The 257,007-nt window shown below is 41.4% G+C and overlaps 4 protein-coding genes and 276 non-coding genes across 281 annotated transcripts in view; 6 read left to right on the plus strand and 274 right to left on the minus strand.

Annotated features, from left to right (window-relative positions):
- The first annotated feature begins 29,812 nt into the window (after positions 1-29,812).
- LOC135705702 (uncharacterized) lies at positions 29,813-112,679 on the plus strand. The gene is made up of 6 exons (XM_065227520.1): positions 29,813-30,471; positions 30,539-30,811; positions 41,456-41,763; positions 58,435-58,492; positions 105,846-106,099; positions 112,245-112,679. The coding sequence occupies exons 1-6, from the start codon at positions 29,820-29,822 to the stop codon at positions 112,500-112,502; spliced, it is 1,803 nt and encodes a 600-aa protein (XP_065083592.1). The 5' UTR covers positions 29,813-29,819; the 3' UTR covers positions 112,503-112,679.
- Positions 112,680-120,545: 7,866 nt separating this feature from the next.
- Positions 120,546-122,108, plus strand: Spf45 (splicing factor 45). The gene is made up of 4 exons (XM_065227559.1): positions 120,546-120,732; positions 120,804-121,336; positions 121,393-121,684; positions 121,751-122,108. Exons 1-4 carry the CDS (start codon positions 120,586-120,588, stop codon positions 122,021-122,023), a joined length of 1,245 nt encoding a protein of 414 aa, XP_065083631.1. The 5' UTR covers positions 120,546-120,585; the 3' UTR covers positions 122,024-122,108.
- A 193-nt stretch (positions 122,109-122,301) lies between these two features.
- Kpc1 (Kip1 ubiquitination-promoting complex subunit 1) lies at positions 122,302-131,932 on the minus strand. 2 transcript variants are annotated; one of them, XM_065227467.1, is made up of 11 exons: positions 131,793-131,932; positions 131,491-131,731; positions 130,229-131,419; positions 129,775-130,078; positions 129,625-129,715; positions 129,201-129,561; positions 128,371-129,138; positions 128,112-128,300; positions 122,921-123,413; positions 122,683-122,860; positions 122,302-122,621 (listed from the first exon to the last, which is right to left on the minus strand). In XM_065227467.1, the coding sequence occupies exons 1-11, from the start codon at positions 131,885-131,887 to the stop codon at positions 122,399-122,401; spliced, it is 4,134 nt and encodes a 1,377-aa protein (XP_065083539.1). In that variant the 5' UTR covers positions 131,888-131,932; the 3' UTR covers positions 122,302-122,398. The 2 variants fall into 2 exon arrangements, with proteins under 2 accessions (XP_065083539.1, XP_065083538.1); XM_065227466.1 differs by having other exon boundaries at positions 122,303-122,621; positions 129,201-129,564.
- Positions 131,933-132,972: 1,040 nt separating this feature from the next.
- LOC135706149 (5S ribosomal RNA) lies at positions 132,973-133,091 on the minus strand. The gene has a single exon (XR_010518117.1). It is a non-coding gene; the product is annotated as a 5S ribosomal RNA (ribosomal RNA).
- A 208-nt stretch (positions 133,092-133,299) lies between these two features.
- On the minus strand, positions 133,300-133,420 carry LOC135706156 (5S ribosomal RNA). The gene has a single exon (XR_010518124.1). It is a non-coding gene; the product is annotated as a 5S ribosomal RNA (ribosomal RNA).
- Positions 133,421-133,600: 180 nt separating this feature from the next.
- Positions 133,601-133,719, minus strand: LOC135705896 (5S ribosomal RNA). Its single transcript, XR_010517880.1, has one exon. It is a non-coding gene; the product is annotated as a 5S ribosomal RNA (ribosomal RNA).
- A 208-nt stretch (positions 133,720-133,927) lies between these two features.
- On the minus strand, positions 133,928-134,046 carry LOC135706015 (5S ribosomal RNA). Its single transcript, XR_010517991.1, has one exon. It is a non-coding gene; the product is annotated as a 5S ribosomal RNA (ribosomal RNA).
- Positions 134,047-134,254: 208 nt separating this feature from the next.
- LOC135706157 (5S ribosomal RNA) lies at positions 134,255-134,375 on the minus strand. Its single transcript, XR_010518125.1, has one exon. It is a non-coding gene; the product is annotated as a 5S ribosomal RNA (ribosomal RNA).
- Positions 134,376-134,555: 180 nt separating this feature from the next.
- On the minus strand, positions 134,556-134,674 carry LOC135706132 (5S ribosomal RNA). Its single transcript, XR_010518102.1, has one exon. It is a non-coding gene; the product is annotated as a 5S ribosomal RNA (ribosomal RNA).
- A 180-nt stretch (positions 134,675-134,854) lies between these two features.
- On the minus strand, positions 134,855-134,973 carry LOC135706168 (5S ribosomal RNA). The gene has a single exon (XR_010518135.1). It is a non-coding gene; the product is annotated as a 5S ribosomal RNA (ribosomal RNA).
- A 208-nt stretch (positions 134,974-135,181) lies between these two features.
- On the minus strand, positions 135,182-135,301 carry LOC135706154 (5S ribosomal RNA). Its single transcript, XR_010518122.1, has one exon. It is a non-coding gene; the product is annotated as a 5S ribosomal RNA (ribosomal RNA).
- A 208-nt stretch (positions 135,302-135,509) lies between these two features.
- LOC135706179 (5S ribosomal RNA) lies at positions 135,510-135,628 on the minus strand. The gene has a single exon (XR_010518146.1). It is a non-coding gene; the product is annotated as a 5S ribosomal RNA (ribosomal RNA).
- A 208-nt stretch (positions 135,629-135,836) lies between these two features.
- On the minus strand, positions 135,837-135,955 carry LOC135705903 (5S ribosomal RNA). Its single transcript, XR_010517886.1, has one exon. It is a non-coding gene; the product is annotated as a 5S ribosomal RNA (ribosomal RNA).
- Positions 135,956-136,163: 208 nt separating this feature from the next.
- On the minus strand, positions 136,164-136,282 carry LOC135705915 (5S ribosomal RNA). Its single transcript, XR_010517897.1, has one exon. It is a non-coding gene; the product is annotated as a 5S ribosomal RNA (ribosomal RNA).
- Positions 136,283-136,490: 208 nt separating this feature from the next.
- LOC135705927 (5S ribosomal RNA) lies at positions 136,491-136,609 on the minus strand. The gene has a single exon (XR_010517908.1). It is a non-coding gene; the product is annotated as a 5S ribosomal RNA (ribosomal RNA).
- A 208-nt stretch (positions 136,610-136,817) lies between these two features.
- On the minus strand, positions 136,818-136,936 carry LOC135705939 (5S ribosomal RNA). Its single transcript, XR_010517919.1, has one exon. It is a non-coding gene; the product is annotated as a 5S ribosomal RNA (ribosomal RNA).
- A 208-nt stretch (positions 136,937-137,144) lies between these two features.
- Positions 137,145-137,263, minus strand: LOC135705951 (5S ribosomal RNA). Its single transcript, XR_010517930.1, has one exon. It is a non-coding gene; the product is annotated as a 5S ribosomal RNA (ribosomal RNA).
- Positions 137,264-137,471: 208 nt separating this feature from the next.
- Positions 137,472-137,590, minus strand: LOC135705962 (5S ribosomal RNA). Its single transcript, XR_010517941.1, has one exon. It is a non-coding gene; the product is annotated as a 5S ribosomal RNA (ribosomal RNA).
- A 208-nt stretch (positions 137,591-137,798) lies between these two features.
- Positions 137,799-137,917, minus strand: LOC135705974 (5S ribosomal RNA). The gene has a single exon (XR_010517952.1). It is a non-coding gene; the product is annotated as a 5S ribosomal RNA (ribosomal RNA).
- A 180-nt stretch (positions 137,918-138,097) lies between these two features.
- LOC135705985 (5S ribosomal RNA) lies at positions 138,098-138,216 on the minus strand. The gene has a single exon (XR_010517963.1). It is a non-coding gene; the product is annotated as a 5S ribosomal RNA (ribosomal RNA).
- Positions 138,217-138,424: 208 nt separating this feature from the next.
- LOC135705997 (5S ribosomal RNA) lies at positions 138,425-138,543 on the minus strand. The gene has a single exon (XR_010517974.1). It is a non-coding gene; the product is annotated as a 5S ribosomal RNA (ribosomal RNA).
- Positions 138,544-138,751: 208 nt separating this feature from the next.
- LOC135706009 (5S ribosomal RNA) lies at positions 138,752-138,870 on the minus strand. Its single transcript, XR_010517985.1, has one exon. It is a non-coding gene; the product is annotated as a 5S ribosomal RNA (ribosomal RNA).
- A 208-nt stretch (positions 138,871-139,078) lies between these two features.
- Positions 139,079-139,197, minus strand: LOC135706022 (5S ribosomal RNA). The gene has a single exon (XR_010517997.1). It is a non-coding gene; the product is annotated as a 5S ribosomal RNA (ribosomal RNA).
- A 208-nt stretch (positions 139,198-139,405) lies between these two features.
- LOC135706033 (5S ribosomal RNA) lies at positions 139,406-139,524 on the minus strand. The gene has a single exon (XR_010518008.1). It is a non-coding gene; the product is annotated as a 5S ribosomal RNA (ribosomal RNA).
- A 208-nt stretch (positions 139,525-139,732) lies between these two features.
- LOC135706044 (5S ribosomal RNA) lies at positions 139,733-139,851 on the minus strand. Its single transcript, XR_010518019.1, has one exon. It is a non-coding gene; the product is annotated as a 5S ribosomal RNA (ribosomal RNA).
- A 196-nt stretch (positions 139,852-140,047) lies between these two features.
- LOC135706056 (5S ribosomal RNA) lies at positions 140,048-140,166 on the minus strand. Its single transcript, XR_010518030.1, has one exon. It is a non-coding gene; the product is annotated as a 5S ribosomal RNA (ribosomal RNA).
- Positions 140,167-140,374: 208 nt separating this feature from the next.
- LOC135706067 (5S ribosomal RNA) lies at positions 140,375-140,493 on the minus strand. The gene has a single exon (XR_010518041.1). It is a non-coding gene; the product is annotated as a 5S ribosomal RNA (ribosomal RNA).
- A 207-nt stretch (positions 140,494-140,700) lies between these two features.
- LOC135706078 (5S ribosomal RNA) lies at positions 140,701-140,819 on the minus strand. The gene has a single exon (XR_010518052.1). It is a non-coding gene; the product is annotated as a 5S ribosomal RNA (ribosomal RNA).
- Positions 140,820-141,026: 207 nt separating this feature from the next.
- Positions 141,027-141,145, minus strand: LOC135706118 (5S ribosomal RNA). Its single transcript, XR_010518089.1, has one exon. It is a non-coding gene; the product is annotated as a 5S ribosomal RNA (ribosomal RNA).
- Positions 141,146-141,352: 207 nt separating this feature from the next.
- Positions 141,353-141,471, minus strand: LOC135706090 (5S ribosomal RNA). The gene has a single exon (XR_010518063.1). It is a non-coding gene; the product is annotated as a 5S ribosomal RNA (ribosomal RNA).
- A 208-nt stretch (positions 141,472-141,679) lies between these two features.
- On the minus strand, positions 141,680-141,798 carry LOC135706102 (5S ribosomal RNA). Its single transcript, XR_010518074.1, has one exon. It is a non-coding gene; the product is annotated as a 5S ribosomal RNA (ribosomal RNA).
- Positions 141,799-142,006: 208 nt separating this feature from the next.
- On the minus strand, positions 142,007-142,125 carry LOC135706113 (5S ribosomal RNA). The gene has a single exon (XR_010518085.1). It is a non-coding gene; the product is annotated as a 5S ribosomal RNA (ribosomal RNA).
- A 208-nt stretch (positions 142,126-142,333) lies between these two features.
- LOC135706125 (5S ribosomal RNA) lies at positions 142,334-142,452 on the minus strand. The gene has a single exon (XR_010518096.1). It is a non-coding gene; the product is annotated as a 5S ribosomal RNA (ribosomal RNA).
- Positions 142,453-142,660: 208 nt separating this feature from the next.
- Positions 142,661-142,779, minus strand: LOC135706139 (5S ribosomal RNA). The gene has a single exon (XR_010518108.1). It is a non-coding gene; the product is annotated as a 5S ribosomal RNA (ribosomal RNA).
- Positions 142,780-142,987: 208 nt separating this feature from the next.
- On the minus strand, positions 142,988-143,106 carry LOC135706151 (5S ribosomal RNA). The gene has a single exon (XR_010518119.1). It is a non-coding gene; the product is annotated as a 5S ribosomal RNA (ribosomal RNA).
- Positions 143,107-143,314: 208 nt separating this feature from the next.
- On the minus strand, positions 143,315-143,433 carry LOC135706159 (5S ribosomal RNA). The gene has a single exon (XR_010518127.1). It is a non-coding gene; the product is annotated as a 5S ribosomal RNA (ribosomal RNA).
- A 208-nt stretch (positions 143,434-143,641) lies between these two features.
- LOC135706160 (5S ribosomal RNA) lies at positions 143,642-143,760 on the minus strand. Its single transcript, XR_010518128.1, has one exon. It is a non-coding gene; the product is annotated as a 5S ribosomal RNA (ribosomal RNA).
- A 208-nt stretch (positions 143,761-143,968) lies between these two features.
- LOC135706161 (5S ribosomal RNA) lies at positions 143,969-144,087 on the minus strand. The gene has a single exon (XR_010518129.1). It is a non-coding gene; the product is annotated as a 5S ribosomal RNA (ribosomal RNA).
- A 208-nt stretch (positions 144,088-144,295) lies between these two features.
- On the minus strand, positions 144,296-144,414 carry LOC135706162 (5S ribosomal RNA). Its single transcript, XR_010518130.1, has one exon. It is a non-coding gene; the product is annotated as a 5S ribosomal RNA (ribosomal RNA).
- Positions 144,415-144,622: 208 nt separating this feature from the next.
- On the minus strand, positions 144,623-144,741 carry LOC135706163 (5S ribosomal RNA). Its single transcript, XR_010518131.1, has one exon. It is a non-coding gene; the product is annotated as a 5S ribosomal RNA (ribosomal RNA).
- A 208-nt stretch (positions 144,742-144,949) lies between these two features.
- On the minus strand, positions 144,950-145,068 carry LOC135706165 (5S ribosomal RNA). The gene has a single exon (XR_010518132.1). It is a non-coding gene; the product is annotated as a 5S ribosomal RNA (ribosomal RNA).
- A 208-nt stretch (positions 145,069-145,276) lies between these two features.
- Positions 145,277-145,395, minus strand: LOC135706166 (5S ribosomal RNA). The gene has a single exon (XR_010518133.1). It is a non-coding gene; the product is annotated as a 5S ribosomal RNA (ribosomal RNA).
- Positions 145,396-145,603: 208 nt separating this feature from the next.
- On the minus strand, positions 145,604-145,722 carry LOC135706167 (5S ribosomal RNA). Its single transcript, XR_010518134.1, has one exon. It is a non-coding gene; the product is annotated as a 5S ribosomal RNA (ribosomal RNA).
- A 196-nt stretch (positions 145,723-145,918) lies between these two features.
- Positions 145,919-146,037, minus strand: LOC135706169 (5S ribosomal RNA). Its single transcript, XR_010518136.1, has one exon. It is a non-coding gene; the product is annotated as a 5S ribosomal RNA (ribosomal RNA).
- A 196-nt stretch (positions 146,038-146,233) lies between these two features.
- LOC135706170 (5S ribosomal RNA) lies at positions 146,234-146,352 on the minus strand. Its single transcript, XR_010518137.1, has one exon. It is a non-coding gene; the product is annotated as a 5S ribosomal RNA (ribosomal RNA).
- A 196-nt stretch (positions 146,353-146,548) lies between these two features.
- On the minus strand, positions 146,549-146,667 carry LOC135706171 (5S ribosomal RNA). Its single transcript, XR_010518138.1, has one exon. It is a non-coding gene; the product is annotated as a 5S ribosomal RNA (ribosomal RNA).
- Positions 146,668-146,863: 196 nt separating this feature from the next.
- On the minus strand, positions 146,864-146,982 carry LOC135706172 (5S ribosomal RNA). Its single transcript, XR_010518139.1, has one exon. It is a non-coding gene; the product is annotated as a 5S ribosomal RNA (ribosomal RNA).
- Positions 146,983-147,190: 208 nt separating this feature from the next.
- LOC135706119 (5S ribosomal RNA) lies at positions 147,191-147,309 on the minus strand. Its single transcript, XR_010518090.1, has one exon. It is a non-coding gene; the product is annotated as a 5S ribosomal RNA (ribosomal RNA).
- Positions 147,310-147,516: 207 nt separating this feature from the next.
- Positions 147,517-147,635, minus strand: LOC135706173 (5S ribosomal RNA). Its single transcript, XR_010518140.1, has one exon. It is a non-coding gene; the product is annotated as a 5S ribosomal RNA (ribosomal RNA).
- A 207-nt stretch (positions 147,636-147,842) lies between these two features.
- Positions 147,843-147,961, minus strand: LOC135706120 (5S ribosomal RNA). The gene has a single exon (XR_010518091.1). It is a non-coding gene; the product is annotated as a 5S ribosomal RNA (ribosomal RNA).
- A 207-nt stretch (positions 147,962-148,168) lies between these two features.
- LOC135706174 (5S ribosomal RNA) lies at positions 148,169-148,287 on the minus strand. The gene has a single exon (XR_010518141.1). It is a non-coding gene; the product is annotated as a 5S ribosomal RNA (ribosomal RNA).
- A 196-nt stretch (positions 148,288-148,483) lies between these two features.
- LOC135706175 (5S ribosomal RNA) lies at positions 148,484-148,602 on the minus strand. The gene has a single exon (XR_010518142.1). It is a non-coding gene; the product is annotated as a 5S ribosomal RNA (ribosomal RNA).
- A 207-nt stretch (positions 148,603-148,809) lies between these two features.
- Positions 148,810-148,928, minus strand: LOC135706176 (5S ribosomal RNA). Its single transcript, XR_010518143.1, has one exon. It is a non-coding gene; the product is annotated as a 5S ribosomal RNA (ribosomal RNA).
- Positions 148,929-149,124: 196 nt separating this feature from the next.
- LOC135706177 (5S ribosomal RNA) lies at positions 149,125-149,243 on the minus strand. Its single transcript, XR_010518144.1, has one exon. It is a non-coding gene; the product is annotated as a 5S ribosomal RNA (ribosomal RNA).
- A 207-nt stretch (positions 149,244-149,450) lies between these two features.
- LOC135706121 (5S ribosomal RNA) lies at positions 149,451-149,569 on the minus strand. The gene has a single exon (XR_010518092.1). It is a non-coding gene; the product is annotated as a 5S ribosomal RNA (ribosomal RNA).
- Positions 149,570-149,776: 207 nt separating this feature from the next.
- Positions 149,777-149,895, minus strand: LOC135706178 (5S ribosomal RNA). Its single transcript, XR_010518145.1, has one exon. It is a non-coding gene; the product is annotated as a 5S ribosomal RNA (ribosomal RNA).
- A 208-nt stretch (positions 149,896-150,103) lies between these two features.
- On the minus strand, positions 150,104-150,222 carry LOC135706181 (5S ribosomal RNA). Its single transcript, XR_010518147.1, has one exon. It is a non-coding gene; the product is annotated as a 5S ribosomal RNA (ribosomal RNA).
- Positions 150,223-150,418: 196 nt separating this feature from the next.
- On the minus strand, positions 150,419-150,537 carry LOC135706122 (5S ribosomal RNA). Its single transcript, XR_010518093.1, has one exon. It is a non-coding gene; the product is annotated as a 5S ribosomal RNA (ribosomal RNA).
- A 207-nt stretch (positions 150,538-150,744) lies between these two features.
- On the minus strand, positions 150,745-150,863 carry LOC135706182 (5S ribosomal RNA). The gene has a single exon (XR_010518148.1). It is a non-coding gene; the product is annotated as a 5S ribosomal RNA (ribosomal RNA).
- Positions 150,864-151,070: 207 nt separating this feature from the next.
- LOC135706123 (5S ribosomal RNA) lies at positions 151,071-151,189 on the minus strand. The gene has a single exon (XR_010518094.1). It is a non-coding gene; the product is annotated as a 5S ribosomal RNA (ribosomal RNA).
- Positions 151,190-151,396: 207 nt separating this feature from the next.
- On the minus strand, positions 151,397-151,515 carry LOC135706183 (5S ribosomal RNA). Its single transcript, XR_010518149.1, has one exon. It is a non-coding gene; the product is annotated as a 5S ribosomal RNA (ribosomal RNA).
- A 196-nt stretch (positions 151,516-151,711) lies between these two features.
- Positions 151,712-151,830, minus strand: LOC135706184 (5S ribosomal RNA). Its single transcript, XR_010518150.1, has one exon. It is a non-coding gene; the product is annotated as a 5S ribosomal RNA (ribosomal RNA).
- Positions 151,831-152,037: 207 nt separating this feature from the next.
- LOC135706124 (5S ribosomal RNA) lies at positions 152,038-152,156 on the minus strand. Its single transcript, XR_010518095.1, has one exon. It is a non-coding gene; the product is annotated as a 5S ribosomal RNA (ribosomal RNA).
- A 207-nt stretch (positions 152,157-152,363) lies between these two features.
- On the minus strand, positions 152,364-152,482 carry LOC135706185 (5S ribosomal RNA). The gene has a single exon (XR_010518152.1). It is a non-coding gene; the product is annotated as a 5S ribosomal RNA (ribosomal RNA).
- Positions 152,483-152,689: 207 nt separating this feature from the next.
- On the minus strand, positions 152,690-152,808 carry LOC135706126 (5S ribosomal RNA). The gene has a single exon (XR_010518097.1). It is a non-coding gene; the product is annotated as a 5S ribosomal RNA (ribosomal RNA).
- A 207-nt stretch (positions 152,809-153,015) lies between these two features.
- LOC135705897 (5S ribosomal RNA) lies at positions 153,016-153,134 on the minus strand. The gene has a single exon (XR_010517881.1). It is a non-coding gene; the product is annotated as a 5S ribosomal RNA (ribosomal RNA).
- A 208-nt stretch (positions 153,135-153,342) lies between these two features.
- On the minus strand, positions 153,343-153,461 carry LOC135705899 (5S ribosomal RNA). The gene has a single exon (XR_010517882.1). It is a non-coding gene; the product is annotated as a 5S ribosomal RNA (ribosomal RNA).
- A 196-nt stretch (positions 153,462-153,657) lies between these two features.
- On the minus strand, positions 153,658-153,776 carry LOC135705900 (5S ribosomal RNA). The gene has a single exon (XR_010517883.1). It is a non-coding gene; the product is annotated as a 5S ribosomal RNA (ribosomal RNA).
- Positions 153,777-153,983: 207 nt separating this feature from the next.
- On the minus strand, positions 153,984-154,102 carry LOC135706127 (5S ribosomal RNA). The gene has a single exon (XR_010518098.1). It is a non-coding gene; the product is annotated as a 5S ribosomal RNA (ribosomal RNA).
- Positions 154,103-154,309: 207 nt separating this feature from the next.
- LOC135705901 (5S ribosomal RNA) lies at positions 154,310-154,428 on the minus strand. The gene has a single exon (XR_010517884.1). It is a non-coding gene; the product is annotated as a 5S ribosomal RNA (ribosomal RNA).
- Positions 154,429-154,624: 196 nt separating this feature from the next.
- LOC135705902 (5S ribosomal RNA) lies at positions 154,625-154,743 on the minus strand. The gene has a single exon (XR_010517885.1). It is a non-coding gene; the product is annotated as a 5S ribosomal RNA (ribosomal RNA).
- A 207-nt stretch (positions 154,744-154,950) lies between these two features.
- On the minus strand, positions 154,951-155,069 carry LOC135706128 (5S ribosomal RNA). The gene has a single exon (XR_010518099.1). It is a non-coding gene; the product is annotated as a 5S ribosomal RNA (ribosomal RNA).
- Positions 155,070-155,276: 207 nt separating this feature from the next.
- Positions 155,277-155,395, minus strand: LOC135706129 (5S ribosomal RNA). Its single transcript, XR_010518100.1, has one exon. It is a non-coding gene; the product is annotated as a 5S ribosomal RNA (ribosomal RNA).
- A 208-nt stretch (positions 155,396-155,603) lies between these two features.
- LOC135705904 (5S ribosomal RNA) lies at positions 155,604-155,722 on the minus strand. Its single transcript, XR_010517887.1, has one exon. It is a non-coding gene; the product is annotated as a 5S ribosomal RNA (ribosomal RNA).
- A 208-nt stretch (positions 155,723-155,930) lies between these two features.
- LOC135705905 (5S ribosomal RNA) lies at positions 155,931-156,049 on the minus strand. The gene has a single exon (XR_010517888.1). It is a non-coding gene; the product is annotated as a 5S ribosomal RNA (ribosomal RNA).
- A 208-nt stretch (positions 156,050-156,257) lies between these two features.
- On the minus strand, positions 156,258-156,376 carry LOC135705906 (5S ribosomal RNA). The gene has a single exon (XR_010517889.1). It is a non-coding gene; the product is annotated as a 5S ribosomal RNA (ribosomal RNA).
- Positions 156,377-156,572: 196 nt separating this feature from the next.
- Positions 156,573-156,691, minus strand: LOC135705907 (5S ribosomal RNA). Its single transcript, XR_010517890.1, has one exon. It is a non-coding gene; the product is annotated as a 5S ribosomal RNA (ribosomal RNA).
- Positions 156,692-156,898: 207 nt separating this feature from the next.
- LOC135705908 (5S ribosomal RNA) lies at positions 156,899-157,017 on the minus strand. The gene has a single exon (XR_010517891.1). It is a non-coding gene; the product is annotated as a 5S ribosomal RNA (ribosomal RNA).
- A 196-nt stretch (positions 157,018-157,213) lies between these two features.
- LOC135705909 (5S ribosomal RNA) lies at positions 157,214-157,332 on the minus strand. The gene has a single exon (XR_010517892.1). It is a non-coding gene; the product is annotated as a 5S ribosomal RNA (ribosomal RNA).
- A 207-nt stretch (positions 157,333-157,539) lies between these two features.
- Positions 157,540-157,658, minus strand: LOC135705910 (5S ribosomal RNA). The gene has a single exon (XR_010517893.1). It is a non-coding gene; the product is annotated as a 5S ribosomal RNA (ribosomal RNA).
- Positions 157,659-157,866: 208 nt separating this feature from the next.
- LOC135705911 (5S ribosomal RNA) lies at positions 157,867-157,985 on the minus strand. The gene has a single exon (XR_010517894.1). It is a non-coding gene; the product is annotated as a 5S ribosomal RNA (ribosomal RNA).
- Positions 157,986-158,193: 208 nt separating this feature from the next.
- Positions 158,194-158,312, minus strand: LOC135705912 (5S ribosomal RNA). Its single transcript, XR_010517895.1, has one exon. It is a non-coding gene; the product is annotated as a 5S ribosomal RNA (ribosomal RNA).
- Positions 158,313-158,520: 208 nt separating this feature from the next.
- LOC135705913 (5S ribosomal RNA) lies at positions 158,521-158,639 on the minus strand. Its single transcript, XR_010517896.1, has one exon. It is a non-coding gene; the product is annotated as a 5S ribosomal RNA (ribosomal RNA).
- A 207-nt stretch (positions 158,640-158,846) lies between these two features.
- On the minus strand, positions 158,847-158,965 carry LOC135705916 (5S ribosomal RNA). Its single transcript, XR_010517898.1, has one exon. It is a non-coding gene; the product is annotated as a 5S ribosomal RNA (ribosomal RNA).
- A 208-nt stretch (positions 158,966-159,173) lies between these two features.
- LOC135705917 (5S ribosomal RNA) lies at positions 159,174-159,292 on the minus strand. Its single transcript, XR_010517899.1, has one exon. It is a non-coding gene; the product is annotated as a 5S ribosomal RNA (ribosomal RNA).
- Positions 159,293-159,488: 196 nt separating this feature from the next.
- Positions 159,489-159,608, minus strand: LOC135706150 (5S ribosomal RNA). The gene has a single exon (XR_010518118.1). It is a non-coding gene; the product is annotated as a 5S ribosomal RNA (ribosomal RNA).
- Positions 159,609-159,816: 208 nt separating this feature from the next.
- LOC135705918 (5S ribosomal RNA) lies at positions 159,817-159,935 on the minus strand. Its single transcript, XR_010517900.1, has one exon. It is a non-coding gene; the product is annotated as a 5S ribosomal RNA (ribosomal RNA).
- Positions 159,936-160,143: 208 nt separating this feature from the next.
- Positions 160,144-160,262, minus strand: LOC135705919 (5S ribosomal RNA). Its single transcript, XR_010517901.1, has one exon. It is a non-coding gene; the product is annotated as a 5S ribosomal RNA (ribosomal RNA).
- A 208-nt stretch (positions 160,263-160,470) lies between these two features.
- On the minus strand, positions 160,471-160,589 carry LOC135705920 (5S ribosomal RNA). Its single transcript, XR_010517902.1, has one exon. It is a non-coding gene; the product is annotated as a 5S ribosomal RNA (ribosomal RNA).
- A 208-nt stretch (positions 160,590-160,797) lies between these two features.
- Positions 160,798-160,916, minus strand: LOC135705921 (5S ribosomal RNA). The gene has a single exon (XR_010517903.1). It is a non-coding gene; the product is annotated as a 5S ribosomal RNA (ribosomal RNA).
- Positions 160,917-161,123: 207 nt separating this feature from the next.
- On the minus strand, positions 161,124-161,242 carry LOC135705922 (5S ribosomal RNA). Its single transcript, XR_010517904.1, has one exon. It is a non-coding gene; the product is annotated as a 5S ribosomal RNA (ribosomal RNA).
- Positions 161,243-161,438: 196 nt separating this feature from the next.
- Positions 161,439-161,557, minus strand: LOC135705923 (5S ribosomal RNA). Its single transcript, XR_010517905.1, has one exon. It is a non-coding gene; the product is annotated as a 5S ribosomal RNA (ribosomal RNA).
- A 207-nt stretch (positions 161,558-161,764) lies between these two features.
- LOC135705924 (5S ribosomal RNA) lies at positions 161,765-161,883 on the minus strand. Its single transcript, XR_010517906.1, has one exon. It is a non-coding gene; the product is annotated as a 5S ribosomal RNA (ribosomal RNA).
- A 196-nt stretch (positions 161,884-162,079) lies between these two features.
- Positions 162,080-162,198, minus strand: LOC135705926 (5S ribosomal RNA). Its single transcript, XR_010517907.1, has one exon. It is a non-coding gene; the product is annotated as a 5S ribosomal RNA (ribosomal RNA).
- Positions 162,199-162,406: 208 nt separating this feature from the next.
- Positions 162,407-162,525, minus strand: LOC135705928 (5S ribosomal RNA). The gene has a single exon (XR_010517909.1). It is a non-coding gene; the product is annotated as a 5S ribosomal RNA (ribosomal RNA).
- Positions 162,526-162,721: 196 nt separating this feature from the next.
- Positions 162,722-162,840, minus strand: LOC135705929 (5S ribosomal RNA). The gene has a single exon (XR_010517910.1). It is a non-coding gene; the product is annotated as a 5S ribosomal RNA (ribosomal RNA).
- A 207-nt stretch (positions 162,841-163,047) lies between these two features.
- LOC135705930 (5S ribosomal RNA) lies at positions 163,048-163,166 on the minus strand. Its single transcript, XR_010517911.1, has one exon. It is a non-coding gene; the product is annotated as a 5S ribosomal RNA (ribosomal RNA).
- Positions 163,167-163,374: 208 nt separating this feature from the next.
- Positions 163,375-163,493, minus strand: LOC135705932 (5S ribosomal RNA). The gene has a single exon (XR_010517912.1). It is a non-coding gene; the product is annotated as a 5S ribosomal RNA (ribosomal RNA).
- Positions 163,494-163,700: 207 nt separating this feature from the next.
- LOC135705933 (5S ribosomal RNA) lies at positions 163,701-163,819 on the minus strand. Its single transcript, XR_010517913.1, has one exon. It is a non-coding gene; the product is annotated as a 5S ribosomal RNA (ribosomal RNA).
- Positions 163,820-164,015: 196 nt separating this feature from the next.
- Positions 164,016-164,134, minus strand: LOC135705934 (5S ribosomal RNA). Its single transcript, XR_010517914.1, has one exon. It is a non-coding gene; the product is annotated as a 5S ribosomal RNA (ribosomal RNA).
- A 207-nt stretch (positions 164,135-164,341) lies between these two features.
- On the minus strand, positions 164,342-164,460 carry LOC135706130 (5S ribosomal RNA). Its single transcript, XR_010518101.1, has one exon. It is a non-coding gene; the product is annotated as a 5S ribosomal RNA (ribosomal RNA).
- Positions 164,461-164,667: 207 nt separating this feature from the next.
- LOC135706133 (5S ribosomal RNA) lies at positions 164,668-164,786 on the minus strand. The gene has a single exon (XR_010518103.1). It is a non-coding gene; the product is annotated as a 5S ribosomal RNA (ribosomal RNA).
- Positions 164,787-164,993: 207 nt separating this feature from the next.
- Positions 164,994-165,112, minus strand: LOC135705935 (5S ribosomal RNA). Its single transcript, XR_010517915.1, has one exon. It is a non-coding gene; the product is annotated as a 5S ribosomal RNA (ribosomal RNA).
- Positions 165,113-165,308: 196 nt separating this feature from the next.
- Positions 165,309-165,427, minus strand: LOC135705936 (5S ribosomal RNA). Its single transcript, XR_010517916.1, has one exon. It is a non-coding gene; the product is annotated as a 5S ribosomal RNA (ribosomal RNA).
- Positions 165,428-165,634: 207 nt separating this feature from the next.
- LOC135706134 (5S ribosomal RNA) lies at positions 165,635-165,753 on the minus strand. Its single transcript, XR_010518104.1, has one exon. It is a non-coding gene; the product is annotated as a 5S ribosomal RNA (ribosomal RNA).
- A 207-nt stretch (positions 165,754-165,960) lies between these two features.
- On the minus strand, positions 165,961-166,079 carry LOC135705937 (5S ribosomal RNA). The gene has a single exon (XR_010517917.1). It is a non-coding gene; the product is annotated as a 5S ribosomal RNA (ribosomal RNA).
- A 196-nt stretch (positions 166,080-166,275) lies between these two features.
- Positions 166,276-166,394, minus strand: LOC135705938 (5S ribosomal RNA). Its single transcript, XR_010517918.1, has one exon. It is a non-coding gene; the product is annotated as a 5S ribosomal RNA (ribosomal RNA).
- A 207-nt stretch (positions 166,395-166,601) lies between these two features.
- On the minus strand, positions 166,602-166,720 carry LOC135706135 (5S ribosomal RNA). The gene has a single exon (XR_010518105.1). It is a non-coding gene; the product is annotated as a 5S ribosomal RNA (ribosomal RNA).
- Positions 166,721-166,927: 207 nt separating this feature from the next.
- On the minus strand, positions 166,928-167,046 carry LOC135706136 (5S ribosomal RNA). Its single transcript, XR_010518106.1, has one exon. It is a non-coding gene; the product is annotated as a 5S ribosomal RNA (ribosomal RNA).
- A 208-nt stretch (positions 167,047-167,254) lies between these two features.
- On the minus strand, positions 167,255-167,373 carry LOC135705940 (5S ribosomal RNA). Its single transcript, XR_010517920.1, has one exon. It is a non-coding gene; the product is annotated as a 5S ribosomal RNA (ribosomal RNA).
- Positions 167,374-167,581: 208 nt separating this feature from the next.
- Positions 167,582-167,700, minus strand: LOC135705941 (5S ribosomal RNA). Its single transcript, XR_010517921.1, has one exon. It is a non-coding gene; the product is annotated as a 5S ribosomal RNA (ribosomal RNA).
- Positions 167,701-167,908: 208 nt separating this feature from the next.
- Positions 167,909-168,027, minus strand: LOC135705942 (5S ribosomal RNA). The gene has a single exon (XR_010517922.1). It is a non-coding gene; the product is annotated as a 5S ribosomal RNA (ribosomal RNA).
- Positions 168,028-168,223: 196 nt separating this feature from the next.
- On the minus strand, positions 168,224-168,342 carry LOC135705943 (5S ribosomal RNA). Its single transcript, XR_010517923.1, has one exon. It is a non-coding gene; the product is annotated as a 5S ribosomal RNA (ribosomal RNA).
- A 207-nt stretch (positions 168,343-168,549) lies between these two features.
- On the minus strand, positions 168,550-168,668 carry LOC135705944 (5S ribosomal RNA). Its single transcript, XR_010517924.1, has one exon. It is a non-coding gene; the product is annotated as a 5S ribosomal RNA (ribosomal RNA).
- A 196-nt stretch (positions 168,669-168,864) lies between these two features.
- Positions 168,865-168,983, minus strand: LOC135705945 (5S ribosomal RNA). Its single transcript, XR_010517925.1, has one exon. It is a non-coding gene; the product is annotated as a 5S ribosomal RNA (ribosomal RNA).
- A 207-nt stretch (positions 168,984-169,190) lies between these two features.
- LOC135705946 (5S ribosomal RNA) lies at positions 169,191-169,309 on the minus strand. Its single transcript, XR_010517926.1, has one exon. It is a non-coding gene; the product is annotated as a 5S ribosomal RNA (ribosomal RNA).
- Positions 169,310-169,517: 208 nt separating this feature from the next.
- Positions 169,518-169,636, minus strand: LOC135705948 (5S ribosomal RNA). The gene has a single exon (XR_010517927.1). It is a non-coding gene; the product is annotated as a 5S ribosomal RNA (ribosomal RNA).
- Positions 169,637-169,844: 208 nt separating this feature from the next.
- On the minus strand, positions 169,845-169,963 carry LOC135705949 (5S ribosomal RNA). Its single transcript, XR_010517928.1, has one exon. It is a non-coding gene; the product is annotated as a 5S ribosomal RNA (ribosomal RNA).
- Positions 169,964-170,171: 208 nt separating this feature from the next.
- On the minus strand, positions 170,172-170,290 carry LOC135705950 (5S ribosomal RNA). Its single transcript, XR_010517929.1, has one exon. It is a non-coding gene; the product is annotated as a 5S ribosomal RNA (ribosomal RNA).
- Positions 170,291-170,497: 207 nt separating this feature from the next.
- LOC135705952 (5S ribosomal RNA) lies at positions 170,498-170,616 on the minus strand. Its single transcript, XR_010517931.1, has one exon. It is a non-coding gene; the product is annotated as a 5S ribosomal RNA (ribosomal RNA).
- Positions 170,617-170,824: 208 nt separating this feature from the next.
- Positions 170,825-170,943, minus strand: LOC135705953 (5S ribosomal RNA). The gene has a single exon (XR_010517932.1). It is a non-coding gene; the product is annotated as a 5S ribosomal RNA (ribosomal RNA).
- A 196-nt stretch (positions 170,944-171,139) lies between these two features.
- On the minus strand, positions 171,140-171,259 carry LOC135706152 (5S ribosomal RNA). Its single transcript, XR_010518120.1, has one exon. It is a non-coding gene; the product is annotated as a 5S ribosomal RNA (ribosomal RNA).
- Positions 171,260-171,467: 208 nt separating this feature from the next.
- On the minus strand, positions 171,468-171,586 carry LOC135705954 (5S ribosomal RNA). The gene has a single exon (XR_010517933.1). It is a non-coding gene; the product is annotated as a 5S ribosomal RNA (ribosomal RNA).
- Positions 171,587-171,794: 208 nt separating this feature from the next.
- On the minus strand, positions 171,795-171,913 carry LOC135705955 (5S ribosomal RNA). The gene has a single exon (XR_010517934.1). It is a non-coding gene; the product is annotated as a 5S ribosomal RNA (ribosomal RNA).
- A 196-nt stretch (positions 171,914-172,109) lies between these two features.
- On the minus strand, positions 172,110-172,228 carry LOC135705956 (5S ribosomal RNA). The gene has a single exon (XR_010517935.1). It is a non-coding gene; the product is annotated as a 5S ribosomal RNA (ribosomal RNA).
- Positions 172,229-172,435: 207 nt separating this feature from the next.
- LOC135705957 (5S ribosomal RNA) lies at positions 172,436-172,554 on the minus strand. Its single transcript, XR_010517936.1, has one exon. It is a non-coding gene; the product is annotated as a 5S ribosomal RNA (ribosomal RNA).
- A 196-nt stretch (positions 172,555-172,750) lies between these two features.
- Positions 172,751-172,869, minus strand: LOC135705958 (5S ribosomal RNA). Its single transcript, XR_010517937.1, has one exon. It is a non-coding gene; the product is annotated as a 5S ribosomal RNA (ribosomal RNA).
- Positions 172,870-173,065: 196 nt separating this feature from the next.
- Positions 173,066-173,184, minus strand: LOC135705959 (5S ribosomal RNA). The gene has a single exon (XR_010517938.1). It is a non-coding gene; the product is annotated as a 5S ribosomal RNA (ribosomal RNA).
- A 196-nt stretch (positions 173,185-173,380) lies between these two features.
- LOC135705960 (5S ribosomal RNA) lies at positions 173,381-173,499 on the minus strand. Its single transcript, XR_010517939.1, has one exon. It is a non-coding gene; the product is annotated as a 5S ribosomal RNA (ribosomal RNA).
- Positions 173,500-173,695: 196 nt separating this feature from the next.
- Positions 173,696-173,814, minus strand: LOC135705961 (5S ribosomal RNA). Its single transcript, XR_010517940.1, has one exon. It is a non-coding gene; the product is annotated as a 5S ribosomal RNA (ribosomal RNA).
- Positions 173,815-174,021: 207 nt separating this feature from the next.
- LOC135705963 (5S ribosomal RNA) lies at positions 174,022-174,140 on the minus strand. The gene has a single exon (XR_010517942.1). It is a non-coding gene; the product is annotated as a 5S ribosomal RNA (ribosomal RNA).
- A 196-nt stretch (positions 174,141-174,336) lies between these two features.
- Positions 174,337-174,455, minus strand: LOC135705964 (5S ribosomal RNA). Its single transcript, XR_010517943.1, has one exon. It is a non-coding gene; the product is annotated as a 5S ribosomal RNA (ribosomal RNA).
- Positions 174,456-174,651: 196 nt separating this feature from the next.
- Positions 174,652-174,770, minus strand: LOC135705965 (5S ribosomal RNA). The gene has a single exon (XR_010517944.1). It is a non-coding gene; the product is annotated as a 5S ribosomal RNA (ribosomal RNA).
- A 196-nt stretch (positions 174,771-174,966) lies between these two features.
- LOC135705966 (5S ribosomal RNA) lies at positions 174,967-175,085 on the minus strand. Its single transcript, XR_010517945.1, has one exon. It is a non-coding gene; the product is annotated as a 5S ribosomal RNA (ribosomal RNA).
- Positions 175,086-175,281: 196 nt separating this feature from the next.
- LOC135705967 (5S ribosomal RNA) lies at positions 175,282-175,400 on the minus strand. Its single transcript, XR_010517946.1, has one exon. It is a non-coding gene; the product is annotated as a 5S ribosomal RNA (ribosomal RNA).
- Positions 175,401-175,607: 207 nt separating this feature from the next.
- On the minus strand, positions 175,608-175,726 carry LOC135706138 (5S ribosomal RNA). Its single transcript, XR_010518107.1, has one exon. It is a non-coding gene; the product is annotated as a 5S ribosomal RNA (ribosomal RNA).
- A 207-nt stretch (positions 175,727-175,933) lies between these two features.
- On the minus strand, positions 175,934-176,052 carry LOC135706140 (5S ribosomal RNA). Its single transcript, XR_010518109.1, has one exon. It is a non-coding gene; the product is annotated as a 5S ribosomal RNA (ribosomal RNA).
- A 208-nt stretch (positions 176,053-176,260) lies between these two features.
- Positions 176,261-176,379, minus strand: LOC135705968 (5S ribosomal RNA). Its single transcript, XR_010517947.1, has one exon. It is a non-coding gene; the product is annotated as a 5S ribosomal RNA (ribosomal RNA).
- A 208-nt stretch (positions 176,380-176,587) lies between these two features.
- LOC135705969 (5S ribosomal RNA) lies at positions 176,588-176,706 on the minus strand. Its single transcript, XR_010517948.1, has one exon. It is a non-coding gene; the product is annotated as a 5S ribosomal RNA (ribosomal RNA).
- Positions 176,707-176,914: 208 nt separating this feature from the next.
- Positions 176,915-177,033, minus strand: LOC135705970 (5S ribosomal RNA). Its single transcript, XR_010517949.1, has one exon. It is a non-coding gene; the product is annotated as a 5S ribosomal RNA (ribosomal RNA).
- A 196-nt stretch (positions 177,034-177,229) lies between these two features.
- LOC135705971 (5S ribosomal RNA) lies at positions 177,230-177,348 on the minus strand. Its single transcript, XR_010517950.1, has one exon. It is a non-coding gene; the product is annotated as a 5S ribosomal RNA (ribosomal RNA).
- A 207-nt stretch (positions 177,349-177,555) lies between these two features.
- Positions 177,556-177,674, minus strand: LOC135705972 (5S ribosomal RNA). The gene has a single exon (XR_010517951.1). It is a non-coding gene; the product is annotated as a 5S ribosomal RNA (ribosomal RNA).
- A 196-nt stretch (positions 177,675-177,870) lies between these two features.
- On the minus strand, positions 177,871-177,989 carry LOC135705975 (5S ribosomal RNA). Its single transcript, XR_010517953.1, has one exon. It is a non-coding gene; the product is annotated as a 5S ribosomal RNA (ribosomal RNA).
- A 207-nt stretch (positions 177,990-178,196) lies between these two features.
- On the minus strand, positions 178,197-178,315 carry LOC135705976 (5S ribosomal RNA). Its single transcript, XR_010517954.1, has one exon. It is a non-coding gene; the product is annotated as a 5S ribosomal RNA (ribosomal RNA).
- Positions 178,316-178,523: 208 nt separating this feature from the next.
- On the minus strand, positions 178,524-178,642 carry LOC135705977 (5S ribosomal RNA). The gene has a single exon (XR_010517955.1). It is a non-coding gene; the product is annotated as a 5S ribosomal RNA (ribosomal RNA).
- Positions 178,643-178,850: 208 nt separating this feature from the next.
- Positions 178,851-178,969, minus strand: LOC135705978 (5S ribosomal RNA). The gene has a single exon (XR_010517956.1). It is a non-coding gene; the product is annotated as a 5S ribosomal RNA (ribosomal RNA).
- A 208-nt stretch (positions 178,970-179,177) lies between these two features.
- On the minus strand, positions 179,178-179,296 carry LOC135705979 (5S ribosomal RNA). Its single transcript, XR_010517957.1, has one exon. It is a non-coding gene; the product is annotated as a 5S ribosomal RNA (ribosomal RNA).
- A 207-nt stretch (positions 179,297-179,503) lies between these two features.
- On the minus strand, positions 179,504-179,622 carry LOC135705980 (5S ribosomal RNA). Its single transcript, XR_010517958.1, has one exon. It is a non-coding gene; the product is annotated as a 5S ribosomal RNA (ribosomal RNA).
- Positions 179,623-179,830: 208 nt separating this feature from the next.
- LOC135705981 (5S ribosomal RNA) lies at positions 179,831-179,949 on the minus strand. The gene has a single exon (XR_010517959.1). It is a non-coding gene; the product is annotated as a 5S ribosomal RNA (ribosomal RNA).
- Positions 179,950-180,145: 196 nt separating this feature from the next.
- LOC135706153 (5S ribosomal RNA) lies at positions 180,146-180,265 on the minus strand. The gene has a single exon (XR_010518121.1). It is a non-coding gene; the product is annotated as a 5S ribosomal RNA (ribosomal RNA).
- A 208-nt stretch (positions 180,266-180,473) lies between these two features.
- LOC135705982 (5S ribosomal RNA) lies at positions 180,474-180,592 on the minus strand. Its single transcript, XR_010517960.1, has one exon. It is a non-coding gene; the product is annotated as a 5S ribosomal RNA (ribosomal RNA).
- A 208-nt stretch (positions 180,593-180,800) lies between these two features.
- LOC135705983 (5S ribosomal RNA) lies at positions 180,801-180,919 on the minus strand. The gene has a single exon (XR_010517961.1). It is a non-coding gene; the product is annotated as a 5S ribosomal RNA (ribosomal RNA).
- Positions 180,920-181,115: 196 nt separating this feature from the next.
- Positions 181,116-181,234, minus strand: LOC135705984 (5S ribosomal RNA). The gene has a single exon (XR_010517962.1). It is a non-coding gene; the product is annotated as a 5S ribosomal RNA (ribosomal RNA).
- Positions 181,235-181,441: 207 nt separating this feature from the next.
- Positions 181,442-181,560, minus strand: LOC135705986 (5S ribosomal RNA). Its single transcript, XR_010517964.1, has one exon. It is a non-coding gene; the product is annotated as a 5S ribosomal RNA (ribosomal RNA).
- Positions 181,561-181,756: 196 nt separating this feature from the next.
- Positions 181,757-181,875, minus strand: LOC135705987 (5S ribosomal RNA). The gene has a single exon (XR_010517965.1). It is a non-coding gene; the product is annotated as a 5S ribosomal RNA (ribosomal RNA).
- Positions 181,876-182,071: 196 nt separating this feature from the next.
- LOC135705988 (5S ribosomal RNA) lies at positions 182,072-182,190 on the minus strand. Its single transcript, XR_010517966.1, has one exon. It is a non-coding gene; the product is annotated as a 5S ribosomal RNA (ribosomal RNA).
- A 196-nt stretch (positions 182,191-182,386) lies between these two features.
- On the minus strand, positions 182,387-182,505 carry LOC135705990 (5S ribosomal RNA). The gene has a single exon (XR_010517967.1). It is a non-coding gene; the product is annotated as a 5S ribosomal RNA (ribosomal RNA).
- Positions 182,506-182,701: 196 nt separating this feature from the next.
- Positions 182,702-182,820, minus strand: LOC135705991 (5S ribosomal RNA). The gene has a single exon (XR_010517968.1). It is a non-coding gene; the product is annotated as a 5S ribosomal RNA (ribosomal RNA).
- A 207-nt stretch (positions 182,821-183,027) lies between these two features.
- On the minus strand, positions 183,028-183,146 carry LOC135705992 (5S ribosomal RNA). Its single transcript, XR_010517969.1, has one exon. It is a non-coding gene; the product is annotated as a 5S ribosomal RNA (ribosomal RNA).
- Positions 183,147-183,342: 196 nt separating this feature from the next.
- Positions 183,343-183,461, minus strand: LOC135705993 (5S ribosomal RNA). Its single transcript, XR_010517970.1, has one exon. It is a non-coding gene; the product is annotated as a 5S ribosomal RNA (ribosomal RNA).
- A 196-nt stretch (positions 183,462-183,657) lies between these two features.
- LOC135705994 (5S ribosomal RNA) lies at positions 183,658-183,776 on the minus strand. The gene has a single exon (XR_010517971.1). It is a non-coding gene; the product is annotated as a 5S ribosomal RNA (ribosomal RNA).
- A 207-nt stretch (positions 183,777-183,983) lies between these two features.
- LOC135706141 (5S ribosomal RNA) lies at positions 183,984-184,102 on the minus strand. Its single transcript, XR_010518110.1, has one exon. It is a non-coding gene; the product is annotated as a 5S ribosomal RNA (ribosomal RNA).
- Positions 184,103-184,310: 208 nt separating this feature from the next.
- On the minus strand, positions 184,311-184,429 carry LOC135705995 (5S ribosomal RNA). The gene has a single exon (XR_010517972.1). It is a non-coding gene; the product is annotated as a 5S ribosomal RNA (ribosomal RNA).
- Positions 184,430-184,636: 207 nt separating this feature from the next.
- LOC135705996 (5S ribosomal RNA) lies at positions 184,637-184,755 on the minus strand. Its single transcript, XR_010517973.1, has one exon. It is a non-coding gene; the product is annotated as a 5S ribosomal RNA (ribosomal RNA).
- Positions 184,756-184,951: 196 nt separating this feature from the next.
- On the minus strand, positions 184,952-185,069 carry LOC135706155 (5S ribosomal RNA). Its single transcript, XR_010518123.1, has one exon. It is a non-coding gene; the product is annotated as a 5S ribosomal RNA (ribosomal RNA).
- A 207-nt stretch (positions 185,070-185,276) lies between these two features.
- LOC135706142 (5S ribosomal RNA) lies at positions 185,277-185,395 on the minus strand. The gene has a single exon (XR_010518111.1). It is a non-coding gene; the product is annotated as a 5S ribosomal RNA (ribosomal RNA).
- A 208-nt stretch (positions 185,396-185,603) lies between these two features.
- On the minus strand, positions 185,604-185,722 carry LOC135705998 (5S ribosomal RNA). The gene has a single exon (XR_010517975.1). It is a non-coding gene; the product is annotated as a 5S ribosomal RNA (ribosomal RNA).
- Positions 185,723-185,918: 196 nt separating this feature from the next.
- Positions 185,919-186,037, minus strand: LOC135705999 (5S ribosomal RNA). Its single transcript, XR_010517976.1, has one exon. It is a non-coding gene; the product is annotated as a 5S ribosomal RNA (ribosomal RNA).
- A 207-nt stretch (positions 186,038-186,244) lies between these two features.
- LOC135706000 (5S ribosomal RNA) lies at positions 186,245-186,363 on the minus strand. The gene has a single exon (XR_010517977.1). It is a non-coding gene; the product is annotated as a 5S ribosomal RNA (ribosomal RNA).
- Positions 186,364-186,559: 196 nt separating this feature from the next.
- On the minus strand, positions 186,560-186,678 carry LOC135706001 (5S ribosomal RNA). The gene has a single exon (XR_010517978.1). It is a non-coding gene; the product is annotated as a 5S ribosomal RNA (ribosomal RNA).
- A 207-nt stretch (positions 186,679-186,885) lies between these two features.
- LOC135706002 (5S ribosomal RNA) lies at positions 186,886-187,004 on the minus strand. The gene has a single exon (XR_010517979.1). It is a non-coding gene; the product is annotated as a 5S ribosomal RNA (ribosomal RNA).
- Positions 187,005-187,200: 196 nt separating this feature from the next.
- Positions 187,201-187,319, minus strand: LOC135706003 (5S ribosomal RNA). Its single transcript, XR_010517980.1, has one exon. It is a non-coding gene; the product is annotated as a 5S ribosomal RNA (ribosomal RNA).
- Positions 187,320-187,526: 207 nt separating this feature from the next.
- On the minus strand, positions 187,527-187,645 carry LOC135706004 (5S ribosomal RNA). Its single transcript, XR_010517981.1, has one exon. It is a non-coding gene; the product is annotated as a 5S ribosomal RNA (ribosomal RNA).
- Positions 187,646-187,841: 196 nt separating this feature from the next.
- LOC135706006 (5S ribosomal RNA) lies at positions 187,842-187,960 on the minus strand. Its single transcript, XR_010517982.1, has one exon. It is a non-coding gene; the product is annotated as a 5S ribosomal RNA (ribosomal RNA).
- Positions 187,961-188,167: 207 nt separating this feature from the next.
- LOC135706007 (5S ribosomal RNA) lies at positions 188,168-188,286 on the minus strand. Its single transcript, XR_010517983.1, has one exon. It is a non-coding gene; the product is annotated as a 5S ribosomal RNA (ribosomal RNA).
- A 208-nt stretch (positions 188,287-188,494) lies between these two features.
- LOC135706143 (5S ribosomal RNA) lies at positions 188,495-188,613 on the minus strand. The gene has a single exon (XR_010518112.1). It is a non-coding gene; the product is annotated as a 5S ribosomal RNA (ribosomal RNA).
- Positions 188,614-188,820: 207 nt separating this feature from the next.
- On the minus strand, positions 188,821-188,939 carry LOC135706008 (5S ribosomal RNA). Its single transcript, XR_010517984.1, has one exon. It is a non-coding gene; the product is annotated as a 5S ribosomal RNA (ribosomal RNA).
- A 208-nt stretch (positions 188,940-189,147) lies between these two features.
- On the minus strand, positions 189,148-189,266 carry LOC135706010 (5S ribosomal RNA). The gene has a single exon (XR_010517986.1). It is a non-coding gene; the product is annotated as a 5S ribosomal RNA (ribosomal RNA).
- Positions 189,267-189,474: 208 nt separating this feature from the next.
- On the minus strand, positions 189,475-189,593 carry LOC135706144 (5S ribosomal RNA). The gene has a single exon (XR_010518113.1). It is a non-coding gene; the product is annotated as a 5S ribosomal RNA (ribosomal RNA).
- Positions 189,594-189,800: 207 nt separating this feature from the next.
- LOC135706145 (5S ribosomal RNA) lies at positions 189,801-189,919 on the minus strand. The gene has a single exon (XR_010518114.1). It is a non-coding gene; the product is annotated as a 5S ribosomal RNA (ribosomal RNA).
- Positions 189,920-190,126: 207 nt separating this feature from the next.
- On the minus strand, positions 190,127-190,245 carry LOC135706011 (5S ribosomal RNA). Its single transcript, XR_010517987.1, has one exon. It is a non-coding gene; the product is annotated as a 5S ribosomal RNA (ribosomal RNA).
- Positions 190,246-190,441: 196 nt separating this feature from the next.
- On the minus strand, positions 190,442-190,560 carry LOC135706012 (5S ribosomal RNA). Its single transcript, XR_010517988.1, has one exon. It is a non-coding gene; the product is annotated as a 5S ribosomal RNA (ribosomal RNA).
- Positions 190,561-190,768: 208 nt separating this feature from the next.
- LOC135706013 (5S ribosomal RNA) lies at positions 190,769-190,887 on the minus strand. The gene has a single exon (XR_010517989.1). It is a non-coding gene; the product is annotated as a 5S ribosomal RNA (ribosomal RNA).
- Positions 190,888-191,083: 196 nt separating this feature from the next.
- On the minus strand, positions 191,084-191,202 carry LOC135706014 (5S ribosomal RNA). The gene has a single exon (XR_010517990.1). It is a non-coding gene; the product is annotated as a 5S ribosomal RNA (ribosomal RNA).
- Positions 191,203-191,409: 207 nt separating this feature from the next.
- LOC135706016 (5S ribosomal RNA) lies at positions 191,410-191,528 on the minus strand. Its single transcript, XR_010517992.1, has one exon. It is a non-coding gene; the product is annotated as a 5S ribosomal RNA (ribosomal RNA).
- Positions 191,529-191,735: 207 nt separating this feature from the next.
- LOC135706017 (5S ribosomal RNA) lies at positions 191,736-191,854 on the minus strand. Its single transcript, XR_010517993.1, has one exon. It is a non-coding gene; the product is annotated as a 5S ribosomal RNA (ribosomal RNA).
- A 207-nt stretch (positions 191,855-192,061) lies between these two features.
- On the minus strand, positions 192,062-192,180 carry LOC135706018 (5S ribosomal RNA). Its single transcript, XR_010517994.1, has one exon. It is a non-coding gene; the product is annotated as a 5S ribosomal RNA (ribosomal RNA).
- A 207-nt stretch (positions 192,181-192,387) lies between these two features.
- On the minus strand, positions 192,388-192,506 carry LOC135706019 (5S ribosomal RNA). The gene has a single exon (XR_010517995.1). It is a non-coding gene; the product is annotated as a 5S ribosomal RNA (ribosomal RNA).
- Positions 192,507-192,713: 207 nt separating this feature from the next.
- LOC135706020 (5S ribosomal RNA) lies at positions 192,714-192,832 on the minus strand. The gene has a single exon (XR_010517996.1). It is a non-coding gene; the product is annotated as a 5S ribosomal RNA (ribosomal RNA).
- A 207-nt stretch (positions 192,833-193,039) lies between these two features.
- Positions 193,040-193,158, minus strand: LOC135706023 (5S ribosomal RNA). Its single transcript, XR_010517998.1, has one exon. It is a non-coding gene; the product is annotated as a 5S ribosomal RNA (ribosomal RNA).
- A 208-nt stretch (positions 193,159-193,366) lies between these two features.
- Positions 193,367-193,485, minus strand: LOC135706024 (5S ribosomal RNA). Its single transcript, XR_010517999.1, has one exon. It is a non-coding gene; the product is annotated as a 5S ribosomal RNA (ribosomal RNA).
- Positions 193,486-193,692: 207 nt separating this feature from the next.
- On the minus strand, positions 193,693-193,811 carry LOC135706025 (5S ribosomal RNA). Its single transcript, XR_010518000.1, has one exon. It is a non-coding gene; the product is annotated as a 5S ribosomal RNA (ribosomal RNA).
- Positions 193,812-194,018: 207 nt separating this feature from the next.
- On the minus strand, positions 194,019-194,137 carry LOC135706026 (5S ribosomal RNA). Its single transcript, XR_010518001.1, has one exon. It is a non-coding gene; the product is annotated as a 5S ribosomal RNA (ribosomal RNA).
- Positions 194,138-194,344: 207 nt separating this feature from the next.
- On the minus strand, positions 194,345-194,463 carry LOC135706027 (5S ribosomal RNA). The gene has a single exon (XR_010518002.1). It is a non-coding gene; the product is annotated as a 5S ribosomal RNA (ribosomal RNA).
- Positions 194,464-194,671: 208 nt separating this feature from the next.
- LOC135706028 (5S ribosomal RNA) lies at positions 194,672-194,790 on the minus strand. Its single transcript, XR_010518003.1, has one exon. It is a non-coding gene; the product is annotated as a 5S ribosomal RNA (ribosomal RNA).
- Positions 194,791-194,986: 196 nt separating this feature from the next.
- Positions 194,987-195,105, minus strand: LOC135706029 (5S ribosomal RNA). Its single transcript, XR_010518004.1, has one exon. It is a non-coding gene; the product is annotated as a 5S ribosomal RNA (ribosomal RNA).
- Positions 195,106-195,312: 207 nt separating this feature from the next.
- LOC135706030 (5S ribosomal RNA) lies at positions 195,313-195,431 on the minus strand. Its single transcript, XR_010518005.1, has one exon. It is a non-coding gene; the product is annotated as a 5S ribosomal RNA (ribosomal RNA).
- Positions 195,432-195,638: 207 nt separating this feature from the next.
- On the minus strand, positions 195,639-195,757 carry LOC135706031 (5S ribosomal RNA). Its single transcript, XR_010518006.1, has one exon. It is a non-coding gene; the product is annotated as a 5S ribosomal RNA (ribosomal RNA).
- A 196-nt stretch (positions 195,758-195,953) lies between these two features.
- On the minus strand, positions 195,954-196,072 carry LOC135706032 (5S ribosomal RNA). Its single transcript, XR_010518007.1, has one exon. It is a non-coding gene; the product is annotated as a 5S ribosomal RNA (ribosomal RNA).
- A 207-nt stretch (positions 196,073-196,279) lies between these two features.
- LOC135706034 (5S ribosomal RNA) lies at positions 196,280-196,398 on the minus strand. Its single transcript, XR_010518009.1, has one exon. It is a non-coding gene; the product is annotated as a 5S ribosomal RNA (ribosomal RNA).
- A 196-nt stretch (positions 196,399-196,594) lies between these two features.
- LOC135706035 (5S ribosomal RNA) lies at positions 196,595-196,713 on the minus strand. The gene has a single exon (XR_010518010.1). It is a non-coding gene; the product is annotated as a 5S ribosomal RNA (ribosomal RNA).
- Positions 196,714-196,909: 196 nt separating this feature from the next.
- Positions 196,910-197,028, minus strand: LOC135706036 (5S ribosomal RNA). Its single transcript, XR_010518011.1, has one exon. It is a non-coding gene; the product is annotated as a 5S ribosomal RNA (ribosomal RNA).
- A 208-nt stretch (positions 197,029-197,236) lies between these two features.
- LOC135706037 (5S ribosomal RNA) lies at positions 197,237-197,355 on the minus strand. The gene has a single exon (XR_010518012.1). It is a non-coding gene; the product is annotated as a 5S ribosomal RNA (ribosomal RNA).
- Positions 197,356-197,551: 196 nt separating this feature from the next.
- On the minus strand, positions 197,552-197,670 carry LOC135706038 (5S ribosomal RNA). Its single transcript, XR_010518013.1, has one exon. It is a non-coding gene; the product is annotated as a 5S ribosomal RNA (ribosomal RNA).
- Positions 197,671-197,877: 207 nt separating this feature from the next.
- Positions 197,878-197,996, minus strand: LOC135706039 (5S ribosomal RNA). The gene has a single exon (XR_010518014.1). It is a non-coding gene; the product is annotated as a 5S ribosomal RNA (ribosomal RNA).
- A 196-nt stretch (positions 197,997-198,192) lies between these two features.
- LOC135706040 (5S ribosomal RNA) lies at positions 198,193-198,311 on the minus strand. Its single transcript, XR_010518015.1, has one exon. It is a non-coding gene; the product is annotated as a 5S ribosomal RNA (ribosomal RNA).
- A 207-nt stretch (positions 198,312-198,518) lies between these two features.
- Positions 198,519-198,637, minus strand: LOC135706041 (5S ribosomal RNA). The gene has a single exon (XR_010518016.1). It is a non-coding gene; the product is annotated as a 5S ribosomal RNA (ribosomal RNA).
- Positions 198,638-198,844: 207 nt separating this feature from the next.
- On the minus strand, positions 198,845-198,963 carry LOC135706042 (5S ribosomal RNA). The gene has a single exon (XR_010518017.1). It is a non-coding gene; the product is annotated as a 5S ribosomal RNA (ribosomal RNA).
- Positions 198,964-199,159: 196 nt separating this feature from the next.
- On the minus strand, positions 199,160-199,278 carry LOC135706043 (5S ribosomal RNA). Its single transcript, XR_010518018.1, has one exon. It is a non-coding gene; the product is annotated as a 5S ribosomal RNA (ribosomal RNA).
- Positions 199,279-199,474: 196 nt separating this feature from the next.
- Positions 199,475-199,593, minus strand: LOC135706045 (5S ribosomal RNA). The gene has a single exon (XR_010518020.1). It is a non-coding gene; the product is annotated as a 5S ribosomal RNA (ribosomal RNA).
- A 207-nt stretch (positions 199,594-199,800) lies between these two features.
- Positions 199,801-199,919, minus strand: LOC135706046 (5S ribosomal RNA). The gene has a single exon (XR_010518021.1). It is a non-coding gene; the product is annotated as a 5S ribosomal RNA (ribosomal RNA).
- Positions 199,920-200,126: 207 nt separating this feature from the next.
- Positions 200,127-200,245, minus strand: LOC135706048 (5S ribosomal RNA). The gene has a single exon (XR_010518022.1). It is a non-coding gene; the product is annotated as a 5S ribosomal RNA (ribosomal RNA).
- A 207-nt stretch (positions 200,246-200,452) lies between these two features.
- On the minus strand, positions 200,453-200,571 carry LOC135706049 (5S ribosomal RNA). The gene has a single exon (XR_010518023.1). It is a non-coding gene; the product is annotated as a 5S ribosomal RNA (ribosomal RNA).
- A 196-nt stretch (positions 200,572-200,767) lies between these two features.
- Positions 200,768-200,886, minus strand: LOC135706050 (5S ribosomal RNA). The gene has a single exon (XR_010518024.1). It is a non-coding gene; the product is annotated as a 5S ribosomal RNA (ribosomal RNA).
- A 196-nt stretch (positions 200,887-201,082) lies between these two features.
- Positions 201,083-201,201, minus strand: LOC135706051 (5S ribosomal RNA). The gene has a single exon (XR_010518025.1). It is a non-coding gene; the product is annotated as a 5S ribosomal RNA (ribosomal RNA).
- A 208-nt stretch (positions 201,202-201,409) lies between these two features.
- Positions 201,410-201,528, minus strand: LOC135706052 (5S ribosomal RNA). The gene has a single exon (XR_010518026.1). It is a non-coding gene; the product is annotated as a 5S ribosomal RNA (ribosomal RNA).
- A 207-nt stretch (positions 201,529-201,735) lies between these two features.
- Positions 201,736-201,854, minus strand: LOC135706146 (5S ribosomal RNA). Its single transcript, XR_010518115.1, has one exon. It is a non-coding gene; the product is annotated as a 5S ribosomal RNA (ribosomal RNA).
- A 196-nt stretch (positions 201,855-202,050) lies between these two features.
- Positions 202,051-202,169, minus strand: LOC135706053 (5S ribosomal RNA). The gene has a single exon (XR_010518027.1). It is a non-coding gene; the product is annotated as a 5S ribosomal RNA (ribosomal RNA).
- A 208-nt stretch (positions 202,170-202,377) lies between these two features.
- On the minus strand, positions 202,378-202,496 carry LOC135706054 (5S ribosomal RNA). The gene has a single exon (XR_010518028.1). It is a non-coding gene; the product is annotated as a 5S ribosomal RNA (ribosomal RNA).
- Positions 202,497-202,704: 208 nt separating this feature from the next.
- On the minus strand, positions 202,705-202,823 carry LOC135706055 (5S ribosomal RNA). The gene has a single exon (XR_010518029.1). It is a non-coding gene; the product is annotated as a 5S ribosomal RNA (ribosomal RNA).
- Positions 202,824-203,031: 208 nt separating this feature from the next.
- Positions 203,032-203,150, minus strand: LOC135706057 (5S ribosomal RNA). Its single transcript, XR_010518031.1, has one exon. It is a non-coding gene; the product is annotated as a 5S ribosomal RNA (ribosomal RNA).
- Positions 203,151-203,346: 196 nt separating this feature from the next.
- Positions 203,347-203,465, minus strand: LOC135706058 (5S ribosomal RNA). Its single transcript, XR_010518032.1, has one exon. It is a non-coding gene; the product is annotated as a 5S ribosomal RNA (ribosomal RNA).
- Positions 203,466-203,672: 207 nt separating this feature from the next.
- On the minus strand, positions 203,673-203,791 carry LOC135706059 (5S ribosomal RNA). The gene has a single exon (XR_010518033.1). It is a non-coding gene; the product is annotated as a 5S ribosomal RNA (ribosomal RNA).
- Positions 203,792-203,987: 196 nt separating this feature from the next.
- On the minus strand, positions 203,988-204,106 carry LOC135706060 (5S ribosomal RNA). The gene has a single exon (XR_010518034.1). It is a non-coding gene; the product is annotated as a 5S ribosomal RNA (ribosomal RNA).
- A 196-nt stretch (positions 204,107-204,302) lies between these two features.
- On the minus strand, positions 204,303-204,421 carry LOC135706061 (5S ribosomal RNA). The gene has a single exon (XR_010518035.1). It is a non-coding gene; the product is annotated as a 5S ribosomal RNA (ribosomal RNA).
- A 208-nt stretch (positions 204,422-204,629) lies between these two features.
- LOC135706062 (5S ribosomal RNA) lies at positions 204,630-204,748 on the minus strand. The gene has a single exon (XR_010518036.1). It is a non-coding gene; the product is annotated as a 5S ribosomal RNA (ribosomal RNA).
- A 208-nt stretch (positions 204,749-204,956) lies between these two features.
- Positions 204,957-205,075, minus strand: LOC135706063 (5S ribosomal RNA). Its single transcript, XR_010518037.1, has one exon. It is a non-coding gene; the product is annotated as a 5S ribosomal RNA (ribosomal RNA).
- A 208-nt stretch (positions 205,076-205,283) lies between these two features.
- On the minus strand, positions 205,284-205,402 carry LOC135706064 (5S ribosomal RNA). The gene has a single exon (XR_010518038.1). It is a non-coding gene; the product is annotated as a 5S ribosomal RNA (ribosomal RNA).
- Positions 205,403-205,598: 196 nt separating this feature from the next.
- Positions 205,599-205,717, minus strand: LOC135706065 (5S ribosomal RNA). Its single transcript, XR_010518039.1, has one exon. It is a non-coding gene; the product is annotated as a 5S ribosomal RNA (ribosomal RNA).
- Positions 205,718-205,925: 208 nt separating this feature from the next.
- LOC135706066 (5S ribosomal RNA) lies at positions 205,926-206,044 on the minus strand. The gene has a single exon (XR_010518040.1). It is a non-coding gene; the product is annotated as a 5S ribosomal RNA (ribosomal RNA).
- A 208-nt stretch (positions 206,045-206,252) lies between these two features.
- LOC135706068 (5S ribosomal RNA) lies at positions 206,253-206,371 on the minus strand. The gene has a single exon (XR_010518042.1). It is a non-coding gene; the product is annotated as a 5S ribosomal RNA (ribosomal RNA).
- Positions 206,372-206,579: 208 nt separating this feature from the next.
- On the minus strand, positions 206,580-206,698 carry LOC135706069 (5S ribosomal RNA). The gene has a single exon (XR_010518043.1). It is a non-coding gene; the product is annotated as a 5S ribosomal RNA (ribosomal RNA).
- Positions 206,699-206,894: 196 nt separating this feature from the next.
- Positions 206,895-207,013, minus strand: LOC135706070 (5S ribosomal RNA). The gene has a single exon (XR_010518044.1). It is a non-coding gene; the product is annotated as a 5S ribosomal RNA (ribosomal RNA).
- Positions 207,014-207,221: 208 nt separating this feature from the next.
- LOC135706071 (5S ribosomal RNA) lies at positions 207,222-207,340 on the minus strand. The gene has a single exon (XR_010518045.1). It is a non-coding gene; the product is annotated as a 5S ribosomal RNA (ribosomal RNA).
- A 207-nt stretch (positions 207,341-207,547) lies between these two features.
- On the minus strand, positions 207,548-207,666 carry LOC135706072 (5S ribosomal RNA). The gene has a single exon (XR_010518046.1). It is a non-coding gene; the product is annotated as a 5S ribosomal RNA (ribosomal RNA).
- Positions 207,667-207,862: 196 nt separating this feature from the next.
- On the minus strand, positions 207,863-207,981 carry LOC135706073 (5S ribosomal RNA). The gene has a single exon (XR_010518047.1). It is a non-coding gene; the product is annotated as a 5S ribosomal RNA (ribosomal RNA).
- Positions 207,982-208,188: 207 nt separating this feature from the next.
- On the minus strand, positions 208,189-208,307 carry LOC135706074 (5S ribosomal RNA). The gene has a single exon (XR_010518048.1). It is a non-coding gene; the product is annotated as a 5S ribosomal RNA (ribosomal RNA).
- Positions 208,308-208,503: 196 nt separating this feature from the next.
- Positions 208,504-208,622, minus strand: LOC135706075 (5S ribosomal RNA). The gene has a single exon (XR_010518049.1). It is a non-coding gene; the product is annotated as a 5S ribosomal RNA (ribosomal RNA).
- A 196-nt stretch (positions 208,623-208,818) lies between these two features.
- On the minus strand, positions 208,819-208,937 carry LOC135706076 (5S ribosomal RNA). The gene has a single exon (XR_010518050.1). It is a non-coding gene; the product is annotated as a 5S ribosomal RNA (ribosomal RNA).
- Positions 208,938-209,145: 208 nt separating this feature from the next.
- LOC135706077 (5S ribosomal RNA) lies at positions 209,146-209,264 on the minus strand. The gene has a single exon (XR_010518051.1). It is a non-coding gene; the product is annotated as a 5S ribosomal RNA (ribosomal RNA).
- A 196-nt stretch (positions 209,265-209,460) lies between these two features.
- Positions 209,461-209,579, minus strand: LOC135706079 (5S ribosomal RNA). Its single transcript, XR_010518053.1, has one exon. It is a non-coding gene; the product is annotated as a 5S ribosomal RNA (ribosomal RNA).
- Positions 209,580-209,786: 207 nt separating this feature from the next.
- Positions 209,787-209,905, minus strand: LOC135706080 (5S ribosomal RNA). The gene has a single exon (XR_010518054.1). It is a non-coding gene; the product is annotated as a 5S ribosomal RNA (ribosomal RNA).
- A 196-nt stretch (positions 209,906-210,101) lies between these two features.
- Positions 210,102-210,220, minus strand: LOC135706081 (5S ribosomal RNA). The gene has a single exon (XR_010518055.1). It is a non-coding gene; the product is annotated as a 5S ribosomal RNA (ribosomal RNA).
- Positions 210,221-210,427: 207 nt separating this feature from the next.
- On the minus strand, positions 210,428-210,546 carry LOC135706082 (5S ribosomal RNA). Its single transcript, XR_010518056.1, has one exon. It is a non-coding gene; the product is annotated as a 5S ribosomal RNA (ribosomal RNA).
- Positions 210,547-210,753: 207 nt separating this feature from the next.
- LOC135706084 (5S ribosomal RNA) lies at positions 210,754-210,872 on the minus strand. Its single transcript, XR_010518057.1, has one exon. It is a non-coding gene; the product is annotated as a 5S ribosomal RNA (ribosomal RNA).
- A 196-nt stretch (positions 210,873-211,068) lies between these two features.
- LOC135706085 (5S ribosomal RNA) lies at positions 211,069-211,187 on the minus strand. Its single transcript, XR_010518058.1, has one exon. It is a non-coding gene; the product is annotated as a 5S ribosomal RNA (ribosomal RNA).
- A 196-nt stretch (positions 211,188-211,383) lies between these two features.
- Positions 211,384-211,502, minus strand: LOC135706086 (5S ribosomal RNA). Its single transcript, XR_010518059.1, has one exon. It is a non-coding gene; the product is annotated as a 5S ribosomal RNA (ribosomal RNA).
- Positions 211,503-211,709: 207 nt separating this feature from the next.
- Positions 211,710-211,828, minus strand: LOC135706087 (5S ribosomal RNA). Its single transcript, XR_010518060.1, has one exon. It is a non-coding gene; the product is annotated as a 5S ribosomal RNA (ribosomal RNA).
- Positions 211,829-212,035: 207 nt separating this feature from the next.
- Positions 212,036-212,154, minus strand: LOC135706088 (5S ribosomal RNA). Its single transcript, XR_010518061.1, has one exon. It is a non-coding gene; the product is annotated as a 5S ribosomal RNA (ribosomal RNA).
- Positions 212,155-212,361: 207 nt separating this feature from the next.
- Positions 212,362-212,480, minus strand: LOC135706089 (5S ribosomal RNA). The gene has a single exon (XR_010518062.1). It is a non-coding gene; the product is annotated as a 5S ribosomal RNA (ribosomal RNA).
- Positions 212,481-212,687: 207 nt separating this feature from the next.
- LOC135706091 (5S ribosomal RNA) lies at positions 212,688-212,806 on the minus strand. Its single transcript, XR_010518064.1, has one exon. It is a non-coding gene; the product is annotated as a 5S ribosomal RNA (ribosomal RNA).
- A 207-nt stretch (positions 212,807-213,013) lies between these two features.
- Positions 213,014-213,132, minus strand: LOC135706092 (5S ribosomal RNA). The gene has a single exon (XR_010518065.1). It is a non-coding gene; the product is annotated as a 5S ribosomal RNA (ribosomal RNA).
- A 196-nt stretch (positions 213,133-213,328) lies between these two features.
- LOC135706093 (5S ribosomal RNA) lies at positions 213,329-213,447 on the minus strand. Its single transcript, XR_010518066.1, has one exon. It is a non-coding gene; the product is annotated as a 5S ribosomal RNA (ribosomal RNA).
- A 196-nt stretch (positions 213,448-213,643) lies between these two features.
- Positions 213,644-213,762, minus strand: LOC135706094 (5S ribosomal RNA). The gene has a single exon (XR_010518067.1). It is a non-coding gene; the product is annotated as a 5S ribosomal RNA (ribosomal RNA).
- Positions 213,763-213,970: 208 nt separating this feature from the next.
- Positions 213,971-214,089, minus strand: LOC135706095 (5S ribosomal RNA). Its single transcript, XR_010518068.1, has one exon. It is a non-coding gene; the product is annotated as a 5S ribosomal RNA (ribosomal RNA).
- Positions 214,090-214,296: 207 nt separating this feature from the next.
- Positions 214,297-214,415, minus strand: LOC135706147 (5S ribosomal RNA). Its single transcript, XR_010518116.1, has one exon. It is a non-coding gene; the product is annotated as a 5S ribosomal RNA (ribosomal RNA).
- Positions 214,416-214,611: 196 nt separating this feature from the next.
- LOC135706096 (5S ribosomal RNA) lies at positions 214,612-214,730 on the minus strand. Its single transcript, XR_010518069.1, has one exon. It is a non-coding gene; the product is annotated as a 5S ribosomal RNA (ribosomal RNA).
- A 208-nt stretch (positions 214,731-214,938) lies between these two features.
- LOC135706097 (5S ribosomal RNA) lies at positions 214,939-215,057 on the minus strand. Its single transcript, XR_010518070.1, has one exon. It is a non-coding gene; the product is annotated as a 5S ribosomal RNA (ribosomal RNA).
- Positions 215,058-215,265: 208 nt separating this feature from the next.
- Positions 215,266-215,384, minus strand: LOC135706098 (5S ribosomal RNA). Its single transcript, XR_010518071.1, has one exon. It is a non-coding gene; the product is annotated as a 5S ribosomal RNA (ribosomal RNA).
- Positions 215,385-215,592: 208 nt separating this feature from the next.
- Positions 215,593-215,711, minus strand: LOC135706100 (5S ribosomal RNA). The gene has a single exon (XR_010518072.1). It is a non-coding gene; the product is annotated as a 5S ribosomal RNA (ribosomal RNA).
- A 208-nt stretch (positions 215,712-215,919) lies between these two features.
- LOC135706101 (5S ribosomal RNA) lies at positions 215,920-216,038 on the minus strand. The gene has a single exon (XR_010518073.1). It is a non-coding gene; the product is annotated as a 5S ribosomal RNA (ribosomal RNA).
- Positions 216,039-216,234: 196 nt separating this feature from the next.
- LOC135706103 (5S ribosomal RNA) lies at positions 216,235-216,353 on the minus strand. The gene has a single exon (XR_010518075.1). It is a non-coding gene; the product is annotated as a 5S ribosomal RNA (ribosomal RNA).
- A 207-nt stretch (positions 216,354-216,560) lies between these two features.
- Positions 216,561-216,679, minus strand: LOC135706104 (5S ribosomal RNA). The gene has a single exon (XR_010518076.1). It is a non-coding gene; the product is annotated as a 5S ribosomal RNA (ribosomal RNA).
- A 196-nt stretch (positions 216,680-216,875) lies between these two features.
- Positions 216,876-216,994, minus strand: LOC135706105 (5S ribosomal RNA). The gene has a single exon (XR_010518077.1). It is a non-coding gene; the product is annotated as a 5S ribosomal RNA (ribosomal RNA).
- A 196-nt stretch (positions 216,995-217,190) lies between these two features.
- On the minus strand, positions 217,191-217,309 carry LOC135706106 (5S ribosomal RNA). Its single transcript, XR_010518078.1, has one exon. It is a non-coding gene; the product is annotated as a 5S ribosomal RNA (ribosomal RNA).
- Positions 217,310-217,517: 208 nt separating this feature from the next.
- Positions 217,518-217,636, minus strand: LOC135706107 (5S ribosomal RNA). The gene has a single exon (XR_010518079.1). It is a non-coding gene; the product is annotated as a 5S ribosomal RNA (ribosomal RNA).
- A 208-nt stretch (positions 217,637-217,844) lies between these two features.
- LOC135706108 (5S ribosomal RNA) lies at positions 217,845-217,963 on the minus strand. Its single transcript, XR_010518080.1, has one exon. It is a non-coding gene; the product is annotated as a 5S ribosomal RNA (ribosomal RNA).
- A 196-nt stretch (positions 217,964-218,159) lies between these two features.
- Positions 218,160-218,278, minus strand: LOC135706109 (5S ribosomal RNA). The gene has a single exon (XR_010518081.1). It is a non-coding gene; the product is annotated as a 5S ribosomal RNA (ribosomal RNA).
- Positions 218,279-218,486: 208 nt separating this feature from the next.
- Positions 218,487-218,605, minus strand: LOC135706110 (5S ribosomal RNA). The gene has a single exon (XR_010518082.1). It is a non-coding gene; the product is annotated as a 5S ribosomal RNA (ribosomal RNA).
- Positions 218,606-218,813: 208 nt separating this feature from the next.
- LOC135706111 (5S ribosomal RNA) lies at positions 218,814-218,932 on the minus strand. The gene has a single exon (XR_010518083.1). It is a non-coding gene; the product is annotated as a 5S ribosomal RNA (ribosomal RNA).
- Positions 218,933-219,140: 208 nt separating this feature from the next.
- On the minus strand, positions 219,141-219,259 carry LOC135706112 (5S ribosomal RNA). Its single transcript, XR_010518084.1, has one exon. It is a non-coding gene; the product is annotated as a 5S ribosomal RNA (ribosomal RNA).
- A 196-nt stretch (positions 219,260-219,455) lies between these two features.
- Positions 219,456-219,574, minus strand: LOC135706114 (5S ribosomal RNA). Its single transcript, XR_010518086.1, has one exon. It is a non-coding gene; the product is annotated as a 5S ribosomal RNA (ribosomal RNA).
- Positions 219,575-219,782: 208 nt separating this feature from the next.
- Positions 219,783-219,901, minus strand: LOC135706116 (5S ribosomal RNA). The gene has a single exon (XR_010518087.1). It is a non-coding gene; the product is annotated as a 5S ribosomal RNA (ribosomal RNA).
- Positions 219,902-220,112: 211 nt separating this feature from the next.
- On the minus strand, positions 220,113-220,231 carry LOC135706117 (5S ribosomal RNA). The gene has a single exon (XR_010518088.1). It is a non-coding gene; the product is annotated as a 5S ribosomal RNA (ribosomal RNA).
- Positions 220,232-221,788: 1,557 nt separating this feature from the next.
- On the plus strand, positions 221,789-221,860 carry TRNAQ-UUG (transfer RNA glutamine (anticodon UUG)). The gene has a single exon. It is a non-coding gene; the product is annotated as a tRNA-Gln (tRNA).
- Positions 221,861-223,009: 1,149 nt separating this feature from the next.
- On the plus strand, positions 223,010-223,081 carry TRNAC-GCA (transfer RNA cysteine (anticodon GCA)). Its single transcript has one exon. It is a non-coding gene; the product is annotated as a tRNA-Cys (tRNA).
- Positions 223,082-223,509: 428 nt separating this feature from the next.
- Positions 223,510-223,581, minus strand: TRNAQ-UUG (transfer RNA glutamine (anticodon UUG)). The gene has a single exon. It is a non-coding gene; the product is annotated as a tRNA-Gln (tRNA).
- A 901-nt stretch (positions 223,582-224,482) lies between these two features.
- TRNAQ-UUG (transfer RNA glutamine (anticodon UUG)) lies at positions 224,483-224,554 on the plus strand. The gene has a single exon. It is a non-coding gene; the product is annotated as a tRNA-Gln (tRNA).
- Positions 224,555-224,643: 89 nt separating this feature from the next.
- Positions 224,644-224,715, minus strand: TRNAC-GCA (transfer RNA cysteine (anticodon GCA)). The gene has a single exon. It is a non-coding gene; the product is annotated as a tRNA-Cys (tRNA).
- Positions 224,716-244,510: 19,795 nt separating this feature from the next.
- Positions 244,511-257,007, plus strand: part of bsh (brain-specific homeobox) — a 22,596-nt gene continuing 10,099 nt past the window's right edge. Inside the window, exon 1 of the mRNA XM_065227552.1 lies at positions 244,511-245,172. Coding sequence (XP_065083624.1) covers positions 244,670-245,172 — 503 coding nt within the window. The 5' untranslated portion in view covers positions 244,511-244,669. The remainder of the gene's footprint in view (positions 245,173-257,007) is intronic.

Below are 257,007 nucleotides of genomic sequence, written 5' to 3' on the forward strand. Positions count from 1 at the left end.
TTTTAATAGCGGCGCCGGTGGTGTAGTGGTAACCGTGATTACCTCTCACCCCAGCAGGCATGGGTTTAATCCCAATCGGCCACGGCGGGATGTTTTGAGGCATAACATCTCTGATCACGCCTTCCTTCGGAAGGGAAGTAAAGCCGTTGGTCCTCGGTTCATGAGTTGATGGGTCGATAGGTAGGGTCCAGGTGTGGGAGCTGCCTCCCTGGCGTCGGTAGCATTGGTGCTCAGCACGGAAAACAAGATCGACGGAAAAGAAATCAAGGAAAAAAAAAGATTTTTTAATTTTCTTTGTTTTTTTAAAGACCGTGCACGTCGTAGCTGCTACTTCGTTACTGATAAGAATTAGTGACATTGCACAGAGAACCACATAGATGGGAGCTTGGGATAAGATTTCCATCTTCAATGTACAAGTTCACTGATGCATTCTATTTATAGAACAGTACAGACGCGAGCCACGTCCTCCCGGTCTTTTGGTAGTGGGTGGATGATTAGTTCGACAGTAGTTGTTGCTAGATGCCGAGTTTTCCTCTGCAACTCCACAATTGCCACGGGAAGGATAGTTATGTTAGTGAGTAGGATACACTGTGGTGAGTTATGCGTTCAATAAAAGCAGCAGACTGTTTTTATTTAAATCTAGTGGGGAATAAAGCATAGTGAAAAATTGCAAAGAAGGGGATGGGCCTGGGATTGAACTTCCGGACGATCTTCTGCCCAATAAGCAAAAATGGTAACCACTAAGCTAACAAGCGTCGTCATAAATTAGATTTATTTTTTAATTTCATAGGACATTAAAGAAATTCAGTAAATTTAATATAAATTCAGGGAACTTCGTAGAGAATTTTAAAGAAATTTAAGGTGCTTTATACAAATTCGGGAAAACTATGTAGAATTTGGAACCTTATACAAGTCTGGGAAGCTTCGTGCAAGTTATGGGAACTCTGGTTTATTTTAAGAAACTTCTTAAAATTCTTCTTTTAGCTTAAAATAACTTCTTACAATAACTTTTTAACTTTTTAAGAATTAAAATATATCAGGAAATTCCATAAAAATCCACGAAACTTTATTTAACTTCAAGGAACTTCGCTGAAAATCAACGAAATTGTAAAAAAAATCAGGGAACTTTGTAATAGTGCAGCAAACTTCATACACAGAGAACAGACGTTCAACCACAGAGAACAGACGTTGAGGCTCGAACAATACTTCTGTAAAAACTTGTGTAAAGATTCCTATTCAACTTAAGCGCTACTAACGGCGAATTTCCCACTTAAAAACTCTCTTTGACAACCTGAAGGCGCTGGCGTTGCACAAATTACACTAGAGACTAAGTGCTGGTAGCGCCAAGTGATAATTTTCAACAGAAAATGTATCGATACTAGCGCCAAATTGGTCGAAAGTGGAAAATTTGTAGAGGAAATTAGGAGATGCTAGCGCCACGTAACGACGATGTTCCCACTTATTTTACACAAGTTTCTAACCGAAGTTGGACGTCTGTTCTCTGTGGTTCAACTTCCACCAGAAACTTGTGTAAAGATAAGTGGGAACGTCGCCGTTACGTAGCGCTAGCATTTCACGATTTCCTTTATAAATTTTCCACTTCCGACCAATTTGGCGCTAGTATCGATAAATTTTCTGTTGAAAATTACCACTTGGCGCTACCGGCACTTAGTGTCTAGTGTACAGGCCCATGCGCAATGACAGCGGAAGCAGAACGGCAGTTAGACATCTTGATGTCATTTGTGACAACTGTCAAACTTTCCGTTTCTGTTCCGCTTCCGCCCACATTGCGTTTGGGCCTTAAGTTGTGCAACGCCAGCGCCATCATGTTGTCAAAGAGGATTTTAAGTGGGGAAGTCGGCGTTGGTGGCGCTTAAATCAAATAGGAATCTTACAGAATTTTAGCACAGAGAACAGACGTCCAAGTTCGATCAGAAGCTTGTGTAAAGTTAAGTGGAAACGTCGCCGTTACGTACCGCTAGCATCTTCTTCAATTGGGCGCTAGTATCGATAAATTATCTGTTGAAAATTGCCATTTGGCGCTACCAGCACTTAGTGTCTAGTGTAAGTTTTGCAACGCCAGCGCCATCATGTTGTCAAAGAGGGTTTTTAAGTGGGGAAGTCGCCGTTAGTGGCGCTTAAGTCAAATAGGAATCTTGACACAAGTTTTTAGAGAAATTTTGTTCGAGCCTCAATGTATGTTCTCTGTGATTTTAGTTCGAGCCTCAACGTCTGTTCTCTGTGCTTCATAGGCATCCTGAGAACTTTGTAGAAGTCAAGCGAATTACATAGCAGTTCGAGGAACTTCGTAAAACTTCATAGGTGCTGGGATTTTTTTTTAAGAAAATTGTAGAAGTTCAGTGAACTTCATAGAAGTTCAGGAAATTTCTCAGAAGCTCAGGGAGTATTCCCCTTTTTCTGCGCCGCGAATGAGGTAAGGTGACTCGCTGTCACTACTGAGGTGACAAAAGTCGCGGTGACTATTGTCACCTCACTAGGGACAGCGAGTCACCTCACCTCACTCGAGGCCTCTTTGTAGAAATTCAGCATTCTTCTTAGAACCTCAGGGTTTGATTTGGAAATTTTTGGAAATTTAATTACCTCAACTGTTTAAGAAAACTCCTAGAAAAGGTCTTTCCTGATGTTTGGAGAAGGTCGTGGATATTCTGAGATCTTGGTCGAATTGAAAGAACTTGAAAAAAAGCATTATGGAACTTGGAAGAAGTTGATGAAACTTCGTAGATGTTGAGGAAATTTTCAAGAAGTAAATATTAGGGACTTTTCCGCACCTCAGGATTATTTTGTTGAGAAATGGTTCGCTACCTGTTGAGTACGGTCACAGAGAACAGACGTTCAAGTTCGGTCAGAAACTTGTGTAAAATAAGTGGGAACGTCGCCGTTACGTGGTGTTAGCATCTCCTGATTTTCTCTATAAATTTTCCACTTTCGACCAATTTGGCGCTAGTATCGATAAATTATCTGTTGAAAATTGCCACTTGGCGCTAGTAGCACTTAGTGTCTAGTGTAATTTGTGCAACGCCAGCGCCATCATGTTGTCAAAGAGGGTTTTTAAGCGGGGAAGTCACCGTTAGTGGCGCTTAAGTCGAATAGGAATCTTTACACAAGTTTTTAGATAAATTTGGTTCGAGCCTCCATGTCTGTTCTCTGTGGTACGATGCAGATCAGTGATCATTTTTTTTTAAATTTTCACCACTTTCAAGCTTGTGCCTCAATCAAAATGGCAAATGCAATATTTTTCAATATATCAGACAATGTTGTAAGAAAATAGAAGCTAGTATTGGAAATTCTAAGACAATTTATTTATTAAAAAATAAATAAATGATATGCATATAATTTGTATACGTCAATATTTTGCATTTAAACTACATATAAACTAGAAAAATATTACATTGTGATTCAATTGTACACGTTTTTCGAAAACTTGTCCTCCAATAGGAACACTGTTTTAGTAGTTGTGGTAGTTACTAACTTTGGTTTCTATAATAGTAGAACGCATTGGTTTCTTATGGATTCCACTATTATGGGAACACTACCACAACTAAGGGGCAAAGGAGTCAAAATGATAAGGAAAATTCTCAATGCACATTTTAAAAGGTCCTATCTGCTTTGATCGATTCTATTCATCGACTTTCTCTTTTGATAACCACGACTACGCAAACATATTACGTGCTCTTTTTTCCACACAGTTTGATAGCAGAAGTTATTGTCTTGCGCTTAGAACTTTGAACACAGCAAGGAATGCTTTTAAAATTGAGTTATTAACAAAAGAGATAGTCGATGAAGAGAATCGATGAATGCAGATAGGACCTTTTGGAATGTTTATCTAGAATTAACTGTTTTCCGCCAATTTTGGGCTAATTTGGCTAAGTTTCAAGTTTGCAAATCTCGCGTCAATTTTCGAATAGACCAATCTACATTTCTCGCGCAACACGAGAAAAGGGCCTATCACTGTTGATCGATTCTCTTCGTCGATTTTCTCTTTCGCGAATAACTCGACTTCAAATAAATTTTCTATTGAGTATGTAATTTCAGGCGCAAGCTAAAATAATCTCCTGTTGAACTGTGCTGCAAGCCTAGCGAGAAATTCGTGAATGTAGCCGTGGTAAATCAAAGAGAAAGTCGATGAAGAGAGTCGATCAACGAGGATAGGCCCCTTTCAAATGTTACGCGAGATTTGATCGATTCTCTTCATCGTAATGCTCTCTGCAGAATGATAGTCATCTTAAATTGAAATGTATTTGGTATTGTTTCAGCTGTTAACGCAAATCATTCAAAACGATGACGTAAATAATTCTATCGAACGTCATTTGCTGCTCTGAGCAGACAAACGAGGTGGAAGCATAGCCATCGCTATCAGAGGTGGTACGAACATAGCGTGGAAACCGTAAATTGTCTATTTCGTGGTATAGGAAGTTTCCTATGCCAACAAGTAATTTTTGTATCCATGATGAATGGCTGTTCATGGTTATTCAATATGGAAATGTAAACAATCGAATTAGTAATCTAATTTAAAGCATTTTCACTTCATCCTATCCTTAAATTGTTGTCCTCTGAGCCCTATATGTTTTACAGTCAATTTTCAAATAAATATCATCCTTTATTTGGAGGACAGTCATATGGATGCTCATCAGTTGATGACGAATTCAACCATACGGAAATCATCCGAATTTCGACAGCATATTGTTAAAGGGCTCGAGCAGTACAATAATCAGTCGAAGTATTGCGGATGTTTTCTTTCAATGTATGAAAAATAAATGTATCTGGGATTTCTACCATTTATCTGGCATAAACCCCTATAGAAACACCACTATTAAAGGGTGTCCACGATGAAATTGCCACACACAAAATTGATTCGCAAAATTCGAGTTTTCATCCGATTGCCATCAAATTTTCAGGGATTGTTCCTCGTTCCTCGTTCCTCGAATCGCTTAATCACTCACGACAACGTGGAATTCGCGATTCCCAACGTTTTAGCGATGGAACGATGCGAGAGATCCTTGTTCTCGTGATGAATGCGCAAGATTTTATCACGCACGAGCTGTTCTTTCGACTCCATTTCCGCGAGTTTTGATCACAGGACTTTAAAACTTACAGGATGTAAATAATGCACTATGAACTAAATCCACCCAAATTTTCATTAAATTCTACCCAACGGTTAAAAAGTTAGAGCAATTTCATAGTGTGGCAATTTCATCGTGGACACCCTTTACTGGAACACCTACCCTAATCAATCATAACTTTAAAGAATTGTAAAAAGTACAAACTTAATAATATTAATATTTTCAGGAACAATCTAACCAATACTAAAAGCTTACTGCTGGACGGGACAGGCCTATTTTATGGAAAATTTTAGCCAACAGTCAACGATAATCGTTATGCCGATTATCGCTGTTTTCTCCAACTTTCCACCTTTATTACATCAAGTTAAAACACCATTGCTGAATGCCTAATACTACAAAGTGACTACAACTGAATCAATATTAATAGCAGCATACTTTTCCTCATTCATTCCTATCACATTTCCATTCGCATCGTAGCGTGCCTCGGCTCCATTATCTACACGCAGATGCCATTCATACGTTTTGCACCTGTTTGCTGTGCCGTTGTAGAACGCAAACTCATCCCAACAACCATTGCAATGCAATCAATCGGTCATGCAGTTGTCCTTTTCTTTCAACCATAATCCCCTACAACCATGCATCCCTTTCCTTATAAGCTCCACCCACAAGGGCTCGACTCTGTTGTTCGAGTATGGTGACCAATGAGAATTTTAGGAAAAGTGCGAGCGTACTTCTCGCTCTCTCTCTCTCTTTCTCTTGCACTACCATCGCTGATATGAATCCGTTGGTATGTGTTAGTGAAGATCCCCATCGCGATGTTCATGGATGCGCGAATGGCGCTCGCCCCAACGCGCGACAGCTGTTAAATAATGATGGCACATTTGGAAGCGAGTTTATAGAAAGTGCCGTTTAATCGTCTGGAACATATTTCGAGAGCTCTAGGATGGTTGGTTGGTAAAACAACCAAATATGTATAGGGAAACGCCAGGAGGAGAGAAGGAATCATCATCTCAATTGATTCAATCTGTTTGAATCGTTCGATAAATTTGCGGGGTGCTATGGTTGTGTGAAATTGAGGAAGCCGCTGAATTGACGCACGGTGATACAAATGGTGTTGTGCTCTGGTTAGAATTTACATAGGGGAAGCAGCTCGTCTTCATTCGTGGAAATTATTGTCGTATTCCATTACTTCTCGACGTTGCCTCACCGTAAGTTCAAGCTCGTGCTGCATCTCTTACATACCTATGTGAACTACTTTGAAAAAAAAAATGTCGATTTCTTTTGACGTAGGACTACGTCTGTGATTTCCATATGGGGGTACACTTTGTGAAAACCGAAAATGGAACATGTAACAAAATTATGAAAGATTTTTAACGTTAATAACTCAGCTGCCCCTGGACCAATTTCAATAATTTTATCATCAATCGATCAGAAATATTTCTACGCATATGTTGAATTTAAGACTTTATCACTTTTTCAAAATGTCACGATTGAAAATTGCACGAATGTGCAACTGTTGCTATGATAATTAAAATCATCGATTGCATACGAAAAGCGATTTTCCTAACACAGATTTCAATGTTGAATTCCATCCGGTCTCATCAAACTGTGTTTATTCAATCACCACGTAGTTAGTGGTGGTGTTCTCCAGTACACAACGAAGGCTGCCTGCAAGCAGCGAGCTGCAGCCCACATGAGCATTCATAGAAGGAGGAAGAAGCCGCACCGCTATTGATCGGAATCAGTAGCTCGTCGTGAGTCACTGTGGGCCATCTGTGTCATGCGCGTCATACTAAAGATTATAAACGCTCAAATTCCAATTCCTACACAAAACACAAGCTCCTGCTGCAGTTAACAAATAAGATTTATTATATAAGACGACGTAGTCCTACGTCACCATTGCGTATAAACCTATAGGGCTGTTTCTTGTAGTTTTTCAGTTTGGGTTCCAAGTAATAAATAAAAATGAGGTTCTATTTTTTTATTTTGGATTTCTTTAAGTCAACACAATTTTATAAGGATGTTCTAAAAAATATTGAGAACCTTTACGAACGTTAGCTAACTACAAGTAGAAGTTTATTAAGATAAGCTGTATGTATGCTAATGTACCGTAAACTTCTATAAATTAATCCAAATTTCAATCAAAGTTATTTTTTCAAGTTTCCAGAGCTTCTCTGAAGTTTCGTAAACTTCTCTGGTGTTTTCTGAATTTCTTAGAAGTTCCGTGAATTTGTTCTTGAAACTTCCAAATGAAGCATACAAATGTTCAAGATACACACTTATGTCGTTTTCGTTTTTGCGGTGTAGCTACACCGGTGCTACACTGCCGTACACCGAAATAATTTAAGGTGTAGATATAGGATGCACCTTTGTTAACAAACAAATGATGTTGAGCTGGCAAAGGCTCGCACTTATTCCTGCTTACACTACACCGGTGCTACACCGCAAAAACGAAAACGACATTAGAAATTATCATGTAAATTTAGGTGCTCTGAGACTGACATATACGAGCGTCAATTTTGACATAGAATTGAGTCATAATAGACAAAATTCATCTCAATCAAACGTACTGTTCGTCGAATAACAAACTTTTCAGCCTCTGAGCACTTAATTTTACATTTACATGTGTCAAAGATGGATTCCGTCACGTGTAAAATTAGGTTTTTCTAAGTGCGTAGGGCAAGACGTGAACAGTCTATTTCAATTCTACTCAGTGATTTGTATTCCATATTGTATAATGTTTTCAAAACGTTCACATCATTGAATTGGGCAGCGTTGCGACGCAGGAATCCAAGCGAGGAATTAGCCTTTGCAATTGACATAGATATGTGCTCGTTGAATTTAAGTTTACTATCCAAGATACGTCCAAGATCTTTAATGTACTCAACTCGTTCAAACGGCAAATAATCAAATCTGATCGGCGAGTGACTACGGGTGAAGGTAATGACTTTGCATTTGGAAGTGTTAGCTTGCATTCCGTTCATCTGACACCACAATGTTAACCGCTCGATGTCAGTTTGAAGAGCACAACAATCGATCGATTTGATCACACGGTAGACTTTCAAATCATCAGTATATAACAACTTACAGGTCACACACGTCGTTAATAAATAAAACGAAAATAAGAGGTCCTACGTGGCTCCCTTGTGGAACTGCCGATGGTATATCAAACACATCGGATCTGGCATCATGAACTTTAACGAAGGACTTCCTGTAGGATAAATATGATTTTAATCCACGGCGAAAGACCAAGATGGCTCAGCTTTGCGCTAGTGAGGTCATGTGTCTTTGCTACTAATAAGCGTGTTGGTGTTGGACATCAAGTTGGAGATCGTCGAGCGCTTTTTCATGAATCCATGCTGGCACTCCGAGATTATAGATTGCACAGCTGGCTGGATACAACTTGTCATGCAGAAGACTTTCGAGAACTTTGGCTTAACAATTAAGGATCGTGATAGGTCGGTAGTTTTCCACGCAGTGAATGTTACACCTGGCTTGAAGATCGGTGTAATTGATGCAAGTTTCCAGGCATCTGGAAAAACGCCATCCAGGGGTGAACGATTGAAGATAGACATAACGGGTGTGGCCAACGATGCTGCACAATTCTTGATGAAAGACGGTGGAATACGATGGGTCTTTCGATACATCCACCGAGCACAGGGCTTTGAAAATAGCGTCATCGCTGAAGTTAAGCGGCTGCAGACGAATGTTGTAGTTCGGTGGTAACTGGTCGATGTACTGCTGCTGCGGAGGAGTTTGATCGAGTTTGAAAACGCTTCGTAAGAAATCAGCGAAGAGGTTTGCAGAAGTGACATCTATAGTAGAATTTTGGAAAAAAAAACTACAAGGGACAGCCCAATGGGGTTGTACGCAATGATGACGTAGGACTACGTGGTATGATATAATTTATATTTTTGGTAACTGCAGCAGGAGCTTGTGTTTTGTGTAGGAATATGAATTTTAGCGGGGCTCTCTGTTTATACTCTTTAGTATGACTATGATTGCCCTGAAAAGAACCATTTGATATGAATTTTAGTTGGGACACCTTCAGAAAATTAACTCTTTTGGAAAATGTTGGTGGCCCTGAAAAGGGCCGATGGTAATTCAGGCTTTGGAAGATGATGATGACGTGTAGGCAGCTGCGTATTCAGTGACGGCATCACGAATCACATTTTCTCGGCACACCTCGGGTTTCGTCGTACGGAGATGAGCTTGAAACCACCACGTCGAGCCAGACGACGAATGGCAGACCCTGGATGTTATCACACGATGACACTTGGCGACTCCTTTACCAAATCCTTTGCCACCCTTGCCACGACCAGTCATGCCTCCTGGTTGTTTACCGTTGAACTAATGCGAAGGCGCAGTTAGCTACCTGTTATATAGACAACCAGCTCTGCCGGTATCATATTTTCTCGCTTCCTATTGGCTATGCGCAGTAATTATGCATTACATATGTGATATATTTTTTGAGTGTATCCCCTGTTTCCAAGTTTGGCTACAAGATTACAACTCTGGAGAGCATTTTGTGTGGTCGTTGGGAGCGTGTGGTTCTGAAGATGGCGATGAGTGTGCAAAATATTACGCAATTCCATCCTCCCTATTCGCACGCGCCCGAGGATCGGAGGCGAATGCCACTTCGACTTGTTTCGTCTACTTACTACTCTCTGACGACTGTGCTGGGGAAGCAGCATATGCATGTAGGTAATTGGTGGATTTGTTAGTTAATTCGAAGCTTTTGGACAATGCTTGACATTTACCAGTTTTTCAATAGTTTCTTGTTGAAAATCAACACTCGGAAAAAACATTTTTATCAATGCGTAGCTATATTTCTGATCGATTGGTGATAAAATTATTGAAATTGGACCAGGGGCAGCTGAGTTATTAACGTTCAAAATCTTTCATAATTTGTTACATGTTCCATTTTCGGTTTTCACAAAGTGTAACCCCATATAGAAATCACAGACGTAGTCCTACGTCAAAAAACTTCCTGAGAAGCTGGCGAAAAAAGTCGGAAGCAACCCTCGATGCCACAAACTGATGATGTTGTATAATTCCTTGGGAAATTTGCTATCTGATAAACATCTCAAGAATAATTTTATGGAAATCTCTAGCTGTTTTTCGACCTAAGAGGTTTGGGAAGGGAAGGTTAAGGACTTTCTTGGACGACCATTCTCTATAATTGTCAAGCAAATTCATCCAATTTGACACCTTGAGCTAGTTGGTTAGTTAAAATTATTAAAGAGGCTTTCAGTCCACACTCTATTTCGATTCTACTTAGTGATTGAGTAGAATTTTATTACCTTCTCTTTTTCTCTGACGGATAGCTTACCCAAGTAACCAAATATAGTTCCAACAGAACCTTAAAGTTCCATAAAGTTCTGACAGAACTTTCAAGTTCCATAAAGCTCAAATAAAGTTCCGACAGAACTTTCAAGTGTCATAAAGTTCCGATTTTTCAAGTTCCATAAAATTCAAATAAAGTTCCGACAGTACTTTCTTCCCAAGCAACCAAAAGTTCTGCATTCGACGATAAAACCCACTTTCAAGTTCCATAGAGTGCATATAAAGTTCCAACACAACATTCTGGCTACTTTAGAAACTATAGAAAGCATACGAGGAACTTCAGGCTCCAAAAAGTTCCGATGCGTACTCTTAGCAACTTTAAGTTAAAAAAAAAGGTTCCAAAAGCATCCCTAAGCACTTCTTATGAACTTCAGGCAAGGCTGAAAACATGGCCACAATAAAGTTCCGAATAAGTTCCCAGCGGAACTTCTTAGCAACTTTAAAGTATCTTACAAGTTCCCTGCGGAACTTCTTGGCAACTTGAAAGTTTCTAAAAAGTTCCATCATAGCCCACATGAAGCAATCCGCACAAGTCTTTATTATTAACTAAATTTAATGTACGTAAATATGAAATGATCAGTGGCTCAAATAAATCATAATTCTTATATTTATGCAGTGCATCAACATTCTATCCAAACATAAAAACAACAAAGAGCAATTTCCTGGATTCGAACCCTTGTAATCGGCATGCGATCTACGAACGCTAACCACTGCGCCACAAGTGTGTTGGAATACTATTCGGGCAAACACCAATTTGAAATTCATCAAGGTGTTGTGTTTCGTATTCAAGTGAGTCAGCTGGCACTGAAAACTCCAACTGTAGGCGGGACAACAGTTCACTTCAATATAACTCAGATGACGTAGCGGTTCGTGCTGGGGCTCTCACGCAGTAGGATTGGGTTTAATTTTTCAAACAGCTCACCAATACTACTACTAATGCTGATAAATCAATACACGTTCACACCTGCCTTTAGAAATAACTTTCATGAAGACCTGACTTTAGAATAAACTTTCATAAAAGTGCGAACTAATTATAGAATTGGTTTAGAGGACAAAAACCTTTTTCTAACTTATTTTCTAACAGTTCCGTTCAAGTTCCGCCAGAAGCTGCTTAGAATGCTCTTCAATTATGGTACCGGAACTTTCAAGTTCTTATAACGACTTAAAAATGAGGCTGCATAGAATTCTATAGACCACCTTTAACAAGCTGCTTATGCCACAGATAGCCTTTTATCAGAACTTTTGGTTACTTGGGAATGTAAGGTATACAATTATTATACTTAAAACGCTTTTCAATATATTTAGATTTTAAAACTTTACCGAAGTGCAGAGATCTTCAGATACATTTCGAGAACTTCATAGAAGTCTATGTTACTTTCGGAAAGTTCCGAGAACTTCAGGAACTTTCATGAACATTAGCAAAATTCACGAGCATTTCGAAGAAGTTTAGTAAGCTTTAAAACTAGGGGAATTTCAAGGAAAGATCAGTTTCATTAATTTCAAAAAATTAGCGGGAAATTTGATGAAGTTAACAGATTTTCAGAGAATTTCAGAGATGTTAAGAAAATTATTCACGTCTTGACATAAGTTCAGAAGTTCACGGAAGCTTAAACATTTTTAGGAATAAGCTTCATGAGAACTGCAAACACTTTTGAGAAGTTTCGAGAACTTCAGGAAAGAACAGAGAACCTCAGAGCAGTTAGTTAACATTAGAGAAATTAAATAAATTTTTAAAGAAGTTTTGAGAACTTCAGCGAGTTGTTAAAACTTTAGAGAAGGTCCAAGATCATTAGGAAAATTGATGAAACTTTAGGTAGTCCGAAAAAGTTCAGGGAAGTTTAAAAAATTGGATGAGAAGTATTGTGAAAATCAGGCTAGTTTCTCAAACCACAAAAGAACTTTACGGCAGTTTAATTAACTTTAGGAAAAAATAGGAACTTTCAAGTAGTTCTGAAGACCTTAGAATAGTTCATTCCATATCCAACGGAGATTTCTCATGAAAATTCACTTGGAGTTCTCCTCAGCAATCGCTTTGTATTCTCCCAAAACTCGCATGAAATTATTCTAGAAATTCACTTGGACCTAGAGGGTCCAATTTACCGGGTCTAAAAAATCCCGGGAATCGGGATTTATTTTTTTTGAATCCCGGGAAATCCCGGGATCCCGGGAAATTTTGATATGCTTTAAAAAAAAAGATTATTTTCCAAAAATTAACGCTTTTATTCAACTTAACTTAACAATGAGTAAATGAATGAATGAATATAGACTCAAACATGTTATAATCAGTTGCTCCTCTTAAAATAAGATTTCAAGAAGCAAAGTTCATGGATACTTGCATCTGACAGTGATGATCTACTTTTGGAACAGATGTTACCGAATCCGAAAAAGCACTCTCGCTATCCGTTGAAGTTGGCTTGATGGATTTGAGAGCAGTTAACAAGATTTTCAGACCAGCTGTTAGGTCTCCGGTCAACTCGTAAAGAGAAATCTCTTTTTGAATGACCTTTTGAGCAATGTTTCCGCGATCGGATTTTACTGTCGTTGGCATGCTACTAGATCCAGCATGCTGTTGGATAATGGTTTCCAACTCGTCCTTTAAAGATTGATGTTGGTTCTTACTCGTGTCATCCACAGTTGCTTCATGTTGGTCGTCGGAAGTACATGTGAAAAAACGAGTACATTCTTCTTTGACGAACTTGAACAGCTGGTTGCGTGAAATCACAGGTAACTCAACAGATGATGTTGAGGCAATGCTGTTCTGAAGAAATTTTAGAAGTGAAACCAATTTGATGTTTCGTCTCTCATTGATTCTCTTCAGAACCGTCTCGTAGAGTTTCGTTGAAATAGGGTTGCCCATACTTTTAAGTTTTGATAACAAAAAGCTCAGACTACCTTCCGCCGTCAACAACGTAGCATCTCGACGTCCTAAGGCTTCCGAAACGAGTCGTATTGGCTGAAAAGCTTCAAAGAGGGATCTGACCGAAATAAAATCTTCACTGGATACAAAGGAACTTTCTCCCAACTCTTCGAGTGCTTCCTCTACACAATCATGTAATTTGATATACCGCTCCAGCATTTTTTCGGTGCAACCATCTGGTTTTTACGTCCAGCAAAAGCTGAAGAGGTTTCTTGAATCTTCCAACAACTTTATTTTGCAGCACCGAGTTTTTCACCGGTGAATGACGAAACATCCGAACTACATTTCGGATCTGCTTAAGAGTTTTTCCAAATGTTTTGGTATTGTAGCAATCTGAAAAATAAATGACAAGATAATGATAGAAAAATAGTAATATGAAAAACAAATAACAGAAGTTCATAGCGTACCGGATGAATAGAACTTTTCGTTATCAGAATAATCGTGTCGGTCTTCGTTGTCACTATCTTCGTCATCAAAATCCTGAATTTCAGAAGAAGAATGTTCTTCACTTGCCGTGGACTCGGATTCGTTGGAGTTCATTCGATTGATGACGTCTTGTACGGCAAGGTGCAAAGCGTGGTTGTAGCATAGCTGGTGGAAATATGGCACGATTTTCCCAAATTTTACCATTACCGAAGCTGCGTCAGATGTTACGGCCGTTATAGAGCCAATGTCAATGCCGAAGTCCTTGGTAACTTGTTCGATAGCATGGGCAATCTTTTCTGCTGGGAAAGATCCGTGAATCCGAGACAATCCTAGGTTGTAACATGAACCATCTGCGAAATGAACGTTAATGCTCAAGTATCGCTTGTTAGCAGAACTGGTCCACTCATCTGTTGTAAGACTGACGAGCTCCTTTTTTTCAACGATCCTGTCGTGAAATTCCTTCTTGGTCTGATTTTTAATTTCATCGTAGAACTCATGGATGAGTTTGATTATCGTGGATTTGGATGTTGGCAGTTTAAATCCTCTAGCTGACACTGACTCTCGAATAAACTTGCTTTTCGTAATGGCAGCAATCGATATCCCGTCCAATGCAGCTAGACATGGACGTGCAATAATCTCGCGAAGTGAACTTCGTTTCAGAAACGGATCCAACGACGATTGCTTCACGGTTGAATTAACGGACAACTTGGGCTGCTTCGCCGGTACCGGAGTTGGTTCTGCACTTGGAAAATTATGCTTATTTTTTAGATGCCGCCACAAACCACTAGTTGAAGCACCTTTGCATAACAGAATTTGCGGACACTTCAAACACTGGGCGCGCTCGTCGGGAAGTTTCTTAAAATGTTGATACACGTCCACCATAGCTTCTGCAATTAATTTAAGACAAATCGCGTAAGACCAACGCTTTGAGGATAAAAAAAAACATGTTTTTTACCTGCTTTGAGTGTAATTACGAAGCGAATCAGTATTTGTACCGGAAATATGGAACGTTATGCTTGCGAATGCAGTGAATCCAGGAGCCTCCTTTGTTATTGTTGTGTTTTTTTTCATTCCTTTTGTTTTCAAGCCTGTCACACACCAATGATGCTTATATAAGGTCTGGTGGCACGAACATTACGATGAAATCTCGACGAATATTGAAAATGGTCCTATCTGTTTATATCTATTCTTTTCACCTATTTTCTTTTTCACTAACCACAGAGATGTAAACACAATCTCGAATATTTTTGCATAAGAGATTGAAAAAGAAAAAAATCGGGAAATCCCGGGATTCAAGTAAAAATCCCGGGATTCGGGATTTAGGCTATCCCGGGAAATCCTGGGATTTTCATCCCGGGATTTCCCGAATTGGACCCTCTACGTTGGAACGCTTCTCTGAATTATTTTAAAAATATCACCATAATGTACTTAGAATGCTTCTAGTAATTCCGTTGAAATATTCCTCAAAATGTCATTTAAACTATCCTCGGAATGGATTCATTTTCTCCCACAAACTTCATGAAATTATCCTCAGAATGCCCTTGAAATTTTCCTCTGAAGCTCACAATTCCAATTTTTCATTAAAATTTACTTTGAAATCAATTCAGGCTATCTCAGGCTTCACATGAAATCTAAACATTCTCAGAATTGCCTTGAAAGCAGATTGCACTTGATGTTTTTCTCTCAGATTTTTTTTTCTCAGAACTCCCTTGAAATGAATTTATAATCAAATTCAATGAGCCTTTAAAAAAACTGTGCAAGGAATTTGTTTACAGATTCTTGAAAATTTCTTAAAATATTTTAACTTTTAAGTCCACAATGTCAAAAACTAGTTCAAATTTAAAATTTGTGGAAAAAATGCATATTCCAGAACGAAAAAAAAAAACATTTCAAGCCTTTAACATTTATTTGTTACTGAAGATTAATCTATTCTGGATCTTTGAAGTTGAATGCATGAATGAAAATAACCGGGAAAATTAATTGTTTGTATTTTAAAATGCATTATTTTCTTATAATATCCTTAGTAACCTTAGCACTGGCCGGGTGAAATCTGTCGGATTGGATGGCGGAAAGTGATACTCAATTGGGAAATGTGGTGTTTGGTAAATTTCCTGATAAAGGGTTCCCGGAATGTCCTGAATAGGAAACATTACATATTTAAGACCCACTAAGATCCACTTGCGACTTGTCTCCAGAAGCATTTGTTTCCTACAGACTTAATGTTTAGGTTTAGTGTGGCTACCACCGAGTTCCTTTGGCCTTTCTCCCGAGATTTTCCAAACACGCCTCGAAGTTTCCTGTTCATTTAACGTTCACTAACTGAAAGGGATTGAATTATTTTATCTAAATTAGTGGAAATATTGCTGGCACCATCTGATGATATGACGTACAATTTTCCAGCTGCAAATCTCTGGATCAAGTCCAAATTCCTCTGCTAGTTCAGAATTGTGATAACGGTAAATGAAAAACCTCCATTGACTCAAAACGTTATGGCCAATTACTTTCAAATCCATTTTCATTTGTTGATCCGATGCCACCAGTCAAGTGCCTAAGAACCTGTTGTTGCCAAAAATCCGGTCAGCAGCCTAATCTCACCATGCACTCATTCCCGTCGTAAAACCAAAACTGAAGCCGGATCATCGAAAAAAAAAGAAGAAATCTCCTCTCCTCCATTATCCGGGTCAAACTATCAGAACTGATTAAAACTGTATCAACGCGATTCCCAATGCGACCCATCATCGAGTTCGGGCGGTTGGAAAGGCAATAGGCATCACCCATTATGAAAATCACTTTCACACCCTCCCTTGCTCCTAGCAGGCGCTCTGGTTCTCCCTGTAGTCCGATGTGAGACAGAGACGAAAGCAATAAAACGAACATCTCTATCATCGTAACATCACCATAAAGTGGCAGAACAAGGATAACAGCACAGCTATCATCACCACCAACACCAACGCACTCTCGTGCAGCACGGAAATTGGATGTGCATCGGCGCTTTTCTACCCACCACCCACTGACACCGAACCGAACTGACTTGCTAGCTGGCGACGGAGTGGATTCGAATCGGAGAGAGGAAGGAAGCATGCTATGAATATTGGATTTTGATTGGATGGTAAAAGCAGTGCCTGGTACCATTCACGAAATCGTTTCCATCGGTTTAACAGCACATTTGTCGGAGAGGAGTTCGCGCGCGTCGGCTGTTTATACGGATACCGCCGGGGCGGAAGTTTTGCTTTGGTTCCGTCGGATACGACCGTTTTATGTACGTACCGTTGTGTATCTCTGTGAAGAGTGATTTTTCCCTAGGGGATGGGAATCGGAAAGACCTGAAGATCGGAGGATACGGTTCCGGTACATTTGTGGCATATTTCAAGTGTCCATGTCGGGCGGCGGGCTTGGCGTGTGTGTGCGTGAGTTAATGCCGATTGTACGACACTCAATTTGATTACTTTTTATTATTATAATCATTACACAAACATTCAATTGAGTGAACGTGTTAAACATTGAGTTGAATCAGGAGAGGCAGCAGGAATAGAAGGGGGGCGGTGTTAAATGGAAATTGTCACCGGAGTCTCGGTGTGGCTTTTGGAGTACGGACTCCAAGGAGTGAGTGTCATTATCGTTTGGTGAGCCATGGCAGTTAGTTCAACTTTTGGGATTTAGCGAGTTGTGTGAGCTACGATTCCGGCAAGCCTCGGTGGAAAGTTTCTTGGCACCCGCGAAGCAAGGAAGCACAGCTTGCAGCCGACGATGGACGACGATAGGAATATGAAGAGGGATAACAAGTGACTGAATTTACCTGCGGATTTAAACTACTCCTATGTGTGTGCACATATGCTCGGAAAAGTTTTCGGTAGCACACTGCGGATAGTTTTCTCGTGTGGTGACAAAGTTCATACGGATACACTATTTATGATACGAGCAAATATAATTTAAAGTTTTGGTAGTGAAGAGAAGAAAGTTGGTCTTGTACGAAGATGTGTTGAAAAAAAATGTGTCTGTCGGCAATTGGAGACTTTCCACGATCAACTAAAAGTGGTATTGTTCACGTTTTTCGTTTTATTGTGAACAATGCAATTGAAAAAAAAAAGAAACATAATTAAAATATCAGTCTATGCGTCACGAATTTAGAAGCAAAATTGAGTAAGTCAGTTTAAGTTGATATCTCTGGATCGACAAAAGTGCAATATAGGTATATGAGTGTTTTTAAAGGATATTTTTTCTAGATCTACCCAAGTTTAAATGTTGTTGTAAGGTACACTGGAGGAAGTGCCTAAATTGTACCTATTTATCAAATTTAAATCTTATGGTATGATTTAAATCGTTTGTATGGGACTAGCTGAATGCAGTAAAATTGAAAAAAGGGTTGTGTCCTAGACACGACTACAGTATGACGTAGAACTACGCAAAATTGATGTATGTCATGCATTTTTGATTATTATACTTTATCTTAAATTTTTTGAAGTATTTCAATGTTTCGGTTATGGTTTAAAACTCGCGGCAATTCATGTTTGCATAATCAGACCACGGTTCATCTTACGCATGAGATAATGTATTTAAATTTAATGTAATGGTTAAGAATTGACAGAATTTCCCCTACATAACTACCTTGGGTTGATCAATGTTGAGTTAATTTGCTGTGATAAATGTACACTAAATTTGACATCGACATCGACTACAATAGGAACTGACACTATTTCGTCACACATTTTTTGTTTATTTGCACCTCAGTATAGTACACAAAAACGCCATGCTTGTTGTGGGATAAAACAATTGGCAAACAATACATTAATTTTTTTTCAGTAGCTCCATCATTAGTTTTAAGTTAGGTTTCTGAAGCAGAGAAGAAAGTGAAGATTGCATTTTATGATAACGCAACAGGCAGTTGTTTTAACCTGTCAGAAGACGGTACTTTAAATATTGAACAAATTGTTGGTTCATATGTCAACGAAGTAGGGGAGGAAGGGGTATAACGATCATACGGGGTTTAAGCAACTCTTTGTTCTCCAATTTGGAGGACAACCCTAACATAAAATTACCATGCATCATCATTATGTACTTTACAGCGTGTTCGTAGAATGATTGCAAAATAGAATACTGTGACTTTTCTCAAATTAAACGTTTGGTTTCCAATAAGTAGGTGCTAAATACAACATTAATTGAAAATTAGGGGATTCAGCTATTGAATTTCAAAGTCAGAGCAAAAGCTTGTATACTGGTTTTCCACCTGTCAGGTACACCGGCGCAAGTTGAAACAGTACGTACATATATCTTTTTGGAAGTGAATATTCACTGTAATTATTTTTGAGAGGCATTGTGTACTACCGCAAACTATATTAGAATTAATCTCAGTGATTATTCACTTCCGCTAAGATCTACATCTACCGTTTCAACTTCTCCACGCGTTTTTACTTGCCCCGGTGGAGGGTAATGGATTTTGGTTGGACCTATTCATGCCATTTTCGCACTGTTTTGTGTTTTTTTCTATGAATATTACATATGGACATGAAAAATGTGTGTTTGGTGAAAAAGTCTAACTTTCTAGTTTCTAATAATATTAAAAAATGCATAATGTTCTCAAAATAGGATTTTATTGAAACGCGGGCTCGTAATCACACAAGCATTCCTGAGTAATTGCGCTAATTGGGTTCTTTAATTTTAAAAAGAAGTGTGTCGATTTTTATACATCATCTGAAAGAACTTCGTTTTTTGAGCACAACGATATTTTTTTCGAAACCGTAGACTTTCATCTCGATTTTTAAATCAAAGTTTAAAGCAAAATATTAACTCCATTGTTTGACACTAAACTAACAAATTGACAGCTCGCTCCCATACAAAGTCCCACTGAGGGGCGCTAAGATGGTGATATTTGCTAATGTAATCGCAACTGACTTGCTCCTGCTTACCAACCGGTGAACACTCGTGTTTATTTCAGTTTCCATGGAGACGTAATTTGTGATTAGCCCCAGTCCCTTTCAAATTGTATCATTATTTATGAACGGCCTTTTATTTCAAATGACGTTTCACATTCATCTAGTGATGTCCGATTTTCATTCGAATAATCGTTTAATCGATTAACGAACCGAAAAGTAAACTATTTATAATCGGTTAGATCATGCCGATATAAGCATTAACATCTCCACAGGATAATCACCGATCGTTTCAAACATGTGCTGCACTCTCATTGGTGGAAAAATGGCAGCACAGCGAACAAAAAATAATCGATTAGTTGTTAATCGCGTAATTAAAAAATGGGACATCTCCGATTTTGGTGTGATTGTTTTGATAAAAATGAGCGCAAAATTTCATCTCTTCCGAGGGGGCAGAAAAACCACAAAATTACCTTGAATACGGGGGGTTCTCATTGGATGAAAGGGACCGTGAAAGAAGACACTAAAATAGAAAGTTTTTCTTCCGACAGTTTCATCTTAGTATTCATCTTTGTGCTTGCTGTCCGAAGCGGTAATGACCAGAAGCGCGACAGCAGTGCTGTTTTATATCTTTTCAGAATATATATTAATAATATTCATAAAATATTCATTTCAGCAGGTTCGTCATGTAATATTCTATCGATTGACGTATTTGGATTTTAATTTCATCTATAAATGACAAAGTTACAAGCATTCAAAACCTAACACTACTTAACCACACATATTTTTTGATTTGCACCCCAGTATAGTCGACAAAGACGTAGTTCTACGTCAAAAAAATTGGTAGGGTTGTGTACAAGACACGACCGCATGGTTGACGTAGACTACGTTAAACTGTGTAGTGAAATTCTCGTGCATTTTTCTAGAAATTGATTTAAAATACAGTAGAAGTAACCTATGATTTCGGCCCTATGTACATATTTTGGATTTTCTACATAGTAACACTTGTTTGAATTAAGGACCTAATAAAAATGCGAATACATATTCTTTTACATATGGTTCCAAAATTACAATCAGATATGAGTAAAGCTCGGTCTCAACGGTAGCTCTATTTATGCTAAGATAATAACATTGTAAGTCCCTCCTACTTGGAGAATTATGCAATCGAACGGCTTGCTATGCCTCGCCCCCATCAGCAAAAAATCTGGGATTTTATAAACCATTCTATACCATAATTTTTCAAGTAGGATGGATAAAAGTATTTCAATGTTTCGGTTATGGTTCAAAACTCACAACAATTCATGTTTGCATAATCAGACCACGGTTCATCTTACGCATGAGCTTACGCTTATCTAAAACCATAAATAGATGTACCGTCTGATAATTTCAGTGCTTGGAACAGAAATCTGAAATCTGTGTAGGGAAATCCTTTTTTTCCCACCACAGAAACACCCCGTTTTCTTATGCAATATAATGGATGTGCGTTCACAAAACGCACGAAATCTTTATAAAACAATATTTAGTATATTTTTTAATTTAATCAATGGATAAAAGATGTACCGAGAATTAAATGGAGGAATTTCAAGCTAAAATGTTCTGATCGCGAGATATTCACGATCAATACGAAAGTTCGCATAAATGTCCAACCTGTTTTATGTGTGTGTGTGTGTGCTGCTGATTTTCACTGTTGCCCAATGCTTAGGGAACTTTCATAAATAACGTAGTAGTTGAGGGGGAGAGGGGTTTCAGAAGTTGTGAGAAATCGATCTTTTTGATCTCGATTTTCGATTTTTAGGATCGATTCTTTATTTATTTAAAAATCGTAAAATCGATCTTTTCGATCTTCAAAGAAGCAAACAAATGTAATTTTTGTGCATCGAAAAACTGATTTCCATTCACCCTAAACCTAAATTTAATGAACATATCCTCAAATTTATGATCAATGTTGTATAAAATACGACTGAGTATATAAATTTGATACATAGGGGTAAGAGGGGCATAGTGAACAGGTGGGGCAGAGTGAGCATCCCGTGCACCAGCTTGGACTTCCGGCCGTTCGGAACAAATTGATCTGTGGTAGGATCAATATCATAATGATATTGGACCTACTACCAGTTGATTTGTTTCATGCACTTAGAGATCCAGAGCCAAAGTGCGGGTTGCTCACTATACCCCTATGTTGCCTCTTTCATTATTACGCATTATGACAGTTAGGTTGACAACAGGGTTACTTTGATTCATTTCGCATAAAAAGACGTTTTATGGGTTAATGGAATCATAATATATTATGATTATGATGATATTTTGTATTTTTAGTAGAAAGAAGAGTTTGTAAAGTATGTGAAAACCTGACAATTTCACTCATTCTTGATTTTTCGCAAACAGCGATCCGAGCATCGCTGATTGTTACTCTTTGAATGTAAAATTAGCAAGTTTTATGTGAGCCACACATTCCTTATAATCTCTTATTGTAACCTAATACAAAATAATATTTAAATACTTCTAAACCAATTCTTCTGATAAATAAACAAATCTCTCGAAAACACGAGTAAATGAAAATTGAAACATGTTACTTTTGATATTCAATTTCAATTTTCAAAATATACCGTAATGACACGAAATCCGAATACCAAGCTCATAAATCCGAACCATTTTAAAAGTTTATTATCACTGCCTACTATGCTCAAAAAGCACGTAAATATGTTTTGTATCGGTCTGAATCACACAGATTAGTTATCTTGTAAAGTAGACGTAATACTCAATTATAATTTAAATGTCCGGATTAAATTACCGTCCAATATTCGGTGCATTACGGTAATTTAACATTATGGAGAAAAGATCGATTATTTTGTACCGATTAAATCGATGGATCGATTCTAGTGCCGTAAATAAAATCGATCCTCCAAGATCGATCTATTACTAAAGATCGCCGAATCCTAGTTGTGACCAGCCATGTATTAGGTAAAGAGCCTAAATTTATAAAGAGGCGACATGTCAAAATTGGAACAATCGATTGTCTGTCAAAGTCATAGGAAAAGTCATTCCAATCGAGCAGAAGACCTGTCAAATGGATAAGATGTCGTCTCTTTATAAATTCAGGCTCTTTAGTATTAGGTATAGCAAAAAACGTTACGAGGGGAAATGGGGGTAATTGGTCAAACAAATTCTACGTCATTTATGGATGGTCCCTAATTTTACTTCCAAGGCTGTGTCCCAATGGGTGAGTTAAATTTATCTCGTGGTTCAAAGTGACAGATGAGCTATCGAATAATAATATTGGCCACCGTGGCTGAGTTCTTTTTGAAAACAGATCAATTTCCGAGATTTTCGAACATTGAAAATACCTTTCGAAATGTCACGTTTAACCACGAGTTAAAATTTAACTCGGCAATCGGAACACAGCGATTACTTTTTCGAAGGGACGAATCAGCTTGTGTAAACAACGCATTAGAACGTCGATTTGGCGTAACTGGTAGCTCATTCACGCATGCTAACACTACCATCAGATAGGGGGAATTTTCCCCTACCTGTTATAGTAGTGTCAGTATGCGTGGGAAAGCTATCAGTTACGCCACTTCGACGATAAAATGCATTGTTTATAAAAGCTGATATGTCCTTTGGAAAAAGTAATCGAGATTTGTAGAACGTGGCAAGGAAAGGAGGTTGATCCACTTCAAAGCGCTTGCACCATCGAGGCGACGGCACTGCCAGCAGCCAGTGATCACGACGGGAACGACGCGCAAGGTTCGAGGTTCAAAACTCAAACGCTGCGCACTTGACAGGAACCGCTGCCTTCCTACTGCTGCTGCTGCTTATTTGTACATTGTCCAACAGTTTTTTTATGGAATATTGGAAAAGCATTTATTGTAGCAGATTTTGAGAGTTATTTTCCATCGATTGGTGTATTTGGATTTAAATTTCATCTATAAATGACAAAGATATAAGCGTTCAAAACCTTACACCTTTTCATGACGGTCGCAATTTTAGATTTTCGATTTACCCCCAGTACCTTCCCGTAAGACGTAGTCTACGTCAAAATAAGATACTGGCATGCATTGTGATAAATGGCTGTTTTCCACACTTTCCCTCGGATATGGCGTAGGTGGGATAACATGGTCTGATTGATTACCATGATTTTTTCGTTTAGAATTGTATGACCCTGAAGTAAAGTTATATATTAAAGGTTATCAAACTCTGCATAAATTACGGGAATCGAACCCTCACTTTTTTTTTTTGTTGGGGAGGGGAGTAAAACCACTGCGTCCATTATTTGAACTTTTGTGGTACCCCTAAAGGGTGATACGGTCAAAATTTGGTCAATATCAACTTGACGTATTTCTTTCAATTTTGCATTTAAAAAACCTGAACACCCCTCATTTTGAAGGTGTGTGTGTGTAGAATGTTGCTCCTATTTTGATTTTGGAATTCACTCTTCAGTTGTCAAAATGCCGTCCAAGCAAGAAGAGCAGCGTATCAAAATTTTGCTCGCGCATCGCGAAAATCCGAGCTACTCGCACGCAAAGTTGGCAAAATCGCTAAAAGTTGCCAAATCAACCGTTACAAATGTAATTAAAGTGTTTGGGGAACGTTTGTCGACAGCCAGGAAGTCTGGATCGGGGGGAAATCGAAAACCGGAAGCCGCTGAGACGACAAAGAGAGTTGCCGGTAGTTTCAAGCGAAACCCTAACCTCTCTCTCCGAGATGCCGCAAATAAGCTGGGTGTATCGTCTACAACCGTGCATCGAGCCAAAAAACGAGCCGGACTATCGACTTACAAGAAGGTAGTGACTCCAAATCGCGATGATAAACAAAATACGACGGCCAAAGCGCGATCCCGGAGGCTGTACACGACGATGCTGACGAAGTTTGACTGCGTGGTAATGGACGACGAAACCTACGTCAAAGCCGACTACAAGCAGCTTCCGGGACAGGAGTTTTATACGGCAAAAGGAAGGGGAAAGATAGCAGATGTTTTCAAGCACATGAAACTGTCAAAGTTCGCAAAGAAATATCTGGTTTGGCAAGCCATCTGTACCTGTTGCTTGAAAAGCAGCATTTTCATAGCTTCCGGGACTGTCAACCAAGAAATTTACGTGAAAGAGTGTTTGAATAAACGTCTGCTGCCTTTCCTGAAGAAACACGGTTGTTCCGTACTGTTTTGGCCGGATTTGGCATCTTGCCATTACGGTAAAAAGGCCATGGAGTGGTACGCCGCCAACAACGTGCAGGTGGTTCCCAAGGACAAGAACCCTCCCAACACGCCAGAGCTCCGCCCAATTGAGAAATACTGGACTATTGTCAAGCGGAACCTAAAGAAGACCAAAAAAACTGCTAAGGGCGAGCAGCAGTTCAAGGCAAACTGGCTTTCTGCGGCGAAGAAGGTGGACAAGGTGGCTGTACACAATCTGATAGCAGGGGTCAAGCGTAAGGCCCGGCAATTCGGATTTGGAAAAGCGGAAGCCTAACTGAATATTTTTCCTGAATTTTATACTAATTGAACTTGAAAAAGAAATTTAATTTGATTTTTTAAATAAACGATTTCACCGATTTACACGCGTTTTCCCTTGACCAAATTTTGACCGTATCACCCTTTATTTGCTGTTTGTATTATGCAAACCGACCGCTATTTAACGAGCGAACGGCAGATTGCCTGGACACATCTTTTCCCAGTCCGGTATAATATGGTTTATAAAACCAACTACCTTTCCAGGATTTGCAGACCAAATTTCACTAGGTTGTAAGCTAATACTTCCAATAAATTTAGATCTACGCTTGTGTAATGCACCACAACTGCAGGAAGATGTTCCGAGGTTTCACATTCCAAATTACAGAAACGACACATATCACTCTGAACCCTACCAACCTAGGACAGTGCCCAGTTACTAGGCCAGTGTATATACTAAGAGCTCTTTTATTGAGCTCTTAGAGCTTTTTGGTCATCACCCTTTGCTCTTCCCAGCATTTGAGTTCCATTTTTACCGTACAGTATGATATTCCACATAATGGTTCTGGGCCAAAAAACTGTGAATTGGAACCTAACTTTGCTAGGTCGTTTGCCCTTTCATTCCCTTCAATGCCACAGTGTCCTGGTACCCAACATAAGTTTACTGAGTTCCGTTGGCACAGTTGCCGAAGCGAGAGAATACATTCCAGACCAGACGATCTTTGATGTACATTTGTAAGCACTCAGTGCTTTCAGCGCTGCTTAAGTAGCAGAAAAAAATACAAATATTTTTACATCTGTATTTCCTCCTCAGACAAACATGTACACATTCAAGTATGGCTACAATTTTCGCTTGAAACACTGTTGGAAAATGTCCCATCGCAACTGAAATATTTGTACCGGGGCCAAAGATTCCTGCACCTATTCGTACTCCAATTTTTGAGCCATCTGTGTAAAATAGGACCACCAGTTTCCCAATCCGAACGTGCCATTTCACATACGTTGAAGGGAATTTCATAGTTGTCATCTGGTTTCATCCAGTCTCCATTCATACTCATCACTGGTCATCTTTGGAAGTATTGTAAGATGCTTAGATGACCAACAAGATCACCTGGCATTTTTAGATCTTTTGAGCCTTTCCGCTTCTAGTTGCACATGTTCATGCAAGGGCACCAGATTGAAGATTGCTTCTAATGCTAACGTTATTGCAATACATGCTAGACGATGAAGTTTTGCTAGTTTCCTCTGTGTATTAGCCTCTTTTGATTTTGGCCCCCACACTAACGAAGCATAACACTCACTTAGTAGTATTCACAATACGCTTGAACGACGCAAATGACGGAGCAAGCATGTCCTTTAGAATCATTTCCCTTCCCTGTTCAGAAATTCTCTGCATATCAATCTTCGAAAAAAAAATCTATAAATTCATTCTTGATTTTCTTCGCATTTTAAAGCTTTATTCTAGGAATACACTGAAACTTCCTTCCATAATTCTAGTTAGAATTCTATTTAAAATTCCCAAGCCATTCACCTCATAATTGCCTTTGTTCAGAATTAACTTGAAGTTCTCATTTAAATCCTGCTGAAATTGTGCTTGGAAATTTCCTTCAAATTCTCTAGAAATTATTTTTGGGATGCCCTTGATTATCCTCGGAATTCCCTTAAAATTATTCTCAGAATTCCTATGGAATTTTATCCTCAAAATTCGATTTTCTTCATATTTTTCACAATTCCTGGAATCCTCTTCACAATCATCTTGGAATTTCAGGGTGTCGACTCAATGATCAAAAACAATTTCCCTGATATTCCCTGATTTTCCAAACTTCAGAAAGGGTTGAACTGATAGGAATAAGCGAAATCAACAAATAAAATAAGTTTACTGATTAAAGTTTCATACGTGAATCTGCAGTTTAGGTACCATAATTTACTGGAAAATTATTACTTCATGATTTAATTACAAAGTAAATTTTTAAACTCGTCATCCATTAATAGGCAGTTCCTAAATTTGGTTCCTATAGTAGAGAAAACCACTGTTTCATATGTATTCTATAATTTAAATTCTACAATTTTTTTTAAAATAATTTTTTAAGTGATTTTGATAACCTAACCAAGTTTATCAAACTCGGGATCTGGGTGGGTTCGAAATTAATGCTTAAGAATATTGGAAATTTGTACAAATCCGTGATCCATTTTTTTCAAGTCCAACAACTCACATTTTTTGTTTGGGTTTTGGAAGCTGGTGATTTTTTAATTTTTCTATGCCCGGATTTTTTTTTTCAAATCCGAGGTCTCGATTTATTACATATATTCGTATTGCCAAACTGTGCCCAATTTGAATGAATTCGGTTATGATCTAGATGTGCCGGTGAATTTATATATAAATATATATAAATATATATATATAAATTTATATGGGAAACGGAACAAAACCATTGATTTGCTTGACAACATTTCAAAAATTGCTCAATTTTCAAAATAAGCTGGCTCTTAGATTGAGAAAACTATACAGAACATCTTTGTCTAAATCGGTTCATCTTCTGTGCAAAAAGTTACTACTTTTCTACTGTCGGTGCTCCGCGCATACCTACAAGCTTCACACTACGAAAAAGTCATGTACACGCTATTTCAAAACTACCCAAATTTGGGTAGAATCCACCCAGATCGGTCAAAACTGAACCTACCCAAAAATGGGTAAACTGTGTTGGGAGTGACAAGTTGACAAATGAACAACATTGACATGAATCCGATCGACGTTGTTCATTTGTCAACTTGTCACTCTAAACACAGTTTACCCATTTTTGGGTAGGTTCAGTTTTGACGCTGAAGGCCCACGCACATCCGGATCGGACGCGTTGCGGCAAAGTGACAGCTAAATCTATTGTCTAACTGTAAAATTTACGTCAACGCAACGCCCTTGAGACCGACACATGCAAGCGGCCCTTTTTACAGAAGAATCAGTTAAAAGAAACGAGAAATTCTATTCAATCAAACGCACTTTTCGTTGATTTGCTAATGCTTAGGTTTCGGGACACTTAATTTTACACGATTTGTTTGTTTACGTTCCATGATTTACGTCAAAAATGGATTACGTCTCGTGTAAAAATAGAGATTTCTAAGTGTGTTAGGTATGCGCGGAACACACGGCCATAAATAAAAAAAATATAACTTTTTGCACAGAAGTCGAATCGATTTGCGGTCTTGAACGAAAACTATCTAAGTCCCGGATGTGGTAAAAATTGAGCAATTTTTGTACTTTTGGCATGCAATTGAACAATCCGTTTCCCATACAAATTATAAAGCTCTCCCGCAAATCCAGATCGTAACCAAATTCGTTCAAATTTGGCACAGTTTTTGAGGACCTCAATCTTAATATGACTAGAAATAGCTCTGTGGAGTAGGACACGGTGTCTCTGGTAGAAAACATTAATAAAAACTACAAGGGACAGCTCTATGGGGTTGTACGCAATGGTGAGGTAGGACTACGTGGTCTTATATACTAAACGTTATTTGTTAACTGCAGCAGGAGCTTGTGTTTTGTGTAGGAATAGGAATTTGAGCGGGGTTCTATCTGTTTATACTCTTTAGTATGACGCACTTGGCATAGATGGCCCACAGTGACTCACGAAGAGCTACTGATTCCGATCAATAGCGGTGCGGCTTCTTCCTCCTTCTATGGATGCTCATGTGGGCTGCAGCTTTCGTTGTGTACTAGAGAACAATGTTCAACGCCACGCGCCGGAAGAACTGCTGCTGCTGATGCCGTCGACTGGACACCACCATGCACGGTGATTGGAACTGAATCCGATCAGCGGTTGAGGCCAGTCTTGTTAGCTAGCTGCTTGCGGGAAGCCTTTCGCTGTGTACTGGAGAACACCACCACTCACCACGCGGTGATTGAATAAACAACGATTGGTGAGACCGGATGGAATCCAACTTTGAAATCTGTGTTAGGGAAATCGCTTTTCGGTGGCAATCGGTGATAATTTTAACCATCATAGCAATAGTTGCACATTCGTGCATTTTTCAACAGTGACATTTTGAAAAAGGATAAAATCATGCAACAAAACAGCCTTCAAACTTGAAACTGAACTGTCAATGAGTTATCGCCAATCGCCAGCAATGTACTCCATTTCCAATTTATTCACTAAACCGTTGATGTCTTTGCAGTAAGTGAACGTATTTTCGTCGTTTACAGTATATAGTTGCTGGTATTCAGCTTGGCGCTTAAATATGCATGATTTATGTGTTATGGTCAAAAACGTGAGAATACCTGCATTTTTTTAAGCTGCACCTTCACCCCGAAGAAGTTTTGATGTGAATAATATTTCGTCAGAAGACTGCGTTGAGAAATACCAAATAGTTTACGAGATATAGCCGTGCAAAACTAAAGCGCGAGTAAAACTATTGATGATGGCATAAATAACAATTTCGAACTAAATTCTTAAAACCCAAATAGGGTTTGGTTAGTTTGGGTTGGTATTTCCAGCAACTGAACTCCAAATTTTATTTACATTTGATGAGCTCGAAAATGTTCCACAGTATAATAGACCCTTCCCTTTAGTCGATTGTTCCTACTCAAAATGCCTTATTTTCTCTTCTCTAATTATCCAAACAGTATGGCTAGAAAATGCAGAATAAACATTGCAAGTGTTATTGTGACTCAACTTGAAAATATGCGATTATGAATATATAAAAATTTACTGAAAAAATCACACGAAACAAACATTGACTGACAAACCATGGAGCAACTAGCCCACTTTGTGACAAAATCGTTCGAATACAACAACAGCCGCGTGTTGGACATTCTGAATATGAGCGCCGTAGGAGGTGGCGTCGGCACTGGTGCGAGTAGTCGGTTGGGTGAGGACTTCCTAAGCCGAAGCTCCGACCCGGAACTGATGTCGAACAACAGTAGTAGTGGCAGTGTTGGTGAAAATGGCGACCTGGAAGAGGAAATTCATAGCCACACGTTGGCGCAGACCCAGCATCCTACCTCGCCGACGATGGAGGGCCAGGAGCGGGACGAAGACGAGGAATCGATCGATATCGAAATCACAGATTTGTCGTACAGTAGTGGTGTTGGTGGGGGAGCTAATGGTATGATGAATGGTAGTAGTGTTCAGAGTGATAGAATCAAACCAATTTCCTCGATATCGACGGTTGTGGAAAGCAGATTCAGCAGTGGCACTGGTACTAACAATAACAATGACAGTATAATTAGCAACCGGAATGAAGCAAGCGTAATTCGAAAGTACGACAATAGGCTGCTAGTTATTGAACGCGAAAAATCTCTGGATGATGATTTCGAGAAAACGATGACGAAAGCGCCGGTGATAAAGAAACATGTTCCGAAAAACTGGTTGATTGCCGATTTGGTAGAAGAGAGGAAAGGTAAGAAGTTCTGATTGAGGTTTGAAGAAACGTATTAACCCATCGCCATCACCCTGCATGCTTACAGACAAACACGACAAACCGAAACAAGACGTTGCCTTAAATCTGGTCCGTGCGGAGAGCGAACCCAGCTACAAATCAACCGACACAAATCTACTAGTCCGACCGAAACCCGCCTCCGAACTGTTGAAACAAAGCGTAGACCTAATCAACGGCCATGGTTATCCACCACCTCCGGCACCACCGACGCCTAACCCTGTGCAATCTGATGGAAATTCCAGCTTCCACCCATCGTCGCAGCCCACCCACACCAACCATGCGGACAACGACTCCGACACAGGTAAGCAGCAAGCACACGAAAGCGTCTTGACTTAATCAAAATGAAAGCATGATTTATTTAATCAATTAGCACCTACCACGGGGTAAATTGCAAACCGTTCTGCTGGCAGTTGTAAATTAGCGGATTAAGGGGGGTAGGAGGTGTTTCTTGGCTTTTTTAAATTAATTTCCTACAGAGCTGTGTTAACTCATCAATTAGCAAGTGGAAAAATGAGTTGGAAAAGTTTTTAAGCCCTTTCATTACTGTAAATTAAATGCTTTTTAACTGTTTCTGTATTACGGAGATGGGTATTTCGATGTTATTTCAGTTATTTTTTTTAAGTAAAAGGTTCATCAATGATAAGTAGTTTAAAAAAAAAACCTTTACTCATTTATAGCCTTAAACATTGCACTAAAGACACATTTTTTGCAGATTCTTAGAACGTTTACCCACTTTTCCCCTTTGCATAGATATTGCAACATAAAAAAGCAACCCTTCTCACACCCCTAGATTGCAAGTAGCAACCTAATCAAATTGATTACAGTTGAGTTCATAAACGAACTCTTCCACTCCTACCCCGTAACGAACCCTAAAAAAAGGCGAGAAAAGAGTTGCAGTAAATCCCTTCCCTTCCCCCTCACAATCGTCTTATTTCCCGAATGAACCAATTTTATTTGAATGCCGTGCGCCGGCGGAAATGCTTTGAATCACTTCTTTAGCTCTTCTCAACGCACTCCACCACTTGCCACCACAGCCCAAAGACAAACACTGAGTGCGATGAATAAGGAAAAGTCTACCGAACGGTTCACCTTGTATAGAGACTTGTATCTACTTTTCGCAAGAAAGGGCAGGAGATTATGTACCAAGGTAGCCTTCTTCTCCGACTGGCTCTTAGACTTTCGCCCGAGAAGACGTTCATTTTACTTAATTAATTAATTGGTTATGCCGGGTGAGATGACTTAATTAAATGAGAAGTTACGCCGGCGAGACGCTATGTAGCAGAGTTGCGTAGGAATGTTGTTCGGAACACTGGTGTCGATTGATGTACGGAATTCCATTTCCTTTGATTTTACATTAAATACCTAGGTAATAGCATAGAGGTAACTCTAAGACTAGTAGGTCCCGAAGAAAATCATTATTATTTTTGGCTCACTCAGTACCAGAACAACGGTCCCAAGCAGTCCCAAGCTATTTCACTCACCCCTGCATGTTCTGCATGAATCCACACACCCCTGATGTTATCTGTCAAACTTTCATAGCGAATCAAAACAAACATAGTGTAGTAATAGAATTTCAACTAGAATAGGGCACGTTAATCGTTTGCTTGGGACCAATAGGCTAGTCAAGCAGTGAGCCAATTTAAAATCGTTAGTTTCGTATTGATTGTTGGTAATAGTGTTAATGAACGCGTACAAAATTATTAACGGATTATATATTACAGCAAAACGATATAGTGGTTCTCAGAGTTTCGTAAAAAATGGTAGTTTTGTTCCTCATCGCAAAACATTGGACCCGTATTTTTTTTATTTTTTTTGTCATTAGGGTAGCCATTTTAATGTTAGGGTGGTCCAAAAAATCTTTTTTTTTTCGATTTTATTCAAAAATGATCTTTTTCAAAATTTCATAACTTTTGAACCACTAGGCCGATTTCAAAGATCAAAAAATCAATTGATTATTTAAAATGAGGCAATTAAAAACACTTTTATCATGTTACAGTCACTATGAATCAATGGAGACGCATGGTAGTCTAGTCGCATAGGAGTATTGAGCGAAAACTTAAACCTTGATAACTTCAAAAAATATAACACAAAAACGGAATATGTTGTTATGTTGTGCCTAAATTTTCACATTGAACTTTATAGATCCAGAGTGGATTAATCTTCAGTTATAAATAAATTTGAAATTTGTTTTTAATGAATTCTAATGACCTGGGAGTTCTGGGGAAAAAAATCTTTGAGAAAAACATCAAGTGCACTCTGCTTGCAAGGTAATATTAAATTTCATGTGAAGTTTGAGATAGTTTTGAGTAGAATTTCAAGAAAACCCTGAATTGAATTCAAAGTAAATTTTAATGAAAACACATAGGAATTTCTGGGGAGCACAATTCCTGTGTACTTCAGAGGCAAATTCCAATGCTATTCTGAGGATAAATTCATGAAGTTTGTGGGAGAAAACAAATCCGGAGCATAAATCCTTGGATGTATTTAGAGAGTACTAAGGAGGTGTGGGGGATGCTAAAAGGAGGATTATAATTAAATCTGAGATCCAGGAGATCTTCATGGGAGAGTTTGCCTGTGAGGAGAAATGTAAGGAATTTGTGAGGAGAAATGCAAATGAATTCTTAGGAGACTTTCAATGTGAGTACACGTAAACCAAACATGTATTAAATTCAACCTTAAAGGGTGTCCACGATGAAATTGCCACACACAAAATTGATTCGCAAAATTCGAGTTTTCATCCGATTGCCATCAAATTTTCAGGGATTGAGAAATAACTATTAAACTTCATTTTACCATTTTACTCGTATTTTATTTACAGTCCATACGCAAATGCCCGCACCTTGGCCTTAACCCCGGCCATAAGATTCTGCACAACCTGTGAATCAACCGTTTTTTGCATGTAAACCCATACTTTCTTCAGTTCCTCGACTGTCTTCACTACCTTAGGTCGTTTAAGAAGGTGCTGCTTCATAATCGCCCAGTACTTCTCGATGGGGCGGAGCTCCGGAGTGTTGGGAGGGTTGAATATTTTCGGCACGAAATTGACCTTATTGTCCGCATACCACTTCAGCACGTCCTTGGAGTAGTGGCATGAGGCCAAATCCGGCCAGAAGATTGTTGGGACGTTGTGAGCCTTCAGGAGAGGAAGCAGTCGCTTCTGGAGGCACTCTTTTATGTACACCTGTCCGTTCATCGTGTCCTGGGTCACGAAAGGTGCACTCCGCTTCCCGCACGTGCAGATGGCTTGCCAAACCAGGAATTTCTTCGCAAATTTGGACATTTTCTGAGTGCGGACATGCTCCGGAACGCTGAACTTATCCTTGGCCGTGAAAAACAGGTTGCCGGGGATCTGTTTGAAGTCGGCCATCACATATGTTTCGTCGTCCATGATGCAGCATTCAACTTTCGTCAGCATGTTGAGGTACAACTTCCTGGCACGGGTTTTGGCGGGCTTGTTCTGCTTCTCGTCGCGATTAGGGGCCTTTTGTACCTTGAACGTTCGAAGCCCAGCCTTAGTGTTGGCCTTCTGGACAAAACTTCGGCTTAGGTGCAGCTTCTTAGCCACATCCCTAACGGAGGCGTTCGGATTTCGGTTGAAGGCCTCAACTACGCGGTTGTGATTTTTGGTGTTGTACGGAATACTTTTTCCTTCACTTCTGGGCTTCCGATCGGTGGTCAACCGTTCCTCGAACCGCTTAATCACTCGCGACACCGTGAAATTCGCGATTCCCAACGTTTTAGCGATGGAAAGATGCGAGAGATCCTTGTTCTCGTGATGAATGCGCAAGATTTTATCACGCACGAGCTGTTCTTTCGACTCCATTTCCGCGAGTTTTGATCACAGGACTTTAAAACTTGCAGGATGTAAATAATGCACTATGAACTAAATCCACCCAAATTTTCATTAAATTCTACCCAACGGTTAAAAAGTTAGAGCAATTTCATAGTGTGGCAATTTCATCGTGGACACCCTTTAGTTCCATTTCCTATCATGATATAAGTTGATCTCGTAGACGATGTAATGGTTTTTTGCCTTTTTATTTCGTGATCTGTCTACCCTTTCAACTTGGGTTTTTGATCTAATATCCTTCCTACTAAGCACAACCCGCGCTTTACCACTCTTTCCTGAACGAGTTTAAACAAAAAATTGATTATTTCTGTCAAAAAAGACTTCTAAATTTATTCACCTTTCCATACGTTGGATTTGATAAAGAGTCACAAATTGTTGAGATATTGTTTAAAATCTAATACTGCTTCTTGATTCTAAATTCCGTCCTAACGCATTAAAATGCCATTAGATTTTCTTCGTCCTACGGATAAACGTAGAAAAAGAGGATTTTCTTGGAGCGTTTCTTTTGTTTTGAGAACAACGAGCGTAAATATTTATACAATGCACTCTAACAGGATTTATGTTGTAGCAAATGAACCAACGCATCGGAACAAACCTATTATTGATTTGTGCTCGGTGAAATCATTGATAGTATTTATCCTTTCTGATAGATAGAACGGAAATGGGGCGATTACGACGAAGTAGAGCTCTACCCTATACCACACAGCAAAAAAAATAATTTTAATATCACATCAAGGTGGTGTGGAAACTGCCGTCAATGGATGGCAATCGATGTCCGTCGGTGATTGGCACTAGATTGCGGAACAGAAACCGACGTTAAATAAAGGTAACTCTAAGACTAGAAGGTTCTGAAATAACGTGCTCAACTTTTTGGCTCAGCTCTGGTACTCTCTTCGGTCCCAAGCTAATCGATTCACCCCTCAAAACATAGGAAAAACCAATAACCCCTCATTTTACCTGTCAAACTTTCATAGCGAATCAAAACAAACATTGCGTAGTACTAGAATTTCGACTAGAATGGGGTACGTTAATCGTTTGCTTGGGAACAATAGGCTAGTCAAGTAGTGAGCCAATTTAAAATCGTTAGTTTCGTATTGATTGTTACTAATACTCTCCACATTTTTCTTTCTCCATTTTCTTGCATTGGACCGCAACTCGGTATATCGCATCCTCCGTGCATAAGGTCTCCACTGACATCCTCCGATGGTGAATTCCGCATACAAAGGTTGTACATCATACTTAAAAATTGGCTCACCAGAAGGCCTTTGTGTGCCATTTACCATCTAATTGCTTGCTTTAACTTGCAACCTCAACAAGATAGAAGCATAGAGGTAACTCTAAGACCAGAAGGTCGTGAAGAAACGTGCTCAACATTTTGGCTCAGCTCTGGTACTCTCTTCGGTACCAAGCTAATCGATACACCCCTCGAAACATAGGAAAATCCACGAGCCCCTCATTTTGTCTGTCAAACTTTCATAGCAAAACATAGTGTAGTACTAGAATTTCGACTAGAATGGGGTACGTTAATCGATTTGCTTGGGACCAATAGGCTAGTCAACTAGTGAGCCAATTTACAATCGTAAGTTTCCATCGGTTGATAGAAGGTTGCGGTCTTAGATAATGTTGTTCAGATGAATAAGACCTTTGTGATGGTGGACAGCCCCGTTCAGAATTCACTAACCAGATGAAGCTAGTGTGCAGTTTGACATCTTATTGTTTGTTTTAACTTGACAGCATGACTAGATAGAAGTTTGCTGTCTTGAGTAAAGTTGTTCTGAATGGAAATACCTGTCGTTTTGTTGGCATCTCAATTGAAAATTCACAATTCACTCGTGCCATTTGATTTGATTCTAATGGCTTGCGTAGGCCAAAATCTCGACTAGCTAAAAGGTTGCTGTCTTCATTTAAGTTGTTCAGCTGACCAAGACCTATTGTATAGTAGACAGCTCAGTTCAGTACGATTTGACTTTTAATTACTTGCATTAACTTGACTGCTCAACTAGATTGAAGGTTGCTGTTTTTGCAAAGTTCTTCAGATTTATAAGAGCTATTTCCTCACCAGGTGGCGCTAGTGTACCAAGTGACTTGCTGCCTTTGGCAAAGTAGTTCAGATGGACAAGATTTATTGGATGGAGCACAGTTTAGTTCAGAATTCAGTCACCAGGACTGTTAGTATGCCTTTGCTATAATGATTCCTTAGTTCCAAATTTTGATTAGTTCTTATTATGCTTCATAGCTATTACGTCTCAACTGGAACTAAAGGTTGAACACGAAAAAATCCGGATACGAAAATCTTGATGGGGCTTAAAAATGCGTTTTATTTTTCATAGTTCAATGTAACAGCACAGTAGATATTACGCTTATTGTAAGACCATTGAATAAGTCTTCCTTGTTACCATAGGCCATTGCTCGAACTTTTCTTCGTACACGGCCCATTATCTTATGCATGAGCCCTGTTCCCACTTGTTTGGCTGCTAAATTCAATTTCCGCTTGAAATCCTTCCGTTCAATTGCAGTTCCACCAAGGGGTAAGTCACTCAGCACAGTGTGCCACAGTGTGTCTACTACGTTAATGGAGTGTACTACGAACTGGAATGATGATAACCTCGGAGTACTGCTTGGAGCACAAGAAGTACCCGATTGGGACACTGATGTCCACCGAGTTGAAGCTCTTTTCACCCGGGAAGTTGTCCTTGGAGAAGACGCCCAACGTTTTGTCATCCTTGGATCCCTTGCTTTTCAAAATTGGCCTTGTCTTTGGCGTTCTTATCCCGAACCAACAGTTTCACCGACGGAATGCCCTCGCCACCGTCCTTCTCGATCTGCTTCAAGAAGACGATCTTCTTCTTGCTGTTCACGAAAAAGATGGACTTTTCACACATCACCGTCATCGTATCGGTCAGCTCGTATACCGACCACAGACAGAATGCAAATCACCTTCTACAGCGAATTATCATGGGAAAACTCTGGTTCCTTCCAGTAGGCGTAGAGGCGTTTTATTCGTTGGTAGAAGGCATCCTTATTTAGCACGATATTCGACATTCGGAGCCGTTCAACTATCGCATCCAACGGTTTTCGATGCAGGGACACTTCCGGTTGCTCTCCGGCTTTTTTTTCTTTGATGTGTACTGTTGGCCAGCTGACACCACTCACGGTCCATCTCGTCAGCATTCCTTCTTGACTGTCGCTAGACCGATGTTATCCTTGCGATTGCAAACCAAAACATTCAAGCTGTCAGAAATACCGGGTTGCCAAATATACCATAACATTCGTATTTTACAAAAAAAAATAGAGCTTGCTCTATGACCGGCACTGCCAGTACAATCGGCAAACTTTGAAAAATGTTGAGCTAAGATTGGTGTGACGAATGACCTACCCCTTGAGTTCCACCCTTTTTCTTCAGTATACTTCACAGCTTCACAATTGACCAGTATTCCTCAATTGGCCTCAATTCCGGAGTATTGGCCGGATTCATCTCCTTGGGAACCACTGTGACGCCATTTTCGCTGTACCACTGTTTGGTGGAATTTAAGTAGTAGCAACTTGACAAATCCGGCCAGAATAGGCAATCCACCTCATGCTGCTCCAGAAAAGGTAGACCAAAAGGTCCCGACGAAACGTGTTCAACTTTTTGTCTCAGCTCTGGTACTCTCTTCAGTCCCAAGCTAATCGATGCACCCCTCGAAACATAGGAAAATCCAAGAACCCCTCATTTTATCTGTAAAATTTTCATAGCAAATCAAAACAAACATAGTGTAGTACTAGAATTTCGACTAGAATGGGGTACGTTAATCGATTTGCTTAGGACCAATAGGCTAATCAAGTAGTGAGCCAATTTAGAATCGTTAGTTTCGCATTGATTGTTGGTAGTAGTCTCTTCCGTAGGCACTCCTCCTGGTAAATTTGCTGGTTCATGGTCCCAGAAGTAACGAAAGTTTCGCTTTCAGTTCACAACTGCAAATGAACACACAAGGAACAAGGAACAAGGAACTTTTTGGGTAATTTCGACAGGAGCGGCGACGATTTTCGTGAACGTGCAGGATCGAATCGCGACGTGCTTGCCCCGGTGAAGCCATGATGTAAACAAATGAACTTATCCTGACCAGTGCTGAGATTTGTCATTGTCATTAACAGACCTTCGCGCGATATTGAAAAAAAAATCACAAATTCACTGACAGACTTGATCTTCAAAAAACATACGTCAAAATCTCATTCATTTTTTCGTCAACGACAAAGATTCACCTGGTAACAAAAAGTGTAATTTCGTGCATTATGTTACACATTCTTGTTATCCAAGCAGTTCAGAATGTAGATGCTTGTTCACTCTAACGGCTCCATTTAATTGTGTTGCTCAAGTCATTTGAATTCGTTAAAAATTTAGTTTATAAAAAATTCTCAACAGTTTCGTCACTGACAGCATTGGCATTGACAATTGGCATGGTTTGCCTTGACGATGACTGTTAAGTCAAATGAGTGACCAAAGCAGAATTTTCAATATCACCGTGTATTGTCGAGATTTTCCAGCACTGATCCTAACAACCAATGCCTACTGTGATTATATACACTCTTAGCTTGATTCAGTAAAATTTTGAAAATAAAATTACTCCAAAAATGCCTTATTGGCATCGGATTTTTTCGTGTTCAACCTTTATATATGTCTTCAACTTTCATTTCATTTACCGTTTTGTGACTACCCTCGTTTCATGTGAAATGATAACTACACATAAATAACATACTGGCTTGTCGATATGCAATTTTCATCATCGAAAGGTAGGAAACTTCGCACACAAAAGGTGGTCTATAGAAAAAATCGCTAAAATCGATTCCCATTCTGTGCATATGAAAAAGTGTAACCCACATTTTGTATTAAAAGATATATTTGCCACATGGTAATCCCCCCCCCCCCCCACCTCACTGCGCCAGTGTATAGCCCTATGCTCTATGTTACTAAAAAACAATCAAATTGATTTTCAATGTACAGATAGAAGACAAATTGAAAGTCTGTTAATTCAAATGATATTCATTTGTGCGCCATAATTCTGCAGCATCCAAATGTTACACGAACTTGGAAGTATTTTAAACTGTTTTGTTATATTGAACGCATTTAAATTGGTAAATTTGCGCTCCGGTGTTTGAAAAATTATATTTTTCAGTTATTCACAGTGCACACTGGGCCAGAAATGAGATCTAGCGGATCAAAATTGATAACTCCGAAATGAAGCATTACCGCGACTTGGTGTCTTGGGCAATGTTTCTCTTCATAATAAGGACCATCTATTGACATAAACAAATAGTTCAAAACTCTTCAGCAAAGATGGCGCCACAATCTAACTACTTTCTCTGAAGTTTTGGAGACTTTGTGTCTCCGGCAAAGTTGTTTATCTTGACAAAATAAACAACTCTTTTGAATACGTAAAATTTCCACAGCCTACTGGTTCCACTTGGCCATCTTTTGACGATATTTCACGTTGTTTACAATTTTGAGATGTTCAGTTGCGTTCAGTTTGTTGGTACAAATCATATTCATCGGTGTACAAACACATTTCGACCACAAAATGCTCGAATATTGTAATTTAATCGGTTTTCTGAGGTGTGGCCAAAATAGAAACCTATGGCCAATACGGGTACACTTCCCCTAATACGAAACTAAAAACCCATAATGATAAGTAAAAAAAATATTTCCATTTGAAATCAATCAATGTAACTCTTTCGCAAAATTGTACAGCTCAAATTACTGAATTTTAATTTTAATAAAAATCAATCTAATTTAGGCTGTAACTTTGTAAAAGAGTTACATCGATTGATTTCAATTGAATATATTTTGTATATTACATACTAGAAATAGAAACTTATAGCCTATCCTAATGGGAAGACTACAGTAAGTAGGAACATAAACCTTGCACAACAACATTGGAATCTTGCTGAACACTTTGATTATACCCAAGTCAGAGGGCGATACAATCCAATCAGACCTTTCAACTTGAACTCCGATCTCACCACTCCGGCAGGGAATAAACGTCAGTAGGTGCTCGATGGTCGAAAAATTCAGACCAAACAAGGGCGAAAATTACGGCTGATTCCAACAATTGAAACAACAGCAACAAGGCAGCCTCCACAACCAACAAGATCTCGGAATCTTTTATTCATGATTATTTGTAATACAATTTATATCAATTTAGCACAATAATAGTCTAAAGTTTTGCCATGGTCGAAGGGAGAGGGTACATTTTAGATGCGATTTCGCTTCGTCCCTCATTCTTTACGACGTTGCTGGAAGCGGGCGAGAAATTTCAACAAAGCAATGTAGTCAGGTTATTTTATGCTCCAAAAGTTGATAAAAACTTGATTTAAAATTAGAACCGAAGAAGAGGTTTCCCGCTGCTTTGCTGGAGGAGTTGTAAGTTCACTGCGTGCACTTTATGAACGAAGACTACTGATAAACAATATGCTCGTTTGGTTCGCAGTGAATTCGCATCGGTTTTACTCGGTGTGGTAGATCAATTACACGAGATGGAAATTACACTTTTGTGCAGTCATTCGCACCATGGGATATTGTTTGGATTTTAAACGGAGGGTTAGCCAAGTTATATGCTTGGGCATTAGGAGGATTTTCTTCGTTTGAGAGGGAGCCTTCCTGCTCTTGTACGAACAATGTTAATGAGGAAATGTTTATGGGCTTTAAATTTGAATAGCGCAAGTGGAGAAATTGTAATCACAGCATGTAATGAAATTATATTCTCATCAACATCGGTCATAAAACTTCATTTTGTTGCATTTTGGAATAGATTTTTAATGAGCTGAATTGCTGGTAATATGAACTGCTAGGGAAATGTTTCATTTTGCTACAAATAAAGTGCATTGATTCTAAAGGAAATTTAAGAAGATAGTGATGTAACGAAAGGAAATATTATAAATGAATTGCTTCATTCGACCTGAATTTTGCGGTCAAGAAGCGACGTCGAAATCCTTCTGAGTGATTATCCTTCTCCAACACAAATTATGGTTTCTTACGCTCAAAACAATCATTAATCAAACGTGTACCCTCCATGGCAAATACTTTTCAATTTCATCTATTACATCCCTTTATTGCCACAGACAAGCGTGATTCGATTTCACCGGACGAGCAAGATCAAGATGATTCCAATGAACCGAACACCGGCCACCATCCGATTGGCGAAGACAAGCTTAAGTCCTCTCCAGTGCCGTCGGACTCCGTTCTCAACGGTCACGGAGGCGGACTGTCCAATCTGGCGGCCAGCAACAAGCAGCGGCGTTCGCGGACCAACTTTACCCTGGAGCAGCTGAACGAACTGGAACGGTTGTTCGAGGAAACGCACTACCCGGATGCGTTCATGAGGGAAGAACTCAGCCAACGGTTGGGATTAAGTGAGGCGAGGGTGCAAGTAAGTGGAATTATGTTGTGTTGCGTTCCTACCGATTAGATTTAAGGGAATGACAAGAGGGGAAAACCGGTCGACCGCTTTTCAGGAGGTGGTAATTGGGTTTTATTGACTTGCCATAACGTGATATTACACGACGAAGTTAAAAGCTTCGGGTGTGGAAAAGGGGTGCAAAATGCGTGTTCTTTTATGGACCACTTTAACAAATTAAGTGGCAGATTTGTGAGACGATTTGAATCAAAATGAGTATGATTCTATTGGGAAATTTAAAATCAAAAGATTGAGTGAACGTAACTAGTGCCTATCTAGTCAATAGTCTAGAAGCAACCAGAATTGAAGGAGTTTAAATCAAAGATATGAAAAATCTATACATGATCAATCAAGCATCATAATAGTTATTTATGCAACAATTTACAGAAGGAAAAAAATTTCAGCAAGAGTCGTACATTTATCTAATAAGTATAATTAATAATCGATCAGTGGTGGAAAAATAAAATTTTACAACGAGTTGCATTCAACATTGTTTACAATTTCGCATCATGATAGAGGTATACCCCGATATAACGTAACTGTCACTTTTGACTTCCATCGCCAATATCTCGCTAATAACAATTGAATCATACAAATTAATATTATCAATAGATGGGGGATTATCTCATCTGCCCGATGGTGATGTGATATTACTTTGCTTGTTTGAATGATCGTTTACGAAAAATCAGCGATGGAAGTCAAAAGTGACAGTTATGTTATATCGAGATATACCTGTACCTCTTTTTTCATCATAACGGCCAACTTTTCCTAACTAAACTAATAATGCGAAAATAGCTATTTATGCAACAAGTTGCAAAGAGAAGATTTTTTTTCAACACGAGTCGTAGTTTATCCAACGAGGCTTGCCGAGTAATTACGACGAGTGTTGAAAAAATAAAATTTTGCAACGAGACGAACGAAACAGTCGAGAAACTGAAAGAATATGAAAAAAACGTTCTCACCGACTGAACAATAAGATTTAAAATCAGCGAGCGAGTCGTTTTTGGCACAGATTCTACCCATTTAGATTGATGTTGTCTACTTAAACATAGTAATTATCTCTATTTCAATAACAGTATCACAGTATATTTAAAGCTAACCTGCAAATATACTGACAAGTCACCAATTAGCAACAGCATATGATTTGTTAAATTTCACGTCATTATCGTCAATCCAATTGAATCGAAAAAAATCCTATTCGCCACGTGGCTGCCATGTTCCGATGTACAAATTGGGTCTCACTTAGATGATCTTTCAAGCTCCTTTCGGTTCAATTAAAACAAAAAGTATGCACATTTGACGATCTATGTTTATCTAAACCAGAGGCGTCGCATGCCTAATTTGTTTACCTGTGCACCAACCTTTGTTCGTTATATCACTACCTAACGTAACATTTGAAGGGCCTAGCATCTTGTATAAACAAAACTTGTATGGCCCTTTTCGCGCTAACCGAAGTAGGAGGAATTGCAAAACTAAAACATTTTTTGATACAAAACAATGTCAAAATCTAGAGAAATTTCATAGTCCCCTGGGTAGCAAACTTGAATTAATCAACTCAAGACCATCAATTGAAAAGGCCTCAAATCTATTTCGTAAACAAACCTTGTAATGCAATTTTCTCGCCAACCGAAGTCCGCAAAGGCAAACATAATGAACAGGTAGGGGAAATTCTCCCCTACCGATTGTGGTTTGTGACTGTAGGTTTCGGTTCGCGAGAAAATGGTCTTAAAAGGTTTGTTGACAAAATGGAGTTAAGGCCATTTCAATTGTTGGTCTTGAACTCTTTATTCATCAGAACAACACTATAAGAATGAACCAGGGGAAGCTCATAAGTTTTGATAGGCGCACCGGCGCAACTATCGGTAATTGGGTTCTTTAATTTTGAAAAATATGTCGGTTGTCATACATCATCTCAAAGGGCGTCGTTTTCTGAGCACAACGATATTTTTTTCGATCCCATCTCCATTTTTAAATCAAGATTAAAAGCAAAATAATCACTTCACTGTTTGACACTAAACTAACAAACTGCCCAACTAACAATTTTCACAACGTAAACGCTTTACTCATTTCATTTATACAGCATCAAGCTGTATTCAAACGTTATACGATGTGAAGAAACCTTTACTCAACCTCTATACAAGCAAATCTGGCGAACTTACTCAGCTACTTATGGCTGTTGGAACGGTCGGGAGAAGCTCTTATTGCATATCCATTAACGCCTATACAGCTGTTATCCTGCTGTTTAGTTGTGTGTGAACTTGAAAGGCGCTTATTCAACCTTTTTTCGGTTATCCAATAATCACTACACAGCTTTCTCTTGAAGCCGGGTTAAATATTGTTTACGCTTTTTTATGAAGGAATTTATTTATTTTATTTTGCTGTGAATCAAATTAATCGAAATTAGTTACAAATCATCACGAAATGATTTAGCCTGCACCGGAGGAACCTGGAATCGACCTCGAGACGACCTCATTGGCAAACCTTGACACTACCTACTGTGCTACGCCAACACTTTGAACTTACGTAAACAAATCAACATTCCCTTCTACAACAAAATCACTGAGTAGAGGCTTTATAATAGTGCACATGAATCACTTTTCTCGACTAGTTATAAAAGAGCAGAGTAAAAGCTGTAAAACTGCACACGTCTAAAAATAAACCTAGTTGACTGTGAAAATGCTTCCGAAGTTGCTCTAACACAGTTTATAAGCTGAGTACAGGTTGTTTAGTTATTGAAAAAGCACTTTTGATGTTAATGTTATTCAGCAAGAGTGGTTGGGTGTGTAGAAGCCATCAAATGAGTAACATATTCACTTTGTTAGCTTTGTTTTGCAGCTACAAGTTGAAAGTTGATTAGTGTGTGTATAGAAGTGACATTAGAGTTTATTGGCTGATGTTATTCAGTGCGACTGACAAATTGAATAATGGTTGTGAGAAAGTTGAGTAAACGCTCTCCAAAACTATTTTGCTAGCTTTTGCTTGTAGCTGTATCTGCAGCTTCTTTTCAGCTACTTTACAGTACAACGCTGGAAAAGTTGGCTTACAAAGCTGAAAATGTTAGTTGGGTGAGAGCTCGTTCCCATACGAAGTACCATCGAGGGGAGCTAAGATTTTGATTTTTGCATGTGTAATCACACTTATTTAAAATAGTTCCAGTGCTCGAAAATTGATGAAATTTTGGATTTCGATTCCATTTGTAATGCAGATTACGAATATGCAATTACCTTAATACCCCTAAAGAACCCAATTAAGAGATTCACAACTGACAAGAGAGTGAGAGCGGGCTTTTGCGCTCTCTTTCTCCATTTATCTCTTTATCTGCAATCAGATATCCAAGTGCACAGCGAGAAATGCACACTTTGGGCACTCATACATCACAATTGTTCTTCTAATTTAAACTCACACATTCAAACCGGTCTGCTAGTATGATAACGTCTAAAGCGTACCAGACTGCTGTTTCCGTGTTGCTCCCGTTTGACGCGTGACTGCTGAAAGCTTCAATTACAACCAGTGGTGCAAACCGCCATGTATTGAGGAAAATTTGTGGTATGTTTCAAGAGGTGATAGTAGATCGCTTGGCTTACATCAGGCATTTGACCATTCACAAACTTGCCACCAACCTCCCAAAAAAGCTCGCTTTTAGGTGCACTATTTAACGAGTTTAGTCATGGTAGTGTTATCGACATCAGGGCGTCACAATATCAGCTTCAATCGACCAAATCTATGTGACGAAGAGACTGCTGGCTTTCTTTTTCTGTTAAAGTCGAACAGCTTCGCAGCATTCTAGAACCTCAGTCGGCGTGCACAAACAAATGTTCAATCGCTTGTCTCTCTTTCTCCCGTCGCTCCATTGATCTTCCTTTCACGCTTCGGTGAAACGGATGCGCGAAAGAGCGCTCGACTTTGATAGTTTTCTCTTTCATGAAACACATCAACAGAGGTTTCATGACGTATATGACGGAAAATGAAATTACATATTTAAAGCATTTCTCACGTGAAAAAACTCGAAGATTACACGTAATATGTTTATATCTTCCATCCACATATTTATCTAAAAAAAATAACGAAAACGGGACATAATGCATTTTAAACAAATTGAAAGAGCGGTGCACTCTATCACCGTGAAAGGGGATTGAAAGCCATAATGAGGTTTCGTTTAACTAGAAAATCGACGTTATTTACATTGAAAGCGATGAGCAAAGCAACGACGAGAAGATCCACAGCCAGCGTTTCCTTCTAAGCGTGCTTCTTTTTCATTATCATTTCTTGCTGATAGTCTAGTTAGGCGTTATAGAAATGAAGCGTTGAACACGTTTGTATGAGAGAAATAAAACTCGAGTTCATTTTAGAGCTTCGAAAATGTAGAGCCCTGATCAACATGCTTAGAAATCAATGCATTAGGGACTAGGCAGACCATCCTAACTGAATTCAACCCTTTTTGAAGCAAACCAAGGTCGAAGATTTAATTGACCCACCCTATAAAATAGTGTATTCATGGTCACTTGTGGTCTGGAGTAAAGAAGTAGAGCTATAATGTGACCATTAAAGCTATAAAAATCTAAACACATTTTTTTTTAATTATTTACACCTGTGCCGTGCACAGGTTGCACATGTGGACACGACGCCACTGATCTAAACCATAATTTAGATAATTATATCTACTAACGAGTGTCTCTTCACAATGGAGGTGCAGCTCAAATGGCGTCTGCCTAGAAGTGGCGAGCGGCTTAATAAGAAATTCTGTATCACGTCAGCAGAATCTAACAAAATGAAAAATGATAATGAAAGGAAACTCGGTTGGAATATGTCACAATCGTAGGCGAAATGAGAAATCCAATTCTGAGGAAAATTCCAACACAATTCTGAAGATTTCAGATTCCAAGGGCATCAAATTCTGAGGATTTTTTGCAATTGTAGTCTTAAGGTGATACTCTAAGGAAGCCTTAGGCCGTTCGCAATGCTGTTGTATTTTATAAGGACTGTTTCAATTTGAAACTAGAACAGAAACGCACCTCTCGCCATGCTGAGTTGCAGTTTCATTATTCGAGCACTATTTTGCACCAGATTTGCAACTGCTTGACTATTCTGTTTTATTTCTGAGCGAGTTTGAAACACGAATGGAACTCTGTTTCAAATTTCTTTGGATGTGTTGCAGATGTTTCGAAGAGCTCCACAAATAAAAAACGGAGAACTTCATAGAGAACAGTAAAGTTTATGAAACTTGATGATTACAAACATGTTTTAGAACTGTGCGTTGCGCTGATCGTGTTGCAGTTTTATTTTTGACAGTTTCAAATTATAGAATTGACGAGTAGTTTAAAACAATTTTGAAACTCAGCATTGCGAACGGCCTTAGCGTGAAACTTCAAAGGCACAAATGTCAGCTTCCACAAAACATACAAATTTGAAATTGCTACTTTCTGTTTCAAAGGAGTTCTAAGAAGAATTTCTAGGAAATTTTGGAAGATTACTTTGCGTAAAGAGAGAAAAAAGGATTAGTAACTTTAATAACGCGTATTTCGTCTACAATGTGCAGACTTCTTCAGTGTCTTGTACTAATACTCGACTACAAGACACTGAAGAAGACTGCGCATTGTAGACGAAATGCGCGTATCTGTCAAGGATAAGCAAATAAGGTAGTGGAATTAAATGGAAATTACTAATCCTTCTCTCTCTCTCTTTTCTTTTCCTTGACCGCCAGAATGCGCTTCTGCTGCAAAAGAGGTATGGTGCCTTGTAGCACAGAGAACAGACGTTGAGGCTCGAACAATACTTCTGTAAAAACTTGTGTAAAGATTCCTATTCAACTTAAGCGCTACTAACGGCGACTTTCCCACTTAAAAACTCTCTTTTACAACCTGCAGGCGCTGGTGTTGCACAAATTACACTAGACACTAAGTGCTGGTAGCGCCAAGTGGCAATTTTCAACAGAAAATTTATCGATACTAGCGCCAAATTGGTCGAAAGTGGAAAATTTGTAGAGGAAATCAGGAGATGCTAGCGCCACGTAACGACGATATCCCCACTTATTTTACACAAGTTTCTAACCGAAGTTGGACGTCTGTTCTCTGTGCTTGTAGTCCGTTCATATTTAGGCAGACATGCCAAATTTCAGTGCGATACTGTCTTTAGTTTTGCTTTGACAGCTGATTGTTGTTGACGTGTTTGGCATCATGTTGAGTATGGATAAAAACGATTTTTCGCGTCACTTTTCAAATAGACCAATGTAACATATCCACCATTTTTGAGAAAATCGAAGTTGAAGTTCGACAGAATATTATTTTAACTGTTTAGAAACAATACATTTTGCAATACCATTTTTAATGTAGTCAGTGAATAATAACGTTGAAAATTCAGTAGAAACGGTAAAATAACAATTTTACTTTGAATTTCATGCTACAATATAGAAAAACCCACATAGGACATTTTGAATAGCAAAGTTGTACATCGGACATGAGTCACATTGGACGATTTTTTTCAATGACATAATCAATGAGTGTTACATTGGACGTTTTGTCTACATGATACTAGATTCCCTTTCACAGATTTCAGAGTAGAGTACCTAACTTTAGGTTGGCCCCGATTTTAGAAAACAAGCACCAATCATGTTAGGCAGTCCGAATGACCGAAGTAACAAACATGTACCCATCATTTCAAACTGTACATTGGACAATTTTTGACCTATGATTATCTTAAATAAATGAAAGTAAATTTGGACGGGTGTTTTTGTATAACATACAATGACAGAACAGGAATAGGTTGTATCACTTAGCTCGATTTGTTTACATTTGTTACTTAGGACCTTTTGAAAAGTGACACGAGATTTTTGTGCTCTCATAAAACATTATTTTTTGAGAGACAACACGGCGATGGAAACAAAAGAAAAGTTGGATAAATATTATCGGGCTAATGCTCCGTCAGGTTACACCGTCAAATATTGGTTTCGAGAGTTTCGTGGTGGCCGCAACTCCACTACCGATCAAGTCGGCAGCGGCAGGCCCTCCGATGCGGTTACAGAGGACAATGTCAGAAAAATACATGAAATGGTGTTGGCTGACCGAAAAGTGAAGGTGCGCGAGCTGGCAGATACCGCAAAGATTAGTACTGAGCGCACACGCCATATTTTGGGCGAGATTCTGCATATGAAAAAGTTATCCTGCCGCTGAGTGCCGCGCAAGCTCACTCCTGACCACCCAGACAACCAGAATGCACGTATATTCAAAGTTGTTTTCGTGATATACAAACATATATACAAACAAACAATTCGTATATAATGCAAAGAAATGGCTTATACGTACAAAAGTGGAGGCCATATAGGGGAATTTACGTATTCTCGTCAATCTAAGCAGCGTCCGAACTTCTATTAGCGATTTCTCAGCGTCACACACATACATGACAGGTTTGTTTGTTGACATTTATCTGCTGCTTGCTGTTCTACCAATTCCAATCGACAGAATTGATCAAAACGGGTTGAACATGTTTTTACAACGCTCCAAACTTCTCAGGTGAGTGTGACTATTGTCGGCAGCCTCTTTTTCTTCGGCACCCTTTCCATTTGAACTGCGTGTTAACCAGCTGTTCTATTATCGGCAACTCGAAATCAGCCGTATTTTGTAGTGTGTATATTTAATTTAAAGAAAAATATGGCATAACAGGATTGCACAGTCGTAAAAATGTAATCAGATTGAAGCTGAAAAGGCAAGGAATCCGCTTAATACATTCAGCGAAGAATTTTGATGGGAAAATACAGTGAAATTAACGTTTCAATTTCGGTTGCCGAAAACAGTCAATGGGTGCCGAAGCCATAATTTACCCTACGTGCATATTTTAATTTAATTTTAAGAGAGTTGATTTAACATCATATACGATTTAATCTGTAATAACAAATTCATTTTGAAAAGTCTTACGATGCAATCCGATTTAATTTGTGATGGAAAAATGAGTCATCGCATATTGGTCGGAAATTTGCACTCTATACGATTTAACTTAAACATAACGCGAGGTATGCCATTCTTATATGCGATTTTGACTAAAACTGTAACAATTTACGATACTGTCTGTACATTATTATACGACTTCTGGTTGTGTGGGCAATAATACGAACGCGAGAGCACTTCGAAAGAGTGTTTGGACTTGCTAATGCGGAATCGGGCGGACTTTTGGCGTCGATTGGTAACTGTTGATGAAACCTGGATCCACTATTACACCCCAGAGAACAGAATGAGTGCCCAGCAATGGACTGAGGCCGGCACGAGTGCTCCGAAGCGGCCGAGAGAGGCTTGATTGGTCGGAAACGTTATGGCGTCGGTTTTTCTGGGATTGTCATGGCATACTATTCGTGGACTACCCAACTAACAATTTTAGCTGCAGATAAGCTTATACAGCCAAAAATTGGCTTATACACCTAATTTTTGCCTGTATAAGCTAGTCTGCAGCTAAAATTGTTTGTTGGGTACCTCGAAAAAGGCAAAAAACATCAATTATTACTACTGTACTTTATTGGAGCGATTTAAGGCCGAAATCGATGCAAAACGGCCTCACATTAAGCGAAAAAAAAATTGTTTTTGTAAGACAATGCGCCGGCGCACAAGAGCATCGCAACCAAGGAGGGGAGGTGGCTGTCAAATACGAACAATCTTCGCCTACCTCGCATAACTGGTTCCAAACGTAAACAAGCCATAAGAAACCTACAGCGTTTGTTTAAGTTTGGAACCAGTTTCATACAAGATGATCAGTAGGCTGATTTGACAGCACGCCCCCCCCCCCCCCCCCCCCAGATCGCAACCACGACTAAAATCAATGACTTACGGCTCCAACTGCTTCCGCATCCACCGTATTCGCCCGATTTGGCTCCCTCAGACTATTATCTCTTCCCAAACCTTAAAAGATAGGTAATCAATAAAAAAATTCAGCTCACGTGAGGAAATCATCGACGCCGCGGAGGAGTATTTTGCAGACCTTCCGGAAAATAAGTTTTCGGACGAGATCATGAAGTTAGAAAATCGCTGGAATAAGTATAAATAAGAGCTAAAAGGGGACTATATTGAATAAAATAAAAATAAACTTATTTTTTTCCCAAAGAGGTTACTTTTCACCCCACCTACACCCAACCGGGGGATGTAAGATTCGCTTTCAATTATGTGAAAGAAAGAAAAATGTAGCATGTATTAGTGAGTGAAATGAATCATGTCTAAAAAAAGTGCCGACTGGGGGGACTTGAACCACGAACGTGGCGATTTTCAGACCTGTGCTTTATGCACTGCTCTCTCTATGCTTCGGGTTATTAATAGGCTAAAAGCAAACAAGAGAGCTCATTTTCTTGCATACTCAACTTCGTTTGCTTTTCTGCTGGAGAGAATCGAGGCAAGTGTGTGCGTCGTTCTACCGTGTTATATATAACAATCAAGGTAAATGCTTGCTTGTATAGGTGAAAGCATATCCAGAACACTGAATAACTAAGATTAAAAATCATTGCATCGTCTGCAAGGTCAACTTCTAACATTCGCTGCGATGTTCATGAACAGAGGATGATAGGCAATGGAACTAACATTCATTGTTATACATTTTTGGTTTGCGTGTAGTATTCCACTAAGACGCCCACATTCATCAAGATTACTTTGCGAAAGCAGATGAGAATTCCAAGATAATTCCTGCGTAATTGTGAGGAATATTCCAAGGAAAGTATAAACAAAATTATAGAGATAAAGTTGAACGAATTCTTACGAGAATTATAAAGAATTCAAGAAGTATCAGAAAATTTAATAATGAATTTAATGATCATTCTGAACGGAATGCGTTAAGCATTGCAAATCAGATCCTGAAAGTGTTATGTATAAAATATCTAGGGAATACCACAAATAATCCTACGATTATTCTAGAGTAATTCATAAATTCTGGGATAATTCTAATGGACCCTCCCAACAAACAATAAGCTAAAGAAGCATATTTTAACTTGAATAAGCTCTTATTCTGCTTTCGATGTTTGTTGGGCTTCCACCTCGTAGCTATACGTAATACCAATTCTGCACAGCAAAAATAAATTTTAATATTACATCCAAGAGGATGCATTTCAATCATGTCGAAAATCTCATGTAATTTTTATGGCCACAAAAATAAACAAATGCAGTAAAAGCAGCGTAATGTCAGTTCATGCACAACTTATTGATGTTTCATTTAGTAACCTGATTATTTATTTATTTATTTATTTTTTAATTTTAGTGGATCGTATAGATGCACATAAATGGATTTACATTATATTCGTGTAAATTGATGACACATTTCATGAAATATTCCAAATATTGTAACCGTCCATATTTGTCAGCAACAGTTCTTGTAACTTGCTAGTTTACGTGAAAAGATTGTTTACATGCATGAATGTTTTCATCACGCATTAAAATTCAGAATTTTTTTTTTCTGTGTTTCTATACGTCTGATATGGAAGCCGTATGTGGCAAAAAGACGAGTTATTGGGATTATTGGTTACATTAGTTGACAACAGCATCTCCCACTCCTAACTTGCCTATATGGTTTATGGACAGCCACTAGTGTCGTGTGACGAAGTATGTATAGCTATCCAAGTTTCTATATAATTGGGTCCAGTAACCTACTAGCATTTGACATACACACTTTATTTTTTTTTTGCCGAATCTCGGAAATTTTGGTTGAGATTTGCACAGCCAAGTGCTCGGCAATCTGTTTTACTGAGATCTCAGAAAAAATGACGTTTGATTGCTGAGTCTCGGAAAATGCAGAATCTCAGCAAACAAGCGACATGTAATCAGTAAAACTGATTGCCGAGCGCGTGATTGTATAAATATCGGCAGAAAATGGCAAAGCTGGCGAAAAAAAACTAAGTGTGTATGGCTAGATGGCATTCGATCTACGGGCATTCAGTCTAATGACCTATCACCACAGAAAACAAAATGTGCCATCATCTATTTCGAAACCTGATAACCGCTGTTGCTATTTGTTCAAATAAAAACATGAACTTACTGTACTTAACAATTTTGTTAATAACCATTCCTTTTTGTCGATACTTATCTGGTCCCGAAAGAAAACAGCTATAAAGATGTCACATTAACACTCTCGCTCTCTTACAATCCCATTATCGGTCTTATGGTGTGCGGCGGTTCCTTCGCGCGCTCTACCCTCTGCCAAACAAAATACACCATCCCCGGTCCCAAATCTCAGCTCATGTAAAAAGAGCCATTCAATTAAATTAATTTGCTCAACATTATGTAGTGAATTTGGCGCGTTACGTAAATCGGACATTAATTTTCCACTAATTGATTGGATTGCTTCCTCCACTCCAGCAGCTCATGCTTCCTTCCTTTTCTATTGTTAGAGCTATTTATATGCCATTCTTGGAAACACTTTTATATCTCGATTTGGTCGCCCTTCTTATGCCCATTTCCCAAGAAAAATCTGTCGCATCCTACTCACTACCGAAATCTATACGCAGTCAGCACTGAAGAGGTTGATGTGTGTAGGATTATTTATTGTCCTGTGATGAAATTGCCATTTCCACATTTCCCGCAGTCATCTGCGCGTGTGACGAGAGGTTATATCCTCTCTATTTCCAAATAGAAGAATTTACGTAAGCGGAATCGTTTTCCACCACTCACGTCTTTCACGGAGCAAAAAGGTCGTTTATCTTTCGCGCATTTTGTTTCTCGCAATTAGGTGAATTATAGTGACCGCTTGGCATTACTCCTGGAGAGAAAGTGCGCAGTTAGTCGGAGAAGGAGAAGCCAGTCAAAGCTAGACGATTTTCCCGGATGGACGACCGGTGATGAACAAAGAAATCGAGTTTGAAGCAATTTATATCAATTTTCCCGCTAGCTGTTAAATTAACTGTGAGTTATGGGTCAGCGAGAATCATAAGTCGTGAGAGGGATGCAGTGGCCGTTGTTAGTGCCGCATACCTACTGTACAAGAAGGTTGCAGCCACCACCACTTTCAACCGGGCAAACGAACTTGAGTGGGTGAAAAGAGTGGGTCGGAAAATTCAGCTAGGATAACGCAGATTTATGTTCAATTTGGAGCTGCTAAGTGGTCAAGTTAGGCAAGGTTATTCTCTATTGAATTCAAGGAACGCTAAATTTAGAATGTCTCGTTGTGTTGCAGGGATTTTACAGGGGAGCAGTTCCACGCCAAATGGCGAATCGATCAGACGCGACCTTCTCTGATTTGCATGAAGCATAGCATAATTGTTTGTTGTGGACAATCATTAACAATTGAGCTTTATTACAGCCATTTTAAAACTCGTAAAAATTGCAAAGTGGCGTATTCGATATTTTTCAACAAATCAAAACTCGAAAACGTCTCTGCCAATCGAAAGGATGTCTGAGACAAAGTGGTATGAAAATGATTCTTTTAAACAAAACTATACACGGTAGAAAATTTCAAGTAATTTGGGGAAAACCCACGAAAGTGTTTAAAACTTAAATGACAAAAAATATTCCTCTTCAATATTTTTTGAATATGTTTCATTAAAAAGCTTTACAGTTCCCCCGTTGACTATGATCTCTTCATGAAACAGGCTATTCAAGGAGTTCCAGATCAATTTCGACCTATCTCAATTCCCCGTATTTTTGCTGAAAAGTACCATCAAGTCAATTTTTTTTTATAATTACTTTATTTGTACAGGCTCAATCGAATAAACTTTACAGAGCCGAGTTATCCTTTGCGTTATACATTATTACTGCCTTAAATTTAAAGTTAAAGGAACTGGACCGAATACTCGCGGTTGTCTCGAGGTTAGTGGAGATTTACAATTTTTTGGATGGGAAAAGGGAAGAAGGAGGTTTGAAATGTGGTTTATGATACAACTATTTAATTAATCCTAAAGTATGAAATTATTTCTATTCATCTTGAAAACAAACATTGAAAAAAACCCCACACGTACAAAATACAAACTAAACACAAGGTTAATCAAACTTACAATCTAAGGTTAATATCCTTAAAGTAAACATATATGAGTTTCATAAACTCCAGATCGCGTCTAGCCAAAATATCCCGAACTGGAACATTAGGTTGTCTACCTCGAGCCCGAAGGGAATCATAAAAATGTGATTTGACTCCACGCAACAAGTCAATTGCAATAGAAGATTTTTCACTGATGGATCACGCATTGATGGATCCACTGGCTTGGGCGTCTTCAATGAATACTCAACCGCCTCTCAAAAACTTCAGGAACCTTGTTCCGTTTATGTTGCTGAGCTAGCAGCAATCAACTTCGCATTGGGGATGAATTCCGTCATGTCCATAGACCATTACTTCATCTTCTCGGATAGTCTCAGTTCGATTGAGGCTATTCAGTCGATGGAACAAGGTAGGCACTCATCTTATTTCCTTTCAAAGGTAAGGGAGCAGATGAGTTTGCTGGTCGAAAGATCATATATGATTACCTTTGTATGGGTCTCCTCACATTGCTCAATCCCAGGCAATGAGAAGGCAGACTCTCTCGCAAAGGTGGACGCACACCAGGGCGAGATTTATGATAGAAGAATTTCACATGAATTTTTCCCATTAGTACGTCAGTGTTCTCTTCTGAGTTGGCAAAACGATTGGACAAGTAATTCTCTTGGGCGGTGGTTACATTCCATTACTCCAAATGTTTCTTCGAGAGCGTGATTCAAAGGTCTGGATGTAAGTCGGGGATTCATTTGCGTGATGTCAAGACTTATGTCCAACCCCTACTCGCTAGACGCACATCTCTACAGAATAAAGCTCGTTGACAGTAATATATGTAGGTGTAGAACCGGTTATGATGACATCGATCGCGCAGATTGGTATTGCCCGGGTAATGACGCCTCCAGAGCACGACCGTTGGATACTCTAGTGGCCCGAGGTAGACAACCCTTCCGTGAAGTAAGAGATGTATTGGGAACCCGTGATCTTCCCTACATGCAGGCGATCTACGAATTCCTTTGTTTGTCTGATGTTAGAGTTTGATGTGACCATCCCCTCCTTTCCAAGGCATTGTGTCCCAGTCTTATTATACTTCTGTTTCTGTGCAACTTGCCCCTGCCCAGCCAGGATTTGGTCAACCGTCCGAGAGTAGTATCTGAAGGAGGCTTCAGAAACCAGTTTCCTACCTAGCTCCTAGCAATCGAAATTTTTACCCATTAATCTCGAGCCCGCCACGATTAATTGGTACCAAATACTAACCTAGAACTACTGCTGTTTAAAATTTAAATTAAAAAATTTGTGATTTTTGGCTCCGCAAAGTGTCACACACGACTGAGCCTTGTAAATAAACGGACTAGTTTTAAAAAAAAACAACTTATGAAAAATGCATCTTCTGAGAAATTTTCGTGTTGGACTCTTAAAAATTACCAAGAATACCTGTATGAATTTGAATTAGTGTGTGTGTGTGTGTGTGTGTGTGTGTGTGTGTGTGTGTGTGTGTGTGTGTGTGTGTGTGTGTGTGTGTGTGTGTGTGTGTGTGTGTGTGTGTGTGTGTGTGTGTGTGTGTGTGTGTGTGTGTGTGTGTGTGTGTGTGTGTGTGTGTGTGTGTGTGTGTGTGTGTGTGTGTGTGTGTGTGTGTGTGTATGTATGTGTGTGTGTATGTATGTGTGTGTGTATGTGCGTGTTCAATCTAACCCCCACTGGCCGGCAGTGGTATTATGGAAGAAATTTGCTTACAACAATCCTTGGTGTAATAATTTAAAGCAAGTTTAGTCCGGGAGTTAGAAAGCGATAGCTCTACTGCAGATTCAGCAACCCATTTCAGAATGCCTGGTAATTCACGTCCAGTCAGAGGTTACTTTCACATACAATAAGCCCCGCATGTTAACACTACCGTTATCATATGAATAATGGTACTGCAAACACACTTCCAGATTTCGACATGTGATGTTCCGAAATCTGGCGCGTATTTAGTAATATATGGAACTATGCATTTATGATTGATTATAAATCAGATGGATCTCACCAAATTCTGCCTCCGAAAAAGCACCGGTTTGTTCACTCGCGTTAATCGAAAAAATCTTCCGCGTTGTTTTTACAACCGAACACGACATTTTGAATCACACGCGAAGTTTTTCATTTGCACCGAATATTTGCCTGACACCTCATTTGCGTGCATCCTACGGAAGGCAGAACGCCAGCACCAAGAAAAGAAAAAAAAAAAACCCGGTAAAACGGTAAAACTCTTCTTGGGAGGGAGGCAAAGCACCAAAAAGCAAGCGAAAAGAAAAACCGACCAACGCGACACCACAGCAACACAGCTACTCGAAACAAATTCTTGTCCCAGATTTTTCACGTTAATTACAATATCACTAAACAAACTTCTTAAAACGTGATAGATCTTAATTTACACTTATCCATACGCGAAAACTAATATTTTTTTGATTTGGTACAGTTAAAAAATATGCGGAAAACAGATGAAATCAGCGCCAGCGAAAACCTGTATGAATTTGAATTTTGACATGAACACATTCTCTTGATCAAGGCAACCTCTGAGTATGGAAGTCAACATTTGTTTTTGTTCATTCGTGGCTGGATGTTTATTATCGCCTGTGTTGTTGTCAATATCAATATTCATCTTCATCTTGATGGGGATGATTTTGAGGATCAAATGTAAAATGATTATGTTCATAGTACACAAATATAGAGCTGTAGAACGTGGTGTGTTGGTTTTTACACACAGATTGATAGAAAATTATTGCCTCATACTGAATTGTTGATAATATCGAGGTTTTAGGCTCTAGAGTCGACAATATTCAAAATAATCATTTTGCCCAAAATTAATTTGATTATTTTGCTTTTGAGGATCGCTTCTGATATTGAATATTTTGGGTTGGATAATCAAGCAGTGGTGAATATCAACAAACGCGTATTCGTTGATGTATAATGACATTTGTTCGTTTTGCTCGTACGTGACAGCGAAGATTTTCAAAACGAACGCAATTCATCCACACTGGGTTGAAGCGCTACTCCTTGCGTGTGATGGTAAATGATAAAAACAGACACTGAGGAGTAAAGTAAAGATTGGATTCACTCAGTCTATTGGTGCTACTACTAGACTGAGTAAAATTTTCGTCAAATTTACTCATTATTCCGGCAGATTTTCGAGATGTTCCACAGGAAACCATGAGGCAAATTTAATCATCGCAGAGTTCCTGAACTTTTGGCGATTATGAGTGAACTAAACTCAAATTTGGGTCGTACTCATTCGCCATGTACATATTTTGACAACTTAACAAATGAGCACCTCTGATTCTATGTTTCCAAATAACGTTATTGTAAAATTGTTGCCTCTCTCGTAAACCTACAGAAACCTTGAAAAAAAAGTGTGCCTAACACATTAATCACGTTAAATAGATGATGGTTGTATCAGAAATCTGGATCCTTATATATGACCAAATAGTGAATTTATTCCCTCCTATTCTATTGACCTTGTATGGCGGTACATTAAATTGAGATTTAAAAGCATTGTTACAAGACATCGCTACATTCAAAAATGTTTCGCTCATTTGGTTGTTTGGTTGGTTGGTTGTTCCAGAAAAGAAAATTAATTAGAAGATTTTCGTCGATGAGACTAACCGTTAGATAAATCAAGAGTCAATTCCTCTCTAGCACTCTCTATACATACCAATAAAAGAGCTACAAATATATCGTTCGTTCTATTTTTTCCAGGTCTGGTTTCAAAATCGACGCGCCAAATGTCGGAAGCATGAAAATCAACTGCACAAAGGTAAGCTGGTCCAATCAAAGTTGAAAATTCAAAAAAAGGCACACTCAAATCCAACCCGCTCCAAATCAGTTCATTAAGTATTTAAATAATCAGCCTAATTCGATTTGCAATCGGTAATTTGTTAATCGTAAATTTTCAAACAACATCAACATTCACCCCCCTAGTTGGTCTAACACCGAAACACCCTCCCTCGAACGTATGTACATTTTCACGTGCGTATGTCTACAACCCGTACCCGTAAAAGCCAGATTGCAAAAGTAAACATTCAATATTCGAATTCGATAAATTTATTAGCGAGAATTTATGTTTATTCATCTAAACACCACTCGAATTTTACGCCAATTTTGCCTTCTTCCACCATCACCACCCCCGAACCGTTTCCATCCTCTGCTCCGGAGAAGGGTAATAAATTTCGGAAGGCTCAGGCCTGCGTTTTCAAGGAATCATTGCACACGCAGTAAAATCAAATCGAAAGAAAAAGGGTTTCCCTACTAACTCCCACCAGCCAGCGAGCGTCGGTAGAAGCTAACCGCAGAAAGATTGAATAAATAAAATTTCCAACACCCACAGCAAAATTGACCCCCCGCATGGATGTGCACATATGCTAAATTGCTGGCTTTTCCGACTGGTTGAAAGAGTATTTTCCTCCGAATTATTTCCCTCTCTGCGCGTTTCATGGAGTGGATATAGGTACCTATATCTATTCGGTTCGGTTGTCATCAATTCTTGAGCGTAATCTAATTTCAAGTCCTATGAAAATTTTATTGAATTTTGCCCCTCATATTTCATCGATGATTTAGGATTTAAATCGTCGGATATGGGTGGCAAATTGTACACAGAAGAATACCATTTGAATTGCTATAGCAAAGCAGTGCACAGTGAGAAAATCCTCCTTTCTCCAACTGTAATCGTCGCAGGAAATTTGGGATTAAAATAGTTGTTTGAGTTAGACTTATCAATGCTGGTTTCAGGTAGGGCACGAATCGGTGATTCGTTTTGGATACTTCAACTCGGAAAATTGTTATGAAGTCAAATAACTCGAAGTATTCGAATCATAAAATACGGCAGTTTTTGCATGTACATCTTCCATTACTCTCATGCTCAGTTTATTAAGAGTTATATCTGGCACTATTCCTCACATTTAGCATGAATGAATTGTAATACATTTTTGAGGACATGAAGTAATCTCTTTATCTCCTGCTAAATATGCAACATTCTGGAGAATCAGAACATTTGCACAAAACCATCCGTAGATAAACTTCTAGGGACAGTGAATAGTTGGAATTTGACATAATTCATCAAATTAACTAGCTTAAATTTCATTATAAGTTACTAGTTGAATACCCCCGGCGTTGCTCGGGAAAATTAGATGCATTAATATGCTAACTCACTTCTCACTGCTCACTCAGTCACATATCACTCACTGAAGATTAGCGTTACGCACAAATATTCGCGTTTGCATGATTAGGTTTCAAAAGTAATCCGATGACTGATACATTACAATGTATTTTTTATAATCGGTATATTTTCTTCTTTTCTGGCTATTATGTTATGGCCTAACCGAAACTTTACGCCTGTCCTCATCTGTAGATTGAGAACTTTCTATGTCTGCTCAAACTTGAAAAATTTCAAGACCGTTCCGGGAATCGAACCCAGCCGCCTCCAGGAGGGTCTTGCTTTATAACTGCGACTTTATCGACTGAGCTAAGGGAGGCCCCACAGAGTCCGGTATATTTACTGCATCCTTACTTTGACGCTCCTTTACGAGTTTTCGCCTGCTCGCAACTTAGTGTTCTTTAAAGTACTTCCACAGTTATCAATTGAGAGTTTTCTATGCTAATTTGCTATGAATTTCTGCGATATATAGCGCGCACACACGCGCAGAAGTGCAATATCGCATAAATCAGCAATATTTTATAAATGTGTATGAGCAATTCAAAATTGTTTCTGTGTATGCCCAGGGAAGTCGAGAAAGAGTCCAACCCGAAAACCAAATTGGAAGCAACAAACGCTAAATGAAAGATACGCAATTGAATATTATTAGAATCGGTCAACTGGTTCCGGAGATAAGGTTGGAACACGTTTCGGTGAATATGAGTCTTAAAACTAGAAGCGAACAGAAACGTGCCAAACACATTATGCGACACCTCAACGCACATGTGAAATCGAAAAAAAAGCAATGATGATATTGAGGATTCAAGACCACATCCGGACATGTTTCGGGTACCCCCGGGTAAGTGGCCTGTTTCTGCCTTGGATAGAAACCCACATGAGAATTCTATAACTAGTTCAATGGTTACTTATAGAGTGCTCAGGAACACATTTGCCATATCCAGACATGTTCCGAGTACTCCCGGGGAATTGACCAGTTGCTGAGATGGACCAATATTCCGCTCAAACTTGAACAAACTATTTATTATACTTTGACTATATGTTTTTAGTATTACTTCTGCGTGAAGTCAACGATTTACATAGTTGAAGATGCTAATTTCAAATAACAGACTGTAGTGGTTATTTTTATACGATAGATGGAGTAGATGAAAGCATAGAGTTGATAGTTCCGTTAGAGTACGGCAGTGTGAAGATTGTATATAGATATTAGAATAGCGAACTAGGACAACTTTTAAGGAAGGTACAAATCGGTTTTTTCATCTCTCTTTACCAAACTCCCCCTTTGGAGAGGGATGGTGAGGGGTGTCCCCCCCCCCCCCACCACTGGCAAAAAGAGATGAAAACCGACAATCTTCACACTGCCGTACTCTAACGGAACTATCAACTCTATGCTTTCATCTACTCCATCTATCGTATAAAAATTACCACTACAGTCTGTTATTTGAAATTAGCATCTTCAACTATATTTATTATAGTTTTATAGATTGGCGTCATCAATATAACGCTCATTTGCTCTGTAGTTATGTAAAAATGTCTGGAGAATGCTGTGATTATATTATCCCAATATTATCTTATCGGAAAATATCAGAACATTTTGTCCAAACTCAAACATTTCGTAGCACAATCTAAAGGGATATGTTTGCTCTACAAATAGAAGCTAATAAAATCATTAGAAGATTTGCTCAATAATAAAACACAGATTTAGGTCCTTCCGGGGAAATCGGGTAAAATGGATCACTGCTTGACGTCTCTTAAAAGTAAAACTAGCTCCATTCAACTCCCCAGCTCTTTTCAAAGGATAAAAATTGGCTCAATCTAAGCACACCAAGTTCAGTTTCTGGATGATAATTATATTTTTCTTCCAACATTAAAGGTAAATCGGGTAAAACATACCACTTTCCAAAGTCAACCCTAAACGGGACCATCTCCAACCGATTCTCCTATTTTTTTTCACAAAATATAGGCTGCAGGACTCCTACCGTGCGCCGTCTAATGAAGTGGAATTTTGGATCGATTTTTCCCCACTTTGCAATGGTTTAATTTAACTAGTTTGTTTATTAGTTTCAGTCGTGTGTGACACTTTACGGAGCCAAAAATCAGTAATGTTTGGATTTACTATTTAAACAGAAGCAGTTCTAGGTTAGTATTGGGTACTCGTGGCGGGCTCGAGGTTAATGAGTAACAATTTCGATTGGAAGGAGCTAGGTAGGAAACAGGTTTCTGAAGTCCTGTTGTGCGCCCACCTTTGCGAGAGAGTCTGCCTTCTCATTGCCTGGGATTGAGCAATGTGAGGGGACCCAAACAAAGGTAATCATATATGATCTTTCGATCAGCACACTCATCTGCTCCCTTACCTTTGAAAGGAAATAAGATGAGTGCCTACCTTGATTTCATCGACCGAATAGCCTCGATCGAACTGAGACTATCCGAGAAGATGAAGTAATGGTCTGCGGGCATGTTGAAAATCATCCCCAATGCGAAGTTGATTGCTGCCAGCTCAGCAACATAAATAGAACAAGGCTCCTGAAGTTTCCGAGAGGCGGTTGAGTATTCATTGAAGACGCCGAAGCCAGTGGATCCATCAATGCGTGATTCATCAGTGAAAAATTTTCTATTGCAATTGACTAGTTCGTACTTTTCAGCAAAAATACGGGGAATTGATATAGGTCGAAGATCTATGGAGGGATCATAGTCAACTGTAATTAGTAAAGCATACACGAGGGGGGTTATAGCATGGAAGGCTAATATCCGATGACATAATAATTAAGGTAGATTCGCACGAATCTAGTCTGGGGGCTCAATTCGAGCATTGCTTCGAAGTTTTCAATCACAATGTTGTTACTGACACTACATTTGATCAATACTCTTAATGAGAGCTCCCAGAAACGGTTCTGCAGGGGCTTTACGCCCGCTAGAGCTTCTAGGCTCATATAGTGTGTTGAATGCATACAGCCAAGGCCAATATGTAAACAACGATATTAAATACGTTCCAATTTGATTAGGTGGCTTTTTCTTGCCGAGAGGAAGCAAAAAAGACATACTCAAGAACTGAAAGAATAGTCGTTTTATATAGTTTAATGAGGTCTTTCGGGTGAGCACCCCACCATGTGTCGGAAATTGATCGTAGAAAGTTGATCCTTTGCTGACACTTTTGTTCCAAATACGTAACCCCAAAAGCATTTTTAATCAAACCAGACTCCAAGGAATTTGAAGGTCAAATATTGGGTAATGCCTCTGCCCAAAATATTTAGACGCAATTGGGCTGGAAACCGCTTCCTTGTAAACACTACTAATTCAATTTTTGCGGTGAAAACTCGATCCCCAATTTTCTGGCCCAAAAGGACAGATTATCTAGGGAATTTTGCAATGGTCTTCGCAAGATTTCCGCACGTGGACCTCTCAGGGAAACCACGGCATCGTCGGCAAGCTGTCTAAGCGAGCATCGATTATCTAAGCAGTTATCAATATCTTTGACATAGAAATTATAAAGTAAGATACTTAAACATGAACCTTGGGGTAAGCCCTTGTAGATAATTCTAGAAGTTGTCAGTTGACCTAGATTGAAGGTCATTCGTTTTTCTGACAGCAAATTATACAAGAAATTATTTAAAATACCAGGTAATTCACTACTGTGCACACTGTTTGACAGTAAACTGCCAATTGTTCCTTGTGCGCAAAGGCCAGTTAAATATCAGATGAAAGCAACCCTAGACAATCGTTTGTACCTATACTCTTTCGGAAATCAAATTTGCGTATTTGAAAGCAGGTTGTTTAATTCAACCCAATGGTCAAGTCTTGATAGGATAGTTTTTTTTTTCTAATAATTTCCTCAGGCATGATAGCATATAGATCGGTATAATCGGTAAGAATTGGGATCAGACGCTGGTTTCCCAGGCTATTACTATTAACCTATTACTTTAACCTGTCTCCATGCTGGTGGAACTATATTGAGTTCCATAAAGGAAATATACAGGTTAAGTAATCGACTTTTAGTGATATCGGGGAGGTTTTTTAGAAGGCCGAATTTGATCATATCGCTTCCCGGAGCAGAGTTATTTGCTGGCTTTGCAATGGTTGCTGCCGAGTAAACAGACGATCGCGTGACACACATCAAGAGTAAGCTGCTTCTGTTGAGTAAAGACTGTAGCAAAAATGTTCTTTTCTGATATCGAACACAATGGGCTCCTTAAAATGTTTTAATCCATTGCTTGGTTGATTTTTATAACAGATATCGCTATTAAAAAAAAAGTTACGGCAAGTGGTCTAAACAATTTATATGAACGACTGTCTACGCGGGCAGGGGTTGTTTAAAACCTTTCAAAATCGGTCTGCGCGGTTTATGAACAGCCCCTTGTACTTGGTTTTCAACAAGGAAGTTAGAGTGAGAGATTTTAATAATTAATTTTTTAAACATTGATTTCTCGTGCATAATTTCTTCTGAACAATTTTAGAACTTCTGCTTCCGAATATGTTTGCTTAAGCAACCAACTGTTCTCTGCTGGTTGAAACGTTATAAAGGATTTTCATTGAAAAATACGAACGGAATTTTTTACAAAGCCTCAGTCAATAAGACAAGATTTTTAAGTTCCCTGCCCTATTTTAGGTTTCAGATATTTAAATATTTATGAGATCTCGGGACTAAACAAAATATTAAGGATTTTGGACTGAAAACCATTATCCTGTGCTAGGACCTAAAATTGCAAAAAAGAAATCTTAATTCCAATCTTATTTTCTAACTCTTCTCCTCAGATTGGAACTACAATACTACAGATGTACAGAGGATGATTAGATTTTATGACGCATCACCAAAAACAACAGGTTCGAAGTTTTCAGCGATTATGAAATGTTGTGTATATAATCGTAATCAAAAATGAAGAAAAATCGATAAACATTTCTTGGAATTACCTGTAGTTATTAGACAATTCGCAGTTATTTTCAGTTGAGATTGTTTTTACTAAGAAAGCCACTCTTGCCAGTAAAAAGTAGATACTAACAATTGATAGTAAAGGTAGCTCTTCTTCAAGGCTTCATAAAAATCAAATCTTGAGTTCAACCTTCCTTGTACTACATCCATCCATCGCACAACCGCTTGACTCCCCCAAAATGTCTCTCTGCAACCATCAGCAACCAGATTGTGCTAAATGGCATTAATTTACATACATTATGCTGCTTTGCTTCGACTGTTTACATTTTATTTGTCTGCCAATTTGGTTCGGCAAACATTCACCGAGCAAGAGCAGTCCTTTTGCGATTTCCGTTTTCCTTGCGCGCGTGTCAACGGCGTCATAGTCGTGACGAGGTTACAAATTTAAACCCACAGAAGTTCCTGTTGTGACGCGCGCGCTATTTACTAACGATGTGGTTTTGATTTGTCCACCTCGCTAAGTTGTGATTCGTGTTTGTATTGATTATTTTTCCACTGGTTCCCAACCAGTTATTTACAAAGAGCGCAAAAGAAGTTTGCTGTTTAACGATTCATTAGATTGTACGTAGGTATCTGTTGGGTTGGTTGTTTGGGGTTGAAGCTTTAATTTGACCTTGTCTGGGCGATCGATCGACCCACAAGTAAACGAAACATTCATCGTCAAATATATAGATGGAGCGTTTTGCTCACTTTTTTACCCAGTCTGCAAAAATAAATCACTTTAGCAGCAACTTGAGATGGATACGCCCAACTTCATAATGGGTCCCGAGGGGAATCTCCTTTATTAGATTAAGTGTTTTGACTTGGTTCTCGTTTGATAGCGGGGCGGAGGTGTGCTGTGAGTTGCAATGCACGATTATCAGTCAAATTGATACACTTGTCTCAAATCTAACGCTACGTCTATTATCGTAATTGTTCTAAAAGTGCGTCTTGTCAAGACGAATGTTGTCTTGATTGATGACGGTGATTTTAAGCACTACATTAATAAACGAAATTGTTGTTAAAACATGAAAAGTGGAAAATTGTCTATACAACGCCTTTGGCACAGGTTCCTATTTGTACTCTAGAAGGCTAAACTTGTTTCTAATAAAATCCACCAGTTTACCCATCTTATTCGATTGCAGTAAACGATAGCACAATCAACCTCCCTCCTCAGCCGAACTTCAGTGCAATGACTTCTGGGTGTATTAAACGTAGGGGTTCTAGCCATGATTGAATTGATAGATACATACAATTCAACGCGCGTTAATTGAGTGTTTATGCACAGATTACAAGGCTAAAAGTACCGTAAAACGGGGGGAAGTTGATGACTTTTTTACTGGTAAACCTGAATATTTTTCCAGCCATATGTTCGGCACACGAACAAACAGCTTCTAAACTGGTACTAGCAAATGTTTTTCTAATGTTTGTTTTTTTTTTTTGAATTAAAATTAGATTTAATTTGGGTTTGCTGATGAAGAACCTGGCGTAAAAATGTCTACAGTATTGGTTTGCGAAAAAACTGCTTTTATTGTCACGAAATTTTAACAAAATACGCCTAAATGTAGGCAATTAATATAAATGTTTCACATATTATCATTTTTTTGCCGCTGAATACACTTGTATGACCAACTATGAGCATGAGTATTATTTGTATAATAAATTATGAGCACATTCATAGTCACACTAGTTTTAGTTTTTGGATTTACTCATAATTTATTAGTAACAGTAACAGTAACAAACAAGGTAATCGTAAGACTTGTCCGGTCATTGTGATTAAACCAAAAGAGTCCAAACAAGCTTGCAAAGATACTCGTAAGTTTTTGAAACACAGTTAGATCCAAGCACACACAAAATCAGTAATTTTAAAAAGTAACTAATTAGATGTTACCACTTCCAAGTTCAAAACAATAACAAATTTAATTTATTTTTCCAGAAGTTACAGAGGCCTCACTGGAGAAACGTGCCTTAGCTATGTGGTGAAATAGAATCGCCGTCCGGTCGAATGCTACTGATAAAAGCGCGTTGCATTTTTTTAGGTTTGTTGCTATGTTGCTCAGTGTATTTCGATGAACTTGCTGACCATGAACATGATGATTGTGACTGCTCCTCGAATGAGACCTAATGCTGCTGCTAGTTGATGTTGATGAAAGGTTATGATTTGATTGATCCTTGTGTGTGAAATTCGAATGGTTTCTGGAACACTGCGTTCTTAACTTATACAGGGTGTCGACTCAATGAAGAAAATCAAAATCCCTGATATTCCCTGATTTTCCAGTTATTTTCAAAAAAAATACTTAGGTACATGGTTTTTATCAAAACGACCTCATCAGCTATTACTTTCCTCAGATATGTACTACCCAAAAAAAACAATTCTAGCTGCAGACCAGCCTATACAGGCACAAATTAGCTGCATAAGGCTGTATTAGCTAGTCTGCAACCAAAATTGTTAGTTTGAGTGCTTTCTGGACATTTTTTCATGAAATACCGCATGGACCTCTAACCCATGAAGAGTGGTCCAGTACAATCTCAAATTGAATAAAGCGTTCGACACATTTTATAGAATGCAAAAAAGACAGAAATTACGTGTTGCCAAAAACGGGAAGGCACCGCATTTTTCTAAATTAACAAATTGTAAGCGCCAGGGAATCAGTTCAATTCATGATTAATAGTGATGTGTGAAGGAAACAGCAACCATCTCGATATCAATCTACAAACAAGGCTTCCTTAATCGCATAAAGTTTGCAGCAAATTTGCTCAATTAACTTCATGATATGAGAAGATATGAGATGGCATGGCGATTTTCTCACCCTTAGAAGCAGTGTTGAAAATATTCACCAAAACTCCCTATGACTCGCGAACTTTTCCCTTGTTGAACTTCGTGAAATATCATGAACTTTTTCAATCAACGCTAGGGGCAAAACATTTCACCGTTCTCCTACTCTTGCATATGAAACACTTGTTTTTAATCCCTTTATAATTTTCTCCCTTGAGTACAATTTGAAACCCAGCTCCACAAGAAAATTATTCCGGATATTACGCTTATCAAAACGCTAATTCTCGGCCAGATTCCTAGTGTTGCCAATTCTAGCAGCACTGAAAGTAAGGCCTCTTGCGATGCCCCCAATCGGAGTCCGCCTGTGTCCACGATCAGTAAACGTCAGCGTGATCATAAACGTCAAGCAACAGCAATATGAACAAAAGTTAGAGGAAAAAGGGAACAATCCAGCCATACCAAAGAAGGAAGATTGAAATGTGGTTATTTCGTTATACTTCTAGTATAGATTTTTAAGTTTATTTCGAACTGATTATTTCACCCACGGAGGGACCGATCTAGACCTAGATAAATCTGGTCATTCGTATACGTAAGTTTAAAATTGTTAAAGATTTGCTTAATTTACCTAACCTATTTGTAATTTAGGGTTAGAATAATCTTGAGTCTTTGACTCTTCTTGGATTTCACTGAGGTTGAGTGCACTTTCGGATAGGTTACACTGCTGTAATCTGATTGTAAGTTCGTAAATTGTTTATCGAATAGCTATAATTAAATTTGATTTAAATAACTACTAGATCGACACTAAACCGCGCACATACAGAGCAGAATTTGTTGGATTTGTGCCAATATAAGGTAGACCAAATTGTAAGTGGGATGAATTCTATTTTACTTTCTCTAATTAATGAAATATATTATCTAGCTTCAAGAATTACGGCACAACGGAATCCAGTGCGTTTCTTTGAGGAGGTCCAAACCCAAAAAATCCAACAAAAGCTTGAATTCTCAGCGTGTTTGCCTAGCGGTTTCTGGTTCTGGTAAAAACGAACAGTTTTCCTTAAACGATACGAGAACGGTCGCAAGTCTGAATCTTCCGAAGCAGACGCTGAGGTATGCCGATTTGGCGCGGCAGTACACACACCTTCGAGGATTACCTATCAACAGCTACGATGCAGTTTCACCCGGCATATTGATCGGCTCGAACAACGCTAGCCTGATTGCGACGCTGAAGCTGCGGGAGGGTCAACTAGGCGATCCTCTGGCCACTAAGACGCGACTGGGCTGGTCAATTTACGGTTATGCAGCGGACCAAAAGAAGACAGCGAATTTCACCTTCCACGTCTGCGAGTACCGAGAGGAGACAACTGACCGAGAGCTACATGAACTCGTGGAACGACACTTAACGGTCGAAAGCGTTGGAGTTTCGGCAGACAAAGGCCCAGAATCAGAGGAGGACAAACGCGCCCGTCGCATATTGGAGGAAACCACAAAACGAACTTCGAAGGGGTTCCAGATAGGACTTCTGTGGCGACACGACCGGGTGGAATTTCCTAACAGTTTCCCGATGGCCATGCGCCGCTTGGAATGCTTCGAACGAAGAATGAGTACGGATTCTGTACTACGAGATAGTGTACATCGACAGATCGAAGAGTATTTGGAAAGAGGTTACATTCACGAGCTAACACCGGAGGAAATTAAGTCGGCCGATCCTGACAAGGTTTGGTACCTTCCACTGGGTGCAGTGAGAAATCCTAAGAAGCCGGGTAAAATCAGGCTTGTTTGGGATGCTGCGGCCAAGGTAGGAGGTGTATCATTAAATGCCATGCTTCTCAAAGGACCAGACATGTTGGTTCCCCTATCGGCGGTGCTCTATGGATTCCGGGAACGCCCGGTGGCAGTTAACGGAGATTTAAGGCAAATGTTTCATCAGTTCAAGATTCGGCCACAAGATGTACACAGTCAAAGATTCCTCTTCCGCAAGGATCCGACTCAGCCTGTTAAGACGTTCGTGATGGACGTCGGAAGTTTTGGTGCAACGTGCTCTCCGTGTCAAGCACAGTTTATCAAGAACCTGAACGCGAAAGAGCACGAATTAGATTATCCCCAGGCAGTGAAAGCAATCTTGAAGAAGCACTACGTGGACGACTATTTAGATAGCTTCGACACGGAAGAGGAAGCGATCAAGGTTGCACTTGAGGTGAAGGAGGTGCACGCCCGTGGTGGATTCGAGATTGGAATTGGCACTCGAACTCATCTACACTTTTGGAACGGGTCGGGGAACCAAAACAGCAGCAATCGGAAGCGATAACCATCGACACGGAAAACCACGCGGAGCGAATTCTTGGCCTTCTTTGGTTACCTGAACAGGATCTTCTTGCTTTCGCCACTGATGTGCAGCTTGATAACATTACTCCAACAAAGCGGAACATATTGCGATGTGTCATGAGTCTTTTTGATTCTCAAGGTATTTTGTCGCACGTTACGATCCAGGGATGAATGATTATCCAAGACACGTGGCGCAGCCAAATCAAATGGGACGAAGAGGTGACTGAAACAATTCAAACACGCTGGCGTAGGTGGATCACGCTTTTCAAAAGGGTAGGCCAAATCCGATTTCCCAGAGCCTACTTTCCAGGATTCCCTGCCGATGATGTAGGTTCGGTGGAGCTACACGTTTTCACGGATGCGAGTGAGGAGGCATACGCAACCACCGCTTTCTTCAGAGCTGTCATACATGACAAGGTGTACTGCACATTAGTGATGGCTAAAGCGAAAGTGGCACCACTGAAGGCGGTATCGGTACCTCGTCTGGAGCTTATGGGTGCGCTATTGGGAGCAAGGTTGGCAAAGGCAGTTGGAGAGTATCACACGTTTCCTATCCGACGTCGTATCTTCTGGACAGATTCAGAGGCAACGTTGGCTTGGATCCAGTCACCACATCACCGGTACCGACAATTCGTGGCCTTCAGAGTGGGAGAGATCCTGGACAAGACGGAAGCAGCAGAGTGGAGATGGATTCCTACGCAACAAAACGTGACTGACGAAGCTACTAAGTGGGGAAGAGGTCCTAGCACCGACGTCCACCCAAGTAGCATTTCTTGTTTTATTGCACTCTATTAGTGGTTATTGAGATCAATTTCATAAAACCGCCAATAAAATTAATAGCTCCAGCACAACCTTCTGATAACCGCTATAAGATCGTCATACAGCTTAGTGGACCACTCTTGATAAGGTTTATAAAGCATGTTTGAGAATCACAATAAAGCTGTCTTAAAACCTTTTGTCAGGAAGCCTCATACTCTACAAAAGGTTCTCATAGCCTCTATAAGAGTAATATTGTATCCAAGCAGTTTTATGACGCTTTGGTGAAAATCAGTTATAAAGCCAATTTAATTTGTATTGGCTTCAAAGCAACCGCCATAAATTAGCTTGTTGTTGTTCTGTTCTGCTGAAACCAAATGGAAATCTTTAGCGGTTAAAATAGGTTTGAGTGTTGGTGTCAAGATCACCATGCAATCAATTTTGTTTCATGGCGACATTAGTGAAAATCTTAAAGAAAATATATTACTTTTTAGAAGTTCCAAAACATATGCGCTTGAAATGTTATTGTGTATATTGAGATAATATGAGCGTTAAATAAATGCGCCTCCAAAATAATTCAAGTTAACAAAAAAGATTGTTTCAGAAATTAAATGAATTTGATGGAATCACCTTAATTTTACAGAAAATAGATCTCAATACATAAATTCATACCAATGCACACTGGAAATCATTTCGGATCTCTTATTTAGCCATTATTTTATTGAAATTTCTTGGATTTTATTCCAAGGCTAATGGCATTTTCATAATGACAATATGGCGACAGATGACAGCAGGCAAGAAAAACACCAAGCGCAATTTCTTAAAATGTCTAATGCTTACATTGCACACTGGGTCAGGAATGCAACCTAGCGGAGCAAAATTAATAACTCCGAAACGAAGCATTTCCGCGACTTGGTGTCTTCGGCAAAATTTCTCGTCATAATAAGGACCATCTATTGACATAAACAAATAGTTCAAAACTCTTCCGCAAAGATGGTGTCACAATCTAACTTCTTTCTCTGACGTTTTGGAAACTTGATGTCTTGGGCAAAGTTGTTTATCTTCACAAAATGAACAGGTCTTTCAAAGACGTAAAATTTCCACAGTCTACTGGTTCCAAGTTATATGGAGTTAAAGAAAAAAATCTTGAAAATATGGTTTTTTCTGTTTCGGTTTTTTTGCTTACAGCTTTATAATGTTATACTTTCTCTTATGAAAATACATTAAATAAATAGCTTTTGTGAAGAAACATACTGGATTAAGCTTAAAATTTCAAAGACATTGTTGAAAAAACGAGAAAAAAAAACACAATTTTGACATTTTCAGCAAAAATTAAGCAATACTCGATAAACAAAATATCAAAATTTGAGAGAGGTATATTTTGGTGTTTTGTAGATTTCTTCATTTTAGTGGAACATGTTTTTTTTTCTATAACTTTTTTTAATGCATTGAATTTGTGTTTCGAAGACTTCACGACTTTGTCAAAGTTGGTTATCTTGATAAAATAAACAACTTTTCTTAATACGTTAAAACTTCACAGCCTACTGTTTTCGAGTTATGTGAAATAACAGAAAAAAAATTGCTTCGTTTCGGAGTTATTAATTTTGCTCCGCTAGGTTGCATTCCTGGCCCAGTGTGCATGGGATGAAAGCAGAACAGAAAAGGATAATGCATGATTTTATTACGAGAACTATTTTTTTTACAAGAGCAATTCAAGCTGAACTTTGCATTAGGTCCTAAGTAACATTGATCGATTCTCTTCGTCGACTTTCTCTTTCCTTAATAACTTATTCACAGAACCGTTTCTTGATGTGTTTGTCGTATTGGATGCTAGATAAAAGCTTCTTTTATCGATTTATGTGCTGAAAATACCTGGGAATGTCTTTACATGACCGTGGGGATGCAAAGAGAAAGTTGACGAAGCGAATCTGTCAATATTACTTAGGACCTTATGCAATTTTCAGCTTGAATTAATTTTTTTATTTGAGGGCAAATGTATATTCCTATTCTACGGGTGCAACCGATGAATTTTAAAAACATTTAGAAAAGTTTTGAATGGTACATTAACCTTTATGAAAAGTTATGCGTGATTTCAACCTAGGACTGTCACCATTCCATGTATTTCGACCAAGATTCGACCGTGTCACCCCATGTATATGCGAGCGAGAACGGAAGAATCATGGAGATTGCTGACGTTTTTCTTACGCACACTACGTCGCGTATACGTATACACGAAATGTTTTCATGCTCATGCTAACAATTTTGTTGATTTTCTTTGCGCTCCGCTTGGAAGTACCGGAAAGTTTTTATTCTTTTCTATGTTGTAAAAATAAACCACCTATTTACATTTCTGACAAGTTGCAACTGAATGCTTATAATTGTTTTAAAATAACTGTGTCATGGCCAACTAGTTTTATTGCGCTTACTTATAAAGCAACGATAGGATTCATTATTTGGTTTTATAAGGGCAATTTATATTACTTTTTTGTATACTTCAACGCAATCATAAAACCTTTCATAAGTGAAAATAGCATAAGCATCAGTTGGTTTTTTAATTAGCTTTATAGGGGTTTTGTAGATAGCTATAAGAATGTTTCATGACTTGCATTGTATATGACCGTCATAAAGCTGTAGGTAATGGTTGCAGCTGCAATAAAACCTTTATAAATTTTGAATATAGCCAAGCAGCTCTAGATTTGTTACTTGGGCAGTCTCGTTGGTTCAAAGGCCCAGATTTCTTGTATCTACCGGAGTCAGAATGGCCGAAGAGGATGTCTACGAAACAACTTGAGACCGACATAGAGTTGCGGCCCTGCCTGGTACATCATGAGCGAGTCGTCGAGGACGTCATCAGCTGGACGAACTTCTCCAAATGGGAACGCTTGCTAAGAGCGATCGCGTATGCTCACCGTTTCGTATCAAACTGCCGCCGAAAATCCAAGAAGCAGCTGCCAATCACCGGTTGTTTGTCGAAGGAAGAACTACAGAAAGCGGAGAACAGTCTCTGGATTGTAGCACAGGCGACATCGTATCTGGACGAAATAGCGGTGTTGAAGCTGAGACAGGGGAATCCAAAGAAGCATATCGAGAAAACAAGCCCGATTTACAAACTGTCTCCTTTCTTGGTCCATCTGGGCGTAATGCGGGTTGATAGTCGCATCGGAGCGGTCCCTTATGTCACGCATGACTTCAAGTTCCCTATTATCCTTCCACGCAACCATCGGTTGACCACGCTGCTTGTCGATTGGTATCACCGCAAGTATCAACACGCCAACCAGGAGACCGTTCACAACGAAGTTCGCCAGCGTTTTCATGTTTCCAGCCTGCGTGCAGTAGTTCGTCGAGTAGCGAAAGAATGTCAAGCGTGCAAAATCACCAAGGCGGCGCCAACTACACCAAGGATGGCTCCTCTACCAGCTGCTCGGCTTGCGGCCACAGTTCGTCCATCCATAATCCATGTTGGGTTGGATTATTTCGGTCCCATACAAGTCAGAGTCGGCCGCAGCTGCGTCAAACGGTGGGTTGCTTTATCTACGTGTATGACGGTGAGAGCAGTCCACCTGGAAGTCGTCCACTCGTTATCTACGGAGTCATGTAAGATGGCCGTACGTCGGTTCGTAGCACGCCGGGGGTCACCTGTCGAAATTCACTCCGATAATGGAACCAACTTTCTGGGAGCCAGCCGTGAACTACGAGAGGAGATTGAAGCCATAGGGAAACAACTACAAGAGACGTTCACGAACTCGGCTACCAAGTGGATTTTCAATCCACCATCCGCTCCCCATTTTGGTGGTGCTTGGGAACGTCTTGTAAGATCGGTCAAGATTGCAATGGGATCTTTATGTAGTGATAGGAATCCGGACGATGAAACGCTGCTAACCGTGGTCACGAAAGCAGAAGCAATTGTGAACTCCAGACCACTCACATTCATCCCGCTGGAGAACTCCAACCAGGAAGCACTTACACCGAACCACTTCATCTTGCTGAGTTCGAACGGTGTATTGCAACCTCCAAGAGCACTGGATGAACCTACGAAGGTAACCCGTACGAACTGGACCATGACTAGACAACTCGTGGACCAGTTCTGGAGGCGATGGGTCATAGAATACCTTCCATCGATCGCCAAACGAACCAAGTGGTGCAGTGAAGCTGAAGCGGTAAAGGTGAACGATCTGGTGGTAATAGTAAACGAGAACCAGCGCAACGGATGGACCAGGGGACGTGTCCTATCGGTTATAAAGGGAAGCGATGGACGTATACGCCAAGCGTTGGTACAAACTACGGGTGGAGTGTTCCGGCGTCCAGTCTCAAAGCTGGCACTGCTGAAGGTGCAATCTGATGGTAACGTTGATTTGGTAGCGAAAACGGAAGTGCGTTACGAGTCGGGGGATGTTGCCAATTCTAGCAGCACTGAAAGTAGGGCCTCTTGCAATGCCCCCAATCGGAGTCCGCCTGTGTCCATGATCAGTAAACGTCAGCGTCAACGTCAGCGAAGAAGGAAGATTGAAATGTGGTTATTTCGTTATACTTCTAGTATAGATTTTTAAGTTTATTTCGAACTGATTATTTCACCCACGGAGGGACCGATCTAGACCTAGATAAATCTGGTCATTTGTATACGTAAGTTTAAAATTGTTAAAGATTTGCTTAATTTACCTAACCTATTTGTAATTTAGGGTTAGAATAATCTTGAGTCTTTGACTCTTCTTGGATTTCACTGAGGTTGAGTGCACTTTCGGATAGGTTACACTGCTGTAATCTGATTGTAAGTTCGTAAATTGTTTATCGAATAGCTATAATTAAATTTGATTTAAATAACTACTACATCGACACTAAACCGCGCACATACAGAGCAGAATTTGTTGGATTTGTGCCAATATAAGGTAGACCAAATTGTAAGTGAGATGAATTCTATTTTACTTTCTCTAATTAATGAAATATATTATCTAGCTTCAAGAATCACGGCACAACGGAATCCAGTGCGTTTTTTTGAGGTCCGAACCCAAAAAATCCAACACCTAGGGTGGTAAATCGTAAAAACAACGCTTTCACCTCCAAAATTTAGTAGCTTAATTTTATCGCAATTGCAATACTAAAACTTCATTGAGAAGATAATTTTCCAAGATAACCAGATTTACAATGAAGAACTAGAATACTGAATAACACCACTCTATGCTGTCTAGGCAATATTAGTCTACGTTTCTTGAATCATTATTCAATCATAAAAGTGCTATTCCAAGGCCATTATCGTAAATACTCATTTAGTTTATTCTCTGAGCTAGTCAGGCTGTGAAGAACACAATAAGGAGCAAGAATTACAATTGATCAGGAAAAAATCATCTTCTTCTTCTTAACTCTTTACCAGTCTTGAATTTGTTAAAAAGCGCTCCAATGGGTCCAAAGAATGAACGTCTTTTTTTTTTAATAAACATCTATTTTGAGACGCACATCCCCATTTGGTGGTTATATTTTGCAACAAATAACAACGTCTAGTGTCTACGGAAATAGATTTTTTTATAAACCCTCAGGATTTCAGTTTAACTCAGGAATGTGTCCACCCAGGAGAAGCTGAATATATATTAGGCGCAAAATCATTAAAATACCCTTTTATTTTAGTAATTCTTGCTCAACTTGCAAAAATGCCACATCAAGCATTGAGCAACCACAAATTCGCAACTCTATTTAAAATTTTAAACCATCCTCAAACTACACCGAGTAATTAAGTTTTTTGAAACTAGCAAACTGTGATTAAGAAATATTTCCCTGAATTTCGATTAAATTCCCAAAAATGAATCCCATTCCAAAAATTGATTCCCTGATATTCGTTGATTTTCCAGGTTTTTTCAGGTAGTCGAAACCCTGTTATACACTAGAATGGTTCAAAATATTGATTTTGCTCCACCAAGGTTAATCGATTTCAAATCAGGTCCAGGCAATTCTCCCAGCATTTGAGCTCATTTGGATGCAAACTCATACTGAACTGGCCCTTTGAAGTTTATAAGGGGATTTACTATTATAACTAATTTTCTCAGCTGCAACTTTGCTCAGGACCGCATTTGGATTTAACGTCACGATAATTAGTTATTAATTGATTAGGAAGACGATGTTCTTCATACATGCTCCATCTACTGCTCAGCAGACAACATTGGTATGCTTGGCGCGGAGAATAGGGCAAACAATCCAGGCTACTATGTCTTAAGGTTCAATTTACTTTGATGCATTTTCGAAAAATTCAAAAGCAGTTTTTTTCGACGCATTATTTCAGATTGCTAAAAGCTCGCGTCATTTTGTGTAGAATAGCAAAAGGATTCGAATAGTGCGAGCATTTTGCAATCTGAACTAATGCGTCGAAAAAAACTGCTCTTCAATTTTTCGAAAAAGCATCAAAGTAAATTGAACCTTAAGTGCAAGGTGCAGTGTTGTCCTGAAAGGAGTCGATTAATCATATCAGACAGTTATCGGCTTTGAAATCAATTAAATCTAATCAAAAAGTTGTCTGCAGCAAAGCTCTAGCTGAAAAAAAATCACATCTAAGCAGATTATTATTATTATTATTATTATTATTATTATTTAATTTTATTCATCGGACTATTGTCTACATGAAACAACCTTAAAGCTAAAACAATTCAAGTGTTTCTAATCCGTGCCAAAAAGCGAGATGAAGATTCCCCAAATTCGAATAATTCTTCGACAGCCGTAAACGTACGCATCATAGTTGTTAGTGGTTCGTTGTAACCGAACGCCGTTCGATGGTACCGCGGTTGGAGAAGGGTACCACTTCGTAATGTTCTCGGTGGTACTCGGATATCCAACAGCGAGAGAAGCCTCGAGCAGTCGACCTCACCATTCAATAGCTTGGCAACAAAAACAGCTTGCTGATTTTTCCGTCGGCGTTCCAGAGTATCCAAGCTCAGCAGATTGCAGCGATCAGAATACGGCGGGTGATTTTGCGGATCACGCCATGGTAGATTACGTAATGCTATCCTGATAAACTTGCGCTGAACACTTTCGATCCTCAAGCTCCAAGTCAACTGATGAGGAAACCAGACCAAGGAGGCATTTTCCAGGATTGGTCGCACAAGTGAGCAATAGAGAGCTTTCAGGCAGTGTGGGTCAATGAAGTCCTTCGATATTTTCGACACAAAACCTAGCTGGCGATTCGCCTTTGTGATCAGAGCAGAGCGGTGGAGGTTGAACGTCAACTTATGGTCCAGTAGAACACCAAGATCGCTGAACTGGTCGGTTCTTTGAAGAACCACACCGTTGATGGCATAGTCAAAAACAATCGGCTGCCTGATGCGGTAATACGACATTACCATACATTTAGGAATGCTGAGGGTAAGCTTATTCCGACGACACCAATCAACGAACAGATCCAATACCGATTGAAGACGAATGCAATCCTCAGCAGTCCGCACCACGAAGTACAGCTTTAGGTCATCGGCATACGCAAGCTTATAGCCATCTCCAAGTAGAAGAAGTGCGTCGTTGATGTACAACACAAACAGCAACGGGCCAAGATTGCTACCCTGTGGCACACCTGACGAGTTCGTGAAATACGAGGAAGTACTGGAATCGAGTTTCACTCGCAGAGACCTGTCAGTCAAGTAGGAGCACAACCACGAAGTCAAACGGTCCGACGCACCGAGTTTGGATAGCTTTGCCAACATAATGTCATGGTTGATCGTATCAAACGCTGCTTTTAGATCAGTGTAGTTGACGTCTATTTGTGCCCCATTTTCCAGTTGCTCAAAACATGTCGTGGTAAAATCTAGAAGATTTGTGGTAACCAATCGTCCAGGCATGAAGCCATGTTGGTCACTAGAGATATAGCATTTAGTGTGCTCAAGAATGAAACCACTCACAATTATCTCAAACAGTTTTGATGCTGCAGAGAGATTAGTAATTCCTCTGCAGTTTTTAACGTCACGTTTATCTCCTTTCTTGTGTACCGGAACCATAAATGACTCTTTCCAGATTGCAGGAAATTTCGACTCTACAAAAGATTTGTTGAAGATTCTGCAAAGCGGTTCAACAAGCGCTCCAATGGTACGACAATACACTGCAGAAGGAATGCCATCTGGTCCAGGCGAGAAGGTACATTTCATTTTCTTGGCGGCATTAGTTACCATAACGGGCGTTATTTCAAAAGTGTTTATGTCAACAAGGTTTGAAGGCACATCCGAAACAGCCGAGACAAGTTCAGTCGAGGTGATGGATTCTGCGGCAAAAACCGACGAAAAATGAGCAGCAAAAAGCTCACATTTCTCCCCGCCTATCGACGATTCAACGTCATTGAAAAAAACGCTTGCAGGCATTGTTGAATTTTTCCTCTTCGAGTTTACATAGCTCCAAAAGCTCTTGGGGTTTCGCCTTAAATTAGTTTGCACTCGTAAAACGTACGATTTGTAGAGCGAAGAGTTTAGATTACGGTACTCGTTACACGCCAAGTGAAAACTACGCTTATTTGCCAGGGAACGGTATCGCCGAAGTCTACGTTGCGAAGCATTTCTTTTTCGTTTTAGTTTTCGTAGCAAAGCGGTACTCCACGCGGGAGAAACAGCAGGCCGACGAATCGGTACGTTTGTATCCATCCAATTATTTAGCACAGCACACAACGTTTCAGCCATTTCATCATGATGACGTCAAAATTGCACTCCAGGACGTTGCAGTAAAAGTCGTCGATCTTGGTGCGCAGTCCACGTACGTTTATGTAATAAACCCATAAACGACTAGCGTCACAGGTCGTGTTCTGCAACATGGAAATATTTGGCGCGGGAATATTTGGTGAATGGTACAGATACTCACCGTCACCGTCACCTCACCGTCCACAGAATGTCGCAAAGAATGATTATTGATAATGGTGCTAACCCTAGGGTTTCCACCGTCCACATGATAGAGCCTTAAGTATTTGTCAGTGGATTGCCGTTGGATCCAGACTGGTTTTTTGAGTAGTCGGTGAATTCACGGAATAATATCCCATCAGGCCACGTAGAAGCGACGAGAGCTAGTTCTTTCAGCGATGGATCCAAGCCAACTTTGAAGGAAATGAAAGTCAGCTTCGTCATATCCACTTCCTTGGGAACGAGACGCACGACGTCAGGAGTTGTTGTTAGATCCAAGCAGCGAGAAGTAATTTTTTGAATGTCCTCAGCAGTTATTAACGGGTGTAATCCGGACAGGTAGAGCTAGAACTTTGGAGGGGAGATCGGTGGTGTTAGACACGGTACAGACAAGTCACTGAGATCCATTGCATTGGTCCCACGCACAGAAGAAGTGCCAATCGGTCCACCTTCATTACCACGACGACGTTTAACACCAAGTCTGGGCCAGGCATTTCCCTTCCTTGATCGATTCGATGGTCGCTCAGCAGGAATATCCATGGAAATGCACTTGTCAACTTTATCACTCAGTGATTCCACTAAGTTGAACAGTTGTTGAACCTGAGCCGGTAAGCCATCAGGTGACGGAGTCGTGTCGTGTGTGAGCTCATCAGTAAAATACTGTTTCACACTTCTGTCATTCATTTTATCCCGGCAATTTGAACAAACGAATACAGCCTTGCCTTGCGAGAATAGGTCTTTGCTCGCACGACTGAGGTTGAAACCACAACATTGCATGCTGATGTGGAAGTAAACCTCACAAAAGCCGCAGCGCAACGGCTCGATTTCGTTGATTTCCAACTGGCATTCTCCGCATTGTTTTTTCTCCATCCTTACAGCGAACAAAACAAAACTCAGTGAACAGCAACAAATGATAGCGTTAGCCCGAATACAGGAATGTGGTTGAAAATTAAATCCTTCGGAATCATCCAAAACAGCAAATTCACAAATCAACTCCACAATTTAGCGATGAAAGCAGGTTCAGATAATACGTCAACGTTGAAAAAACGATTAAAAACTACAGTCAAACGAATTAAAAATAACTTTTAGCGGACACAATGTTAACGCGAATGTAACACACAATGGAAGCGATATTGATATATTGGCAAACTTTTTTAGTAAATTATTATGGCGAAGTTCTAGGACGTTGAGAATATAAAGTTCACATTTCCCATAGTCATTCTTATATGAACTTCAAAGGGCCAGTGCAGTATGAGTTCGCATCCAAAAAAAATCAAATTTTGGGAGAATGATCAAGACCTTATTAAGAATCAATTGAGCCTGGTGGAGCAAAATCGAAATTATGAACCACCCTAATATACACTCATAGTAATAGAGCTGCCGATGTGAGCTGACGGTTCCACCAATTTGAGAAAAAATAAGTTAATAACATTTTCCACAGAATTCAATTCGATTTTATTCGAAATGTCATAGTTCTGCATAGTTTATAGTTGATACGGTTAATATTGCACAATGTATGATTTGTGCCTAGCATTATTATTATATTATATTATTATTTCTTTTTCTCTGACATTCCATACTAACTTTGATGTTCTCCCGCAAATCCAATACCATGCCATCCGTAAAAAAAACTATGATAAATAATTTTTTTGTCATAAAAATAGTATTCAGAAACGCATTGATAAATTACCACCTTAAAGGAGATGATTGCCAGACTTTATTCCAAACTAAAGAGGCTGAATCCAGAAAGATTATCAAAATGACGTCAAAATTGGAACAATTGGTTATCTGTTAAAGTCTTGCAAAAAATCATTCCAATCGAGCAGACAACCTGTCGAATGGATGCGATGTCGCCTCTTTATTCCATCACCTGTATTTTAAATAGGTTGATGAATACACACTAAGAAATACCTAATTTTACACGAGACGGAATCCATCTTCGACATAAAGGATGAGACGTAAACAAACATGTCATGTAAAATTAAGTGCTCCAAGACTGAAAAGTTCGTTAGTCGACGAAAAGTACGTTTGATTGAGCTGATTTCGCATATATTATGATTCAATTTTGTTAAAATTGACACTCGTATAAAGGGTTATACGGTCAAAATTTGGTCAATATCAACTTGACGTATTTCTTTCAATTTTGCATTTAAAAAACCTGAACACCCCTCATTTTGAAGGTGTGTGTGTGTAGAATGTTGCTCCTATTTTGATTTTGAAATTCACTCTTCAGTTGTCAAAATGCCGTCCAAGCAAGAAGAGCAGCGTATCAAAATTTTGCTCGCGCATCGCGAAAATCCGAGCTACTCGCACGCAAAGTTGGCAAAATCGCTAAAAGTTGCCAAATCAACCGTTACAAATGTAATTAAAGTGTTTGGGGAACGTTTGTCGACAGCCAGGAAGTCTGGATCGGGGGGAAATCGAAAACCGGAAGCCGCTGAGACGACAAAGAGAGTTGCCGGTAGTTTCAAGCGAAACCCTAACCTCTCTCTCCGAGATGCCGCAAATAAGCTGGGTGTATCGTCTACAACCGTGCATCGAGCCAAAGAACGAGCCGGACTATTGACTTACAAGAAGGTAGTGACTCCAAATCGCGATGATAAATAAAATACGACGGCCAAAGCGCGATCCCGGAGGCTGTACACGACGATGCTGACGAAGTTTGTTTGCGTGGTAATGGACGACGAAACCTACGTCAAAGCCGACTACAAGCAGCTTCCGGGACAGGAGTTTTATACGGCAAAAGGAAGGGGAAAGGTAGCAGATGTTTTCAAGCACATGAAACTGTCAAAGTTCGCAAAGAAATATCTGGTTTGGCAAGCCATCTGTACCTGTGGCTTGAAAAGCAGCATTTTCATAGCTTCCGGGACTGTCAACCAAGAAATTTACGTGAAAGAGTGTTTGAATAAACGTCTGCTGCCTTTCCTGAAGAAACACGGTTGTTCTGTACTGTTTCTCCCGGATTTGGCATCTTGCCATTACGGTAAAAAGGCCATGGAGTGGTACGCCGCCAACAACGTGCAGGTGGTTCCCAAGGACAAGAACCCTCCCAACACGCCAGAGCTCCGCCCAATTGAGAAATACTGGGCTATTGTCAAGCGGAACCTAAAGAAGACCAAAAAAACTGCTAAGGGCGAGCAGCAGTTCAAGGCAAACTGGCTTTCTGCGGCGAAGAAGGTGGACAAGGTGGCTGTACAAAATCTGATGGCAGGGGTCAAGCGTAAGGCCCGGCAATTCGGATTTGGAAAAGCGGAAGCCTAACTGAATATTTTTCCTGAATTTTATACTAATTGAACTTGAAAAAGAAATTTAATTTGATTTTTTAAATAAACGATTTCACCGATTTACACGCGTTTTCCCTTGACCAAATTTTGACCGTATCACCCTTTATGTCAGTCTCAGAGTACCTAAATTTTTCTAAGTGTGTAGTTTGATCAACAGGTTGAGACATTGGTCGACCAAAAGATTAGATTGTGTGTGGAGAAATTAAAAAAATATGTACTGTTGTTCACAGAGCGTGAAAAGTAAGAGATGAACTAGCCTAAGGTTAAAAATCTCTTAAATGAAGTTTAAAAAAAAAACAGAGCGTGGATTTAAAAAAGTATATAGGGAAAATGGATATAATGTCGGTCTAAATGCCCCTAATTTGGGCCCATACATAAATTCAGCAATCGACTAAATTTTCAATAGCAACCAAAAATATTCATTAGTAACGTCCCAATAACGCGTTCATCTAGATAAAATTGATAAAAAGCAGATTTTTAGTGATGGGCTCAATCTTAGATGCTGTTCAGTGTTATTAGTTGTCATTCAGTGCGGAAGCGTTTTCAATTTGCTCGTAGCCACGTGCGTTTTCGTGGTATAGCACATTCTTTTTTTTTGCGTGCTCTTCGTTTTTTATTCTTGTATGTTATTTTTGACAAAATGAACTGCGAAATTTGTTCACTGGAAACTACCGTCGATACGGAATTGTGGAGCCGCATCGGGTGTGCTCGCTCATTTCATGCCGCCTGCGTGGGAGTCTCAGTTCAACGTGGTTCTCTACGGAAAAGGGACAAAAAGATTGATGTGCAATCTTACGTGCTACCGTGCTGCAGTTCTTGCCAAGTGCTTGTCACGTTGGAATTTGATCTTAGATTGCTAATTGATCAGCATAAGACCTTTGAAAAACAACTGGATACCAACACGCAAGTTTTGCATCGACTTGCAAGCCAGAACGAAAAATCTGATTCAATTCTCGAAGCGATCGCAGTCCTGGAAAGTTCACTGTCCACCTTAATAGAATCGGTGTCAAATGTAAATAACAACACAACGTCGAAAGTAAAAAATGCGGTGTCGACATTGTCGCGCGGTCTTGAAGTCAGCTCTTTAAACAAATCCGATGAGGTCACTAGCATTAAAAACCACCTGACCTCATTATTCAATATATCCATGGAGACGACGAGAAACCGCATCGAGGACTACGTTCGTGATCTTACGGGGGATTTGTCACGTGAGCTGACGAAAATATGTGATGAAGTGACAAATTTGAGCAGTCTAACCATGGACATGGCTGCGCAATGCACTGAACGGTGTTCTACTTCAAATGTGTTGACTGGAGAGCAATGTCTTGCCGACGCAGTGGGGACATTTTGAATGAAATTAAATGCCTTGCCTCTGTAATTAATATTATGGACGCACGTTTGCCGTCCCCGCCCAGCCTAATGGGCGAATTGAACAACAAAAACTACCGAAATGATGCCGCCGACTCCCGTTGGAGGGTTTTGGCCGACAGGAAGGTGTGGAAAGCTGATTGGACGGAGTACGATGCTCGAAAATCGCGACATCTGAGCCAGGAAAAATTGGCTGCAAAGGCTAGTAAGCGGAGAAAGCAGAAAAGGGCCTACTAAAAAATGTTCAACAAAAACAACAACTCACACAATCATAGAAGAAACAACAACAACAACAAAATCAACAACAACAACTACAACAAAAACAAAGACGACTACAACTGCAACACCAATCACGCCAACAACAACCACAACAACCACAACAACAAAAACAACAACAACAACCACAACAACAACAACAGCAAACATAACATCAACCACAACAACAAAAACAACAATTTTGGCAACAACAACAACAATAACATATCTAACAATTATCGAAACAACAACACTAACCGTAACAGTTTCCACAGCAGTGTTAGTCAGAATAGAAACAACCTACGAGAGCTTCTTGCGGCAGCAAAAGATCGGTTTTCCAGACCGCCGCAGGCTAACTATCGACCCACAATGAAATTCCAACGAGGGGAAATCTTAAACCCCTACCCGGCGTGCGATGTTTACCCACGTACCGTTCCAGCGCACTTGCATAACGGGATGGCTGCAACTGCATCATGCGAGGCGTGTGTATGCAGGAATTCGTGTTTTGTACGAAATTGACGCACCCCTTGGAGGAAGACAATGATCCGGCAGACCCCGAAATTATCCAGGACTTGACGACTTCTCTACATCAACGAGAGGCACTCGTTTTTTCTACAAAACTGACACGCTCCATAGAGGAAGAAAAAAACGAAGATCACGACACTTTGCAGAACGAAACAAATTCGGAACATGGATCAGGGGTAAATAATTTTGATAATAGTTTTATGAATGACAGGTTACCATCAACTTCTTCACCTAATCTTCAGACCAGTACAGAAATTTTGGTATATTGCCAAAATGTTAACCGCATGAGAAGCGCCGGTAAAATGAATGAAATTAACAAAAATATATTAAGTTCTACTTACTCTGTCATAATGGCTAATGAAACAAGTTGGGATGATAGTGTGAGAAGTGAAGAAGTTTTTGGTAACAATTATAACATTTATAGAGACGACCGCAATTTTCAATGGTCTGGAAAAAAATCGGGAGGTGGAGTATGAATAGCTATTTCGACCAAATTGAATTCAGAAATCATTATGGCTACTAAATTTAAAGAATTCGAACATGTATGGGTAAAAGCGCAAGTAGCAGATGAAACTCATGTCTTTGCTTCGGTATACTTTCCTCCGAACAATGCTCATAAGGACACGTATGATAAGTTTTTTGGAAAAGCGGAAGAAATTTTGTCTAGTTTACCCCCTGAAGTAAAAGTACATATATATGGGGACTTTAACCAACGCAATGTTGATTTTATTTCTGATATGGACAATGAAAGCATCTTACTTCCAGTCGTTGGGGAAAATGAAATCTTTGATTACAATTCAGCAAATTATGATAACATTAGAAATAGATTGAACATTGTCGATTGACAAGCAATATTAAGAACTGCAGGAAATGTTGAATGTGCAGTTGACGTATTCTACAATATGTTGCTTGAAATAATACTTGAAGAAGTGCCAACTAAAAGAAGAAGACGTCAGAGTCATGCAAAACATCCGGTTTGGTACAACAGGGAACTGAAAAATTTAAAAAATCAAAAGCAAAAAGCGCACAAATTTTATAAAAAATATAATAGTGAAGAAACTTTGGCATACTATTTAGACATTTGCGATCAGTTAAGTTTAGCCGTGAATATGGCATTTGAGAAGTACAATTTAAAAACTGAACTTGAAATAAAATCTTGTCCTAGGAAATTCTTCAATTATGTGAAAACCAAATTAAAATCTGATAATTTTCCATCAAAGATGCATTTGGACGATAGGGTAGGTGAGAACTCGGATGATATATGCAATTTGTTTGCAAATTTCTTCCAAGAAATCTATACTACGTTTTCAGAAGAGGACCGTGACCGTGAATATTTTGAATCTTATCCAGAATTGTCAAGTGACATCAGCGTAAGTCAAATCAAGGTTCATGATATTTTAAAGGGTTTAAACAATTTAGATGCATCTAAATGTCCTGGCCCTGACGGTGTTCCACCAGTTTTTATGAAAGCTTTAGCAACTGAACTTACTGCTCCATTATTTTGGATTTTCAATATGTCACTGGAATCCGGAAACTTCCCTAAAATATGGAAAAACTCGTTTTTAGTGCCTATCTTTAAATCGGGCAAAAAATCCGACATACGTAATTATCGTGGTATAGCTATAATCTCTTGCATTCCGAAACTTTTCGAGGCCATTGTGAATGAAAAACTCTTTCTTCAAATTAAAAACAGAATAACTACTATGCAACATGGCTTCTTTAAAGGCCGTTCAACAACTACGAATTTGCTCGAATTAATTAATTATTCATTGAATGCAATGGATAACGGAAACCATGTAGAAGTGTTGTATACAGATTTCAGCAAAGCGTTTGATCGAATTGACATACCCATGCTTCTTTTTAAACTTCAAAAAATGGGAATTCATTACGCACTCCTCAAGTGGCTTGAATCATATTTAACTGACCGCCATCAAATAGTAAAATACAAAGGAAAGACATCAAATCCTGTTGATGTCACTTCTGGAGTTCCTCAAGGCTCCTATTTAGGACCACTTTTATTCATTCTCTTCGTCAATGACATATCTTTCATTATTAAGAAATTGAAAGTTTTAATATATGCTGACGACATTAAACTTTTTTTGGAAATAAAAGATGCCAAAGACATCATCACATTCAAAGAGGAAATTCAAATATTCCATACTTGGTGTCAAAAAAGCCTGCTACAATTAAATATAAAAAAATGTAACTCCATTACCATTAGTAGAAAACGAACCCTACCCGATATAACAATCACTTTAGGAAACCATATCGTAGAAAAGTGTGATAGAGTCAGGGATCTAGGTGTTATTTTGGACTGAAAACTTACTTTCACCGATCATTATAACACAATTATTAACAGAGCTAACAACATGCTTGGTTTCATAAAACGTTTCTGCTATAACTTTCACGATCATCCCACTGCGACCTAGCAAGAAGTACAGCCGACTTGTTTCGCGCTCCGGTATTTCGGAAGTTTTCTCGGTATTCGGTTGGTTTAAATTATCAGTTTTTTCTCGCTTAGTGATTACTGGCATAGTTACCGGCTAAACAATTATCTGAAAGTGAGTTTTTCTGAGAAGAAAGTGGTTTTCGGCGTCATCGGAAAGAAAATTGTTCACTTGCAATTGGATATTCGCAAACCAATTTGCGTTTCATCGGTGCGTGATCACGCATACCTGCACACAGATCATCGTCATCGAGTGTCAGCATCTGCCTCCGCATTTATACCGGTCATCCATCATCGTGTGTCCAGCTGAGTGCCGAGCCTCATACAAGCACACCACTACAAAGATCGCCCGCACACGCGCATCGAAGGTCACCCACGCTGCGCGTCGCTCCGCTGCTGCTGTGTAATCACTCGGTGGTAGTAGTATAGCAGATAAGTTTTTTTTTTCCTGTTTCTTTCTCTCGCCCATCAGTTAAATTTAATTTTGTGTTTCTGTGTTTGTAGTTTTTTTTTTTTCTGTTTATTGTGTCTGTGTGGTTTTAAGCATCGTTTCAGTGGTAGAGCGTTTACCGCTCCCACTAGTACGGCAAAATGGACGTCTCGTCAGAAGACGATATGGACATTTTGTCGGAAGATGACACCAGTTTGCCACTCGATGGCAAGAAAAGACGAAAACGTCCTGTCATTCATGGTTCGTCTCAGAAAAGCCCCCGATCGCGAGCCCTATCCAGATGACTCGACTGGGCCATGGGTTGTCTACTTTCAGCCCAAAAACAAACCTTTGAACTTGATGCAAATTTCCACTGATCTGACGAAGCGATACTCGGCCGTGACCGAAATCACGAAGGTTAGGCATAATAAACTTCGTGTTGTCGTTTCTAACCTGAAGCAGGCTAACGAGATTGCTGCCTCCCAGCTCTTTACGATTGAGTACAGGGTTTACATACCAGCTCGTGATGTGGAGATCGAAGGTGTGGTCACCGAAGCGAGTCTGACCCCCGAGATCTTGGAGAAGCAGGCGGTTGGCCGTTTCAAGAACCCCTTGCTCCCCCCGGTGAAGATACTGGATGTCCAAAAACTGGGCTCAGTATCTGTCAGCGAGGGTAAAAAGAGTTTTACCCCCACAGACTCGTTTCGCGTGACCTTTTCTGGTTCAGCCCTTCCTCAGTACATCGAGTTGGGAAAACTTCGGCTACCTGTGCGCTTGTTTGTTCCTCGGGTCATGATCTGCCAAAACTGCAAACAGTTGGGACAAACGACCTCTCACTGTGGCAGCAAGGCACGCTGTTCCAAATGCGGGGAGAAGCACGAGGATGGCGCCTGCACAGTCACGGCACCAAAATGCGTGTACTGCAAAGGATCTCCTCCTCATGGTCTCTCGTCGTGTCCGGTGTATAAACAACGCGGGGAAAAACTAGAGCGCTCTCTTAAAGAACGTTCCAGGCAGTCTTTTGCAGAAATGCTTAAGACAGCCAAGCCATCGAACAACGAAACAAATCCCTTCGCTCTTTTGTCAGATGACGAGTCTGGCTCTGACTTGGCTGAGGAGGGAGTTTCTTTCAGTTTTCCGGAAGGTTTTGCCCGGAAACGAAAACGCATCCGTTCGCGGAAAGTTGCAGATCAAGAACCCCAAATCAGCTTGCCCAAATCAAGGAGTGGTGGAAAAAAGGAGACTTCTACTCCTCCTGGATTCCGCAGAACTGATTATACCCAGGATTTTCCACCTCTCCCGGGGACATCCAAAACCCCCGATGCCCCAATTTTCAGAACACAAGCCCCTTCTTCATCTGGGTTGTTCTCATTTGATAACATTGTGGACAGTATCCTCAATTACCTCGATATTTCTGATCCTCTGAAAAGCATTGTTCTGGCAATGCTTCCTACTGTGAAATCCCTCTTGAAGCAGTTGACATTGAAGTGGCCCCTCCTTGCAGCAATCATCTCCTTCGATGGATAATTTTCCAAACGAGGTCGGGGATTTGATCACTGTTCTACAGTGGAATTGTCGAAGTCTTATTCCTAAGATAGAATCGTTTAAGTTTTTGGTTCACAATAATGATTGTGATGCATTTGCTCTGTGTGAAACTTGGCTCTCTTCAGATATCGATCTTCCTTTTCATGATTTTAACATTATTCGACTGGATCGTGAGGATTCGCGTGGAGGAGGAGTACTTTTGGGGATCAAAAAGTGCCATTCCTTCTATAGAGTGAATCTTCCACAATTTCCAGGTATTGAAGTTGTCGCATGTCAGGCTTTTGTTAAAGGCAAGAGCCTTTGTATTGCTTCTGTGTATATTCCTCCCCGAGTTTCGATTAGTCAAAAACAACTTTCAGATATCTGTTCAGTTCTTCCTACTCCACGGTTGATTATGGGAGATTTTAATTCCCACGGTACAGGCTGGGGGGAACTGTATGATGACAACCGTTCTACTTTGATATATGACCTCTGTGATAACTTCAATATGACAATTCTTAACAATGGAGAAGTAACACGTCTGGCTGGTCCATCCTCAAATGGAAGTAGATTAGACCTCACACTTTGCTCTAATTCATTATCGTTGGATTGCACGTGGAATGTGATTCAGGATCCCCACGGTAGTGATCACTTGCCGATCGGCATTTCGATTGCCTGTGGGTTCAATTCGTCGGAATCCGTTAACGTCGCGTACGACCTCACCCGTAATATCGATTGGACAACGTTCAAGACCGCGATAGATGAAGCCGTGTCGTCCGTAGAAGAGCTTCCACCGTTGGAGGAATATAACTTCCTCTCCAATCTGATCTTGGACAGCGCGCTTCGAGCTCAAACTCGGCCGGTTCCAGGAACGTCTTTTCGTAGGAAACCTCCTACCCCTTGGTGGGACCAGCAATGCACTGAGGTTTATCGTAAAAAGTCCGACGCGTTTAAGCTTTTCCGGAAACGCGGAACACCCGAGTATTTCGAAGCGTACTCGACTCTTGAACACGAACTCAAGAGCCTCATCAAAGCCAAGAAACGCGGATACTGGCGGCAATTCGTGGACGGTTTATCGCGCGAAACGTCGATGAATACGCTTTGGAACACGGCGCGAAGGATGCGTAACCGGTCTTCAAACAACGAGAGCGAGGAGTACTCGGATCGGTGGATTCTCAAGTTCGCGCGAAAAGTATGTCCTGATTCCGTGCCGGCACAGATGATTCCTCGCGAAACGACGAATTCGGTAGACGAGATCAGCCAGCCTTTTTCAATGCTGGAGCTCTCACTCGCGCTCCTTTCGTGTCGCAATTCGGCTCCGGGGGCTGATAGGATAAAGTTCGACTTGTTGAAGAACCTCCCAGACGTCGCTAAGAGGCGCATGTTGAACTTGTTTTGTCAGTTCCTGGAGTTCAATATTGTTCCAGATGATTGGAGGCGAGTGAGAGTTATAGCCATTAAAAAGCCTGGAAAACCCGCGTCAGATCATAACTCGTATCGTCCCATCGCGATGTTATCGTGCATTCGAAAATTGTTGGAGAAAATGATCCTTTTTCGCCTCGACAAATGGGTTGAGACGAACCACCTACTCTCAGATACTCAATTTGGTTTCCGTAGGGGTAAGGGAACGAACGACTGTCTCGCGTTGCTTTCCACAGAAATCCAGTTGGCTTTTGCTAAAAAAGAGCAAATGGCTTCTTTGTTCTTGGATATTAAGGGGGCTTTTGATTCAGTATCGGTTGAAGTCCTTTCAGACAAACTCCACGCTTGTGGCCTGGGGGGGAACCATTAATTAATAACTTTTTGTACAATTTGCTGTCAGAGAAACATATGAGCTTTTCTCATGGAAACTCTACAGCTTCTCGATTTAGTTACATGGGTCTCCCCCAGGGCTCATGTTTAAGCCCCCTTTTGTACAATTTCTATGTCAGAGAAATTGACAATTGTCTAAGTGACAACTGCACGTTGAGACAACTTGCAGATGATGGCGTAGTGTCTATGACAGGGCCCAAAGGGGTCAACCTGCAAGGACCCTTACAGGATACCTTAGACAATTTGTCTACTTGGGCTATCCAGCTAGGTATCGAATTCTCCACGGAGAAAACTGAGTTGGTCGTTTTTTCTAGGAAGCATAGCCCAGCACAACCGAAGCTTCAACTTTTGGGTAAGCCGATCACTCATTCCATGTCTTTCAAATATCTTGGGGTCTGGTTCGATTCCAAATGCACCTGGAGATCTCACATTGAGTATCTGAGACGAAAATGCCAACAAAGGATCAATTTTCTCCGAACAATTACCGGAACGTGGTGGGGAGCTCATCCGCAAGATCTTCTAACGTTGTACCGGACAACGATTTTATCGGTTTTAGAGTACGGTAGTTTTTGCTTCCAGTCGGCGGCTAAAACTCACATCATCAAACTGGAACGTATCCAGTATCGTTGTCTTCGTATCGCGTTAGGATGCATGCACTCGACTCATACGATGAGTCTCGAAGTGTTGGCGGGCATGTTGCCACTATCGGATCGGTTTTCGGAATTGTCCCTTAGGCTCCTCACCCGTTGTGAAGTTATGAACCCACTGGTAATCGAAAACTTTGAGAAGCTTCTTGAGCTAAACCCTCAAACTCGTTTTATGTCATTGTACTACGTGTACATAACTCAGGATGTCAGCCCTTCACAGCATAATCCCCATCGTGTATGCTTCTCCGACTTCGGCAATTCAGTTAGTTTTGATTTATCTATGACGCGGGAGATTCGTGGAATCCCAGAACATCATCGTTCCATGATTGTTCCGTCAATTTACGCTGCAAAGTTTGGCCAAGTTGATTCCGCAAGATCGTTCTTCACAGATGGATCACTAATAGAGTCGTCCGCTGGTTTTGGTATTTTTAACGAATTTCATAGCGCCTCTCGAATGCTTCAAGCTCCTTGTTCCGTATATGTTGCTGAACTGGCGGCAATATATTATACGCTAGAAACGATCGCCTCACTTGCACCAGATCATTATTTTATTTTTACGGATAGTCTCAGTTCTGTCGAGGCTATTCGCTCTATGAGGCCGGTAAAGCACTCCTCTTATTTTCTCATGAAAATACGAGAGCTTTTAAGTGCTTTATCTTTAAGATCTTTTGTCATCACCTTTGCATGGGTCCCATCTCATTGCTCGATTCCGGGCAATGAGATGGCTGACTCACTTGCTAAGGTGGGCGCTATGCAAGGCGATATTTACGATCGACAAATCGCCTACGATGAATTTTTCTTCATTTATCGTCAACAGTCGCTCACCAGCTGGCAAAATAAATGGAGTGAAGGAAGTTTGGGACGATGGCTATTCTCGATCATCCCTAAGGTGTCGAAGAGTCCTTGGTTCAAGGGGTTGGATGTGGGTCGAGACTTCATTCGTCTGATGTCTCGCCTCATGTCCAATCACTATTCGTTAAACGCTCACTTGTTTCGTGTTGGGCTGGGAGACAGCAATCTCTGTGAATGTGGACAAGGTTACCAAGACGCCGATCACATCCTTTGGTCTTGTGCTGAGCATCGTGGAGTCAGATCTGAGCTGTGCGATTCCCTTCGGGCTCGAGGTAGACAACCTAATGTTCCAGTTCGGGATATTTTGGCTAGACGTGATCTGGAGTTTATGAAACTCATATATGTTTACTTTAAGAATACTAACCTTAGATTGTAAGTTTGATTAACCTTGTGTTTAGTTTGTGTATTGTGCGTGTAGGTTTTTTTTTAATGTTTGTCTTCAAGATGAATAGAAATAAGTTCATGTTTTAGGATTAATTAAATATTTGTATAATAAATCATATTTCAAACCTCCTTCTCCCTTTCCCCATCCAAAAAATTGTAAATCTCCACTAACCTCGAGACGACCGCGAGTAATCGGTTCAATTCCTTTAACTCTAGATTTAAGACATTAATTATGTATAATGAAAATGATAACTCGGCTCTGTAAAGTTTATTCGATTGAGCCTGTACAAATAAATTAATATAAAAAAAAATAACTTTCACGATCCGTATATGATAAAAACATTGTACATTGCTTATGTAAGATCGATATTAGAATATTGCAGCATAGTTTGGTCTCCTTTTTCAATCACACAAGAAGAAAGAATAGAGTCCGTTCAAAAGCAGTTTCTATTGTATGCACTCCGCAAGTTAGTTTGGACTGTATTTCCTCTGCCATCTTACACAGCTCGGTGTATGCTCATAAATATCCAAACATTAAAAGAGCGTCGCGAATTTGCTATGATTTCTTTCGTAAACGATATCGTATCACATCGCATTGATTCTATAGAACTATTGTCATCCTTAAATTTATATACACCATCTAGGCATTTACAGGACCTCCCTTAGCTCAGTCGGTAAAGGCGCAGCTACAAAGCAAGACCATGCTGGAGGTGGCTGGGTTCAATTCCCGGTCCGGTCTAGGAATTTTTCGGGTTGGAAAATTTCTCGACTTCCCTGGGCATAGAAGTATGATTGGACTTGCCACACAATTATACCAATGCAAAAATGGTACAGGCATCGAAAGCTCTCAATTAATAACTGTGGAAGTGCATCTAGAACACTAAGTTGAGAACACGCAATAAGCTAATACGCGATATGTAATAAGCTTGAAAAGCGAAGAAGAAGAAGAAGAATCTAGGCATTTACGAAATAGAAATATATTTGCTACAAATCGTCATCGTACGAATTATGCCAAATTTGGACCCTTGAACCAAATGATGGATACATATAATAAGCACTGCGATAACATTGACTTTACAATGACAAAAACCAAATTAAAGCAATATTTTAATTCCTCGCATAACGTCAGCTAGAAGTAATGTTTTAACTTGTTCTCAAGACATATTATAAAAAAAATATAAACAAAGACAAAATTGTAAACATAGCTCTTAAGACAACAATTGTAAAACCGTCTACACTGATTGACGACATATAAATAAATTTGTTGCTCTAGTTACTCCTCTGTGCGGCGGCTAGTACATCTCTAGTTGTCTAAATGGTTGATCCAACATTTGGATAACATTATGTTTTGGAGCGTTAAAGGAATTTCTCCAACCTGCACTTTGAAGTGCCAAATCATGATCTCAACCCACTGTGGTTATAATACAGTAAATGCCTATTGCATCGGTTTGCTTAACGGTTGCATTGTCATCGTGTTCTAACTAGGACTGTTTTACTTTTTTGTTGTTCAAACATTCTGGCAATGGATTCTACCGATGCACGAACGGTGCATTAGTTAAGCGGTAATGTCAATAAACTGCATGAACTAATTTCGTTACTAATTGAATAGATCTAGTTGTTGACGCGGTTCAATGCGAGATTTTCGCTTTGAAGGAAATTAGCAAATTCAAACACGTGCTTTATGCAACATGTCCAGACAAGACAGGTAGACAATGATTGATTCAAACATGTAGTGGTGTCGATTCTACCAAATTGGTCCAAGTAGGTCGGAAATCATTAAATAAAACCTTATCCAAACAGGAGCAACTTGATTAACACATTCCAACGGAATTCAGTAGCATTTTCTCAATAACATGACTCAAGAAACAAGGCTAACAACGCCTGTGTTAACAACCTCCTAAACCTTAAAAAAGAGCACCAGGAAATTGTTTGATTTACAAATCAGGCTGAGCTAAAAAAAAAACCGGCCGTAAGAACAAACTCACAAGGCGGCAATAAATAAGAACGGAATGATAATTTAATAAACTCCCCTTCCGGATATTCGTGCATAGAGAGCCGAACAGAGAAAGGACAAAACCATGGTCACCACCACATACGCACGTGCAAACACCTACCACGCTCTATTTGGTTGCTGAAAATACTTCATCCTCTGGACCAGCCAGGCAGAAAAAAAGAGACGTCGTCCGGATTTATGGGATTACATCAAATGTAATCACATAATTGAATTAGGTGCTGTTATTTTTCGCCTCAGACCACCCTGGAAATAGAATAGAATTTGCAGACCAACTCTATTTTTGTGTGGGGGACAAGGAGGTACATGTACCGTACTGATGCAAATTCCGAATACGTGCGGCCAGGAATGGATCGCTCTTTGGAATGGCGTTCACTACTTTTTAATATAGAAAGCTGACGTTAATTTTCTGTTAATCCCTCTGAAAATATTAATACACCTTCACCGTACTGCGGTGCGAATTGTTTTAAGATTGATTGCGATAATACTACACACAAAACAAATTTCTCTTACTTCTAATGTAAGGTTAGATTTATTACATCCTCTGCATATGATTCATACACACTTAAATTTGTTTGACGAGATTCCAACAACCGAATAGGTGAAATGGCTCTAATGTTGGCCTATGGATCTAAGATTGGGACCATCGCTAAAAAAAACTGCTATTTATAAACTTTATCTAGATGAACGCGTCATTGGAACGGTACTAATCGATAGTTTTGGTCGCTATTGAAAATTTAGTCGATTGTTGTATTTATGTATGGGCCCAAATTAGGGGCATTTAGACCGACATTACATCAATTTCTCCTATTTCTACAATTAATTTGGCTGAGATTCAGTACAATAATTGCCGATACTTAGCTAACAAATTAGATTTCTGCTGAGAAAGCAGCTAACAAACAGATATTTTGCAGAGATATCAGCAGAAGTAAATGTCGAGGTAGTCGGCTGCTGGAGATTTTCCCGAGCTAGATTGAGTGTGTACTACAAATGTAATGGCAGTTCTTGCAATGAACTGCAGCGTACAAGCAAGTTTTTTCCAGAATGCACCTTTTTGTATAAAACCTTCGCGAGATGATTTTTATAAGCAATGTAAACTTTAATCGAATAACAAGCTCACATAAAATTACAAAACTATTTTAAAAACCTTCCGGCGACCACATTACAGAATATGTTCATGTCGCGAAACAATGCAAATTCTGCATACTTATCATGCAAATCTAGGGTAGTTTGCCAATTGTTGCACAGCTTAGCACGTGTTTTTAGTTATTTTGTGTTTTATGAAAACATTTTTGTAGTAGGAATTTCTTTAAAAACTGTAAGTACTAGCCACCTCCGTCAGGAGCAATCCTCAGACTCCATGACTACAACGGTCTCAGGGGCGGCACGCTTACCGAGCTAGGTTTCAGCGTGGTAGGGAATGATTGCACTGGATACAGAAAAACTCCTATAGCACTTTACTTTCCAAAACTACCACTTTTATTGTCGGTTTCGTTTATTCACTCACGTTTTATTCTCCCACTTTCTGCTGGCGTACTACACCCCTTTTTCTTAATCTCTATCTGACCTGTTTTGTTCTTCATTTCTCCTTTGAGGTCCTCGCAGTTCCACCACCACGTTTCCTCAACGACTGCTTCGTTCCACTTTCTTCACTTTTCTCCTTCGGCGGTGTTGGATACCTCCTTCGCGCACGACTGAACTCCCCTTGAAGCTTCGGATGCTGGCTGGGCCACCGAGTATGTACGGACTCGGTACTTATTTAGCTGGGGACTGGCGTAGTCTACCGGTACGTCTAATTTAGCAACAGCGCTAAGCGAAGAAATGCCATGGTAGTTGCCAACGTTCTGTTTGTTGCCTTTCTTGTGTACTGGAAACATGTGCGCTAGCTTCCAACAGGATGGGAAAACGCCGACGTCCACGGACCGTTGAAAAACGTACCGCAGTGGAGACAACAAACTGTCCAAGTGTGTTTTGAGGAATGCCGATGGAATTCTGTTAGGACCCGGATTTTACAACTTGAGTTTCGAGGAAGCCCTGGAAAACATCTCGGGATTGATATCAATTCTGCTCATGGTTTGGCCAGAGAGTGGTACGTACCTGGCAGCCAGTCGGACATGGTCGTCACTCAGTTATGTATCATAGATGGCGGCAGACCAGCTTCATAACGTTGTTCGTTGACAAACTTCTAAAACTGCTTGGGACGTGACTTAAGCTTTCTCTGCAATCCACGTCGATACTGAAGAAAACACCGTTTCGCAACTCGTTTGTATTCGTGATTGATCCTGACATAGTGACGTTGAAGGGATAGTGTGCAGTACTTGGTGGATTTCCTAAGAACGGTTCTCTTTCTGGATTTCAGTCGACGTGGTTCTGTATTAAACATTACAGCGGGACAAACGATTCACATTGAACCAAAATGGTGATTACGGGAATTTACCTGCTGTCCGTTCCTTCAACTCACTCTTCTTCACTTTCCTCTCTCTCTCTCGCTCTATCGATCTGCTGTCTGCACAGTAGTTCTTTCTAATAGCTAGGCTTTATCTTGTATGATATCAGAGACTTGAAACTATCGACCGTTTAATTCGCTAGTTGTTTGATAATTCACCTGATCGGTATAAAGGGTGATACGGTCAAAATTTGGTCAAGGGAAAACGCGTGTAAATCGGTGAAATCGTTTATTTAAAAAATCAAATTAAATTTCTTTTTCAAGTTCAATTAGTATAAAATTCAGGAAAAATATTCAGTTAGGCTTCCGCTTTTCCAAATCCGAATTGCCGGGCCTTACGCTTGACCCCTGCCATCAGATTTTGTACAGCCACCTTGTCCACCTTCTTCGCCGCAGAAAGCCAGTTTGCCTTGAACTGCTGCTCGCCCTTAGCAGTTTTTTTGGTCTTCTTTAGGTTCCGCTTGACAATAGCCCAGTATTTCTCAATTGGGCGGAGCTCTGGCGTGTTGGGAGGGTTCTTGTCCTTGGGAACCACCTGCACGTTGTTGGCGGCGTACCACTCCATGGCCTTTTTACCGTAATGGCAAGATGCCAAATCAGGCCAAAACAGTACGGAACAACCGTATTTCTTCAGGAAAGGCAGCAGACGTTTATTCAAACACTCTTTCACGTAAATTTCTTGGTTGACAGTCCCGGAAGCTATGAAAATGCTGCTTTTCAAGCCACAGGTACAGATGGCTTGCCAAACCAGATATTTCTTTGCGAACTTTGACAGTTTCATGTGCTTGAAAACATCTGCTACCTTTCCCCTTCCTTTTGCCGTATAAAACTCCTGTCCCGGAAGCTGCTTGTAGTCGGCTTTGACGTAGGTTTCGTCGTCCATTACCACGCAGTCAAACTTCGTCAGCATCGTCGTGTACAGCCTCCGGGATCGCGCTTTGGCCGTCGTATTTTGTTTATCATCGCGATTTGGAGTCACTACCTTCTTGTAAGTCGATAGTCCGGCTCGTTTTTTGGCTCGATGCACGGTTGTAGACGATACACCCAGCTTATTTGCGGCATCTCGGAGAGAGAGGTTAGGGTTTCGCTTGAAACTACCGGCAACTCTCTTTGTCGTCTCAGCGGCTTCCGGTTTTCGATTTCCCCCCGATCCAGACTTCCTGGCTGTCGACAAACGTTCCCCAAACACTTTAATTACATTTGTAACGGTTGATTTGGCAACTTTTAGCGATTTTGCCAACTTTGCGTGCGAGTAGCTCGGATTTTCGCGATGCGCGAGCAAAATTTTGATACGCTGCTCTTCTTGCTTGGACGGCATTTTGACAACTGAAGAGTGAATTCCAAAATCAAAATAGGAGCAACATTCTACACACACACACCTTCAAAATGAGGGGTGTTCAGGTTTTTTAAATGCAAAATTGAAAGAAATACGTCAAGTTGATATTGACCAAATTTTGACCGTATCACCCTTTATGTAGCCTAGAAAGGCATTCTTTGGGTCACTGTCCTTTGACTATTGGTCAGTGACCCAGGCCATTCGGTTTCCATCGCCAGTCATCGTGCCCGTTATGCAGTTCATAATGACCTTTTTGTCGCCACCTCTCAGGACCACCTAACATGCTGTTTTACTCCATCTGGTGGTGAGATTAGTAAACTTCGATGGGTGGATGGCTGCGTATTACGGTAGACTGCTCTACTCTGGCCTACGAGTGAGATTTACTGACGGAGAAAACTGCACAAAACTACCTGCCATGTAAATTGATTTGTCAGCGTTTTAGTAGAATAATTGTATATCGTCGATTTTTTTATTTAAATCCTACTACTAAAATACTACTACTAAAGCAGTAGAGTTAAAACGAAAAATCGACGACCTACCATGAGTTTCAACATACTAACGAGTACTCTACATGATAATCTAAAAATCACTTTCATTGAGACGCTAAAATTCTCAAAACCTTTGAATTTGATTCATGAAGCATTTCCTGAGCTCATCACCAGTTTATACTCGGAGAACATTTCCGTGTAACAAAACTTTTGAATGTGCCTGTTGCACGCATCATTTGCTTTGAAATTCTATGTTCACCGATAAATAGACATGAAACATAAACTTAACATTTGCTCGAAAATCTATAACGACCGATTCAAATGTGCAGCTCTGTCAAAACCATAGAATTTTGTATCGAGATGAAAATAATTTGTCCAGAATAGATCAGACACGAACCAACTCATACGTTTTGCACGCGTGTTCGTTGATTAGAAAACACATTTTCCACGAACACGAAGACAGATGTCAGTAGTGAGCTTTGAGCAGAAATTTCATGGTATCTTTTTCTATAGTCATCAAATATGGCTAAATACACACTTAGATTTTTTTCATGAGTCAGTATTTTTTTACTGGGTTTTTGAATTACTGAAAAACTCGGTTTAAATTCAAATGACTATTTGTTCGTAAAGATTCGATAAAATCGACAAATTTTATTTTTCATCATTAAACGGAGTTAACAGAAGTAAGTCTGTAAATTTTCGTTACACATTTTCTCAACTTTGAATTTTTCACAGATTTTTAAAATTTTACCGAACAGTTCCGCAATTCAAAAACAGCAAGAAAAATCATTCAGTGGTTCTATTAGATGATTAAACGTAACTTTTCGGTAAATTGTACATACGATATCAGTTATTTTATTCATTTTAAAGAATCGCCCAACAATAGCATGAAAATATACGCAGCAGCTATTGTAAATTAAACGTTGCATACCTTTAGGCGGTATCCCCTTAGGCAATAATCCAGGACCAAATGCCCAAATGCGATACAGTTATTGAACATTAATATTTTTCTATAAATGTTACATGGTTGATAGATGTATTGTAATGGATCGTTAGATAAATGAATAGCCGACATTTCCCTGTAAAGATTACTTAAGCTGATTGAATTTTAAGCTAGTAATACCTTGCTTAGAAAAAATAAGGATTATTAACTAAAAAGAAATCGCCTGAAATCATATGAACATTGCCAACCATATTGTATGTATGTATGTATGTAAGGTAGCCACCATCCTTTCAAGACTTGTCTTGTATGCAGCTCCACTTAATAGCAAGATCAATTTGAGCTACCGATCTGAATTCACAATATCGCTGTATGAAGGGCCAAAAACGGAAGGGCGGACCCGTAAGCAGAGACACTTACGCGAAATCCACGGGAATTTAAGAATCTCCTTCCAACGATACGCTCCAACAAATCGAATAACACAATTCGCAATACTTATTAAGCTTCCTACTGGATGGTTTGTTAAGAAGGGCGCGTCAATCGCCCTGAAACTGTTGGAGTAGAATTCACATCACCACAATCGAATCGGTAGGATAAAGAAAATGATAGTGTTTATTCTCTCCTAGACTCCAGCTGTCAATCATACCATCGTCCAGTTTCAGTTTGAATGATACCCTGATGCTCCCTCCCAACCCATTATTTATTTATATAATGAAATATATGAAAATATATGCTATGGAGAAATAATATATCAGAACATTAACATATGGCATAATGAAATACATTTATGTGGATAATATAGTTGTTACTGCAATAAAGAAGTATTTTACATATACTAAGATGCAGCTCCATACCTCCTCAGCTCACAATGGCGGGTGGATGCAACACTGAAATGTATAGGATATATAAGGCAATTAAATATATTTTCTCGAATGATACTAACAATAATGCTAAAAATTGTGATGAATAACTAACATGACGAGAATTAACCTGCTTAATAATTATATACATAACATATTATTTAATGTTGTTATTTCCTCTGCTTCATCAGCTTCATATTAATTTCGATGACTTGCTTGGGTTACTGAAATATTAAGGTAATAGTAATAGTATATTATGTAATGTAACAAAAATTTAGTTTTGTTATTTATAAATCATTGATCGTTGGTAGCATCTAGTCTAAAAAGGGGACCTGTATAATAATTATATACATATAATGTTGTATTATTGTTGTCATCTGCTTAATTTTGATGTATATGAGTAATACAATACAATAAAATACATTAAGTGAACAATAAAATGGTGCCTTCCTTCTCTCATCCTGTAAATGCATTGTTATCAAGCAACGTTTAGATAAATCAACGCCTAGCACTGGAACAATAAGACAACACGATGGCTTCCCACATGCGCAAGGTACAAGAAAAGATCCCAAAGCCCGCGTCCGACACACAAAACCTGAAATTTCAGCTTTGACAGAGCTACAATGAGCGATTTTCTGATCGCCTCTTCGCGAAGAGTGAAGAGCAAGGAGTAAGTGAGACAATGACAAAATCGCTCATTGCGACTCTTATGCAGCAACATTGGCTGGCATTATGTGTCAAACACAACTCTACAGTCCCCTCCTGTCGCTCACACAACCAAAATATCACCATAACATCCTACTACTCCACAATCCCACAAAACACTCCTCCAGCCAAAATGAATGGAAGGCCCTTGCATATAAGGCGACTGATGAATCTGTATGTTCATGTGCAATTTTATTATCAGCGGAATGGGATGCGATATGGAAAAATTCAATATGATTTCATATTATACAGGAGCATTTGTTACATCAATTAAAGAATAATATAAACTAGGTTTGGATTCCTAATTGTAGATAAAACACACTGTAACGTGTTGCTAAAATAAAACCTATACTGCAGAAGCATGAATTATGTGAGTGAGATAATACGATTAAGCATAGTGTCCTCAATAAAATAGTTTAATATTTGCGCATGAAAATTTACTGTTGATGTTTGTTTATCTGTTCTAGCTGGTTTTTAATTACCAGCAATCCATAAAAATTACAAAAAGAAGCGACCACCTCTTCCATGGGCGAAAAGCGCTAATAATTTTTGTATGGTTACTCTGCTCAACTCTGCTACTCCTCTAGCATCCTAAATCTGGTATTTGAAATTTTAATGTTAATAGAATAGTTACAATAAAAACGACACACCGCCGTAAATGCCGTATCTCAGCACCTTAACCTTAAACGTTAAAACTCTACACACCTATTTATTCCAAAGGACTGCCTTTCTCCTGAAGCCCCTTTCTCCATAATTCAAGAGCAAATTTTCATTATGTCGTAAGTAACATTCGCACCAATCCGAGAAAAATAAAGTTTTGTTTTGATGACCGAAAAGTTATTCCTATTTTCAATTCAACTCGTATAATCTCATAGTGATAGCAATGTTTAACATATCTAGCAGGGTTCTAATCATACAATTGCAATTCGCTAGCTTTCATGTTAAAAAATACTGGTTTTTAAGTCAAAAGTTATTATACGTCGTTTGGTGGCCCCTATTGTTACTTAAGTCAAAGTGTATTTACCAGGATATTCGGGAGAATTATCAATTACGTCTCCTTACGTGCAGCCCATTCATCATTTTAGGACCACAGAAATCATCTTAGCAACAAATAGTTTGATTTATTCACTTTAATAATGAGAAAGCGAAACGACGAACGTACACTTTTCACGGGTTTCTCAGCGCTGTTACTTAAGTCAAACGGCATCTCCATAGAATTCGGGTGACTTAAGTGACATCGAAAACTATTTTGATCGGAAGGTGATTACGTCAAAAAGCAAAAATGGGATGTGATTCTATATTCGGACAGTATTAGTGTAATAGCAGGAGCATCGATTGGCACTGATAGCTCGACTTGTTTACCTTTGTTACTTTCGACGTAATGAAAATTTGCTCTTGAATTACTCTTTCACCTCTACACGCGAGACCTCCACCACCACCACCCGCTAATTTAGGAGAGCGATCTACATGAGAGAAATGGAAAGAGAAAGAGAACTATTCGAAGGTGTTTCTCGATTAGCCTTTCCCTCCCCTTCCCAACTAAAGACAGATCCAGAACAACATGTGAAAAGGGCATACAAGCTTTTTGTAAACAAACCTTTGTAGGCCCTTTTCTCACCAACCGAGGGTCGCCCACGCAAAAAAGCAATATCATCGGGAAGAGGAAAGTGTCCCCTACCCGGTGATGTTAAAGGTTTGCGTTGGTGTCATATGGGTGGCGAGAAAAGGGCATAAGAAGGTTTGTTTACAAAAAGCTTGTATGCCCTTTTCACATGTTGTTCTGGAGATGGCATGGCACGTGAGCTCCACAACTAGTCGACACGATCCTCTCGCGACGGTGTGAAGGAGACCCAAGTATTAGATCCTCTTTCCCCCGCCGCCTCTCGTGCCGTACCGCCACCAATACACGAACATATGAGCGCCATATTGAGATCTTCAAACACAATCTCACGCACACCGAAGTCCAACTCTCATTTCCAAAACTGAAGAAGAAGAAGAGCCAAAAATGTATCGCGATACCACAACTACTCAAAAAGGTATCGCGCGGCTCACTCACACCTTTGTGCATCTGAAGAACTACTCTATTTCTCAGTCCAAAACGGAAGCATACAACGATACCACCTAGTCTGTTATGTTTCCACAGCTCATTCTGAATTTAAAATCTGCTACTCATAAACATCTCTTTGGGATCGTCCATTAATAATGTCACACTTTTAGGTGGAAGGGGGAGCGACAATTCATACAAAAAAAATATAATGTCCATACACAAAATGTTACAAGGGGAGAGAGGGGAATGAAAATGGGCCAAATATGCGTGACCTAATTAATGAACCTTCCCTTATAAAGATCTTATCCGTACTCTTCGAATTTCTCTTCCATCTTGTAAAAGTTCAACACCAACTCTCATTATTTTTCTTAAACCTGACCTGTTATACCCTAGTCTGCACTAACACTCCGCCACTTTAGACTTCCACAATACTCATACATTCAGTTTCTCTCTCTTTTTCTATTTTCCTCCTGTTCCATCCAACACCTTCTACACTGCTATAATTAGTAATATGAACATAGACGAGTGCACGGATGAATTTGAGTTCACTCACTCGATAAAAAGTGACACAACAGCGGGGCCCTGTTTACTAAAAATGAACACATATGTGTTCATTTTTAGTAAACAAGGCCCCGCTGTTGTGTCACTTTTTGTCGAGTGAGTGAACTCAAATCCATCCGTGCACTCGTCTATTGCCAACCATATTTCAAACAAATTGTACCGTGCCGATTCAAATTTCGGACACTTAAACTCGAATTTCGGACACTTTTAAAAGTTGATTATCTCGGTCAAATATGATCCACATGTCTTGTAAATTTTAAATTTTTTTGACTAGTGCCCTCCACGATCATCTAACATTATTACTTTGTTTCTAACTGGATGTAATATTTAATTAAAAATGAAAGTGTCCGAAATTTGAATCGTCCGAAATTTGAATCGGAACGGTATCACAATATTTCTAGCACTGAATATCAAAAACATATGTTTTATCATTCAAAAATTGATCATTTCTGTGTGGCATGTCACCCTGATCGGTAAATGTTATGGTCATGCATAAATACTGCACAGTAAACAATGTGGAGTGTGCAACAATTGGGTGGCATATTAATTATCTAGGGGAATTTACGTATTCTCGGCAACCTAAGCAGCGACGTTCTTTCTATAGCCTTTTCTCTAAGAAACGCACACATATGCAGTATTGGTTTGTTTACAATCTTTTGCTGCCAACTGCTCTAACAATTTCAGTCGAAAGAATAGTCAAAAACTGTTTTGAAACGCTTTTACAAAGCTCCAATCTTCTCTAGTGAGAGCGAGTATTGTCGGCAACCGTTCCATTTGGACTGTATGTAAATCTGCTGTTCTATTATCGGCAACTCGAAATCAGCTACAATTTGTAGTGCGTGTGTTGCATTTCAAGAAAACCTTGCTAGATTGCTTTTTCTCAGTGGTAAAAATATAATCAAATTGAAACTGAAAGCGTAAAGAATCGTTTGTATGCATTCAGCGAAGTGTTTTCGTAAGAAAATCCAGTGAAAATAATGTTTCAATTTGGGTTGCCGAAAATAGTCTGTCATGCCGAAGCCGTCATTTCCCCTATCTATTTTAAGATGGATTAACTGAAAATTCAATAAGACTTAACGTTAGCCGTATATATTTAAAAGTAATGAACGATGCTTCAAAGAACGATCCATCCCTGGCCACAAGTATTCGGAGTATGAATCAGTACGGTACAGTTACCTCCTTGTCCCCCACCCAAGAATTGAGTTGTTCTGCAAATTCTACCTGCTTTCATTAAACATCTTCCATCACTTTTGTTGAGACTCTAAATTTTGCTACTTGTCCTGTAAGAAAAATCTGTTGATAGGGATGTAAATTTTAAATTTTTCCACAGCACCTATGGTTTTCATACGGGAAATTCAGCTTTATAAATAGTGTATGCACCCATCACTCGAACTTTCGCTAACATAAATCTTTCTCCTCCTTCTCTCTTCTCGTACCCAGGGATCATCCTGTCGAGTCACAGCCCACCGGTGACAACCCCACTGGAACCGTGTCGAATGGCACCGTACGTGAATGTCCCGTCGCTACGAGGCTCCGGTGTCAACGTGGGAGGACCGCCCGGTGGGATGACGTCTCCACCGGGGGTCAGCGCGGCAGCTGCTGCCGCTGCCGCCGCTGCTGCCAGTCATCCCGGATTCCCCGCGGCAGCGTTTTCCGCCTTCGACTCGGCGTTCATCTCGGCAGCGGCACATCAGGTAAATGAAGTTAGAAATTACATTAGACGTTTGCTAACTGTACTAACTGTAACTTAGCGAACGGGATTCGCTAACTGAACTGTGTCAAATACATCAATCATCGTGTTCGTGTGGTTCATCTTGACATTTTGAAATGCATAAATTTGATCGATTACAAATAAGTTTATATTTTAAAATTCAGGTTTTTTCCCCGGTTTTTCTGGTCAATAATTCAACAAACCAAGTTTTAAAAAACGATTGATTTTTTTTTATGATTCACTTTACTTCTTCTATAAATTGGTTTAATTTCCGAGAATTTATAAAAGTTTGACTTACAAAAATTACCACCAAAAGGATCTTATTAAAGTACAATTTTGATCACATCAGGATATTATTATCAGACATTTTTTTTTAAGTTTTTAAGAACAACGCTGCTCTATTGAACTTTCAAAATTTGTTAAATATGTATATGTATATAGATTTCTGTATACATTATTAAAAGTTCCTTAAATTCTAGTTCGGTTAAGCCAAATTTGAAGTTTTAAAATACATATTAATTGGAGTCACAATGAGGGTATTTACGGGCCACTAAGGGCACATTAGTAGAATGAGAGGGTATTACGATTTTCACTCTTACTGTAAATTATTATTTCTACTGTTTCTATGACAGTCCACAGTGGTCCAGAATGCAGATTTAGCTGGAATGATATGTTTTGAGCCTGAAATTGAAACTTTAGACTAAAAGTCTCCTCTACAAAGTTGTTCCTTATAGTTAGGCCCTCATTTTTATGACATTGAATTCTAGGGTGGTTCCTATTATCATTAAAATCAAAAATCTAACTTTTTTGTCTGAATAAATTAAGGTATACATTCTTCGGCAAAGTTATAGCTGAGCTAATTTCAAGCAACTGTGGTGAAAATAACTTTTTTGTATCTCTTAAATTGGCCAATTTAGAGCAATTTTCTTGAATTGAGATAGGGTGGCTCTCAAAAAAACAGTTTTTTTGCTCTATTTTTCTTATTTCGAATTTCTCAGCAAAGGTGTCTTCAGATAACTTTTAGATCTTAATAAGGCGCAAATTTTTGCTGCACAAAGCTTGTCAATATCTTTCACCGATCAAGAGTTATTGATTTTTTTATACTAAAATTATGCACTTTTCAAATGTTAATATTTTTGGTTGGGGCAAACAAAAAAAAAGTTTTTTTGCAGCATTTGAAAGGGCGTATGTTATTCTCAATAATATGAAAAAGTTGGAGGTATGTTATTTTTTAAACTCGTATAAAATCAATTTGAATTTATTCATATTTTTTACTATATTTGACTATATCTTTTTTATTAGAAGAGATACAGGCAACAAATTCAGCTATAAAACATTCGTCTTAAAGAGTTTTAAAAGTCTCTAGAAGATGACTTTCATGATAAATTTCAAATAAAAAAGTTATTGCCAAAAGATGGATTTCATAGGACCACTCTAATGACAAATTTATATAAAATGTGCTAGTACATTTGTTTCAATATTTGGACATTTAGTGTCTTCGAAGAAGTTTTTGTTCTTAAAAATTCCCTTCTTTTGGTGTTTGCAGACGTCAGGGTGGTCCTCAAATTAGGGAATTTTTAAAACTAACTTTTTTGTTTTACAAAATATAAACATGTATTGTTCGAAAAAGTTGTAGTTAAGTTACTTGCAAGCAACTTTGTCGAAGAAAATTTTCTTCTATCTCTTAACGTTCTCATTTTAGAGTAATTTTTCGGAGTTGACTTAGGGTGTTCCTGGAAAAAATAGTTTTTTAGCAATAACTTTTTTATTTGAAAATTCTCATGAAAGTTATCTTCTAGAGACTTTTAAAACTCTTTAAGACGAATGTTTTATAGCTGAATTTGTTGCCTGTATCTCTTCTAATAAAAAAGATATAGTCAAATATAGTAAAAAATATGAATAAATTCAAATTGATTTTATACGAGTTTAAAAAATAACATACCTCCATTTTTTTCATATTATTGAGAATAACATACGCCCTTTCAAATGCTGCAAAAAAACTTTTTTTTTTGTTTGCCCCAACCAGAGATATTAACATTTGAAAAGTGCATAATTTTAGTATAAAAAAATCAATAACTCTTGATCGGCGAAAGATATTGACAAGCTTTGTGCAGCAAAAATTTGCGCCTTATTAAGATCTAAAAGTTATCTGAAGACACCTTTGCTGAGAAATTCGAAATAAGAAAAATAGAGCAAAAAAACTGTTTTTTTGAGAGCCACCCGAACTCAATTCAAGAAAATAGCTCTAAATTGGCCAATTTAAGAGATACAAAAAAGTTATTTTCACCACAGTTGCTTGAAATTAGCTCAGCTATAACTTTGCCGAAGAATGTATACCTTAATTTATTCAAACAAAAAAGTTAGATTTTTGATTTTAATGATAATAGGAACCACCCTAGAATTCAATGTCATAAAAATGAGGGCCTAACTATAAGGAACAACTTTGTAGAAGAGACTTTTAGTCTAAAGTTTCAATTTCAAGCTCAAAACATATCATTCCAGCTAAATCTGCATTCTGTACCACTGTGCAGTCGTGAAAACAATTTAAAACATTGTGTTTTGACAGAAAGAGCATTTTGTTCATTTTTGAGTAGATGAATTATGATAAAATTCATTCATTCAAACAAGCAGCAAAATAGTCATGATTGAAAGCTAAATTTTTTTGAAAAAGTGTTAATTCTACCAAACAGATGATTGCACATGCAAATATACTCAGAATTGACAGCAGAAGAACGAATTAGGCGAGAAACTGAACGAATATGAAAAAAGTTCTCACCGAATGCAAAGTCGAACATTATAGCACCGACAAACCGACATGAATGACCAAACAATAAAATTGCTAGATAAAAAAAATCCTATGGTTTTGACATTTCGGATCACTGAACATTTAAATCGGCCGTTTACGAATTAAGTGTCATATCGGTTTGTCGGTGACGAAACTAACGATTTTAAATTGGCTCACTACTTGACTAGCTTATTGGTCCCAAGCAAACGATTAACGTACCCCATTCTAGTCGAAATTCTAGTACTGCACAATGTTTGTTTTGATTCGCTATGAAAGTTTGACAGATAAAATGAGGGATTAGTGGATTTTCCTATGTTTCGAGGGGTGAATCGATTAGCTTGGGACCGAAGAGAGTACCAGAGCTGAGCAAAAAAGTTGAGCACGTTTCTTCGGGACCTTCTAGTCTTAGAGTTACCTTTAGTTTAGTTTTCATTGGAAATCCTATGTATGAGTGCTCATTTCAAGACAGCCTATATTACATGATATAAGCAATAGTCTGTACGGGTTATAAGGGCTAATATTGAACATTTATGGAATATAACTTCGATCCAAATATTGCTTGGCGCTATAATTATGCTATAATTATGCTCTTGAATCGCTGACTACTTCTATAGTTGAAGAAAGAGCTGCCTCAGTACCAAAATGCGAGGTTAACTTCGATTTAATTATAATAGAGCTCTTGATCCCTCTGAAAAATGTCCGTAGAAGGAAATATCAAAGAACACGTGATCATGTCATGAAAGTTATCGGGCGGTAATTGCAAAAACAAATTAAAAAGCGATTAACTGCCCTGAGGAACTGAGAGACGGGATTTTTTATTAATTCCTGGGGGACTAATTTGCACACTTAGATTATTTTATAGGAGCCAGTAAGGTTTTACTGGGTTTTTGAATAGCTGAAAAAGTGGATAAAATTTCAAATGACCGTTTTCCGTAACGAATCAATGAAATCGATCAATCATATTTTCTATTATTAAATGGGGTTAACAGAACTGAGTCTGTATAAGTTCGGAACAATTTTCTCATTTTAGAATTTTACATAGATTGTTAAACTTTTGCCGAACAGTTCCGCAATTCAAAAACCCAGTAAAACCTTACTGATTAGATTAGTGTGTGGACGAAGTAAGATCTATAACTAAAAAGTTTCATATTATGAAACCTCCAGGTGATGATGGAATTTTCTATATCCTCATCAAAAAAAACTCCCAGAGAGTACCTTGTCTTTCTTGGTAAATTTATTTAACAGATGTTATTATTTGGCATACTTCCCTGATACATGAACAAATTGGCTAAAACTATGGCTAAAAATATCTCAAATAAAGGAAAAAAAAAACATGAACAAATGCAAAAGTTGTTCCAATTTTGAAGCCGGATAAAAATCCAGCTGAAGTTTCGTCAAATAAATTTGCTTTCTTCAACATGTCAACTTTTTGAAAAGATAATTTTAAATATAATGATGTTTACCATCAATACGAACTCGATTTTTGCAGATGAGCAGTTTGGATTCCGCCATGGGCATTCAACTACTCATCAACTCTTAAGAGTTACCAATTTAATTCGTTCAAACAAATCTGAAGGCTGCTCAACTGTAGTTGCTCTTCAAGACATATAAGAAGCAATTGACAGTGTTTAGCATGAAGGTTTGATTGACAAATAGAAAAAAAAAAGTTTAATTTTCCACTCTATATCATAAAATTAGTTCAAAATTATTTAACTGATAGAACTCTGCAGGTAAATTATCAAAATTCCAAATCTGATCGACTACCTGTTAGGGCTGGAGTTCCTCAGGGCCCATATTGTATAACATTTTCACTTCGGACCTTCCTGATTTGTCTCAGAGTTGCCACAAATCATTGTTCGCCGATGACACAGGCATTTCCGCTACAGGAAGAAGTCTTTGTGATATTTTCTCTTCTTATTTACAAAAATGGAAGATTTCTCCTAACACTTCCAAAACTCAACTTATAATATTTACACATAAGCCTATGGCTTCCTTTTTGAAACCTAGTAGTAGTCACATAGCCACTATGAACGGAGTTCCAATTTCTTCTTCAATACAAGTGAAATATCTTGGACCAAAAGTTGACCAAAAATTAACTTTTAAAGATCACATTGAGGGCATTTAAGGTGATTCCTTGTAGAGTCCACAAATGGCCACCACGTAGGCTATAAATGCACTTCCACCTCGAAATTTCAATAACACAAATCTCGAAAATTAGTGACCTATTTCACCTGAAATTGCTACTGCATGTATGCTGCAGCGCAGCAAACGTGGAGTAACAGTTTCATTATGGTACGTGTCGTACAAGCTGATATTTGTGCACTTAAAGTTTCGAAGTGGTAGCGAGAATAAGGATCTCACAGCGAAACACCTTAAGGCAAATCGAACAAAAAATGTTTGTATCCTCTTATACTACGTTCAGACTACAGAGTTATAACATGTTATAGCACTATTTTGATGGTGGTTTCTGTGTTGCAATTATTTGACAACCGTTATAACATGTTATAACTGCTCAGTCTGGACAGCGTTTTATAAACAGAAAATCCAAACTTTACCTGAAGAATTAACTTCTAATATTTAAACAAGTATTTAGACAAGGCCTTGGACACATAAGGTTCATGTGATTTAGTGGTGCAATTTCCAATTGTGGGATCACGTGAAAGTCATGTGAAATTTACATGGATATTTTCCACTGGTTATGTAATTTATTTTATGAGTGTAGTGAAATGTTTTGTATTACACTGAAAAAAAAACATGCATTTTGTTTCCATTGGAAACGCACATGGTTTTCAATTCATTTGCATCAATTTGGAAGTCATGAAAATAATATTTATTTAATCACATAAATTCATCAGTACACTGAAGCAAATATTCACGTAATCGCCATTGGTGAAATCCTTTAAATTTCATTTGATGTCCAATGAGGATATCACTTTGAAAAATCCAGTGAAAGTTATGTGTCATTGATTTTCATATGACCATAATTAAAGACACATATTTCGGAGAACAATAGCCACGTGGAAAAAAGTATACGTTTTATTAGATATTCCATTAGTGCAATTTTATATGAAAACCACTCGTTGTTACGTGTCATTCCGTGTATGCATCAATATTCGGTTCATCGCATATCCGGTTCTAGTTATAGGATCAGTTTCATTGGTTTACTATGTTTGAATGTGATGGTATGGTATGGAATGCACTTTACCTGTTTTCGGCAAAAACCGGAAATTGATCTCGATAGGACGAACTACCCTATTTGCACACTACCATACCGTTACAGCAACTCTATACGCTAACCTCATTCCCCATTTCATTCATCTCTTCCCACATTTTCATTCCACAGTACGCGGCTGCGCTCTCCTCTGGAACCGTTCCGACGGGGCTGTTCTCGCTGTCCCAGTATCGACCGACCGCGGCGACGGCGGCCGCGGTGGCAACGACGAGTGGCCTGGCGGTAGCTGCAGCTGCCGCCGCAGCTTCCGTTTCTCTGCCCGGATTCACCGTTGCGCATGATAAAAACTCCAGCATCGTCGACCTGAGGCTGAAGGCGGAGAAGCACAAAGAGAACCAGAAAAAGATTGTAAATAACGTGTCGTCGTAAAAGAGCTAAGGGATCCATCGGACACCATTCCCCAAAACGGTCTCCTTTACCCCACCATTCGTTGACGCCCTGTCAGGACGCCGCAATGTGTGTAATTTATGTTTGTCTATTGTTCACAGGATTTATTTAATTTACGAATTAATTTTAATTACACTTCCAAAGTTAATTTCGTTTGAGTCTGGCGCTGAAAAAAAAAGATCGAATAGCGGTTCCAGTTTGCTTCGCGAGGATATCAACAGATAAAAAAGGGTTTATAGCGATGAACCCAATTAAGAAATTAATAAGCAAGATCAAGGCAAAATGAAATCAATGAAGCAGACGATAATAAAACAATAATTAACACTTAAACAGCGTATTGCAAACGTGACGAGAGTATTCCAGTTCCGGAAAAATCTATCAATCAAAAATGTATAAAATAAGTAAATAGGAAATAAACTCTGTTCAAAATTATTGAAAGCATCTAATGTGAATAGGATCAATCGATATTGTTTATCCGAAATTCCACAATCACGTCAATCGAAGTGTTGTTGATTAACCATAATTGGTGTAAACTATAGTCGCTATATTCATAGTCTGGCGGATAAAATTTCTAAGTATTAAAAACCGGAACCAATTCAATATATTTTAGACCAACAATTGAAAAGGTACTATCAACTTTTATAAACAAAACGTTGATTATTCTTTCCTCGCCAATCGAACGCAGATAACCGGCATCATCGGATAGCGGAAACTTTCCTCAACCTAAGTTTGGTATTAGTTTGCGTAGGTAAGCCTTGAGTCACGAGAAAAGGGTTTCCGAAATTTTGTTCGCAATATGATGATGATGATGGTCCCACCTCTTACCCCTACAAAGGTTTGAGCTGGACGATTTATCTTTAAGATAATTAAATATAAACATTTTAACCAGGTTAGCAAACAAAAACGAGCTGGTTACAGTTACAGATATAAATTCCCTCTAGACTTCACAGTTGCTTCACAGCAATATACATAAATGTGAAAAAGCTTAGGCGTCCACCTCTTAGTTCGCCTTTTTGTCCACCTAGAATATTCATAAGTATTACAAGCAATCAAGAGTTAATGAACAATCAACAAAGCATCCTATACACTAGCAACCCCGCAATGATGCTATTATAATTTTCAGCAATGTCAGGAATGCTCACGAACCCCCGACATTCAGCCAGAAAACTTAATACTAACTCAAAGTATCTTCCAAATAAGCTTCAAAGTTGCATTTTTTTTTATCAAATGTTAAATTCAGTCCTCTATATCCGTAATACGCGCGCGAGGCTCAAACCTTTGTAGACTACTACTTTTTTTTTTTAACTACTACTTTAATTCAAATATAAAAAAAAAATCCATCATCACCATCGTGGCGAACAAAATAGTTTTTGCAGTGCTACAATAATTATTAAAAAGTCGTTATGACAGCTATCCATACAAAATAATCCGTTATAAATAACTTCGTCAAGATACATACTTCGTCCATTCATAAAAAAAAAAAATAAAAATCACTGGATAACTGTTCAAAAGACAGTTTTAACGTGTGAAATACAATGTCTCTTGAATTCTGCTAATGTTGTTGCACGTTTAATATGTCTAGGCATCGAATTGAAAACATTTACTCCTTTAAAATACAATGAATTCTGTGAAGCGCAAGTCAAGAAATGTGGTGTTCTTATTTCATCCGCGTTTCTAGTATTATATCTATGAAAATCACTTCCTCTTTCAATTCGATCACACAAATATCGAGGCAGCAAACCATTTACTACTTTAAAAATGAACACCATAGTCAAATAAACTATTCTTTGCTTCACTGACAGCCATTTTAAAGCGTCCAGCATCAAAGTTGAGGAAGTGAATCTATTACATCGCAAAATCAAACGCATTATTTTATTCTGCAAACGCTGTAATCTCGATATTTGTGTTTCATTGGCTAGAAATAAAATGGATGGGCAAAAGTCTAGATGAGGAGAGATGATTGATTTGTATAGCTGTATTTTACTGGCAATAGTTAAATCGTTTTTCAGTCGACATAGAATTCCATACTTCTTGGCAATTTTCTTGATGACATTGTCAATGTGAGAGTTGAACTTAAGTTTGTCATCAATAATCACGCCAAGATATTTAATCTCCCGAACGCGATCAATAGCCTCATCATCAATTACCACGGAGACATTATCATTTACTCGGTTCCGCGAAATTACCATGAATTTAGTTTTACTTGTATTTAATTTCAACTGCTTACACTTCAACCATCTACTTAGAGAACGCAAATCTTCATTCAAATGTGAGACGGCAACTTCTAAATCCTTAGCTGCAATGAATAACACAGTATCATCTGCAAAAAGATTAATGTCGCAAAATCGTAAAACGCGTCGCAAATCATTAATATACATAATAAATAAAAGAGGCCCTAATATACTTCCCTGGGGCACTCCAAGGTTATTCCCCACGGGACTGGAAACAGAATCATTAAAAACAGTCCGTTGAGTTCTGTCAGATAAATAGCTTTCAAACCATTTATAAGCAGTACTCGTAATTCCAAAGCGCTTGATTGTACTTAACAGTAAGGGCCTAGAAATTGTTTCAAAAGCGCGTTTCAGATCCAAAAAAACAGCAACAGTCGTATCTTTACGCTCCAAGTTGTCTTTCCACTTTGCTAACACCAAATTCAACGCAGTTTCACAGGAATGACCTTCCCGATATCCTGATTGTTCTGGTATCAACAAAGAGTTGCTATTCAAATACTCCAACAGCTGGCCTTTAACAACAAGTTCTAAAATTTTCTCTAATGTGTGCAACATGTTGATGGGACGAAACTCTTCGGCTTTAATCGTTCCAGCAACTTTTTGAATAGGAACCACTAAGGATTCCTTCCAAATTTGTGGCACATGTCCAGTCTGCAAAGATTCATTAATAAGGTCCAGCAAGATGTGGCCAATGACATGAAAGCAATCTTGAATAACTCTAGCATTAACATTATCTACTCCAGCCGATTTTCCTAATGAAAAGCAAATAACTCTAAGTTCATCTAAAGTAATTTGGTGAAAACCTTCAAATCTACAACTACTATTAACTGGCTGTTTTATTTCGTCAGGTTCATCGACCAATTCAATGGATTGATTAATCAATGAAACACTTTCGACAAAATAATCATTAAACATAGATGCAATTACTGGTTCTGACTGTTCTAATGTGCCATTAAAAGTTATGGATCGCGGTTTGCAATTACTAGGTTTTAATAAAGATTTCAAAATTTTCCATAACTCTTTGCTGTTGTTTTGATGCTGATCAATCTTCCTCTGGACATATTCACAACGAGTTTGTTTTATCGATTGTGAATATTTATTACGCGCGATTGTGTACCTATTCCAATGATTATCATTATTTGATCTGCAAAACTTTTTGTACCATTTGTCCCTCTTACGTTTAAGACGCAAAAGTTCCAAATTGTACCAGCTGTTCGAGTTTTTCAAAGAAACAAACTTTTGCTCAACTAATTGATTGGTACACGTTTTCAAAGTGTTAGTTAGAACAGCTGCAGATTCATCTAAATTACCGGCCGCGAATGGAAAATCCACGCTTCTCTCAACAAGATTTGAAACAGCCTGTTTCGAATATTTCCTCCAGCACTTCAATTTGACTAAGTCATCGTTATTATTGATATTATCTAATACATTAATCACTAAGGTCTCATGATCGGTTATTTTCAAATCAGCATCCGGAACTGAACAAATGGAATCAAAATTGGAATAAACGTGGTCAATTAAAGTTCTACTGTGCCTGGAAATACGCGTATACTCATCTACCGTTTGTTTTAAATTGAAAAAATCAGCTAAACGCTTCAAATGATTCGAATTATGGTTGTCACGCCAATTAATATTAAAATCACCAGCTAATATATTTAATTTACTTGAATCAAGGAATGTCTCTAGCCAGTTCTCTAAAACATCAACAAAACGCTGGTCACTAGAACTGGGAGAATGATACAAAACACCATAATTACCCATCTTCATGCCACGCACAACTGTAATGCCCAAGAACCAGTTACCATCGATAACTTCGTTGATTCGAAGGTCGAATTGAATTGATTCTTTGACATAAATAGCAACACCGCCAGTGTGTCTAGAATGTGATAAACAAGCAGCAACAATATATCCCGGAATACTATACTGGTCAAAAGCTTCAGTTTCTACAATATGAGTTTCAGCTAATAAAACTAAAAGTGGACGTTTTTCCTCAACAATCTGACGTAATGCTACGTAGTTTGTTGACAACCCCGCAATATTCAAATATAAAAAATCAAATTGATTCACATTCCTGGAACTTGGCTGCTATTTATTGAAACGCAAGCTGCTTTTCTTCTGTTCAAAAAGTCTTTTATAGAGCAAACATTCAGGACTAAATGCGGCATGGTTGACGTCCAAGTTCATTTTACGTTCTTTATTCATTTTCAAACAATTAACACATTTCAATACAGTTGACGTACACTCCGATGTTTTGTGTTGTTGGCTGCACCTAGAGCATCTCTCACAATTTTTGCAATCCATGCTCTTGTGCCCAAATTCTCCACATTTGAAACACCTCAATACATTAATCGCGGGAACTATAGAGCACCGATCAAACCCTACATTTACTTTTTTCGCGCATAACAAACATTTATACGTATCGAAATCGACTTCAATCACAACACTGAACTTGTTGTACGTGAAGCGTGGATTTTCAAACATGTTAACTACTTTTACATCATTTATAGCGATGTCTTCATTTTGACTTTTTAAATAGTCAATGAAGACATCGGAGGAATACTGATCGCTCATGCCCACTATTTTCAATCTCGGCACCGAAGTGGGAACAACAGCTCTATAGTTTTCACCCAGATTGCTTTCAATACCATTTTTGACATCACTTACATTTGCTCCTGTTGCACACTCAACAATAATGGAGCCATCTTTACCATTTCTAAAATTACTGATTTTGTGTGTTTTTGGATCCAACTGAGTTTTCAAAAACTTACGAGTGTCTTCGCAAGCTTGTTTGGACTCTTTCGGTTTAATCACAATGACCGGACGAGTCTTACGATTATCTTGTTTGTTACTGTTACTGTTATTTTTACTGTTACTGTTACTAACATGTTTACTTTTACTAGCACGACTGTCTCTTTTTACAACATCCGCAAAACTCGCATTTTCTTGAAAAACATCATCATTATCACTATTACTGATTACTAATTTACGTTTTTTGCGTCTGGTATTTTGGTCCGATTCCGACTGAATCGTCCTAGATACACTGCACTGATCATTCATTACCGCTAATTTGTTTTCCGCATCAATTTTAAAAAATGAACTTTTCATATTATCCAATTTCTCACAAATTAAATTTTCAAAACCATTTACATTTCGGCTTATATCTGCCATCCCGCTTTTAACCGCGATGTCTATCTGAGCAGCAATGTGATCTCGTATGCCAGTGATAGAGTCCGAGAGTTGAAAAACTTTCTTCATCTCTTCTTCTATCCTATTGACGCGCGAGATCAGATCATTCTGCTCGCCACAACACTGACCTGATAGACAGTTACACATAATAGCTGATGTGCTCTTTTCTGTTGTTGGTCGTGATTTGCTCGATTGGTTCCGCTATTTGACAGCTCAATTGGTTCCCGAGATTCTATCCGCCAGACTATAAATATAGCGACTATAATTTTAATCAGTTGCGAAAAACTGCTAGCAGCATGCTGATAACCATTATTGTGTGCGACAGGCTCACAATCACTGGTGAATCAGCACAAGTGTAAACCGTGCATAATGGGGTCCCTAATAAACAAATACCATAAACGAACTGTATCCCGGATGGGTAAACTATCCCACAAATGGTTTGGATGATACCTCGAACACGTCGTTAAGCTCTTTTTTATGGTTATTTTTATTAGGGGTGTTTACAGTTGTACTGATTCACGTGCTGGTGAGCCTGTCGTTCGCAAAACCATGGTTATTATCATGTGTAAAATTTTTATCGGTGCGTTGGAGCATCAATTTCTGGCACAAACTTGATCGGATTACACCAATTTTGATTCGTCAGCATTATGAACCAGCACATATGTAAACAGGCCATAAGTATCGACGAGGATACGCTAGCCAGTACACGGCCAATGAGATCAACCTAAATTTGACTTTAGTTTACTCATAAATCGCAAAAAGTTCAGGAACCCAGCGATGAGTAAATTTACCTCGTGTGTTCCTGTGAAAAACCTCAAAAATCTACCGGAAAAATGAGGATACTGACGAAAACTTTACTCAGTCTAGAAGTAGTCTATTGGTACTGGAGTGAATCCAGCATTGACTTTTCTCATTTCGGGATTTTTTCCAGGAAAAACTTAAGAAAATTTACTCAGCGCTGACTTTCTGTACTTTTTGCAATTTAGAGTAAATTGAACTCAAATTTGGGTCGGACGTTTAGACGCCTCGCTACCACAGAGAACAGCCGTTGAGGCTCGAACAAAATTTCTCTAAAAACTAGTGTAAAGATTCCTATTCGACTTAAGCGCAACTAACGACGACTTCCCCACTTACAAACCCTCTTTGACGACATGATGGCGCAGGTGTTGCACAACTTGCACTAGACACTAAAAGCCAGTAGTGCTGGCGCCACGTAACGGCCATGTTCCCACTTATCTTTACACAAGTTTCTTACCGAAGTTGGACGTCTGTTCTCTGTGTCGCTACTGCTTGGTCCAAAGTTATTCGGCATTCTAGCTACCGCCGGCAAATGGATAAATTGCATTTTAGATTCATTTTCAATCAATGAACGTGGATTTATAAAAAATCACTTATGGAAGATGATGTTTTATCATATTATTGCATTTTACAGCCATCCCTTTACTGTCCCAACCAAGATTAATATTTTATAATATTTTCCAAAGAGGATTTTTAAGTGGGGAAGTCGCTGTTAGTGGCGCTTAAGTCAAAAAGGAACCTTTTCACTAGTTTTTAAAGAAATTTTGCTCGAGCCTCAACGTCTGTTCTCTGTGGTTTTATTGAACACATTCAATTGGTTTCAACAAGAAGCGCACTAAACATCATTTATTTTCATCGTTTCCCATGAATCATGGGAGTGACATGAGCGAATGCATCTAAATTCTGATGTTTACCAATTGGTTAGAATAATTCGAACATTTGAGTGAAAACAATTACTTTAAACGTCGATTTCTCACGGATCTCAAAACTCCCATGCAATCCAACTACACCATGATATAATAAACCATTCTCTACCATATGCTGCCGTAAGTTTGCGTGAATGTTTTGTGATTGGTATGAAATCGATGTTTAATGCCATTGTTACTTGGCCCATTGACCCTTTTCAAATGTTTGTCGAGTAATTGATGTTTTATTACCCGGCACAATCAGCAACTTCAGCATAATAATTAAGCTGAAGAAGTTATTTTTTCTAATAATCGGCCGTATTGTGAACGATATGCTCCCAACTTCATCATTTTCATAGTTCTCACTTCGAAATATAGTGACGAACGATTGATAAAGTTTTGCTGCAATAAACCAATGGATGATACACCCTGTGCTATGTTTCTCTAATTGACATGTAGAATTCGGATTGGCGCTAGTGTTCATTAACGAGGCTGTCAAATTTATGCGCACGCATACACGGTTAGAAAATAGTCCCCAAAATCAAGTTTTTTTTTACTCATATCGGCACTATACTACAGGCAGCCAAAAGATAGGTAAAGCGGCTCAAAGTCGTTTTCATTTACTTGTATGTGCAATTCGTATGGAATTTTCCACTCGCTCTCTTACCAAAAGTAAGTTAGTTGTACCCAAAACTAGTATACTCAATGTTGGATTCCCACTCTTTACTACCCCTGTTGGGTGGTTTTGCTCCACCGTTTTGACAACATTAGAATGAGAAAAAAAGACAAACTGTCAAAAGTAGGAACTGTCCGCTGGGTATACTTTTTTCTTACCGTGTAGGCATCAGGCAAACCATGGAAAACAAAACTGTTCCATCCAAAAAGTAAAACACGATTTGTGTGCTCGTTTTACTCGCAACAAATATCAGTGGATTACCATTCGGAATGGCTCTTTATGATGACCTGGACACCAAGCAGGGTCCAGACAAGGTTGCCGGATGGTCATCCGGCATTAAACTGCTCCAGACGCAGCTACAGGTGAAGAAAGCCACCCAACCCATCATTCCTCCCAAGAACGTTTTGAGGAAGCACGTAAGTTTATCCCTGGTATTCTATGCTTTGTTTAAGTTAAAAAGTGAACTAAAATTTGTGAATGCCTCCAGGCCCTGACACCAGTGGTCAATCTGAAAGCAAAGAAGGAAAATGTCGACCTGTTTGGAATACCATCAAGCAGCAGCCAGGCGGTGATTGATAAGCCGATTACCGTCACGACCACGACGATACCCAGTGTGAGCAGCAGCGGTGGAGATGCATACAGTTGGGACGTGATAGATGAATACAATCCACTGTGGCCAAATGAATACGAGAAGCTCACCAAGGATCGAAAGGCTAAGGAACCACCCAAACAACCGGTGAATAACTACGGACGGAACAGGCGAGAGTATAAACGGGGTATAAATTTGAACAAGATGCACGGAGGAGGTGGCGGTGGCGGTGGTGGAGGAGTAGGAGGAGGAGCTGGAGGTAGCGGTGGGGGTGATGACGATGGTCCCTCAGCGAAGAAGAGCGGATTCGCTGGACGACCGACATCCGATGATGAGGAAGAATTCCGACCGGGGTTGAAGTCTTCCGGTGCGACAATTGCTCCGCCAGCCTCACTGCAGGAATCCGTTGCGCAGATTCCCGATGGGTCAAAGTGAGTTGTTTTCTAATTTGCTGGATGAGAATATTTAACTATTGTATAAATTACAGACTGGCCAACCTGACTGCCTATGGAGGAAGTTCGGTTGCAGCCAAGATTATGGCAAGGTATGGCTTCAAAGATGGTCAGGGCTTGGGCAAACAGGAACAAGGCATGTCGATGGCTTTGCAGGTTGAAAAGACTTCCAAACGAGGAGGACGTATTGTTCACGAAAAGGACATAAGCATGCTTCCGCCGCCGGGCGAACTTCCAACATCATCGACATCGGCCCAGGCGTTACCGGCGACAGAACCTTCGATTACGGAAATCATGAAATCACCCAGTAAAGTTGTCCTGCTGAGGGTGAGGTTTTCGATTATAGATTTTCGATTCTCCTAAGTTTTTTACAACTATCACTTTTGAACACAGAACATGGTGGGTCCGGGAGACGTAGATGACGATCTGGAACCGGAGGTCAAGGATGAATGTAACACCAAGTACGGAGACGTGGTGACCGTCGTCATTCACGAGATGCCGAAGGTGGTTCCGGAGGAAACCGTTCGCATATTTGTCGAGTTCAAGCGCATGGAAAGCGCCATCAAAGCCGTCGTGGATTTGAACGGTCGATTCTTCGGTGGTCGTCAAGTTCGGGCAGGATTCTACAACCAGGAAAGGTTCGACAGCATGGACCTCATCGGTTGATGGATGTTTCGGATGTTAGTGATGTAAGAGGTTTTTGTTCTCTCAGTATGAGTTTATAATCTTCAGCAAAAAAGCAGTGTAAGCAAGTGTTGTAACGGTAATGTAAAAATTGTCTTTTTTTTTCAATAAAATTTGCACTATCCACCACACACCCAAGCATTCTCATAGTTTACGGGGTACCAATTCGATATCTAGCCTAGGCGCGTTTAGTAGAGTAATGTGACTAGATTTGTTCCGTGTTCTCTTTTGTTGACGATTTTAAACAGATATTCTTCACAGCAATCATTATCAAAAATATGTGTAGGTCATGGAGCAAAACACGTGTAGTTTAAAAAACTTACCTAACATCAATAAATGCAAGATTAGGCAGATATTTTACGGCCGAACGCCTCCACTGGGTCCGTCACCTTCATCGACGGACAGACCACCGTCTTCCGTCTGCGATGAACCGACCGTTGTCTGTGACAGTAACGATGGTACTTTGAGCGGGATACTATTCTCGTAGATGACAACTCCATCCGAACGGACAACCTTGGAAATGGACAATTTGCAGTAGAAGCACAGTTTGTTGTTCATCAAGTGTTGGATGATACAATTCCTACAGAAAACCCAAAATGACAATCTCTTGTCTACGACAAAAATTAAACTTATCTACTTACTCGCAGGACTGATGCTGGCAAGGATCGAAAATGGCTGAGTTCTGTTTAGCATAGCAAATGGGACAGAGTGAATCTTCGGATAAGACCGTAATTTCCGATAGCAACGTTTGTCTTAGCTGCAGGATTTCGATTAGACGCCGAACCTTATCCAATTCTTGGCGACTGACATGACTTGGATCTGAGAGAAATAGTATTATCATAAATCAATCTAACAACCAACCAAACCGCCCGCCCTTACAGTCAGCCATATTGAATTTAATTATCGGTGGATCCGGAACGATCTCCTTCACGCCGATGATCGCCCGGAAGGGCGATGGAACCCGAACCTCATTGGTCAGCGGATCGATGTGGGCGCGCATCTTCGGATCGAAATTTCCCCTCGGTGCCTGCTGACTGCTTGCGGCGATCGGAGTTTTGATCTCACCCAACGCAAACTCCAAGCTTGTGATGTGGAAGCTTGTGTCCGTCAGCAGGTGCTTGGAGATGTGAGGAATTTTCGTTACACTAATATCTGCACCACCGTTGCTGGTGGCGCTTGTTGTGCTTGTCGTACTGCTACTTCCAGCTCCTTCGCCAGCGAGTTCGTTCTTCATTAGTGCCAGAAGGATTCCGATGGCAGCACTGATGATGGCAAAGTGAGTCACGTTGCTCAAGTCTGGCAAGCAGAGATCCATCACGTGTTGGAAACAACCGGGGGGAACCGTCACACGGGATAGTACCTGGATAGCGAGCTGAAACAAAGAGATAATGTTACCAGAATCTGCAATGGTTTAAAATCTTTAAAAAATATTCTGATTGTCCTTATGAGTAAGTGCAGTCAAGCGTGTCGGTCTAACACGGTGTCGACTTATCAATAATAATACACAATAAATTTCCTAATTTTCCAGAAAATTTTCTGAAAGGAAGGAATTCAAAAATTAAATAAATAAAAATAATTAAAAATGCCTTCTGATTAAAAGTTAATACTTGAATCTACAGTTTTGATACTATACTTTTACTGCAAAATTATTACTTTATGGCTTAAAAATGACCAAGATTGTCATGCAGTAATAAGCACAATTTTTTTTATAATGATGGCTGCCAAGCCTTTGGGATTTTTCTTATTAAAGAGTTGTATAGAATTTTCTCCTTTAGTTTACTTAAATCTTCGGTTTTTATTAGTTAGGTAGGTTCCGATTCAACACATTGTAGTCTCATTTTTATACCTGTGATCTTGACTTTTTTACCTATGGGATGAGTACTTAAGGGGGTTAGATTTTGATAAGTTCTTTAGTGGGAATGACACTGATGAAGACTGCACATTGTAGTCGAAATACGTATCTATCATGGATACCAAAATTAATTAAGTAGAATTAAATGGAAGATAACCTTTTTTGCTGTTTTAATTTTATTTATAGTTGTGGAAGTTCCTATGTTTTTCCTATTAATCTTTAAATATAAAAAATTATCAAACCTTTGAATACATATGAAAATCCTCCATTATTCGAGCAAAAGACCCATACCGCAGTCATAGAAATTCCACTAGAACACCTACCCTATAGAAACGCATTTAAATTGTCTAGATTCATTAGATTTAAATATTAGCCAGACTATGCTGCATGGATAGTTTCGCAATAATCTTTAACATTGTATATTCGATATGGGGAATAATGACAATGACAGATCCTATACGGAGAATTAAATTAATATATTTGATAATCAAATAGATCCAAATATCTCAGAACAAAATACTCGATATCTAAAATCAACAATCAAGTTTAGATGTTAAAATACATTGTTTAAGTGATTTGAACATTCAACTTCTAGATCTAAAAAAGTGTATCAAACTCGGGATCCTGGTTGGTTCGGAATTTTTTAACATTTGCTTACGAATATTGAAAAATTGTGCAAATCAGGGAATAATTTTCGCAAATCCTATAGAACTCAAATTTTGATTTATTTCTCATTCTGATCATATTGTTCTATAACCGCTTTTTTTCTAATCCGGAATCTCGATTTATTATATTTGAAGTAATTGTTTGAAACCCCAGGATATCTAAAGTTACATAGTAAACACCATAGTTTAGAAACTTGAAAATGTTTCTTAGTCTAGAACCTCTGGGATCATAATATTTTTCCGAAGTCCAGGATCATACAAATTTGGAAAATTCAGGTTGTTAAACATTATTTTTAATTTGGGGTTTCTGATATTTTCTACAATTTCGAAAATATATAAAATTGCTCCAAGGTCGAGATACTGCTATGCCTGAAATATTTTTAATATTTCAAAGCCGATTTCAAGCGAGCATGATCCGATTTCCAGTTTACCGTAAACTGTACAGATCGTGATCTGTACAAACTACGACCAACGATTAGTCCTCTTCCACCTTGAAAATACGTTATTGGACAGGCAACTCACAGATAACAAATACATTATTAGACTGAGTCAAGCTCAGATTAGTGAGTTACCCTTTTCGCTCATTATATCCACAAATCACAACATGTGCTTATTTCACGAGACGAGAGTGAGTGTCTCTGTGAGTAGTATTCTTTGGCAGCTTGGGGCTAGGCGGTAACTATCACAGGTGAGTGGATTTGGACAGTTTTTGACCTGCTTCATACGACCGAAAGGTGCATGCAGGTCACAAATGCCGTGCCAAACTGATTTCCTACGCAATTAATCAACCTTTGATGTGAATTTCGCTAATAAACACGAGGAGCATTTCTTATAGCAAAACTTGCCATAACAAAATGGGCATAGTTCATTTTAGTAAACAAACTAACACTTCTTCCTACTGTGTCACCTTTCTATTACCCGCCTAGAGTTTGGGGTTACAGAGCAATAGCGAATTTGTTTATTCCCAGGTTGGTACCAGTTCCAACCCAGTGCAAACCCGAACTTTTTGTCACCGCGAAAGTCGACCCGTGCCAGGTTATAAAAACAAACGATCAAACTGACGTTTGCTAGATAACAAGCCGACCCTAGAGTCGGTGTATAATGAGTCACGCCAAGAGTGAAGCCAAGTCTACCTATTGAACTGTCAAACCGGCTACACGCTAACTTCTGCTTACTCACCAGGTGAGTCGATCGTACTCACTTTCATCCGATGTATCGAGTTGTCAAAAATTGAGTAAACGAGAAATGTTAAACTGAGTAAAAGCCACTCAGTCAGCAAAATCCTGGACTAGGAAAAAATGCCAGTCATGTCGGAGGAAACCTCATAGAAAATGTTACTCAAAACCGGCTGAAATGCCTTCCGGTAAGTACGTATTGCTTAGGGAAACGGTGTTGAACCGTTTTTTGCTCCGGGAGAATGAATCCGGAGCAGGCAATTTCCATTTCCTCGAATAAAAATCAAAACAAAAACCCTCCCCGCAACTGAAAATACCGGCAAGTGGATTTGACTCAGTCTACGTGAGAACGTAGTTTACTCAAAAGTGAGTCAACATAAGGCTACTCAATTTTGAGTAGCCATACTTGCCGCTGAGATGAGTAAATTCGACTCAATTTTGAGTTGACCGGAATAAGCGTGTACCTATCGTGCAAAATAAACAAACATAACGATGAAAGGTCCACGAAAGGTATTGCAATAAAATATAAAATATAATCGAAGAAATGATCATAAACACGCAGTGAGCATTAAATTGTCATGGGATACGTTTGGTAATGATCAGTAATGAGAATTTCTACTATTTTGTGATAAGATAATTTGACAAAATCACTGATATAATGATTTACTACAGTCGCTTTTTTTTTCTCGCTAGAAGTCATTTGAAGTTGATGTAGAAGTCCTCTGTTGCCAAGTGAAAAGAAAGGGAAACGTTCGAAAACCGTGTTGCGAATTCAACTGTTTTTCTCTTGGCGTGACTCATTATACACCAACTCTAGCTGACCCTAACTTGAAACCCAATACAGGTTGGAACGGTAATAAACAAATTCGCTATAAGCAAGCATCAGCAGATACGGGCTGACCATCGGTAGGGGAGAACAGTCCATAATGCACCCCCGGAGTAAAATGGCTCCGTGCGGGTTTTCGTTGCTTTCCCATTACTAATTCTGGAAATATTATGTGCCAGAATGTTAGTTCAAGCACTGAACTAGCAATGCTGATTGTTAAATTCACGAATTGACAATCGGAAAGCTATGAAAAACAGCACAGGGCCATTTTACCCCAGGGGTGCGTTTTGAACTATCCTACCCTAACTTTTAACACGAAGGCTGAAACGGGGCGATGTGCGGTTTCTATGCTAAGGAGGATGCAAACAAGTCGACTCTTTCGTTCTCTCGGTTTCGAATGCAGCAACAGACGTGACGTAACGGACCAATGCCGTCAACGCAAATACATGGGTCTTTCCTAATTCAGACTGAAAAAAAATCACGATCATTATGGCAATGATCATGATCTGATCACGGTTGTTCATCAGTTGTTCATAATCCGAACAACTTCTTGTACTCAGCTGTACGCATTGAGATCTTTATTTTGTAGCGTGCACTCACAACAAGCCTTGCGTAGTATAAGTAATGTATCGTGAGTGCATACAACAATGATGTTATATATATAACTCGTAGATAAAAGATGGATTCTTCAGTGGTGTTGAGTACTTGGCACTGATGAAGTCTGCAAGTAGTAGACGAAATACGCGTATCTGTCAAAAGATAAGCAATTATTACGGAATTTAAAGGAAATAAACCAACCCACTCAAAGCTCTTCATATTAATTGTGTTTAAAATAACATTATTGGATTGTCCAAATCATCGATTGAAAGAAAAGAATAGAGTTTATGTAATTTTAAGGATTTTTGATACCTTACCATATGAAAGTTGTAAACAGATGTGTAAACAAGAGAATATAATTATGTACCTAGATGATATAAAATTGTTTGATTCCAAGTGACATTGCAAGTTTTATACCGGTTTAAAGGATTCTTCAAGACCAAAATATGGCCTACAAGACTATGATAAAACCAAAATGGTTACCTAGGATGAGTATATAAGCTCTTTCCTAGTGCGATTTCGGTTTTCCCGCATTTTCTCCGACTGGATGGACACCCTGTGCTTCATAGAAATGGGTGAGATAGTACTGAATATTTATTTATTTTCAAAATTATTGGTGGTGGCACACTCGCCCCTTGTTACCTGAACTGAAAAATGTTTCACCCGATAAATTTTGATTTTGGTGTATACGTCACACATTGTTGTTACAAAAGATTGTGGTGAACAATGCTGTGCTTATTTTTAGTATGCATGTTGATGTAACCAATTCTACACCTAATACTGGTGGCATTTCAAAAAACGCACATTGCAAAATGTCCAATGTATTTATTGATCAAATCCCTGACTATATTCGGAATAAATTTTATAAAAAAAAAAAACAATTATGCTGCACAAAATATGGCTGAGAAAACATGAAGTTGTCGACATAAAGTTTTGTCAAAGTTAGAAGTATTACCTGACAGATCCTCCCAAGAATGATTTCACTATTGGCCCTCGCCGCATCCTGGAGCAATCCTGGCGTGATGGTCAAGATCATCTCCAGGGCCCGCATCAGCGACACGGTCAGCTCGAAGCACATCGAACAAATCTTCAACTGCTTCGTTTCGATCACCTGCTGTTCGTCACGTTGCGACACATTTTGAATCTGAAATTTTGATAAAAAAAAAGCAAATTATAATCTGGAGAAACAAATCGCTCGGACCGAGTGCTCTTACATCTTGCAAAATGTGTATAAACTCGGAAAAGGCCCAATTCAGCTGAGATAGCACCGAATTCAAAAACGTCGTACAGTACGGTTCATCTTTGCTGAGGATATCGCTGATCATCCGTTGAAAGTGCCGCGAGGGGCATGCTGGGGCAATCAGATGCAGCAGACCGGTGTGGGAGCCGTTTTTGGCTCGACTTCGATACAGGCCAAGCGACCGACCTGGCTGGGTTCCGGCTTGCCATACACATGGTGGTCGCGATTCCCTGTAGCCAAATCCATCTCCTAACCAGAACCGTAACAGCAGCCAATTGCTCTGACCCCAAGCTCGGTTCTCGTAAGGACGGAGAAGGGCCCTCACGAAAGCTTGCTGACTTTTGGCAGATGCTTGTTCTAGTGCGCGTATTCCCGCCTCGTGACAAGTGAGCGATCCTAGCGCTTGAATCAATGCGTCCTTGCAGGAAGCTAGGATGACCCGCGCATCGGCGAGATGTTGCGCCAGGAAATCGGCAGCCGAATTTATTAGATGGCTATCGACTGAAAGATCGTGCTGAATGCCGGTATCGTGGTAGCTAAAATCAAGAATCGTATCCAGTAGAACTGGTACCACGTTGATGTAGGTCTCCGGGAGAAACGAGAACAGGGCGTGTTGTTCGCTGAAGCGTTGCAATGTCTTGAAGATTATGCTCATGAGCCAACCGAGTAGCGATCGGCGGTGCGATCCGAGAGCCACCGAACGGTACCAAGCTTGCTTTCGGGCCAGCTCCATGGAACGTTTCTGAAATGGATGATTTTACTTGTAGTTCAGATCATTGCCGATTCATGGTGAATAAGTCTAACCGCAAAGATACTTTTCCGCTGTCCGAAACGTGTGTCCAGTTCTTGCATCAGCTCCTCGTGGGCCTTGCTGAAGCCACTGGCATTCGTCCGCTTCAGTTCCTCTAAGTTGTGCACCACGTCATCACAGTTGGTTTTCGTTTCCAGCAGAATATCGGACAGGTGGCAAATATTGTCCCTCAAATCGGCAATCATTATGACGTATTTGTGCGCCACCGAGTAGTAGAAGATCACTGCACAGTCCAGCAGTTCGCAGATCGACTGTTGTTCGTCCATATTGCCGCTGTTGATGGGTCCACCGGTGGTACCAGTTTGGTTTGTAGCCAATGACGATTCTCCTCCCTGATGGTGCAACTCGGATCCGCTGCTAGAATTTGCATTATCTGTAAAACTATTCGACTTGAATAAAATAAGAATTCAACCCTACTTGGAAGCAGCTCTCGAAATCAACGAATAGGTCGAATTGGGTCCTCCGGATACTAGGAAGATCGCCGAGTCCAGGAAGGCATTGAAAGCGGCTAAAAGAAAGGCATACAGTTAGGTGAAGATTACTATTTGCATATCTACAATTCCATACCTATTTCGTTCCTCAAATCGGACTGCTGATCGACCGCTGCCAAGCTGGGGTGATCTTCACCCAGTTTCTCGACCAACTGCAGCCGGAAGTGTTTCTTCAGATAGGACAGCACACCACCGATGCGGTCAATGTTGGTATACTTGAATGTGCCGTCGTAGAAGTAGCGATAATCGATTGAGGGAGGTGAATTTGTGTCTAACGACGGTGACGATACCTCCTCATTCCAAAGAGTACGTGCAACGTCCAGCAGTGTGCACAGGAATGACAACCCAATCGCCGGTTGGGTGGATGATGAATATAGACCCTGTTGGAAGGTGAATGGTAATGTTAGATAGAAGTTTCAGAAACTAGATGTCTTCAAAAGCAAGCAATAGTTGAATTTCAGAAGACACGAGACCAAGCTATTTGTTTTTCAAAAATGAGAACTGAGAGTTACAGAAATCAAAGCGCTTACCCTCATTTCCGCATTGTTATCCATGACGAACTTCCTCAGCCGGGCCATAAAAATCTTCCGACTCGAGGGCGAACAGCCGTCCTCTCCGTCGCGGTTGTTTAGCAAGATGTGAATCAAGTTCTTCTGCAGCGTATACAGCACGCTGGTGTGGGCCTTCAGCTTCTCGCATGCGGCCAGGTAGACTTGCTTCGACCCACCCAGCCCCTCCGTCCAAATGGCATCGTCCGGCAGCAGTTGTTCCAACGTCGATTCATCCGGGGGCTTCGTATACAGGAACAAAGGTAGGCAATTTTTCTTGAAGAACTTAAATTCCAACAGATATTTCCGCGTCAGAGGGTGATTGCAGATGCATGTAAGGATGACGATTATCTTTCGTTGCTTTTCGTACTCCAAATCGACGGGCGTTTCCTTGTAGGTATTGGCGAGAAAGTTGAGCAATTTTTTGAGAAATAGTTTCATCTCTTCCGGTTCCAGATAAGTCCACAAGAGGGTGAGGAATGTTCCCAAGGTGCTTTCCGGAGATCCTGGTTGGATTGGAGATTCATTCTTGGTGTTGCTGCGCAACACGCACATGCCCTTCATGTACTTGAACACCTTGTCTTCGACAACGTAGGAATTGGCCAGTAGGGGAGCTATTTTTTCTATCAGCGTCGATGCAATGAGCATGTAGATTGATTCAAATGATAGGAATGCATTGTTTGAGGTGGGAGAGTCCTGGTCGCAGCGGGTGTGGCGAGAGATGGCCCCTGAGAGGTTTACGATATATTTGAGAAGACAATCTGCTTGGAATAGACAAATGTTTGGTGGATTCTGCAAACATCGATATCCCTCAACGGGATGCTTCAGTGGAGATCCTCCGAAATTGGCAGTGAGACTATCGTTGAAAGCCAGAGAAACGGCAGGATACAGAGCCAATCCAGGGCCTCTTTCAATATCCTTGAAAGCTTCCCCCAAAGCAGCACCATTCCGGTAGTACTCGATTCGTCCCTCGTCCATGTCAACGCACACACCGAATATGTCACCGGATCTCCAAAACGGTCCATATTTCTGCGTGTAAACATGCCATATTCGTTGCTTACTTCCGTCTAGGCCATAGCTGTATCTCGTATCTCCAACTCCCGTGTCCTGCGTAAACTTACAATGTGCCGAGCACCATCCAATTTGCATCACTCCTTTAGACCGAAGCTGAACCTAAAATCAATAGAACGATAATTAAGGACCACGCCCAAAAAGGTGAATGCCACGAAATTCGCGTTCCCTACCTCGTACATCCACCGTCCGGAATAAACACAGCAGTTAGCTTTTACCGTGGAAAAAGCATTCTGCGATTGCAGCGTCAATTTGTCCTTGGACACCAAAATAGATCCATCCTCGGTGGCATCGAATACGGTCCGTTTAGGACCGAGCCGTCCCGTTATCCCATCCGAACCTATGTCTTCCTCCTCTTCAAATGTATGGCTCTGAAGCTTTTCCTCCAACCACTCGCCAATTTCCACCAGATACCTTCGAATTACACCCAAGGTCATTCAACTACAAGGTTCTTGCGTAAAACACGCATACTTACCCAGACAACAAAGAGGAATCGTCTTCCTCGAAGGAATCGGACGATATCGGACATTCACCACCGAATACGCTGGACAAAACACTTGCAAAGTCCATTTCGCTGCCAAAACTGACCGCCAATCACATTTTTTCACGTTTGAAATTTGACAAATTACTCCGAAGATTGTCTAATCAACTAGAAGGCCAAAACAATGCACGGCCGACACGGGCGTGTTTGACGCTTGAGAGGTCACAGATGCTAATGAATGAATGCTGCTGCTGATGCTTATACTGAAAGCGAATGAAAAACATGAAAAAACTACACCTGCGTTCTGCGCGCGATTCGCATGTTTTTGATTTTGTCTCACCATTCAACTCACCGCTCATCGAGTTGTTTACGAACGAAGGAGAACAAAAGTGAGGAAGCCGGCGTAAACATACAGCAGGCCAAGGATGCCAGACGATTTTGCCAAAAATCTGTATGAATATCAACAAAATAAGTCTGCATTCCCTAATAAAAGCGTTATGGTTAATTTGCTTGACGACGTATTCGGGTTATCATCCAAACCATTTGTTGTATATTTCAATCATTTGCGTTATCGTTTATTTATGGTATTTTTTTATTAGGGTTAGTCTGAACACTAAACAAACATTACATTGTGTTTCACGCATGAATTTAAGCAATAATTATAAACAATATCATCGCTATTATTTATATCACCGGAAGGAAAAAAGAGAAAAAAAAGGCCAACGACACGTGACGTTCCCAAAGTACTATGGAGTGTATACCCCCGGGAATATAAACGTTTTTACTGTGAACTCTAAAAATTACGCCGTTCAAACTAAAAATTTATCAAACGTCATTTAGCACATGGAATGGAGAATAGCGATATGGAACGATGAAAAACGGAACACACAAAAACTTGCCATTCTGATTTTCGTAGAGTTACTAGAGTTACTTAATCTTCGGTGATCGAACGAGAACCGTTTAACGAGTTTTAACCTGCATACCCATCAAGTGGGTGGTGCACGTGAAATTCGATTCAAATCGAATGGGTTCTAATCTTCTAAGAGAATGCAAAATGACAACTTATATGAAATCAAATTCACTCGTACAAACGGAAGGCATCTCGCTTCCCTAATGGCAACATAGCAATAATCCTGAGTTCGAATCCACCTTCGGGACGACTAAAAAGCAAAAAGGCCAACGACACGCGACGTTCCCAAGCGGTCACCCATCTAAGTACTAATCGCGCCCAATGTTGCTTAACTTCGGTGATCGGACGAGAACGGGTGTTTTCAACATGGTATGATCGTTGACGAAGGCAGACAGCATAGGAGGGAGTTTTATGCTGCATTCCCATCAAGTGGGTGGTGCACGTGAAATTCGATTCTAATCGAATGGGGCTAATATCTGCTAAGAGAATGCAAAATGACAACTAATATGAAATCAAATTCACTATCTCTAATGGCAAAATAGCAATAATCCTGAGTTCGAATCCACCTTCGGGACGACTAAAAAGCAAAAAGGCCAACGACACGCGACGTTCCCAAGCGGTCACCCATCTAAGTGTACTAATCGCGCCCAATGTTGCTTAACTTCGGTGATCGGACGAGAACCGGTGTTTTCAACATGGTATGATCGTTGACGAAGGCAGACAGCATAGGAGGGAGTTTTATGCTGCATTCCCATCAAGTGGGTGGTGCACGTGAAATTCGATTCTAATCGAATGGGGCTAATATCTGCTAAGAGAAATTCACTATCTCTAATGGCAAAATAGCAATAATCCTGAGTTCGAATCCACCTTCGGGACGACTAAAAAGCAAAAAGGCCAACGACACGCGACGTTCCCAAGCGGTCACCCATCTAAGTACTAATCGCGCCCAATGTTGCTTAACTTCGGTGATCGGACGAGAACCGGTGTTTTCAACATGGTATGATCGTTGACGAAGGCAGACAGCATAGGAGGGAGTTTTATGCTGCATTCCCATCAAGTGGGTGGTGCACGTGAAATTCGATTCTAATCGAATGGGGCTAATATCTGCTAAGAGAATGCAAAATGACAACTAATATGAAATCAAATTCACTATCTCTAATGGCAAAATAGCAATAATCCTGAGTTCGAATCCACCTTCGGGACGACTAAAAAGCAAAAAGGCCAACGACACGCGACGTTCCCAAGCGGTCACCCATCTAAGTACTAATCGCGCCCAATGTTGCTTAACTTCGGTGATCGGACGAGAACCGGTGTTTTCAACATGGTATGATCGTTGACGAAGGCAGACAGCATAGGAGGGAGTTTTATGCTGCATTCCCATCAAGTGGGTGGTGCACGTGAAATTCGATTCTAATCGAATGGGGCTAATATCTGCTAAGAGAATGCAAAATGACAACTAATATGAAATCAAATTCACTATCTCTAATGGCAAAATAGCAATAATCCTGAGTTCGAATCCACCTTCGGGACGACTAAAAAGCAAAAAGGCCAACGACACGCGACGTTCCCAAGCGGTCACCCATCTAAGTGTACTAATCGCGCCCAATGTTGCTTAACTTCGGTGATCGGACGAGAACCGGTGTTTTCAACATGGTATGATCGTTGACGAAGGCAGACAGCATAGGAGGGAGTTTTATGCTGCATTCCCATCAAGTGGGTGGTGCACGTGAAATTCGATTCTAATCGAATGGGGCTAATATCTGCTAAGAGAAATTCACTATCTCTAATGGCAAAATAGCAATAATCCTGAGTTCGAATCCACCTTCGGGACGACTAAAAAGCAAAAAGGCCAACGACACGCGACGTTCCCAAGCGGTCACCCATCTAAGTACTAATCGCGCCCAATGTTGCTTAACTTCGGTGATCGGACGAGAACCGGTGTTTTCAACATGGTATGATCGTTGACGAAGGCAGACAGCATAGGAGGGAGTTTTATGCTGCATTCCCATCAAGTGGGTGGTGCACGTGAAATTCGATTCTAATCGAATGGGGCTAATATCTGCTAAGAGAAATTCACTATCTCTAATGGCAAAATAGCAATAATCCTGAGTTCGAATCCACCTTCGGGACGACTAAAAAGCAAAAAGGCCAACGACACGCGACGTTCCCAAGCGGTCACCCATCTAAGTACTAATCGCGCCCAATGTTGCTTAACTTCGGTGATCGGACGAGAACCGGTGTTTTCAACATGGTATGATCGTTGACGAAGGCAGACAGCATAGGAGGGAGTTTTATGCTGCATTCCCATCAAGTGGGTGGTGCACGTGAAATTCGATTCTAATCGAATGGGGCTAATATCTGCTAAGAGAATGCAAAATGACAACTAATATGAAATCAAATTCACTATCTCTAATGGCAAAATAGCAATAATCCTGAGTTCGAATCCACCTTCGGGACGACTAAAAAGCAAAAAGGCCAACGACACGCGACGTTCCCAAGCGGTCACCCATCTAAGTACTAATCGCGCCCAATGTTGCTTTAACTTCGGTGATCGGACGAGAACCGGTGTTTTCAACATGGTATGATCGTTGACGAAGGCAGACAGCATAGGAGGGAGTTTTATGCTGCATTCCCATCAAGTGGGTGGTGCACGTGAAATTCGATTCTAATCGAATGGGGCTAATATCTGCTAAGAGAATGCAAAATGACAACTAATATGAAATCAAATTCACTATCTCTAATGGCAAAATAGCAATAATCCTGAGTTCGAATCCACCTTCGGGACGACTAAAAAGCAAAAAGGCCAACGACACGCGACGTTCCCAAGCGGTCACCCATCTAAGTACTAATCGCGCCCAATGTTGCTTAACTTCGGTGATCGGACGAGAACCGGTGTTTTCAACATGGTATGATCGTTGACGAAGGCAGACAGCATAGGAGGGAGTTTTATGCTGCATTCCCATCAAGTGGGTGGTGCACGTGAAATTCGATTCTAATCGAATGGGGCTAATATCTGCTAAGAGAATGCAAAATGACAACTAATATGAAATCAAATTCACTATCTCTAATGGCAAAATAGCAATAATCCTGAGTTCGAATCCACCTTCGGGACGACTAAAAAGCAAAAAGGCCAACGACACGCGACGTTCCCAAGCGGTCACCCATCTAAGTACTAATCGCGCCCAATGTTGCTTAACTTCGGTGATCGGACGAGAACCGGTGTTTTCAACATGGTATGATCGTTGACGAAGGCAGACAGCATAGGAGGGAGTTTTATGCTGCATTCCCATCAAGTGGGTGGTGCACGTGAAATTCGATTCTAATCGAATGGGGCTAATATCTGCTAAGAGAATGCAAAATGACAACTAATATGAAATCAAATTCACTATCTCTAATGGCAAAATAGCAATAATCCTGAGTTCGAATCCACCTTCGGGACGACTAAAAAGCAAAAAGGCCAACGACACGCGACGTTCCCAAGCGGTCACCCATCTAAGTACTAATCGCGCCCAATGTTGCTTAACTTCGGTGATCGGACGAGAACCGGTGTTTTCAACATGGTATGATCGTTGACGAAGGCAGACAGCATAGGAGGGAGTTTTATGCTGCATTCCCATCAAGTGGGTGGTGCACGTGAAATTCGATTCTAATCGAATGGGGCTAATATCTGCTAAGAGAATGCAAAATGACAACTAATATGAAATCAAATTCACTATCTCTAATGGCAAAATAGCAATAATCCTGAGTTCGAATCCACCTTCGGGACGACTAAAAAGCAAAAAGGCCAACGACACGCGACGTTCCCAAGCGGTCACCCATCTAAGTACTAATCGCGCCCAATGTTGCTTAACTTCGGTGATCGGACGAGAACCGGTGTTTTCAACATGGTATGATCGTTGACGAAGGCAGACAGCATAGGAGGGAGTTTTATGCTGCATTCCCATCAAGTGGGTGGTGCACGTGAAATTCGATTCTAATCGAATGGGGCTAATATCTGCTAAGAGAATGCAAAATGACAACTAATATGAAATCAAATTCACTATCTCTAATGGCAAAATAGCAATAATCCTGAGTTCGAATCCACCTTCGGGACGACTAAAAAGCAAAAAGGCCAACGACACGCGACGTTCCCAAGCGGTCACCCATCTAAGTACTAATCGCGCCCAATGTTGCTTAACTTCGGTGATCGGACGAGAACCGGTGTTTTCAACATGGTATGATCGTTGACGAAGGCAGACAGCATAGGAGGGAGTTTTATGCTGCATTCCCATCAAGTGGGTGGTGCACGTGAAATTCGATTCTAATCGAATGGGGCTAATATCTGCTAAGAGAATGCAAAATGACAACTAATATGAAATCAAATTCACTATCTCTAATGGCAAAATAGCAATAATCCTGAGTTCGAATCCACCTTCGGGACGACTAAAAAGCAAAAAGGCCAACGACACGCGACGTTCCCAAGCGGTCACCCATCTAAGTACTAATCGCGCCCAATGTTGCTTAACTTCGGTGATCGGACGAGAACCGGTGTTTTCAACATGGTATGATCGTTGACGAAGGCAGACAGCATAGGAGGGAGTTTTATGCTGCATTCCCATCAAGTGGGTGGTGCACGTGAAATTCGATTCTAATCGAATGGGGCTAATATCTGCTAAGAGAATGCAAAATGACAACTAATATGAAATCAAATTCACTATCTCTAATGGCAAAATAGCAATAATCCTGAGTTCGAATCCACCTTCGGGACGACTAAAAAGCAAAAAGGCCAACGACACGCGACGTTCCCAAGCGGTCACCCATCTAAGTACTAATCGCGCCCAATGTTGCTTAACTTCGGTGATCGGACGAGAACCGGTGTTTTCAACATGGTATGATCGTTGACGAAGGCAGACAGCATAGGAGGGAGTTTTATGCTGCATTCCCATCAAGTGGGTGGTGCACGTGAAATTCGATTCTAATCGAATGGGGCTAATATCTGCTAAGAGAATGCAAAATGACAACTAATATGAAATCAAATTCACTATCTCTAATGGCAAAATAGCAATAATCCTGAGTTCGAATCCACCTTCGGGACGACTAAAAAGCAAAAAGGCCAACGACACGCGACGTTCCCAAGCGGTCACCCATCTAAGTACTAATCGCGCCCAATGTTGCTTAACTTCGGTGATCGGACGAGAACCGGTGTTTTCAACATGGTATGATCGTTGACGAAGGCAGACAGCATAGGAGGGAGTTTTATGCTGCATTCCCATCAAGTGGGTGGTGCACGTGAAATTCGATTCTAATCGAATGGGGCTAATATCTGCTAAGAGAAATTCACTATCTCTAATGGCAAAATAGCAATAATCCTGAGTTCGAATCCACCTTCGGGACGACTAAAAAGCAAAAAGGCCAACGACACGCGACGTTCCCAAGCGGTCACCCATCTAAGTACTAATCGCGCCCAATGTTGCTTAACTTCGGTGATCGGACGAGAACCGGTGTTTTCAACATGGTATGATCGTTGACGAAGGCAGACAGCATAGGAGGGAGTTTTATGCTGCATTCCCATCAAGTGGGTGGTGCACGTGAAATTCGATTCTAATCGAATGGGGCTAATATCTGCTAAGAGAATGCAAAATGACAACTAATATGAAATCAAATTCACTATCTCTAATGGCAAAATAGCAATAATCCTGAGTTCGAATCCACCTTCGGGACGACTAAAAAGCAAAAAGGCCAACGACACGCGACGTTCCCAAGCGGTCACCCATCTAAGTACTAATCGCGCCCAATGTTGCTTAACTTCGGTGATCGGACGAGAACCGGTGTTTTCAACATGGTATGATCGTTGACGAAGGCAGACAGCATAGGAGGGAGTTTTATGCTGCATTCCCATCAAGTGGGTGGTGCACGTGAAATTCGATTCTAATCGAATGGGGCTAATATCTGCTAAGAGAATGCAAAATGACAACTAATATGAAATCAAATTCACTATCTCTAATGGCAAAATAGCAATAATCCTGAGTTCGAATCCACCTTCGGGACGACTAAAAAGCAAAAAGGCCAACGACACGCGACGTTCCCAAGCGGTCACCCATCTAAGTACTAATCGCGCCCAATGTTGCTTAACTTCGGTGATCGGACGAGAACCGGTGTTTTCAACATGGTATGATCGTTGACGAAGGCAGACAGCATAGGAGGGAGTTTTATGCTGCATTCCCATCAAGTGGGTGGTGCACGTGAAATTCGATTCTAATCGAATGGGGCTAATATCTGCTAAGAGAATGCAAAATGACAACTAATATGAAATCAAATTCACTATCTCTAATGGCAAAATAGCAATAATCCTGAGTTCGAATCCACCTTCGGGACGACTAAAAAGCAAAAAGGCCAACGACACGCGACGTTCCCAAGCGGTCACCCATCTAAGTACTAATCGCGCCCAATGTTGCTTAACTTCGGTGATCGGACGAGAACCGGTGTTTTCAACATGGTATGATCGTTGACGAAGGCAGACAGCATAGGAGGGAGTTTTATGCTGCATTCCCATCAAGTGGGTGGTGCACGTGAAATTCGATTCTAATCGAATGGGGCTAATATCTGCTAAGAGAATGCAAAATGACAACTAATATGAAATCAAATTCACTATCTCTAATGGCAAAATAGCAATAATCCTGAGTTCGAATCCACCTTCGGGACGACTAAAAAGCAAAAAGGCCAACGACACGCGACGTTCCCAAGCGGTCACCCATCTAAGTACTAATCGCGCCCAATGTTGCTTAACTTCGGTGATCGGACGAGAACCGGTGTTTTCAACATGGTATGATCGTTGACGAAGGCAGACAGCATAGGAGGGAGTTTTATGCTGCATTCCCATCAAGTGGGTGGTGCACGTGAAATTCGATTCTAATCGAATGGGGCTAATATCTGCTAAGAGAATGCAAAATGACAACTAATATGAAATCAAATTCACTATCTCTAATGGCAAAATAGCAATAATCCTGAGTTCGAATCCACCTTCGGGACGACTAAAAAGCAAAAAGGCCAACGACACGCGACGTTCCCAAGCGGTCACCCATCTAAGTACTAATCGCGCCCAATGTTGCTTAACTTCGGTGATCGGACGAGAACCGGTGTTTTCAACATGGTATGATCGTTGACGAAGGCAGACAGCATAGGAGGGAGTTTTATGCTGCATTCCCATCAAGTGGGTGGTGCACGTGAAATTCGATTCTAATCGAATGGGGCTAATATCTTCTAAGAGAATGCAAAATGACATCAAATTCACTATCTCTAATGGCAAAATAGCAATAATCCTGAGTTCGAATCCACCTTCGGGACGACTAAAAAGCAAAAAGGCCAACGACACGCGACGTTCCCAAGCGGTCACCCATCTAAGTACTAATCGCGCCCAATGTTGCTTAACTTCGGTGATCGGACGAGAACCGGTGTTTTCAACATGGTATGATCGTTGACGAAGGCAGACAGCATAGGAGGGAGTTTTATGCTGCATTCCCATCAAGTGGGTGGTGCACGTGAAATTCGATTCTAATCGAATGGGGCTAATATCTGCTAAGAGAATGCAAAATGACAACTAATATGAAATCAAATTCACTATCTCTAATGGCAAAATAGCAATAATCCTGAGTTCGAATCCACCTTCGGGACGACTAAAAAGCAAAAAGGCCAACGACACGCGACGTTCCCAAGCGGTCACCCATCTAAGTACTAATCGCGCCCAATGTTGCTTAACTTCGGTGATCGGACGAGAACCGGTGTTTTCAACATGGTATGATCGTTGACGAAGGCAGATAGCATAGGAGGGAGTTTTATGCTGCATTCCCATCTAGTGGGTGGTGCACGTGAAATTCGATTCTAATCGAATGCAAAATGACAACTAATATTAAATCAAATTCACTCCTACAAACGGAAGGCATCTCTCTTTCCTAATGGCAAAATAGCAATAATCCTGAGTTCGAATCCACCTTCGGGACGACTAAAAAGCAAAAAGGCCAACGACACGCGACGTTCCCAAGCGGTCACCCATCTAAGTACTAATCGCGCCCAATGTTGCTTAACTTCGGTGATCGGACGAGAACCGGTGTTTTCAACATGGTATGATCGTTGACGAAGGCAGATAGCATAGGAGGGAGTTTTATGCTGCATTCCCATCTAGTGGGTGGTGCACGTGAAATTCGATTCTAATCGAATGCAAAATGACAACTAATATTAAATCAAATTCACTCCTACAAACGGAAGGCATCTCTCTTTCCTAATGGCAAAATAGCAATAATCCTGAGTTCGAATCCACCTTCGGGACGACTAAAAAGCAAAAAGGCCAACGACACGCGACGTTCCCAAGCGGTCACCCATCTAAGTACTAATCGCGCCCAATGTTGCTTAACTTCGGTGATCGGACGAGAACCGGTGTTTTCAACATGGTATGATCGTTGAAGAAGGCAGACAGCATAGGAGGGAGTTTTATGCTGCATTCCCATCTAGTGGGTGGTGCACGTGAAATTCGATTCTAATCGAATACAAAATGACAACTAATATGAAATCAAATTCACTCGTACAAACGGAAGGCATCTCTCTTTCCTAATGGCAAAATAGCAATAATCCTGAGTTCGAATCCACCTTCGGGACGACTAAAAAGCAAAAAGGCCAACGACACGCGACGTTCCCAAGCGGTCACCCATCTAAGTACTAATCGCGCCCAATGTTGCTTAACTTCGGTGATCGGACGAGAACCGGTGTTTTCAACATGGTATGATCGTTGACGAAGGCAGACAGCATAGGAGGGAGTTTTATGCTGCATTCCCATCAAGTGGGTGGTGCACGTGAAATTCGATTCTAATCGAATGGGGCTAATATCTGCTAAGAGAATGCAAAATGACAACTAATATGAAATCAAATTCACTATCTCTAATGGCAAAATAGCAATAATCCTGAGTTCGAATCCACCTTCGGGACGACTAAAAAGCAAAAAGGCCAACGACACGCGACGTTCCCAAGCGGTCACCCATCTAAGTACTAATCGCGCCCAATGTTGCTTAACTTCGGTGATCGGACGAGAACCGGTGTTTTCAACATGGTATGATCGTTGACGAAGGCAGACAGCATAGGAGGGAGTTTTATGCTGCATTCCCATCAAGTGGGTGGTGCACGTGAAATTCGATTCTAATCGAATGGGGCTAATATCTGCTAAGAGAATGCAAAATGACAACTAATATGAAATCAAATTCACTATCTCTAATGGCAAAATAGCAATAATCCTGAGTTCGAATCCACCTTCGGGACGACTAAAAAGCAAAAAGGCCAACGACACGCGACGTTCCCAAGCGGTCACCCATCTAAGTACTAATCGCGCCCAATGTTGCTTAACTTCGGTGATCGGACGAGAACCGGTGTTTTCAACATGGTATGATCGTTGACGAAGGCAGACAGCATAGGAGGGAGTTTTATGCTGCATTCCCATCTAGTGGGTGGTGCACGTGAAATTCGATTCTAATCGAATGGGGCTAATATCTGCTAAGAGAATGCAAAATGACAACTAATATGAAATCAAATTCACTATCTCTAATGGCAAAATAGCAATAATCCTGAGTTCGAATCCACCTTCGGGACGACTAAAAAGCAAAAAGGCCAACGACACGCGACGTTCCCAAGCGGTCACCCATCTAAGTACTAATCGCGCCCAATGTTGCTTAACTTCGGTGATCGGACGAGAACCGGTGTTTTCAACATGGTATGATCGTTGACGAAGGCAGACAGCATAGGAGGGAGTTTTATGCTGCATTCCCATCAAGTGGGTGGTGCACGTGAAATTCGATTCTAATCGAATGGGGCTAATATCTGCTAAGAGAATGCAAAATGACAACTAATATGAAATCAAATTCACTATCTCTAATGGCAAAATAGCAATAATCCTGAGTTCGAATCCACCTTCGGGACGACTAAAAAGCAAAAAGGCCAACGACACGCGACGTTCCCAAGCGGTCACCCATCTAAGTACTAATCGCGCCCAATGTTGCTTAACTTCGGTGATCGGACGAGAACCGGTGTTTTCAACATGGTATGATCGTTGACGAAGGCAGACAGCATAGGAGGGAGTTTTATGCTGCATTCCCATCAAGTGGGTGGTGCACGTGAAATTCGATTCTAATCGAATGGGGCTAATATCTGCTAAGAGAATGCAAAATGACAACTAATATGAAATCAAATTCACTATCTCTAATGGCAAAATAGCAATAATCCTGAGTTCGAATCCACCTTCGGGACGACTAAAAAGCAAAAAGGCCAACGACACGCGACGTTCCCAAGCGGTCACCCATCTAAGTACTAATCGCGCCCAATGTTGCTTAACTTCGGTGATCGGACGAGAACCGGTGTTTTCAACATGGTATGATCGTTGACGAAGGCAGACAGCATAGGAGGGAGTTTTATGCTGCATTCCCATCAAGTGGGTGGTGCACGTGAAATTCGATTCTAATCGAATGGGGCTAATATCTGCTAAGAGAATGCAAAATGACAACTAATATGAAATCAAATTCACTATCTCTAATGGCAAAATAGCAATAATCCTGAGTTCGAATCCACCTTCGGGACGACTAAAAAGCAAAAAGGCCAACGACACGCGACGTTCCCAAGCGGTCACCCATCTAAGTACTAATCGCGCCCAATGTTGCTTAACTTCGGTGATCGGACGAGAACCGGTGTTTTCAACATGGTATGATCGTTGACGAAGGCAGACAGCATAGGAGGGAGTTTTATGCTGCATTCCCATCAAGTGGGTGGTGCACGTGAAATTCGATTCTAATCGAATGGGGCTAATATCTGCTAAGAGAATGCAAAATGACAACTAATATGAAATCAAATTCACTATCTCTAATGGCAAAATAGCAATAATCCTGAGTTCGAATCCACCTTCGGGACGACTAAAAAGCAAAAAGGCCAACGACACGCGACGTTCCCAAGCGGTCACCCATCTAAGTACTAATCGCGCCCAATGTTGCTTAACTTCGGTGATCGGACGAGAACCGGTGTTTTCAACATGGTATGATCGTTGACGAAGGCAGACAGCATAGGAGGGAGTTTTATGCTGCATTCCCATCAAGTGGGTGGTGCACGTGAAATTCGATTCTAATCGAATGGGGCTAATATCTGCTAAGAGAATGCAAAATGACAACTAATATGAAATCAAATTCACTATCTCTAATGGCAAAATAGCAATAATCCTGAGTTCGAATCCACCTTCGGGACGACTAAAAAGCAAAAAGGCCAACGACACGCGACGTTCCCAAGCGGTCACCCATCTAAGTACTAATCGCGCCCAATGTTGCTTAACTTCGGTGATCGGACGAGAACCGGTGTTTTCAACATGGTATGATCGTTGACGAAGGCAGACAGCATAGGAGGGAGTTTTATGCTGCATTCCCATCAAGTGGGTGGTGCACGTGAAATTCGATTCTAATCGAATGGGGCTAATATCTGCTAAGAGAATGCAAAATGACAACTAATATGAAATCAAATTCACTATCTCTAATGGCAAAATAGCAATAATCCTGAGTTCGAATCCACCTTCGGGACGACTAAAAAGCAAAAAGGCCAACGACACGCGACGTTCCCAAGCGGTCACCCATCTAAGTACTAATCGCGCCCAATGTTGCTTAACTTCGGTGATCGGACGAGAACCGGTGTTTTCAACATGGTATGATCGTTGACGAAGGCAGACAGCATAGGAGGGAGTTTTATGCTGCATTCCCATCAAGTGGGTGGTGCACGTGAAATTCGATTCTAATCGAATGGGGCTAATATCTGCTAAGAGAATGCAAAATGACAACTAATATGAAATCAAATTCACTATCTCTAATGGCAAAATAGCAATAATCCTGAGTTCGAATCCACCTTCGGGACGACTAAAAAGCAAAAAGGCCAACGACACGCGACGTTCCCAAGCGGTCACCCATCTAAGTACTAATCGCGCCCAATGTTGCTTAACTTCGGTGATCGGACGAGAACCGGTGTTTTCAACATGGTATGATCGTTGACGAAGGCAGACAGCATAGGAGGGAGTTTTATGCTGCATTCCCATCAAGTGGGTGGTGCACGTGAAATTCGATTCTAATCGAATGGGGCTAATATCTTCTAAGAGAATGCAAAATGACAGCTAATATGAAATCAAATTCACTATCTCCAATGGCAAAATAGCAATAATCCTGAGTTCGAATCCACCTTCGGGACGACTAAAAAGCAAAAAGGCCAACGACACGCGACGTTCCCAAGCGGTCACCCATCTAAGTACTAATCGCGCCCAATGTTGCTTAACTTCGGTGATCGGACGAGAACCGGTGTTTTCAACATGGTATGATCGTTGACGAAGGCAGACAGCATAGGAGGGAGTTTTATGCTGCATTCCCATCAAGTGGGTGGTGCACGTGAAATTCGATTCTAATCGAATGGGGCTAATATCTGCTAAGAGAATGCAAAATGACAACTAATATGAAATCAAATTCACTATCTCTAATGGCAAAATAGCAATAATCCTGAGTTCGAATCCACCTTCGGGACGACTAAAAAGCAAAAAGGCCAACGACACGCGACGTTCCCAAGCGGTCACCCATCTAAGTACTAATCGCGCCCAATGTTGCTTAACTTCGGTGATCGGACGAGAACCGGTGTTTTCAACATGGTATGATCGTTGACGAAGGCAGACAGCATAGGAGGGAGTTTTATGCTGCATTCCCATCAAGTGGGTGGTGCACGTGAAATTCGATTCTAATCGAATGGGGCTAATATCTGCTAAGAGAATGCAAAATGACAACTAATATGAAATCAAATTCACTATCTCTAATGGCAAAATAGCAATAATCCTGAGTTCGAATCCACCTTCGGGACGACTAAAAAGCAAAAAGGCCAACGACACGCGACGTTCCCAAGCGGTCACCCATCTAAGTACTAATCGCGCCCAATGTTGCTTAACTTCGGTGATCGGACGAGAACCGGTGTTTTCAACATGGTATGATCGTTGACGAAGGCAGACAGCATAGGAGGGAGTTTTATGCTGCATTCCCATCAAGTGGGTGGTGCACGTGAAATTCGATTCTAATCGAATGGGGCTAATATCTGCTAAGAGAATGCAAAATGACATCAAATTCACTATCTCTAATGGCAAAATAGCAATAATCCTGAGTTCGAATCCACCTTCGGGACGACTAAAAAGCAAAAAGGCCAACGACACGCGACGTTCCCAAGCGGTCACCCATCTAAGTACTAATCGCGCCCAATGTTGCTTAACTTCGGTGATCGGACGAGAACCGGTGTTTTCAACATGGTATGATCGTTGACGAAGGCAGACAGCATAGGAGGGAGTTTTATGCTGCATTCCCATCTAGTGGGTGGTGCACGTGAAATTCGATTCTAATCGAATGGGGCTAATATCTTCTAAGAGAATGCAAAATGACATCAAATTCACTATCTCTAATGGCAAAATAGCAATAATCCTGAGTTCGAATCCACCTTCGGGACGACTAAAAAGCAAAAAGGCCAACGACACGCGACGTTCCCAAGCGGTCACCCATCTAAGTACTAATCGCGCCCAATGTTGCTTAACTTCGGTGATCGGACGAGAACCGGTGTTTTCAACATGGTATGATCGTTGACGAAGGCGGACAGCATAGGAGGGAGTTTTATGCTGCATTCCCATCTAGTGGGTGGTGCACGTGAAATTCGATTCTAATCGAATGGGGCTAATATCTTCTAAGAGAATGCAAAATGACATCAAATTCACTATCTCTAATGGCAAAATAGCAATAATCCTGAGTTCGAATCCACCTTCGGGACGACTAAAAAGCAAAAAGGCCAACGACACGCGACGTTCCCAAGCGGTCACCCATCTAAGTACTAATCGCGCCCAATGTTGCTTAACTTCGGTGATCGGACGAGAACCGGTGTTTTCAACATGGTATGATCGTTGACGAAGGCGGACAGCATAGGAGGGAGTTTTATGCTGCATTCCCATCTAGTGGGTGGTGCACGTGAAATTCGATTCTAATCGAATGGGGCTAATATCTTCTAAGAGAATGCAAAATGACATCAAATTCACTATCTCTAATGGCAAAATAGCAATAATCCTGAGTTCGAATCCACCTTCGGGACGACTAAAAAGCAAAAAGGCCAACGACACGCGACGTTCCCAAGCGGTCACCCATCTAAGTACTAATCGCGCCCAATGTTGCTTAACTTCGGTGATCGGACGAGAACCGGTGTTTTCAACATGGTATGATCGTTGACGAAGGCAGACAGCATAGGAGGGAGTTTTATGCTGCATTCCCATCAAGTGGGTGGTGCACGTGAAATTCGATTCTAATCGAATGGGGCTAATATCTGCTAAGAGAATGCAAAATGACAACTAATATGAAATCAAATTCACTATCTCTAATGGCAAAATAGCAATAATCCTGAGTTCGAATCCACCTTCGGGACGACTAAAAAGCAAAAAGGCCAACGACACGCGACGTTCCCAAGCGGTCACCCATCTAAGTACTAATCGCGCCCAATGTTGCTTAACTTCGGTGATCGGACGAGAACCGGTGTTTTCAACATGGTATGATCGTTGAAGAAGGCAGACAGCATAGGAGGGAGTTTTATGCTGCATTCCCATCTAGTGGGTGGTGCACGTGAAATTCGATTCTAATCGAATACAAAATGACAACTAATATGAAATCAAATTCACTCGTACAAACGGAAGGCATCTCTCTTTCCTAATGGCAAAATAGCAATAATCCTGAGTTCGAATCCACCTTCGGGACGACTAAAAAGCAAAAAGGCCAACGACACGCGACGTTCCCAAGCGGTCACCCATCTAAGTACTAATCGCGCCCAATGTTGCTTAACTTCGGTGATCGGACGAGAACCGGTGTTTTCAACATGGTATGATCGTTGACGAAGGCAGATAGCATAGGAGGGAGTTTTATGCTGCATTCCCATCTAGTGGGTGGTGCACGTGAAATTCGATTCTAATCGAATGCAAAATGACAACTAATATTAAATCAAATTCACTCGTACAAACGGAAGGCATCTCTCTTTCCTAATGGCAAAATAGCAATAATCCTGAGTTCGAATCCACCTTCGGGACGACTAAAAAGCAAAAAGGCCAACGACACGCGACGTTCCCAAGCGGTCACCCATCTAAGTACTAATCGCGCCCAATGTTGCTTAACTTCGGTGATCGGACGAGAACCGGTGTTTTCAACATGGTATGATCGTTGAAGAAGGCAGACAGCATAGGAGGGAGTTTTATGCTGCATTCCCATCTAGTGGGTGGTGCACGTGAAATTCGATTCTAATCGAATACAAAATGACAACTAATATGAAATCAAATTCACTCCTACAAACGGAAGGCATCTCTCTTTCCTAATGGCAAAATAGCAATAATCCTGAGTTCGAATCCACCTTCGGGACGACTAAAAAGCAAAAAGGCCAACGACACGCGACGTTCCCAAGCGGTCACCCATCTAAGTACTAATCGCGCCCAATGTTGCTTAACTTCGGTGATCGGACGAGAACCGGTGTTTTCAACATGGTATGATCGTTGACGAAGGCGGACAGCATAGGAGGGAGTTTTATGCTGCATTCCCATCTAGTGGGTGGTGCACGTGAAATTCGATTCTAATCGAATGGGGCTAATATCTTCTAAGAGAATGCAAAATGACATCAAATTCACTATCTCTAATGGCAAAATAGCAATAATCCTGAGTTCGAATCCACCTTCGGGACGACTAAAAAGCAAAAAGGCCAACGACACGCGACGTTCCCAAGCGGTCACCCATCTAAGTACTAATCGCGCCCAATGTTGCTTAACTTCGGTGATCGGACGAGAACCGGTGTTTTCAACATGGTATGATCGTTGACGAAGGCAGATAGCATAGGAGGGAGTTTTATGCTGCATTCCCATCTAGTGGGTGGTGCACGTGAAATTCGATTCTAATCGAATGCAAAATGACAACTAATATTAAATCAAATTCACTCCTACAAACGGAAGGCATCTCTCTTTCCTAATGGCAAAATAGCAATAATCCTGAGTTCGAATCCACCTTCGGGACGACTAAAAAGCAAAAAGGCCAACGACACGCGACGTTCCCAAGCGGTCACCCATCTAAGTACTAATCGCGCCCAATGTTGCTTAACTTCGGTGATCGGACGAGAACCGGTGTTTTCAACATGGTATGATCGTTGACGAAGGCGGACAGCATAGGAGGGAGTTTTATGCTGCATTCCCATCTAGTGGGTGGTGCACGTGAAATTCGATTCTAATCGAATGGGGCTAATATCTTCTAAGAGAATGCAAAATGACATCAAATTCACTATCTCTAATGGCAAAATAGCAATAATCCTGAGTTCGAATCCACCTTCGGGACGACTAAAAAGCAAAAAGGCCAACGACACGCGACGTTCCCAAGCGGTCACCCATCTAAGTACTAATCGCGCCCAATGTTGCTTAACTTCGGTGATCGGACGAGAACCGGTGTTTTCAACATGGTATGATCGTTGACGAAGGCAGATAGCATAGGAGGGAGTTTTATGCTGCATTCCCATCTAGTGGGTGGTGCACGTGAAATTCGATTCTAATCGAATGCAAAATGACAACTAATATTAAATCAAATTCACTCGTACAAACGGAAGGCATCTCTCTTTCCTAATGGCAAAATAGCAATAATCCTGAGTTCGAATCCACCTTCGGGACGACTAAAAAGCAAAAAGGCCAACGACACGCGACGTTCCCAAGCGGTCACCCATCTAAGTACTAATCGCGCCCAATGTTGCTTAACTTCGGTGATCGGACGAGAACCGGTGTTTTCAACATGGTATGATCGTTGAAGAAGGCAGACAGCATAGGAGGGAGTTTTATGCTGCATTCCCATCTAGTGGGTGGTGCACGTGAAATTCGATTCTAATCGAATACAAAATGACAACTAATATGAAATCAAATTCACTCGTACAAACGGAAGGCATCTCTCTTTCCTAATGGCAAAATAGCAATAATCCTGAGTTCGAATCCACCTTCGGGACGACTAAAAAGCAAAAAGGCCAACGACACGCGACGTTCCCAAGCGGTCACCCATCTAAGTACTAATCGCGCCCAATGTTGCTTAACTTCGGTGATCGGACGAGAACCGGTGTTTTCAACATGGTATGATCGTTGACGAAGGCAGACAGCATAGGAGGGAGTTTTATGCTGCATTCCCATCAAGTGGGTGGTGCACGTGAAATTCGATTCTAATCGAATGGGGCTAATATCTGCTAAGAGAATGCAAAATGACAACTAATATGAAATCAAATTCACTATCTCTAATGGCAAAATAGCAATAATCCTGAGTTCGAATCCACCTTCGGGACGACTAAAAAGCAAAAAGGCCAACGACACGCGACGTTCCCAAGCGGTCACCCATCTAAGTACTAATCGCGCCCAATGTTGCTTAACTTCGGTGATCGGACGAGAACCGGTGTTTTCAACATGGTATGATCGTTGACGAAGGCAGGCAGCATAGGAGGGAGTTTTATGCTGCATTCCCATCAAGTGGGTGGTGCACGTGAAATTCGATTCTAATCGAATGGGGCTAATATCTTCTAAGAGAATGCAAAATGACATCAAATTCACTATCTCTAATGGCAAAATAGCAATAATCCTGAGTTCGAATCCACCTTCGGGACGACTAAAAAGCAAAAAGGCCAACGACACGCGACGTTCCCAAGCGGTCACCCATCTAAGTACTAATCGCGCCCAATGTTGCTTAACTTCGGTGATCGGACGAGAACCGGTGTTTTCAACATGGTATGATCGTTGAAGAAGGCAGACAGCATAGGAGGGAGTTTTATGCTGCATTCCCATCTAGTGGGTGGTGCACGTGAAATTCGATTCTAATCGAATACAAAATGACAACTAATATGAAATCAAATTCACTCGTACAAACGGAAGGCATCTCTCTTTCCTAATGGCAAAATAGCAATAATCCTGAGTTCGAATCCACCTTCGGGACGACTAAAAAGCAAAAAGGCCAACGACACGCGACGTTCCCAAGCGGTCACCCATCTAAGTACTAATCGCGCCCAATGTTGCTTAACTTCGGTGATCGGACGAGAACCGGTGTTTTCAACATGGTATGATCGTTGACGAAGGCAGATAGCATAGGAGGGAGTTTTATGCTGCATTCCCATCTAGTGGGTGGTGCACGTGAAATTCGATTCTAATCGAATGCAAAATGACAACTAATATTAAATCAAATTCACTCGTACAAACGGAAGGCATCTCTCTTTCCTAATGGCAAAATAGCAATAATCCTGAGTTCGAATCCACCTTCGGGACGACTAAAAAGCAAAAAGGCCAACGACACGCGACGTTCCCAAGCGGTCACCCATCTAAGTACTAATCGCGCCCAATGTTGCTTAACTTCGGTGATCGGACGAGAACCGGTGTTTTCAACATGGTATGATCGTTGAAGAAGGCAGACAGCATAGGAGGGAGTTTTATGCTGCATTCCCATCTAGTGGGTGGTGCACGTGAAATTCGATTCTAATCGAATACAAAATGACAACTAATATGAAATCAAATTCACTCCTACAAACGGAAGGCATCTCTCTTTCCTAATGGCAAAATAGCAATAATCCTGAGTTCGAATCCACCTTCGGGACGACTAAAAAGCAAAAAGGCCAACGACACGCGACGTTCCCAAGCGGTCACCCATCTAAGTACTAATCGCGCCCAATGTTGCTTAACTTCGGTGATCGGACGAGAACCGGTGTTTTCAACATGGTATGATCGTTGACGAAGGCGGACAGCATAGGAGGGAGTTTTATGCTGCATTCCCATCTAGTGGGTGGTGCACGTGAAATTCGATTCTAATCGAATGGGGCTAATATCTTCTAAGAGAATGCAAAATGACATCAAATTCACTATCTCTAATGGCAAAATAGCAATAATCCTGAGTTCGAATCCACCTTCGGGACGACTAAAAAGCAAAAAGGCCAACGACACGCGACGTTCCCAAGCGGTCACCCATCTAAGTACTAATCGCGCCCAATGTTGCTTAACTTCGGTGATCGGACGAGAACCGGTGTTTTCAACATGGTATGATCGTTGACGAAGGCAGATAGCATAGGAGGGAGTTTTATGCTGCATTCCCATCTAGTGGGTGGTGCACGTGAAATTCGATTCTAATCGAATGCAAAATGACAACTAATATTAAATCAAATTCACTCCTACAAACGGAAGGCATCTCTCTTTCCTAATGGCAAAATAGCAATAATCCTGAGTTCGAATCCACCTTCGGGACGACTAAAAAGCAAAAAGGCCAACGACACGCGACGTTCCCAAGCGGTCACCCATCTAAGTACTAATCGCGCCCAATGTTGCTTAACTTCGGTGATCGGACGAGAACCGGTGTTTTCAACATGGTATGATCGTTGAAGAAGGCAGACAGCATAGGAGGGAGTTTTATGCTGCATTCCCATCTAGTGGGTGGTGCACGTGAAATTCGATTCTAATCGAATACAAAATGACAACTAATATGAAATCAAATTCACTCGTACAAACGGAAGGCATCTCTCTTTCCTAATGGCAAAATAGCAATAATCCTGAGTTCGAATCCACCTTCGGGACGACTAAAAAGCAAAAAGGCCAACGACACGCGACGTTCCCAAGCGGTCACCCATCTAAGTACTAATCGCGCCCAATGTTGCTTAACTTCGGTGATCGGACGAGAACCGGTGTTTTCAACATGGTATGATCGTTGACGAAGGCAGATAGCATAGGAGGGAGTTTTATGCTGCATTCCCATCTAGTGGGTGGTGCACGTGAAATTCGATTCTAATCGAATGCAAAATGACAACTAATATTAAATCAAATTCACTCGTACAAACGGAAGGCATCTCTCTTTCCTAATGGCAAAATAGCAATAATCCTGAGTTCGAATCCACCTTCGGGACGACTAAAAAGCAAAAAGGCCAACGACACGCGACGTTCCCAAGCGGTCACCCATCTAAGTACTAATCGCGCCCAATGTTGCTTAACTTCGGTGATCGGACGAGAACCGGTGTTTTCAACATGGTATGATCGTTGAAGAAGGCAGACAGCATAGGAGGGAGTTTTATGCTGCATTCCCATCTAGTGGGTGGTGCACGTGAAATTCGATTCTAATCGAATACAAAATGACAACTAATATGAAATCAAATTCACTCGTACAAACGGAAGGCATCTCTCTTTCCTAATGGCAAAATAGCAATAATCCTGAGTTCGAATCCACCTTCGGGACGACTAAAAAGCAAAAAGGCCAACGACACGCGACGTTCCCAAGCGGTCACCCATCTAAGTACTAATCGCGCCCAATGTTGCTTAACTTCGGTGATCGGACGAGAACCGGTGTTTTCAACATGGTATGATCGTTGACGAAGGCAGACAGCATAGGAGGGAGTTTTATGCTGCATTCCCATCAAGTGGGTGGTGCACGTGAAATTCGATTCTAATCGAATGGGGCTAATATCTGCTAAGAGAATGCAAAATGACAACTAATATGAAATCAAATTCACTATCTCTAATGGCAAAATAGCAATAATCCTGAGTTCGAATCCACCTTCGGGACGACTAAAAAGCAAAAAGGCCAACGACACGCGACGTTCCCAAGCGGTCACCCATCTAAGTACTAATCGCGCCCAATGTTGCTTAACTTCGGTGATCGGACGAGAACCGGTGTTTTCAACATGGTATGATCGTTGACGAAGGCAGGCAGCATAGGAGGGAGTTTTATGCTGCATTCCCATCAAGTGGGTGGTGCACGTGAAATTCGATTCTAATCGAATGGGGCTAATATCTTCTAAGAGAATGCAAAATGACATCAAATTCACTATCTCTAATGGCAAAATAGCAATAATCCTGAGTTCGAATCCACCTTCGGGACGACTAAAAAGCAAAAAGGCCAACGACACGCGACGTTCCCAAGCGGTCACCCATCTAAGTACTAATCGCGCCCAATGTTGCTTAACTTCGGTGATCGGACGAGAACCGGTGTTTTCAACATGGTATGATCGTTGACGAAGGCAGATAGCATAGGAGGGAGTTTTATGCTGCATTCCCATCTAGTGGGTGGTGCACGTGAAATTCGATTCTAATCGAATGCAAAATGACAACTAATATTAAATCAAATTCACTCGTACAAACGGAAGGCATCTCTCTTTCCTAATGGCAAAATAGCAATAATCCTGAGTTCGAATCCACCTTCGGGACGACTAAAAAGCAAAAAGGCCAACGACACGCGACGTTCCCAAGCGGTCACCCATCTAAGTACTAATCGCGCCCAATGTTGCTTAACTTCGGTGATCGGACGAGAACCGGTGTTTTCAACATGGTATGATCGTTGAAGAAGGCAGACAGCATAGGAGGGAGTTTTATGCTGCATTCCCATCTAGTGGGTGGTGCACGTGAAATTCGATTCTAATCGAATACAAAATGACAACTAATATGAAATCAAATTCACTCCTACAAACGGAAGGCATCTCTCTTTCCTAATGGCAAAATAGCAATAATCCTGAGTTCGAATCCACCTTCGGGACGACTAAAAAGCAAAAAGGCCAACGACACGCGACGTTCCCAAGCGGTCACCCATCTAAGTACTAATCGCGCCCAATGTTGCTTAACTTCGGTGATCGGACGAGAACCGGTGTTTTCAACATGGTATGATCGTTGACGAAGGCGGACAGCATAGGAGGGAGTTTTATGCTGCATTCCCATCTAGTGGGTGGTGCACGTGAAATTCGATTCTAATCGAATGGGGCTAATATCTTCTAAGAGAATGCAAAATGACATCAAATTCACTATCTCTAATGGCAAAATAGCAATAATCCTGAGTTCGAATCCACCTTCGGGACGACTAAAAAGCAAAAAGGCCAACGACACGCGACGTTCCCAAGCGGTCACCCATCTAAGTACTAATCGCGCCCAATGTTGCTTAACTTCGGTGATCGGACGAGAACCGGTGTTTTCAACATGGTATGATCGTTGACGAAGGCAGATAGCATAGGAGGGAGTTTTATGCTGCATTCCCATCTAGTGGGTGGTGCACGTGAAATTCGATTCTAATCGAATGCAAAATGACAACTAATATTAAATCAAATTCACTCCTACAAACGGAAGGCATCTCTCTTTCCTAATGGCAAAATAGCAATAATCCTGAGTTCGAATCCACCTTCGGGACGACTAAAAAGCAAAAAGGCCAACGACACGCGACGTTCCCAAGCGGTCACCCATCTAAGTACTAATCGCGCCCAATGTTGCTTAACTTCGGTGATCGGACGAGAACCGGTGTTTTCAACATGGTATGATCGTTGAAGAAGGCAGACAGCATAGGAGGGAGTTTTATGCTGCATTCCCATCTAGTGGGTGGTGCACGTGAAATTCGATTCTAATCGAATACAAAATGACAACTAATATGAAATCAAATTCACTCGTACAAACGGAAGGCATCTCTCTTTCCTAATGGCAAAATAGCAATAATCCTGAGTTCGAATCCACCTTCGGGACGACTAAAAAGCAAAAAGGCCAACGACACGCGACGTTCCCAAGCGGTCACCCATCTAAGTACTAATCGCGCCCAATGTTGCTTAACTTCGGTGATCGGACGAGAACCGGTGTTTTCAACATGGTATGATCGTTGAAGAAGGCAGACAGCATAGGAGGGAGTTTTATGCTGCATTCCCATCTAGTGGGTGGTGCACGTGAAATTCGATTCTAATCGAATGGGGCTAATATCTGCTAAGAGAATGCAAAATGACAACTAATATGAAATCAAATTCACTATCTCTAATTGCAAAATAGCAATAATCCTGAGTTCGAATCCACCTTCGGGACGACTAAAAAGCAAAAAGGCCAACGACACGCGACGTTCCCAAGCGGTCACCCATCTAAGTACTAATCGCGCCCAATGTTGCTTAACTTCGGTGATCGGACGAGAACCGGTGTTTTCAACATGGTATGATCGTTGACGAAGGCAGACAGCATAGGAGGGAGTTTTATGCTGCATTCCCATCAAGTGGGTGGTGCACGTGAAATTCGATTCTAATCGAATGGGGCTAATATCTGCTAAGAGAATGCAAAATGACAACTAATATGAAATCAAATTCACTATCTCTAATTGCAAAATAGCAATAATCCTGAGTTCGAATCCACCTTCGGGACGACTAAAAAGCAAAAAGGCCAACGACACGCGACGTTCCCAAGCGGTCACCCATCTAAGTACTAATCGCGCCCAATGTTGCTTAACTTCGGTGATCGGACGAGAACCGGTGTTTTCAACATGGTATGATCGTTGACGAAGGCAGGCAGCATAGGAGGGAGTTTTATGCTGCATTCCCATCAAGTGGGTGGTGCACGTGAAATTCGATTCTAATCGAATGGGGCTAATATCTGCTAAGAGAATGCAAAATGACAACTAATATGAAATCAAATTCACTATCTCTAATGGCAAAATAGCAATAATCCTGAGTTCGAATCCACCTTCGGGACGACTAAAAAGCAAAAAGGCCAACGACACGCGACGTTCCCAAGCGGTCACCCATCTAAGTACTAATCGCGCCCAATGTTGCTTAACTTCGGTGATCGGACGAGAACCGGTGTTTTCAACATGGTATGATCGTTGACGAAGGCGGACAGCATAGGAGGGAGTTTTATGCTGCATTCCCATCTAGTGGGTGGTGCACGTGAAATTCGATTCTAATCGAATGGGGCTAATATCTTCTAAGAGAATGCAAAATGACATCAAATTCACTATCTCTAATGGCAAAATAGCAATAATCCTGAGTTCGAATCCACCTTCGGGACGACTAAAAAGCAAAAAGGCCAACGACACGCGACGTTCCCAAGCGGTCACCCATCTAAGTACTAATCGCGCCCAATGTTGCTTAACTTCGGTGATCGGACGAGAACCGGTGTTTTCAACATGGTATGATCGTTGACGAAGGCAGACAGCATAGGAGGGAGTTTTATGCTGCATTCCCATCTAGTGGGTGGTGCACGTGAAATTCGATTCTAATCGAATGCAAAATGACAACTAATATTAAATCAAATTCACTCCTACAAACGGAAGGCATCTCTCTTTCCTAATGGCAAAATAGCAATAATCCTGAGTTCGAATCCACCTTCGGGACGACTAAAAAGCAAAAAGGCCAACGACACGCGACGTTCCCAAGCGGTCACCCATCTAAGTACTAATCGCGCCCAATGTTGCTTAACTTCGGTGATCGGACGAGAACCGGTGTTTTCAACATGGTATGATCGTTGACGAAGGCAGACAGCATAGGAGGGAGTTTTATGCTGCATTCCCATCTAGTGGGTGGTGCACGTGAAATTCGATTCTAATCGAATGGGGCTAATATCTTCTACGAGAATGCAAAATGACATCAAATTCACTATCTCTAATGGCAAAATAGCAATAATCCTGAGTTCGAATCCACCTTCGGGACGACTAAAAAGCAAAAAGGCCAACGACACGCGACGTTCCCAAGCGGTCACCCATCTAAGTACTAATCGCGCCCAATGTTGCTTAACTTCGGTGATCGGACGAGAACCGGTGTTTTCAACATGGTATGATCGTTGACGAAGGCAGATAGCATAGGAGGGAGTTTTATGCTGCATTCCCATCTAGTGGGTGGTGCACGTGAAATTCGATTCTAATCGAATGCAAAATGACAACTAATATGAAATCAAATTCACTCCTACAAACGGAAGGCATCTCTCTTTCCTAATGGCAAAATAGCAATAATCCTGAGTTCGAATCCACCTTCGGGACGACTAAAAAGCAAAAAGGCCAACGACACGCGACGTTCCCAAGCGGTCACCCATCTAAGTACTAATCGCGCCCAATGTTGCTTAACTTCGGTGATCGGACGAGAACCGGTGTTTTCAACATGGTATGATCGTTGACGAAGGCGGACAGCATAGGAGAGAGTTTTATGCTGCATTCCCATCTAGTGGGTGGTGCACGTGAAATTCGATTCTAATCGAATGGGGCTAATATCTGCTAAGAGAATGCAAAATGACAACTAATATGAAATCAAATTCACTATCTCTAATGGCAAAATAGCAATAATCCTGAGTTCGAATCCACCTTCGGGACGACTAAAAAGCAAAAAGGCCAACGACACGCGACGTTCCCAAGCGGTCACCCATCTAAGTACTAATCGCGCCCAATGTTGCTTAACTTCGGTGATCGGACGAGAACCGGTGTTTTCAACATGGTATGATCGTTGACGAAGGCAGGCAGCATAGGAGGGAGTTTTATGCTGCATTCCCATCAAGTGGGTGGTGCACGTGAAATTCGATTCTAATCGAATGGGGCTAATATCTGCTAAGAGAATGCAAAATGACAACTAATATGAAATCAAATTCACTATCTCTAATGGCAAAATAGCAATAATCCTGAGTTCGAATCCACCTTCGGGACGACTAAAAAGCAAAAAGGCCAACGACACGCGACGTTCCCAAGCGGTCACCCATCTAAGTACTAATCGCGCCCAATGTTGCTTAACTTCGGTGATCGGACGAGAACCGGTGTTTTCAACATGGTATGATCGTTGACGAAGGCAGGCAGCATAGGAGGGAGTTTTATGCTGCATTCCCATCAAGTGGGTGGTGCACGTGAAATTCGATTCTAATCGAATGGGGCTAATATCTGCTAAGAGAATGCAAAATGACAACTAATATGAAATCAAATTCACTATCTCTAATGGCAAAATAGCAATAATCCTGAGTTCGAATCCACCTTCGGGACGACTAAAAAGCAAAAAGGCCAACGACACGCGACGTTCCCAAGCGGTCACCCATCTAAGTACTAATCGCGCCCAATGTTGCTTAACTTCGGTGATCGGACGAGAACCGGTGTTTTCAACATGGTATGATCGTTGACGAAGGCGGACAGCATAGGAGGGAGTTTTATGCTGCATTCCCATCTAGTGGGTGGTGCACGTGAAATTCGATTCTAATCGAATACAAAATGACAACTAATATGAAATCAAATTCACTCGTACAAACGGAAGGCATCTCTCTTTCCTAATGGCAAAATAGCAATAATCCTGAGTTCGAATCCACCTTCGGGACGACTAAAAAGCAAAAAGGCCAACGACACGCGACGTTCCCAAGCGGTCACCCATCTAAGTACTAATCGCGCCCAATGTTGCTTAACTTCGGTGATCGGACGAGAACCGGTGTTTTCAACATGGTATGATCGTTGACGAAGGCAGACAGCATAGGAGGGAGTTTTATGCTGCATTCCCATCAAGTGGGTGGTGCACGTGAAATTCGATTCTAATCGAATGGGGCTAATATCTGCTAAGAGAATGCAAAATGACAACTAATATGAAATCAAATTCACTATCTCTAATTGCAAAATAGCAATAATCCTGAGTTCGAATCCACCTTCGGGACGACTAAAAAGCAAAAAGGCCAACGACACGCGACGTTCCCAAGCGGTCACCCATCTAAGTACTAATCGCGCCCAATGTTGCTTAACTTCGGTGATCGGACGAGAACCGGTGTTTTCAACATGGTATGATCGTTGACGAAGGCGGACAGCATAGGAGGGAGATTTATGCTGCATTCCCATCAAGTGGGTGGTGCACGTGAAATTCGATTCTAATCGAATGGGGCTAATATCTTCTAAGAGAATGCAAAATGACATCAAATTCACTATCTCTAATGGCAAAATAGCAATAATCCTGAGTTCGAATCCACCTTCGGGACGACTAAAAAGCAAAAAGGCCAACGGACACGCGACGTTCCCAAGCGGTCACCCATCTAAGTACTAATCGCGCCCAATGTTGCTTAACTTCGGTGATCGGACGAGAACCGGTGTTTTCAACATGGTATGATCGTTGACGAAGGCAGATAGCATAGGAGGGAGTTTTATGCTGCATTCCCATCTAGTGGGTGGTGCACGTGAAATTCGATTCTAATCGAATGGGGCTAATATCTGCTAAGAGAATGCAAAATGACAACTAATATGAAATCAAATTCACTATCTCTAATGGCAAAATAGCAATAATCCTGAGTTCGAATCCACCTTCGGGACGACTAAAAAGCAAAAAGGCCAACGACACGCGACGTTCCCAAGCGGTCACCCATCTAAGTACTAATCGCGCCCAATGTTGCTTAACTTCGGTGATCGGACGAGAACCGGTGTTTTCAACATGGTATGATCGTTGACGAAGGCAGACAGCATAGGAGGGAGTTTTATGCTGCATTCCCATCAAGTGGGTGGTGCACGTGAAATTCGATTCTAATCGAATGGGGCTAATATCTGCTAAGAGAATGCAAAATGACAACTAATATGAAATCAAATTCACTATCTCTAATGGCAAAATAGCAATAATCCTGAGTTCGAATCCACCTTCGGGACGACTAAAAAGCAAAAAGGCCAACGACACGCGACGTTCCCAAGCGGTCACCCATCTAAGTACTAATCGCGCCCAATGTTGCTTAACTTCGGTGATCGGACGAGAACCGGTGTTTTCAACATGGTATGATCGTTGACGAAGGCAGATAGCATAGGAGGGAGTTTTATGCTGCATTCCCATCAAGTGGGTGGTGCACGTGAAATTCGATTCTAATCGAATGGGGCTAATATCTGCTAAGAGAATGCAAAATGACAACTAATATGAAATCAAATTCACTATCTCTAATGGCAAAATAGCAATAATCCTGAGTTCGAATCCACCTTCGGGACGACTAAAAAGCAAAAAGGCCAACGACACGCGACGTTCCCAAGCGGTCACCCATCTAAGTACTAATCGCGCCCAATGTTGCTTAACTTCGGTGATCGGACGAGAACCGGTGTTTTCAACATGGTATGATCGTTGACGAAGGCAGGCAGCATAGGAGGGAGTTTTATGCTGCATTCCCATCAAGTGGGTGGTGCACGTGAAATTCGATTCTAATCGAATGGGGCTAATATCTGCTAAGAGAATGCAAAATGACAACTAATATGAAATCAAATTCACTATCTCTAATGGCAAAATAGCAATAATCCTGAGTTCGAATCCACCTTCGGGACGACTAAAAAGCAAAAAGGCCAACGACACGCGACGTTCCCAAGCGGTCACCCATCTAAGTACTAATCGCGCCCAATGTTGCTTAACTTCGGTGATCGGACGAGAACCGGTGTTTTCAACATGGTATGATCGTTGACGAAGGCAGATAGCATAGGAGGGAGTTTTATGCTGCATTCCCATCTAGTGGGTGGTGCACGTGAAATTCGATTCTAATCGAATGCAAAATGACAACTAATATTAAATCAAATTCACTCCTACAAACGGAAGGCATCTCTCTTTCCTAATGGCAAAATAGCAATAATCCTGAGTTCGAATCCACCTTCGGGACGACTAAAAAGCAAAAAGGCCAACGACACGCGACGTTCCCAAGCGGTCACCCATCTAAGTACTAATCGCGCCCAATGTTGCTTAACTTCGGTGATCGGACGAGAACCGGTGTTTTCAACATGGTATGATCGTTGACGAAGGCGGACAGCATAGGAGGGAGTTTTATGCTGCATTCCCATCTAGTGGGTGGTGCACGTGAAATTCGATTCTAATCGAATGGGGCTAATATCTTCTAAGAGAATGCAAAATGACATCAAATTCACTATCTCTAATGGCAAAATAGCAATAATCCTGAGTTCGAATCCACCTTCGGGACGACTAAAAAGCAAAAAGGCCAACGACACGCGACGTTCCCAAGCGGTCACCCATCTAAGTACTAATCGCGCCCAATGTTGCTTAACTTCGGTGATCGGACGAGAACCGGTGTTTTCAACATGGTATGATCGTTGACGAAGGCAGATAGCATAGGAGGGAGTTTTATGCTGCATTCCCATCTAGTGGGTGGTGCACGTGAAATTCGATTCTAATCGAATGCAAAATGACAACTAATATTAAATCAAATTCACTCCTACAAACGGAAGGCATCTCTCTTTCCTAATGGCAAAATAGCAATAATCCTGAGTTCGAATCCACCTTCGGGACGACTAAAAAGCAAAAAGGCCAACGACACGCGACGTTCCCAAGCGGTCACCCATCTAAGTACTAATCGCGCCCAATGTTGCTTAACTTCGGTGATCGGACGAGAACCGGTGTTTTCAACATGGTATGATCGTTGACGAAGGCGGACAGCATAGGAGGGAGTTTTATGCTGCATTCCCATCTAGTGGGTGGTGCACGTGAAATTCGATTCTAATCGAATGGGGCTAATATCTTCTAAGAGAATGCAAAATGACATCAAATTCACTATCTCTAATGGCAAAATAGCAATAATCCTGAGTTCGAATCCACCTTCGGGACGACTAAAAAGCAAAAAGGCCAACGACACGCGACGTTCCCAAGCGGTCACCCATCTAAGTACTAATCGCGCCCAATGTTGCTTAACTTCGGTGATCGGACGAGAACCGGTGTTTTCAACATGGTATGATCGTTGACGAAGGCAGACAGCATAGGAGGGAGTTTTATGCTGCATTCCCATCAAGTGGGTGGTGCACGTGAAATTCGATTCTAATCGAATGGGGCTAATATCTGCTAAGAGAATGCAAAATGACAACTAATATGAAATCAAATTCACTATCTCTAATTGCAAAATAGCAATAATCCTGAGTTCGAATCCACCTTCGGGACGACTAAAAAGCAAAAAGGCCAACGACACGCGACGTTCCCAAGCGGTCACCCATCTAAGTACTAATCGCGCCCAATGTTGCTTAACTTCGGTGATCGGACGAGAACCGGTGTTTTCAACATGGTATGATCGTTGACGAAGGCGGACAGCATAGGAGGGAGATTTATGCTGCATTCCCATCAAGTGGGTGGTGCACGTGAAATTCGATTCTAATCGAATGGGGCTAATATCTTCTAAGAGAATGCAAAATGACATCAAATTCACTATCTCTAATGGCAAAATAGCAATAATCCTGAGTTCGAATCCACCTTCGGGACGACTAAAAAGCAAAAAGGCCAACGACACGCGACGTTCCCAAGCGGTCACCCATCTAAGTACTAATCGCGCCCAATGTTGCTTAACTTCGGTGATCGGACGAGAACCGGTGTTTTCAACATGGTATGATCGTTGACGAAGGCAGATAGCATAGGAGGGAGTTTTATGCTGCATTCCCATCTAGTGGGTGGTGCACGTGAAATTCGATTCTAATCGAATGCAAAATGACAACTAATATTAAATCAAATTCACTCCTACAAACGGAAGGCATCTCTCTTTCCTAATGGCAAAATAGCAATAATCCTGAGTTCGAATCCACCTTCGGGACGACTAAAAAGCAAAAAGGCCAACGACACGCGACGTTCCCAAGCGGTCACCCATCTAAGTACTAATCGCGCCCAATGTTGCTTAACTTCGGTGATCGGACGAGAACCGGTGTTTTCAACATGGTATGATCGTTGACGAAGGCAGACAGCATAGGAGGGAGTTTTATGCTGCATTCCCATCTAGTGGGTGGTGCACGTGAAATTCGATTCTAATCGAATGGGGCTAATATCTGCTAAGAGAATGCAAAATGACAACTAATATGAAATCAAATTCACTATCTCTAATGGCAAAATAGCAATAATCCTGAGTTCAAATCCACCTTCAGGACGACTAAAAAGCAAAAAGGCCAACGACACGCGACGTTCCCAAGCGGTCACCCATCTAAGTACTAATCGCGCCCAATGTTGCTTAACTTCGGTGATCGGACGAGAACCGGTGTTTTCAACATGGTATGATCGTTGACGAAGGCAGACAGCATAGGAGGGAGTTTTATGCTGCATTCCCATCTAGTGGGTGGTGCACGTGAAATTCGATTCTAATCGAATGCAAAATGACAACTAATATTAAATCAAATTCACTCCTACAAACGGAAGGCATCTCTCTTTCCTAATGGCAAAATAGCAATAATCCTGAGTTCGAATCCACCTTCGGGACGACTAAAAAGCAAAAAGGCCAACGACACGCGACGTTCCCAAGCGGTCACCCATCTAAGTACTAATCGCGCCCAATGTTGCTTAACTTCGGTGATCGGACGAGAACCGGTGTTTTCAACATGGTATGATCGTTGACGAAGGCGGACAGCATAGGAGGGAGTTTTATGCTGCATTCCCATCTAGTGGGTGGTGCACGTGAAATTCGATTCTAATCGAATGGGGCTAATATCTTCTAAGAGAATGCAAAATGACATCAAATTCACTATCTCTAATGGCAAAATAGCAATAATCCTGAGTTCGAATCCACCTTCGGGACGACTAAAAAGCAAAAAGGCCAACGACACGCGACGTTCCCAAGCGGTCACCCATCTAAGTACTAATCGCGCCCAATGTTGCTTAACTTCGGTGATCGGACGAGAACCGGTGTTTTCAACATGGTATGATCGTTGACGAAGGCAGATAGCATAGGAGGGAGTTTTATGCTGCATTCCCATCTAGTGGGTGGTGCACGTGAAATTCGATTCTAATCGAATGCAAAATGACAACTAATATTAAATCAAATTCACTCCTACAAACGGAAGGCATCTCTCTTTCCTAATGGCAAAATAGCAATAATCCTGAGTTCGAATCCACCTTCGGGACGACTAAAAAGCAAAAAGGCCAACGACACGCGACGTTCCCAAGCGGTCACCCATCTAAGTACTAATCGCGCCCAATGTTGCTTAACTTCGGTGATCGGACGAGAACCGGTGTTTTCAACATGGTATGATCGTTGAAGAAGGCAGACAGCATAGGAGGGAGTTTTATGCTGCATTCCCATCTAGTGGGTGGTGCACGTGAAATTCGATTCTAATCGAATACAAAATGACAACTAATATGAAATCAAATTCACTCGTACAAACGGAAGGCATCTCTCTTTCCTAATGGCAAAATAGCAATAATCCTGAGTTCGAATCCACCTTCGGGACGACTAAAAAGCAAAAAGGCCAACGACACGCGACGTTCCCAAGCGGTCACCCATCTAAGTACTAATCGCGCCCAATGTTGCTTAACTTCGGTGATCGGACGAGAACCGGTGTTTTCAACATGGTATGATCGTTGAAGAAGGCAGACAGCATAGGAGGGAGTTTTATGCTGCATTCCCATCTAGTGGGTGGTGCACGTGAAATTCGATTCTAATCGAATACAAAATGACAACTAATATGAAATCAAATTCACTCCTACAAACGGAAGGCATCTCTCTTTCCTAATGGCAAAATAGCAATAATCCTGAGTTCGAATCCACCTTCGGGACGACTAAAAAGCAAAAAGGCCAACGACACGCGACGTTCCCAAGCGGTCACCCATCTAAGTACTAATCGCGCCCAATGTTGCTTAACTTCGGTGATCGGACGAGAACCGGTGTTTTCAACATGGTATGATCGTTGACGAAGGCGGACAGCATAGGAGGGAGTTTTATGCTGCATTCCCATCTAGTGGGTGGTGCACGTGAAATTCGATTCTAATCGAATGGGGCTAATATCTTCTAAGAGAATGCAAAATGACATCAAATTCACTATCTCTAATGGCAAAATAGCAATAATCCTGAGTTCGAATCCACCTTCGGGACGACTAAAAAGCAAAAAGGCCAACGACACGCGACGTTCCCAAGCGGTCACCCATCTAAGTACTAATCGCGCCCAATGTTGCTTAACTTCGGTGATCGGACGAGAACCGGTGTTTTCAACATGGTATGATCGTTGACGAAGGCAGATAGCATAGGAGGGAGTTTTATGCTGCATTCCCATCTAGTGGGTGGTGCACGTGAAATTCGATTCTAATCGAATGCAAAATGACAACTAATATTAAATCAAATTCACTCGTACAAACGGAAGGCATCTCTCTTTCCTAATGGCAAAATAGCAATAATCCTGAGTTCGAATCCACCTTCGGGACGACTAAAAAGCAAAAAGGCCAACGACACGCGACGTTCCCAAGCGGTCACCCATCTAAGTACTAATCGCGCCCAATGTTGCTTAACTTCGGTGATCGGACGAGAACCGGTGTTTTCAACATGGTATGATCGTTGAAGAAGGCAGACAGCATAGGAGGGAGTTTTATGCTGCATTCCCATCTAGTGGGTGGTGCACGTGAAATTCGATTCTAATCGAATACAAAATGACAACTAATATGAAATCAAATTCACTCCTACAAACGGAAGGCATCTCTCTTTCCTAATGGCAAAATAGCAATAATCCTGAGTTCGAATCCACCTTCGGGACGACTAAAAAGCAAAAAGGCCAACGACACGCGACGTTCCCAAGCGGTCACCCATCTAAGTACTAATCGCGCCCAATGTTGCTTAACTTCGGTGATCGGACGAGAACCGGTGTTTTCAACATGGTATGATCGTTGACGAAGGCGGACAGCATAGGAGGGAGTTTTATGCTGCATTCCCATCTAGTGGGTGGTGCACGTGAAATTCGATTCTAATCGAATGGGGCTAATATCTTCTAAGAGAATGCAAAATGACATCAAATTCACTATCTCTAATGGCAAAATAGCAATAATCCTGAGTTCGAATCCACCTTCGGGACGACTAAAAAGCAAAAAGGCCAACGACACGCGACGTTCCCAAGCGGTCACCCATCTAAGTACTAATCGCGCCCAATGTTGCTTAACTTCGGTGATCGGACGAGAACCGGTGTTTTCAACATGGTATGATCGTTGACGAAGGCAGATAGCATAGGAGGGAGTTTTATGCTGCATTCCCATCTAGTGGGTGGTGCACGTGAAATTCGATTCTAATCGAATGCAAAATGACAACTAATATTAAATCAAATTCACTCCTACAAACGGAAGGCATCTCTCTTTCCTAATGGCAAAATAGCAATAATCCTGAGTTCGAATCCACCTTCGGGACGACTAAAAAGCAAAAAGGCCAACGACACGCGACGTTCCCAAGCGGTCACCCATCTAAGTACTAATCGCGCCCAATGTTGCTTAACTTCGGTGATCGGACGAGAACCGGTGTTTTCAACATGGTATGATCGTTGAAGAAGGCAGACAGCATAGGAGGGAGTTTTATGCTGCATTCCCATCTAGTGGGTGGTGCACGTGAAATTCGATTCTAATCGAATACAAAATGACAACTAATATGAAATCAAATTCACTCGTACAAACGGAAGGCATCTCTCTTTCCTAATGGCAAAATAGCAATAATCCTGAGTTCGAATCCACCTTCGGGACGACTAAAAAGCAAAAAGGCCAACGACACGCGACGTTCCCAAGCGGTCACCCATCTAAGTACTAATCGCGCCCAATGTTGCTTAACTTCGGTGATCGGACGAGAACCGGTGTTTTCAACATGGTATGATCGTTGAAGAAGGCAGACAGCATAGGAGGGAGTTTTATGCTGCATTCCCATCTAGTGGGTGGTGCACGTGAAATTCGATTCTAATCGAATGGGGCTAATATCTGCTAAGAGAATGCAAAATGACAACTAATATGAAATCAAATTCACTATCTCTAATTGCAAAATAGCAATAATCCTGAGTTCGAATCCACCTTCGGGACGACTAAAAAGCAAAAAGGCCAACGACACGCGACGTTCCCAAGCGGTCACCCATCTAAGTACTAATCGCGCCCAATGTTGCTTAACTTCGGTGATCGGACGAGAACCGGTGTTTTCAACATGGTATGATCGTTGACGAAGGCAGACAGCATAGGAGGGAGTTTTATGCTGCATTCCCATCAAGTGGGTGGTGCACGTGAAATTCGATTCTAATCGAATGGGGCTAATATCTGCTAAGAGAATGCAAAATGACAACTAATATGAAATCAAATTCACTATCTCTAATTGCAAAATAGCAATAATCCTGAGTTCGAATCCACCTTCGGGACGACTAAAAAGCAAAAAGGCCAACGACACGCGACGTTCCCAAGCGGTCACCCATCTAAGTACTAATCGCGCCCAATGTTGCTTAACTTCGGTGATCGGACGAGAACCGGTGTTTTCAACATGGTATGATCGTTGACGAAGGCAGGCAGCATAGGAGGGAGTTTTATGCTGCATTCCCATCAAGTGGGTGGTGCACGTGAAATTCGATTCTAATCGAATGGGGCTAATATCTGCTAAGAGAATGCAAAATGACAACTAATATGAAATCAAATTCACTATCTCTAATGGCAAAATAGCAATAATCCTGAGTTCGAATCCACCTTCGGGACGACTAAAAAGCAAAAAGGCCAACGACACGCGACGTTCCCAAGCGGTCACCCATCTAAGTACTAATCGCGCCCAATGTTGCTTAACTTCGGTGATCGGACGAGAACCGGTGTTTTCAACATGGTATGATCGTTGACGAAGGCGGACAGCATAGGAGGGAGTTTTATGCTGCATTCCCATCTAGTGGGTGGTGCACGTGAAATTCGATTCTAATCGAATGGGGCTAATATCTTCTAAGAGAATGCAAAATGACATCAAATTCACTATCTCTAATGGCAAAATAGCAATAATCCTGAGTTCGAATCCACCTTCGGGACGACTAAAAAGCAAAAAGGCCAACGACACGCGACGTTCCCAAGCGGTCACCCATCTAAGTACTAATCGCGCCCAATGTTGCTTAACTTCGGTGATCGGACGAGAACCGGTGTTTTCAACATGGTATGATCGTTGACGAAGGCAGACAGCATAGGAGGGAGTTTTATGCTGCATTCCCATCTAGTGGGTGGTGCACGTGAAATTCGATTCTAATCGAATGCAAAATGACAACTAATATTAAATCAAATTCACTCCTACAAACGGAAGGCATCTCTCTTTCCTAATGGCAAAATAGCAATAATCCTGAGTTCGAATCCACCTTCGGGACGACTAAAAAGCAAAAAGGCCAACGACACGCGACGTTCCCAAGCGGTCACCCATCTAAGTACTAATCGCGCCCAATGTTGCTTAACTTCGGTGATCGGACGAGAACCGGTGTTTTCAACATGGTATGATCGTTGACGAAGGCAGACAGCATAGGAGGGAGTTTTATGCTGCATTCCCATCTAGTGGGTGGTGCACGTGAAATTCGATTCTAATCGAATGGGGCTAATATCTTCTACGAGAATGCAAAATGACATCAAATTCACTATCTCTAATGGCAAAATAGCAATAATCCTGAGTTCGAATCCACCTTCGGGACGACTAAAAAGCAAAAAGGCCAACGACACGCGACGTTCCCAAGCGGTCACCCATCTAAGTACTAATCGCGCCCAATGTTGCTTAACTTCGGTGATCGGACGAGAACCGGTGTTTTCAACATGGTATGATCGTTGACGAAGGCAGATAGCATAGGAGGGAGTTTTATGCTGCATTCCCATCTAGTGGGTGGTGCACGTGAAATTCGATTCTAATCGAATGCAAAATGACAACTAATATGAAATCAAATTCACTCCTACAAACGGAAGGCATCTCTCTTTCCTAATGGCAAAATAGCAATAATCCTGAGTTCGAATCCACCTTCGGGACGACTAAAAAGCAAAAAGGCCAACGACACGCGACGTTCCCAAGCGGTCACCCATCTAAGTACTAATCGCGCCCAATGTTGCTTAACTTCGGTGATCGGACGAGAACCGGTGTTTTCAACATGGTATGATCGTTGACGAAGGCGGACAGCATAGGAGAGAGTTTTATGCTGCATTCCCATCTAGTGGGTGGTGCACGTGAAATTCGATTCTAATCGAATGGGGCTAATATCTGCTAAGAGAATGCAAAATGACAACTAATATGAAATCAAATTCACTATCTCTAATGGCAAAATAGCAATAATCCTGAGTTCGAATCCACCTTCGGGACGACTAAAAAGCAAAAAGGCCAACGACACGCGACGTTCCCAAGCGGTCACCCATCTAAGTACTAATCGCGCCCAATGTTGCTTAACTTCGGTGATCGGACGAGAACCGGTGTTTTCAACATGGTATGATCGTTGACGAAGGCAGGCAGCATAGGAGGGAGTTTTATGCTGCATTCCCATCAAGTGGGTGGTGCACGTGAAATTCGATTCTAATCGAATGGGGCTAATATCTGCTAAGAGAATGCAAAATGACAACTAATATGAAATCAAATTCACTATCTCTAATGGCAAAATAGCAATAATCCTGAGTTCGAATCCACCTTCGGGACGACTAAAAAGCAAAAAGGCCAACGACACGCGACGTTCCCAAGCGGTCACCCATCTAAGTACTAATCGCGCCCAATGTTGCTTAACTTCGGTGATCGGACGAGAACCGGTGTTTTCAACATGGTATGATCGTTGACGAAGGCAGGCAGCATAGGAGGGAGTTTTATGCTGCATTCCCATCAAGTGGGTGGTGCACGTGAAATTCGATTCTAATCGAATGGGGCTAATATCTGCTAAGAGAATGCAAAATGACAACTAATATGAAATCAAATTCACTATCTCTAATGGCAAAATAGCAATAATCCTGAGTTCGAATCCACCTTCGGGACGACTAAAAAGCAAAAAGGCCAACGACACGCGACGTTCCCAAGCGGTCACCCATCTAAGTACTAATCGCGCCCAATGTTGCTTAACTTCGGTGATCGGACGAGAACCGGTGTTTTCAACATGGTATGATCGTTGACGAAGGCGGACAGCATAGGAGGGAGTTTTATGCTGCATTCCCATCTAGTGGGTGGTGCACGTGAAATTCGATTCTAATCGAATACAAAATGACAACTAATATGAAATCAAATTCACTCGTACAAACGGAAGGCATCTCTCTTTCCTAATGGCAAAATAGCAATAATCCTGAGTTCGAATCCACCTTCGGGACGACTAAAAAGCAAAAAGGCCAACGACACGCGACGTTCCCAAGCGGTCACCCATCTAAGTACTAATCGCGCCCAATGTTGCTTAACTTCGGTGATCGGACGAGAACCGGTGTTTTCAACATGGTATGATCGTTGACGAAGGCAGACAGCATAGGAGGGAGTTTTATGCTGCATTCCCATCAAGTGGGTGGTGCACGTGAAATTCGATTCTAATCGAATGGGGCTAATATCTGCTAAGAGAATGCAAAATGACAACTAATATGAAATCAAATTCACTATCTCTAATTGCAAAATAGCAATAATCCTGAGTTCGAATCCACCTTCGGGACGACTAAAAAGCAAAAAGGCCAACGACACGCGACGTTCCCAAGCGGTCACCCATCTAAGTACTAATCGCGCCCAATGTTGCTTAACTTCGGTGATCGGACGAGAACCGGTGTTTTCAACATGGTATGATCGTTGACGAAGGCGGACAGCATAGGAGGGAGATTTATGCTGCATTCCCATCAAGTGGGTGGTGCACGTGAAATTCGATTCTAATCGAATGGGGCTAATATCTTCTAAGAGAATGCAAAATGACATCAAATTCACTATCTCTAATGGCAAAATAGCAATAATCCTGAGTTCGAATCCACCTTCGGGACGACTAAAAAGCAAAAAGGCCAACGGACACGCGACGTTCCCAAGCGGTCACCCATCTAAGTACTAATCGCGCCCAATGTTGCTTAACTTCGGTGATCGGACGAGAACCGGTGTTTTCAACATGGTATGATCGTTGACGAAGGCAGATAGCATAGGAGGGAGTTTTATGCTGCATTCCCATCTAGTGGGTGGTGCACGTGAAATTCGATTCTAATCGAATGGGGCTAATATCTGCTAAGAGAATGCAAAATGACAACTAATATGAAATCAAATTCACTATCTCTAATGGCAAAATAGCAATAATCCTGAGTTCGAATCCACCTTCAGGACGACTAAAAAGCAAAAAGGCCAACGACACGCGACGTTCCCAAGCGGTCACCCATCTAAGTACTAATCGCGCCCAATGTTGCTTAACTTCGGTGATCGGACGAGAACCGGTGTTTTCAACATGGTATGATCGTTGACGAAGGCAGGCAGCATAGGAGGGAGTTTTATGCTGCATTCCCATCAAGTGGGTGGTGCACGTGAAATTCGATTCTAATCGAATGGGGCTAATATCTGCTAAGAGAATGCAAAATGACAACTAATATGAAATCAAATTCACTATCTCTAATGGCAAAATAGCAATAATCCTGAGTTCGAATCCACCTTCAGGACGACTAAAAAGCAAAAAGGCCAACGACACGCGACGTTCCCAAGCGGTCACCCATCTAAGTACTAATCGCGCCCAATGTTGCTTAACTTCGGTGATCGGACGAGAACCGGTGTTTTCAACATGGTATGATCGTTGACGAAGGCAGGCAGCATAGGAGGGAGTTTTATGCTGCATTCCCATCTAGTGGGTGGTGCACGTGAAATTCGATTCTAATCGAATGGGGCTAATATCTTCTAAGAGAATGCAAAATGACATCAAATTCACTATCTCTAATGGCAAAATAGCAATAATCCTGAGTTCGAATCCACCTTCGGGACGACTAAAAAGCAAAAAGGCCAACGACACGCGACGTTCCCAAGCGGTCACCCATCTAAGTACTAATCGCGCCCAATGTTGCTTAACTTCGGTGATCGGACGAGAACCGGTGTTTTCAACATGGTATGATCGTTGACGAAGGCAGACAGCATAGGAGGGAGTTTTATGCTGCATTCCCATCTAGTGGGTGGTGCACGTGAAATTCGATTCTAATCGAATGCAAAATGACAACTAATATTAAATCAAATTCACTCCTACAAACGGAAGGCATCTCTCTTTCCTAATGGCAAAATAGCAATAATCCTGAGTTCGAATCCACCTTCGGGACGACTAAAAAGCAAAAAGGCCAACGACACGCGACGTTCCCAAGCGGTCACCCATCTAAGTACTAATCGCGCCCAATGTTGCTTAACTTCGGTGATCGGACGAGAACCGGTGTTTTCAACATGGTATGATCGTTGACGAAGGCAGACAGCATAGGAGGGAGTTTTATGCTGCATTCCCCTCTAGTGGGTGGTGCACGTGAAATTCGATTCTAATCGAATGGGGCTAATATCTGCTAAGAGAATGCAAAATGACATCAAATTCACTATCTCTAATGGCAAAATAGCAATAATCCTGAGTTCGAATCCACCTTCGGGACGACTAAAAAGCAAAAAGGCCAACGACACGCGACGTTCCCAAGCGGTCACCCATCTAAGTACTAATCGCGCCCAATGTTGCTTAACTTCGGTGATCGGACGAGAACCGGTGTTTTCAACATGGTATGATCGTTGACGAAGGCAGACAGCATAGGAGGGAGTTTTATGCTGCATTCCCATCTAGTGGGTGGTGCACGTGAAATTCGATTCTAATCGAATGGGGCTAATATCTTCTACGAGAATGCAAAATGACATCAAATTCACTATCTCTAATGGCAAAATAGCAATAATCCTGAGTTCGAATCCACCTTCGGGACGACTAAAAAGCAAAAAGGCCAACGACACGCGACGTTCCCAAGCGGTCACCCATCTAAGTACTAATCGCGCCCAATGTTGCTTAACTTCGGTGATCGGACGAGAACCGGTGTTTTCAACATGGTATGATCGTTGACGAAGGCAGACAGCATAGGAGGGAGTTTTATGCTGCATTCCCCTCTAGTGGGTGGTGCACGTGAAATTCGATTCTAATCGAATGGGGCTAATATCTGCTAAGAGAATGCAAAATGACATCAAATTCACTATCTCTAATGGCAAAATAGCAATAATCCTGAGTTCGAATCCACCTTCGGGACGACTAAAAAGCAAAAAGGCCAACGACACGCGACGTTCCCAAGCGGTCACCCATCTAAGTACTAATCGCGCCCAATGTTGCTTAACTTCGGTGATCGGACGAGAACCGGTGTTTTCAACATGGTATGATCGTTGACGAAGGCAGACAGCATAGGAGGGAGTTTTATGCTGCATTCCCATCTAGTGGGTGGTGCACGTGAAATTCGATTCTAATCGAATGGGGCTAATATCTTCTAAGAGAATGCAAAATGACATCAAATTCACTATCTCTAATGGCAAAATAGCAATAATCCTGAGTTCGAATCCACCTTCGGGACGACTAAAAAGCAAAAAGGCCAACGACACGCGACGTTCCCAAGCGGTCACCCATCTAAGTACTAATCGCGCCCAATGTTGCTTAACTTCGGTGATCGGACGAGAACCGGTGTTTTCAACATGGTATGATCGTTGACGAAGGCAGACAGCATAGGAGGGAGTTTTATGCTGCATTCCCATCTAGTGGGTGGTGCACGTGAAATTCGATTCTAATCGAATGCAAAATGACAACTAATATGAAATCAAATTCACTCGTACAAACGGAAGGCATCTCTCTTTCCTAATGGCAAAATAGCAATAATCCTGAGTTCGAATCCACCTTCGGGACGACTAAAAAGCAAAAAGGCCAACGACACGCGACGTTCCCAAGCGGTCACCCATCTAAGTACTAATCGCGCCCAATGTTGCTTAACTTCGGTGATCGGACGAGAACCGGTGTTTTCAACATGGTATGATCGTTGACGAAGGCAGACAGCATAGGAGGGAGTTTTATGCTGCATTCCCATCTAGTGGGTGGTGCACGTGAAATTCGATTCTAATCGAATGGGGCTAATATCTTCTACGAGAATGCAAAATGACATCAAATTCACTATCTCTAATGGCAAAATAGCAATAATCCTGAGTTCGAATCCACCTTCGGGACGACTAAAAAGCAAAAAGGCCAACGACACGCGACGTTCCCAAGCGGTCACCCATCTAAGTACTAATCGCGCCCAATGTTGCTTAACTTCGGTGATCGGACGAGAACCGGTGTTTTCAACATGGTATGATCGTTGACGAAGGCAGACAGCATAGGAGGGAGTTTTATGCTGCATTCCCCTCTAGTGGGTGGTGCACGTGAAATTCGATTCTAATCGAATGGGGCTAATATCTGCTAAGAGAATGCAAAATGACATCAAATTCACTATCTCTAATGGCAAAATAGCAATAATCCTGAGTTCGAATCCACCTTCGGGACGACTAAAAAGCAAAAAGGCCAACGACACGCGACGTTCCCAAGCGGTCACCCATCTAAGTACTAATCGCGCCCAATGTTGCTTAACTTCGGTGATCGGACGAGAACCGGTGTTTTCAACATGGTATGATCGTTGACGAAGGCAGACAGCATAGGAGGGAGTTTTATGCTGCATTCCCATCTAGTGGGTGGTGCACGTGAAATTCGATTCTAATCGAATGGGGCTAATATCTTCTAAGAGAATGCAAAATGACATCAAATTCACTATCTCTAATGGCAAAATAGCAATAATCCTGAGTTCGAATCCACCTTCGGGACGACTAAAAAGCAAAAAGGCCAACGACACGCGACGTTCCCAAGCGGTCACCCATCTAAGTACTAATCGCGCCCAATGTTGCTTAACTTCGGTGATCGGACGAGAACCGGTGTTTTCAACATGGTATGATCGTTGACGAAGGCGGACAGCATAGGAGGGAGTTTTATGCTGCATTCCCATCTAGTGGGTGGTGCACGTGAAATTCGATTCTAATCGAATGGGGCTAATATCTTCTAAGAGAATGCAAAATGACATCAAATTCACTATCTCTAATGGCAAAATAGCAATAATCCTGAGTTCGAATCCACCTTCGGGACGACTAAAAAGCAAAAAGGCCAACGACACGCGACGTTCCCAAGCGGTCACCCATCTAAGTACTAATCGCGCCCAATGTTGCTTAACTTCGGTGATCGGACGAGAACCGGTGTTTTCAACATGGTATGATCGTTGACGAAGGCAGATAGCATAGGAGGGAGTTTTATGCTGCATTCCCATCTAGTGGGTGGTGCACGTGAAATTCGATTCTAATCGAATGCAAAATGACAACTAATATTAAATCAAATTCACTCCTACAAACGGAAGGCATCTCTCTTTCCTAATGGCAAAATAGCAATAATCCTGAGTTCGAATCCACCTTCGGGACGACTAAAAAGCAAAAAGGCCAACGACACGCGACGTTCCCAAGCGGTCACCCATCTAAGTACTAATCGCGCCCAATGTTGCTTAACTTCGGTGATCGGACGAGAACCGGTGTTTTCAACATGGTATGATCGTTGAAGAAGGCAGACAGCATAGGAGGGAGTTTTATGCTGCATTCCCATCTAGTGGGTGGTGCACGTGAAATTCGATTCTAATCGAATACAAAATGACAACTAATATGAAATCAAATTCACTCGTACAAACGGAAGGCATCTCTCTTTCCTAATGGCAAAATAGCAATAATCCTGAGTTCGAATCCACCTTCGGGACGACTAAAAAGCAAAAAGGCCAACGACACGCGACGTTCCCAAGCGGTCACCCATCTAAGTACTAATCGCGCCCAATGTTGCTTAACTTCGGTGATCGGACGAGAACCGGTGTTTTCAACATGGTATGATCGTTGAAGAAGGCAGACAGCATAGGAGGGAGTTTTATGCTGCATTCCCATCTAGTGGGTGGTGCACGTGAAATTCGATTCTAATCGAATGGGGCTAATATCTGCTAAGAGAATGCAAAATGACAACTAATATGAAATCAAATTCACTATCTCTAATTGCAAAATAGCAATAATCCTGAGTTCGAATCCACCTTCGGGACGACTAAAAAGCAAAAAGGCCAACGACACGCGACGTTCCCAAGCGGTCACCCATCTAAGTACTAATCGCGCCCAATGTTGCTTAACTTCGGTGATCGGACGAGAACCGGTGTTTTCAACATGGTATGATCGTTGACGAAGGCAGACAGCATAGGAGGGAGTTTTATGCTGCATTCCCATCAAGTGGGTGGTGCACGTGAAATTCGATTCTAATCGAATGGGGCTAATATCTGCTAAGAGAATGCAAAATGACAACTAATATGAAATCAAATTCACTATCTCTAATTGCAAAATAGCAATAATCCTGAGTTCGAATCCACCTTCGGGACGACTAAAAAGCAAAAAGGCCAACGACACGCGACGTTCCCAAGCGGTCACCCATCTAAGTACTAATCGCGCCCAATGTTGCTTAACTTCGGTGATCGGACGAGAACCGGTGTTTTCAACATGGTATGATCGTTGACGAAGGCAGGCAGCATAGGAGGGAGTTTTATGCTGCATTCCCATCAAGTGGGTGGTGCACGTGAAATTCGATTCTAATCGAATGGGGCTAATATCTGCTAAGAGAATGCAAAATGACAACTAATATGAAATCAAATTCACTATCTCTAATGGCAAAATAGCAATAATCCTGAGTTCGAATCCACCTTCGGGACGACTAAAAAGCAAAAAGGCCAACGACACGCGACGTTCCCAAGCGGTCACCCATCTAAGTACTAATCGCGCCCAATGTTGCTTAACTTCGGTGATCGGACGAGAACCGGTGTTTTCAACATGGTATGATCGTTGACGAAGGCGGACAGCATAGGAGGGAGTTTTATGCTGCATTCCCATCTAGTGGGTGGTGCACGTGAAATTCGATTCTAATCGAATGGGGCTAATATCTTCTAAGAGAATGCAAAATGACATCAAATTCACTATCTCTAATGGCAAAATAGCAATAATCCTGAGTTCGAATCCACCTTCGGGACGACTAAAAAGCAAAAAGGCCAACGACACGCGACGTTCCCAAGCGGTCACCCATCTAAGTACTAATCGCGCCCAATGTTGCTTAACTTCGGTGATCGGACGAGAACCGGTGTTTTCAACATGGTATGATCGTTGACGAAGGCAGACAGCATAGGAGGGAGTTTTATGCTGCATTCCCATCTAGTGGGTGGTGCACGTGAAATTCGATTCTAATCGAATGCAAAATGACAACTAATATTAAATCAAATTCACTCCTACAAACGGAAGGCATCTCTCTTTCCTAATGGCAAAATAGCAATAATCCTGAGTTCGAATCCACCTTCGGGACGACTAAAAAGCAAAAAGGCCAACGACACGCGACGTTCCCAAGCGGTCACCCATCTAAGTACTAATCGCGCCCAATGTTGCTTAACTTCGGTGATCGGACGAGAACCGGTGTTTTCAACATGGTATGATCGTTGACGAAGGCAGACAGCATAGGAGGGAGTTTTATGCTGCATTCCCATCTAGTGGGTGGTGCACGTGAAATTCGATTCTAATCGAATGGGGCTAATATCTTCTAAGAGAATGCAAAATGACATCAAATTCACTATCTCTAATGGCAAAATAGCAATAATCCTGAGTTCGAATCCACCTTCGGGACGACTAAAAAGCAAAAAGGCCAACGACACGCGACGTTCCCAAGCGGTCACCCATCTAAGTACTAATCGCGCCCAATGTTGCTTAACTTCGGTGATCGGACGAGAACCGGTGTTTTCAACATGGTATGATCGTTGACGAAGGCAGATAGCATAGGAGGGAGTTTTATGCTGCATTCCCATCTAGTGGGTGGTGCACGTGAAATTCGATTCTAATCGAATGCAAAATGACAACTAATATGAAATCAAATTCACTCCTACAAACGGAAGGCATCTCTCTTTCCTAATGGCAAAATAGCAATAATCCTGAGTTCGAATCCACCTTCGGGACGACTAAAAAGCAAAAAGGCCAACGACACGCGACGTTCCCAAGCGGTCACCCATCTAAGTACTAATCGCGCCCAATGTTGCTTAACTTCGGTGATCGGACGAGAACCGGTGTTTTCAACATGGTATGATCGTTGACGAAGGCGGACAGCATAGGAGAGAGTTTTATGCTGCATTCCCATCTAGTGGGTGGTGCACGTGAAATTCGATTCTAATCGAATGGGGCTAATATCTGCTAAGAGAATGCAAAATGACAACTAATATGAAATCAAATTCACTATCTCTAATGGCAAAATAGCAATAATCCTGAGTTCGAATCCACCTTCGGGACGACTAAAAAGCAAAAAGGCCAACGACACGCGACGTTCCCAAGCGGTCACCCATCTAAGTACTAATCGCGCCCAATGTTGCTTAACTTCGGTGATCGGACGAGAACCGGTGTTTTCAACATGGTATGATCGTTGACGAAGGCAGGCAGCATAGGAGGGAGTTTTATGCTGCATTCCCATCAAGTGGGTGGTGCACGTGAAATTCGATTCTAATCGAATGGGGCTAATATCTGCTAAGAGAATGCAAAATGACAACTAATATGAAATCAAATTCACTATCTCTAATGGCAAAATAGCAATAATCCTGAGTTCGAATCCACCTTCGGGACGACTAAAAAGCAAAAAGGCCAACGACACGCGACGTTCCCAAGCGGTCACCCATCTAAGTACTAATCGCGCCCAATGTTGCTTAACTTCGGTGATCGGACGAGAACCGGTGTTTTCAACATGGTATGATCGTTGACGAAGGCAGGCAGCATAGGAGGGAGTTTTATGCTGCATTCCCATCAAGTGGGTGGTGCACGTGAAATTCGATTCTAATCGAATGGGGCTAATATCTGCTAAGAGAATGCAAAATGACAACTAATATGAAATCAAATTCACTATCTCTAATGGCAAAATAGCAATAATCCTGAGTTCGAATCCACCTTCGGGACGACTAAAAAGCAAAAAGGCCAACGACACGCGACGTTCCCAAGCGGTCACCCATCTAAGTACTAATCGCGCCCAATGTTGCTTAACTTCGGTGATCGGACGAGAACCGGTGTTTTCAACATGGTATGATCGTTGACGAAGGCGGACAGCATAGGAGGGAGTTTTATGCTGCATTCCCATCTAGTGGGTGGTGCACGTGAAATTCGATTCTAATCGAATACAAAATGACAACTAATATGAAATCAAATTCACTCGTACAAACGGAAGGCATCTCTCTTTCCTAATGGCAAAATAGCAATAATCCTGAGTTCGAATCCACCTTCGGGACGACTAAAAAGCAAAAAGGCCAACGACACGCGACGTTCCCAAGCGGTCACCCATCTAAGTACTAATCGCGCCCAATGTTGCTTAACTTCGGTGATCGGACGAGAACCGGTGTTTTCAACATGGTATGATCGTTGACGAAGGCAGACAGCATAGGAGGGAGTTTTATGCTGCATTCCCATCAAGTGGGTGGTGCACGTGAAATTCGATTCTAATCGAATGGGGCTAATATCTGCTAAGAGAATGCAAAATGACAACTAATATGAAATCAAATTCACTATCTCTAATTGCAAAATAGCAATAATCCTGAGTTCGAATCCACCTTCGGGACGACTAAAAAGCAAAAAGGCCAACGACACGCGACGTTCCCAAGCGGTCACCCATCTAAGTACTAATCGCGCCCAATGTTGCTTAACTTCGGTGATCGGACGAGAACCGGTGTTTTCAACATGGTATGATCGTTGACGAAGGCGGACAGCATAGGAGGGAGATTTATGCTGCATTCCCATCAAGTGGGTGGTGCACGTGAAATTCGATTCTAATCGAATGGGGCTAATATCTTCTAAGAGAATGCAAAATGACATCAAATTCACTATCTCTAATGGCAAAATAGCAATAATCCTGAGTTCGAATCCACCTTCGGGACGACTAAAAAGCAAAAAGGCCAACGGACACGCGACGTTCCCAAGCGGTCACCCATCTAAGTACTAATCGCGCCCAATGTTGCTTAACTTCGGTGATCGGACGAGAACCGGTGTTTTCAACATGGTATGATCGTTGACGAAGGCAGATAGCATAGGAGGGAGTTTTATGCTGCATTCCCATCTAGTGGGTGGTGCACGTGAAATTCGATTCTAATCGAATGGGGCTAATATCTGCTAAGAGAATGCAAAATGACAACTAATATGAAATCAAATTCACTATCTCTAATGGCAAAATAGCAATAATCCTGAGTTCGAATCCACCTTCAGGACGACTAAAAAGCAAAAAGGCCAACGACACGCGACGTTCCCAAGCGGTCACCCATCTAAGTACTAATCGCGCCCAATGTTGCTTAACTTCGGTGATCGGACGAGAACCGGTGTTTTCAACATGGTATGATCGTTGACGAAGGCAGGCAGCATAGGAGGGAGTTTTATGCTGCATTCCCATCAAGTGGGTGGTGCACGTGAAATTCGATTCTAATCGAATGGGGCTAATATCTGCTAAGAGAATGCAAAATGACAACTAATATGAAATCAAATTCACTATCTCTAATGGCAAAATAGCAATAATCCTGAGTTCGAATCCACCTTCAGGACGACTAAAAAGCAAAAAGGCCAACGACACGCGACGTTCCCAAGCGGTCACCCATCTAAGTACTAATCGCGCCCAATGTTGCTTAACTTCGGTGATCGGACGAGAACCGGTGTTTTCAACATGGTATGATCGTTGACGAAGGCAGGCAGCATAGGAGGGAGTTTTATGCTGCATTCCCATCTAGTGGGTGGTGCACGTGAAATTCGATTCTAATCGAATGGGGCTAATATCTTCTAAGAGAATGCAAAATGACATCAAATTCACTATCTCTAATGGCAAAATAGCAATAATCCTGAGTTCGAATCCACCTTCGGGACGACTAAAAAGCAAAAAGGCCAACGACACGCGACGTTCCCAAGCGGTCACCCATCTAAGTACTAATCGCGCCCAATGTTGCTTAACTTCGGTGATCGGACGAGAACCGGTGTTTTCAACATGGTATGATCGTTGACGAAGGCAGACAGCATAGGAGGGAGTTTTATGCTGCATTCCCATCTAGTGGGTGGTGCACGTGAAATTCGATTCTAATCGAATGCAAAATGACAACTAATATTAAATCAAATTCACTCCTACAAACGGAAGGCATCTCTCTTTCCTAATGGCAAAATAGCAATAATCCTGAGTTCGAATCCACCTTCGGGACGACTAAAAAGCAAAAAGGCCAACGACACGCGACGTTCCCAAGCGGTCACCCATCTAAGTACTAATCGCGCCCAATGTTGCTTAACTTCGGTGATCGGACGAGAACCGGTGTTTTCAACATGGTATGATCGTTGACGAAGGCAGACAGCATAGGAGGGAGTTTTATGCTGCATTCCCCTCTAGTGGGTGGTGCACGTGAAATTCGATTCTAATCGAATGGGGCTAATATCTGCTAAGAGAATGCAAAATGACATCAAATTCACTATCTCTAATGGCAAAATAGCAATAATCCTGAGTTCGAATCCACCTTCGGGACGACTAAAAAGCAAAAAGGCCAACGACACGCGACGTTCCCAAGCGGTCACCCATCTAAGTACTAATCGCGCCCAATGTTGCTTAACTTCGGTGATCGGACGAGAACCGGTGTTTTCAACATGGTATGATCGTTGACGAAGGCAGACAGCATAGGAGGGAGTTTTATGCTGCATTCCCATCTAGTGGGTGGTGCACGTGAAATTCGATTCTAATCGAATGGGGCTAATATCTTCTACGAGAATGCAAAATGACATCAAATTCACTATCTCTAATGGCAAAATAGCAATAATCCTGAGTTCGAATCCACCTTCGGGACGACTAAAAAGCAAAAAGGCCAACGACACGCGACGTTCCCAAGCGGTCACCCATCTAAGTACTAATCGCGCCCAATGTTGCTTAACTTCGGTGATCGGACGAGAACCGGTGTTTTCAACATGGTATGATCGTTGACGAAGGCAGACAGCATAGGAGGGAGTTTTATGCTGCATTCCCCTCTAGTGGGTGGTGCACGTGAAATTCGATTCTAATCGAATGGGGCTAATATCTGCTAAGAGAATGCAAAATGACATCAAATTCACTATCTCTAATGGCAAAATAGCAATAATCCTGAGTTCGAATCCACCTTCGGGACGACTAAAAAGCAAAAAGGCCAACGACACGCGACGTTCCCAAGCGGTCACCCATCTAAGTACTAATCGCGCCCAATGTTGCTTAACTTCGGTGATCGGACGAGAACCGGTGTTTTCAACATGGTATGATCGTTGACGAAGGCAGACAGCATAGGAGGGAGTTTTATGCTGCATTCCCATCTAGTGGGTGGTGCACGTGAAATTCGATTCTAATCGAATGGGGCTAATATCTTCTAAGAGAATGCAAAATGACATCAAATTCACTATCTCTAATGGCAAAATAGCAATAATCCTGAGTTCGAATCCACCTTCGGGACGACTAAAAAGCAAAAAGGCCAACGACACGCGACGTTCCCAAGCGGTCACCCATCTAAGTACTAATCGCGCCCAATGTTGCTTAACTTCGGTGATCGGACGAGAACCGGTGTTTTCAACATGGTATGATCGTTGACGAAGGCAGACAGCATAGGAGGGAGTTTTATGCTGCATTCCCATCTAGTGGGTGGTGCACGTGAAATTCGATTCTAATCGAATGCAAAATGACAACTAATATGAAATCAAATTCACTCGTACAAACGGAAGGCATCTCTCTTTCCTAATGGCAAAATAGCAATAATCCTGAGTTCGAATCCACCTTCGGGACGACTAAAAAGCAAAAAGGCCAACGACACGCGACGTTCCCAAGCGGTCACCCATCTAAGTACTAATCGCGCCCAATGTTGCTTAACTTCGGTGATCGGACGAGAACCGGTGTTTTCAACATGGTATGATCGTTGACGAAGGCAGACAGCATAGGAGGGAGTTTTATGCTGCATTCCCATCTAGTGGGTGGTGCACGTGAAATTCGATTCTAATCGAATGGGGCTAATATCTTCTAAGAGAATGCAAAATGACATCAAATTCACTATCTCTAATGGCAAAATAGCAATAATCCTGAGTTCGAATCCACCTTCGGGACGACTAAAAAGCAAAAAGGCCAACGACACGCGACGTTCCCAAGCGGTCACCCATCTAAGTACTAATCGCGCCCAATGTTGCTTAACTTCGGTGATCGGACGAGAACCGGTGTTTTCAACATGGTATGATCGTTGACGAAGGCGGACAGCATAGGAGGGAGTTTTATGCTGCATTCCCATCTAGTGGGTGGTGCACGTGAAATTCGATTCTAATCGAATGGGGCTAATATCTTCTAAGAGAATGCAAAATGACATCAAATTCACTATCTCTAATGGCAAAATAGCAATAATCCTGAGTTCGAATCCACCTTCGGGACGACTAAAAAGCAAAAAGGCCAACGACACGCGACGTTCCCAAGCGGTCACCCATCTAAGTACTAATCGCGCCCAATGTTGCTTAACTTCGGTGATCGGACGAGAACCGGTGTTTTCAACATGGTATGATCGTTGACAAAGGCAGACAGCATAGGAGGGAGTTTTATGCTGCATTCCCATCTAGTGGGTGGTGCACGTGAAATTCGATTCTAATCGAATGCAAAATGACAACTAATATGAAATCAAATTCACTCCTACAAACGGAAGGCATCTCTCTTTCCTAATGGCAAAATAGCAATAATCCTGAGTTCGAATCCACCTTCGGGACGACTAAAAAGCAAAAAGGCCAACGACACGCGACGTTCCCAAGCGGTCACCCATCTAAGTACTAATCGCGCCCAATGTTGCTTAACTTCGGTGATCGGACGAGAACCGGTGTTTTCAACATGGTATGATCGTTGAAGAAGGCAGACAGCATAGGAGGGAGTTTTATGCTGCATTCCCATCAAGTGGGTGGTGCACGTGAAATTCGATTCTAATCGAATGGGGCTAATATCTGCTAAGAGAATGCAAAATGACAACTAATATGAAATCAAATTCACTATCTCTAATGGCAAAATAGCAATAATCCTGAGTTCGAATCCACCTTCGGGACGACTAAAAAGCAAAAAGGCCAACGACACGCGACGTTCCCAAGCGGTCACCCATCTAAGTACTAATCGCGCCCAATGTTGCTTAACTTCGGTGATCGGACGAGAACCGGTGTTTTCAACATGGTATGATCGTTGACAAAGGCAGACAGCATAGGAGGGAGTTTTATGCTGCATTCCCATCTAGTGGGTGGTGCACGTGAAATTCGATTCTAATCGAATGCAAAATGACAACTAATATGAAATCAAATTCACTCGTACAAACGGAAGGCATCTCTCTTTCCTAATGGCAAAATAGCAATAATCCTGAGTTCGAATCCACCTTCGGGACGACTAAAAAGCAAAAAGGCCAACGACACGCGACGTTCCCAAGCGGTCACCCATCTAAGTACTAATCGCGCCCAATGTTGCTTAACTTCGGTGATCGGACGAGAACCGGTGTTTTCAACATGGTATGATCGTTGACGAAGGCGGACAGCATAGGAGGGAGTTTTATGCTGCATTCCCATCTAGTGGGTGGTGCACGTGAAATTCGATTCTAATCGAATGGGGCTAATATCTTCTAAGAGAATGCAAAATGACATCAAATTCACTATCTCTAATGGCAAAATAGCAATAATCCTGAGTTCGAATCCACCTTCGGGACGACTAAAAAGCAAAAAGGCCAACGACCGCGACGTTCCCAAGCGGTCACCCATCTAAGTACTAATCGCGCCCAATGTTGCTTAACTTCGGTGATCGGACGAGAACCGGTGTTTTCAACATGGTATGATCGTTGACGAAGGCAGATAGCATAGGAGGGAGTTTTATGCTGCATTCCCATCTAGTGGGTGGTGCACGTGAAATTCGATTCTAATCGAATGCAAAATGACAACTAATATTAAATCAAATTCACTCCTACAAACGGAAGGCATCTCTCTTTCCTAATGGCAAAATAGCAATAATCCTGAGTTCGAATCCACCTTCGGGACGACTAAAAAGCAAAAAGGCCAACGACACGCGACGTTCCCAAGCGGTCACCCATCTAAGTACTAATCGCGCCCAATGTTGCTTAACTTCGGTGATCGGACGAGAACCGGTGTTTTCAACATGGTATGATCGTTGAAGAAGGCAGACAGCATAGGAGGGAGTTTTATGCTGCATTCCCATCAAGTGGGTGGTGCACGTGAAATTCGATTCTAATCGAATGGGGCTAATATCTGCTAAGAGAATGCAAAATGACAACTAATATGAAATCAAATTCACTATCTCTAATGGCAAAATAGCAATAATCCTGAGTTCGAATCCACCTTCGGGACGACTAAAAAGCAAAAAGGCCAACGACACGCGACGTTCCCAAGCGGTCACCCATCTAAGTACTAATCGCGCCCAATGTTGCTTAACTTCGGTGATCGGACGAGAACCGGTGTTTTCAACATGGTATGATCGTTGACGAAGGCGGACAGCATAGGAGGGAGTTTTATGCTGCATTCCCATCTAGTGGGTGGTGCACGTGAAATTCGATTCTAATCGAATGGGGCTAATATCTTCTAAGAGAATGCAAAATGACATCAAATTCACTATCTCTAATGGCAAAATAGCAATAATCCTGAGTTCGAATCCACCTTCGGGACGACTAAAAAGCAAAAAGGCCAACGACACGCGACGTTCCCAAGCGGTCACCCATCTAAGTACTAATCGCGCCCAATGTTGCTTAACTTCGGTGATCGGACGAGAACCGGTGTTTTCAACATGGTATGATCGTTGACGAAGGCAGACAGCATAGGAGGGAGTTTTATGCTGCATTCCCATCTAGTGGGTGGTGCACGTGAAATTCGATTCTAATCGAATGCAAAATGACAACTAATATTAAATCAAATTCACTCCTACAAACGGAAGGCATCTCTCTTTCCTAATGGCAAAATAGCAATAATCCTGAGTTCGAATCCACCTTCGGGACGACTAAAAAGCAAAAAGGCCAACGACACGCGACGTTCCCAAGCGGTCACCCATCTAAGTACTAATCGCGCCCAATGTTGCTTAACTTCGGTGATCGGACGAGAACCGGTGTTTTCAACATGGTATGATCGTTGACGAAGGCAGACAGCATAGGAGGGAGTTTTATGCTGCATTCCCATCTAGTGGGTGGTGCACGTGAAATTCGATTCTAATCGAATGGGGCTAATATCTTCTAAGAGAATGCAAAATGACATCAAATTCACTATCTCTAATGGCAAAATAGCAATAATCCTGAGTTCGAATCCACCTTCGGGACGACTAAAAAGCAAAAAGGCCAACGACACGCGACGTTCCCAAGCGGTCACCCATCTAAGTACTAATCGCGCCCAATGTTGCTTAACTTCGGTGATCGGACGAGAACCGGTGTTTTCAACATGGTATGATCGTTGACGAAGGCAGACAGCATAGGAGGGAGTTTTATGCTGCATTCCCATCTAGTGGGTGGTGCACGTGAAATTCGATTCTAATCGAATGCAAAATGACAACTAATATTAAATCAAATTCACTCCTACAAACGGAAGGCATCTCTCTTTCCTAATGGCAAAATAGCAATAATCCTGAGTTCGAATCCACCTTCGGGACGACTAAAAAGCAAAAAGGCCAACGACACGCGACGTTCCCAAGCGGTCACCCATCTAAGTACTAATCGCGCCCAATGTTGCTTAACTTCGGTGATCGGACGAGAACCGGTGTTTTCAACATGGTATGATCGTTGACGAAGGCAGACAGCATAGGAGGGAGTTTTATGCTGCATTCCCATCTAGTGGGTGGTGCACGTGAAATTCGATTCTAATCGAATGGGGCTAATATCTTCTAAGAGAATGCAAAATGACATCAAATTCACTATCTCTAATGGCAAAATAGCAATAATCCTGAGTTCGAATCCACCTTCGGGACGACTAAAAAGCAAAAAGGCCAACGACACGCGACGTTCCCAAGCGGTCACCCATCTAAGTACTAATCGCGCCCAATGTTGCTTAACTTCGGTGATCGGACGAGAACCGGTGTTTTCAACATGGTATGATCGTTGACGAAGGCAGACAGCATAGGAGGGAGTTTTATGCTGCATTCCCATCTAGTGGGTGGTGCACGTGAAATTCGATTCTAATCGAATGCAAAATGACAACTAATATTAAATCAAATTCACTCCTACAAACGGAAGGCATCTCTCTTTCCTAATGGCAAAATAGCAATAATCCTGAGTTCGAATCCACCTTCGGGACGACTAAAAAGCAAAAAGGCCAACGACACGCGACGTTCCCAAGCGGTCACCCATCTAAGTACTAATCGCGCCCAATGTTGCTTAACTTCGGTGATCGGACGAGAACCGGTGTTTTCAACATGGTATGATCGTTGACGAAGGCAGACAGCATAGGAGGGAGTTTTATGCTGCATTCCCATCTAGTGGGTGGTGCACGTGAAATTCGATTCTAATCGAATGGGGCTAATATCTTCTAAGAGAATGCAAAATGACATCAAATTCACTATCTCTAATGGCAAAATAGCAATAATCCTGAGTTCGAATCCACCTTCGGGACGACTAAAAAGCAAAAAGGCCAACGACACGCGACGTTCCCAAGCGGTCACCCATCTAAGTACTAATCGCGCCCAATGTTGCTTAACTTCGGTGATCGGACGAGAACCGGTGTTTTCAACATGGTATGATCGTTGACGAAGGCAGATAGCATAGGAGGGAGTTTTATGCTGCATTCCCATCTAGTGGGTGGTGCACGTGAAATTCGATTCTAATCGAATGCAAAATGACAACTAATATGAAATCAAATTCACTCCTACAAACGGAAGGCATCTCTCTTTCCTAATGGCAAAATAGCAATAATCCTGAGTTCGAATCCACCTTCGGGACGACTAAAAAGCAAAAAGGCCAACGACACGCGACGTTCCCAAGCGGTCACCCATCTAAGTACTAATCGCGCCCAATGTTGCTTAACTTCGGTGATCGGACGAGAACCGGTGTTTTCAACATGGTATGATCGTTGACGAAGGCGGACAGCATAGGAGAGACTTTTATGCTGCATTCCCATCTAGTGGGTGGTGCACGTGAAATTCGATTCTAATCGAATGGGGCTAATATCTGCTAAGAGAATGCAAAATGACAACTAATATGAAATCAAATTCACTATCTCTAATGGCAAAATAGCAATAATCCTGAGTTCGAATCCACCTTCGGGACGACTAAAAAGCAAAAAGGCCAACGACACGCGACGTTCCCAAGCGGTCACCCATCTAAGTACTAATCGCGCCCAATGTTGCTTAACTTCGGTGATCGGACGAGAACCGGTGTTTTCAACATGGTATGATCGTTGAAGAAGGCAGACAGCATAGGAGGGAGTTTTATGCTGCATTCCCATCTAGTGGGTGGTGCACGTGAAATTCGATTCTAATCGAATACAAAATGACAACTAATATGAAATCAAATTCACTCCTACAAACGGAAGGCATCTCTCTTTCCTAATGGCAAAATAGCAATAATCCTGAGTTCGAATCCACCTTCGGGACGACTAAAAAGCAAAAAGGCCAACGACACGCGACGTTCCCAAGCGGTCACCCATCTAAGTACTAATCGCGCCCAATGTTGCTTAACTTCGGTGATCGGACGAGAACCGGTGTTTTCAACATGGTATGATCGTTGACGAAGGCAGGCAGCATAGGAGGGAGTTTTATGCTGCATTCCCATCAAGTGGGTGGTGCACGTGAAATTCGATTCTAATCGAATGGGGCTAATATCTGCTAAGAGAATGCAAAATGACAACTAATATGAAATCAAATTCACTATCTCTAATGGCAAAATAGCAATAATCCTGAGTTCGAATCCACCTTCGGGACGACTAAAAAGCAAAAAGGCCAACGACACGCGACGTTCCCAAGCGGTCACCCATCTAAGTACTAATCGCGCCCAATGTTGCTTAACTTCGGTGATCGGACGAGAACCGGTGTTTTCAACATGGTATGATCGTTGACGAAGGCAGATAGCATAGGAGGGAGTTTTATGCTGCATTCCCATCTAGTGGGTGGTGCACGTGAAATTCGATTCTAATCGAATGGGGCTAATATCTGCTAAGAGAATGCAAAATGACAACTAATATGAAATCAAATTCACTATCTCTAATGGCAAAATAGCAATAATCCTGAGTTCGAATCCACCTTCGGGACGACTAAAAAGCAAAAAGGCCAACGACACGCGACGTTCCCAAGCGGTCACCCATCTAAGTACTAATCGCGCCCAATGTTGCTTAACTTCGGTGATCGGACGAGAACCGGTGTTTTCAACATGGTATGATCGTTGAAGAAGGCAGACAGCATAGGAGGGAGTTTTATGCTGCATTCCCATCTAGTGGGTGGTGCACGTGAAATTCGATTCTAATCGAATGCAAAATGACAACTAATATTAAATCAAATTCACTCCTACAAACGGAAGGCATCTCTCTTTCCTAATGGCAAAATAGCAATAATCCTGAGTTCGAATCCACCTTCGGGACGACTAAAAAGCAAAAAGGCCAACGACACGCGACGTTCCCAAGCGGTCACCCATCTAAGTACTAATCGCGCCCAATGTTGCTTAACTTCGGTGATCGGACGAGAACCGGTGTTTTCAACATGGTATGATCGTTGAAGAAGGCAGACAGCATAGGAGGGAGTTTTATGCTGCATTCCCATCTAGTGGGTGGTGCACGTGAAATTCGATTCTAATCGAATACAAAATGACAACTAATATGAAATCAAATTCACTCGTACAAACGGAAGGCATCTCTCTTTCCTAATGGCAAAATAGCAATAATCCTGAGTTCGAATCCACCTTCGGGACGACTAAAAAGCAAAAAGGCCAACGACACGCGACGTTCCCAAGCGGTCACCCATCTAAGTACTAATCGCGCCCAATGTTGCTTAACTTCGGTGATCGGACGAGAACCGGTGTTTTCAACATGGTATGATCGTTGACGAAGGCGGACAGCATAGGAGGGAGATTTATGCTGCATTCCCATCAAGTGGGTGGTGCACGTGAAATTCGATTCTAATCGAATGGGGCTAATATCTTCTAAGAGAATGCAAAATGACATCAAATTCACTATCTCTAATGGCAAAATAGCAATAATCCTGAGTTCGAATCCACCTTCGGGACGACTAAAAAGCAAAAAGGCCAACGACACGCGACGTTCCCAAGCGGTCACCCATCTAAGTACTAATCGCGCCCAATGTTGCTTAACTTCGGTGATCGGACGAGAACCGGTGTTTTCAACATGGTATGATCGTTGACGAAGGCAGACAGCATAGGAGGGAGTTTTATGCTGCATTCCCATCAAGTGGGTGGTGCACGTGAAATTCGATTCTAATCGAATGGGGCTAATATCTGCTAAGAGAATGCAAAATGACAACTAATATGAAATCAAATTCACTATCTCTAATGGCAAAATAGCAATAATCCTGAGTTCGAATCCACCTTCAGGACGACTAAAAAGCAAAAAGGCCAACGACACGCGACGTTCCCAAGCGGTCACCCATCTAAGTACTAATCGCGCCCAATGTTGCTTAACTTCGGTGATCGGACGAGAACCGGTGTTTTCAACATGGTATGATCGTTGACGAAGGCAGACAGCATAGGAGGGAGTTTTATGCTGCATTCCCATCAAGTGGGTGGTGCACGTGAAATTCGATTCTAATCGAATGGGGCTAATATCTGCTAAGAGAATGCAAAATGACATCAAATTCACTATCTCTAATGGCAAAATAGCAATAATCCTGAGTTCGAATCCACCTTCGGGACGACTAAAAAGCAAAAAGGCCAACGACACGCGACGTTCCCAAGCGGTCACCCATCTAAGTACTAATCGCGCCCAATGTTGCTTAACTTCGGTGATCGGACGAGAACCGGTGTTTTCAACATGGTATGATCGTTGACGAAGGCAGATAGCATAGGAGGGAGTTTTATGCTGCATTCCCATCTAGTGGGTGGTGCACGTGAAATTCGATTCTAATCGAATGCAAAATGACAACTAATATTAAATCAAATTCACTCCTACAAACGGAAGGCATCTCTCTTTCCTAATGGCAAAATAGCAATAATCCTGAGTTCGAATCCACCTTCGGGACGACTAAAAAGCAAAAAGGCCAACGACACGCGACGTTCCCAAGCGGTCACCCATCTAAGTACTAATCGCGCCCAATGTTGCTTAACTTCGGTGATCGGACGAGAACCGGTGTTTTCAACATGGTATGATCGTTGACGAAGGCGGACAGCATAGGAGGGAGTTTTATGCTGCATTCCCATCTAGTGGGTGGTGCACGTGAAATTCGATTCTAATCGAATGCAAAATGACAACTAATATTAAATCAAATTCACTCCTACAAACGGAAGGCATCTCTCTTTCCTAATGGCAAAATAGCAATAATCCTGAGTTCGAATCCACCTTCGGGACGACTAAAAAGCAAAAAGGCCAACGACACGCGACGTTCCCAAGCGGTCACCCATCTAAGTACTAATCGCGCCCAATGTTGCTTAACTTCGGTGATCGGACGAGAACCGGTGTTTTCAACATGGTATGATCGTTGACGAAGGCGGACAGCATAGGAGGGAGTTTTATGCTGCATTCCCATCTAGTGGGTGGTGCACGTGAAATTCGATTCTAATCGAATGCAAAATGACAACTAATATTAAATCAAATTCACTCCTACAAACGGAAGGCATCTCTCTTTCCTAATGGCAAAATAGCAATAATCCTGAGTTCGAATCCACCTTCGGGACGACTAAAAAGCAAAAAGGCCAACGACACGCGACGTTCCCAAGCGGTCACCCATCTAAGTACTAATCGCGCCCAATGTTGCTTAACTTCGGTGATCGGACGAGAACCGGTGTTTTCAACATGGTATGATCGTTGACGAAGGCGGACAGCATAGGAGGGAGTTTTATGCTGCATTCCCATCTAGTGGGTGGTGCACGTGAAATTCGATTCTAATCGAATGCAAAATGACAACTAATATTAAATCAAATTCACTCCTACAAACGGAAGGCATCTCTCTTTCCTAATGGCAAAATAGCAATAATCCTGAGTTCGAATCCACCTTCGGGACGACTAAAAAGCAAAAAGGCCAACGACACGCGACGTTCCCAAGCGGTCACCCATCTAAGTACTAATCGCGCCCAATGTTGCTTAACTTCGGTGATCGGACGAGAACCGGTGTTTTCAACATGGTATGATCGTTGACGAAGGCGGACAGCATAGGAGGGAGTTTTATGCTGCATTCCCATCTAGTGGGTGGTGCACGTGAAATTCGATTCTAATCGAATGCAAAATGACAACTAATATTAAATCAAATTCACTCCTACAAACGGAAGGCATCTCTCTTTCCTAATGGCAAAATAGCAATAATCCTGAGTTCGAATCCACCTTCGGGACGACTAAAAAGCAAAAAGGCCAACGACACGCGACGTTCCCAAGCGGTCACCCATCTAAGTACTAATCGCGCCCAATGTTGCTTAACTTCGGTGATCGGACGAGAACCGGTGTTTTCAACATGGTATGATCGTTGACGAAGGCGGACAGCATAGGAGGGAGTTTTATGCTGCATTCCCATCTAGTGGGTGGTGCACGTGAAATTCGATTCTAATCGAATGCAAAATGACAACTAATATTAAATCAAATTCACTCCTACAAACGGAAGGCATCTCTCTTTCCTAATGGCAAAATAGCAATAATCCTGAGTTCGAATCCACCTTCGGGACGACTAAAAAGCAAAAAGGCCAACGACACGCGACGTTCCCAAGCGGTCACCCATCTAAGTACTAATCGCGCCCAATGTTGCTTAACTTCGGTGATCGGACGAGAACCGGTGTTTTCAACATGGTATGATCGTTGACGAAGGCGGACAGCATAGGAGGGAGTTTTATGCTGCATTCCCATCTAGTGGGTGGTGCACGTGAAATTCGATTCTAATCGAATGGGGCTAATATCTGCTAAGAGAATGCAAAATGACAACTAATATGAAATCAAATTCACTATCTCTAATGGCAAAATAGCAATAATCCTGAGTTCGAATCCACCTTCAGGACGACTAAAAAGCAAAAAGGCCAACGACACGCGACGTTCCCAAGCGGTCACCCATCTAAGTACTAATCGCGCCCAATGTTGCTTAACTTCGGTGATCGGACGAGAACCGGTGTTTTCAACATGGTATGATCGTTGACGAAGGCAGACAGCATAGGAGGGAGTTTTATGCTGCATTCCCATCTAGTGGGTGGTGCACGTGAAATTCGATTCTAATCGAATGCAAAATGACAACTAATATTAAATCAAATTCACTCCTACAAACGGAAGGCATCTCTCTTTCCTAATGGCAAAATAGCAATAATCCTGAGTTCGAATCCACCTTCGGGACGACTAAAAAGCAAAAAGGCCAACGACACGCGACGTTCCCAAGCGGTCACCCATCTAAGTACTAATCGCGCCCAATGTTGCTTAACTTCGGTGATCGGACGAGAACCGGTGTTTTCAACATGGTATGATCGTTGACGAAGGCGGACAGCATAGGAGGGAGTTTTATGCTGCATTCCCATCTAGTGGGTGGTGCACGTGAAATTCGATTCTAATCGAATGCAAAATGACAACTAATATTAAATCAAATTCACTCCTACAAACGGAAGGCATCTCTCTTTCCTAATGGCAAAATAGCAATAATCCTGAGTTCGAATCCACCTTCGGGACGACTAAAAAGCAAAAAGGCCAACGACACGCGACGTTCCCAAGCGGTCACCCATCTAAGTACTAATCGCGCCCAATGTTGCTTAACTTCGGTGATCGGACGAGAACCGGTGTTTTCAACATGGTATGATCGTTGACGAAGGCAGACAGCATAGGAGGGAGTTTTATGCTGCATTCCCATCTAGTGGGTGGTGCACGTGAAATTCGATTCTAATCGAATACAAAATGACAACTAATATGAAATCAAATTCACTCGTACAAACGGAAGGCATCTCTCTTTCCTAATGGCAAAATAGCAATAATCCTGAGTTCGAATCCACCTTCGGGACGACTAAAAAGCAAAAAGGCCAACGACACGCGACGTTCCCAAGCGGTCACCCATCTAAGTACTAATCGCGCCCAATGTTGCTTAACTTCGGTGATCGGACGAGAACCGGTGTTTTCAACATGGTATGATCGTTGACGAAGGCAGGCAGCATAGGAGGGAGTTTTATGCTGCATTCCCATCAAGTGGGTGGTGCACGTGAAATTCGATTCTAATCGAATGGGGCTAATATCTGCTAAGAGAATGCAAAATGACAACTAATATGAAATCAAATTCACTATCTCTAATGGCAAAATAGCAATAATCCTGAGTTCGAATCCACCTTCAGGACGACTAAAAAGCAAAAAGGCCAACGACACGCGACGTTCCCAAGCGGTCACCCATCTAAGTACTAATCGCGCCCAATGTTGCTTAACTTCGGTGATCGGACGAGAACCGGTGTTTTCAACATGGTATGATCGTTGACGAAGGCAGACAGCATAGGAGGGAGTTTTATGCTGCATTCCCATCAAGTGGGTGGTGCACGTGAAATTCGATTCTAATCGAATGGGGCTAATATCTGCTAAGAGAATGCAAAATGACATCAAATTCACTATCTCTAATGGCAAAATAGCAATAATCCTGAGTTCGAATCCACCTTCGGGACGACTAAAAAGCAAAAAGGCCAACGACACGCGACGTTCCCAAGCGGTCACCCATCTAAGTACTAATCGCGCCCAATGTTGCTTAACTTCGGTGATCGGACGAGAACCGGTGTTTTCAACATGGTATGATCGTTGACGAAGGCAGATAGCATAGGAGGGAGTTTTATGCTGCATTCCCATCTAGTGGGTGGTGCACGTGAAATTCGATTCTAATCGAATGCAAAATGACAACTAATATTAAATCAAATTCACTCCTACAAACGGAAGGCATCTCTCTTTCCTAATGGCAAAATAGCAATAATCCTGAGTTCGAATCCACCTTCGGGACGACTAAAAAGCAAAAAGGCCAACGACACGCGACGTTCCCAAGCGGTCACCCATCTAAGTACTAATCGCGCCCAATGTTGCTTAACTTCGGTGATCGGACGAGAACCGGTGTTTTCAACATGGTATGATCGTTGACGAAGGCAGATAGCATAGGAGGGAGTTTTATGCTGCATTCCCATCTAGTGGGTGGTGCACGTGAAATTCGATTCTAATCGAATGCAAAATGACAACTAATATTAAATCAAATTCACTCCTACAAACGGAAGGCATCTCTCTTTCCTAATGGCAAAATAGCAATAATCCTGAGTTCGAATCCACCTTCGGGACGACTAAAAAGCAAAAAGGCCAACGACACGCGACGTTCCCAAGCGGTCACCCATCTAAGTACTAATCGCGCCCAATGTTGCTTAACTTCGGTGATCGGACGAGAACCGGTGTTTTCAACATGGTATGATCGTTGACGAAGGCAGACAGCATAGGAGGGAGTTTTATGCTGCATTCCCATCTAGTGGGTGGTGCACGTGAAATTCGATTCTAATCGAATGGGGCTAATATCTTCTAAGAGAATGCAAAATGACATCAAATTCACTATCTCTAATGGCAAAATAGCAATAATCCTGAGTTCGAATCCACCTTCGGGACGACTAAAAAGCAAAAAGGCCAACGACACGCGACGTTCCCAAGCGGTCACCCATCTAAGTACTAATCGCGCCCAATGTTGCTTAACTTCGGTGATCGGACGAGAACCGGTGTTTTCAACATGGTATGATCGTTGACGAAGGCAGATAGCATAGGAGGGAGTTTTATGCTGCATTCCCATCTAGTGGGTGGTGCACGTGAAATTCGATTCTAATCGAATGCAAAATGACAACTAATATTAAATCAAATTCACTCCTACAAACGGAAGGCATCTCTCTTTCCTAATGGCAAAATAGCAATAATCCTGAGTTCGAATCCACCTTCGGGACGACTAAAAAGCAAAAAGGCCAACGACACGCGACGTTCCCAAGCGGTCACCCATCTAAGTACTAATCGCGCCCAATGTTGCTTAACTTCGGTGATCGGACGAGAACCGGTGTTTTCAACATGGTATGATCGTTGACGAAGGCAGACAGCATAGGAGGGAGTTTTATGCTGCATTCCCATCTAGTGGGTGGTGCACGTGAAATTCGATTCTAATCGAATGGGGCTAATATCTTCTAAGAGAATGCAAAATGACATCAAATTCACTATCTCTAATGGCAAAATAGCAATAATCCTGAGTTCGAATCCACCTTCGGGACGACTAAAAAGCAAAAAGGCCAACGACACGCGACGTTCCCAAGCGGTCACCCATCTAAGTACTAATCGCGCCCAATGTTGCTTAACTTCGGTGATCGGACGAGAACCGGTGTTTTCAACATGGTATGATCGTTGACGAAGGCGGACAGCATAGGAGGGAGATTTATGCTGCATTCCCATCAAGTGGGTGGTGCACGTGAAATTCGATTCTAATCGAATGGGGCTAATATCTTCTAAGAGAATGCAAAATGACATCAAATTCACTATCTCTAATGGCAAAATAGCAATAATCCTGAGTTCGAATCCACCTTCGGGACGACTAAAAAGCAAAAAGGCCAACGACACGCGACGTTCCCAAGCGGTCACCCATCTAAGTACTAATCGCGCCCAATGTTGCTTAACTTCGGTGATCGGACGAGAACCGGTGTTTTCAACATGGTATGATCGTTGACGAAGGCAGGCAGCATAGGAGGGAGTTTTATGCTGCATTCCCATCAAGTGGGTGGTGCACGTGAAATTCGATTCTAATCGAATGGGGCTAATATCTGCTAAGAGAATGCAAAATGACAACTAATATGAAATCAAATTCACTATCTCTAATGGCAAAATAGCAATAATCCTGAGTTCGAATCCACCTTCAGGACGACTAAAAAGCAAAAAGGCCAACGACACGCGACGTTCCCAAGCGGTCACCCATCTAAGTACTAATCGCGCCCAATGTTGCTTAACTTCGGTGATCGGACGAGAACCGGTGTTTTCAACATGGTATGATCGTTGACGAAGGCAGACAGCATAGGAGGGAGTTTTATGCTGCATTCCCATCAAGTGGGTGGTGCACGTGAAATTCGATTCTAATCGAATGGGGCTAATATCTGCTAAGAGAATGCAAAATGACATCAAATTCACTATCTCTAATGGCAAAATAGCAATAATCCTGAGTTCGAATCCACCTTCGGGACGACTAAAAAGCAAAAAGGCCAACGACACGCGACGTTCCCAAGCGGTCACCCATCTAAGTACTAATCGCGCCCAATGTTGCTTAACTTCGGTGATCGGACGAGAACCGGTGTTTTCAACATGGTATGATCGTTGACGAAGGCAGGCAGCATAGGAGGGAGTTTTATGCTGCATTCCCATCTAGTGGGTGGTGCACGTGAAATTCGATTCTAATCGAATGCAAAATGACAACTAATATTAAATCAAATTCACTCCTACAAACGGAAGGCATCTCTCTTTCCTAATGGCAAAATAGCAATAATCCTGAGTTCGAATCCACCTTCGGGACGACTAAAAAGCAAAAAGGCCAACGACACGCGACGTTCCCAAGCGGTCACCCATCTAAGTACTAATCGCGCCCAATGTTGCTTAACTTCGGTGATCGGACGAGAACCGGTGTTTTCAACATGGTATGATCGTTGACGAAGGCAGATAGCATAGGAGGGAGTTTTATGCTGCATTCCCATCTAGTGGGTGGTGCACGTGAAATTCGATTCTAATCGAATGGGGCTAATATCTTCTAAGAGAATGCAAAATGACATCAAATTCACTATCTCTAATGGCAAAATAGCAATAATCCTGAGTTCGAATCCACCTTCGGGACGACTAAAAAGCAAAAAGGCCAACGACACGCGACGTTCCCAAGCGGTCACCCATCTAAGTACTAATCGCGCCCAATGTTGCTTAACTTCGGTGATCGGACGAGAACCGGTGTTTTCAACATGGTATGATCGTTGACGAAGGCAGATAGCATAGGAGGGAGTTTTATGCTGCATTCCCATCTAGTGGGTGGTGCACGTGAAATTCGATTCTAATCGAATGCAAAATGACAACTAATATTAAATCAAATTCACTCCTACAAACGGAAGGCATCTCTCTTTCCTAATGGCAAAATAGCAATAATCCTGAGTTCGAATCCACCTTCGGGACGACTAAAAAGCAAAAAGGCCAACGACACGCGACGTTCCCAAGCGGTCACCCATCTAAGTACTAATCGCGCCCAATGTTGCTTAACTTCGGTGATCGGACGAGAACCGGTGTTTTCAACATGGTATGATCGTTGACGAAGGCGGACAGCATAGGAGGGAGTTTTATGCTGCATTCCCATCTAGTGGGTGGTGCACGTGAAATTCGATTCTAATCGAATGCAAAATGACAACTAATATTAAATCAAATTCACTCCTACAAACGGAAGGCATCTCTCTTTCCTAATGGCAAAATAGCAATAATCCTGAGTTCGAATCCACCTTCGGGACGACTAAAAAGCAAAAAGGCCAACGACACGCGACGTTCCCAAGCGGTCACCCATCTAAGTACTAATCGCGCCCAATGTTGCTTAACTTCGGTGATCGGACGAGAACCGGTGTTTTCAACATGGTATGATCGTTGACGAAGGCAGACAGCATAGGAGGGAGTTTTATGCTGCATTCCCATCTAGTGGGTGGTGCACGTGAAATTCGATTCTAATCGAATGGGGCTAATATCTTCTAAGAGAATGCAAAATGACATCAAATTCACTATCTCTAATGGCAAAATAGCAATAATCCTGAGTTCGAATCCACCTTCGGGACGACTAAAAAGCAAAAAGGCCAACGACACGCGACGTTCCCAAGCGGTCACCCATCTAAGTACTAATCGCGCCCAATGTTGCTTAACTTCGGTGATCGGACGAGAACCGGTGTTTTCAACATGGTATGATCGTTGACGAAGGCAGACAGCATAGGAGGGAGTTTTATGCTGCATTCCCATCAAGTGGGTGGTGCACGTGAAATTCGATTCTAATCGAATGGGGCTAATATCTGCTAAGAGAATGCAAAATGACATCAAATTCACTATCTCTAATGGCAAAATAGCAATAATCCTGAGTTCGAATCCACCTTCGGGACGACTAAAAAGCAAAAAGGCCAACGACACGCGACGTTCCCAAGCGGTCACCCATCTAAGTACTAATCGCGCCCAATGTTGCTTAACTTCGGTGATCGGACGAGAACCGGTGTTTTCAACATGGTATGATCGTTGACGAAGGCAGATAGCATAGGAGGGAGTTTTATGCTGCATTCCCATCTAGTGGGTGGTGCACGTGAAATTCGATTCTAATCGAATGCAAAATGACAACTAATATTAAATCAAATTCACTCCTACAAACGGAAGGCATCTCTCTTTCCTAATGGCAAAATAGCAATAATCCTGAGTTCGAATCCACCTTCGGGACGACTAAAAAGCAAAAAGGCCAACGACACGCGACGTTCCCAAGCGGTCACCCATCTAAGTACTAATCGCGCCCAATGTTGCTTAACTTCGGTGATCGGACGAGAACCGGTGTTTTCAACATGGTATGATCGTTGACGAAGGCAGATAGCATAGGAGGGAGTTTTATGCTGCATTCCCATCTAGTGGGTGGTGCACGTGAAATTCGATTCTAATCGAATGCAAAATGACAACTAATATTAAATCAAATTCACTCCTACAAACGGAAGGCATCTCTCTTTCCTAATGGCAAAATAGCAATAATCCTGAGTTCGAATCCACCTTCGGGACGACTAAAAAGCAAAAAGGCCAACGACACGCGACGTTCCCAAGCGGTCACCCATCTAAGTACTAATCGCGCCCAATGTTGCTTAACTTCGGTGATCGGACGAGAACCGGTGTTTTCAACATGGTATGATCGTTGACGAAGGCAGATAGCATAGGAGGGAGTTTTATGCTGCATTCCCATCTAGTGGGTGGTGCACGTGAAATTCGATTCTAATCGAATGCAAAATGACAACTAATATTAAATCAAATTCACTCCTACAAACGGAAGGCATCTCTCTTTCCTAATGGCAAAATAGCAATAATCCTGAGTTCGAATCCACCTTCGGGACGACTAAAAAGCAAAAAGGCCAACGACACGCGACGTTCCCAAGCGGTCACCCATCTAAGTACTAATCGCGCCCAATGTTGCTTAACTTCGGTGATCGGACGAGAACCGGTGTTTTCAACATGGTATGATCGTTGACGAAGGCAGACAGCATAGGAGGGAGTTTTATGCTGCATTCCCATCTAGTGGGTGGTGCACGTGAAATTCGATTCTAATCGAATGGGGCTAATATCTGCTAAGAGAATGCAAAATGACATCAAATTCACTATCTCTAATGGCAAAATAGCAATAATCCTGAGTTCGAATCCACCTTCAGGACGACTAAAAAGCAAAAAGGCCAACGACACGCGACGTTCCCAAGCGGTCACCCATCTAAGTACTAATCGCGCCCAATGTTGCTTAACTTCGGTGATCGGACGAGAACCGGTGTTTTCAACATGGTATGATCGTTGACGAAGGCAGACAGCATAGGAGGGAGTTTTATGCTGCATTCCCATCTAGTGGGTGGTGCACGTGAAATTCGATTCTAATCGAATGGGGCTAATATCTTCTAAGAGAATGCAAAATGACATCAAATTCACTATCTCTAATGGCAAAATAGCAATAATCCTGAGTTCGAATCCACCTTCGGGACGACTAAAAAGCAAAAAGGCCAACGACACGCGACGTTCCCAAGCGGTCACCCATCTAAGTACTAATCGCGCCCAATGTTGCTTAACTTCGGTGATCGGACGAGAACCGGTGTTTTCAACATGGTATGATCGTTGACGAAGGCAGGCAGCATAGGAGGGAGTTTTATGCTGCATTCCCATCAAGTGGGTGGTGCACGTGAAATTCGATTCTAATCGAATGGGGCTAATATCTGCTAAGAGAATGCAAAATGACAACTAATATGAAATCAAATTCACTATCTCTAATGGCAAAATAGCAATAATCCTGAGTTCGAATCCACCTTCAGGACGACTAAAAAGCAAAAAGGCCAACGACACGCGACGTTCCCAAGCGGTCACCCATCTAAGTACTAATCGCGCCCAATGTTGCTTAACTTCGGTGATCGGACGAGAACCGGTGTTTTCAACATGGTATGATCGTTGACGAAGGCAGATAGCATAGGAGGGAGTTTTATGCTGCATTCCCATCTAGTGGGTGGTGCACGTGAAATTCGATTCTAATCGAATGCAAAATGACAACTAATATTAAATCAAATTCACTCCTACAAACGGAAGGCATCTCTCTTTCCTAATGGCAAAATAGCAATAATCCTGAGTTCGAATCCACCTTCGGGACGACTAAAAAGCAAAAAGTCCAACGACACGCGACGTTCCCAAGCGGTCACCCATCTAAGTACTAATCGCGCCCAATGTTGCTTAACTTCGGTGATCGGACGAGAACCGGTGTTTTCAACATGGTATGATCGTTGACGAAGGCAGACAGCATAGGAGGGAGTTTTATGCTGCATTCCCATCTAGTGGGTGGTGCACGTGAAATTCGATTCTAATCGAATGGGGCTAATATCTTCTAAGAGAATGCAAAATGACATCAAATTCACTATCTCTAATGGCAAAATAGCAATAATCCTGAGTTCGAATCCACCTTCGGGACGACTAAAAAGCAAAAAGGCCAACGACACGCGACGTTCCCAAGCGGTCACCCATCTAAGTACTAATCGCGCCCAATGTTGCTTAACTTCGGTGATCGGACGAGAACCGGTGTTTTCAACATGGTATGATCGTTGACGAAGGCAGACAGCATAGGAGGGAGTTTTATGCTGCATTCCCATCTAGTGGGTGGTGCACGTGAAATTCGATTCTAATCGAATGGGGCTAATATCTGCTAAGAGAATGCAAAATGACAACTAATATGAAATCAAATTCACTATCTCTAATGGCAAAATAGCAATAATCCTGAGTTCGAATCCACCTTCAGGACGACTAAAAAGCAAAAAGGCCAACGACACGCGACGTTCCCAAGCGGTCACCCATCTAAGTACTAATCGCGCCCAATGTTGCTTAACTTCGGTGATCGGACGAGAACCGGTGTTTTCAACATGGTATGATCGTTGACGAAGGCAGACAGCATAGGAGGGAGTTTTATGCTGCATTCCCATCTAGTGGGTGGTGCACGTGAAATTCGATTCTAATCGAATGGGGCTAATATCTGCTAAGAGAATGCAAAATGACAACTAATATGAAATCAAATTCACTATCTCTAATGGCAAAATAGCAATAATCCTGAGTTCGAATCCACCTTCAGGACGACTAAAAAGCAAAAAGGCCAACGACACGCGACGTTCCCAAGCGGTCACCCATCTAAGTACTAATCGCGCCCAATGTTGCTTAACTTCGGTGATCGGACGAGAACCGGTGTTTTCAACATGGTATGATCGTTGACGAAGGCAGGCAGCATAGGAGGGAGTTTTATGCTGCATTCCCATCAAGTGGGTGGTGCACGTGAAATTCGATTCTAATCGAATGGGGCTAATATCTGCTAAGAGAATGCAAAATGACAACTAATATGAAATCAAATTCACTATCTCTAATGGCAAAATAGCAATAATCCTGAGTTCGAATCCACCTTCAGGACGACTAAAAAGCAAAAAGGCCAACGACACGCGACGTTCCCAAGCGGTCACCCATCTAAGTACTAATCGCGCCCAATGTTGCTTAACTTCGGTGATCGGACGAGAACCGGTGTTTTCAACATGGTATGATCGTTGACGAAGGCGGACAGCATAGGAGGGAGTTTTATGCTGCATTCCCATCTAGTGGGTGGTGCACGTGAAATTCGATTCTAATCGAATGGGGCTAATATCTTCTAAGAGAATGCAAAATGACATCAAATTCACTATCTCTAATGGCAAAATAGCAATAATCCTGAGTTCGAATCCACCTTCGGGACGACTAAAAAGCAAAAAGGCCAACGACACGCGACGTTCCCAAGCGGTCACCCATCTAAGTACTAATCGCGCCCAATGTTGCTTAACTTCGGTGATCGGACGAGAACCGGTGTTTTCAACATGGTATGATCGTTGACGAAGGCAGACAGCATAGGAGGGAGTTTTATGCTGCATTCCCATCTAGTGGGTGGTGCACGTGAAATTCGATTCTAATCGAATGCAAAATGACAACTAATATTAAATCAAATTCACTCCTACAAACGGAAGGCATCTCTCTTTCCTAATGGCAAAATAGCAATAATCCTGAGTTCGAATCCACCTTCGGGACGACTAAAAAGCAAAAAGGCCAACGACACGCGACGTTCCCAAGCGGTCACCCATCTAAGTACTAATCGCGCCCAATGTTGCTTAACTTCGGTGATCGGACGAGAACCGGTGTTTTCAACATGGTATGATCGTTGACGAAGGCAGACAGCATAGGAGGGAGTTTTATGCTGCATTCCCATCTAGTGGGTGGTGCACGTGAAATTCGATTCTAATCGAATGGGGCTAATATCTTCTAAGAGAATGCAAAATGACATCAAATTCACTATCTCTAATGGCAAAATAGCAATAATCCTGAGTTCGAATCCACCTTCGGGACGACTAAAAAGCAAAAAGGCCAACGACACGCGACGTTCCCAAGCGGTCACCCATCTAAGTACTAATCGCGCCCAATGTTGCTTAACTTCGGTGATCGGACGAGAACCGGTGTTTTCAACATGGTATGATCGTTGACGAAGGCGGACAGCATAGGAGGGAGTTTTATGCTGCATTCCCATCTAGTGGGTGGTGCACGTGAAATTCGATTCTAATCGAATGGGGCTAATATCTTCTAAGAGAATGCAAAATGACATCAAATTCACTATCTCTAATGGCAAAATAGCAATAATCCTGAGTTCGAATCCACCTTCGGGACGACTAAAAAGCAAAAAGGCCAACGACACGCGACGTTCCCAAGCGGTCACCCATCTAAGTACTAATCGCGCCCAATGTTGCTTAACTTCGGTGATCGGACGAGAACCGGTGTTTTCAACATGGTATGATCGTTGACGAAGGCAGACAGCATAGGAGGGAGTTTTATGCTGCATTCCCATCTAGTGGGTGGTGCACGTGAAATTCGATTCTAATCGAATGGGGCTAATATCTGCTAAGAGAATGCAAAATGACAACTAATATGAAATCAAATTCACTATCTCTAATGGCAAAATAGCAATAATCCTGAGTTCGAATCCACCTTCAGGACGACTAAAAAGCAAAAAGGCCAACGACACGCGACGTTCCCAAGCGGTCACCCATCTAAGTACTAATCGCGCCCAATGTTGCTTAACTTCGGTGATCGGACGAGAACCGGTGTTTTCAACATGGTATGATCGTTGACGAAGGCAGACAGCATAGGAGGGAGTTTTATGCTGCATTCCCATCTAGTGGGTGGTGCACGTGAAATTCGATTCTAATCGAATGGGGCTAATATCTGCTAAGAGAATGCAAAATGACAACTAATATGAAATCAAATTCACTATCTCTAATGGCAAAATAGCAATAATCCTGAGTTCGAATCCACCTTCAGGACGACTAAAAAGCAAAAAGGCCAACGACACGCGACGTTCCCAAGCGGTCACCCATCTAAGTACTAATCGCGCCCAATGTTGCTTAACTTCGGTGATCGGACGAGAACCGGTGTTTTCAACATGGTATGATCGTTGACGAAGGCAGACAGCATAGGAGGGAGTTTTATGCTGCATTCCCATCTAGTGGGTGGTGCACGTGAAATTCGATTCTAATCGAATGGGGCTAATATCTGCTAAGAGAATGCAAAATGACAACTAATATGAAATCAAATTCACTATCTCTAATGGCAAAATAGCAATAATCCTGAGTTCGAATCCACCTTCAGGACGACTAAAAAGCAAAAAGGCCAACGACACGCGACGTTCCCAAGCGGTCACCCATCTAAGTACTAATCGCGCCCAATGTTGCTTAACTTCGGTGATCGGACGAGAACCGGTGTTTTCAACATGGTATGATCGTTGACGAAGGCGGACAGCATAGGAGGGAGTTTTATGCTGCATTCCCATCTAGTGGGTGGTGCACGTGAAATTCGATTCTAATCGAATGGGGCTAATATCTTCTAAGAGAATGCAAAATGACATCAAATTCACTATCTCTAATGGCAAAATAGCAATAATCCTGAGTTCGAATCCACCTTCGGGACGACTAAAAAGCAAAAAGGCCAACGACACGCGACGTTCCCAAGCGGTCACCCATCTAAGTACTAATCGCGCCCAATGTTGCTTAACTTCGGTGATCGGACGAGAACCGGTGTTTTCAACATGGTATGATCGTTGACGAAGGCAGACAGCATAGGAGGGAGTTTTATGCTGCATTCCCATCAAGTGGGTGGTGCACGTGAAATTCGATTCTAATCGAATGGGGCTAATATCTGCTAAGAGAATGCAAAATGACAACTAATATGAAATCAAATTCACTATCTCTAATGGCAAAATAGCAATAATCCTGAGTTCGAATCCACCTTCGGGACGACTAAAAAGCAAAAAGGCCAACGACACGCGACGTTCCCAAGCGGTCACCCATCTAAGTACTAATCGCGCCCAATGTTGCTTAACTTCGGTGATCGGACGAGAACCGGTGTTTTCAACATGGTATGATCGTTGACGAAGGCAGACAGCATAGGAGGGAGTTTTATGCTGCATTCCCATCAAGTGGGTGGTGCACGTGAAATTCGATTCTAATCGAATGGGGCTAATATCTGCTAAGAGAATGCAAAATGACAACTAATATGAAATCAAATTCACTATCTCTAATGGCAAAATAGCAATAATCCTGAGTTCGAATCCACCTTCGGGACGACTAAAAAGCAAAAAGGCCAACGACACGCGACGTTCCCAAGCGGTCACCCATCTAAGTACTAATCGCGCCCAATGTTGCTTAACTTCGGTGATCGGACGAGAACCGGTGTTTTCAACATGGTATGATCGTTGACGAAGGCAGACAGCATAGGAGGGAGTTTTATGCTGCATTCCCATCTAGTGGGTGGTGCACGTGAAATTCGATTCTAATCGAATGGGGCTAATATCTGCTAAGAGAATGCAAAATGACAACTAATATGAAATCAAATTCACTATCTCTAATGGCAAAATAGCAATAATCCTGAGTTCGAATCCACCTTCAGGACGACTAAAAAGCAAAAAGGCCAACGACACGCGACGTTCCCAAGCGGTCACCCATCTAAGTACTAATCGCGCCCAATGTTGCTTAACTTCGGTGATCGGACGAGAACCGGTGTTTTCAACATGGTATGATCGTTGACGAAGGCGGACAGCATAGGAGGGAGTTTTATGCTGCATTCCCATCTAGTGGGTGGTGCACGTGAAATTCGATTCTAATCGAATGGGGCTAATATCTTCTAAGAGAATGCAAAATGACATCAAATTCACTATCTCTAATGGCAAAATAGCAATAATCCTGAGTTCGAATCCACCTTCGGGACGACTAAAAAGCAAAAAGGCCAACGACACGCGACGTTCCCAAGCGGTCACCCATCTAAGTACTAATCGCGCCCAATGTTGCTTAACTTCGGTGATCGGACGAGAACCGGTGTTTTCAACATGGTATGATCGTTGACGAAGGCAGACAGCATAGGAGGGAGTTTTATGCTGCATTCCCATCAAGTGGGTGGTGCACGTGAAATTCGATTCTAATCGAATGGGGCTAATATCTGCTAAGAGAATGCAAAATGACAACTAATATGAAATCAAATTCACTATCTCTAATGGCAAAATAGCAATAATCCTGAGTTCGAATCCACCTTCGGGACGACTAAAAAGCAAAAAGGCCAACGACACGCGACGTTCCCAAGCGGTCACCCATCTAAGTACTAATCGCGCCCAATGTTGCTTAACTTCGGTGATCGGACGAGAACCGGTGTTTTCAACATGGTATGATCGTTGACGAAGGCAGATAGCATAGGAGGGAGTTTTATGCTGCATTCCCATCTAGTGGGTGGTGCACGTGAAATTCGATTCTAATCGAATGCAAAATGACAACTAATATTAAATCAAATTCACTCCTACAAACGGAAGGCATCTCTCTTTCCTAATGGCAAAATAGCAATAATCCTGAGTTCGAATCCACCTTCGGGACGACTAAAAAGCAAAAAGGCCAACGACACGCGACGTTCCCAAGCGGTCACCCATCTAAGTACTAATCGCGCCCAATGTTGCTTAACTTCGGTGATCGGACGAGAACCGGTGTTTTCAACATGGTATGATCGTTGACGAAGGCAGACAGCATAGGAGGGAGTTTTATGCTGCATTCCCATCTAGTGGGTGGTGCACGTGAAATTCGATTCTAATCGAATGGGGCTAATATCTTCTAAGAGAATGCAAAATGACATCAAATTCACTATCTCTAATGGCAAAATAGCAATAATCCTGAGTTCGAATCCACCTTCGGGACGACTAAAAAGCAAAAAGGCCAACGACACGCGACGTTCCCAAGCGGTCACCCATCTAAGTACTAATCGCGCCCAATGTTGCTTAACTTCGGTGATCGGACGAGAACCGGTGTTTTCAACATGGTATGATCGTTGACGAAGGCAGATAGCATAGGAGGGAGTTTTATGCTGCATTCCCATCTAGTGGGTGGTGCACGTGAAATTCGATTCTAATCGAATGCAAAATGACAACTAATATTAAATCAAATTCACTCCTACAAACGGAAGGCATCTCTCTTTCCTAATGGCAAAATAGCAATAATCCTGAGTTCGAATCCACCTTCGGGACGACTAAAAAGCAAAAAGGCCAACGACACGCGACGTTCCCAAGCGGTCACCCATCTAAGTACTAATCGCGCCCAATGTTGCTTAACTTCGGTGATCGGACGAGAACCGGTGTTTTCAACATGGTATGATCGTTGACGAAGGCAGACAGCATAGGAGGGAGTTTTATGCTGCATTCCCATCTAGTGGGTGGTGCACGTGAAATTCGATTCTAATCGAATGGGGCTAATATCTTCTAAGAGAATGCAAAATGACATCAAATTCACTATCTCTAATGGCAAAATAGCAATAATCCTGAGTTCGAATCCACCTTCGGGACGACTAAAAAGCAAAAAGGCCAACGACACGCGACGTTCCCAAGCGGTCACCCATCTAAGTACTAATCGCGCCCAATGTTGCTTAACTTCGGTGATCGGACGAGAACCGGTGTTTTCAACATGGTATGATCGTTGACGAAGGCGGACAGCATAGGAGGGAGATTTATGCTGCATTCCCATCAAGTGGGTGGTGCACGTGAAATTCGATTCTAATCGAATGGGGCTAATATCTTCTAAGAGAATGCAAAATGACATCAAATTCACTATCTCTAATGGCAAAATAGCAATAATCCTGAGTTCGAATCCACCTTCGGGACGACTAAAAAGCAAAAAGGCCAACGACACGCGACGTTCCCAAGCGGTCACCCATCTAAGTACTAATCGCGCCCAATGTTGCTTAACTTCGGTGATCGGACGAGAACCGGTGTTTTCAACATGGTATGATCGTTGACGAAGGCAGGCAGCATAGGAGGGAGTTTTATGCTGCATTCCCATCAAGTGGGTGGTGCACGTGAAATTCGATTCTAATCGAATGGGGCTAATATCTGCTAAGAGAATGCAAAATGACAACTAATATGAAATCAAATTCACTATCTCTAATGGCAAAATAGCAATAATCCTGAGTTCGAATCCACCTTCAGGACGACTAAAAAGCAAAAAGGCCAACGACACGCGACGTTCCCAAGCGGTCACCCATCTAAGTACTAATCGCGCCCAATGTTGCTTAACTTCGGTGATCGGACGAGAACCGGTGTTTTCAACATGGTATGATCGTTGACGAAGGCAGACAGCATAGGAGGGAGTTTTATGCTGCATTCCCATCAAGTGGGTGGTGCACGTGAAATTCGATTCTAATCGAATGGGGCTAATATCTGCTAAGAGAATGCAAAATGACATCAAATTCACTATCTCTAATGGCAAAATAGCAATAATCCTGAGTTCGAATCCACCTTCGGGACGACTAAAAAGCAAAAAGGCCAACGACACGCGACGTTCCCAAGCGGTCACCCATCTAAGTACTAATCGCGCCCAATGTTGCTTAACTTCGGTGATCGGACGAGAACCGGTGTTTTCAACATGGTATGATCGTTGACGAAGGCAGGCAGCATAGGAGGGAGTTTTATGCTGCATTCCCATCTAGTGGGTGGTGCACGTGAAATTCGATTCTAATCGAATGCAAAATGACAACTAATATTAAATCAAATTCACTCCTACAAACGGAAGGCATCTCTCTTTCCTAATGGCAAAATAGCAATAATCCTGAGTTCGAATCCACCTTCGGGACGACTAAAAAGCAAAAAGGCCAACGACACGCGACGTTCCCAAGCGGTCACCCATCTAAGTACTAATCGCGCCCAATGTTGCTTAACTTCGGTGATCGGACGAGAACCGGTGTTTTCAACATGGTATGATCGTTGACGAAGGCAGATAGCATAGGAGGGAGTTTTATGCTGCATTCCCATCTAGTGGGTGGTGCACGTGAAATTCGATTCTAATCGAATGGGGCTAATATCTTCTAAGAGAATGCAAAATGACATCAAATTCACTATCTCTAATGGCAAAATAGCAATAATCCTGAGTTCGAATCCACCTTCGGGACGACTAAAAAGCAAAAAGGCCAACGACACGCGACGTTCCCAAGCGGTCACCCATCTAAGTACTAATCGCGCCCAATGTTGCTTAACTTCGGTGATCGGACGAGAACCGGTGTTTTCAACATGGTATGATCGTTGACGAAGGCAGATAGCATAGGAGGGAGTTTTATGCTGCATTCCCATCTAGTGGGTGGTGCACGTGAAATTCGATTCTAATCGAATGCAAAATGACAACTAATATTAAATCAAATTCACTCCTACAAACGGAAGGCATCTCTCTTTCCTAATGGCAAAATAGCAATAATCCTGAGTTCGAATCCACCTTCGGGACGACTAAAAAGCAAAAAGGCCAACGACACGCGACGTTCCCAAGCGGTCACCCATCTAAGTACTAATCGCGCCCAATGTTGCTTAACTTCGGTGATCGGACGAGAACCGGTGTTTTCAACATGGTATGATCGTTGACGAAGGCGGACAGCATAGGAGGGAGTTTTATGCTGCATTCCCATCTAGTGGGTGGTGCACGTGAAATTCGATTCTAATCGAATGCAAAATGACAACTAATATTAAATCAAATTCACTCCTACAAACGGAAGGCATCTCTCTTTCCTAATGGCAAAATAGCAATAATCCTGAGTTCGAATCCACCTTCGGGACGACTAAAAAGCAAAAAGGCCAACGACACGCGACGTTCCCAAGCGGTCACCCATCTAAGTACTAATCGCGCCCAATGTTGCTTAACTTCGGTGATCGGACGAGAACCGGTGTTTTCAACATGGTATGATCGTTGACGAAGGCAGACAGCATAGGAGGGAGTTTTATGCTGCATTCCCATCTAGTGGGTGGTGCACGTGAAATTCGATTCTAATCGAATGGGGCTAATATCTTCTAAGAGAATGCAAAATGACATCAAATTCACTATCTCTAATGGCAAAATAGCAATAATCCTGAGTTCGAATCCACCTTCGGGACGACTAAAAAGCAAAAAGGCCAACGACACGCGACGTTCCCAAGCGGTCACCCATCTAAGTACTAATCGCGCCCAATGTTGCTTAACTTCGGTGATCGGACGAGAACCGGTGTTTTCAACATGGTATGATCGTTGACGAAGGCAGACAGCATAGGAGGGAGTTTTATGCTGCATTCCCATCAAGTGGGTGGTGCACGTGAAATTCGATTCTAATCGAATGGGGCTAATATCTGCTAAGAGAATGCAAAATGACATCAAATTCACTATCTCTAATGGCAAAATAGCAATAATCCTGAGTTCGAATCCACCTTCGGGACGACTAAAAAGCAAAAAGGCCAACGACACGCGACGTTCCCAAGCGGTCACCCATCTAAGTACTAATCGCGCCCAATGTTGCTTAACTTCGGTGATCGGACGAGAACCGGTGTTTTCAACATGGTATGATCGTTGACGAAGGCAGATAGCATAGGAGGGAGTTTTATGCTGCATTCCCATCTAGTGGGTGGTGCACGTGAAATTCGATTCTAATCGAATGCAAAATGACAACTAATATTAAATCAAATTCACTCCTACAAACGGAAGGCATCTCTCTTTCCTAATGGCAAAATAGCAATAATCCTGAGTTCGAATCCACCTTCGGGACGACTAAAAAGCAAAAAGGCCAACGACACGCGACGTTCCCAAGCGGTCACCCATCTAAGTACTAATCGCGCCCAATGTTGCTTAACTTCGGTGATCGGACGAGAACCGGTGTTTTCAACATGGTATGATCGTTGACGAAGGCAGATAGCATAGGAGGGAGTTTTATGCTGCATTCCCATCTAGTGGGTGGTGCACGTGAAATTCGATTCTAATCGAATGCAAAATGACAACTAATATTAAATCAAATTCACTCCTACAAACGGAAGGCATCTCTCTTTCCTAATGGCAAAATAGCAATAATCCTGAGTTCGAATCCACCTTCGGGACGACTAAAAAGCAAAAAGGCCAACGACACGCGACGTTCCCAAGCGGTCACCCATCTAAGTACTAATCGCGCCCAATGTTGCTTAACTTCGGTGATCGGACGAGAACCGGTGTTTTCAACATGGTATGATCGTTGACGAAGGCAGATAGCATAGGAGGGAGTTTTATGCTGCATTCCCATCTAGTGGGTGGTGCACGTGAAATTCGATTCTAATCGAATGCAAAATGACAACTAATATTAAATCAAATTCACTCCTACAAACGGAAGGCATCTCTCTTTCCTAATGGCAAAATAGCAATAATCCTGAGTTCGAATCCACCTTCGGGACGACTAAAAAGCAAAAAGGCCAACGACACGCGACGTTCCCAAGCGGTCACCCATCTAAGTACTAATCGCGCCCAATGTTGCTTAACTTCGGTGATCGGACGAGAACCGGTGTTTTCAACATGGTATGATCGTTGACGAAGGCAGATAGCATAGGAGGGAGTTTTATGCTGCATTCCCATCTAGTGGGTGGTGCACGTGAAATTCGATTCTAATCGAATGCAAAATGACAACTAATATTAAATCAAATTCACTCCTACAAACGGAAGGCATCTCTCTTTCCTAATGGCAAAATAGCAATAATCCTGAGTTCGAATCCACCTTCGGGACGACTAAAAAGCAAAAAGGCCAACGACACGCGACGTTCCCAAGCGGTCACCCATCTAAGTACTAATCGCGCCCAATGTTGCTTAACTTCGGTGATCGGACGAGAACCGGTGTTTTCAACATGGTATGATCGTTGACGAAGGCAGATAGCATAGGAGGGAGTTTTATGCTGCATTCCCATCTAGTGGGTGGTGCACGTGAAATTCGATTCTAATCGAATGCAAAATGACAACTAATATTAAATCAAATTCACTCCTACAAACGGAAGGCATCTCTCTTTCCTAATGGCAAAATAGCAATAATCCTGAGTTCGAATCCACCTTCGGGACGACTAAAAAGCAAAAAGGCCAACGACACGCGACGTTCCCAAGCGGTCACCCATCTAAGTACTAATCGCGCCCAATGTTGCTTAACTTCGGTGATCGGACGAGAACCGGTGTTTTCAACATGGTATGATCGTTGACGAAGGCAGACAGCATAGGAGGGAGTTTTATGCTGCATTCCCATCTAGTGGGTGGTGCACGTGAAATTCGATTCTAATCGAATGGGGCTAATATCTGCTAAGAGAATGCAAAATGACATCAAATTCACTATCTCTAATGGCAAAATAGCAATAATCCTGAGTTCGAATCCACCTTCAGGACGACTAAAAAGCAAAAAGGCCAACGACACGCGACGTTCCCAAGCGGTCACCCATCTAAGTACTAATCGCGCCCAATGTTGCTTAACTTCGGTGATCGGACGAGAACCGGTGTTTTCAACATGGTATGATCGTTGACGAAGGCAGACAGCATAGGAGGGAGTTTTATGCTGCATTCCCATCTAGTGGGTGGTGCACGTGAAATTCGATTCTAATCGAATGGGGCTAATATCTTCTAAGAGAATGCAAAATGACATCAAATTCACTATCTCTAATGGCAAAATAGCAATAATCCTGAGTTCGAATCCACCTTCGGGACGACTAAAAAGCAAAAAGGCCAACGACACGCGACGTTCCCAAGCGGTCACCCATCTAAGTACTAATCGCGCCCAATGTTGCTTAACTTCGGTGATCGGACGAGAACCGGTGTTTTCAACATGGTATGATCGTTGACGAAGGCAGGCAGCATAGGAGGGAGTTTTATGCTGCATTCCCATCAAGTGGGTGGTGCACGTGAAATTCGATTCTAATCGAATGGGGCTAATATCTGCTAAGAGAATGCAAAATGACAACTAATATGAAATCAAATTCACTATCTCTAATGGCAAAATAGCAATAATCCTGAGTTCGAATCCACCTTCAGGACGACTAAAAAGCAAAAAGGCCAACGACACGCGACGTTCCCAAGCGGTCACCCATCTAAGTACTAATCGCGCCCAATGTTGCTTAACTTCGGTGATCGGACGAGAACCGGTGTTTTCAACATGGTATGATCGTTGACGAAGGCAGATAGCATAGGAGGGAGTTTTATGCTGCATTCCCATCTAGTGGGTGGTGCACGTGAAATTCGATTCTAATCGAATGCAAAATGACAACTAATATTAAATCAAATTCACTCCTACAAACGGAAGGCATCTCTCTTTCCTAATGGCAAAATAGCAATAATCCTGAGTTCGAATCCACCTTCGGGACGACTAAAAAGCAAAAAGTCCAACGACACGCGACGTTCCCAAGCGGTCACCCATCTAAGTACTAATCGCGCCCAATGTTGCTTAACTTCGGTGATCGGACGAGAACCGGTGTTTTCAACATGGTATGATCGTTGACGAAGGCAGACAGCATAGGAGGGAGTTTTATGCTGCATTCCCATCTAGTGGGTGGTGCACGTGAAATTCGATTCTAATCGAATGGGGCTAATATCTTCTAAGAGAATGCAAAATGACATCAAATTCACTATCTCTAATGGCAAAATAGCAATAATCCTGAGTTCGAATCCACCTTCGGGACGACTAAAAAGCAAAAAGGCCAACGACACGCGACGTTCCCAAGCGGTCACCCATCTAAGTACTAATCGCGCCCAATGTTGCTTAACTTCGGTGATCGGACGAGAACCGGTGTTTTCAACATGGTATGATCGTTGACGAAGGCAGACAGCATAGGAGGGAGTTTTATGCTGCATTCCCATCTAGTGGGTGGTGCACGTGAAATTCGATTCTAATCGAATGGGGCTAATATCTGCTAAGAGAATGCAAAATGACAACTAATATGAAATCAAATTCACTATCTCTAATGGCAAAATAGCAATAATCCTGAGTTCGAATCCACCTTCAGGACGACTAAAAAGCAAAAAGGCCAACGACACGCGACGTTCCCAAGCGGTCACCCATCTAAGTACTAATCGCGCCCAATGTTGCTTAACTTCGGTGATCGGACGAGAACCGGTGTTTTCAACATGGTATGATCGTTGACGAAGGCAGGCAGCATAGGAGGGAGTTTTATGCTGCATTCCCATCAAGTGGGTGGTGCACGTGAAATTCGATTCTAATCGAATGGGGCTAATATCTGCTAAGAGAATGCAAAATGACAACTAATATGAAATCAAATTCACTATCTCTAATGGCAAAATAGCAATAATCCTGAGTTCGAATCCACCTTCAGGACGACTAAAAAGCAAAAAGGCCAACGACACGCGACGTTCCCAAGCGGTCACCCATCTAAGTACTAATCGCGCCCAATGTTGCTTAACTTCGGTGATCGGACGAGAACCGGTGTTTTCAACATGGTATGATCGTTGACGAAGGCAGACAGCATAGGAGGGAGTTTTATGCTGCATTCCCATCTAGTGGGTGGTGCACGTGAAATTCGATTCTAATCGAATGGGGCTAATATCTGCTAAGAGAATGCAAAATGACAACTAATATGAAATCAAATTCACTATCTCTAATGGCAAAATAGCAATAATCCTGAGTTCGAATCCACCTTCAGGACGACTAAAAAGCAAAAAGGCCAACGACACGCGACGTTCCCAAGCGGTCACCCATCTAAGTACTAATCGCGCCCAATGTTGCTTAACTTCGGTGATCGGACGAGAACCGGTGTTTTCAACATGGTATGATCGTTGACGAAGGCAGGCAGCATAGGAGGGAGTTTTATGCTGCATTCCCATCAAGTGGGTGGTGCACGTGAAATTCGATTCTAATCGAATGGGGCTAATATCTGCTAAGAGAATGCAAAATGACAACTAATATGAAATCAAATTCACTATCTCTAATGGCAAAATAGCAATAATCCTGAGTTCGAATCCACCTTCAGGACGACTAAAAAGCAAAAAGGCCAACGACACGCGACGTTCCCAAGCGGTCACCCATCTAAGTACTAATCGCGCCCAATGTTGCTTAACTTCGGTGATCGGACGAGAACCGGTGTTTTCAACATGGTATGATCGTTGACGAAGGCGGACAGCATAGGAGGGAGTTTTATGCTGCATTCCCATCTAGTGGGTGGTGCACGTGAAATTCGATTCTAATCGAATGGGGCTAATATCTTCTAAGAGAATGCAAAATGACATCAAATTCACTATCTCTAATGGCAAAATAGCAATAATCCTGAGTTCGAATCCACCTTCGGGACGACTAAAAAGCAAAAAGGCCAACGACACGCGACGTTCCCAAGCGGTCACCCATCTAAGTACTAATCGCGCCCAATGTTGCTTAACTTCGGTGATCGGACGAGAACCGGTGTTTTCAACATGGTATGATCGTTGACGAAGGCAGACAGCATAGGAGGGAGTTTTATGCTGCATTCCCATCTAGTGGGTGGTGCACGTGAAATTCGATTCTAATCGAATGCAAAATGACAACTAATATTAAATCAAATTCACTCCTACAAACGGAAGGCATCTCTCTTTCCTAATGGCAAAATAGCAATAATCCTGAGTTCGAATCCACCTTCGGGACGACTAAAAAGCAAAAAGGCCAACGACACGCGACGTTCCCAAGCGGTCACCCATCTAAGTACTAATCGCGCCCAATGTTGCTTAACTTCGGTGATCGGACGAGAACCGGTGTTTTCAACATGGTATGATCGTTGACGAAGGCAGACAGCATAGGAGGGAGTTTTATGCTGCATTCCCATCTAGTGGGTGGTGCACGTGAAATTCGATTCTAATCGAATGGGGCTAATATCTTCTAAGAGAATGCAAAATGACATCAAATTCACTATCTCTAATGGCAAAATAGCAATAATCCTGAGTTCGAATCCACCTTCGGGACGACTAAAAAGCAAAAAGGCCAACGACACGCGACGTTCCCAAGCGGTCACCCATCTAAGTACTAATCGCGCCCAATGTTGCTTAACTTCGGTGATCGGACGAGAACCGGTGTTTTCAACATGGTATGATCGTTGACGAAGGCAGACAGCATAGGAGGGAGTTTTATGCTGCATTCCCATCTAGTGGGTGGTGCACGTGAAATTCGATTCTAATCGAATGGGGCTAATATCTTCTAAGAGAATGCAAAATGACATCAAATTCACTATCTCTAATGGCAAAATAGCAATAATCCTGAGTTCGAATCCACCTTCGGGACGACTAAAAAGCAAAAAGGCCAACGACACGCGACGTTCCCAAGCGGTCACCCATCTAAGTACTAATCGCGCCCAATGTTGCTTAACTTCGGTGATCGGACGAGAACCGGTGTTTTCAACATGGTATGATCGTTGACGAAGGCAGACAGCATAGGAGGGAGTTTTATGCTGCATTCCCATCTAGTGGGTGGTGCACGTGAAATTCGATTCTAATCGAATGGGGCTAATATCTGCTAAGAGAATGCAAAATGACAACTAATATGAAATCAAATTCACTATCTCTAATGGCAAAATAGCAATAATCCTGAGTTCGAATCCACCTTCAGGACGACTAAAAAGCAAAAAGGCCAACGACACGCGACGTTCCCAAGCGGTCACCCATCTAAGTACTAATCGCGCCCAATGTTGCTTAACTTCGGTGATCGGACGAGAACCGGTGTTTTCAACATGGTATGATCGTTGACGAAGGCAGACAGCATAGGAGGGAGTTTTATGCTGCATTCCCATCTAGTGGGTGGTGCACGTGAAATTCGATTCTAATCGAATGGGGCTAATATCTGCTAAGAGAATGCAAAATGACAACTAATATGAAATCAAATTCACTATCTCTAATGGCAAAATAGCAATAATCCTGAGTTCGAATCCACCTTCAGGACGACTAAAAAGCAAAAAGGCCAACGACACGCGACGTTCCCAAGCGGTCACCCATCTAAGTACTAATCGCGCCCAATGTTGCTTAACTTCGGTGATCGGACGAGAACCGGTGTTTTCAACATGGTATGATCGTTGACGAAGGCGGACAGCATAGGAGGGAGTTTTATGCTGCATTCCCATCTAGTGGGTGGTGCACGTGAAATTCGATTCTAATCGAATGGGGCTAATATCTTCTAAGAGAATGCAAAATGACATCAAATTCACTATCTCTAATGGCAAAATAGCAATAATCCTGAGTTCGAATCCACCTTCGGGACGACTAAAAAGCAAAAAGGCCAACGACACGCGACGTTCCCAAGCGGTCACCCATCTAAGTACTAATCGCGCCCAATGTTGCTTAACTTCGGTGATCGGACGAGAACCGGTGTTTTCAACATGGTATGATCGTTGACGAAGGCAGACAGCATAGGAGGGAGTTTTATGCTGCATTCCCATCAAGTGGGTGGTGCACGTGAAATTCGATTCTAATCGAATGGGGCTAATATCTGCTAAGAGAATGCAAAATGACAACTAATATGAAATCAAATTCACTATCTCTAATGGCAAAATAGCAATAATCCTGAGTTCGAATCCACCTTCGGGACGACTAAAAAGCAAAAAGGCCAACGACACGCGACGTTCCCAAGCGGTCACCCATCTAAGTACTAATCGCGCCCAATGTTGCTTAACTTCGGTGATCGGACGAGAACCGGTGTTTTCAACATGGTATGATCGTTGACGAAGGCAGACAGCATAGGAGGGAGTTTTATGCTGCATTCCCATCAAGTGGGTGGTGCACGTGAAATTCGATTCTAATCGAATGGGGCTAATATCTGCTAAGAGAATGCAAAATGACAACTAATATGAAATCAAATTCACTATCTCTAATGGCAAAATAGCAATAATCCTGAGTTCGAATCCACCTTCGGGACGACTAAAAAGCAAAAAGGCCAACGACACGCGACGTTCCCAAGCGGTCACCCATCTAAGTACTAATCGCGCCCAATGTTGCTTAACTTCGGTGATCGGACGAGAACCGGTGTTTTCAACATGGTATGATCGTTGACGAAGGCAGACAGCATAGGAGGGAGTTTTATGCTGCATTCCCATCTAGTGGGTGGTGCACGTGAAATTCGATTCTAATCGAATGGGGCTAATATCTGCTAAGAGAATGCAAAATGACAACTAATATGAAATCAAATTCACTATCTCTAATGGCAAAATAGCAATAATCCTGAGTTCGAATCCACCTTCAGGACGACTAAAAAGCAAAAAGGCCAACGACACGCGACGTTCCCAAGCGGTCACCCATCTAAGTACTAATCGCGCCCAATGTTGCTTAACTTCGGTGATCGGACGAGAACCGGTGTTTTCAACATGGTATGATCGTTGACGAAGGCGGACAGCATAGGAGGGAGTTTTATGCTGCATTCCCATCTAGTGGGTGGTGCACGTGAAATTCGATTCTAATCGAATGGGGCTAATATCTTCTAAGAGAATGCAAAATGACATCAAATTCACTATCTCTAATGGCAAAATAGCAATAATCCTGAGTTCGAATCCACCTTCGGGACGACTAAAAAGCAAAAAGGCCAACGACACGCGACGTTCCCAAGCGGTCACCCATCTAAGTACTAATCGCGCCCAATGTTGCTTAACTTCGGTGATCGGACGAGAACCGGTGTTTTCAACATGGTATGATCGTTGACGAAGGCAGACAGCATAGGAGGGAGTTTTATGCTGCATTCCCATCAAGTGGGTGGTGCACGTGAAATTCGATTCTAATCGAATGGGGCTAATATCTGCTAAGAGAATGCAAAATGACAACTAATATGAAATCAAATTCACTATCTCTAATGGCAAAATAGCAATAATCCTGAGTTCGAATCCACCTTCGGGACGACTAAAAAGCAAAAAGGCCAACGACACGCGACGTTCCCAAGCGGTCACCCATCTAAGTACTAATCGCGCCCAATGTTGCTTAACTTCGGTGATCGGACGAGAACCGGTGTTTTCAACATGGTATGATCGTTGACGAAGGCAGACAGCATAGGAGGGAGTTTTATGCTGCATTCCCATCAAGTGGGTGGTGCACGTGAAATTCGATTCTAATCGAATGGGGCTAATATCTGCTAAGAGAATGCAAAATGACAACTAATATGAAATCAAATTCACTATCTCTAATGGCAAAATAGCAATAATCCTGAGTTCGAATCCACCTTCGTCGGGACGACTAAAAAGCAAAAAGGCCAACGACACGCGACGTTCCCAAGCGGTCACCCATCTAAGTACTAATCGCGCCCAATGTTGCTTAACTTCGGTGATCGGACGAGAACCGGTGTTTTCAACATGGTATGATCGTTGACGAAGGCAAGACAGCATAGGAGGGAGTTTTATGCTGCATTCCCATCAAGTGGGTGGTGCACGTGAACGCCAACGAGAACCGGTGTTTTCAACATGGTATGATCGTTGACGAAGGCAGACAGCATAGGAGGGAGTTTTATGCTGCATTCCCATCAAGTGGGTGGTGCACGTGAAATTCGATTCTAATCGAATGCAAAATGACAACTAATATGAAATCAAATTCACTCGTACAAACGGAAGGCATCTCTCATTCCTAATGGCAAAATAGCAATAATCCTGAGTTCGAATCCACCTTCGGGACGACTAAAAAGCAAAAAGGCCAACGACACGCGACGTTCCCAAGCGGTCACCCATCTAATACTTATCACACGATCAACGTCAACAAGACCAAATCGTTGGATGTCAACTCCGCCAACCCTTCCAACATTACGGTAGCGGGGCAAGCAGTGGAGAAGGTCGAAAGTTTCCAATATCTTAGCAGCCAAATAGCGTCGGACGGTGGGACCAAGAGCGACGTACATAGGTGCACGAATCAAGAAGGCTCAACAAGGAAATAAAGAACAACTGTTTAAAAAAAAATCAGCCTTTTTTTGACTGAACCGATGAAGGATGTCATATTAACTACGTGAACATTAAAGTTAATTTACAGTTCATATAATTATCATCTAGATTATCAATAGGTATTAACTCTTCATTTTGAACCCAGGAAAGATATCTGAATATTCGAGACGGCAGCCGTTGATGCTATTCAGAAGGAGCAGCAGAAGATACAACGGCAGGAAATTTCTGGAAACATTCCCAATTACCCTGCAAAGACGAATAATCAGTTTCAGTACTATATTTTCCAGATCCGTGCGCGAAAGGTCGGTCTTGAGAAGCGAATCATTCGGATTTCGTATAAAGTTTATGCCTTAGTTTATCCTATTCATATTATGTAGTATTAATAAAATACATTATTTATTCACACCGTGCAGTTTTTGCTTTTTCTATTCAATAATGAATGTAAACAATATTGAAAAGGGACCTCATCAATACTCTATCACTTTCAATGATTAGTATGCTTCACAGTACATAAAGAGTATAAATCAGCCTTATACTTTTCATTTCAGCGCCCTTCATAGGATCTTACTAAGTTTAATTTCTTATCTTTATCTTTCATGCTTATATGGCAATGGCAAAAATCTATGTGGTTTGCTTAATACAATCAATATGAATAATTCTTTTCGTGTATGTAGCTTACTGGCTTCGTTTACCATTGAATTCAAGCTGAAAATGCATTAGGTCCTAAGCAACATTGACAGATTCTCTTTCGTTAATAACAGTGTGCTAAACATAACTGTGAATTTCTTAACATGGCCGTGAGAATGCAAAGAGAATCTGTCAATGTTACTTAGGACCTAATGCATTGTTCAGCTTGAATTGTATTCTATCTGCATTGTGGGACTAATTGAACTACCACCATGATACTTTAGTACAACAAAACGCTTCCGTTCAATATGTATACACTAGTATATGTGACTGATTTTATGTTGGTCTGTTGGCACTCCTTTGCATGTATAGGTTCCATGGTGTAACGGTTAGCACTCAGGACTTTGAATCCTGCGATCCGAGTTCAAATCTCGGTGGAACCTCTTTTTTGCTACTTAAAGCATCCGTCATACAGTCAAGCTACTTTATACAGAATTCTGATAATAGGTATGTGCATGTGTAGTTCAGAAAAATCTTGTTGATCCTCGGCGATATTGACATAAGGCAATTAAAAAGATCATCAAGGAATACTACCATCATTTCTAGATAGAGCTGGAATTAGGGCGTAACAGTTTTTGTAAACAATGACTTCTATCGATGATTTCTAGGAACTCAAGGCACACCCACGCAGACTAACATAACCATCGGATAGAGGAAATCTTTCCCTACCCAATGAGGATGTTGGTTTGCGTGGGCGAGCCTTGCATTTTTAGAAGTCATAGATAGAAGTCATTGTTAACAAAAGCTGTTAGGCCCAATTACAGCTCTATCTAGATTTGTCTCAATGAGATGGAAATAAATAAATAAATAAGTTAAGACACAAATTCAAGGAACCTTTAAAGTGAATGGTTCTCTAGGTTCGTGCCTACTTTTAATACAGTGGTTTTGTCTCGATTTTTGGTTGGATTCTCAGTGTTGTGATTGGTTTTTTTACGTTTCGGCCGTAGTTTTGGGGGCCTTTTCCAAGGGTTGCAATGTCTACCCTTCACAAAACAATTTATCTACGAATTTGTTGTACGTGAAAAGTTTTTTTGCATTATTTAACGGTCTTATACAGCTCTACAACGTTTGATTCAAATCATGTTGAACTGCAGTCTGTCATAGCATTTTTTTTCTTCTAGGGGCCATCGATTTATAGAATTATCGAATTATAAAATTAACTCGATATCCACAATCCCATACAAAATCGCTGTTACAATAGCCATGAAATTCATTTTTACTATGGTTCTATAACTCAATATCGAGTTAGTGGACATCGAGTGTAAAGAGTTGATTGTAGTTAAATAAACCAATTTGACTAATTCATCACTTATTTCACAGCAACTATTTATGTAATGATTATCGGAATTTGGAAAGACTTCAAAACCACTTGTATTCAATGAAGCATTCTCCATACACATATGCTCAATGAACCATTTAACAATTTGCTATTTTGTATCTTACGAGAACATTTTTAATGATAGATTTCCTGAGTACAACCCTGACGTGACCCCTAAATCTTTTGAAATGCAGTTCAAAGCTCCCCACCACAAGGGGGTATAGCTCAGTGGTAGAGCATTCGACTGCAGATCGAGAGGTCCCCGGTTCAAACCCGGGTGCCCCCTCGCTTATCTTTTTTGAGCTCTTTTCATTGGAAACGTCAACATTGCTGTAAAAAATTGTTGATACAAATGTATGCAAAAATACTGTACGGGAACAGACAGTGTCATAATCACACTATATAGGAATACTTAACTAAAACGACAAGACTAAAATTTTGTAATGACATATTTAACAGTCCTTGGTAAAAAAAAAGCAATACATCTATGCTATGTGAGTCAACAGTTAGTCAGTGTTAACGAAAATAATTCCCGACCAATAGAAAAAGGTCCAGCAGCTTTTCTGAACAAAATATGTAATGCCCTTTTTCTTTGCGAACCGAAGATGCTCGCCTACCAACAACAACAATCATCTTGTTGGAGCGGATGGGCCCTTTTCTATTGTTGACAGCCAAAAATTTAACATTACTTTGAAGAGCCACAACAAAAAAACGAGGTTCCACCGAGATTTGAACTCGGATCGCAGGATTCAAAGTCCTGAGTGCTAACCGTTACACCATGGAACCTTGATACAGGGAGCAGCTCAAGGGGCTACAATCATAGTTGGCATTAAATTGATAAACGGTTGCTATAAAATCGATATTTCTCTATTCTTCACGGCACTCGATAATAAATATTTATAGGAACAAATCGTTCATTCCCCATTGATTAAATTAAGATAATTGCTGTTATAAGACTTTAAAACACGTTACATTGCATGAAAATGATCTTATCTTCAAGATAAACCAATAACTGGACCATTGCGCGTTGTGTTGTGTAGTGACGCACTAGATAATTGACTTCGTCATGTTATACTTCTACTCATTTTAAGATTAGCTTTCACTTTGTTGTACTTACACAAATTTGTTCGTGTAAGCATCAACATAAGATAAGATTGCTGAACCATTTTGTACACCTTGTGTAGATGTCGAAAATTAACTATGTACGTCGGCTGAAGTGCCTATTTTTGTCTTCAAACTAAAAACATCAAATAGAGTTGGGAACTACTTCATCGGGGGCTGCAAGCACAGGGTAAATATATTTTTTGCCGTATGATGCTTCACATTCTAGAGCATCTTTGAATGGAATTTTGATCAATTTTCTTTAGAAAAAGAACGTGCTGAATCCCTAATCTATATTGAGCATTGCGCACATTATAAGTCCATTTCAGGAGTCCAGTTCAGTTCAGTTACAATTGCAAAATACAATATGATATCGATATATGTAAGTACAATGAGTGGTTTCATAATCGGAAGAATTGCAATGAACAAATTCGTTTAATGCAGAGAGATAAAGTAAAGCAAAGGATGTGCTTAAAAGGACGGACATTTGTGAGCATCGTTCGCAACACATAGACTTTAAATATTTTTGGACGAATTGATCGACCATCTCATTTTTTCCCCTCCATCCCCAAGCGGGGAGCACTACGGTTCCATGGTGTAACGGTTAGCACTCAGGACTTTGAATCCTGCGATCCGAGTTCAAATCTCGGTGGAACCTCGTTTTTGTGGGTTGTATTTTGTAATGGTGTGGTGTGGATTACCCCATAATTTTTAATACAAAAAACAAGAAGAACGAAAAAGATCGTGAGGGGGCACCCGGGTTTGAACCGGGGACCTCTCGATCTGCAGTCGAATGCTCTACCACTGAGCTATACCCCCGTGATGAGTAAGGCGTTCCGAGAGAAATACAAAAACTTGCTCTTCCTCATACGCCTTCTTCGTTACAAATAGTAAATAACTTACGGTAGTTGGTGTTGGTGAAGCATGCGCAGTGGCAGGGAGAGGCGACTGCATGCATGGCATAATAGGCGTGGCTTCGTTGTGTACACAGCATTCGTAGTAAATAGGTTTGCCAAAGAACGGAGCAGGGTAGGACAGGCAAGTTTTCCTCCTGGAAAGTGGTAACATTATGGCTTGAATCTGGAAGTAAGGTGTAAATATTGTATCAATATGGCGTAATTCTACCTGTGTTCGTGGGCTACATAATAACATGAACAAACACCACCGGTGCATTACATGATTAAAGAAGCTATTCACTACGATAATGAGACTACATTTTGGTTTCGCTTATGGCATCAATGGGCTCCCAGCTGCTGCCACTTCTCCATTCCGGATACCAGGAATCGAAATGGGCTGCAGCAGTGCTTCTTCCGGCCCAGGTAGAGCGATGTGTAGTAAAAGCAAAATTATATACAGCTAGTTTTATGTGTCCTCATTAATTCGTAATCGAATCAATTGTGGTACGGCCAATTAGTCTCGGAAAGACGACACAGGCTGACAGTGCAGGGGAATACTGATTAAAATTTAATTTGTGTACCGCAATTACTGTACAATAATGTCAAGTCAACCGGCACATAGGATGGGTAGGATCAGTGAAACTGCTGACACTTACCTTTTTCTCCGGTTCTCCAGCTGCACACGAAAGTTATCCAGATTCGAAAACTATATTACAAAGCAAAAAAGTTCTTGTTTCTAATGCCGCGTGACGCACAGGACTCAACACTCAAAATCTTAAAGTTCAGACGAATTAATCGAAGACCGCCAAAATTAACCTGCGTTCACGACGACGCAACGGTTCCGCTCAAGCTCAGCTCAGCTAATGAGACAGAGAGAGGGTAAGCAGATCGTCAAATGCAATAGTATTAGTAACCCAAAAGAACGTAAACACAATTAGTGACGTCGCTAATTCCACGGACAGCCATTGGCGTAAATAAAGTGGGGCCTGCCCTTCCAGACCTACACTGTAACTGGAAAGTACCCATTAATGGGTGAAAAAGTGCCCATTTCGAAGTAAAGTAGGTAAACTCATTTAATGGGTAAAACGTCTTTACCCATTAATGGGTAAAGACCTTGTACGTCAAATCATGGGGTACTTTTTTACCCATTTTTAAATAATAATTGGCTTTATAAAATGGGTACAAAGTACCCAATTTTGAAATCCTTAAACCAGAATTTTTCTTTTAGAATTTGTATGATTTATGGATCATTGAAAGAGCCACAATGAATAGTTAAGAATACAAAACGTTATTTATATTTATATCTTTATTTCACCATTTTCCATCCAGTGGTCTTTCCATCGTTCGTGCAAGAAATGGTGCTCCCAAAGCTCTCCTGGGATCTCCTTGCTGATCCGGCTAGTTCTGTCCCTGCAAGTTTCAGATTGATTTTTAGATGTGGGCAGAAAGAAATAAAATAAGAAATACCTACTTTTCAAACGAGCAATTTCCATTCGACATCGTTAAGACACTTTGCGACTGAAGCGAGGACTGGAAGATGTTATCTAAGTTGCTTTTCACCCATTAATGAGTAAAAAAGTACTCATTATTCTCGCCCGAAGCGCTCTGAGAAATGGGTAAAAGAGTACCCATTATTTGAAATTGAACTTCACCCATTATTTGACAGCCTCATATAGTCATCAAAAATGGGTCCTTTTTTACCCATTAATGGGTACATGGCAGTTGCAGTATGTACACGGATAGAAATTTCCTTACACGCTAACTTGAAAGTACTCATTAATGAGTAAAAAAATACCCATTTTGAAGAAAAGTGGCTTAACTCATTAATGATTAAACAATTTTACCCATTAATGAGTATCTGCTACCCATTAATGATTAACAATTACTCATTAATGGGTAATAGATACTCATTAATGGGTAAAAAATTTACTCATTTAATGAGTTAAGCCACTTTTCTTCAAAATGGTTCTTTTTCAACCATTAATGGGTACTTTCAAGTTAGCGTGTATACCTTTTGGCAAATTTATATTGCTTATTATTCATAAAATCAGTGCCAACATTTCAAAGGGGCGTAATTGCATTTGTAAACAATGGCTTTAGCCGTCGATTTCTCGTGAATAACAGCTCACTCATGAAAAATAATGACTCCAGCAGGTAGAGGAATGTTTCCTCTACCAGTTAGCATTGTCATTTTGGAGAGGTAAGATTTCATTCGCGAGAAATCGACGGCTAAAGTCATTGTTTACAAAAGCAATTACGCCCCTTTGAAATGTTGGCACTGAAATGTATAAGTCAACTAATAAGCAGACGCCTTGCAAAAAGTTAATAAAGATCATGTGTCAAATGAAATACATAAGCGGTCACACATACCTTTTATGCATTCTTATAGGACGTATGCGGTTTGTCTTATGGAATGTATAAGGCTGATGCTTTGGCAAAAGTATATAAGTGAAACACATAAATAAAATAATTGATTTTCGTTTCGTGTATAGGTCTGGCCCCAAGAAAATGTATGAAATAAATACCGACGCACTCGAATTTTGTATTGCACGGTGAAATTACAATATGTTTGAAGACGTTGTTTTATCTGAAGAAGTCTTCCGAAGTCTTTTTGAATATTAAGAATTGAAATAGAAAAATTGAAGCTTTTTGCTATTGAAATTAATATTTTGACTTCAACATGTTGATTATGAATAGTGTGACCAAAATCATATTTTTTCAAATACTTGTCTCGATACTTGTTCAACCCTGTTCAACGTAAAAAAAAAACTTAGTGTCAGTATGGAAAACAAGATCCACGGAAAACAAAACCCTAAAAACCTATTTTCTGATCAATGCATTCTGGGAGAATATTTGAGGAACGACATTTGAATCTTTGAACTGTTGAAGATTTCCAGAATAAACGGCACATTAGGTCCGGATCGAACGCGTTGCGGCAAATTGACAGCTAAATCTATTGTCTAACTGTCAAATTTACGTCAACGCAACGCAAACGGAGCTGGATCAACCTGAAACCAGAGACGATGTTATATAAGAGACGCGTGAAGACTGAAGCCAAAAGTTCCAATCGAACCGTCAAACGCGGTTCCAATCGAGCAATGTAAATAAACACGAGCGCTTCACGAAGAAAATATAGGAAGTATTGAGATTTAATTTTTGAGGTTGGTTGTCTTTATTTAGGAGATTTTCAGCCAGACGCTGGTTAACTGTTGAGATTTAAATAATTATAATTAAGTTTGCGTATGAAAAGTGACAGGGAATATTATTGTTATTCACCAGCTGTATTCTCGTTATTTTCTCACTAAATATTTGCTCCAGCATAACAAAATACATATACACAAGCTCTGTAACAAAGATCAAGGCGTTTCTGGTGTAGTTTTTCAAGATAGTAAAATTATGAAAGAATTAAAAAAAAGAGAAATTTCATTCATACATGATAAAAAGCTACAATCGCAGATTAGATAATTTTGTGCAACGCTCTGCAGAATACCCGTATAAAAAAGAACCATAAATGCACAATGAAATGTATTGTAACCATACAATAGAATTTATTGTATTTACAATAAATCATATTGTATACAACGATAAACGATGGGAGCGTACCATAAAATGTATTGTTTTTACTATATAATCTATGGTAAATGAGCAAATCTAAAATAGAGCAAGGGGGTTGTTATGTATCTTAACAATAAGATAAATCACTTTTTCGCGAGCAAAGATGAACCATTTACCATTAATTGCATAGTTGTTCTATTGTTGAAAATTCTTACTATATGGAACGTATTGTAAATCTATTGAAATAACAATATGCTAAAATCTCTTGTACAATATACGGACAATAAGATCGATTGTTGGCAAAATATTTTGATGTAATTGTATTTTATTTTATGGTAATTGTAATCCCAACAAACAATTTGAGCTGATTAAAACCTGAATAAGCTATTAATTAGCTGAAGAAGCATATTTTTGCCTGAATTAGCTCTTATTCAGCGCACAATGTTTGTTGGGATGTTATTTTTTCCGGGTATACCCTCCAATGTGGTATATTTGGTTTCACTCAGAGTTGTCAAAAATTGAGTCTTCAAATACTTCCATAGAATAGCGATACTACCGATATACAGTTAAAAAAGTATTCATTTTACCGGATGCTGAAACAGACGACAGTCGCTCTAATTTAAAGTCACTTGAAGTAAACACAAAATTGCGGATTGCCAAACCTTGCAGAAAAAGAAATTAGTTGGCCGTGCAACCAGATTTACTTTAATTCTCTCCGCGCGCTTCTTATTTAACATCGTCTCTGTTGGAACTTCAAAAAGTGAAGTCACTGCACTATCCTTAGCCTAAATTCCTCTAAGTAAAAGTATGGACGTCTGTCAAAAGTTGTACATTTGAACCGTCAAAATGCACTGCTTTGCTCGATTGGAACATTTTTTTTCAGTTTTGTGGTGACAGTCCATCTGGAATAACTGCACACAGAAATGTCAAAATTGAAAATAAACAAATGAATTAACATTAAATTCATTGAACTGAATTTTGAAAATAGCTTGTTGGTCTGCAAAGAGTGCTGTCAGGTCCAAGTATGGAACATAATTTAGGGGTATTCGGGTAAGACGGACATCTAATTATTTAATGGCTTATTGAATGAAAGGTCACACCTTGTCTTGATTAACGATATTTAATGCATTCCAACCCTGATTCCAACACATTCAAGTTATCGCGGGAAGTGTCAAAAAATAGGAGAAGTGCACCAGTATTGGCCATAGGTTCCTTTTTTGGCCACACTTCAGAAAACCGATTAAATACAATGTTCGTGCATGTTGTGGTCGTGGTGTGAATATGATTTGTACCAACAATCTCACGTTAAATATCGTCAAAAGGTGGCCAAAATAGGAACATGGCCAATACTGGTGCGTTTCCCCTATAAAAGCGGCGAAGTGATGTAAATTTCGAAGTGCAATATATGAGGTTGTAAAATCCCAGAACAGTAAAATGATTACAACATTAACTACTATGCTACCACAAACGAAGTGACAGACGACTAACTGGCGAAGAAATCAATTAAAATCATGTGGTTCGCTGTAATAGAATTTTCTTAGAAGCTTGTGCCATCAGTCACCACATGGGCTAGTATTTTTTTTATTTGAACAAAGTTGATTTTGTGTGCAATGATCTTTGACAGTGTGCAAAGAGTGTATCATTTTGTCATTTTTTTTATGCATTTCAGTTTTGAGTAGTACATTTGGTGAAAATGCTTGTACAATCCAGTAGTAGTGTTGCCATGTGGTACACTGAAAAATTCCAATAGCAGGTTCGTCACCAAAGTTTTCGAGCCGCTCCGTCTGTCGCTTTGTTTGTACCGATACTCATCATGTGATCAAGGCTTCACAATATTACCATAGAGGTAACTCTAAGACTAGAAGGTCCCGAAATAACGTGCTCAACTTTTTGGCTCAGCTCTGGTACTCTCTTCGGTCCCAAGCTAATCGATTCACCCCTCGAAACATAGGAAAAACCAATAACCCCTCATTTTATCTGTCACCGTGCAAGCGTAGGGTTTGTTTTCGTTTTGTTGTTTATTTTTACTTTCGAATGACAGTTCTTACAGCAAACAAAAAAAAATTCTCACAGCTAACAAAAAAATTCACAAGCAAATCGCACCAATCCGAACCCACCTGGAGTGGTCTATAGAAGCATAACATTTTCAAGAATGTTCGTTTTACCCCCACCACCTGTCCGTTTTGAGAATATTCGGATTATGAAATCTCCCGCAGAGGAGAATAACGGACACAGGTGCTGTCGTTCTGGTGTATAAAAACTGAGTGAGGTATATTATTATTTATCAAAGTTACATAAAGAACATAAATGTCAAACGGGTCAAGATAGATAAGTACACAGAAGGTGTACTGGTGTTGCAATGCACTGTTAATATAATGTGATCAGATTGATCTCAACACCCCTCCTCAATCTAATCACTGGTGTAGCCCCAAAGTCAAACAATGTTTCTTGAATGTGATTGGTGGAAGACCTTTGGTCAAGAGATCTGCTGGTTGATCACCACTGGGCTTGAATCGTACGGTAACCTTTTTCTTCTCGACGCACTCTTTAATAAACTGCAACTTCACATCTGTATGCTTCAGCTTCTTAGAAGGCGCCTCCGATTCAGCAATTGCAATCGCTGACTGATTGTCTTCAAAAATGACAACAGCCTGCTTGTCGCGCAGTCCCAGCTCCTCGAAAAGTTTGTGGATCCACAGCGCTTCGCATATACAGTCGGCCAAAGCACTGCATTCCGATTCGGTCGAGGATAGAGCAATCGTTCTTTGCTTCTTCGTGCTCCAAGATGTTGTAGATCCATATATCTGGAACACATGCCCAGAAACGGAGTGGCGATCACTAGGATCTGTTGCCCAGTTTGCGTCTACAAAACCAGCTACTTGCTCAGCAGATTCCTGTCGGGTGTAGATCAAGCCATGCTGCGTCGATCCTCTGAGATACCGAAGTATTCTTTTCAGGTGTGTCCAATGCTCTTGTGATGGATTGCACTGGAATTGACTGAAATATGACACAGCCGAGCTCAAGTCAGGACGTGATGTGACCATGAGGTAGGTCAGGCAGCCTATCAATTCCCGATACGGCTTACCGAGGTTCTGATCTTCTTTCGGTCTCTGTAGCTGCAAGTTAGCACACATAGGGGTAGACGCTGGCTTGCATGATTCCATTCCGAAGCGACGAAGAACTGCTTCAGTATAGCCTGGTTGGCTAAGCTTCATAATCCCCTTGCTCGCATCCCGTTCGATCCTGATCCCCCAAGAACATCTGCGCTTCACCCAGATCCACCATACGGAACTCACGCTGTAGCATATTTTTCACCATCTGCACTTGGGTCATATCCTTGCAGATAATGAGCACATCATCTACGTAGAGCAGGAGATAAACCGGACCAAACTTGCTATCCCGCACGTACAAACAGCTGTCTTCAGAACAACGCCGAAAACCAATCCTAGCCGCAAACTCGTTGAACCTTTCGTTCCATGCCTTCGAGGCCTGCTTCAGCCCGTAAATCGATTTGCTGAGTTTACACACCATCTTCCCCTCCTCAAATCCTTTGGGCTGGCGCATATATATGTCCTCGGTCAGCCTCCCATTGAGGAACGCGGCTTTCACGTCCATTTGGTGGACAACAAGATTTTGCTGGTTTGCTAAGGCGAGCATCATACGAACGGTGGACATCCTGATAACCGGCGAATAGGTCTCGCCATAATCGAACCCATAACGTTGGGTGAAACCCTTGGCAACCAGTCTCGCTTTCCTCTTGTTGATTGATCCGTCAGGGTTCGTCTTCAGTCGAAACACCCATTTACAGTCAACGAGCTTCCGACCATCCGGCAGATCAACCAGCTGCCACGTCTCATTTTCGGCTAACGACCTCAACTCGTCGTCTATTGCCTCCTTCCATTTCAGCCAATCAGGTTGCAATTTCAGCTCTTCAATGCTTTCAGGAACGTTCTCCACATAGCTTTCTGCATTGAGCGCAAAAGCGACACACGAGTATTCGCTCAACCTGGCCGGTGGATTCCGGATACGCTGACTTCGACGAATTGCTAGCGGATCTTGCTCGTACTCTTCCAGCTCCATTTCATCCTGGCAGTCATTGAACTCATCTTCATATACATCCGCCATTTCCAGCTGCTCCGCAACAACAGGACCCGATGGCTTCTCTGCAGCGGCCGACAATGGTGGCAAAGGACCGGCCGGAGAACCAGTTGAAGGACCCACCGTGGAACTACCTGACGGACTAAGCGATGAACCTGACGAGGGATCAGCCAAGGAACCAGCTGAGTGATCCACCAAAGAACCGCCTGAGGGACCTGCCAGTTCAACACTGGTGCAACGCGGCTTCGAAACAGGAATCTGCACCTCAACTTGACTTGATTTCAATGGCAACTCCTCCACGACAACGTCCCGAGCGATGAAAATCTTACGACCATCCCACAACCGATAGCCGTTCACACCATATCCGACGAAATGACAGCTTTTACTTCTGGACTCCAACTTGTTCCGCTTCTCCTTCGGTACGAAGCTGAAAGCTCTGGCACCGAATATGCGAAACTTTGAGACGTTAGGCTTGTGGCCATACAACATTTCGTACGGTGTCTTGTTGGTCGTTAACGCCGCCGTTGGACTCCGGTTAATCACGTAGACTGCCGCCAAAACCGCTTCAGACCACAGCGCCTTCGGTAATCCACCATCTTCGATCATAGCCCTTGCCTTGTCCATCACTGTGCGGTTGAGCCGTTCACTAACACCGTTCTGCTGCGGTGTGTATGGAACGGTGTACTCAAGCTGTATACCCCTTACTCGGCAGAAATCACGAAAGGCCGCTCCTACATATTCGCCTCCGTTGTCGCATCGCAAGCGATATATACGACTGTCGAAGTGCGATTCCGCCATAGCAGCATACGTTTCGAAGGCCTCGAACACCTCATCTTTCGTGGTCAGTATGTATACAGCGGTAAAATGGGAAAAATCATCGGTAAAAGAAACATAGTATCGCTTACCGTTCCAAGCAGCCGGGGTCATGGCTCCGCACACATCACTGTGGATCAGCTCGAGAGGACGGGTACTCCGAGGCAAGGGCATCTGCAAGAAGGGCTTTCTCGTCTGCTTCCCTTTGAGACAGGGCTCACAGACCGCTCGTTCCACTAATTCACCTTTCTTCAGCATCAGGCCGTTTACCATATCGCTGTCCACCATCTTCACAAGTCCACTTCGGCCGATGTGGCCGAAACGCCTGTGCCATAGCTCTTCGTTGCTCATGGCGTTTTGAGACACTAGAGCAGCCGGCTCTTTCACTCGCAACACATCCACATTCAGTTCGTACAGTTTGTCGTTTCGTTTTCCCGTGCAAACAACCTCGCCATTTCGCAGAATCTCGGCACTGTTTTTCCCGAAAACCACTTCCATCCCCAACTGTCCAACACGTTGGATCGAAAACAAATTGTACCGCAGTCCAGGGACGTACAGAACTTCACTGACAACACTGCTCAATATTCTACTTCCAATTTTCGTCACAATGTCCACAACACCGGAGTGGTTGCTCTCAAGTGTCTGACCGGACGCCACTTTGATCAACACTGGCTTGTCTAGTTTTTTTACGTCACGCAACCAATCAATCGTTCTAACCATATGATCAGAGGCGCCGGAATCGAGAATCCACGAAACGTCACTTTTCCGCGATTCGTTTGCTTTTTCGTTCATCGTCTGGCTCACAAACACAACCTCTTTCTCACTGATATGTGCTTTTCCTTTGCGCACAATTTTCTTCGTGCCTCTCGGCACCTCTTTGTTCTGGTTCGGACACTCCGCGCGCTTGTGTTCAATTTTACCACAAGAAAAACACTTGAATTTATTCTTGTTTTTCTTCTCCTTCCCATAGAAGGCGGTCGAATCACCAGCAGCTTCAGTGTCATCACTATTCGCGCGTTTTACACTCTCGTTGAGCAATCGAGCTCGGACAAAGTCCAAAGTACACTGTTCGTCCGATAGCGTTTCGAGTACTGTTACCAGCTGGCTATACGAACGCGGCATCGACTGTAACAAATAAAACACTACCAGCCGCTCGTCCATCTTTATACCGGCCGAATCCAAATCACGCACGGTTTTATCGAACAGCAGCAAATGCTCATCCATCGTATCGGTCTCGCCAAACTTCAGTGCCGATAATTTCTTCAGCAGGAAAAACTGCCCGGAAATCCCCTTACGAGCGAACGCATTCTGCAAGGCCCTCCAAATCTCCACCGCATTCCGCTTCTGCTTGACGTATTCAAGCTGGGAATCTGCGATGTTTCGGATCAGGACCGATTTGCACCGAATGTCTCTCGTTTTCCGGTCCGCCATTGCATTTTTCTTCTCTAGTTTGACCTCAGCACTATCACTGACGAGCACACGATATTCTTCCACTTCTTCCGGAAGCTGCTGAATGCATGGCAGGAGACCCAGCTCCTCCAAATGCACCTCCATCCGGAAGCTCCAGTTCGCGAAATTGGTACCGTCGAACAGGTACACTTTTCTGTCCTCCATCGCGAATAATCACTGTTCACTCGCGACCGAAAAAAAAACGTTCGAACACGTTAACAATACGTTTTTCCTTGAGTTTTTCTAATAACACTCACGACAAGCACACTGCAGCACCTGGGCCCATAACCTGAGAATATTCGGATTATGAGATCTCCCGCAGAGGAGAATAACGGACACAGGTGCTGTCGTTCTGGTGTATAAAAACTGAGTGAGGTATATTATTATTTATCAAAGTTACATAAAGAACATAAATGTCAAACGGGTCAAGATAGATAAGTACACAGAAGGTGTACTGGTGTTGCAATGCACTGTTAATATAATGTGATCAGATTGATCTCAACACGTTTTCCCCACACCAATCTAATTTTGTCAATTTTTGGGCCATTTTACCGATATTAATAATCCTTTAGGTGCCCGTTTTACCATAGAGGTAAATCTAAGACTAGTAGGTCCCAAAGAAACGCGCGTAACTTTTTGGCTCAGCTCGGCAACTACCTTCGGTCCCAAGCTAATCTTCACCCCTCGAAACATAGGAAAATCCACTAACCCCTCATTTTATCTGTCAAACTTTCATAGCGAATCAAAAGAAGAGGTGACAATACGGGGGCAAAAATGAACCACTTTTCTGTCAAACGTGAACCAGCTCCTGATTGGCCGATTTCATGTGCGTTAGATAGAGATAGAGATAGATAAAGATAGAGATAGAGATAGAAATAAAAGAGGAAGAAGCCAATTGTCACCTCTTCCTCTTAGATCAAAACAAATATTGATCAATGCACGGAATGAACTGCATGAACAAATTTGACGTTTGAGCCGAGGGGGGCGACACATCTAAATCTCAATTATAGATGCTCAACAAATCTCACACAAGCGAACCAATCTTCGAACAAATCTTTTTTATTTCTCGCATCTACTTGCATCGCGCATCATCTTTTCGCAGGAAATTTTCAGAATCATCATCAATCTTCTTTCGCAGCTAACCACAGTAAAACACAATTTTTCCTGCATCGTAGATGGAGTCGCCCCCTCGGTTAGAACGGTGCCGTGTTTACTAAAAATGAACTCATGAATAATACTCGCGTAACATTTAAAAATGGCCTATCAACTTATGTATACAAAACTTGTTAGGCATTTTTCCCGCGAACCGAAGTACGCCCATGCAAACCAACAACACCATCGGGTAGGGTGAGTTCTCCCCTTCCCGATCGTGGTTTGCGTGGGTGTTCTTCGGTTCGCGAGAAAAGGGCCTAACAAGTTGTTTATAAAAGTTGATAGGACCTTTTCTAAAGTTAAGCGAGCATTACATCAAAAAACCATTTTAGCACCCCTAGGTGGGACTTTGTATGGGAGCGAGCTGTCAATTTGTAAGTTTAGTGTCAAACAGTGAAGTTATTATTTTGCTTTAAATCTTGATTACAAAATCGAGATGAACGTCTATGGGTTCGAAAAAAATATCGTTGTGGTCAGAAAACGAAGGTCTATCAGATTTTTTTTTTTTTTTTTTTATTAATTACTTTATTTGTACAGGCTCAATCGAATAAACTTTACAGAGCCGAGTTATCTTTTTCGTTATACATTATTGATGTCTTATATTATATATAAGTTAAAGGAGCTGGACCGGATACTCGCGGTTGTCTCGAGGTTAGTGGAGATTTACAATTTTTTTGGATGGGAAAAAGGAGAGGGAGGTTTGAAATGTGGTTTTCGATACAAATATTTAATTAATCCTAAAACATGAACTAATTTCTATTCATCTTGAAAACAAACATTAAAAAAAAAAACTACACGCACAATACACAAACTAAACACAAGGTTAATAAAACTTACAATCTAAGGTTAGTATTCTTAAAGTAAACATATATGAGTTTCATAAACTCCAGATCACGTCTAGCCAAAATATCCCGAACTGGAACATTAGGTTGTCTACCTCGAGCCCGAAGGGAATCGCACAGCTCAGATCTGACTCCACGATGCTCAGCACAAGACCAAAGGATGTGATCGGCGTCTTGGTAACCTTGTCCACATTCACAGAGATTGCTGTCTCCCAGCCCAACACGGAACAAGTGAGCGTTTAACGAATAGTGATTGGACAAGAGGCGAGACATCATACGAATGAAGTCTCGACCCACATCCAACCCCTTGAACCAAGGACTCTTCGACACCTTAGGGATGATCGAATATAGCCATCGTCCCAAACTCCCTTCACTCCACTTATTCTGCCAGCTGACGAGTGACTGTTGACGATAAATGAAGAAAAATTCGTTGTAGGCGATTTGTCGATCGTAAATATCGCCTTCCACAGCGCCCACCTTAGCAAGTGAGTCCGCCATCTCATTGCCCGGAATCGAGCAATGAGATGGGACCCATGCAAAGGTGATGACAAAAGATCTTAAAGATAAAGCACTTAAAAGCTCTCGTATTTTCATGAGAAAATACGAGGAGTGCTTTACCGGCCTCATGGATCGAATAGCCTCGACAGAACTGAGACTATCCGTAAAAATAAAATAATGATCTGGTGCAAGTGAGGCGATCGTTTCTAGCGTATAGTGTATTGCCGCCAGTTCAGCAACATATACGGAACAAGGAGCTTGAAGCATTCGAGAGGCGCTATGAAATTCGTTAAAAATACCAAAACCAGCGGACGACTCTATTAGTGATCCATCTGTGAAGAACGATCTTGCGGAATCAACTTGGCCAAACTTTGCAGCGTAAATTGACGGAACAATCATGGAACGATGATGTTCTGGGATCCCACGAATCTCCCGCGTCATAGATAAATCAAAACTAACTGAATTGCCGAAGTCAGAGAAGCATACACGATGAGGATTATGCTGTGAAGGGCTGACATCCTGTGTTATGTACACGTAGTACAATGTCATAAAACGAGTTTGGGGGTTTAGCTCAAGAAGCTTCTCAAAGTTTGCAATCACCAGTGGGTTCATAATTTCACAACGGGTGAGGAGCCTGAGGGATAATTCCGAAAACCGATCAGATAGTGGCAACATGCCCGCTAACACTTCGAGACTCATCGTATGAGTCGAGTGCATGCATCCTAACGCGATACGAAGACAGCGATACTGGATCCGTTCCAGTTTGATGATGTGCGTTTTAGCCGCCGACTGGAAGCAAAAACTACCGTACTCTAAAACCGATAAAATCGTTGTCCGGTACAACGTCAGAAGATCTTGTGGATGGGCTCCCCACCACGTTCCGGTAATTGTTCGAAGAAAATTGATCCTTTGTTGGCATTTTCGTCTCAGATACTCAATGTGGGATCTCCAGGTGCATTTGGAATCGAACCAGACCCCAAGATATTTGAAAGACATGGAATGAGAGATCGGCCTACCCAAAAGTTGAAGCTTCGGTTGTGCTGGGCTATGCTTCCTAGAAAAAACGACCAACTCAGTTTTCTCCGTGGAGAATTCGATACCTAGCTGAATAGCCCAAGTAGACAAATTGTCTAAGGTATCCTGTAAGGGTCCTTGCAGGTCGGCCTCTCTGGGCCCTGTCATAGACACTACTCCGTCATCTGCAAGTTGTCTCAACGTGCAGTTGTCACTTAGACAATTGTCAATTTCTCTGACGTAGAAATTATACAAAAGGGGGCTTAAGCATGAGCCCTGGGGGAGGCCCATGTAACTAAATCGAGAAGCTGTAGAGTTTCCATGAGAAAAGCTCATATGTTTCTCTGACAGCAAATTGTACAAAAAGTTATTAATTAATGGAGAAAGGCCACATGCGTGGAGTTTGTCTGAAAGGACCTCAACCGATACTGAATCAAAAGCCCCCTTAATATCCAAGAACACAGAAGCCATTTGCTCTTTTTTAGCAAAAGCCAACTGAATTTCGGTGGAAAGCAACGCGAGACAGTCGTTCGTTCCCTTGCCCCTACGGAAACCAAATTGAGTATCTGAGAGTAGGTGGTTCGTCTCAACCCATTTGTCCAAGCGAAAAAGGATCATTTTCTCCAACAATTTTCGAATGCACGATAACATCGCGATGGGACGATACGAGTTATGATCTGAAGCCGGTTTTCCAGGCTTTTTAATGGCTATAACTCTCACTTGCCTCCAATCATCCGGAACAATATTGAGCTCTAGGAACTGACAAAACAAGTTCAACATGCGCCTCTTAGCGACGTCTGGGAGGTTCTTCAACAAGTTGAACTTGATTCTATCAGCCCCCGGAGCCGAATTGCCACACGAAAGGAGCGCGAGTGAGAGCTCCAGCATTGAAAAAGGCTGGCTGATCTCGTCTACCGAATTCGTCGTTTCGCGAGGAATCATCCGTGCCGGCACGGAATCAGGACATACTTTTCGTGCGAACTTAAGAATCCAACGATCTGAGTACTCCTCGCTCTCGTTGTTTGAAGACCGGTTACGCATCCTTCGCGCCGCATTCCACAGCGTATTCATCGACGTTTCGCGCGATAATCCGTCCACGAATTGCCGCCAGTATCCGCGTTTCTTGGCTTTGATGAGGCTTTTGAGTTCGCGTTCAAGAGTCGAGTACGCTTCGAAATACACGGGTGTTCCACGTTTCCGGAAAAGCTTAAACGCGTCGGACTTTTTACGATAAACCTCTGTGCATTGGTGGTCCCACCAAGGGGAAGGAGGTTTCCTACGCAAAGACGTTCCAGGAACCGACCGAGTTTGAGCTCGAAGCGCGCTGTCCAAGATCAGATTGGAGAGGAAGTTATATTCCTCCAACGGTGGAAGCCCTTCTACCGACGACACGGCTTCCTCTATCGCGGTCTTGAACGTTGTCCAATCGATATTACGGGTGAGGTCGTACGCGACGTTAACGGATTCCGACGGATTGAACCCACTGGCAATCGAAATTTTGATCGGCAAGTGATCACTACCGTGGGGATCTTGGATCACATTCCACGTGCAATCCAACGATAATGAGTTAGAGCAAAGTGTGAGGTCTAATTTACTTCCATTCGAGGATGGTCCAGCCAAACGTGTTACTTCTCCATTGTTAAGTATTGTCATATTGAAGTTATCACAGAGGTCATATATAAAAGTAGAACGGTTGTCATCATACAGTTCCCCCCAGCCTGTACCGTGGGAATTGAAATCTCCCATGATCAACCGTGGAGCAGGAAGTACCGAACATATATCTGAAAGTTGTTTTCGATTAACAACGGCTCTAGGAGGAATATAAACAGAAGCAATACAAAGGCTCTTACCTTTAAAAATAGCCTGACATGCGATAACTTCAATACCTGGAAATTGTGGAAGATTCACTCTATAGAAGGAATGGCACTTTTTGATCCCCAAAAGTACCCCTCCTCCACGCGAATCCTCACGATCCAGTCGAATAATGTTAAAATCATAAAAAGGAAGATCAATATCTGAAGAGAGCCAAGTTTCACAAAGAGCAAATGCATCACAATCATTATTGTGAACTAAAAACTTAAAAGAGTCTAATTTAGGAATAAGACTTCGACAATTCCACTGTAGAATAGTGATCAAATCCCCGACCTCGTTTGGAAAATTATCCATCGAAGGAAATGATTGCTGCAAGGAGGGGCCATTTCAATGTCAATTGCTTTAAGAGGGTCTTCACAGTAGGAAGCATTGCCAGAACAATGCTTTTCAGAGGATCAGAAATATTCAGGTACTTGAGGATATCGTCCACAATTTTATCAAATGAGAACAACCCAGATGAAGAAGGGGCTTCTGTTCTTAAAAATGGGACATCAGGGGTTTTGGATGTCCCCGGGAGAGGTGGAAAATCCTGGGTATAGTCAGTTCTTCTGAATCCAGGAGGAGTAGAAACTTCCTTTTTTCCACCACTCCTTGATTTGGGCAAGCTGATTTGAGGTTCTTCATTCTCAACTTTCCGCGAACGGATGCGTTTTCGTTTCCGTGCTGAAAAAAGGAAAGAAGTTCCCTCCTCAGCCAAGTCAGAGTCAGTCTCGTCATCTGACAAAAGAGAAAAGGGATTTTTGTCGTTGGTCGATGGCGTGGCCGTCTTAAGCATTTCTGCAAAAGACTGCCGGGAACGTTCCTTAAGTGAGCGTTGTAATTTCTCCCCGCGTTGTTTGTACACCGGGCATGACGAGATACCATGAGGAGTTCCCTTACAGTACACGCATTTTGGTGCGGTAGCTGCACAGGTGTCATCCCCATGCTTCTCTCCGCATTTGGAACAGCGTGCCTTGCTGCCACAGTGGGAGGCCGTATGTCCCAACTGCTTACAGTTTTGGCAGTTCATGACCCGGGGAACGAACAAACGCACAGGTAGTCGAAGTTTTCCCAGCTCGATGTAGTGAGGAAGGGCTGAACCAGAAAAGGTCACACGGAACGAGTCTGTGGGGGTAAAACTCTTTTTACCCTCGCTGACAGATACTGAGCCCAGTTTTTGGACATCCAGTATCTTCACCGGGGGAAGCAAACGGTTCTTGAAACGGCCAACCGCCTGCTTCTCCAAGATCTCGGGGGTCAGACTCGCTTCGGTGACCACACCTTCGATCTCCACATCACGAGCTGGGATGTAAACTCTATACTCGAGCGTGAAGAGCTGGGAGGCAGCAATCTCGTTAGCCTGCTTCAGGTTAGAGACGGAGACACGAAGTTTATTGTGCCTAACCTTCGTGATTTCAGTCACGGCCGAGTATCGCTTCGTCAGATCATTCGTAATTTGCATTACATTCAAAGGTTTGTTTCTGGGCTGAAAGTAGACAACCCATGGGCCAGTCGAGTCATCTGGATAGGCTCGCGATCGGGGGTTTATCTGAGCCTGTCCTTTGCCAGACTGAGACGATGAACCAGGGATGACATCATCTTTCTTCTGAGATGACGTACGTTTTCGACCCTTCTTGCTATCGCGTGGCAAAGTGGTGTCATCTTCCGACAAAACGTCTATTTCGTCTTGCGACAAAATGTCCATTTTGCCGTACTAGTGGGAGCGAAAAACGCTCTACCACTGAAACGATAATCACTCGGACACAATACACAAAAAAAAACTACAAACACAGAACACAAACTTAAAATTTAACAGATGGGCGAAAGAGAGAAACAAGAACAAAAACTTATCTGATACTCCTATACTACTACCACCGAGCGTTTAAACAGCAGCAGCGGAGCGACGCGCAGCGTGGATGATCTTCGATCAGCGTATGCGGGCGGTCTTCGTTGGTGTGTGCTTGTATGAGGGTCGGCACTCAGCTGAACACACGATGATAGATGAGCGGTGTAAATGCGGAGGCAGATGCTGACACTCGTGACGATGATCCGTGTGCAGGTATGCGTTACCACGCACCGATGGTGCGCAAAATGGTTGGCGAATTGGCAATCGTCAAAACAATTTTCCTTCCGATGATGCCGAAAACACACTTTCTTCTCAGAAAAAAACTCACTTTTAGTTAATTGTTTAACTGGGAACTATGTCAGGAAACACTAAGCGAGAAAAACTGATAATTTAAATCAAGTGAATATCGAGAAAACTTCCAAAATAGCGGAGCGCGAACTAAGTCGACCGTACTTCTTGCTAGGACGCAGTGGCATGGTCTATCAGATGGTGTATAAAAACCGATAAATTTTTCAAAATTAAAGAACCCAATTAAATATTCGATTAAATACTCACGGGTGTGCAACAAGCAATGAAGCATCGATTCGTCTGTTCTAAGCTTGATGAACATAGATTTTTCCTCGACTTTGTGATATGTAGCGATCATCTGAATGGCATCTGCGTTCAGCGTTTTCACAAAATTCGCTATTTCAGCCTTGGACTGCTTCGAACCAGTGGTAAAGCTGAATCTAATATTTAGTCAGCTTTATTTCCACCGACAGGGAACGATAAAAGCGACCGAACTACAGACAATGAGCAAGATCAAACCAATTTGCACGAAGCTTTGCATAATGGTGTGCATTTCGAGAAATGGGGAAACTTATTCAGAAAGTTCGGGAAGCTAAGCGTAAGCTCGGAGAGTTTCAAAGAGTTTCGTAGAAACACAGAGAACATTGTGAAAGTTCAGCATACGTCTTAGAACATACGGGTTTGTTTTGGGAACTTACTTGAAGTTTTGGGAGCTTTGTTTCACCCAGATGTTTAGTAATTTCGGGGAAAAGGTTTAAGTTCTTTTCTAAAGTTTGGAGAATGTCATGGTTTAGGATACTGCGTATCGTGGAATTGACCTCTTACCAGGATCGCAAAAATGTTAAAATCCGCCAAAATGAATACAGGAAAGTCACTCGCGACGCAGTCGCTTATTTTTCATACTCGTTCTGCAGCTGGAATCGAAATGAACTTTTGTAAGCTGCAATTGCAGCCTCAAGGGCCTCCTTTAGCTCAGCCAGTACAACCATACAACGCTTAAGCAAGAACATGATGGAGGCGGCTGGATTTGATTCCCAGTCCGGTCTAGTAAGGACTCTTCGAATTTAAACATTTCTCGACTTCTATGGCACTATGCCGGTAGTATCGTGTGATTTTCATCAATGTCTTCTAATTGCACAACTGAACATTTTTCTCTCTGCATGCGTTACACTGTACCCGTCTCCCATCAGCTGGTGCTTTAGGTTTGCATCGTTAACGATTCCAGCTCAGCATGGAGCTCATTTCAAATATGCCACCCCCGACGCTTCGGGAAAAAGTAGCCACAAACTGAAAAATAATGCAGCTCATTAAAATTTTAATGAGCCATAATTAAATACATTACAGGTGACTGGCACGTCATGACAATGGCCTCTGGTGGAAATTTATTCCACTCCACTTGCTGACCATTAATTTTTGTGGTTCGCTCTCATTGGGTGGCCAGAACGACCCATTCAGCGATATTTTCACAGCAAATTTGGTGCCACCAATTAGAACGGTTGTTCAAATGTAATTGCTTAATTACAAAAGACTCTTCCATCGATTATGCATTAAAAAAACAGCTTTTTTAATAACTTTCAGGTTTGAATTATTGACGTCACACAATCTCCAGAAATTAAAAGTATCAAACACGTCACACGAAACTCATTTCGCCACAATTAAAGCAGACAATTTATGCGCTTATGGTGTACGATTCATTACGGAAAATATGTAATTGCCTTCTTGAGTATCCTGTACTGCTTTCAGCGTTGTATGCGTGTGCAATATTTGTATGTATTTTAGCCTCCTTGTGAGACAGCATTTCCAGGACAACGAACGACACCCCGTATCATTCGTCGCTGAAAAGACAGAGACGGAAAAAGGACATGCTCAAGCGCTTCTCCTACATGGCCTCATGAACGAACGGAACCGAGGGAGGAAAAACATAACAGCAATGACTATACACCACCCTCAGCACCTTCTGCGTACATAACCTACTTCTTCCTGATGAGACTGCCTCCTGTCACGCTAGATCGTTACATGCTCCTGCAAGTATGCAATGTGATAACAAGCGCGCGCGTTCCTTGGCTGCTCTATGTGCTGTTATATTGTTACTATAGCAGCATAGGAATACACATTTTCATTATCCTTGCCACCGCGATTCACGTCGTTTGCTGTGTGTTGGTGTGCGTCCTGGGTCATCAAGGCAAGCCACGTGATTGGAAGGGGGTAAACTTTGCGACAGGAGTCCGGGATGTGCGACATGGGTGCTTCCCACGTTAAATTCTCCGGGCTTCATAAATCTTTTAAACGTCCTTCGGAAAGCATCGATTAGAACGGTTATCGGTTTTGAAACGTCGCTCAGTTCGTTAACGTCCTTCGGCTCGGAAGCATCCCATTCGGTCAGCTCGATGCCAGTAGCGAACAGAAGTAGTAGTGGTAGTAATAGTAGTAGCGGTTGTGAACAGTTGTGACTCTCAGGAATTGCTTGGAATATGGCTCTACATCCGCTTTCCTACAAGGAATCGAACAAATCTCCGACGGTACTCGGTGGCAGTACACCCGGCGGTACGATCGCATCCAAGATTCCGTTCTCCATTGAGGATATACTGTTTCAGAATGGATCCGTTAACAATCAAAACAACAACAACAACAATAATAATAATAATAATAGTGCTAATTACAATGTAAAATCGGCAAAATTTCCGGGATCTCCTCTTGGAGCACATGTGATTGATGGTGGTGGAGTTGAAGGTGGTAGCAATAGTAGTAGCAGCAGTAACAATAGCAATGCGTCGGTGGACTCCTGTGGAGGACCCCGCAAGGTGCCCCAGTTTATCAGTACCGGAGGGAATGTGAATAGTAACAATAATAGCAGTAAATTTAGTGATAGCAACGTGATACGTAGTGATAGCAATAGAAACAATAGCCATAGTGCTGGCGTGAACGGGATATGCGGCGGAGAAGAGGATTACCGAAAAACGCTGCAGTCGGAAAGGTTCGTCATCATATACTTGTTGAATATCGTTATCGTTACCAGAAGTAATGCCAAAATTGACCAGTGACCAGGAAGTGATGCTCGACTCGACTTACATAATCGGGTCCCATGTTTTGAATGCTGTACAACATTTCAAAGGGGCATCATTGCATTTGTAAACAATAGCTTTAGTCGTCGATGTCTCGCGAATAAAAGCTCACTCATGAAAATTACTGACACCAATATGTTAATTTGAAGGGGTGAGCTTTTATTTGTGAGAAATCGACGGGTTAAGCCATTGTTCACAAAATCAATTACGCCATTTTGAAATGTTGGCACTGATTTGGTTTCATTACGTCAAAAATGACGTATTTTTCTACATGGTTGGTCACCCTAAAACGCTACGTCATTTATGCATCTCCCCTTAGCAGATTTCATCTATTTCTCTACTGAGCTATCACACGATAATTTACGACAAGTACCATATAATCATTTTTGACGTAGGACCACGTTTTTGTGGAATATTTTTTTATAACACTGGGGTACAAATACGAAATTTGCCAATTGGAAGTGCAACGAAATTGTGGTAGATTTTGAACGCTTATAACTTGGCCATTTATCGATGGATGCCAAATGTTACCAACCGATTCAGATTTCTTCCCATACGGTTCGTTAATTCTGACATTTAATTTTTGATTAATTATTAGGTCTACCTTGCAACATAATAAACATGTGTGATGATTTTGAACGATGCCATAAGTTCACGTTAAAATTTTCGTGCTATTTTGAGCATGGTAGGCATTGATAATCAACTTTTAAAAGTGTCCCTATTTTTGGACTAAGTGTTTGATTTTGAGTGCTTAACGGTATTAAAATTGTAATTGTTTATCATAATTAAACTATTGAAAATTGACCAAACTTCATGGCCAAAATCAATCAATAATGTGCTTGCGAGTTGCGAGGATTCATTGAACGAGTAGACTTCACTTGAACTTACCACGAGGAGAATGAACTTCTCTGAAGCTCGCAAAACGCCCCTGAAGTTTGTAGAACTTCTCTGCAAAACTAAGTATTTTCCTGAAGTTTGCAAGAGCTTATCTGATGTTCGAAGCACGTCTTTAAAGTTTACAGAATTTTCCTGAAGTTTATAGAACGTTCATGAAGTTCAACGAACTTCTCTGAAAGTTGTTGGACTTATCTGTTTCTCTTGAATTTGTAAGAGTTCCCTGGGGTTCGCAGAACTTTATCGAAGATCATACAATTTTCCTTGATTTCGGAGATTTTCATTGCAGTTCAAAGAACTATCCCTAAGTTGGTAGAACTTTACATGGGTTCGCAAAAGTTCTCTCAAGTTCGCAGCATTTCTTTGAAGGTCGCACAAATATCCTGAAGTTCACAGAACGCCCCTAAGGTTTTCAGAACTTTAGATTTTCAATTAAGTTCAATAAACTTGTTACTGACACTGAAACATTTGCGATAACCCGTAAAATGAGCGATTTTAGGGGTATCTGACGAAGAAAAGCTGAGATACGATGGACTAGCGCGGAGCCCTATCTAATGTCTGAAATTTAGAGATCTATAAGCCCCTAAATCTTGAGATTTCTGTTTTTGAAACTGCGATTTTTTTAACTTTATTATTGAGATTTTTAGCCAACGGGCTAGTTTATCTCAAGGTGAAATTGCGAAGTGTGATATGAATGAGGACTCTTTAAACAAACCTTTGCTTCTAACAATTTTACGGATTTCCAGTTTGTTTAAATTTTCCGCAAATTCCCAACGATTAAGGATCTTATTTAGCAGAATTTTGATAACAACATGATTTCAAAATCAAATGATTAAAAGATTTCAAAAACAACGCTGTTTTAATAACTCTTATTATTAAAACGACTGACAGCTGAAGTTCATAGAAACTCCCTAAAGTTCGTAGAACTTCCCTGAAACGTTAAGGTCTTTCCTGAAAGGTTCATTGAAGATTGTATTGCCTGAATTTCATATGGGACTTCCCCGAAGTTAGAAGGACTTTTTTTAAGATCTTAGGACCTCCTAGAAGTTCGGAGTTTTTTTTTTATTCATAGGAATTTCTTAAATATCGTAGAAGTACCACGAAATTCGTAGAAATTCTCAGAAGTTCGTAAGACTTCCTTCAAGTTCGAAGAACTTTCTCGAAGATCTAAGGACTTCCCTGAAGTTTTAAGGACTTAACTAAATATATGAGGACCCTAAATTTAGAAGAGCTTCCCTGAAGTTCATAAGGCTTTAAGTATCGAAGGGTTTTCCAAAAGTTTGTGGGTCTTTCCTTAATTTCTTGGAAATTCCCTGAAGTTTGGAGAGCTCCCATGAATTTCGTAGGACTACCTGTAGTTCAATCGACTTCTCGGAAGTTCTAGGAACTTTTTTGAGCTTGGAGAACTATGTTAAGTTCAGAGGACTTCCCAAGAGTATTGAAGACTTCTCTGAAGCTCGGAAAAAATCCATGAGTGTCATAGGATTATCCGTAAGTTTTAAGTAATGCTTAAATGTCGAAGAAGTTACATTAAATATGTAGAAAATTCTATAAAATTCGTAGTTATTCCCCAAAGATTAAAGGACTTCCCTGAAGTTCGTAAGACTTCTCTGAAATTTGTAGAACTTCTCTGAAGGTTCGGAGAGATTTCCTCACCGTCGTAGGTCATCACAGTAGTTAGCAGGATTTTCCTGAAACTTGTAAGACTTTCCCGAATTTTGTAGAGCTTACATGAAGTTCGAAGGCCTTATCTGAAGTTTTTAAAAATAGAACTTTTTTATTGAACATGTTGAACAGGTACTTCAAAGTAGTTACGTGTCGGCACTGCTTATGTCTGCTATCAATTAAGCACAAATCATACATGCAATTGATTCAAGAAAAAATTAAAAATATATTTACTAAATTCTCAGGGTAAATTTTGTTCATCAATGTTTAATTGTGTGAAAGATTTAGCTTGAAAAAAATGGTTAGTTTTGACCTGATTATAAAAAGAAACTTTAACATACATAAAATTTAAAACCTATTTAAATGATGCAAACAAGATTATTTTCCTGGTGGACTTATGAAATTCCTGGTTTTGTTCCCGGTTTTCCCTGGTGAAAATAAATTCCCGGCTTTTTCCCGGTTTTCCTGGTTTTCCAGGTTCACTTGCCACCCTGGTTATGGCTGTGTGTTCGGTTGTGGTATTTGGGAATACCATTCACCATGGCAGTGCATTGGGATGGAGTCAGGTGGTCGTGATGGAAGTACTGACCCTAAACAAAATATACTTTAGATAGGAAACTTATCTCGAAACGAAGCATTTATCACAGAAAAGTAACAACTTAAGACGGACAAAGACAAGATAAATTTTGCAGATCAATGTAGTGCTACAGCGAATCCAAACACATAAAGCAACCAACGATACAGACAAAACGGTTGCTACGACTACCATGACAAACTCGCTCTGTAACATAGCTCGATCCGAGTGGTAGAAGGATAATGATATATTGCTTGCCTGCTTTGTTGCAATATACACGGATGAGGACAGAAAAGACATAACAAAAAAATTCCCATTAACACACGTGTATCATGTTCGTGTTTACTTCGTGAAGCAGCTTGCCAACAATTTGCTCGTTTCCTTCTACCGCCCTGAGTGAGTTGTGTCGCACGGGCTGCTTGTCATGAAAAAGAAGGAAGAAGATTATATCATTATTGCTTTGCACTTCTGACATAGCGTTATTATTCGGTTCGTTGATCGCTTGTCATTTTGTCATTTGGAGATATTTTTGATTCCTTGAAGGTAGCATAATCAGGAGATAGAGAGACAGTTTACTTTTAGGCTGATCTCGTGGGAAGAATATGATGCGGGGGGTCTGCATACGAAGGCAACTAGGCCTTAAATATATATAATAAATCTCCCCATTTTGTTTGTTTCTAGTTATAGGCAATAGTGGAATTTGTTATTTCAATCAATACAAATAGTAATCAGATCTTCGATCATATGTTAGGAATTTGTTGATTGTTTGTAGTGGGAGTTCGGATTGTTATGCAATTGTCTGTATCTGGTACAGGGATATTGCAGCTTCTCACTGGTATTAGCTTATTAACCACCAACCGTAGAAACTATATGAATTATTGCGTATCTCTGTTGTTTATTACATACCAAACGAAAACTTAATCATATTTTGTCGTGGAGTGTTGTGGTTTTGAGATGCTGGATGACCCTGGAGGAAACAGTTTTGCTTACTGAGCAGAAAATCATGGGTTTAATCCCAAGCTCTCCCACAACAGAATAAATCACCATCGTTTCGAGATCATAAAGCGGCGTAATAACCAAAAGTTTAAATGTTTAAATCGTTATCGCATTGGAACTATTCCTTATCTCTCAATAAACTTTAAAATGCAAAAACACCCACTTCAATCTAATCCCATGGCGATCATGTAGCCTGCATGTGGCGAGTCACCCCTCCTTTACTAAAGGACGAACACGAAATTATTGCGACGCATTCAACAGGGCATAACTTTTTTACCATTGGGTAAAAACCAACCAAATTTTGCACACTTTCTCATTGATGTGTATTGTGTACATGCTGTCAAACTCGAAGTAGTGTTTTTCGATTCAACGAAAATGGAGGTGAACCAACGCGAGTTGAGAGAACAAATTCTTTCCAAACACCTGGAATTTCCTGACCTGTCGCACCGGCAGTTGGGAAAAATGTTGAACATTCACCATTCAACCGTCACCAGAGTGTTGAAGCGGTTCCAGGAGCGGTTGACGTTGGACCACGGCAAAGGAGCTGGAAGAAAACCGGGACCGGAGAACAAAAAGACGGAGGGAAAGGTGAAGCGGATGATTAAAGCAAATCCCAACGTCTCAAGCCGTGATTTGGCTAAAAAGATCGGCATGTCGCAGAGCTACGTCCAGAATGCAAAGAAGAGAGCTGGACTACATACATACACGGTACAGAACTTCCCAAACCGCGATGAGCGGCAACAATCGACGGCTAAAACTCGGGCACGGAAGCTCTACGAGAAGATGCTGACAAAATATGGCTGCTGTGTGATGGACGACGAAACGTATATAAAAGCCGATTTTAAGCAAATTCCGGGGTTGGAGTTTTTCACCGGCAAGAGCAAGTTCGATGTGGACGACAAATTTAAGAAGAAGAAAATGTCGAAGTTCGCCTCCAAATATCTCATTTGGCAGGCCATCTGCTCTTGCGGACTGAGGAGTGAGCCTTTCGTGACAAAGGGCACAGTAAATGGCGAGATCTACAAATCTGAGTGCCTCGAGAAGCGCCTTTTGCCGTTCTTGCAGCAGCACGACGAAGCTCCGCTATTTTGGCCAGATTTGGCATCATGCCACTATTCTAAAAGTGTCCTGGAGTGGTATGAGGCCAATTCTGTCCATTTTGTTCCAAAGGACATGAATCCGCCAAACTGTCCGGAGCCTAGTACTGGGCAATAATGAAGCGGGAACTTCGGAAGAGCAAGAAGACAGTCAAAGACGAGAAGGACATGTTAAGAAAATGGAAAAAAAAACTGAGAAACTGGTACCGGATGACACTGTAAAGACTTTGATGGAGGGCATCAAGCGAAAATGCGTTCAATTTTACACTCAAGGCTCCATCGATTAACTTTTCTTTTGATTTTTGAAGTAAATATATGTATAAAACTACCCTAAAATTTTGGTTTGATTCTAAACATTATAAGAAAATTGGCATGACATTTTCGGTGTCGCAATAATTTCGTGTTCGCCCTTTATCGGCCTTGGATTGACTTGCGATCTTACCAACAATCAATACGAAACTAACGATTTTAAATTGGCTCACCATTTTAGTAGCCTATTGGTCCCAAGCAAACGATTAACGTACCCTATTCTAGTCGAAATTCTAGTACTACGCAATGTTTGTTTTGATTCGCTATGAAAGTTTGACAGATAAAATGAGGGGTTATTGGTTTTTCCTATGTTTCGAGGGGTGATTCGACAAGCTTGGGACCGAAGATAGTAACAGAGGTGAGCCAAAAAGTTGAGCACGTTTCTTCGGGACCTACTTGTCTTAGAGTTATCTCTATGATCTTACTGCTTCACCCTACGATGCAAAATGAAAATGAAAGCTACCTTAGATAAAATATGGGAACGGCGTTGAAGATCTTGCAGCTCTGTACTCACTCAAGGCGAGGGCTACTTAAGGTGATTCCTAGTAGCGTCCTTTTTTGCATTACACTTCGCAATTTCACTAGCCAAAATATTAAGGTCTTTGTGAATGCACGTAGCTTAAACTACTACTTGTTTTTTTTTTGCTGCGGAGAAGCAAGCAACGACTGAAATTTACAGATTTACAACCATCGTAGATCTCGAGTTGTGTACTCTTGAAATTGTGAAAAAGAACTCTACAGGGAAACGCCCTAAACACACTGCACAATAATCGTCCCAACCCGTATTTAATAAGACAAACATATGTGTAAGTAAACAGCTTGTGTTATAGCGAATTTGTTTATTATCGGGGTTGGAACCAGTTCCAATCGCAAACCTCAACCTGAGCTAGGTTTTAAAAACAAACGAGCAAACTGACGTTTGTCAGCAAACAAGCAGACTCAATCTTGATACCCGATCCAGGTTGGAACTGAATTATAAACAAATTTGCCTGTAGATTTTTCACTTGCAACCAACAATATTCATTTGTATTGTACAGATGACTCATTTTTCTAAGACAAAAACGAAGAACAGGAGATTTTCATCGCTGGACCCACTCTTTAGATTCATAGGCCAAATTAGAGCTATTTCGCCTATAATGAAAGTGTTTTTTTGTTCAGCTAAATTAATTAACTTTTAAAAAGAACTTATTTTTCCAATAAAATCGGTTTTAATGTTTCACCTTAAATAATTAGCCACTTAGTTGCTTCAGTAAAATTGTGCGTCATTAAAAGTTCTAACAGCATCTAGAACAAAGAATTTGTTAAAAAAGTAAAAAAATAAACTTAAAAAAAAATATTTTTACAAATTAACGTGGGTAGATCACCTTTTCGTGATACGTTACGTAATGTCAAATATACCATCCGATTCCTAGTCCTGACTACTTCAAACTAAGGGAACATGATTTTTCAGTAATCAAAGGAACACATCTTGGTCCTTGTTACTCGTTATACCTTGTTGATGGTGACAAAAGACTCGGATTTGTCCACCGAGGATGATCTTGAAGCAAAGAGTTAGTTAGCCTTCATCTATTTGATTCCCAATCTTCTATTCGTTGTTCTCTAGTTTGAAGTGGTTAATACTACACAAAAAAAAATCTGAATGTTAACTGTCGCGTAAAAATTCCCTTCGTTTAATTTTGAGCTGTAATTGGCATAATCGTTTACAAGCTTGCATACAATATAGCTAATTAATGCGATTTGCGCATAAATTTACACGAAATTTCGCGTAAATTTATGCCAAATCTAGCGTTAATTTTATGTGCGCTATATCTCGCAGAAATTTACATGAATTTTTCAAACGGTGTAGGGTTCTGATGCAGGTCATTATCGGTGTCATTGCTTAATTTTGTTGCTAAGGAATCCAATTTTGACTGACAAAGGGGCGCGCCTTTGGAGGGTGTTCTCTCTCTTCGAAGGGTACCTTAGTGCAAAGAATTTAAGGGGCCATAGAAGATCATATTTGAAGTAAAAAAATGATATTGACGCATATGATCAAATCTCAAAGATTACTGAGTTATTGAACTTTTTCTGTTTTGGTCTATGCTTGCCATAAATTGGCTCTAACTAAAAAACTATGCCATTTAGCACAAAACTCTTGCCTCCATTGGACAGCTTGGTAAAGTTCCTACTTAATAGTGTCATTTCTAGGTTCCTGTGTCAGCGTAATTTTTACATACAAATCATAAATTTTACATTATTTTTACATACTTGCATTTGGCAGTCGACGGTTGGGGAACCTGCGACCATATTCTTTTTCTTGTCACACTTTTCATACCGTCACTCCGCGTGGCGATCAAGTGTGCTATGCGCGCTGCAAACAGACGTCAACAGCAACGGTGGGGTTGAATTCGTGTTTTACGCAACCGTTAATTAACGACGCAACATGATGTAGTACGAAATTGTGACAAAACTAAACAAGATAGAAAATTGCTGTCAAAGAGAGAGTTGTAGAGCGCATTGAGAGGAATCTTTTGATAAGACAAAAACATACACTTTATTACGTATTTTTTTAAATAATAAGGGAAAACCCGTAGGAAAACACATGTTTTAGACTCGTATATCCCTAAAATGTGTCTGAATGCAGCTTACTGTAACCAGTTGGTTACAATTCGTGGATTTTCGTTTGTATGAGTTGTTGTTGTTTGGAAAATTCACGTTTTGTTAAACTTAAAACAGTAGACACACACAAGAGCGAGAGGGTTCGTGCCGCTGCAAACAACAACGTAACGTTACTGAAGGGAGAAATATCTTGGCTTTAAAATAACAATGGATGCGCAAATTGGATGATGAATAGCTAGCCATCTTAGATTTGGAAGATTAGGCAGAAGTAATCAGGCGTCCGTGTAGACCGGTATCGTGAAGTGTAGTGCATATTTAATACAACCCCTCCCCCCTTGTGAAGGTTTGGGCTGGAAAGCCTACCTCCGTTCAGGACCTCTTGTGCTTTTGTACATTTTGTACACCTCGTACCGTAAATAAAACGGTCTTACACGGCTCGGCTCGGAAGTCAAGATGGCTTCCGAGCCTAATAGTAAATGATCCTCGATCGTCCGTCAGGGACGATTCCCTAAGGCCGGTGGCCTTTATTATCAAGGAGGGTCCCGTCTCGGCTCGACCAAGGTGGCCATGCCACGGTCAGCCGATGCCGTCAACGACGGAAGACTGCTGAGCCGTATGTGACTGATGAACGCCACCAGATCCGCCATTCTCCCAAAGCGGCAACAACACTGTCTGCAGCCCGCGCCGCAAGTTTCCGGCCACACGGTAGTGCAGGAGCAGCCGTGTGGGCCAACGACAGCGTCGCGACGCCGAAGGCGAATCTGCTGCAACAGTGAGTACCGTACCGTTTATAAACTCTCGCATACACGCCACATATATGTGAATACCCACACCCACACGCCACAGAAAAGGGCAATTGCAGGGCAGTACTGCAAAGTATTTTGTCTGCAATTTCTTTATATGAATCAAATTTTACACTATTAATAATCAATTTAACATTTTCATGTATAGTACAGACACATACATTATGTGTACCTGTACTATCCAACAGTATGCAATGCTTTGGTCGGAGCTGAGTGAACGAAGTAAATCCGATTTTAACACTTTTGTATTTCTCTTCAAAAATCATAAAAGCCTCTTTAAGAGACATCATCAATAAACGTTTCTGAACATGCTCTTTATATCCATTTCGATATTCAGAAACATAATCATTACTTCCTGGCATAGGCCTACTAATATCATCACTGTCAAAGAAATTTAAAACAATTTGTTTTTCAGTATCATTAAATCCATGACCACTTCTTGCTTTCTTACTACAAAGAATACCTTGTTCTCTGACTAGCCTTTTCATCTGTTTCACTGTATGATGGGGTGCATTAAACTCATTAACTATTTGATTCACTGACCATGATTTAGGGAGCACTGATAACACTTTTAATTTGTCATTTGTACTCGTAGAAGGCAAATTAAATTTCTCCTTTAACTGCATGATCATTTCGTCAAAATCATTTGATTTGTTGACATCGTCTGAATCCATCCCAAATATATTTTTACGCACTGCCTTTGTGATCTCTGCAGATTTTTGAACACGATAATTCATACTTCTCATACTTCTCGATGAAATTGGTGATAACTGTAAGGTTGAAGCTATACAATTGAATTGTTCCACATTATATGGACATTGGATCTGATCCGCTGATGGGATTGATTCTAGCGATGGATCTGTATCTGTAAAATTAAAGAAAAGAAAAAAAAAATATTACCACACATTAATATATAACGCTGTTAAGGTGATAGTACCATGAACGGGGGTGGTTTTGATAATAGGGGTAACTTTGGTAATGCAGCTAAGCCAAAAATTTATGACTTAAGGCACATCGTACGCAATATTTTGGATAGGAAACCGATGTTCCCTTCCAAAATAATGAATACGAAGAGCATTAAGTCATAACTTTTTGGATTAGCTGCATTATCAAAGTTACCTCCATTATCAAAGACATCCCCGTTTACGGTACATCGAAGCCGCATCTGAATTTTCCCCATGTTTGTGGAGCACGAGCTGCATAAACCGCATATCGTACAGTCGTGAAAATTTGATAGATTGTTCACCGAGGTTGGCCTACCAATCGATCAAATTTGTACGATAAGCGGTTCATCCAGCTCGTGCTCTAAAAAAATGTTGAAAATGAAGTTGTATCTTCGATGTACAATCCTTAAACCACACAGTTGAAACAGTTAAAGTTATTATTATTTACCTAGTATATCATCAAATTCCTGATGTTCTGATTGCTGATGACTTGTTGATGGTTGCGGCTCTTCAAACTTCCGAGCATGGCTTGATTCTTTTCCATCCGATCGCCTCTTTTTCGGGAGAGGTGTCCTATTGTGCACTAAAATTCCACGACACGATTCACAAATACGCATTGTTACATCCAATTGATGATCAAAGCCCCATGAATGTATTTTCTCTATGAGACTTGATGATAAATTACGTAAATTATTGCGGCTGCAATTGGGATTGTTTATGTTGGCACTACATTGCACCCTTTTAATAATCAATTCAGCAGATTTTTCCATTGTTGTATATATAAACACTTTTTCGTTTCAACAACTATGCAGCACTACACTTTCAACAACTATGCACTACAGCAACTATGAGCATTGTTGTGATATCACCAAACTTAAATATTAGATTATGTCGGTAGAAACAGACTGCGGTGCTTTAAGTTTATACCTTATATCTCTCATGTGACTACCTGCGTTGTTATATAACTGCTATATAGCAGGTAACTTAACGATTATTTTAGGCATGCCTTAAATAATCGTTAAGTTACCTGCGCTATTATATGTATTCACTTGAGAGATGAGGTATAAACATATATGCATATTGCTTACTAATGGACACACCTAATACATAAAAATAAATGAATGATTATTTTTCTAATTAAATTAATCACAAATACATGAATTGAAATCTTTTCATGAATAAAACATACTAAGTGATTTTTACTTAGTTTACCTGTTGATTTGGAACAATTTGAGGGTGGTTTTATAGAAGTTGGATAGAGTGTATGCATATATTATAATACAATCCATCACAGGAAAGTGCAAACCATGCTGAGATGGCTGTTCCTCATTAGAACGTTTTGTTCTGAACTCTTATTGGACGATTTGCAGGTAACTTCTCTGTACCCTTTTCAAATGTTAGGCTGGATTTCGCCCAGATTATCGAAAAGTATACCCATAAAGTTTAATCGAATTTTAATAAGGTTGTGCGCGTATTACTATTCGACTTTGAGTGAAACACGCTAAAAAAAAATTAACATGAAAAAGTTGTTGTTCGAACAACTTTTTTTCCTTAAAAGCGCCTACTTTGCGATGTATGAAGAAAAGTTAGGTAATTATATTGCCTTTCATGAGAAAAAATATCAAGCAAATCTGAGGGGTACCATTTTTGGGAAAATGACTTTTAATTTTTAAATATATTTTTTTAGAGTGTACAAACCGATTTTTTATTTTATTTAAATTTTTTTATAAAATTTCAGATTATTTGCTAAAAGTTCGCCATACATCACTTTTTTGTAGGGCTTGTCATTTTTAAGCTATATCGATTTGAAAAAAAAAATCGACAAAAAACTTTGACCCTTATCAAATGTTAGGCGAGATAAATTTTG

Source organism: Ochlerotatus camptorhynchus, unplaced genomic scaffold, assembly GCF_037179485.1.
Source record: "Ochlerotatus camptorhynchus isolate MF236.1 unplaced genomic scaffold, CSIRO-AGI_Acam_v1.1 ptg000274l, whole genome shotgun sequence".
Taxonomy (NCBI): domain Eukaryota; kingdom Metazoa; phylum Arthropoda; class Insecta; order Diptera; family Culicidae; genus Ochlerotatus; species Ochlerotatus camptorhynchus.

Bases quoted from the DNA above. Each gene is read 5' to 3' on its own strand.
- LOC135705702 (XM_065227520.1), top strand. From the start codon at position 29,820: ATGGAGCAACTAGCCCACTTTGTGACAAAATCGTTCGAATACAACAAC. The intron at 30,472-30,538 runs GTAAGAAGTTCT...GCATGCTTACAG, and splicing joins TTTGGTAGAAGAGAGGAAAG to ACAAACACGACAAACCGAAA. The intron at 41,764-58,434 runs GTAAGTGGAATT...TATTTTTTCCAG, and splicing joins TAAGTGAGGCGAGGGTGCAA to GTCTGGTTTCAAAATCGACG.
- Spf45 (XM_065227559.1), top strand. From the start codon at position 120,586: ATGGCTCTTTATGATGACCTGGACACCAAGCAGGGTCCAGACAAGGTT. The intron at 120,733-120,803 runs GTAAGTTTATCC...GAATGCCTCCAG, and splicing joins AGAACGTTTTGAGGAAGCAC to GCCCTGACACCAGTGGTCAA. The intron at 121,337-121,392 runs GTGAGTTGTTTT...TATAAATTACAG, and splicing joins CAGATTCCCGATGGGTCAAA to ACTGGCCAACCTGACTGCCT.
- Kpc1 (XM_065227466.1), bottom strand. From the start codon at position 131,887: ATGGACTTTGCAAGTGTTTTGTCCAGCGTATTCGGTGGTGAATGTCCG. The intron at 131,420-131,490 runs GTAGGGAACGCG...TATTGATTTTAG, and splicing joins CCGGACGGTGGATGTACGAG to GTTCAGCTTCGGTCTAAAGG. The intron at 122,622-122,682 runs GTAAGTAGATAA...GGTTTTCTGTAG, and splicing joins TGCCAGCATCAGTCCTGCGA to GAATTGTATCATCCAACACT.